This window comes from Heptranchias perlo, chromosome 17, assembly GCF_035084215.1.
Source record: "Heptranchias perlo isolate sHepPer1 chromosome 17, sHepPer1.hap1, whole genome shotgun sequence".
In the NCBI taxonomy this organism is placed as follows: domain Eukaryota; kingdom Metazoa; phylum Chordata; class Chondrichthyes; order Hexanchiformes; family Hexanchidae; genus Heptranchias; species Heptranchias perlo.
In genome coordinates this window covers 38402333-38649148 of record NC_090341.1, presented here as the reverse complement: position 1 = coordinate 38649148, position 246816 = coordinate 38402333, and the positions used below count along the sequence as shown (strand labels likewise).

The 246816-nt window shown below is 41.6% G+C and overlaps 2 protein-coding genes across 3 annotated transcripts; one reads left to right on the top strand and one right to left on the bottom strand.

Moving 5' to 3' along the window:
* Positions 1-5599: 5599 nt before the first annotated feature.
* On the bottom strand, positions 5600-39377 carry gxylt2 (glucoside xylosyltransferase 2). The gene is made up of 7 exons (XM_067998908.1): positions 38922-39377; positions 24608-24800; positions 16217-16348; positions 13758-14009; positions 10284-10407; positions 8614-8786; positions 5600-7715 (listed from the first exon to the last, which is right to left on the bottom strand). Exons 1-7 carry the CDS (start codon positions 39233-39235, stop codon positions 7551-7553), a joined length of 1353 nt encoding a protein of 450 aa, XP_067855009.1. The 5' UTR covers positions 39236-39377; the 3' UTR covers positions 5600-7550.
* Positions 39378-45568: 6191 nt separating this feature from the next.
* Positions 45569-175689, top strand: shq1 (SHQ1, H/ACA ribonucleoprotein assembly factor). Of its 2 annotated transcripts, XM_067998906.1 has the most exons (12): positions 45569-46081; positions 80583-80763; positions 80952-81016; positions 84794-84916; positions 86885-87045; positions 95134-95246; positions 97426-97565; positions 113884-114038; positions 114832-114885; positions 117523-117646; positions 130502-130622; positions 174798-175689. In XM_067998906.1, exons 2-12 carry the CDS (start codon positions 80621-80623, stop codon positions 175495-175497), a joined length of 1899 nt encoding a protein of 632 aa, XP_067855007.1. In that variant the 5' UTR covers positions 45569-46081; positions 80583-80620; the 3' UTR covers positions 175498-175689. The 2 variants fall into 2 exon arrangements, with proteins under 2 accessions (XP_067855007.1, XP_067855008.1); XM_067998907.1 differs by lacking the exons at positions 113884-114038; positions 114832-114885; positions 117523-117646.
* The last annotated feature ends 71127 nt before the right edge of the window (positions 175690-246816 follow it).

The following is a 246816-nucleotide window of genomic DNA, read 5'->3' as shown; positions in this document are numbered from 1 at the left end:
AAAGGAGTTAGAAAAACAATTAGGAAGGCAGAGAGAAACTACAAAATTAAATTATCAGGGAATATAAAAAGAAATAATAAAGTATTCTACAGACACATAAATAACAAAAGAAAAATTAGGATAGGGATAGGGCCACTCAGGGATGGACAAGATAAACTCACAGGGAATGACATCAAAATGGCAGAAATATTAAATAATTACTTTGCCTCTGTATTTACCATGGAGACTAATGTGGTGAGCATGATATTAGAAGAAAAAAATCAAAAAAGATACCAAGAAGTTTAAGATAGAAAAGGGGGAGATAATTCATAAACTAACAAAACTTAGGGAAGATCAAACCCCTGGTCCGGTTGGATTGCATCCATGCATATTAAAAGAAGTTGGGGAAGAGATGGCAGAGGCACTGTTATATATATTTAAAAATTCATTAGAAAAGGGAATAGTGCCAGAGGACAGGAGGACAGCTAATGTGATTCCTATATTTACAAAGGACGATAGAACCAATCCAGTGAACTATAGACCAATTAGCTTATCAGTGGTAGGAAAGATAATGAAATCCTTACTCAAAGATGTAAAAGAAAAACATCTAGAAAGCAAAAATAGAATAAAGAATAGTCAGCATGGATTCCAAAAGGGAAGGTCATGCTTGACCAACCTTACTGAATTCTTTGAAGTAACAGAAAGGATAGACAAGAATAATGAAGTAGATGTAATATATTTGGATTTTCAAAAGGCCTTCGATAAGGTACTGCTCAGTAGATTCATGACTAACGTCAGAACATGTGGAGTCAGGGGACCAAAACTGAAGAGAGAGTTGGGGTTAAAGGTAGTTACTCAGACTGGCAAAAGGTCGAAAGTGGTGTTCCACAAGGATCGGTGCTGGGACCACTGTTGTTCACCACTTACATAAACGATTTGGACTCGGGAATTGTAAATACAATTTCAAAATTTGCGGACGACACCAAATTAGTGGTATCGTTAATACTGAGGAGGACTGCGACAAAACACAGGAAGACATTGATAAACTTACAGAATGGGCATATAATTGGCAAATTAATTTCAATAGGGATAAGTGTGAGGTATTACATTTTGAGTAGGAAGAATAAGGGGGCTACATAGTGTTTGGATAATAAGAGTATAAATGGGGTAGACGAGCAGAGGGATCTAGGGGCACAGATACATAAATCACTAAAAGTAGTGACACAGGTTAATAAGGCCATGAAGATAAGCAAACCAAGCACTGGGGTTCATTTCTAGAGGGATACAATTGAAAAGCAGGGAAGTTATGTCAAACTTGTATAGAACCTTGGTTAGACCACACTTGGAGTACTGTGAACAGTTCTGGTCTCCATATTATAAAAGGAATATAGAGGCACTGGAGAAGGTGCAAAAAAGATTTATTAGGACGATAACAGAACTGAGAGGTTATACCTATCAAGAAAGATTGAGCAGGCTGGGGCTCTTTTCTCTAGAAAAAAGAATGAGGGGTGACCTGGTAGAGGTCTTTAAGATAATGAAAGGGTTTGGTAGACGTAAAGAAGATGTTTCCACTTGCGAGGGAGACCAGAACTAGGAGCCATAAATATAAGATAGTCACTAATGAAGCCAACAGTGAATTCAGGAGAAACTTCTTTACCCAGAGTGGTTAGAATGTGGAACTCGCTACCACAAGGAGTAGTTGAGGCGACTAGCATAGACGCATTTGAGGGGAAGCTATATAAACACATGAGGGAGAAAGGAATAGAAGGATATGCTGATAGGGTTGGATGAAGTAGGGAGGGAGGAGGTTTGCGTGGAGCATAATCACCGGCATGGACCTGTTCGGCCGAATGGCCTGTTTCTGTGCTGTACATTCTATGTAATTCTATATGTCTAGTCATGATGCTCCAAGCATCATGAGTGTGAGGCAGACTTGATGGACCAGCTGATCTTTTCCTGCCCCTTAATTTTGTATGTGTGCATAAAGGAACAGTAAACTACAAAGTCACTGTAACCACTTACCAAAATTAAACTCCATGGAACAAAGAAAAGAAAAATGTACAATGTTGACAACAGTAGCTCATTGCAAAGGCTGAATCTCTATGTCACAAACTATTTATTCAGACATTCAAAATATGTCTCTTTTTGTCCCCAATAATACCTACAAATACATAATATTGCCAAGTCCAGTTCTCATAGCAGCAGTAAATACAAGTGCATTTCATAATGTACAGGTTAAAAGTGAAGACTTCTTCAATGGGGCCAGAGACTCAATCTTTGCTCGACTGGTAGTACAAACTGTGAACCAATTTAGCAATCTCTGTTTATCAATTAGTTGTTCCATATACATATATAAAATTACATTTCACACTTCCAAAACATTTTTTAACGTTTTAACAATCTTGTCATTAAGCACCTAATAAACCCATTCACATTCCTCTGGCTCCCCAGCAGAAAACAACAAACCCAATTCTCCAAAACTGACAGAAGTATCATCAATAGTACATCTCTCCATCAGAAAAGAAAGGCAGTTTGGTGTGTTTTATCATTAGCTGAATGGTATGTTTAGAAAATTAATTCACACAAAAAAATCTTTTGTTTCTTAGTAATTCCACACAGATTCCAGCAAGTTGTAAAAGTTACTCTGAAAAGATGATCTGATAATTTGCTGATTTCAAAAATTAACTCTGGAAAATTAAAACTTATTAAACTGGAAAATAATTGATACCTGGGAATGACCACAAGAACCTAAGTACTGCTGTCAACTGAGAGTTCTAAGTCTTCAATGAATCCTGTTGAATGACATATATATTGATTTAAGTTTTATCAAAAATAATTTATAGCAGATTACAGAAAAATTCGATTACCAGTAAAATGATCCCCATTCCCACACGAGCTCCTTCAGCTGGGAGGTTTGGATACTGCAAGCGGTCAGCTCCATCTTAACTCTCACAAAAGTCACTCCATGATCAGCAGACAGGAGGCATTCTTACAGGCTTGTGGGGGAAAGTTCTATTATGATGATGCTCCATCTAGCAGTCTGGTTGTAAAATCTACAAAACATCTCACGAGAGACTACAAAAACTGAAACTTTTCACTGGAACAAAGCAGGTTAAGAAGAGATCTAATAGCGTAATTATGAGAGGTTTCGATAAACTAAATGGAGAAACCATTTCCATTGCTTAATGGGTCAGTAAGTAGAGGTCATAACTTTTAGATCATCAAATTGTAAATGAAAATAAGGAAATGGCAGACTTGTTGAATAAATACTTTGTGTCAGTCTTCACAGTAGAAGAAAAGGATAATATACCTGACATTCCAGGGGAATTAATAATGAATCCAGGACTGGGACTCACTGAAGTTAACATTAGCAAGAAAACAGTATTAGAAAAAAATAAATGGCACTAAAGACAATTCCCCAGGACCTGATGGTTTGCACCCCAGGGTTTTAAAGAAAGTAGGTGAGGAAATTGCAGATGCTTTAGCCATAATCTTCCAAAGCTCTCTCACTTTAGGAATTGTCTGTTTAGATCGGAAAATTGTAAATATAACTCCATTATTTAAGAAATGTGAGAGAGAAACCAGGAAATTATGGACCTGTTAGTCCAATATCTGTTGTTGGGAAATTATTGGCATCTATAATTAAGGACAGCGTGGCTGAGCACCTAAGAGAAATTTGAGCTGATTAGAGAGAGCCAACATAGATATGACCTACCCTTTACAAATCCAACGAACCTAATTGAATTTTTTGAGGAAGTAACTAAAATAGTAGACAGGGGAATGTTTATGGATGTAGTTTATATGGACTTCCAGAAGGCATTTGATAAGGTTCCACACAAGAGGCTGTTAGTTAAAATTAAAGCACATGGAATTGAATGCAAATTATTGATCTAGTTAGGAGATTGGTTAGGCGGTAGAAGTCAGAGAGTAGGGATAATGGGTATGTACTTGAATTGGAAGGAAGTGATGCGTAGTGTCCCACAAGGATCTGTGCAGGGGCCTCAACTATTAGCCATATTTACTAATGACTTAAATAACACAATAGAGAGCCGTATATCCAAGTTTGCCGATGACACAGAGATTGGTGGCATAGTAAGTAATTTAGATGGGAGCATAAAAGTCCAAAGAGATATCGATAGATTAAGTGAGTGGGCAAAACTGAGGCAGATGGATTTCAACGCAGGTAAGTGTGAGATCATCCATTTTGGACCAAAAAAGGATAGATCTGAGTATTTTTTAAATGATAAAAAGCTAGGAACAGTGGAGGTCCCAAGAGATTTAGGGGGTCCATGTACACAGATCATTAAAATGTAGTGGTCAGGTACAGAAAATAATCAAAAAGGTTAATGGAATGTTGGCCTTTATATCTAGAGGGCTGAAATATAACAGGAAATTTTGCTACAGCTATACAAAGCCCTGGTTAGACCACATCTGGAGTACTGCGTACAGTTCTGGGCACCGCACCTTAGAAAAGATAAATTGGCCTTGGAAGGCATACAGCACAGATTCACCAGAATGTTACCAGGGCTCGAAGGATTAAATTATGAGGAGGAATTACATCAACTAGGCTTGTATCCCCTGGGATTTAAAAAAAAGGTTAAGGGGTGATTTGATTGAGATTTTTAGGATTTTGAAAGGAATTGATAGAGTAGAAACTTTTTCTGCTGGTGGGGGAGTCTAGGCCAAGCGGACATAACCTTAAAATCAGAGCCAGGCCATTCAGGAGAGAAGTTAGGAAACACTTCTTGACACAAAAGGTGGTAGAAGTGTGGAACTCTCTCCCACAAAAAACAGTCGATGCTAGCTCAATTAATAATTTAAAATCGGAGATCGATAGATTTTTGCTAGCCAAGGGTATTAAGGGATTATGGAGCCAAGGCGCGTAAATGAAGTTAGGATACAGATCAGCCATGATTTCATTGAATGGCGGAACAGGCTCAAGAGGCTGAATGGCCTACTCGTATTCCTATGTCACTGTTCCTATGTTCCTAAAAAAAGGTGACAGGTTACAATTAATTTTATTTTCATACGCAGGTTGTTAGGAAATGGAATGCTCGACCACAAACAGTGGTGGAAGCAAAACTTAAGACAATTAAGAGTACAACTATACAGTCATTTTCTGCTTAACAGTAACAGAAAAGCATAACTCCAGAGCAATGTCCTGATTCAACTCTGGAACAATATTTCACATCGTTTGGACTTGACACGATTGTAACTCCAGCATAGCATCAGGACATTGATAAACATTGCTCAAATGGTCCATTGGACTTCCAGCATAACTCTGATATTGCTGGCTGTGAATTTCATTCTGGAGCTACAGGTATCAGACTGGTAGCCCAGTAGAAGTGCAGCAGAACAGACAGATTGCCACTTGATGAAGATCAGAGTAATCTGCAAGATTTAGCCATGTCACAGGCCATTTTTGTCTTTTGTTTCTTCCTTCAGAATATGCCTCAAGGTTACACTTCACGTGCTTCAGGAAAATTCAAATGTTTCAAAAGGATATTGATGAGTTCTGAGCTCAGCATCATCAGGACTTTTTAATCTAATGTGGAACATTCCAGATTTGTAGAATTACATTAGAATTTACTGAGAAAATAATGCAATGGCATGCCATAGCTAACAGTAACATTTTTATTAATGAAATATTAATGAAATTTTATTCAAAACAAACACATATTGCAGATTATGTGTCACATTACAAAAAATAGCTTGCACTTCAAATACAATTATTCTGAGAATCAATTTATTTTTATAGTAGAAATCTTTGGGTGCATATGCAATTTTTGTTTTGTTTTGTTTTGGTAACACCTATATCATGTTTTAAGCAGTCGGCAATTATAAGTTGACCCAATAAAACATCACCTTCGTGGATACTGTAGGACGATTCTGATTATCTGAAATTACATTTCTACCCTCATATAATGTTTTCTGTAAAGTACTGAAACTCTCAAATATTGCAGTAATGTGAGCACATTGCATAATTTAAAAAATACATAGAAAAAGTTTTTGTACAAAAACCTCACCTCCAAAAATGCAAAGCTTTTCTGCAATACAGCCAAGATCCCGAACAGGTCAAACTGTTCCCTAAAAATACTCCGCTCATAGTTTAATTTTAAGTTATTTTATCAGGAAAAATTATCGACAAAATCTTTTAGGTGGTCGTCTGGTGGTTTCATTCCCTTAAACAATATTTTATGTGTGAGAACCAAGTTTAGGACACGATGTTATTGCACAAGCTCCTACTCCCAAGCTGGTATACTCACAGAAATTGAACTGCTGATATTTTATTGACAGTGGAAAGTCACAATAGCAAAATGATCCTGCTGAATTATACTTCTTCAGATCAGTTTCTGAATAATTGTCATAGTAATTTTAGTTTCTTGAGTAAAGGAAAATTCCTTTCTTGTAAATGTTCATTTTCATATCACAATATTTTTGGTACCACATTTCTAACCCTCCCCTTTCCCCCCCCCCACCACCACATTTTATAATTTTCTACCTCTCCTCAAAGTGCCAACTCTTGCTAGGTTACAGTTCCATGGTACCTCCCCTGACCATTTTTCTGTGAACTGTCAGTAGGCTATTCAACCACAGATGTCTTCATCAATCCAGTTCTCATCCAACATGCACACATGTGGCTTTACACTCAGTCTCAGGGGAACACTGCTCGCTTTTTCTTCCCCTCAAAAATATAAGGGCGCTGAGGCCAATTGTAGACCCAACTGCTGCACCAGTTGACATCAATTAACTCAGCACAGACCAGGAATCGAACCTGCGACCTTCTGGTCTGTATAGCTTAGTGTGACATCAAGCACTGCCTTTAATTATGACTTGGTCGGGGAACAGCTCAGAGAACATTCAGCAGTGCAGACAAGTACTTCATAGCAACTGCCTTACAGAATGTTTTTGCAGTGCGATGAAGTGCACTGGTTTGAATACCAACAATTTACTTGATAAGGAAAAAGAAATTTCAGCACATTATGAGTCCTAAAACAGATTTTGAATACCCATTGTTGGTTTCTTCAAGAAAGGAAAAAGGAAAAAAAATACAAAGCAAACAAATTCATTGCCCACAGTCTACAGCACTTGCTCTATTTCTTCAACCTCAGGAGACGGACTGGATCCTCACTGGTGTTTAGAAGATTAATGCAGTTAGCAGCAATAACCTAAAATGGTGCTGCATACCATCACCTACAGAACAGTTCTCCAATACAGGTCATTCACTGTAAGTGCCAGCCTGATCTTATTGATGCACTTGGCTGGATTCATCATCTCCTTCCTGCCTTCACAGTTAACCAACTGTATAGATTTATGTAAGGGTGCAACACAAGCCATGTGACATGTGCAACCTGGCATCTAGAGACCAACGACAGGTCAGCTCTTCTGCGTAATTAAAAAGTGCATCAAGGGCCAGATAAAATGATCATGTGGGGCTTTTGCTGTATAAAACCTGTACAGTAATAAAACAAACTAAAATGTCCGCAAAATAAAACTGGAAAAATATAAATCTGAGCATTCCCTTTGAGTTGCAGTGCAGGACACACAAAAATATCTTCCGTTTTCAGTCGTTATCCTACACGAATGATACGTAGCTCATACACTTTTCTCATGGCTTGTTCAATCTGTTTAAGAAACACTTGTGGAAGCCTCCCACATAAAGTGTGTACAGTTTTCATGAAGCTGTTTTGGAGTGGGAAATATAGAGATTGAAACAAATTATCTTCAAATGGAAACTGAAAGAAAGAAAAAAGGTTTATGATCAACTTCTTTGCTTTAATGAAAATGTCCACCGTTCCAGAACACCACTACACACTGGTCCATGGAATCTGACATTTACTTCATGCATGAGGAAGGCTAACCCATCAGCACCATAGGACGGGACCAACCAATTCTTTCTCAGAGCAAAATAAACAATTTCAGGTGGTGCATTGTGCTCATTATTTTGATAACAAGTCTTCTGAAAACTTACCTAATTGTTCCAGTTGGTTTTCACAAACAGAAAGTGAACATTCTGACATGATTGTAGCACGATGACAATATCCTCTCTCTTGTGAAAAGACCATCAGGAAACTTGCCATGATTTTTCGTTCATGCACGAATGCCATATTGACAACACAATATTAATTATGCACATTCGACTGTTCTTGTGCACAGCGTATAGTGCTGACTGCTGAGTGATAGTTCGACTATCAAGTGCACTGAATTATTAATTGTCAGCAGAATTTGTTAGTATCATCGTCACATACCCAAAATGATGGACTGAAGTCAAATGCTCATAAGATCACAAGTAAACAGTGGGATTTTTTTCAAAAAATCCTGAGAAACCTAGGGCTACGCAACACCCATTAATCCCATTTTCTCTCTATCCATTAAGTGCAATAGAAGTACCAAATGAGAAAGATTATATTTGTTTCTAACATTGATGATATGCTCTTATCAGTTGTTCACTGTATAAGCATAGTGTTGCTTCAGTAGAGATCAGAGGTTGAGTGACAGTCAATCAGTAATAGAGTTGTAATCAGACAGATAATTTGAAATTTCAACCCACTGATAGGATCAAATGAAATACTAATGATAGAAATGTAGCTCTTCAGAAAGGAGACATAGCACTTTTGTGTTTAAAATACTTACATCACGTATAGCCTCATACATTACTTTGAAGGCAGGCTGTTTATCATCATGATAAACACCACGGTTTCCATGGAGAATGGAAACACCCTGGTCCTCTGCTCCCCTACAGTTGCTGCCGTACATACAATGATCTGGTCTATAATTCCACTGACAAGGGAACACATACAGATATTCTACAGAATCAAAAGAAATATTATTTTAATATCCTACCCAAATGAATTACTAATTCTTCTTAAATGTATTTTCTTATTAAACTGCTTAACCCCTTAAGATTTAACTTCTGAAAAGATTTGGGATGCATCTAAAAAAAAAACCTTTTATGTTCTATGCAGTCTTAAACACTAAGCTTGATCAACATTCACTTTTGCAGGCTTCCCCAATGACTCAGTTTGTAAATGGACCATATGGTGTGGTACTAACCTATATAGACCAGAGAGGTTGCAGGTGCAGTCTATGATTTGTACTGAGTCTAATGATCTAAACCAGGCTGTTGTGTGGGCACTACAATTAATCTAAATATTCTTGGGTTTGGGAGGAGAAAAGAAAATCAGCCATGGTTCCTGCTGCTGTTGCTATGTAGTGACAAGTGAAGACAGTTGGAGCATCTGCTAACACTCAGATTCGAGGTTTACACCAAGTTAAAGGTGCTATTAGTCTACGAGCACGTAAACTGCACCCGGCATGACTCACTGCTCTGGAGAGAGAGGGAGGGAAGAAGAAAAAGCTTTGCCAAGGGATTGTTGATTATGAAAACTTTTATAGAATCTCAAGACATAAATTTTAAATTTAGGAGTGGTTTATATTTATTGCAATATAAAGGGCAGCATGTCAGGTTTTCCATGCTTGTCTGGGCATTTGTGAAATGGTCTGCAAAGGGCAAACATTTATAATGTATCAAGAGTGAATTTTACTAAAAACTTGTTAATGCCACCAGTCCAGTCACATAATCTCATTTACCTTCAGGTCCCAGATCATGCATATTTCAATTACCTTTGCTGTACTGGAGAAATTGTTCAAAAAAAGTGAATTATTATTTTCCTTCATAATTACTAAGCACAAGAAAGTCAAGATTGTGATCATCACTGTTAACTCCCTGGCATTACTCATGCTTTGCTTCTGTGCTCTAGGACTGTCTGTATATTCCTCAATTAGATCATAGCCTTGATTTAACTACCTGCTCTTCAATCTTTTATATGTGACACAGTTAATAATCTCAAGTGCAACCACCAGTTACAACACTGTATTCAAGTTACAAGAACCCCGAGACTGTGCCACTCCCTGTAACTCCTCTTAACCACTTGGAAAATATATAAAGCACTGATTTTTTTAAAAATTGAAACCATACTCATTGTACTCACCGGTATTCAGGATCATCTCAGAACCTTGCTGAATGGATATCAGTGGTTGCATGTTACGTAAGCAAGTGTAAGATATATGACTGGTAGGAAGCTATCGGGTACTTTTCAGCAGTAAAATAATGAAGTTATTTACCAACTTGCAGATAATACACAGGATTATAGCCAAGAGAATAGCCTGCATTGACAACATTTGCATTCATCTCAAATGTACAAATATTTTGGAAAGTCATAATTAAAATGGAAAGTTGATAATCTGTCGTTGCCTCAAAAAAACGTGGAAAATAAATTATAGCAGCAGACTGCGTTACATACCTGGGTTGTAGTGAAAGATTATATTTAATAAATCTTGGTCTCCCCATGTGATGTAGTTTTTGTATTTATGATATAAAGGGTACAGCAATTCTTCCCATCTTAGGCCAGTTGGTATCATACTATTCTACAGGAACAAAAGGCCAGAAACATTACTTGTATGCAAACAAAGTGAATGACAATTCACTTATACATCAGCCCTACTGGAAGCCAATTGAAAAGATACAAAGAGCAGTTACATCAATCAAGAAACCACCAGTTGTTTGACATCTAAAAACTTTACAATTTGCTAATGGGATGAACACACTGCAGAAAACAGGAAAACCCTGTGGAAGATCCACACTGACTGTAAGAGGAACAAAGAGAGCACCCAGGTTCTTGGATGCAACTTTGGAGGCCCTCGTCCAGGCTGTCGAGGGGAGGAGGGAAGGCAGAAAGATTTCCAAGCATCACCTCGGCCGCTAGAGGGAAGACATCATTGAGGAGGTCAATGGCAGAAGCTTGGCTCCCAGGACATGGCTGCAATGCAGAAAAAAGTTTAATGACCTCACCAGAGTTGTGAAGGTAAGATTATTACCTCTCACCTCTATTATTCTGGCCTCACACCTGCAGCCACACTACAGCACACCCCTCTCCTACTTCCCTTCATTCTCCTACAATCACTGCACCACACTTCACTTCACCTCCTTCTCACACATTCTGCACTTCCTACCCTCACTTCCCCACACAATATACAAACTATTCTACCATGACAGGCACATTCTCTAAACACCTCACAAGACTGTCACTAATACACTCCCTTCTTTCTAGCAGAAGAAGGTCGCACACAACATGCAAGAGTACCGCGATCAGAGGAGGCCAAGCTCACCGACATACCCTGACCCCTCTGGAAGAAAATGTGCTGGCCAACACGCCGGGGGATGAGTTATAGCTATTACATGTGGTGATACTGGAGGAGATGTCGCGGACGGTTTCTTTGCATCGTACCCTCTTTTTCCCTTCTCACTTCTATCTCGTTTTACACACATTGTATGACAAACTGCAGCTGCATTCAGCAGCCACTGATTTCTCTCTGCTCTTTTTTTTTACACAATAAGCTAACCTTTGTCCCTCTCTTTGATTTCAGGTGTTGAAAACGGTGAGGCCCCTGTGCCAGTCCAAGAAGAGGCCAGCCTTCCTGAAGAAGCGGCGTCACTCGAGCTGACCATTACAAGCACCAGCTTAGAGACAGGCATACCTAGAGGGTAGGTTAGAAGAGGGGTCTTCATGTGGTGAACCACCAGCAACAAGTTTGCAGAAGCAAGGGCAGGGGGATAGGATGCTAAAGGTGCCAGCTCACCAGAGGGTGAGATCACATACTAGCTCTGCTGCAGAAGACTCAACAGTTCGAGGGCCCAGGTTGATGGCATACACCAGGAAATTCTAGGTGCACTGAGCAGCCTGACAGCGAGCTTGCACACAATGGCTCAGGGCGTGAAGGAGTTCAGCTCCAATTTGTGTCTGGGCTTCGTGCAGAGCAGGAGAAGCATTCTGTCCAATTTGAACTGAGCTATCAACTCCATGAAGGAAACTCTGCTGACATCTCTGACAGCTTCCACGGTAGCTTACATTACTGCCATAGAAGCTCAGATGGCTTACATCTTAGCTCTGAGGGCCAGTGTTGACAGGGGCTTCCAGACCATTACATCACTCCTGCACTCTGTTTTCATGCAGACCTGTTGGAGTGCTGAGGCATAGTGCCAGGAGAGTGGCCTTGGCTCCATGGGAGAGGCACCTGCTATCCACTCTTAGGATGACAGCATGCCTCTACCCTCACCATCCACTCTGCTAGTGCCCTTGTTAGTGCCTCACAGCCAGTTGGACATCAAGATGCTACAATCTGTAGCCGAGCCCTGAAGGCTGGGAGCTGCTCTTGGTCGCCCACCACAGCCATCTGAAGTGTCCTCAATGGAACCTCAGCAGCCTTCCACCTCCCAAGCAGGAGCCATGTATGATGTGCTGCCTGTGGTCGCAATCAAGCTGGACATTGAGTGGAATCCCTTTCTATTCAGAAAGATGCCAGGATAGTGATGGGGAGCACCCAAGGCAATGTGGGTACAGCTATGGCACCTTGGATCCTGGGGAAGCCTGAAGTACAGGCGAAGCCGACTGCTCTCTCATCCTGCTTCACTCCTTCTATTGGGAAAATGATGTAGGTGTTCCTCCTGGCGTAGAGTGTCTCAATGACCTCCCGGACACTGTGGTGCATAGCAAACTGGAAGATGGCGCTTATGTCACCTGCTGCAGTCTGGAAGAAGCCCGTTGCATGAAAGTTAATAATTACAGTGACCTTGACAGCCACAGGCAGTGCTGCCTATGCCCCAGTTTGAGGCTCTAGTTGTGGATACAGCAGATGACATAGCTCGGTGATAGGCATCTTTGTTTCGTGAATGAGGCTAACATATTGCTCCTCAGTGAAGTAGAGGTATGAGAAGTGCTCCCTGAAGGCTGGCTGTGCATATGACCTCCTGCACAGTGGCCTCCTCCTCCCTCTTCTCCCAGCTGCTCCTGCTCTCTCCTGTCTTCTTTGCTGGTCTGAACGGCTTACTTTTATGGGAGTTGGCTGACACTGCCCTATATCTTGCACAATAGCATAATTGGAGGGTGTAACAATCGTACCCCCTTGTGTCCGGAACCAGATATTCGTTTTGCAAGTGTACTTCTTCAATCTCTCCAAATGCAGACTAAGAAGACTTGATATAAATTGCTGAACTGTTTTATTTCACTGTGAGCGAACATAGAAAGCAACAGTTATAATCAGATTTACCAGTTTAATCTGCACAACTTATTTTCATGTAATAATACAATACTAATGAACACGCAATGCTACCTCATATCAGTGGATTGTTTTGTTTAATTAGAACAAAATAATTTCTAACTTCCCCTGCATTATGTCCTTCTTGCAGTCTTTTTTCTGGGCCTCACTTCTTTGCTGTTTTCTGTTTCAAAAACCTTACTGCCTGCGCAGCATCCTATTTCAGAAGCCTGCTCATCTGTGGCTCTGTTTCCCTCTTGGTGTTCACAGCCAAGTAAAGGAATTCAAGATTTTCACGACAATGGGTGTGAGCTGTTTATAAATTACCAAAAGATGTCAACAAATTGATTATTTACAGTCGAAATGGAAACAATATCAAAACTAGCGTATTAGCATCTGAAGTACCTATTGTCTCAGATCCCCCAGATTTTAACTTTCACAAATCCACTATACTTCTTGACAAGCACAGCATTCAAGGCAACCCTTTTTCTAAATCCTATTTGGACTCATTACACAAAGCCTTCTTATCTCCTGTAATGTGAGTCAAGGATCAGAGAGTCTTGGACTATTTTTTTGTATTTCATCAAAAAAATCTTCCTGCATCAGTCAGAATTCTTTATAGATGCAGTTGCAGAAAACCAAACTATTGCAGTATCTATTGTGAATCATTGCTTTTTTTTTACCTTGAATAGTTGATGTCTTATTCGAGTCAGATTCATCAGCATGACTCCTGAATTGACGCCAGCTGCTCCATAATAGGGATGCCGTGCAAACCGACTGTACCATCCGATTTTTGGTATTTCATGCTCTGGGGCCATGGCTGCAAGTTGTGTGGAGTTGAATAATTTCAGGAAATTCCAGACATCATCGACTGGCCTCAGGAAGAGAACATCAGTATCAACATACAGCAGAGAGTCTACATCTTTCAGGATCATCTGATTTGAAAGCAGAAAAACAAAGTTTAAAAATTATATGTACTATAAATGAAGCACAACAATTATCCAAAATGGTCTAATATTACACAAAAGGATATGGCTATCTTTAGGTCCCTTATGCTACCAGAATCATTATTATTACTCTGAATCTAAAGGAATCTTCAGTTTTATAAAACTTTCGGATTCTCAGGAGACATTTTCAAAAGTGGATACAGCAAATACACTCCTTATTTTAGTTTGGTTCTCATGAACAAGATAATTTGATCCTACTCCATGTTACTAAAATGACATCGCATATATCTCCAAATTCTTATTTCGCATCTGTTTTACACTGTAAACTGACCATTATGGTTAATATAGCAGTTTATTCACAGGACATCAAGATATCCCTGTTGGTGCCTCTTTATCATAATGTAAAACTTGACACAAGTTTAAATTATTCTTTATCAATGACTGGTTCTTGCCAGACTAATGGGCTTTAGTTTTGTGGTACCTATATTACATTACAGGATGAGGTTGCATATGCCTATTTTCAAAATGGCACTGAGTACAGAAAGCAGCAAGAATATTTTTGGTGCACCACAGCTAATGATGTAATTCAGCCCTGTCCAGGACATCCCTTTATCCAGTAAATAGCTTGTCACACATAGTTTTTCATCATCTTTCATCTAAGTAATTGTGATCGCGATTTATTGAAACAATCATCTCTTGACCTGATTACAAAGCTGACCAAAGATTGAATTTTTTGAAGGTCAGTGCTTCCATTTTATATGAGCTAGTGTAGAAGCCAAATTGCGATGATTGGGAGAGATTTCCATTCCAAACAAAATTACATTTCCTGTCGAGCAAACCTTATTAAGTGTTTAAAGTCCTGAGCACCCTGGGTAAGGAATATATGTAGGAATGACACAATGAGTGATGTTTGTGAAATTATCTTAATATTTTTGAAACAAGTTTAACACTTTACTCAATCAAGACAATAGGTACTCATTTCACTAATCCAAACTCATAATTGCAGTTATATACAACAACAACTTGCATTTATATAGTGCCTTTAACGTAGTACAACTTCCCAAGGCACTTCACAGAAGCGTCACCAAACAAAATTTGACGCCGAGTCAAGTAAAGAGATATTAGGACAGCGTCTTACGGGACTTGGTGCGAGTTAGGATACGGGCAGCAGTGTTTTGGATGAGCTCAAGTTTATTGAGGGTACAAGGTGGGAGGCCAGCCAGGAGAGCATTGGAATGTCAAGTCCAGAGGTGACAAAGGGATTGATGAGGGTTTGAGCAGCAGATATATTAAGAAGCAGTCGTCTAATTCACTTTGACGAGAGGTCACTCCCCATAGCTTGTATGCATATTATGGATAACTTTGTTTAAAATTAAACAGATTACAGAACTGGGAAAAAATTGGATGTATACTAAAGTAAATAGTTTAAATAGAAATCTGTCATGGTAAAGATATAAAACAGACATCCCCATTACTTAATACATTTAGAAATTACATTTTCAGACAATGTATGTTGTTAAGTAATATTGCAGAAATGTAGAGAATCAAATAATTATTCTGGTAACAAACCAAAAAAAACTTGGTATATTTTTGATTCTGTTGCAGAAATGCTGTCCTCAGTGACACAATATATAAATATACCGTGTGTCGTTCTATTGAGCCATACTGAAGGAGGAGGTTTGGAATTCAATCCAAGTCTTTGCGGAGTTCAATCGTTGCTCAGATGGTAAGCTGAGCGTTACAATTGGCTTCAGTATCTTTGGTCTATCGTAGGGGAAAGAGAAAAAAAAGTTTCCAGTTCCGAAGGTGATCCAGTGACTAAAAGTGGAAGTACGACTATGTCGACAAAAATCAGGTTTGACTTGAGATTGCCCCACTGTTGATTAAGTCCACTGATACTCACTCATTGTGCTCACTCCTGAAGAATCGGCAAATTATTGCGGGCTTTCCAATACAAGCACAGATCCCTATGATTCACTGCCTTCAGAAAAGGAGTGAGGAGAAAAAGAAACAAACAAATGCCACCACAGTCCCCAAAAGATTAATATTTTCTTTAATATTTTTTCACCTAAATCTGAAATGACTTCGAGTTTCAAACCTAAATTCCAGAGCAGGATTGTTAAATGGCAAATCATCTTGAAATAACTCTCCTTAGCATTTCAGTAACACAACTAAAGACAAAAATGGCAACATACTGGAAGAAAGAGGCGTTGAGCAGCACATGGTTTAAATAATTTTTTCCATTCCTGGGGATTCCCCACTGAAAAGGTGATTGGGTAGATGTTGTATTCAAGGTGGGACTTGTATGAAAACGGCCAAGCTTTAATCTGTTAAAATTAAAAATAAGTAATTACAACACAATACACAGGATTTTTATTTTTCAGAGACAGATTGGCAGAATTAAATGAGTGCATGTAGATTCTGGAAAACTGAATGAAATTCGATAGATTGGCACAATATTTGCAGAACAATGGTGCATCCACATTCAGCAAACTACTGCAGGTGCTCAATGTGCAGCCTCTACTCTATTTGAATGTTATTTGTTAAATCAGTGCAGCAAATTAAAAAATAAAACTTGTTCTCAAGTAGTCAAAAATAAATTGTGGAACATCCCTGGTTAATCTGTAGGTTAACGAAAGATTGGTTGTTATCTCACTCAGCAATGGAAGTTGTCAAATTTTTGCACTGAAAACCAGATGTTGAAACAGACCTTATTTCTGGTTTTTTTGTCAGCTGCAGAAGTTGCAAAGTTTTATCAACTGTGAAGTCCTTCATGAATGGGATTCAAAGACTATTGCTGTCTGAGATAATACTAGTTGATATTCCCAAGGCCAGCTGGTCGCATTCCTGATAGATATGGTGAAGAGCTGTAATTCAACATTATAGACCCAATGTTATATAGGTCTAAGGGTCTGCTGCTGGGCTAAGTAAAACAGACTTAATAACACAAATACTAGGAGTCAGCTCAGAATCTGGGATGAAAACAAATAGTATAAATGCAGATTTTATTTCCTGAAAGTTATTTGAAAAGAGTTCAAGTGAAACTCAGGTAACATATCAAATAAGCATAACGCTAATTATTTTAAAGATTTCACTAGAGGTCACTGAATGACAATCTGGAGCAGTAACCCTGGCTGTTTTTTTCCCTTCCCCAGCCCAAGGACACTTGAGGTAAATGTTGCGTCATCACTTCCACCCTACCCTAATGTTGCACATACTTAGAACTGAATTTGGAATTCCTTGGTATATATGGCTCAGTACCACACCATGTAAGAACAGTCCTATTTTGTAACCCTCACCCTCCAAAGTCAACAGAGATCTAACGTCGGACCAGGCAGGAACCTCATTTTCATGAAAAAAGAAATGAAGAGGGTTGTTTGATATTGTTCTTTACGATATCAGTGTCACATCTTGCACACAATTTGCTGATCATTTCCAAAGGACATGAACTGCCTGTTAAGTAATTTTGTTATTGACTTCAGTTGCTAAGTTTCAACTGTGAAGTTTATGAAAGAAAAGCCAGAACATGATTTTGGATAGTCTGCAGTGACCGAAGGAAATAAACAACCTTCTCCTTCTCCACAGGAATTACCGTAAAGTCTTGTGTATACACTTGCCACTATTTTATGAAACATACTCATACTTGTTTGAAGATTTCTCTGTTTTTATGGTTAACTTGTTAAAATTTTCTGTTACATATTTCTGTTTATTGCAATGTTTGGTTGTATATTTTACCTTATGCACCACCATATAATTGCCAACTTCTTTCATTTGCTCAAAAGTAGCACAATGCTCCAACCTCAGAAGAGCAGCCTGAGCTCCCCCACAAGTGTGGTATTATTCATTTCCCCTTATCAATCACCTTCAGAGAGTTTCACAATAAGATTAAAATGGAGTGCAAAATGCACTGTATAATGGCCTGTCTGTGCTGTAGGTCCATTCCCACTAGAAATAGACTCAAGATTGCAGCAAACCAATTTCACTTAGGTCCCTTACAGGAAGCAGAGAGGGGAGGCCGTCATCCCATCAGTTATGCTAAAAATCATCATCATTCTGAACGTGTGTGTGGCATTTAATATTTATTTCTCTGAAACACCAGTGGTAGTTATTACTGAGACATGGCTGCAAGATTGTCAGGACTGGGAACTGAATATACCAGGTTATACAGTCTATAGGAAGGATAGGGAAACTGGTCGAGGGAGAGGAGTAGCCTTAGTGATTAAGGATGAAATTACTTCAATGATAAGAGAAGATATAACGAGAGGTAAGCAGGCAGAGGAGACTTTATGGGTAGAATTAAGAAACAGAAAAGGATTTAAGACTGTAGTGGGAGTTGTGTATAGGCCCCCTGGTAGCAGCTGTGAAGTGGCAGAATGTATAAATGCGGAGATTAGACGAGCATGCAGCAAAGGCCGAGTGTTTTTAATGGGGGATTTTAACTTTCATATAGATTGGGATAAGCAGACAAACAGAAAGGTAGCGGATTTCTTGAGTGTTTTCAGGACAGCTTTCCGCAACAACAAGTCCTAGAACCAATAAGGGGGCAGGCCGTATTAGATTTAATAATGAGTCATGTGCCAGATTTAGTTAACAGCCTAACAGCATGAACATTGATCGAATAGCTATCATAATATGATCGAGTTCAACGTTGTGTTTGAAAGGGAGAAACCAGTTTCAGCTACTAAAATTCTAAATTTAGGTAAGGCCGACATCAATGGGATGAGACAGAGACTGTCCACAGTAAACTGGGCAAATCTGTTAATGGGTAAAACGACAGAAGATCAGTTGGAGGAGTTCAAAAAATAAATCAACATGATATAGAACCAGTTTAAACCCCTAAGGGACAAGAGCTCTACTTGCTTAAAAAAAAGCTATGGACAACAAAAGAGGTAAGGGACAACATAAAACTAAAAGAAAAAGCAAACAAAAATACAAAAAATAGCACAGATCCTGGCAACTGGAAGAGATACAAAGAATAGCAAAGGGTGACAAAACAGATGTTAAGAGCTACATAATTAACATAAGCAAATTAACAGTAATGAAGAAAATAATGGTATTAAAGAGTGATAAATCCCCAAGACCAAACGGTTTCCATCCCAGGATTTTAAAAGAAGTAGGTGAGAACATTATAGATGCCCTAACTATAATCTTCCAAAGTTCTTTAGATTGGAAAACTGCACATATCACTCCGCTATTTAAGGCGCGAGAGGGAAACCAGGGAATTCTAGACCAGTTAGCCTAACATCTGTTGTCGGGAAATTACTAGAGTCTATAATTAAGGATAGAGCGATTGAAAATTTTCAGCTGATCAGAGAGCCAGCATAGAACATAAGAACATAAGAAATTGGAGCAGGAGTAGGCCAATCGGCCCCTCGAGCCTGCTCCGCCATTCAATAAGATCATGGCTGATCTGATCCCAACCACAAATCTAAAGAACACAAGAAGTCGGAGCAGGACCCGGCCACATAGCCCCTGGGCCCTCTCCGCCACCCACAGGGCATTGACCGATCCGAACTCAGCTTCATGTCCAATTTCCTGCCTGCTCCCCATAACCCCTAATTCCCTTTACTTCTAGGAAACTGTCTATTTCTGTTTTAAATTTATCTAATGTTGTAGCTTCCACAGCTTCCTGGGGCAGCAAATTCCACAGACCTACCACCCTCTGAGTGAAGAAGTTTCTCCTCATCTCAGTTTTGAAAGAGCAGCCCCTTATTCTAAGATTATGCCCCCGAGTTCTAGTTTCACCCATCTTTGGGAACATCCTTACTGCATCCACCCGATCAAGACCCTTCACAATCTTATATGTTTCAATAAGATCGCCTCTCATTCTTCTGAACTCCAATGAGTAGAGTCCCAATCTACTCAACCTCTCCTCATATGTCCGCCCCCTCATCCCCGGGATTAACCGAGTGAACCTTCTTTGTACTGCCTCGAGAGCAAGTATGTCTTTTCTTAAGTATGGAGACCAAAACTGTATGCAGTATTCCAGGTGCGGTCTCACCAATACCTTATATAACTGCAGCAATACCTCCTTGTTTTTATATTCTATCCCCCTAGCAATAAAAGCCAACATTCCGTTGGCTTTCTTGATCACCTGCTGCACCTGCATACCAACTTTTTGATTTTCTTGCACTAGGACCCCCAGATCCCTTTGTAAAGGGTAGGTCATGCCTGACAAACCTGATTGAATTTTTTGAAGAGGTGACTAAAGTAGTGGGCAGGGGAATGTCTATGGATGTTGTTTATATGGACTTCCAGAAGGCATTCGATAAAATCTTTCATAAAAGACAGTTAGCTAGAGGTGAAGCTCATGGAATTGAGGCCAAATTATTGACCTGGTCAGGAAATTGGCTGTGCAGCAGGAGACAGAGAGTAGGGATAATGGGCAGGTACTCAAATTGGCAGGACGTGACCAGTGGTGTCCCACAGGGATCTGTGTTTGAGCCTCAACTATTCACTGTATTTATTAACGACTTAGATGACGGGATAGAGAGCCGCGTACCCAAGTTTGCCGATGACACAAAGATAAGTAGCATTGTAAACAGTGTAGATGGAAGCATAAAATTACAGAAAGATATTAATAGATTAAGTGAATGGGCAAAATCGTGGCAAATGGATTTCAATGTCAGCAAGTGTGAGGTCATCCACTTTGGACCTAAAAAGGATTGATCAGAGTACTTTCTAAATGGTGAAAAGCTCGAAACAGTGGAGGTCCAAAGAGACTTTGGGGTCCATGTACATAGATTAACATGTCATGGACAGGTACAGAAAATAATCAAAAAGGCTAGTGGTATGCTGGCCTTTATATCTAGAGGACTAGAATACAAGGGAATAGAAGTTATGCTACAGGTTAACAAAGCCCTGGTTGGACCACACCTGGAGTACTGTGTTCAGTTTCGGGACACCGCATCTTAGGAAAGATATATTGGCCTTGGAGGGAGTGCAGTGTAGATTTACTAGAATGATACCTGGACTTCAAAGGTTAAATTACGAGGAGAGATTACACTAACTAGGGTTATATTCGCTGGAATTTAGAAGATTAAAGGGTGAATTGGAGTTTTCAAGATATTAAGGGGAACTGATAGGGGAGAGAGAGAGAAACTTTTTCCATTGGTTGGCAAGTCTAGGACAAGGAGACATAGCCTAAAAATTAGTACTTCACTCCTGCAGTACTTTCAGGAGTGAAGTTAGGAAACACTTCTGCAAAGGGTGGTAGGAGTTTGGAACTCTTCCACAAACGGCAGTTGATGCTAGCTCAATTGTTAATTTTAAATCTGAGATTGATAGATTTTGGGGCTAAGGCAGATATATGGAGTTCGGTCACACATCAGCCATGATCTCACTGAATGGTAGAACAAACTCAAGGGGCGAAATGGCCTACTCCTGCTCCTACGTTCCTAACACTGAATTCACTGCATGTTTAATGTAGATCAGTTTTGACTTAATAATTCAGAGGCTAGGCACTGCTAACATTTCCATAATAAATATTTGGATTTTGTGACAAATTATGAACTGTTCCACAAGTTGCAAACAATATTAAACAGTCATAATAACATCTATTTATTGGCTAAATATTATTTGAACTAGGCAAACGTTAATCCTGGAAACAAATATAATCTACTTTATACTCAGTGATATTTAAGAGTTTAGCATACTAAATTACATGGATAAACCGTATTAAGCCAATAAATAGAAGAGATGGAGCAGCACAATGGTGAAGAACTCAGTCCTTTCACATCTAAGCCTTGTGTTCAAACCTATCCTGGAATAAGTGGATGTATTCCGCTCTCATGTGGTTGTTAAGCGACTCTACGCAATTGAAACCCAGTTCCAAGGAGATGCAAATACACTGCACAAAGCTGGCCATTGTTAAACAGTAGAGCAGAGTTACTTTGAAAGAATGCAAAAGTGGCTGGTGTGAGAATTTGTGGGAAGTGAAAATGTTCACACAGGTGCAGGGGGCTGCTTTACTGAAATTAGTAAGAACGGGATATGATGCTCGACTCATCGATCGACAGTTCCGACGGGCCACAGCGAAAAATCGCGTAGACCTCCTCAGAAGACTAACACGGAACGCAACCAACAGAGTACCCTTCGTCGTCCAGTACTTCCCCGGAGCGGAGAAACTACGTCATGTTCTCCGCAGCCTTCAACATGTCATCAATGATGACGAACACCTCGCTATGGCCATCCCCACACCTCCACTACTCGCCTTTAAACCGCCACCCAACCTCAAACAAACCATCGTACGCAGCAAATTACCCAGCTTTCAGGAGAACAGCGTCCACGACACCACACAACCCTGCCACGGTAAACTCTACAAGACATGCCAGATCATCGACACAGATACCACCATCACACGAGAGGACACCACCCACCAGGTGCACGGTTCATACTCCTGTGACTCGGCCAACGTTGTCTACCTCATACGTTGCAGGAAAGGATGCCCCAGAGCATGGTACATTGGCGAGACCATGCAGACGCTGCGACAACGGATGAACGGACACCGCGCAACAATCGCCAAACAGGAGGGTTCTCTCCCCGTCGGGGAACACTTCAGCAGTCATGGACATTCAGCCACCGACCTTCGGGTAAGCGTACTCCAAGGCGGCCTTCGAGATACACGACAACGCAAAATCGTCGAGCAGAAATTGATAGCCAAGTTCCGCACCCATGAGGACGGCCTCAACCGGGATCTTGGGTTCATGTCACGCTACACGTAACCCCACCAGCGAACAAATGTTATCTGTTTTTAATATAACGGGTCATTGACTGTCTTCCTTCTCTCTCTCTCTCTTTCTTTTTGGGGGGTTTGTATATTCGGTGGCCTTTTAGGTGACACCTTTCTGTCTGCTCACTGTGATTGCCTTGGCAACGGGCAGTAATCACCAGGCATTGTTCTGTGATTTTCAAATGCGAAGGATTCGAAAATGTCATTTCCATACCGTTCACCTGAGGAAGGAGGAAGCCTCCGAAAGCTTGTGGAATTTAAAATAAATTTGTTGGACTATAACTTGGTGTTGTAAAATTGTTTACAATTGTCAACCCCAGTCCATCACCGGCATCTCCACATCATTACTGAAATTAGGCAAAGGCATTTTGTTGGGGCTCAGTACAGACTTGTGCAACTTGAAGTTTTCTGATTTTTAGAAACTACAGTTGAACATTTTGGCTTAGTTACTGGTCTTCTATGGTTAATCACGCATTACAATATATTTGAGAAGTACCATATAACGTTCGACACCTAAATGGGTTCCTCACTCAAATAGAATTCTTCATGTGAGCCTTGACCTTAAGTCTTGGGAGACGATACTACCCTGGAGATATCACAACTGACCCGATCCCAACTCAACATTTTCCAGTAAGAATTGTTGAAAAGCGCATGGGAGCAAGAACCCTAACTAATTTCCTTGCCTCTAACTCAAGATCATGAAGGCCAATTGTAGCACCCTATCACTCTAGCTTTAGCCGTGGCTCAGTGGTAGCACTCTCACCTCTGAATCAGAACTTTGTGGGTTCAAGTCCTACTCCAGAAATTTGAGCACAAAATCTAGGCTAATGCTCCAGTGCAGTACTGAGAGAGTGCTGCACTATTGGAGGTGCCTTCTTTTGGATGAGACATTAAACCGAGACCCCGTCTGGACGTAAAAGATCCCATGGCACTTTTTTTTTGAAGAAGTGCAGGGGAGTTCTCCTTGGTGTCCTGGCCAATATTTATCCCTCGACCAGAATCACTCAAACAGATTATCTGGTCATTATCACATTGTTTGAGGGACCTTGCTGTGTGCAAATTGCTGCCGCGTTCCCTACATTACAACAGTGACGACACTTCATTGGCTATAAGGTGGCTTTGGGACGTACTGAGGTTGTGAAAGGTGCTATATAAATGCAAGTCTTTCTTTCTCTGGCTGAGATCAGCTAACGCAGCATAGACCAGGGATCAAAAGTGGAACTTTCCTGTTACGGCACAGCTCAGTGAAGAACCAATTTTAAATATAGAGAGGATTTTACTGACCACTAGTAGAAACTTGTATAAGCAATCATTGAATAAATGGATATTAATTCTAACTGGTTGAATTCTGTCTGCTGCAGGTTCTGAAACTGCATCATACAAACATCAATTATTCACCAGGGTGACCGATTCACTACCTTTTTAAACATCAAGAACACTGGATTGTATATTGGAAATATACTCTGATGTGTAATTAACCACAAGAACAGCAGTAACCAAGCCAAATTTTTGATTTTTCCTTTCTTAGAAGTACACTTTGAGCGACACATCCCTCTGTGTGGGGTGCATCAATATATAAGTCATTAGCCTATCAGAAGAACAAGATTGAAATTCAGAGACACAACGTAAACGGTGGATTTTTTGGTAATTGAAGGTGAAATCCAGCCAGCTTGAAGTCAGCGTGTGGGAGGGTGCAAAGCTACTTGATTAAAGTAAGCCACAGAAACAATGTCAACACACTTATCCGAGGTTAATATTTGCACCATTTGACAGACATTGGAGTTGCAAATCTATTCTGGATTTCATTAAAAAAATGTTTCAACAGCTCTCTCTTCTTTTTGTTTGAGACACTTACATTGTTTTCAAACTGTGGCTGTAGAGCATCTTCAGCAAATATGTGGAATTTTATCTTCTTTAAGCTGAAAAGAATAGCTGATTTTAACATGGTCATTGTCTCTTCAAGCCGGTCCCCACAGGCCACCACTGCTAAGTGCATCCATTCTTCTCCGTGCCATGTATGGACTCGAAACATTGGCTCATTAAGATTCCTAAAAGGAAAACAAAATATTGATCAATTAAAATCTACCATTACAGATTCAAAAATGTATACGGTCAGTTCAGCCTTCTTGTTTCTTTGCCCTATTCTCACCGCCACATATGGAAGCTGGCTGATGTCATGTTCAATCGCTCTCCAAAATCTCAGAACGAGTGCACATGGGAAACACAGAACCCCAACCACACCAAAGGCATTAAGATTTTTATGCATCTTTAGAAATGGTCAGATATTTTTCTACATCTGATTTCCCTTGCTGTACTGCAAGATGAAAGATAATTTGCAAATCTATCCAGTTGCTGTATTTTTCTAAATATAAATTGCCTGCTGCAAACACCATTAAACAATAGTATATCATGGAACATATTATTGCATTGTAAAACTAAAACCCTGTGGCTCAGTGCTAGCATGGCTCAGTGAGAGCACCACTGCCTCTGAATTACTAGGTCATGAGGTCAAGACCCACTCAAGGTATTTCCAGATATTAGCTAAGCTGACTTTTGGGTGAAACACTGAAGGAGTGATTGAATGTTAAAAAGAGACACTGTCTTCTCAAATGGGTGTACAAGATCCCATGGCGCTATTTTAAGAAGAGCAAGAGAGTTCTCTCCGTGTCCTTGCCAATATTAATGCCTCAACCAACACCACCGGAACATATTAGTTGGTCATTTATCTCATTGCTGTTTATGGGACCTTTCTGTGTTCAAATTGGCTGTTACATTTGCCTACAGAACAACAGTGACTGCACTTTAAAAGTAATCCACAGCCTGTGAAGCACTTTAGGATGTCCTGAGGATGTGAAAGGTGCTATATAAATGCAAGTTCTTTCTTTCCTGCATAGGCTCAGAAGAAAAGGAAAGTTGCACTTGCATTTATATAGCACCTTATATGACATCATGAAGTACTTTTGAAGTGTAGTCACTGCTGTAACAAAGGGAAACATGGCAGTCAATTTGACCTCTATCTTGGGCTCATAAAACTAAAATGCTGGTGTCCGCTGCCGGAAATATACCTCTTATATCCTTTGAAGTCGGAACTGCGAGACACATACCATAAGACGCCTTCCATAATTGAACAAAGCTTATAAAATTAAAATGATGGTTTCTTTAACATCAATTAGATGCTGGGCACAAATCCAACTGCAGGTGTCACCTAGTCCTTTGCCTTAAATGGACAGATTTCAGGACAAAACAAGGAGTCTGTTAAGTGGTTTCTTCTTGATTTGTAATTAAAGCATATTTCTATACGAATTTTCCCTTGCTTCCTGAGTGGGTATGAAAAGCCATGGATAGCAGATGGTGACTACATGTACATTTCAGCTTAACCACCCTTTGAGTAGACAACCAAGTTGGTCTCCTGTACAGGGGCCAAGGATGGTAAGAAGAAACTGCTAAATGAGGGCTGAAGCAGCCATCGGAGTGTGGACATTTATTCTCATCTACCAGCTTGCAAAATTTGATATAACACGAATGGTCTCAAGCCAGAAAGTATGGGAAAACCACACCAGTCCCTCTTATGACTAATTCAAGTCCCAGTACAGCAAATATCCCACAAGCTTGACAGAAGCTGACTAAATCCTATGTAGAAGATCTTCCAGGCAGTGTAATAGTGGCATAAACGTTCTGGAATCATTCAGGACGCAGTTAGATGCTGTGATAGGGAGATTGTCGGCTTCTTTGGAAGAATGGGCCAAATGACTTCCCGCATCTGTACTTAACCTAACTGATGCACAAGGACTAGCTGAAAAGTAATGAAGCTCATTGGGGGGGGGGGGGGGGGGTGCGGAGGGAGGAAGAGAAAAGAAAGTTACATAAAACACTGCACGTGTGAGCAAACAAACACAAGTACAGTACTTGAGTCAGGGAAAAGCCACTGTGAGGGGATGTGAACCAGCCCCAAGCCACAGATGAGGAAACAGGATGTGAACGCAATGGCAATGTTTTCTCACACTTGCCATCTAAAAATTTCCATTAATATAATTGAGTGGCTGTCAGAGCCTGGAAGCAAAAGGTCACAGGATTCAAAAGCAAATTCAATGCCCATTTTGTCAATGAATGTGCACAAAACAGTTTGATTTCTTTCTGCCAATTTCCATCATTACCAACAAACATAGAATCCAAAGCGACAAGCCAGATACAGCTTGTAATGCAGGGCTTTTTCCAAAAAAAAAATGGAAATCTTCATCACAGCTTTTCACTCCTCATTGAATTCAGAATTATAAATCCCATGGCAAAAATAAACCAGGACCATAGTAAATTGCATTTTTTAACATTCACTGAATTGCTAACAAAATCTTCAGATGTTTATAATGTGCAGGGACACCATTTAAAGGTAACAGACTAAGAGAGAGATAATGATTTGTGGAGGGAGGGAGGGAGGGAGGGAGGGAGGGAGGGAGGGAGGGAGGGGAAGGTAGCAATAGTTAATTGCTTGTTAAAGGTACACAAGCTGTGTCAGGTGGCTAGTGGGAAAGCAAATAGCCAAAAAGTTAAGTTAGATGCCAGGAAGTAGTTCTTTTTGCAGAGAGTCATCACACTCTGGAGCAAAGGGTAGGTATGGACTATCTCCAGTCTCTTTAAGGGGAACTTGCAAGTTTCTGAGAGAAAAAGATAAGTTGCCAGTTAAATATGATTATGAGGTGTTATGGGTTATCAAGATTTCCTGGAACTTTGTTTGCTTTCCGTAGGAATTCAGAAAGGAATTTCCGAGAATTTTTTCTGAATTGGTCACAGGTTTTTTTCTGCTCTGTTTTTTTTTGCCTCTGCCCAGGAATTGCCTGGTCAGGGAGTGAGGTGTATAAGATTTCATCATTGTCCGACTGTGGTGGGATTGATCAGCCTGCTGGTCCTTTCTCATTCTTTTTTCATTATGTAGTACATGGGAGTGAATTAATTCAAACAAAAATCAATTATTTCTTTGATGCAATTTGAAGAAATCATATTTTTGTTTAATTCAGGTTGAAGTTGTTTATAACCGATAGCAGAGCTCAATCTCATTTCAAAACATAAAATCAAGTATCATATTTTTCACGTACAACGTCAGACCAGAACATTGCAAATGGAAAAGCTACATTCTTAAGACCATTGTCTTTGTGAGGTAAAAAAAAATACTATTTAGATAGACCGACATTTCTATGGGAGACTATCTGGGCAAGCTGGCTTCCCAGAGTGAAATCATAGATGTACAAATTACTTGTATCAAAAACTCCCATGTCTTAAATGCATGTTGAACACTTGGGTTGTTCGCAAAGCCAAGCTGTTTGTTATGTAGAAAGAACTTGCATTTATATAACACCTTTCACAACCTCAGGAAGTCTCAAAGCGCTTTACAGCCAATGAAGTACTTCTGAAGCGTAGTCACTGTTGTAATGTAGGAAACGTGGCAGCCAATTTGCACACAGCAAGGTCGCACAAACAGGAATGAGATGAATGACCAGATCATCTGTTTTTAGATGTTGGTTGAAGGACAAATCTCGGCCAGGACACCAGGAGAACTCTCATGCATTTCTTCAAAAAGTGACATGGAATCTTTTACATCCACCCAAGAGTCCAATGTATCATCCAAAAGATGGCACCTCCGACAGTGCAACACTCCCTCAGTACTGCACTGATGTGTCAGCCTAGATTATGTGCTCAAGTCTCTGGAGTGGGGCTTGAACCCATGACCTCCTGACTCAGAGGCTACCACTGAGCCACATGCAAGTCAGGCATCAAAAAAACCCAAAACACACTAGAACAGTAGGAAGTCTCCAGCTCGCACTCTATCTGTCAGAATGCCAACATTGATTATGGGCACTATTGCTTGTTTAGTGAGAAATAATATGTTTTATTTTTCATAGCAGTTGGCTTTCACTTCAAAGCAAAAACAGGACTGTATCTGGGCAGCAGTCCTAGAGTACTCAGTACTCTGTCCGCCTGCCAGCTTCCACACTGCAGCAGTGGTGAAGCATCCATGTAATGTTCAGCAAAGACTCAGTTAAAACGTTGTGAAAAAAACACCAACACTTTGGACTTAATATTTTCAGTACAGTTTAAAGGTGCTTTCTAAGCCAACCACTGTACACTGCTGACGAATTGCTTCTGTGCAATTCAGAGTCCTGCGGCAAACTATTCTTTTCACGTCGCACATAAAGTTGCTTTGGCCTAGTAAAGAGTTGGAAGAGAACCCAAATTGTAACAACAAATAAAATTATGCCAAAATTGAGAGAATTCTGTGTTTTGGCCTTGTGCAATCTCTCAGGCCCAATAACCCTGATGCTTTTAAACAAGCATCACAGGAATGGAAAGCTTGGCGACGCAATGAAATGCTTAATTTTCCTGTGCAACAGAACAGCTATAACAACATAGTGAAGAATCAGATGAGAAGCTGCCTGTCCTCACTTTGAGATGTGGATCTGCATTACTTGCTGGTGTTGAAATATATAAAATGGGATTTTCCCATTGCTTCATAATGTTTGTTATGGACCCTTCATCAGAATTGAGAGATATCACAAATGAACAGCATTTAAAATGGACCAGAAGAAGGGGAAATTTAGGCTTATTACTAGAAACATAAAAGGGGAAAGTAGAAGAAGTTTTTTTCACACGAAGAATTATTGCATTACTACAACTGGCTATTAAAGCTGAGTCAAACAAGCCATTTAAAAGGAAATAGATGAACAATTGAAGAATATCCAAGGGCACAGAAAAAGAGCAGAAAATGGGGTCAAAGTAGATAGCTCCTCTGTGGAACTACTACTAGCACAGGCACAGTGAACAAATGGCCTCTTCCAGTACTGAAATTTCTATGATCCACCATCTTCAATCAGGGAGAAGGGGGAGGAAACTACTTTTTAAAAAAAATCTTGATAATTATCCCAACAAAGTTCTAGCAAATGGCGCAAAGATTTCAACAGTATCTGTTTCATTCTATAATGTCCATGATTTAGATTGGTGGGTTAAAGACCAATATGATCGCTGCAGGACAAGGGACTATGTAAGCTTGGTTTCTAATTCTCAACCAGACGTGTGCATCCTCCGCCAAATTCAATTCCACCGCACATAGAATCATAGAATAGAATCATAGAAGTTTACAACATGGAAACAGGCCCTTCGGCCCAACATGTCCATGTCGCCCAGTTTATACCACTAAGCTAGTCCCAATTGCCTGCACTTGGCCCATATCCCTCTATACCCATCTTATCCATGTAACTGTCCAAATGCTTTTTAAAAGACAAAATTGTACCCGCCTCTACTACTGCCTCTGGCAGCTCGTTCCAGACACTCACCACCCTTTGAGTGAAAAAATTGCCCCTCTGGACCCTTTTGTATCTCTCCCCTCTCACCTTAAATCTATGCCCCCTCGTTAAAGACTCCCCTACCTTTGGGAAAAGATTTTGACTATCTACCTTATCTATGCCCCTCATTATTTTATAGACTTCTATAAGATCACCCCTAAACCTCCTACTCTCCAGGGAAAAGTCTCAGTCTATCCAACCTCTCCCTATAAGTCAAACCATCAAGCCCCGGTAGCATCCTAGTAAATCTTCTCTGCACTCTTTCTAGTTTAATAATATCCTTTCTATAATAGGGTGACCAGAACTGTACACAGTATTCCAAGTGTGGCCTTACTAATGTCTTGTACAACTTCAACAAGACATCCCAACTCCTGTATTCAATGTTCTGACCAATGAAACCAAGCATGCTGAATGCCTTCTTCACCACCCTATTAACGTTAATAGCAGAAGATGGTTTCGATTCATCGACCTCTGGGTCATGGGCCAAGCACGCTTCCGCTGCGCCACTCTGCCTCAGTTTAGAATTCAATTTCACTCCCGAGCACAGTAGACAGCATCTAAGGTTTTGGGATCATGGGATATTACATCTTTGTACAGCCTACATTTCAAATACTTGAGGTGAGCTTTCTTGGTCTACAATAGGCCTTGCCGAGGGGTTTTGCCATTTTATTATCTTTGCACAGACAAAAATGAATGACTGATCTAGAGTTACTTCAATGATTACTTACATTTACACAGCACCTTAATGTCACAAAATATACCAAGGCATTTTACAGAGAAGAAAATAGGGCCGAGCAATAACAAAAATGTGATCAGAAAGATAGGTTTTGAGGAGGCTTTTGAAAGGAGATAGAAAAACAACAAGCCAGAAGCTTTACCTACCAGGTGACCAAAGATAAGGAACGTTGGACTTAAATGCAACTAAATGTTGAGGAGCAGCCCCTTTAAATAGTAAGAGGGATTGCAACCTCTGGCACTGCAAATATATATGAAATATGTCTTGATCTAGGCCATAGAATGGACAAGCAGCCTGGGCATCTTTGAAGTGGCTGCGGATAACATTCAAAGCCGCAGCGCCGTGCAGCACTCCCCACCCCAGGTCCCCAGTGATGCAGGGGAGGATCCCCGCGTACATGGCTTCCAATTGGGGATGCTCGCCTCTGCCGGCCAGCAAGATTCGTCAGTGACTTAGGCTCAGAAATCCAGTGCTAGTTGGTCAAATTTAAAGATGGTAATTAACTTGGAGCGGCAGTTGAATTGGAGGAGGCAGCTCTGAAATAAGTGAGCTGGACAAAAGTTAATACAGAAAAGTGTGAAGTACTGCACATATGAAGGAAAATAGGAAACACACATACTGCATGATTGATGCTAAAATAGCTAAGGATGAAGTTGAAAGACACCTAAGTGTCTAAGTAGACTCGATACTCAACATATCCAACCAGTTTAAAACAGCAATCAAGAAACCCAACAGAATGTTGAACTACATAGTCAAAACAGTAGAATACAAGTCGGAAGACGTCATAATCAAACTTTATAGTGTTCTGTTAAGATCACACCTTTAGCACTGTCACCATTTTAGTTGCTGAGACACAGGGAGAGGTTGAAGCATTGGTGGCAGTATGGAGACGAGCCACGAGGTTGATCCCTCGGGTCAAAAGTCTGAGTTAAGAGGAAAGACAAGATAAATGTCCTTTTCAGCCTTGAATGGGGTCATCTGAGATGTTATAAAGATATAGTAGATAGTAAATGGTACGAAAAAGGTAAATCTGGAAAATTACTTGAAATTAAATTGTTAGAGTAGGTTCAAACTAGTAAAAGGCAAATTTAGGATTTACACCGGGAAGTTCTTCTTCACACAAAGAAAGAGCCCTTGAATCATTTAGGAACCAACTGGACACTGCTATAGGGGGGGGGGGGGGGGAGGTGGAGAAACTGTATGAAAATCCTGGACAGATGAATGAAGATGAGTCAAATGGCCTTCCTCATCCATAATTATCTTGTAATCTTTTTGGTCTTCCTAATTTTCAGTTGGTGAAATTAATAGCTCATTTACTACTTCATGTCAGACAAACAATCTGGCAATGAAAAAATGGACGTGAAAGAAATTAGTCCCTGGTTTGAATACTTCGGTTAAATGTTGACAAATAACAGAAAGTCCAGTGTGTCATACAAGTCCTTAAGATAGATGATCCCTTTATGTCCAATTCATAAAATAAGGCAGGTGCTTCCAATAAGGATTGTAGGTCAATGTTACAATGAGATACCTGGGAAAAGGGGTAAAAATTGCCACAATCTTACCCAGGGCTCCCAACAGAGCACAAATGGTCTTCCATATGAGGTAGTTTGAGCACTCAATGGTTTTGTTAAAGTAGGAAGCAGTGTAAACTGACTTTTTTGTTCCAGTGCCAATCAAGCTTGCATGGGTTTGGTGAGGGGGGAGTCATAGGATAGTTGGAAAGCTGTAGGGATATTTCTCCCCCATCCTTGGAAACATGAAGACCAAAATTAATCTTCAAACTTTGCTTCCCCACCCCAGCTAAATTAAAATTTTGGAAATGGCTTTAAAAGGATTCCATAAATGACATCACCAGCAACAGAATCATTAATAACTGACATTATGTAAAATTAGAAACACTCATACATTTCAAACAGAGCAGCACTCCACTATCATGTGATGGCCGCCACTGAAAAAGTGAGTGACTAACGAAAACGGCAGCTATGTATTCCACCACACTGCAGCTGCACAGTCAATTTGTGCTTGGCATCGTGACAGAAACATTAGGCTCACTATTACACTCGTCACTCCAGCTACTCTGGAGAGTCATGACCAGCAATAGATGCATCCAAACAGAATTCCGATGATGCAAGTTAAGATTTTAAAAACAAGAAAATACAGTTTGTACGCAGTTTATATTCCTGACTATATGCAAGATTGACAAGAGAGAAGTCTATATATTTTTTCAAAATATTTTTAAGACAAATAGCACTGCATTTACTTGAAGTGGGATTGTGTTGTTTATATTTAGATGCCAATTCAGATGGAACATTGGCAGCTCATGTTTTGAGAAATGTTGTCCATTTTATGCTTGGAACAAATCACATACAACTGAAGCAAATGACATATATCATACCTACATCCCAAATGAAACCCCTTCCATTTTATATTTCATGGAGTTAGATAGATTTAGAGACCTACTTACATCTATCGTGTGACGTTGCACACAGGGAGTCCAGACCAAGTGTAGCCTTCAGATTGGGAGCAGGCGGGGGAGGCAGGTTGGGGGGGGGGGGGGGGGGGTGGGGAGGAATAATTAGACTAGGCCAGGTAGGTGTAATTTAGTCCCCATTTTAAAATCATACATTCTGTCCTATTTGTATAATACTTGGATTTTATGATAACATAGTTAAACATCAAATCTTACAGGAATTTGGAAAGCAGAAGAGCTGGGAAATGTAAAATGGTTTAGCACCACCACTGGTCAGAGGTTGTAATTGGAATGGGACAAGTTTACATTGGCAGTTTCCATTATAAATGTGGACATAGGAATTTATAACAGGAAAATTGACATGAAGTAAGGTTTGGAGATATAAACTTTTAAATACATCATTGAGATATATGCGAGGGGGGAGTGCTTATACAAACAGAGAAAACACCTTCTTGTTAGATGGTAGGAGATCAAAGAAAAGACATTCACAAATAGAGGCCAGGAAACTCTTTCAGTGCAAATTTCCTGCACTGAAACATACTGGGGTAGAGTATCAGCTTTGGGCGCAATTGGCCATAAATTGCGCTGTCTAGGTTGCAATCTGAGTTTCTACAAAAATGTATTTGCATAATCACAAACATAAAATCTTCCATGAACCAGCGCAATCCGGCAACTTAACCGAGCGTAATCATTTTTTTTGCAATAAAAAATATTCATGGATGTATTTAAGAGTGGTAACCTGGTGCAATTTTATTAATACAGATGAAAATGGGTTTATCACAAAAAATATGCATTTTTAATAAGAATCCAGTTCTCCACCAAGAGTAATTTGATTGAAAACCACTGAAAATGACTTAAAAAGTATACTGAACCATTCAGCTTGAGGACAGAAAGTGAATTTCTAATGGAGTGAATTGCTAACAGAGTGAGGACTTTCAACTGGGAATTTGGTGAGTGGGAATTAGGTGGAGAGGGGGAAGGAGGTGCTCAGAGATTTAAAGCAAGGGACTCTTAAAAAAAAAATAATCTATCTACTTTAAAAATCCATGGTCCATGTCGGCACCAGAGACATAAGGAAGAACAAGGAAGAGATCCTGCTAAGGGAATATCAGAAGCTAGGAACTAAATTTAAAAAGTAGGACCTCACAGGTGCTAATCTCAGGTTTACGACCTGAGCAACGTGCTAATTGGCATAGGATAAAGAGATCAGAAATGTGAATGTGTGGTTGAAAGAGTGCTGTGAGAAGGAGGGGTTCCATTTCATGGGACACTGGCATAAATACTTGGACAGGAAGCAGCTGTACCACTGGGACGGGCTCCACCTGAACCGGAATGGGACAAGAGTCCCAGCAGAAAGGGTGAATAGGACAGTGGATAAGGCTTTAAACGGGTAAGATAGGGTCGGGATCTGGTAGCAATAACAAAAGCTTAAACGATAAAAGAAATATAAAGATCAGACCAGGAGTAAGGAATAAAGATAACAAACAGTCAAGGAATAAATACAGTTATAAAACTGAAGTATAAAAGGACTATTAAAAATAAAAGTAAAAGGAACAACTATTAAAGATAAATTAAACTGCCTGTACTACACTGTACATAGCGTCCAAAATAAAACGGGGGAACAGGAAGCAATAATCCGTAGTGAGGAACCAGATGTAGTAGGAATAACTGAAACATGGCTACATAAAGAACAGGACTGGCAATTAAATATTGCAGGCTAGAACATAATCAGAAAGGATAGGGAACAACGAAGGGGTGTGTGGGGGGTGGTGTGGAGTAAGCTGTACCAATTAGAGATAATGTAGTGGCAGTAGAAAGGGACATAACTAACCTAAGGACAGAAATAGAATCCATATGGATTGAAATAGAAGAAAAGGGATCAAAAATGCTAATAGGGGTATAGTGCAGACCACCTAATAGTGGAAAGGAGGTGAAGGAAGAAATATGCAAGCAAATGTGAAATTAGTAAAGGGCATTGAATAGTAATCATGGGAGATCTTAACTATCCCCAAATAAACTGGCAAGAGGTAAATAAAAGGATACAGGGAATGGAGTTTTTACAATGTGTGCAGGACTGCTTTCTTACCCAATATGTATGAAGCCCAACAAGAGAGGAAGCACTGCTGGATCTATTAATGGGAAATGAACAAGAAAAGATAAGAGAAATAAGCGTAGGGGAACATCTGTGCAATAGTGAACACAACATAATAAGCTTTGAGATACAGACTGAGAAGGACATAAGTAAGACAAAGACCAAAGTAATAAATTGGAAAAAAGCTGATTTTCAGGGGATGAGAATGGAACTAGGGAAAATAAACTGGAAAAATTTACTGATAACAAAGAAATAGAACAGTAGGAAACATTTAAAACGGTGATCAAGAGTCCAGGACACAAATATCCCACCAAAAAGCAAGAACAGACTAACCAGTAATGATACACCATGGATGAATAAAGAAATAAGAGCAAAATTGAAACTAAAGAAAAACAGCACACACCAAGTATACAGATTACAAAGGAGAGGATGACAAAAGGGAATACGAAAAGGTTAGGAAAGAAATTTAAAAAACAATTAGGAAGGCAAAGAGAAACTACAAAATTAAATTATCTAGGAATATAAAAAGAAATAGCAAAGTATTCTAGAGACACATAAGTAACAAAAGAAAAATCAGGATAGGGATATGGACACTAAGGGATGCACATGATAAACTCACAGGTAATGACAGCAAAATGGCAGAAATATTAAATAATTACTTTGTTTCTGTATTTATCAGGGAGACAAACATGGTGGGCATGATATTAGACGAAGAGATCAAAAAAGATACCAAGAAATTTAAGATAGAAAGGGAGGAGATAATTGATAAACTAACCAAACTTAGAGAGGATAAAACCCCTGGTCCGGATGGATTGCATCCAGGCATATTAAAAGAAGTTAGGGAAGAGAGAGCAGAGGCACTATTACGTATATATAAAACTCATTAGAAAAGGGAATAGTGCCAGAGGATTGGCAGACAGCTAATGTGATTCCTATATTTGAAAAGGGAGACAGGGCCAGTCCAGGGAATTACAGACCAGTTAACTTAACATCGGTGGTAGGAAAGATAATGGAACCTTGACTCATAGACAGCAAGCTGGCCACAAAACAGAAAATGGAGATTAGGGGTTAAAGGTAGTTACTCAGACTGGCAAAAGGTCAAAAGTGGTGTTCCACAAGGATCGGCACTGGGACCGTTGTTGTTCACCATTTACATAAACGACTTGGACTCAGGAATCGGAAGTACAATTTCAAAATTTGCGGATGACACCAAATTGGGGAGTATAGTTAATACCGAGGAGGGCTGCGACAAAATACAGGAAGGTATTAATAAACTTGCAATGTAATTGGCAAATGAATTTCAAATGAAGTGTGAGGTATTACATTTTGGTCGGAAGAATAAGGGGGCCACATACTGCTTGGATAATAAGAGTCTAAATGGGGTAGATGAGCAGAGGGACCTGTGGGTACAAATACACAAATCACTGAAAGTAGTGACGCAGGTTAATAAGGCCATAAAAAAAGCAAGCCAAGCACTGGGGTTCATTTCTAGAGGGATACTATTGAATAGCAGAGAAGTTATGTTAAACTTGTATAGAACCTTGGTTAGACCACACTTGGAGTACTGCAAACAGTTCTGGTCTCCAGATTATAAAAAAGATATAGAGGCACCAGAGAAGGTGCAAAAAAAGATTGACTCGAATGATACCAGAACTGAGAGGAACCTATCAGGAAAGATTGAGCAGGCTGGTGCATTTTCTCCAGAAAAGAGAAGACTGGAGGGGTGACCTGATAGAGGTCTTTAAGATTATTAAAGGGTTTGATAGGGTAGATGTGGAGAAGATGTTTCCACTTGCGGGGGATACCGGAACTAAGGGCCATAAATATAAGATAATTACTAATAAAGCCAATAGGGAATTCAGGAGAAACGTCTTTGCCCAGAGAGCGGTTAGAATGTGGAACTTGCAACCACAAGGAGCAGTTAAAGCAACTAGCATAGATGCACTTAAGGGGAAGCTAGATAAACACATAAGAAAGGAATAGAAGGATATGCTGATAAGGTAAGTTGAAGTAGGGAGGAGGCTCATGTGCAGCATGGACCTGTTGGGCCGAATGGCCTGTTTCTGTGCTGTACATTCCATGTAATTCACACCTTTCATTGGTGTACACTAGTCAATTTCTTAGTAAATTAAATATTTTCTAGTATGTAAAAATGTTTAAAACATGCCTACTAGTGCCTGTGCACCCAAGAAAACAAAATTAATTTGAAGACCCTCCTCGAAGGGTTGCAGACGGGTGCAATCGGCAGAAACTGGCCATCCTTATTATTTCGATCGGGGGCATGGCCAGTTTTATGGGTGGGGCCAGCTCCAGCACAAAAGATTGCAGAAACTCAAATTACGCTGGACGTAATTTATGCCCAGCATACATAGAAATTCCTTGATCGTTGGTGCAGATTCGGCCGGATTGTGCTGATAAAGTTGGTGCGATCGAGCAGAAACTCTACCTCACTATTTTAAGCAACAATCCCTTCCGCAAAAGCCTCTGCAAAACATGAACATTCCACAAACGCAGGTAGCAATCCTTAACTGTAACCATAGATATTCTTGTCATTAGTTCACAAAATCTTGAGTTCCCGCTCCAAAAAAAATCACACTGAACTTTTAAACTTTGGCACTAACTATTTATGAGACCACAAGACATTGGCATTGGGTCGTCCCAAGAGGAGAGATTCAGTAAAATGGGCCTATATTCTCTGAAGTTTAGAAGAATGAGAGGAGATTTCATAGAAACATAAGATTCTGAGGGGGTGTCACAGGGTAGAGGCCAAGAGTTTGTTTCCCCTGACCGGACAGTCTAGAACTAAGGGGCATTGTGTCAGGATAAGAGGTCAGCCATTTCAGACTGAGACGAGGAGCAAATTCTTCACTCAGCGAGTTGTGAATCTTTGGAATTCTCTACCCCAGCGGGCTGTGGATGCTCAGTCATTGAGTCTATTCAAAGCTGAGATGGATAGATTTTTGGGGTCGAGGGGAATCAAGGGATATGGAAATCAGACGGGAAAGCGGAGTTGAGGTTGAATAGTGCAGCAGGCAAGAGGGGCCGAATGGCCCACTCCTGCTCCTATTCCTTATGTTTTTATGACCTAGTGGGGGAAATGCAGCAAAACCCCGGAACAGTGCTGCCACTCCCCAAAATCACTGACACAAACTAACCTACAAGCGCAGGGAGGAGTAGATTATACCTTGAATAAAATCTATGACAACGTACCGTGATAAAATGCACCTACATCACCAGAGGGGAAAAAATGTTTAGTGTAAAAAAAGTATGTCGTTCTGGAAACCGTTTTCTCCACTGCCGAGAGCCGCGCCGTGTGTACAAATGTACGAAGATGGAAAGTTTTGAACCACTAATTGACAAATCAAAACCATTTTTAAGAAAGGAAATCCTTCACTTTACTTTAAGCTCCGGTGCTCTGAAGCCCAGCGCCCGCATGCCACGGGAGCTGCCCGGTGCCCTTGCACCCAGGGCTGGGGCAAAGGCGCTTGTTTCAGCGGCCGGGGAGGCGGCGAGCAGAGGACGGTGCATGTCTTCAGCCCTTACCTGCCGCTCGCTGGCTTCTTGCGCCTTTTTGCAAAGAGACGTGGCTGTTGGTTTAAAGTCGGCCGATGCAGCAAGCGGAAAGCGGTCGGGTATCGAGTCGCCAGCCGCCCCTGGAATCGCTGCACGACCTGCAAAGCTTCCCCTTTCCCTTCTTCTTGCAGCGGCGGCGGCGGCGGCGGCGCGGGCTCCTCAGCCGGGTTGCCCATCAACAGATAGAGGAGCAGGCGGCCGCCAGCCAGACAGGCGGCGATTGCAGCGATCTTGCAGTAAAGTTTCATGGTGTGGGACCGATCCGCTCCCCGCACCCACGTCATTTGCTGTGCACTTTGTTGCCGTAAAGTTCTTCATACTTTGTCGGAAATTAATTCCAGATTTGACATTTTTTTCCCTCTGTTTTGCCTCCTGTTTCTACTTTATCCGTGCAGTGTGCACGGCGCGCCGTTACGCGGCGTCAAACGTAACAAAGTTCTTCCCACAGCATGAGAGAAGCAACGCTTGTTGTACCCCCATCACTAAAGCCAGTTACATTTAACCCTTCCAGAGTTGTGTCATTTTAGCCAATTCGCACTATAACAGGAAGGCGGTGATGTTGCATATTATTTAAAGTGCACTGCAAATCAAGAATTACAGATGCTGTTGTGCATTTGCAGCGTGTTCTCTTTCTATTTCAGATTTCAGATTTCCAGCTTTTGCAGTTTCTTTTTTCCTGCAAATTAAGAAATGTTTGCGTTGTTTTGTAATACAGTGAAACCTGTAAATTATGGCCACCTATGGCATCAGCTGTCCTTTTTTTGCAGGTGTCCTTATTTTCAAAATGGTCATTGTATGTACGATTAAAATGTTCCTGACAATCTTGAAGAACCAGCTGAGATTATGATCCGCACCTCTCCAGCTTCAACAATGCTAAGAACTTAAGTTTGGAAGTAGATATAACAATAAAGCTGATGTGCCAAGTACAGTACCTGTACAGTGGAACCTATTCCTAACGACATTCTCAGACGACCATGGGGTCAGGTGCGTGCGCATCTTCTGGGTTCACATAGGGTCGGGTGCGTGCATTGTTAGAACAATTGTTTCTACCTCTCTATCTCTGTTTTTTTTTTGTTTGTTGTTTTTTTTTGGTGATTTGTATATTCTGTGAGACCTGGCAGGTAACACCTGTCTGTCTGCACACTGATTGCCTTGGCAACGGGCAGTTGAAAAAACTGTCTGTACTCACCAAGCATTGTTCTGTGAATTATAAATGCGATTTCATCTCGAGGATTTCATTTTCACATCGTTCACCTGACGAAGGAGGTAGCCTCCGAAAGCTTGTGAATTTAAAATAAAATTGCTGGACTATAACTTGGTGTTGTAAAATTGTTTACAATTGTTAGAACAAGTTTGTTTTTGGAAGCAGAAACAGCAGCTGCAGGGGTGATTCAAACCCTGATACTGGTATGGACAAAAAGGAATCCAGTAACAATTCATCAGTCATCGCGATCTTCAGACTCAGATACAGTATGTACTTTGAACATTTTAAAGTGTGACGTCAGGCTGTGTCCTATATTTTAAGTTGTAAAAGGACTTGGTACATTGAAGGCTGTCCATAGTTTGTAATTTGTAAGTGCCTGTGGTTTCATAGTGACTCTTTTATATCTAACAATGTAAGTTATTTGTGATTGTCAATAAGTGCCCATTTTTGCAGGTGTCTATTTTTGGGAGTGTCCATTTCAGCAGGTTTCACTGTATTCAGCAGATGACATTTACAGAACACTATAGTTTCACTTGTTTTAAAAGAAAAAAAACGATGTCCAAAGACTGGCTGTTTATGCTTGAATGATAAAAGACCAAAAAGTAGCTGGTAGCACTGCATTCACATCTTATAATTGTGCTTCACAGGCAGAAGTATATTTATTAAAGCTACTTCTGACAGGAAAAGAAACATTTTATAATATATAAAAGTGAGACTTCAAATTTTGTTTAATATGCAAAAAGAAAATGCTGGAAATACACAGAAGTCCCTCTGCATCTGTAAAGAGAAAAAACGGGTTGATGTTGAGGGTGTAGATTCCTCTCAAAACTTAAAACTGAAAATAAGCAAGCCCCTTAGTAAGCTTGGGGAAAAATTGTTGTCTGCTTTCTTTGTGTAACTGTAGAGAAATTAGCAGCACAATTATTGTTTTTTTCCCAGCATGTTATGAGAGGTAGGATGTGGGTTTGCACTTGAGTTCACCATGAACCTCCCTTCCTCTCTTTTCTAACTCCTCTCCTACCTCCTGTGTGATGTACCATTATGTGACTGAGAGATGTTCCACTGAGCTTTTAGCAGATGTCACTCTGATCCTAAGGGATGTATGTGAATGCTCAGAGTTGGCTTATCCTCTGATTTGGCCAGGAAAGTAAGTTGTGAAAGTCGAGTTTGGAAACTTTGACCACAAGTCAATCAGACAGAGGCCTCCGCGGAACATCCTCTAGGCCCTGCGGAAAGAGGATATGGTGGATTCTGACGGGAGGTTCCCCATCCCAGATCTGTCAAACAAGCACCGACCTTGCTTAGTTGATGGTGAGAAGGCCCTTCTTCTCAGATCTTTCATGCACACCCAGAGTCAAGCGGCATGGCGCGCTGTCCTTGAGATGGCAGTGGTGGGGAAGAAACCATCAACGACCTCCTTCTGTGCATTTGCAATGGAAATACAAAGTACACAGGGCTCTTTAATCCACCAACAGTTAGTTCCGAGCTCAATGCTGGGAAACTGGCTTTTTAAATTAATAAATCTTGACATCTTAAAATAAATTGTATGAAACTCTGGCTGCAAAGAACAAATCAAATAAATGAATAACAATAGAATAGGCTACCAACAGTTAAATAGGTAAGCATCAACAGTTATGACGACAAACAATTAATTAAATACATAAATCAATCAGTCAGAATGCCACAAACTACAAATGATCAAGTAGATTAGAATTATCAATAAATAAATAGGTTATGAATAAATAAATCATTAAATTTGAATGACTGACCCCAAAAGAATAAATTAAGAGGAACGACTGAATCACTGTCCTCCCCTCCCCACTTTATTCCCTTTCCTCTGCTATATTCTGGTTCCCTTGATCCATTCCACTCCACACCCTCTCCTTTACTGCTCTTCTCCGTCGCCCTAATACTGTCCTTGACATCAGAATCACAATCCAGACCCCACACTAGCATGGACAACGCATGGGTGATATAATAACACAGCAGGGTAGATTTTCCACTGCAAGTGCAGTTTACTTTCAAATAACTAGAAACTATTGCATAAGTCACTAGAAGTGTACTGCTGACTTTTCTGTGGTCAATTTATACTGTCATAATTATTCAAAGTTCTAGATGTGGTTTTAGATATGTGCAAGGATGTAGCTTAGTGGTGGGAGCAGAAAATTGCAATTTTGGTGAAATTTAAAGGGATACAGACAGTTGAAGTGGCAGAATAAAGGGTTAAGATTATTACACACTTTGGAAGGGCTGTAAAGGCATTTCAGCCTGTTGACTGGCTTTGTGAACACTGAAAAGGGAAAAGGGCAAGTCACGGGCAAAAATGTGCTTCCAGCATTTTATGTTTTTATTTCAAATTAGTGTTTCTTTTCAGATCGGATAGGAAACAAATGCATGCTGTATGGTTGAAAAAAGAATCAATTTGCAAAGCCCTTCTCCCTGAACATAACTAATTGTCAATTAAAGCCCAATCTCATGAATTCGAGTTCAATAAACCAACCTTCTCTGTGGCTGATTATTTGGAGGTTAGTCACTAATTAGAGTTTTGGAACAGTATTAACTGTAGTTTTAAAGCTGCAGTATTAACTGAAGCTGTCGATGTCTCTTTACTTGTCAATTTAATATACTGTACTGTAGAATCAATTTTTTTTCAAAGCAAATAGGATTGTCCAATCTACTAATAAATTGTGCTTTTAATGATTTTGCCTGCTCGCTGCCATTTAGTCAGCTGAGATTACTGGTGGGTGGAAGAGACTGTATTGCAAACAAACTCTTTTGTGAGCTTTGTTTAAGTGAGATCAAGTACATCTTGTGTCATAACTCTGTTTTCCCTTGGAGTAATTTCAATTGGGATTGAATAATTTTTGAAATTTGAGTATGTGGATGGAGGGGAGAAGAGGATCTATTGAAAATTTATTTTCTATAGTTAACAATTTCTCCACAATTTTCCACAAGTGAGGCAGACCTGACAGCTCACAAGGTGTTGAATCGGCTCAAAGGTTGGAATAAAAGTGAGGCAGCGCTATCGTAAATTTACTTGTGAGGATGGGTGACACCATGGAAGACACATCTTCTTGAAGCAGACAACAAATTATTCTTTGTTGAGGTTGGTGATTGTAAGGATCATTATAATTAGCCTCTCCTCCATTGTGCAGCTCAGTGGGACTACCCTCACTTGGTTCAATTCTTATTTATCCTATTGTAGTCAGAGCATCTCTAGCAATGGCTTCTCTTCCCATCCCTGCACCGTTACCTCCAGAGTCCCCTCAAGGATCTATCCTTGGCCCTTTCTCTTCCCTGATCTACATGCTGCCCTTGGCAACATCATCTGCAGACATGGGGTTAGTTTCCAAATGTACACTGACAACACCCAGCCCCACCACTTGTCTCGAACCCTTCATTGCCTCTGTGTTGTCAGACTGCTTGTCTCACATCCAGTTCTGGATGAGCTGCAAATTTCTCTATTTAACACTGGGAAGACCGAAGCCATCGTCTTTGACCCCTGCCACAAACTATGAACCTTTGCCCCCGCTTCCATCCCCCTGCCTGATCGTTGTCTCAGGCTGAACCAGAATGTTCACAACCTTGGCGTCCTATTCAACCCTGAGCTGAGTTTCCAACACCATATCCTACCGCCAACTTCCGCCTCTGTAACATTGTCTGCCACTGCCCCAACCCAGCCCACCTGCTACTGAAACCCACATCTGTGCCTTTGTCACCTCCAGACTTGACTATTTTAATGTTCTTCTGGAGGGCCTCCCATCCTCCACTCTCCATAAACTTCAGCTCATCCAAAACTCTGCTGTGGTATCATAACCTGCAGCACAGCCCACTCATCCATCACCCCTCCATTCACTGAACGACATTAGTTACATTAGCTCCCGGTCCCCCAACACCTCAAATTTAAAATTCTCATCCTTGTATTCAAATCTCCCCCTATCTTTTGCAACCATCTCCAGCCCTGGAAACCTCTGAGAACTCTGTGTTCCTCCAACTGTGGCCTTTTATGCATCCCCCATTCCCTTTGCCCATCGTTGGCGGCCGTGCCATCAGCCGACTAGGCCCCACGCTCTGGAATTCCCTCCCCAAACTTTCCTGCCACTCCTGTTCCCTCTCCTTTTAAGACCCTTCTTAAAACACATCTCTTCAACCAGGCTTTTAGTCACCTCTCCTAATATCTCCTTCTTTGGCTCTGTGTCGATTTTTTGTCTGATATCGCTTCTGTGAAGCGTCTTGGGATGTTTTATACGTTAAAGACACTACATAAATGCAAACTGTTGTTGTGTTGGCTGCCTGGTTATCTGACAAAACAATAGTAACTACACTTCAAAAGTAATTCATTGGTTGTAAAGCGCTTTCAGACATCGTCAAGAGGCGAAAGGCGCTATTTTTATTCGCTTGAAATGACACAATCAGATCTCCTCGCAACAATTCTTTTTGTGTGTTTTAGGCCCTCCTTTTATAAGAAGGGGGGGTTTTGGGTGTGTTTATGTGCAGAAACCAAAAAAAACCAAAACAAGTGTCAAATTAAAATTTTATTATTCCGGTCCAGGATGCACTCCAGCCCCTGCGGTGCCCACCGGTCACGGAAAGCCTCAAGCGTTCCGGCAGACACCGCGTGCTCTATCTCCAGGGCCACCCGGGCGCGGAGAATTCCACGGAAGATAGGCAGACAGTCCGAGCGACCGCCCCCACGGGCCACGTCTAACCTGGACCTGTGGATGGCCACCTTGGACAGGCCCAGGAGCAGACCCACGAGGACGTCCACCGACCTGCCCGCCCCCCTCCTCACCGGGCGGCCAAAGATCAGGAGCATGGGACTGAAGTGCAGCCAGAACCTTAGGAGCAGCCCCCTTAAATAGTCAAACAGGGGCTGCAGCCTCCGACACCCAGTGAACAAATGAAACACGGACTCGTCCAGGCCGCAGAAATTGCAGGCGGCCTGGGAGTCCGTGAAATGGCCGCGACTATTGGTCGCAACTGCTCCGTGCGACTCTCTCCGCTACTTATTTCAGTAGACTTATTTTTATTTTGTGTATTCAGGCCCCCCTTTTATAAGTGGGGGGTGGGGGGGTTAGGATGTGTTTTTATTTATTTTTTTTAAATCAAAATCAAATCATAAGTCAAATAATAATTTTATTACAACGATCAAGGAAGCATTCCAGTCCCTGCGGCGCCCACCAGTCGCGGAAAAAAGGCGCTATATGAATGCAAGTTCTTTTATTTCCATGTGTCTTTCAGTAAGCGGGGCCGAGGGGACTCCTCGCCTCTGGGTGGCGCGGTTGCCCACTGGACGGGAGGAGCTTCTTTCTCCAGCGAGCATATCGTTGGGAGGACCGTGAGCCATTGGGGCGACCACGTTACAAGGCTGCTGTGGGAGAGAGGAATCGGCAGCGTTGGGAGGGACGAAGGGGAAGGGGGGGGGATATTCGGACCGAGTAAAGCACAGGCGGCCGAGGAACTTGATCACAGACCGACCCAGGAACTTGATCACAGACCGGCCCAGGAACTTGATCACAGACCGGCCCAGGAACTTGATCACAGACCGGCCCAGGAACTTGATCACAGACCGGCCCAGGAACTTGATCACAGACCGGCCGAGGAACTTGATCACAGACCGGCCCAGGAACTTGATCACAGACCGGCCCAGGAACTTGATCACAGACCGGCCGAGGAACTTGATCACAGACCGGCCCAGGAACTTGATCACAGACCGGCCGAGGAACTTGATCACAGACCGGCCCAGGAACTTGATCACAGACCGGCCCAGGAACTTGATCACAGACCGGCCCAGGAACTTGATCACAGACCGGCCCAGGAACTTGATCACAGACCGGCCCAGGAACTTGATCACAGACCGGCCCAGGAACTTGATCACAGACCGGCCGAGGAACTTGATCACAGACCGGCCAAGCCGCTGTCCACAGTAAGATTGATGTGGAGATGCCGGTGATGGACTGGGGTTGACAATTGTAAACAATTTTACAACACCAAGTTATAGTCCAGCAAAAACATTTACCTGAGGAAGGAGGAAGCCTCCGAAAGCTTGTGAATTTAAAATAAAATTGCTGGACTATAACTTGGTGTTGTAAAATTGTTTACAGTAAGATTGCAAGCTGCTTATTGACTCTATGCTGTGGCCAAGTCGGGCCGACCTCCCGGAGTACTGGGTAGAGGGGTGAACTGTCGTATGTTCGAATATTTACTGTAGTACGTCCCAGTTAATAGGAGAGAATGTGTTCGGAGATGTTGAATACTGTGTTGGTTCCATCAGTGCGGGAGAGTAAACCCAGGGCACAAAGTTGTGAGTTAAGAAACATTTCCCCTCCCTCCCATTCTGTGTCTACTTAACCGTAAATTATTATTTGGAAAATACAAACTTTTGGCAGCTTGGACCTCTTCATGACCAAGAATTAGAGATGCTAAATTACGATGGTTGGATGGCTTTTATAATAGTTGCAGTTCATCAGTGTAATTTGTTCTGCTCATACACCTGAATCTAAATTTGCAGTCGGGAGATGAGAGTATGTTACTCATTCACTGGTATAAATCTCCAGATTTTCTGTTGGATTTGTTTTGGGAAATTTGAGACTTGAGGGTCCATCTGATTTCTGATCATAAGAATGTCCACTTACAGGAATTTATAGCTTGCCAGTATGGCAACCATATTTAGTGGTCTGCTGCATCAAGACAATAGCCTGACAATTTGAACAGGCATACATGTGTAGAATTGACTTATATCCCTTAACAATGAGGTGGATGTTGGCAAGTCTATCCAAGTGATAGGACATTGATCAGTGTTAATTATTTCTGTCATCTGCCTATATTTACAGTCTTTGGCATTTAAAATGGTCCCATCTGGCAATTAACAGCAAGAGTCTTGCCTTTTTACTTTTTCCTCAAGGTGTGGGAATGGCCTGTTAGGATCTTGAAAGGCCACTCTGATAATTTTGATTGATTACAAAGGTACCATTTCTTCATCTTTTTACAAAGAAGTAACATCAAAATTCTAAATTAGCTGGGAGTGACGATCCGGATTCTTTCCCCTCAGTCTGGTTCAGTAATAACTGCAGTCGAATACATTTTAAAGTTCAGCACAACTTTAATAGCAGGGTTCTTAGTCTGCAGCATTGATTTGGACTCCTGATAGAGTCCCTCTATGCTGGCAGAGCAAGAACAAAAACATACAGAAATCCACACATTTTTATACAAATCAATCGGGTTGGAACATACTTAACGAGGGTCAACACCAATCATAAGCCGGGCATAGGTTGCCATGCGAGGTTACATTATTTCCGGCCAATCATAAGTCGTCCATGTGCTGATCATGCTGCTGTTAGACATCAAAGGGGATACTTCCTCACCTTCCAACTTGGAATGTTTTTCCCTGTCCCTTCTGTTCCTTATCTCCCAACCTGGAATGTCTTTCAACTTTGGCTAAGCTCGTTACCTATATTGATCTGCCATAAACATGGAGACATTCAGACCAGTCCTTGAATCACATCAAAGACTCTACATTGATAAGACCATGCAAACCTGCTGGCTCAGCAAACATATGGCCCAGCAGGAGGGCCAGGCCACTTGTATCAATCTCAGTTACTAACTAATTAACCCTTTCTAACCATTTTGCATTCTGCTTCTTTACCACGTAGGCATTTTAATATTTTACTAAAAACTGACCACGTAGGGATTCTCAGGAGTACCATATTGTTCTGTTCTTTTGCAATAATGTTATACAGGCCAAAGGCAAACTGAAGACTCCATGGATTGTCGTTCTCACTTAAAAGTTTTTCTTCATTGGCGTGTAATACAAGACTACAAAATCTTCACTTGCCTGGATATGCGCAGCTGCAATGACACTAAAGCTCCATACGTCCAGGACAAAGTGGTCTGCTTGATTGACAGCCCATCTCTCTCTCTCTCTCTCCTCCATCCCTCCCCTCCATCCTCCCCTCCTATAGGGGCACTGTGGCTATAGTATGCATTATCTGCAGGATGCACTGCAGAAGCTCACACAGGCTTCTTCAATGACACCTTCCAAACTTGTGACCTCCATCTTAGAAGGACAATGGCAACAGGTGCATGGGAACTTAATTACACATTGACCCAACTTGAACATATATTGCAGTTCTTTCATGGTCACTGGGTCAAAATTCTGGATCTCCCTACTGAACAGCACCGTGGGACTAACTTCACCGCATGGAGTGCAGTTGTTCAAGAAGGCAACGAAGGATGGGCAATAAATGCTGGCCTTGCGAGCGATGCCCATATCCTGAGAATTATTTTTTTCAAAAGCCAGTGGGGAGCAGTGTGCTAATAGTTTGATGCACTGATATTATGCAGTCTTTCCTTAATTTAATATTTTTTCTCTCGGTAGTTTCAATTTTTTAAACATTGAGGGGTTGATAATTGACATATTACACTATGCAGCCACAGAATAAAAACTGCATTTAGAATGCACAAATAATCCAATTTTAATTTTTTTAGTAGCAGCAAACCAGTGATTGTCAGCTATTGGTGAAGTTGTTTAGTGACTGTGCAATCTTCATGGGAAAACGTTTTTCCTATTCTGTCTCTGCAGCTGCTCACTCTTGTTGGGTTATGGTTTCTTGGGTGCTGCAAGCACTTTGATATTTTATCTACCTAGGTATTTTTGACGTGAGCTCAGGCAGTAAATCAGTGGGTTATTTGACTATGGGAGCCCTCACAACGAAGCTAGATCCTGTCCACACGGGCTACATTTATGCAGAGACTACTGGATAGTAGTCGGGAGTGGGGTCAATAGTTTGATGTTGGAGTTGCAATTGTGCAGAGGTACTTTCCACTGTAGCCCCTATTATCGGCAGTTTAGGCCTTGCTTGCAAAAGAATCCAAGGGGCACTGAGCAATCCTGGAAAATCTGATCGAATTAGCTTACTTGGCCTTTGACTGCTTTCTGGGCGAAGAATTTTTGAAAGGATCTCACTGCGGCAGTATAAAAGTCAAATTTCACAGCTCAAGATTTTCTCGGAGCAATAGGAAAGTACTTCTGTGAACAATAATCAATGACTTTGATTACAAAATCTCTTGCATAACAATATGAATTGATTTTTCTGCACTGTCTTTCACGGACACTCCCTCTTCCTTCTCGTGTCCCCTCTTCTTTTCTCGTAGAGGTTCTGTCTGTCTCCGTCTGTGTCTCAGTCTCCCTGTCGCTCATTGTGGCCCGCCTTGTTGCTCGCTCTCGATCGCCCGCTCTCTTGCGCCGGACTTAAAGTTCTATCACTTGCTTGCCTACTTATACCTGCTGCTGCGTTTCGCTTTCCATTTCCGCCTCTTGCTCATGCTCTCTTTCTCTCTCGCTTTCCTCTTTTGGTTCCTGGCAGGCGAATTGGGAATCATTTTGAGGTGGACGGAGAACCACTTATGTAGAGCAGGTAGCTGGGGAAGTACTCTCGGGTGACCAAGTGAGTGGCTAAACTGGGAGGCACCGTATAAATAGGCTCGGAAGCACTTGTGATGGATGAGCAAGTGGTGCGTGGCCACATGCTTAAGCTGATCACATGGACTGGCAAGTGGGCTGAATAACCACTCGGTGGGAGCTGAAAACAAAGTAGAGAGAATATCTTTAATCCAGTTTGCCTTCCGCTCATTCCTCCAGAAGTCATTCTTCATCTTTAATTCCTTAGCTGTTGCTATTTTTGCATCTATTGTGCCTGCTGACTGTAGCCACAACTGCAGTTGACAAGTAGAAGAACTGAAAATAGAAATGGCTAATGAGAAGATCTTAGGATGAGGACTTGATCAGCAGGGGGATGAGGGTATTTCTGGGCCTGTCAGGGAAGGCTGGAGTAAGGCTGGTCGTTGGGAATGATTCCAAGTAGGCAGGACTGTTGAGAAGGTGGTCAGGATCGGAGCATGCTGGGAACTACTTCAAGTGGCACTCGGAGCGGAGCTACAGGCGGGAGCGGACCGAGGCGAGAGCGCGGGACTCGGAGACTACGAAAGGCCCAGGCTCGAGGGCCTACCCGCACTCGGAGCGGAGATACAGGCGGGAGCGGACCTAGGAGAGACCTACGTGGGTCTTTTTCCCCAGCGGGGAAGGAGCTTCGCGGGCTTTTTCAAAGGCAGGGGGCGGGGCCAATTCATTGGTACCCGTATATAGGTGGAGCGGTTGCTAAACCCGAGACACCACACTAGTAGTGACTCCCACCTCCTCTAACCTTTTGGGGGGTAGAGGGAATTTAAAGGGTAGGTTCGTTTTTATATTTTGTTTTCAGGGACTTAACTCCTGGACCTAAGATAAATAAGAAGCAAAAAGTAATCCAAAGTGGGATGTCACCAAGGAAGAGGTAAGTGATTGGTTGGTGAGTATTTTCCTGCTGAATTTGTCTAAGGTTAGAGTTTGTGGATTCTCGGGTCTCTGTTGTGTAGTGGGGGACTGCTGTTCAGCAAGGGCCCTTGAGTATACCTTTTAATTGAAGTGAAATTGGTGGGATTCATTTAATTTGAATTAATTAGTTAAAGGGTAAGTCATGTCAGGACAGCCCAGCCTCGTGTTATGCTCTTCCTGCTCTATGTGGGAAATCAGGGACCCTTCCGGTGTCCCTGACGACCATGTGTGCGGGAAATGTATCCAGCCGCAGCTGCTGACAAACCGCATTGCGGCACTGGAGCTGCGGATGGATTCATTATGGAGCATTCGCGATGCTGAAAACGTCGTGGATAGCACGTTTAGTGAGATGGTCACACCGCAGGTAAAGGTTGTACAGGCAGGAAGTAAGTGGGTGACCTCCAGGCAGAGTAAGAGGAGCAGGCAGGCAGTGCAGGGGTCCTCTGTGGCCGTCCCACTCTCAAACAAATATACCGCTTTGGATATTGTTGAGGGGGATGACTTATCAGGGGAAGGCAGCAGCAGCCAACTTCCTGGCACCAGGGGTAGCTCTGCTGCACAGGCTGGGAGGAAAATGAGTGGAAGAGCTATTGTGGTAGGGGATTCTATCGTAAGGGGAACAGACAGGCGCTTCTGTGGCCGTAAACGTGACTCCAGGATGGTTTGTTGCCTCCCTGGTGCCAGGGTCATGGATGTCACTGAGCGGCTTCAGGGCATTCTCAAGGGGGAGGGCGAGCAGGCAGAGGTCGTGGTCCACATTGGGACCAACGACATAGGTAGGAAGGGAGATGAGGTCCTGCATCAAGAATTTAGGGAGCTAGGTAGCAGATTAAAGAGCAGGACCTCAAAGGTTGTAATCTCTGGATTACTCCCAGTGCCACGGTCTAGTGAGTATAGAAATAGGAGGATAGAACAGATGAATGCGTGGCTAAAGAGTTGGTGCAGGAGGGAGGGTTTCAGTTTCCTGGATCACTGGGCCTGCTTCTGGGGAAGGTGGGACTTGTACAAGTCGGACGGGTTGCATCTGAACCAGAGCGGGACAAATATCCTTGCGGGGAGGTTTGCTTGCACTGTTGGTGGAGGGGGGGGGGGGGGGTTTAAACTAACTTGGCAGGGGGATGGGATACAGAGTGGAGCTACAATAGGGGGTGATGTGCAGCCAAATATTGAGAAAAAAACAAGTCAGCTTGGAAGACAGGGCAAATATGTAAGAGCAAGGCTGGATGGCATCTATTTTAATGCAAGGAGTCTTGCAAATAAGGTGGATGAACTGAAGGTGTTGATAAACACATGGGAGTATGATATTGTTGCTGTCACAGAGACATGGTTGAGGGAGGGACAAGACTGGCAGCTCAATATTCCGGGGTACAGAATCTTCAGGCGAGACAGAAGGGGAGGTCGCAATATTAATTAAAGAATCAATTACTGCCATAAGGAGGGATGATATATTAGCAGGTTCCTCAAATGAGGCCATATGGGTGGAGCTTAAAAACAAAAAGGGGGCAAGCACTTTGATGGGAGTGTACTATAGACCCCCAAACAGTCAGGGGGAGATAGAGGAACAGATATGCAGGCAAATCTCAGAAAATTGTGCAAATAATAGGGTAATAATAGTGGGGGATTTCAACTTCCCCAATATTAACTGGGATACTCAGAGTGTAAAAGGCTTAGAGGGTACAAAATTCTTAACGTGCATCCAGGAGAGCTTTTTGAGCCAGCATGTAGAAAGTCCTACAAGAGAGGGGGCGGTACTGGACCTAATTCTAGGGAATGTGGCCGGCCAAGTGGAAGAAGTGCTAGTAGGTGAGCACTTTGGTGACAGTGACCATAATTCGGTGAGATTTAAGGTGGTCATGGAAAAGGACAGGGAGGGGCCAGAAATAAAGGTTCCAAATTGGGGGAAGGCCGATTTTAATCGGATAAGGCAGGATCTGGCCAAAATGGACTGGGATCAGCTGCTTGTAGGAAAATCCGCATCGGAGCAATGGGAGTCTTTCAGAAGGGAGATTGAGACCATACAATGGCAACATGTTCCCGTAAAGGTCAAGGGTGGTTCCAAGAACTGCAGGGAACCTTGGATGTCAGGGGATATAAAAGAATGGATTAGGAAAAAAAGGAGGGCTTTTGGCAGATACAAAAGGCTAAGGACGGAGGAAGCCCTAGAGGAGTACAAAAAGTGCAGGGGGATACTTAAAAAGGAAATTAGGAGATCAAGGAGGGGCCATGAAAAAACACTGGCGAGCAAAATAAAGGAAAATCCTAAGATGTTTTATAAGTATATTAAGGGTAAGAGGATAACTAGGGAAAAAATAGGGCCCATTAGGGACAAAAATGGCAATCTGTGTGTGGAGCCGGAAGATGTAGGAGGGGTTCCAAATGAATTTTTTGCTGTTTTCACCATGGAGAAGGACGACGTAGACAGAGAAATACGACAGGGGGACTGTGATATACTCGAACATATTAACATTGAGCGGGAGGAGGTATTGGCGGTTTTAGCAGGCCTAAAAATGGATAAATCCCCAGGCCCGGACGAAATGTATCCCAGGCTACTGTGTGAGGCAAAGGAGGAGATTGCGGGGGCTCTAACACATATATTCAGAACCTCTCTGGCCACAGGGGATGTGCCAGAGGACTGGAGAACCGCTAATGTAGTACCATTATTCAAGAAGGGGAGTAGGGAAAAACCGGGGAACGACAGGCCGGTGAGCCTAACATCAGTGGTAGGAAAATTATTGGAAAAAATTCTGAAGGACAAAATTAGTCTCCACTTGGAGAAGCAAGGATTAATCAGGGATAGTCAACATGGCTTTGTCAAGGGAAGATCATGTCTGACTAATTTGATTGAATTTTTTGAGGGGGTGACTAGGCGTGTGGATGAGGGTAACGCAGTGGATGTGGTATACATGGATTTCAGTAAGGCCTTCGATAAAGTCCCGCACAGGAGACTGGTCAAGAAGGTACGAGCCCATGGAGTCCAGGGTGCCTTGGCACTTTGGATACAAAACTGGCTTAGTGGCAGAAGGCAGAGGGTGATGGTCGAAGGTTGTTTTTGTGACTGAAAGCCTGTGGCCAGTGGGGTACCACAGGGATCTGTGCTGGGGCCCTTGCTGTTTGTGGTCTACATTAACGACTTGGATATGAATGTAAAAGGTATGATCAGTAAGTTCGCTGATGATACAAAAATTGGTAGGGTGGTAAATAGCGAGGAGGATATAGATGGGTTGGTCAGATGGGCGGAACAGTGGCAAATGGAATTTAACCCGGAAAAGTGCGAGGTGATGCACTTTGGAGGGACTAACAAGGCAAGGGAATACACAATGAATGGGAAGACCCGAGGCAAGACAGCGGGTCAGAGGGATCTTGGTGTGCAAGTTCACAGATCCCTGAAGGCGGCGGAACAGGTAGATAAGGTGGTAAAGAAGGCATATGGGATACTTGCCTTTATTAGCCGAGGCACAGAATATAAGAGCAAGGAGGTTATGATGGAGCTGTATAAAACACCGGTTAGGCCACAGCTGGAGTACTGTGTGCAGTTCTGGTCGCCGCACTACAGGAAGGATGTGATCGCATTGGAGAGGGTGCAGAGGAGATTCACGAGGATGTTACCAGTGCTGGAGCGCTTCAGCTATGAAGAGAGACTGGGAAGATTGGGTTTGTTTTCCTTGGAGCAGAGGAGACTGAGGGGGGACATGATTGAGGTGTACAAAATTATGAGGGGCACAGATAGGATGGATACGAAGGAGCTTTTTCCCTTCGTTGAGGGTTCTATAACAAGGGGGCATAGATTCAAGGTAAAAGGCGGGAGGTTTAGAGGGGATTTGAGAAAGAACTTTTTCACCCAGAGGGTGGTTGGAGTCTGGATCTCACTGCCTGAGAGGGTTGTGGAGGCAGGAACCCTCACAACATTCAAGAAGCATTTGGATGAGCACTTGAAATGCCATAGCATACAAGGCTACGGACCAAATGCTGGAATATGGGATTAGATTAGACTGGGCTTGATGGCCGGCGCGGACACGATAGGCCGAAGGGCCTCTATCCGTGCTGTGTAACTCTATGACTCGAAGTGGTTGGTGAGGCTAAAAAACATTATTGAGAAGGGGTTGGGTTATCCGAGCATCAGCAAAACCAAACTTGAAAGGAGGTGCTTGTCATGAGTGTTAATAGATTGCAACTAATCAAGATGAATGAAGGCAATTATAGTTTTATTTTTTAAAAAAGCTAATAATTGAAGCTCCAGGTTCCTAAAACAAGCATAGGTTTCTGTGACAAAATGTTCCAAGAATTTACAGCATTGTTCAGGCAACTCTGACCAAGAATAAGAATGTTGTTAAGAATTTGTAATGGATTTCTTATGTTCTGAAAGTTAATTTGACTGGTAAATGTTCAGCTGGGGAAAAAAAAATTGGATTGATTTAATTGGTTGGCTCCAGCTGCTTGCTGGATTGGTAACTTCAATGATGGAATGGTTTGATTGCTGACTTGTTTACCCAATTATTAATGGTATTTACCAATTGAATTGAACTACTTTGATTTGTCACCATTTAGTGAGTTGAATATTTGGTGATTTAACTTAAGTCCTCATTTCAATCAATCACTACTTTTCTTTTGCCCTCCGAACATTAACCAAGTTGTCTTTGGGTTTGTTGCACTTTGGAAAGCCATGATGCGATGGACATATGCTAGGTGCAAGACATGTAATTATTTTGTCTCTATCCTCTGCCCACAGTTTACCAGTGGGTACTTCACTGTCAGTTTAGCGAGAAGCTTTTTTGAAAAAATCATCTAAAGTCAAATGAGACTAGACTTTCACAGTCCGAAGAGTCCCAAGTTGTAAGGATTCCGTACTATTTCTCCTTGATGTCACTTCATGATCATTATAAGATGAACCTTGCCACTCAGCTGGCAGAGGAGTGATTTGAGTGCCCTGGATGATTGATCTAATTGTGTTTCTGCTTCTAAATAACTGTGTTTGTATCAAAAATGATGAATAACCAATGTTTTCACAAGAGTGAAGTAATAATACCTATTGACTTCTGCAGCAATTGTTTCCAGATTTACAATTGGTCTTCCATGACTTTCAGTGGGAGGACTAAGTGCTTGTGTGAGTTCTCTCAGTGCAGATACAACTTCAACCAGGTCATATTACAAGTAACTAACACATTTCAAGATAAATCCTGGCACTTGGTTAATCCGACCCTTTGGACTAAATGTATTGTTTCTATTGTGCAAACTGGATTGACTCCACATCAAGAGTGACAAATACTGCATCCACGACATGCTAACCAAATTAACTTTGGCTCTGAGGGTCTTGGATGAAGATTTGTTCGTCAAGCACCTGGCACTGTTCATGATGGTCTTGACATTTTCTTCCCCTTCCCGAGAGGACACTAACTTTACCTTGTCGTTCTCCCCCTTTAAGACGCTCCTTAAAACCTACCTCTGTCCTAATATCTCCTTATGTGGCTCGCTGTCAAATTTTGTTGGATAACGCTCCTGTGAAGCACCTTGGGACATTTTACGACATTAAAAGCGCTATATAAATGCAAGTTGTTATTGCAAATAGAAGAGGCAACTTTATGTTGGACAGCAGAAGCAATTTCATTACGAAAGCGATTGTAGATTTTGTCATTTGTACTTGGGTGCTAATCTTTGCCAAATCAGTTCCATAGTAAATGATACTGGCAGCACTTTTTTGAAGAAAGGAAATCCATCAATTAAAACAAGTTGGCTAAGTAATAAGAATCATTTTCGTATTAAGGTACACCTGATGTGGAGATAGGATTTGCAGTGCTCCCTAATATTCAGGCTGCCTTGTCAGGGTTATAATGCTGAAAATGGCTTTTTAAGAATGTGCGTGTACTTTAGATTCACGTCCTACCCCCCCCCCCCCCACTATTTTGGGGGAACTTGGCAAATCACATAAAGGTTTGTCAAAGTGCAGTAAATCTCTGCCTGAATTTTCATTAGTTCTCAATGTGAGAAGGAAAGACTGACATTTTCTAGCGCCTTTCACGACCTCAGAACGTCCCAAAGCGCTTTACAGCTAGTGAAGTGTAGTCATTGTTGTAATGTAGGAAACGTGGCAACCGATTTGCGCACAGCACAGTCCCACTGCAATAATGTCCAGATAATTTGTTTTTAGGTGTTGGTTGAGGGATAAATATTGGCTTGGACGCTGGGGAGAACTCCCCTGCTGTTCTTTGAATTAGTACCATGAGATCTTTTACATCCACCTGAGAGGGTAGACAGGGTCTCGATTTACCTCTGACAGTGCAGCGCTCCCTTAGTACTGCACTGGAGTGTCGGTCTAGATTTTTTTTGTGCTCCAGTCTTTGGAGTGGGACTTGAAAGAAGTAAAATTCATTCCTGCCACAGCTTGATTTGCTTATTTTGGAGCCGTCATTATTTGCTTTTCCCACCACAGTAATGGACCTTAGAAGCCCCATTATTAATGAGGTGCATTAGTGCTACCATCTTCCAAATAAAGGCCATGTTGTCCATTGGCTTCAACACCTTATTTAAGATGTTCTGAATCTAGGCTGCATCATCAATCAACATGTTTGTGGACGCAGTGAGTAGAACTCATAAGGTAATGTCATTGGGGACTCTGAGGGGACTGTTGTGTGTTTTAGTCAGGTTGTATTTTAGTTGGCACACTAGATTAAACCACTTGACTTGCCATTGATTGTCAAATCTCCCTCAGGAGATATGGGAATCCAAGATTTATGGCCTCTTGCTCCCATTTCCCACTTTACTTGTCAGCCTGCCAAAATTCTTGTCTTTTGAATAACTCCATTCTGTGGACTGATTATTCTTGAGTAGTAGCTTGACTGCGAGATGTAGTCCCAGTTAAGCTTTGTTTCAGTAGATTGACGGTCAAGACCAGTATGAGGTGGCTGATCTCAAAGGACCTTGATTTTAAGTCCAGAGCCTCTGCGAAGCCAATAGAAAATTACAGCATTATTTTCAGTGTCTCTTGGTAGAGCGGAATGCATTTTAAATTATTTTCCTTTCTGAGCAACTTGTCAGCAGCTATGTGCCAAATTATAAAGGTGCTGTAGAGTTCAGCATAAATCAGTGTTCCCAGTCTTCAATTTTGGACTTAGTGAGCAGAGACCTATGTATTTGTACTCCTTCAAAATGTAACCAAGATACTTTAATTAAGCCTCACACTTGGGTATTCGTTGTTGCCTTCTTAAAATATGCCGATGGCTTCGATCATTTACAGAGCTGTCCAAACTGTAATAGTACCAGAGTAACCCCATCCTTTCTTAGTTTACCACCAAACTACGGTTTGTCAAAAGAGCCTGAAACTACTTCGTATTTATATTTTTCCGGTTCTGCTCAATATTCAGCTAATTAACCTCTCCTCCAATCTGTTTACATTTCTGCCAGTTTTATTGCTCTCTTGCAATACATACCTTCTTCGACGAGTTCTATCAGCACATCTGGACTCCTCGGATAATCTTCATACGCTAAAATTTATCCAACATTTTACTTTTTATATCACAAACATACAGACTTGTGATAGGAGAAGACCAGCTGGTCCATTCAGCCTGTCCCTTCCCAGCACGGTACAACTTAGACACACCACCACCCCTCAGTCATGCAATTTCCTCCAATAGGCAAAATGCCAGAGGAAAAAAACGTGGGCCAATTTGGGGAAAAAAAACTCTGGAGAAATCCCTCTCTGACCCACAAAGGGGATCAAGTTCTCCAGCAGATCATGGTGACTGGTGACATGAGCGTCCATGGACATACCCACCTTCTACAGGTTGAAGTATCCACCACTCGCAGGAACACATCCAGCTCCCTTTTGAATGCCTGCAATGAATCTGTACTCACATGTGCCAGCAACTTATTCCAGAGGTCAGTAACCCTCTGCGAAAAGAACCTCTTGACGTCTAACCCAGTTGAAAGCTTTTGTTACTTGGACTGATGCCCCTCCAGTTCTCTCGAGCCTATCTAGCTTAAATTGCCTATCCACTGGGGACAAAATCTAATCCCTTAATTATTTTAAAGATCTCAATTGTAGCTCTATGCTGTGCTTTGGAAGCTTTATGTATGGAGTATAAAGGGTGGTTTGAGTGGCAGATATTTCACACTTGATAGCAGGATAAGACTGAATGCATAGTAATGTCGAGCAAGTGCCAGCCTGTGATCTGTATTCCAAGAGCGCACTTCTGTCCTTATACTTGACATAACGATCCTTTATCTAGGTCCTAGGAGAATCGGTCGAAGGCAAAACAAGAAAATCTGTTTTCCCAGCTGGTAGTTCTAAACTATTTACTTACTCAGTAGCCTGTCCAAAATGTTTTTAATGGAAATCTTGAGTTTGAGGAGCTCAGTTCAGCCCTTCGGCACTCTTGAGCTATAATTTGTTGGGTTTTTTTGAGAGAAACCAAGGTTAAGTACTAATAAGGTAGGTGATGACCAAGGTTGAAAAGATTAAAGGGGAGCCAAATATATTAGGACCTGAGAGGTGATAGCAAGCTTCAATTTTAGAAGTCTGAAAATTGTAGAAGGGAGGGAAGATTGAAGGAAGTTAAGAGTGCCACACTTGGAGGTCTGAGGGAAAAAGTGAGTTAGAGTAAGAGACTGCCATGAATCTTCATTTTAACATGGTAGGCAGGAGGGAGAGTGTATAGGTTATTGTATGTGGGGCAAAGGAGGAACAAAAGGAAATTGAGACTCGCACTATTTGGAAATTGGAAAAAGACAAGTCATGTGGGTGGGGTGGTGGTGGTGGTGGAAGAAGTTGGAGGTGACAGAGGGATCACTTATCAAACAGCAATTTTTTTTCTTCTATCCAGTAGGCAAGACAAGTGGTGGTCGAGCTGTCCCAGACCCGGGAGCAGTATTGAAGTCTTGCATAGACTTGGGTTTTTGAATGCTTAGAGTTATTGAAGGTGGGGGGGGGAATACTTCAGAAGAAAGAGGAACCCATACTTCTTGGAAGCAGCTTTAGCAATGGAAGAAATGTGAAAATTGTTGACATCAGAGGATTAGTGAGGCCAAGAATATCAATTGATAAAGGTGTAAGTTTGGAACCAGCGAAGGAAAGAGACAATGGCTATTTGTTGGACATGAGAGATGAGAAGAGACACTTGAAGGATTGAAATAAACAAGATCTATGAAACTGCTGATTAACTTTATGTAGTAAACCAGGAAATCCTCTAGGGCCTTGATCATGGTCAGATAGAGGACATTATCGTGTTTTTAGCGGGGCTTGTTGTAACAGGCCAAGATTGGGTTGGGGGGGAGGGTGGCGAGGGGCAGGGAGTCTGGACAATTAGGGCCATAGCACAACGAATGATGGGGAGACTGAATAGCAAGTATTACAAGTTATCGATGCAGATATTGCTGTTGCACTATAGGCATTATCTCTAGGTGTTACGGATGTCATAAAAGCTTTACTAAATAGCGGCAACAAGAAACGGGCATGACAAACTGGAAGTATAAAGAATTTAAATCTATAAAAGAGAAACATTCAGAACGTTCTTGTGCTGTAACAAAGAAAGAAAGACTTGCATTTATATAGTGCTTTTCACGACCACAGGACATTCCAAAGTTCTTTACAATTAATGAAGTACTTTTGAAGTGTAGTCACCGTTGTATTGTAGGAAATGCGGCAGCTAATTTGCGCGCAGCAATGTGATAATGACCAGATAATTTTTTTTTAGTGGTGTTGGTCGAGGTGCAAATGTTGGCCAGGACATTGGGGATAACTTCGAAATAGGGCTATTGGATCTTTTGCATCCATCTGAGAGGGCAGACGGGGCCTTGGTTTAATGTCTCATCGGAAAAACGGCAGCTCCAACAATGCAGCACTCTCCCAGTACTGCATTGGAGTATCAGCCTGGATTTTGTGCTCAAGTCTCTGGGGTGGGACTTGAACCCTCAACCTTCTTACTCAGAGGCAAGAATGTAACCAACTGAGCCACGGCTGATACTTGAGAGATTTACTTCTGTGTTTCCATGTGCTGATCAAAGTTTATATTGGTATTTTTAATAATGTGAAGGTTGAAGCTGTTAATCAGTTGTAAACAATTTTACAACACCAAGTTATAGTCCAGCAATTTTATTTTAAATTCACAAGCTTTCGGAGGCTTCCTCCTTCCTCAGGTAAATGTTCAGGAGCTCCTCGAAGCCTACGCATTTATACATATAGAACAATACATGGTGTTTACAGAATGCCCCTGCAACTGCCCGTTGCCAAGGCAATCACCGTGTTCAGACAGAGAGGTGTCACCTGCAGAACCCCCGAATACACATTCAACAAAAAAACAAACAGGAAAAAAAACAGAGAGGCAGAAACATCCGGAAGGCAGAGAAAGCCAGCAAATGACCCATTATATTAAAAACAGATAGCTTTTGTTTGCTGGTGGGGTAACGTGTAGCGTGACATGAACCCAAGATCCCGGTTGAGGCCGTCCTCATGGGTGCGGAACTTGGCTATCAATTTCTGCTCGACGATTTTGCGTTGTCGTGTGTCTCGAAGGCCGCCTTGGAGTACGCTTACCCGAAGGTCGGTGGCTGAATGTCCATGACTGCTGAAGTGTTCCCCGACTGGGAGGGAACCCTCCTGTCTGGCGATTGTTGCGCGGTGTCCGTTCATCCGTTGTCGCAGCGTCTGCATGGTCTCGCCAATGTACCATGCTCTGGGGCATCCTTTCCTGCAACGTATGAGGTAGACAACGTTGGCCGAGTCACAGGAGTATGAACCATGCACCTGGTGGGTGGTGTCCTCTCGTGTGATGGTGGTATCTGTGTCGATGATCTGGCATGTCTTGCAGAGGTTACCGTGGCAGGGTTGTGTGGTGTCGTGGACGCTGTTCTCTTGAAAGCTAGGTAATTTGCTGCGAGCGATGGTCTGTTTGAGGTTGGGTGGCTGTTTAAAGGCGAGTAGTGGAGGTGTGGGGATGGCCATAGCGAGGTGTTTGTCCTCATTGATGACATGTTGAAGGCTGCGGAGAACATGGCGTACTTTCTCCGCTCCGGGGAAGTACTGGACGACAAAGGGTACTCTGTTGGTTGCGTCCCGTGTTCGTCTCCTGAGGAGGTCTATGCGATTTTTTGCTGTGGCCCGTCGGAACTGTCGATCGATGAGTCGAGCGTCATATCCCGTTCTTACTAGGGCGTCTGTTAATCAGTAATACTGGACGCATTGTGGTTACAAGAATATAAATTGAGGAGAAGTTAGCTCCGGAGTGCGGCAGGACAGAGTGAAGCAACTGTGAGTGTGGGAGTTCGGTGAAGTGGGGGAAGGAGGTGCTGCTTTGCCTTGCTTTTCCTAACTTTTTCTGCAGAGCGGCAGCGGACTTGAGCGGCAGAAGAGTGAGATTGGGGAATAAAAGCAGCAGCGGACCTGCAACAAGAGAAAACTACTGTGCGATGTCACAGGTGAGGCAGGAGAGTCTGAGAGGTGAGCACAGTATAAAAGGAGAGACAGAGAGTGGGAGGAGAGTCTGAGAGTCTAAGGCAAGTCATGGCAGCAGAGCTCGCACCCGTGATATGCTCCTCCTGCACTATGTGGGAAGTCATGGACACTACCAGTGTCCCTGGCGACCATGTGTGCAGGAAGTGTGCCCAGCTGCAGCTACTGGCTAACCGTCTTTTGGAGCTGGAGCTGCGGGTGGATTCACTGTGGAGCATCCGCGATGCTGAGACTATCGTGAAGAGCACGTTCAATGAGGTGGTCACACCACAGGTAAAGATTACGCAGGCAGAAAGGAAATGGGTGACCGCCAGGCAGAGTAAAAGGACCAGGCAGGTAGAGCAGGAGTCCCTTGGGGCCATCTCCCTCTCAAACAGATATTCTGCTTTGGATACTGTTGGGCGAGATGGCTTATCAGGGGAAAGCAGCAAGAGCCAAGTTCGGGGCACCACGGGTGGCTCTGCTGCACAGGAGGGGAGGAAGAAGAGTGGCAGGGCTATAGTGATAGGGGATTCAATTGTAAGGGGAACAGATAGGCGTTTCTGTGGCCGCAAACGTGACTCCAGGATGGCATGTTGCCTCCCTGGTGCTTGGGTCAAGGATGTTGTGGAGCGGCTGCAGGACATTCTGGAGGGGGATGGTGAACAGCCAGTAGTCATGGTCCATATCGGTACCAACGACATTGGTTTAAAAAGGGATGAGGTCTTGCAAGGTGAATTTAAGGGATTAGGAGATAAATTAAAAAGCAGGACTTCAAAGGTAGTGATCTCAGGATTACTACCAGTGCCATGCGCCAGTGAGTATAGGAACAGGAAAATAGACCGGATGAATGTGTGGCTGTAGGGATGGTGTAGGAGGGAGGGATTTAGATTCCTGGGACATTGGGACCGGTTCTGGGGAAGGTGGGACCTGTACAAGCGGGACGGGTTACACCCGAGCAGGACCGGGACCAATGTCCGCATGGGGATGTTTGCTAGCGCTGTTGGGGAAGGTTTAAATTAGAGTGGCAGGGGGATGGGAACCTGAGCGGGGAGTCAGAAGGGAGTAAAGTTGAGAGCAGCAAGAGAGGGGAAGACCCAGCGGAAATTTACAATACAAATAATACAAACAGTTGTTCAAGAACAAGGGAAAAGCGTAGAGCAGCAGAAAGAAAGTGTACTTAAGACACTACAGATAAAATGAAAACTAGAAGGCGTAAGGCGATTAACCCAGCATCAAAGCTGAAGGTCAGGCTAGGGTGTGTGGCACAACTAAGAGTTCTATACACAAATGCACCGAGTATAAGGAATAAATTAAATGAACTACAGGTTCAAATTCAAATTGGAGGGTATGACATGATAGCTATTACAGAGACATGGCTGCAGGATGGTCAGGATTGGGAACTGAATATACTGGGTTATAAGGTCTGCAGGAGAGACAGGGAAAATGGAAGAGTGGGAGGAGTAGCCTAAGTGATTAGAGATGAAATCATTTCAATGATAAAGGAGGACATAATGAGAGGTAAGCAGCCAACAGAGACCTTATGGGTGAATTGAGAAATAGAGAAGGATCTAAGACGAGAGTGGGACTTGTGTATGGGACCCCTGGCAGCAGCTCTGAAGTGCTAGATTGTATAAATGCAGAGATTAGACAAGCGTGTAACAAAGGCATAGTGGTCTTAATGGGGGACTTTAACTGTCACATAGATTGGGAAAAGCAGACTAGCAACTGTCAGAAAGGTAGTGCATTTCTTGAGTGTGTCCGGGATAGTTTTCTACAGCCGTATGTCCTAGAGGCAACAAGGGGGCAAGCCATACTAGATTTAGTAATGAGTAATGAACCAGATTTAGTTAACGGCTTAACTGTACGCGAACATCTATCCAATAGCGATCGTAACATGATCAAGTTCAATGTAGTGTTTGAAAGGGAAAAAAGTGAGTCAGCTGCTAAGATTCTAGACTTGGGTAAGGCCGACTTCAATGGGATGAGACAGAGACTGTCCACAGTAAACTGGGCAAATCTGTTAATGGGTAAAACGACTGATGATCAGTGGGAAATGTTTAAAGAAACATTTAATGTGATACAGAATCGGCTTATACCCCTGAGGGGCAAGAACTCTACTTGCCAAAAAAAAAGCCATGGACAACTAAAGAGGTAAGGGACAGTATAAGACATAAGGAAACGGCATACAAAAAGGCAAAAAATGGCACAGATCCTGGCAAATGGGAAAGATACAAAGATCAACAAAGGGTCACAAAACAGATAGTAAGAGCTACATAAAGAGAGTATGAAAAGAAACTCGCAAGGGATATCAAAACCAATACGAAGAACTTTTATAGTTAAATTAGGAAAAAGAGGGTGGTCAGGAGCAGTGTTGGCCCCTTAAAAACTGAGTGAGGATATTGTCATTGACAATGGGGAAATGGCGGACATGTTGAACGATTACTTTGTGTCAGTATTTACAGTAGAAAAAGAGGATAGCATGCCGGAAATCCCAAGAAAACTAATATTGAATCGGGGACAGGGACTCGATAAAATTAACATAAGTAAAGCAACAGTAATGAAGAAAACAATAGCACTAAAGAGTGACAAATCCCCAGGACCAGATGGTTTCCATCCCAGGGTTTGAAAGGAAGTAGGTGAGCACATTGCGGATGCCCTAACTATAATCTTTCAAAGTTCTCTAGATTCAGGAACTGTCCTAGATTGGAAAATTGCACATGTCTCTCTGCTTTTTAAGAAAGGAGAGAGAGGGAAACCAAGGATTTATAGACCAGTTAGCCTAACATCTGTTGTGGGGAAAATGCTGGAGTCTATAATTAAGGATAGGGTGACTGAACACCTTGAGGAATTTTCAGTTAATCAGAGAGAGCCAGCATGGATTTGTGAAAGGTAGGTCGTGCCTGACAAACATGATTGAATTATTTGAAGAGGTGACTAAAGTAGTGGTCAGGGGAATGTCAATGGATGTTATTTATATGGACTTCCAGAAGGTATTTGATAAGGTCCCACATAAGAGACTGTTAGCTAAGATAGAAGCCCGTGGAATCAAGGGGAAAGTACGGACTTGGTTAGGAAATTGGCTGAGCGAAAGGCGACAGAGTAGGGATAATGGGAAGGTACTCACATTGGCAGGATGTGACTAGTGGAGTCCCGCAGGGATCTGTATTGGGGCTTTAATTATTCACAATATTTATTAACTACTTAGATGAAGGCATAGAAAATCTCATATCTAAGTTTGCCGATGACACAAAGATTGGTGGCATTGTAAGCAGTGTAGATGAAAACATAAAATTACAAAGCGATATTGATAGATTAGGTGAATGGGCAAAACTGTGGCAAATGGAATTCAATGTAGACAAATGTGAGGTCATCCACTTTGGATCAAAAAAGGAACGAACAGGGTACTTTCTAAATGGTAAAAAGTTAAAAACTGTGGCTGTCCAAAGCGACTTAGGGGTTCAGGTACATCGATCATTGAAGTGTCATGAACAGGTGCAGAAAATAATCAAGAAGGCAAATGGAATGCTGGCCTTTATATCTAGAGGACTAGAGTACAAGGGGGCAGAAGTTACGCTGCAGCTATACAAAACCCTGGTTAGACTGTACCTGGAGTATTGTGAGCAGTTCTGGGCACCGCACCTTCGGAAGGACATATTGGCCTTGGAGGGAGTGCAGCGTAGGTTTACTAGAATGATACCCGGACTTCAAGGGTTAAGTTACGAGGAGAGATTACACAAATTGGGGTTGTATTCTCTGGAGTTTCGAAGGTTAAGGGGTGATCTGATCGAAGTTTATAAGATATTAAGGGGAACAGATAGGGTGGATAGAGAGAAACTATTTCCGCTGGTTGGGGATTCTAGGAGTAGGGGGCACAGTCTTAAAAATTAGAGCCAGACCTTTCAGGAGTGAGATTAGAAAATATTTCTACACACAAAGGGTGGTAGAAGTTTGGAACTCTCTTCCGCAAACGGCAATTGATACTTGCTCAATTGCTAAATTTAAATCTGAGATAGATAGCTTTTTAGCAACCAAAGGTATTAAGGGATATGCACCAAAGGCAGGTATATGGAGTTAGATCACAGATCAGCCATGATCTTATCAAATGGCAGAGCAGGCACGAGGGGCTGAATGGCCTACTCCTGTTCCTATGTTCCGCTGGGAAAAAAATCTTCGAATTTACATGTATAAAATTTAGCACTGTTACAATTTAGCTTCCAGTTCAATGGGAAATTACATTTAAAGGATTCCAGTCAGTGTATGTGCACAGTGCCTTCAGTACTTTTCCGTGAAATCAGTTGTTACCTGTACAAGGGGACCACAGTTTTGCCTAATGGCAATGTGTTTTTCTCTTCAGTTTTCTCCCCTTCTTTCCCAAAGTCGTGACTGTTGCTGTGATTATAGTTTCATGGGTCCTGGGAGCCCTGCAGAACTTCATCAAAGTGGCTTTTTTTTTATTCGTTCATGGGATGTGGGCATCACTGGCAAGGCTGGCATTTATTGCCCATCCCTAATTGCCCTTGAGAAGGTGGTGGTGAGCCGTCTTCTTGAACTGCTGCAGTCCATGTGGTGAAGGTTCTCCCACAGTGCTGTTAGGAAGGGAGTTCCAGGATTTTGACCCAGCGACAATGAAGGAACGGCGATATATTTCCAAGTCGGGATGGTGTGTGACTTGGAGGGGAACGTGCAGGTGGTGGTGTTCCCATGTACCTGCTGCTCTTGTCCTTCTAGGTGGTAGAGGTCGCGGGTTTGGGAGGTGCTGTCGAAGAAGCCTTGGCGAGTTGCTGCAGTGCATCCTGTGGATGGTACACACTGCAGCCACTGTGCGCCGGTAGTGAATGGAGTGAATGTTTAGGGTGGTGGATGGGGTGCCAATCAAGCGGGCTGCTTTGTTCTGGATGGTGTTGAGCTTCTTGAGTGCTGTTGGAACTGCACTCATCCAGGCAAGTGGAGAGTATTCCATCACACTCCTGACTTGTGCCTTGTCGATGGTGGAAAGGCTTTGGGGAGTCAGCTGTCGACTGTTCGATTGTTGAGTCTGATTCTGACCTCAACAGTCACTCATTTTCCAGTACATGTCCTTGGATGACCATAAGAAGCAGGAAATCTGATTGACTTCCCTCTCTTCCACGCTTTTGTACTCTGCTTCTATTTATGAAGCCCAGGATCCCATATGCTTTTTTTAACTGCTTTCTCAACCTGCCCAACCACCTTCAACGATCTGTGCGCATATACCCCCAGATCTGTCTGTTCCTGTACCCCTTTTAGAATTGTGCCCTCTAGTTTATATTTCCTCTCCTCGTTTTACCTACCGAAATGTAACTCTTCACATTTTTCTGGGTTAAATTTCATCTGCCACATGTCCGCCCATGCCACCAGCCTGTTTATATCCTCTTGAAATCTATCACTATCCTCCTCACTGTTTACTACCCGTCATCTGCAATTTTTGAAATTGTGCCCTGTACACCCAAGACCAAGTCATTAATATATATCAAGAAAAGCAGTGGTCCCAGTACCGACCCCTGGGGAACGCCACAGTACACCTCCCTCCAGTCTGAAAAACAACCGTTCACCATTACTCTCTGTTTCCTGTTCCTTAACCAATTCTGTATCCATGTTGCTGCTGCACTCTTTAGTCCATGGACTGCAATCTTGATGATAAGCCTACCATGCAACACTTTAACAAACTGCTTTTGAAAGTCCTCATACATCAACTGCATTGCCCTCATCTACCCTCTCTGTTACCTCATCAAAAAACTCTACCAGGTTAGTTAAACATGATTTGCCGTTAACAAATTTGTGTTGGCTTTCCCTAATCAATCCACACTCTTCCAAGTGACTGTTGATTTAAGTTTCCCCATCACTGAGGTTAAACTACTCTATAGCTGGATGTAGTATCACTACTGCATAGCTTTTATATCTCTCTGTAATTTCCCTGCAAATTTGCTCCTCTATATCCTTCCCACTAGTTGGTGGCCTGTCGAATGCATCCAGTAGTATAATGGCACCTCTTTTATTTCTTAACTCTAACCAAATAGCTTCTGTCCTTGACCCCTCCAGGACATCGTCTCTCTCCAGTACTGCAATATTCTCCTTCATCAGTACTGCCACCCTCCCTCCTTTCTTTCCTTCCCTATCTTTCTTGAATACCTTGTATCCAGGAATATTTAGTACCCAATCCTGCCCTTTTTTTGAGCCAGGTCTCTGTTATTACCACAACATCATATTCCCTAGTGGCTTTTTGTGCCTGCAGCTCACCAACCTTGTTTACCACGCTTTGTGTGTTTACACACGTGCACTGTAGACCAGTCCTAGACTTTCTTGTACTCTCTCTTAGTCTGATCCCACCAAGCATGTACTGTTACTTGCTCTGGTGCTGTCTTTCTTTCCCAATCCTTTTGTGCCCCTTGTTTCTCCTTTCCAATGATACACCCTGGTGCCCATCCCCCTGCCAAATTAGAGTAAGCCCTTCCCCTCCCCAGCACCAGCGAACCTCCCCGTGAGGACATTGGTACCAGCTCTGTTGAGGTGCAACCCATCCAGCCTTTACAGGTCCCACCTTTCCCTGAACTGGTCCCGGTGCCCCAGGAATCTAAAGCCTTCCCTTCTGCACCATCCCTCCAGCCACGCATTCATCTGCTCTGTTCTCCTATTTCTATACTCACGAGGGCGTAGCACCGGGAGTAATCTGGAGATTACTACCTTTTGAAATCCTGCTTCTTAATCTCTTTTCGAACTCCTTAAAATCTGCCTACAGGACCGCTCCTCTCTACCAATGTCGGTTGGTACGATATGGACCATGACCGCTGACTGTTCTGCACTACATTTTTGTGCATGCACACAGACAGGAGAATACAAAATCTACTCTCATTATGTACAGAAATGTAGAAATATGTTTTGTTCACCTAGCTGTGGTTTCACGTATCTCTCCATCTCCTCTCCCACCCCTCCACCGCCCTCTGGTTGAAAGTTAAGATGAGTAGAGGGGTTGAGTGCTAGAAGGTGAAGAGAAGTGGCAGCCTGTGGCTGGCTTTCTTTCAGTGAAGAGTGGCAGAATTGTAGTATTTTATCGTTTGGGTTCGGGTGTCAGGTGCTGCCTCCTCTATGCTTTCTTCAGAGTGCTTCTTGAATGGAGCAGCAGGCCATTGTGAGGTTGAGCAGTGGGGGTACGTATCATGGTTGAATGCTTGGTCCTGACAGCATCAAGATATCACTTGAAGAGTTTACAGCAAAAAATAAGCAGTTTTCAGCCACTGAAAATTCTTTTTTTTTAAAAACTTGTTCCTACTTCCAAAGTGGAGAACAAATAAGTTAGATTTGTTTGAAGAAAAGGAACTTAAAAAAAAATAAAAATAGTGCAGAAAATAGAAGAAAAGGGGCAACAATGCATTTTAAATTTTGTTTTTAATCTGCAGTTGTATTTTTGCTGGTTCATGTTGTGTTGATATTACTGATGTGTGAGAAACTTCATCACTAGCTGTATTTTTTCCCAGAAACTAAATGGTACAATTTATAAACTAAATGGTACAAATTTAATGAGGTTGCAGGAACAGAGAGCTGGGGATTCACATACATAAATCTTTGAAGGTGGCAGGACAAGTTAATAAAGCTGTTAAAAAAGCACATGGGATCCTTGGCTTTATAAATTGAAGCACAGAGTACAAAAGCAAGCTAAACTTGAATAAATTATTGGTTAGGCCTCAGCTGGAGTATTTTGTCCAATTCTGGGCACCACACTTTTGTAATGATGTCAAGGACTTGGAGAGGGTGCAGAGGAGATTTACCAGATTGATACGAGGGATGAGGGACTTCAGTTATATGGAGAGACTGGAGAAGCTGGGAAGGTTAAGGGTCGGTAACCAGAGCGCACAGATTTAAGATAATTGGCACAAGAACCAGAGGGGAGATGAGAAGTTTTTTTTTCTGCTGTGAGTTGTGATGCTATGGAATGCATTGCCTGGAAGGGTGATGGAAACAGATTCAGTTGTAATTTCAAAAGGGAATTGGGTATATACTTGAAAAGGAAAAAAGTGCAGGGCTTTGGGGATAGAGCAGGGGAGTGGGACTAATTGGATAGCTCTTTCGAAGAGCCAGCACTGGCACAATGAATGGCCTCCTGTTCTGTATGATTCTAAGTTTTCTTGGACCTGCCAGCAGTCTAGGAGTTAACGGTCTAATGTATATTATAATCAGTAGTTCTGTATTGATGCCTCAGAGTCTCTGGTAATTCTCCTATGGTCCTTTTTTATACAAGATTTATATTTTATTTCAAATGTAGTATTTGGTATCTTGTGTGACGACTGACCATGGTAATCGAGTGAGCTCGCAGACAGTCCTGTGCTGTCGTCAAAGGACTGATGAGTTTTTGATGGATTTTGACCGAATCCTCATGTCCAACTGTATTATTTTACTCAAGATCCCAGAAACACCAGTACATGATCTGTAGAAAAATAATGTATGCTGAGTGAACCACTGTGATTTATCTATCTGCTGTTAGTTGACTTTTACTTCTGCTAACCTTCATTCTTAATAAACCTGATTTGTAGTTGTAGCTTTGAGATATAGTCTGTCAGCGTGTTGTCAGTTATAGAGGTTAGTAGTTAGCATTTCAAGCGTACGTATTAATAGTAAACTGGTTTATTTTTCACCCGGGGCATGGTCCCTCCAAATTACGTTACATGTAAGGTCACTTTTCAGTTCATAGGAAGTGTGGAAATGGTCCCTTGGACTGGGCACAAGAATAAATAACTAGAGTGCTGAAATCATAACACGCATAACTTCTGTTAATAGCTATCAGACTTCAAAACATTTTTTCCGAAGAAGCTCTTAAAGCCCAGATTTTCAGATAGGAGCACAGATTTAAGTTCTATGCAAGTGAAGATGACAGTGGATAACTGCAGTCACAATAGTAAAATATTTTTCAGCTATGTCAGGAGTCAGAAAGTAATTAAGGATCACAAGGGTTGAAGGTTTCTTCAGGGCAAATTCAGGTTAACTCCCAGCATGTAGCAGAGGTGTAAACGGCTACTTTGCAGCAGCCTTTACTCCAGTAGACTCTGTTCAGTTATTATTAATGCAGTGTACAGTTGATTCTCACTGTTTTAAGTATCAACGTGGATGCAGATATAATCCTGGGAAAGAATAAGGGGTCTCATAACGGATTGAGCTGCAGGAAATGGGAGCTGTTCTCAGTCAGCCCCTTGCTTATGTATTCAACAGCTCGTTCAGGTCAGGGAGTCTTCCCATGGACTGGAGGAAGTCTCGTGTGCCAATATTCACAAAGTGCAACAAGTCAAAACTGGGAAATTATATGCCCATGAGCTTTCACTTCAATAGTAGATAAGTTGCCAGAACAGATCATTAGAGATACTCTGTATGACCATCTGGACAGAGAAGGGGTTTAATTGAGAGTCTCAACATGGCTTCTAGGAACATAGGAACAGGAGTAGGCCATTCAGCCCCTCAAGCCTATTCTGCCATTCTATTAGATCATGGCTAATCTGTATCTCAACTCCATTTCTTTTTGCACCCTGATCGAACAATCGATCTTAGTCTTATATTTCAACTGACTCAGCATCCACAGCCTTTTGGGGGAGAGGGTACCAGATTTCCACTACCCTTTGTGTGGGGAAAAATACTCCCTGATTTGACTCCTATCTGGCCTAGCTCTAATTTTAACATTATACCTTGTTCTGGATTACCCACCCCCCACTGAGGAAATCTACCCGATGGAAATCCCTTTACCATTTTAAACACCTCTATTAGATTACCTCTCCACCTTCTAAACTCAAGGAAATACAAACCAAACGTGTGTAATCTGTCCTCTTAATTTAATGCTCATTCTGGTGACCTGTGCTATAATCTCCTCCAAGGCCAGTGTACCTTTCTTGCGGTTTGGAGCCCAAAACTGAACACAGTACTGCAGATGGAGTCTGACCAAAACTACAACTGAAGCATCACTTCATATTTGAATTCCATCCCTCTTGAGATAAAGGCTAACATTCCATTAGCCTTTTTGATTACTTTTTGTACCTATGCACTAGCTTTTCGTAATTCCTGGAAAAGGAGGTCATGTCTTGCCAACCTGATGGAGCTTTTTGAGGAGGTTATTAGGTTGGTGGATGAAGGTAGCCTGGTCAACATCGTATACTTGAACTTTCAAAAAGGTTTTGACAAGCAGCCACGCAATGGACCACTTTATAAGATGTAGAGTGCTTTGGGATTGATGGGCTGATCTTGGGTTGGATAACGAATTGGTTACGTTCATGTAGGCAGAAGATTGTTATTAATGGTAGTGGTTCTGTGTGGAGATCTGTTACTAGTGGAGTGTCACAGAGATTGGTGTTGGGATGGTTAGTCTTTGCAATCTTTGATGACCTGGTTGAAGGCATTGGGAGAACTTTCTGCAAATTCACATGATGTAGTGATTTGTGCGAGTGTTAGAACCTTGGGAGAGAAAAAGTGACGACAATCAGATGTCGACTGGTTGAGGGAATGGGCAGATGTAATTTAATATCTGTAATTACAGCGTTATGCATGCGAGTAGGGCTAATGCCAACCATGTGTGTATATATAATGCTGAATTCCAAACATAGGTCTCTTTCCTGCTCGAAGACTTATGTGTTTTAGTACATGAATCTCAAGGTTCACAATCAGTGTCATGAGGCTGTAGCAAAAGGAATTGGCATGTATAGCGAGGATGATCCAATATAAAACATAAAGCATTATATTGTTCTTGTATGGGACCTTGGTTCAGCCTCAGTTAGAATATTGGGTCCAGTTTCTCTCACCTTACATGGTGGGTGATGGAGAAGCCTGGGAAAAGGTTCAGAGGAGAGCCACTAGATTGATACCTACCTTAAGACGACAACAGCAATAAAAACTTGGATTTATGCAGTGCTTTTAATGTAGAAAACCATCCCAAGGTATTTCATAGAAGCGAAATTAGACCAAAATCCCTTAGTTACCACGTTTGGCTTCATAGCTGTGTCTTTTTATTCTTTTTTAAAAAGACGACGACTTCAGGAGATTTAATTGCAGCGATCAGTTTGTGTCCATGTGGATAAACTTTAAAAGTTAGATAGGTTAGGGAGAACCAGGGAACATGGATATAAACTATGAGCATAGAAGGTGGATAGATGTTGAGACTTTTCTTTTCGCACAGTCATTCACCGTTGGAACAACTTGCTGGCTTGTGCAGTGAGTGGATTTACTGCAGGTTTTCAGAAGGGAGCTGGGCCAGTTCCTGGCTGTGTCTGATCTTACTGTGTGCAAATGGTAGGTGGGGTATTGGACAATGTGCCTCATGGTCACTGTGGTCTCCTGGAACTGTGGGGGGGTGGTGGAGAAGAAATGCTTGGATTTTTTTCCCCTGAATTTTCCTGGGGGTAATTTTTTTTTTAAAATGCTCTCCCAGGTGGTTGCTTGGCTGTTCGGGATCATGATGCTAAGTTGCAACATGACTGTATGGGACAGGCTCAGTGGGTCAGCTGGTCTTTGTCTGTGCATTTTTGAATGCTGGTAGAACTTTTTTTGTTCTTATGAAAAGGAATCTTTCAACTTTAACTTAAGAGCTTGGTTTTACAATTCAGTAAGAAAAATTGGATGTAACTAGAATTTATTCTAGTAATCAATCACTGCAATTTCAGAGGGGACTGAAGGTTCATGCCTTCACAGCTTCCCTTGTTAAAATGAGGCTTTTTGGCATCCAACCAATAAAACTGAAATATTTGAACCCTTAACCAGCTTTGCATGGGCTCTACAGCCTGGCTAAGGCAGTTAGAATCATTGGACATTTGTAGCTAGCAATAAATAACCGAGAGTGTAATTAATCTTGTGTCTGATCACTGCTCTGCCAGACTCTTTAATTGCTGCCCTAGGGCAGTTTTTTTTTCACTTAGATGGAAAACTAGTTGATTCTCGGGCGTAGTGTGATGGGATCTGACTGCTGTCATTTTGGATGAAGTGCTTGAGAGGAGGTGCAGAAAGAAGCTGCTCAGTTTGAGACAAATTGTGCGTGACATCCTTGCGATGATGCTGCTGATAGAAAGCAGGCACTCGTGTCATCAAGTGTTGAGGCGTTTCAAATGCTTGGGCAATAATGGGTTGAAATTATTTTGCAGCTTTCATAATCAAAGTACAGAAGTGTTTACATGTTGTTGAAAGATTTACCAGTATTGGAGCTAGTAGTGACCTGAGCGATTTTAGCCCAGTTTAACCTACTGTTGAATCTTGTTAATTGCTAGAAAAATCATGCATTTCAATCAGAACTTTTGTGTGGTGTAGGCAAAGCATTATCCCACAATCGATGTTATGGCGTTTTCATTGACTATCATGGAGAATTTGGAAGAAAAGTATTTGGCCTTGTTTACAATTTGACTTCAGAGAATTGAGTGCCCGAGTTCCATTTACAGCGCCAGGTTCCATATATGCCCTGATGACCCGCAGCTCTACCTCAGCACTATCTCTCGACCCCTCCACGACCTCTGTGTTTCTAGTCTGACACCAGTCCTGGATGAGCTGAAATTTTCTCCAATTAAACATCAGGAAGACCAAAACCATTGGGCTGGCAATTGCTTTTAAAATAACAGTTTGCCGACCAGTGCTCACTGTTAATAAAAGCGAAATGAAAGAGCAAGTTCCGGCTACTGCACATGTGCAGTCAAAGGCGGAAATTTGGAACTTGCTCTTCCTGATTCTCCGGTGATATGAGAGCTCCATGGATTGACAGCTCGCCGGCGGGCTCTCCATTGAAATCAATGGAGGAGCATAAACTTGCTGCCGGAATGCGGAAAGTACCCACTAAAATAGACTGAAAAAAAGGTAGGCTCAAATATATCAGGTCTAAACTGAATTTTGATAGTGTGGCGAGTCTTAATGACAGCCAAACAACCTCTCTGGCACTGAAAATTAAATTTTAAAAAAAGTGTCGTCTCATTCATTGCTTTTTTAATAGTTGTTGTACATTTAAAAAAAGTAATTTAATGTTTTTTTACTTTTTCTTTCTGTCTCTCTAATCTGTCTTTTAATTCGGTATTTCTTACCCTCTGTTGCACTGTCTCTAACTGTTGTTACAATGATTTTGCTGTTCTAGCTTTCACTTCAAGGTTTGACTCTTTGCGGCTTGTCAATGATGCTGCAATCTGATTGGTCAAGGGGAGAGAGCACTCCTCTCGTTGGCCACATCGGTCCTAGGTTCAAGGGAATTAATGTTGGACTCTTCTCAAGTTTGCATTAGAGAAAGTTCCCACACTAAAGACAGCAGATACAATATGGGTAAGTTAGTATGTAAGGAGAAGATAGCGCGGGTCGCTCGCCGCTCACAGCAATTTCTGACCCACCATTTTCGGTCCCCATTACAAATTCCACTCCCTGGCCACTGTCTCGGGCTGAACCAGACTGTTCGTTATATCGGCGTGTTATTTGAACCTGAGCTGAGTTTCCAACCTCATATCCTCTCCATCACACAGACCGCCTACTTCGACCTCCATAACATTGCCTATCTTTGCCCCTGCCTCAGCCCACCTGCTGCTGAAATCCTCATCCAAGCTTTTGTTACCTTCAGACTCTATTATTCCATTGCACTCCTGGTCAGCCTCCCATCTTCCACCCTGCACAAACTTGAGCTCATCCAGAACTCTGCTGCCCGCATCCTAACTCATACCAAGTCCAGTTTGCCCATCATCCCTGTGCTCACCAACCGACAGTGGCTCCCAGTCCACCAATGCCTCGATTTTAAAATTCTGATTCTCGCGTTGAAATCCCTCCATTACCTCTTCCAGCCTTACAACCCTGCGAAAACTCTGCATTTCTCCAATTCTGGGCACTTGTGCACCTCCACCATTGGCGGGTGTGCCTTCAGCCGTCTGGGCCCTAAGCTCTGGAATTCTCTCCGTAAACCTCTCCGCCTCTCCACCTCTCCCTTCCTTTGACAGTCCTGAAAACCTACCTCTTTGACCAAGCTATTGACCACCTGTCGTAATGTCTCCTTCTTCGGCTCGGTGCTCCTGTGAAGTACCTTGGACGGTTTACCACGTGAAAGGCACGATATAAATGCAAGTTCAATGAAGCAACAATGAAGGAATGGCGAATATATGCCCAAGTCAGGATAATGTGTGCCTTGGAGGGGAACTTAAGACATGATGGTGTTTCCATGCACCTGCTGCCGTTGGTGGCGGAAGTCACAGGTTGGGAGGTATTGAAGAAGCCTTAACGAGTTGCTGCAGTACATTCAATAGATTGTATACACTGCAGCCACAGAATGCAGATGGTGGAGGGGTTGTATGTTTAGACTAGTGGATGAGGTGCCAATCAAGCGGACTGCTTTTTTTTTTGTGTCGTTGTTGCAACTGCACCCATCCAGGCAAGTGGACAATATTCCATCACACTCTGGACTTGTGCGTTGTGTGTGATTGAGAGACTTTGGTGAGTCAGGAGGTGAGCCACAATCCGCAGAATACCCAGCCTTTGATCTGCTCTAGTAGCCATGGCATTTATGGTCTGATCCAGTTAAGTTTCTGGTCAGTGGTGACCTCCAGGATGTTATAGAAACATAGAAAATAGGAGCAGGAGTAGGCCATTCGGACCTTCGAGCCTGCTCCGCCATTCAATATGATCATGGCGATCCTCTATCTCAATACCATATTCACGCTCTTTCCCCATACCCTTTGATGCCTTTTGTGTCTAGAAGAAGTAGGGAACTGGTAGGAGTTGCACAGGCCTGATTGAAGAACTATGCGGGTCCCATCTAGGGATATTGTTGGATGACAAGAAAGCTTTTAATGTGTTGTAACGCAGTGTTGTAAGGACTTTGAAATAACCAAACCAACTTGGCACTGTTTCGATTCAATAGTAACCCTGCTCAACCTATTGACGGAAAGGAAGGCATATGGTGGCATTTTCCAAGAAAGAAATGTTTTGGTGAAATATGTTAGACAAAAACAAAATTTCTGATTCTGGCACAGAGATAGGTCTTGCCTCAGAAGTTCCATGGCTCGGCTAGTAGAAGCAATAAAGATTACTCATTTGGTTTAATTTGCAATATGAGGAGTGACTCAACTTAAACAAAAGGATGTGGTTCTGCCCAATTTAATAATACCTGTTAACCACCCAAAACAAAACTGGTAATTGAATGGTGGCAGGAATCTTGCGTAGCCTGAAGAGAGCTGGATTGAGCAATGATCATCTAGCTCGGCTACAAAATATGCTTGTAATGTGACATTGCAATTAAACTGGTACTGAGGCCACATCATTAGAACTCTGGAAGGATTTGTAAAATTTTCACTCACTGGACTTCATATTGATATAAAGTGCAAAAAAAATAGAAATTAGCAAATACTTTCCACCTGTCCTTGCAACCTGCCTCTCTCTGAAATGTGGGCTATGAATTTTATTAATTCAAATTGCACTCTTCAAGTAATGATGGTTTCGTGTATTTTTCTGTCCAGATTTTGGCATCAAACAAAATTCCATTTTCTAAAGTTATTTTCCCATCTGCCCAAGTCTAAACATGAATAAGAAAATCCACGAAAAAGATGAGAATTTACTATGGATTGTGCGTCATTGAATTCCTTAGTTTTCCATTGACTATATTTCACTGATAGGGAGTTTCTTTACTTGAGTTGATGTATACTGAAGCTCACCTGTGAAACTCATGCAAATGGCAACACCAGCAGATGTTCTGGGAAGCACAATATCAGTGTGCAAATACAGAGGCAATAGGTACTCGGTACAGATACTGCACTCATTGTTTGGCCCACACCATGTACATGGTTGCTAAGCGTGACAAAGTGAGCTATCAGCTGATGGGCATGAAATCTAATCCATTTAAAGGTGAGGTTTAAACACATTTGAGATCAGTTTATATCTGTGCTGACAAGGTGTAAAATTTCCTTCCTGCAAATTGAAGGTCTCTGAGTTGAGGTGAGTTAAGCTAAGCTATCATTTTAGTGTGTCTGTTACATTGATATAGTGTCACGGAGACATAGGAATTGCAGGTTGCTTCTGCCAGTAGCTTTGGCATCTTCCATATTTGCAGTAATAATGGATTGCTCTGGTTCACTGTGTTTTTACCTTTTGGGATCTATTTCGAATCCACATCAAACTGATGGAATGAAAGATAAATATCCCCTTCCACAGTCAACAGCAACTGTCTTTATTCTGAGAGCTAATCCTGTCAAAAAAACATTACGCAATAAACTCTAACGAGGTAGTGATGGGCTGTGGTGGATATTTCTCCTCATGCTTAACATTAAGGACCACTTCCATAAGCAAGAACTTACTCTCTGAGCCCATGTGTGATATTATACACATAATATCTGGTGATGTAGTGCTGCCTGGGGTCAACAGGACACTCTTGTTACTATGATTTGCTTACAGGGTATGACACAAACCGCCCTGTGTCCTCCTAACTTTCAGATAACTGAACAAGGATCAGTGTGTCAGGTCATGTGGCTTCGGCTATAATCTACAAATCAAGTTTATTAAAAATTAAAACTTGACAGATGTGAAAGATCAACATAGCAGATTCCACTATGTTGAAGCATTTTAACTTGCAACATCTATAATAGAAAATGTACACTTTAGGTTGAGCTTTCACCTTTTTACTTCTGTATCAGTAGAACAACAAGCAGCCATTGCCAATTGGATAATTGACTCTGCCTGAGGAGGGAGCTGTCAGTTAACCACTTTCCCATAGAAAGCCTATGGGACAGTATCTGCCGTGCGAACTTCAGATGAAGTGTTGCAGGCAATTGAGATCACTCACCAATCAAAAGGTCTAATGGCACTTGGCAGGTTTCTTGCAGAGCATATCTGATTGACAACCCAGCCTTTGAGAATGATAATATACATGTAACGTCCGGACCTGTAATATCCTGCCATAGGCCTGGAATGATTCAATAAACACTCAAACCCTTTGGGGGTGACTGCCTGTATGCACCAACCTGGACAAACGGCATACAAGGCCTCTGTGGTATTTCCAGGCATACGTGTCAGTGTGAATTCCCAACTAATGCAGAGAGAAACCAAGTCTGCAGTCATGGACTTCCAAGTGGTAACCTCACAAGTAATAAAAAATATATAATTGCTGATCTGTCACAGTGGATAGAATTGAAATAGCAAGCAAGAAAGAACTTGAATTTATATAGCACCTTTCATGACTCAATGCCCCAAAGTGCTTCGCAGACAATGAAGTACTTTTGAGTGGTGGTGGTGTTGTAATGTAGAGAAACATGGCAGCCAGTTTGCGGACACCATTGACCAAAAAGAGCAATGAGATTAATTGACCAGAAAATCTATTTTAATGATTTAGGTTGAGGGACAAATGTTGGCTAGGATAGCGGGAGAAATCACTTGCTCTTTGAGAAGTGCCTTGGGATTGTTTACATCTCCGAGAGGGCAGATGGGACCTTGGTTTAACGTCTCTTGGCATCTGCAACAGTGCAGCATTTCTTCAGTACTTCACTGAAGTGTCAGTCTAGATTATGTGCTTCAGTTTCTGGAGTAGGGCCTGAACCAACAACCTTCTGACTCTAAGGCAAGAATGCTACCAGTGAGCCAAGGTCAACATGAGAAATTGGATTGACTCTCGAAATATCGCTTTTATACATGTTAATCTGTTCAGTTGCAGAAATCACTGCAGGACACTGCTTTGTTTTTTTGTGAGTAACAGAAAATTCATGCCTATTTTCTGTTTTAATTTCTCCAATTGTTGTAAGTTGTAGTTTTAGCCACTAATACCACATTTGAAATTGCTGTTAACACTTATTTTGTCAAATACCTCAAGTTAACTTATAGTTGAGAAAAAATAGACTTATAATAGTCGTAGCCTTGTATTTATTTATCACTCCATTTTTTTCCCTTGCTAATGTTGGGATATAGTTCCTTGGGTGGAAGAAGCTGTCTGTTCCTCAGCAGAAGACTTTTCTTTGTATTTTACCCGAGACAGTAAGTGTCGGGGAGGAGGAAGCGTCATAGCCATGTCTGATTCTGCTCTCATCTGATATCTAAATGTGAACTTTTCAGTATGGGGCACTGGACAGCGAAACCCTGGCTAATTTTCCTCTCCTCCCCTGCCCAAGCCCATTGAAGACCAATTGCATCACCTTCAGTGTTGCTATGACTGAGATCAGTTCACTCAACACAGACTGTTGATCAAACACATGACAGTCCTGGTGTGTATGGCTCACTGCCACAGTGGGCATTGCAATGACCAACTGAGCTATCAGGAGCAGCACAGCTGTGCAGCATTATTTGACACTGCCTGATTGGACATATTGCAGGCTAAATTACTAGCAAATTACTATTTTTTTTTCAACCAGATGGTTGCATGACCAGAGATGTTTGTTCAACCTATTGAACTTTGAATGGAATAGAGTTGAAATCCCCTGAAGCAAATGGCATGTGTAGATTGAAGTGAAAATTCTCTGTTCCCTCAGGCTGTTCAGTTTGGGTAATTTTTCATCTTGGAAATTTCATGTTTTTTATTTAACATCTTCACACTTCATCATTTCCACTCGTTACTTTATAGTTGGTGTTGACAGCCCTAATGTGTTTTTAAGGCATGTTTCAGTGATACTCCACAAAAACATGAGAGAATGCTTCTCTCAACAAATTAATTTATGATGTGATTTCTTCCAGGATTTGTGCGATTTCTCTCGTATTCATCTGGTGTAATTATGATCACTCCTGCCTTTGAATTAAGTCAAATACCTAATTTCCTCACCATCATAATCCATGTCCCATATGCAAAAATTAATGAAGTTGACCTGTACATTGATGGAGTGGATTTCAAATTTTACGCCAAACCATACTTCTTAAGGCAAGTACTATAGCAATGGGATTTGGAGTTCTTGGTTTTAATTGTCCCAATTCTGCTGTTAATTTTTTTTATGGTATAATTTTTATTACGGTACGTGGACCAAACCTATTTGTCACTGTTTCCTAATGTGTTAACACACTGTTTTGGCATTATAACCTCGAGCATCTGCTCTCCCTTTCTGAAAACAGATTGACTCTTCCAGGAAAGATAGTGGAGGATGGCAGAGAAAAGGCTTCTTACGATGCTGATGCAGGTATGGATGTTAAAGATATCACTTGCATTGACTTCAGTCTTTGGTAAAATGTTTTCAAGTCATTGTAAGGAGCAAAATGTGATGCTGGAATAATAAACTGTTATACTATCATTCATATTGCTTTGAGTATTTTTAAACCAGCCCAGATGTACTCTGTGTCTTCATGACATAAAATATATTTTCAGCTTTCTTGTTGAACTTTTCCAGGATTTAACTAACTAAGCTGTTGATGCTTTAACTGTGATAATTGTATACATTTATTATATCTATAGTGGAGTTTTCTTTCCAATTCATAGGCTATATTTCTTTTCTGTGTGGACTGTATTTTTGTCCCCAAGGTTGCCTTGGGTAAAGCATCATTTTCCTACTTTATACCAAACGACGACATTAGCCACTTGGCTTTTTGGTAGTGATAGACAAAATGATTAAAACAAAGGTAAACTCCAATGACTAAGTATTTATCAATGGAAAGAGATTGGAATGGAGTTTGGTGTCTTTTAATGTTCGGTGTTTTCAGTTTCTTCAGAACAGTGGCTTATGGCCATTTTGCTTCTGTACATTTCCTTAAAAGTAGCCGATCCTTCTAAAGAGACTTATTATGCTAACACCAACATACTGAGTGTACATAGTCCAAAGGGATCTTTTTGCCCTGTCGTTGCAGCATTTCTGTTGGGAGTTTTAGCTGCAGCAAATGGATTAATGTAGCTCAAATCCTGAAATAGGATTTTTAAATAAAACTGCAGAAAATAAGTAAGCCTGTTCATGGAGTTGCTGGGTTAAGTACTGAGCACTGATAGTTACTGCTTGCTCCTTTTAATAATCCAGACAGAAATGACTCCAATCTGTTGTCTCCGCCTTCTGGCACAGTTGGGAAATGAGCAATTTGTTGGCCTGTTTTTCTGGCACATATTCTCTCTCAGCCTTTATTAATTTCCTACAGCTGGTGTCAGAGTGAAGGAGAAAATGAGAAATGACAGTTAATATTAATAATGCTCATCCAAAAGAAAATGACTGCAACTTTATCTTATTTTCTGTGCTGTTAGCCCTTGCATGTTTTCAGTGAGATTTACAAATTAGTGCATTGTGTTTTCTCTCTCCGTGTTGACTTTAAGGGTCCCTGTGTGAAGTGAATTTGTGTACTTTGAACTCTGTTGCGAGTGGTGCAAGTCCACAGCGCATAACTAATTGGGTACCAATTATCACTATCTTGGTAACCTCACTGAGAGGCCACAAGACTGGCATGAGAGATGGAAGTGTTGTACCCACCTCTTCGACCAAGCATGTGTCACCCCTCCTAATGTCTCCAATTTTGGCGTTGATTCCATTTTTTCCTGACAACTTTGTGGAGCACCTTTTTGTGAGATGTTTTTCCACCTTAGAACCACTGTGTACATGCTAGTTGTTGATGCAATCAGTAATGATCTTCATAGAGCTGTTAATAAAGCAATTTGTTGCTCCCAAGTTGGAGGTATTCAATATTTATACAGGATACAAAGAGGAAAGAAAAAGAGCATGCATTTATTTTGCGAATTTTGTGTCCTCAAGATGCCTCAAAACACTTCACAACCAATCAATTATGTTTGAAATATGTTGTTTTGTGGGCAAATGTAGCAGCCAATATGCATACAGCAAAGAGGTTGAATCTGCCTTGGTGGTATTGGTTAAGGAACAAATATTGGTCAGAGCATCAGGGGAACTCCTTGCTCCTCTTCTAAAGTGGGCCATGGGATGTTTTTTGTGCACCTGAACAAACAGACGGGTTTAATGTCTCATCTGAAAGACCGCACCTCTGACAATGCAGCACTTTCTCAGTATTGCACCGAAGTGTCAGCCTGGACTCCGTGCTCAGGACCTGGAATGGGGCCTGAAGCCACTACCTTGTGACTCTGAAGATGAGTGTGCCATCACTGAGCCAAGCTGACACTACAGATAGGAATAAGTGTTCCATTCTCTATTATGACATCCCTCACTTAAATGGCAACTTAAAAACAAAACTGTTAAGGCAAGGCCAGCATCCAATTAGAAATACTTAACTGTAATGAGATCTGAATTTTTTGTTTGAGAAATGATCTTGTTTTGATTCACAGCTTTGGTCAATCCATAAGATAGATATTGTGCAGTGTTCTACCCACTTGAATGTTTTAGCTTTTGTAGGTACAAATCAAAGTCGTTATTGGTGAAAACTAAGACACTTATATTTTTTTTAAAAACAATTGTGCCTACAGTTCAAAATATTAAACATTTACAATCGAGACCTTGTAAAATTAGAAACGAGAGGCATGGGGGAAATTTTCCGTCATTGGCAACATGCAACAAAATTGTAAATGCATTCTTTGTATATATGTGTACGATTTCACGGTAAATAGCCAGTAGCGCAAATCTCTCTTTCGCTCCCCCTTCCCCCATGTTTTTTTTCCCCATCATATTAAATTCCTCTCTGAACACACAGCTTTTGTTGTATTGGCATTTGGAGTGCACGAGTGTGATTTTGTGCTGCCGTTTCTCTTGAGAAACAGATATGTATTTATCATGAGACAATGTGAACTATGTACACCCTCCATGTTAATCTATATAGTTTTACTGCATGTTTGGCTAGCATTTTAATTGTGCTGATATCAAAAGGACAATGCAACAATCTTGTGGGCTGGCATAAGTGTATTGGTGCTGCTCTTGTGAAGCTTATTTTACAACATATATTTCAAAAAAAAATTTAAAATCTATGGCTGCTCCTTGTGCTGCTATTAAATTTCTAAGGATTGGAAAAAATCCTGTCAGCCCTTTTCAATTAGTAGAATTTTCACTGGCAGTCAAAGGACAGTTAGCAATGATGTGTGATTGCATACACAGAGGTGGAGTGCTGCAGTTTTGCACAAAACAGTCATATAAGCAGGCAGTATAACCAGCTACATCACTTAAAAATTAAACTTCACCATTTGAAAGGCTCTATATCACCAAGTCTTTCACATCATCAAAACGTGCTTCTTGGCAACTGTGTGTATGTGGTGTAATATGACTTAACATTCACGGGGTAAATGAATTTTTAAAATAATTAGAGCTCAGATGGAACCTGGGGTGCAACTTGAGAACACAGACAGGTTCTTAGATCGGTACATGACTCAGGATGTGGTAGCTTTGTCCAAATTATGTTTGGCTGAAACCGAAATAGATATGGAAGAAAAATAAAAGTAAAATACTGCTGGAAATGTGATATTAGATACATTGAGATTTGAATTTTTTTTGAGGGTAGCAGAGGATTTTCAGATTTGTTCTTGTTCATTTTTAACAGGACGTTTGAGGTTATACAGATTGAAATCTTCAAAATGCAAATAGCATATATAATAACTTCAATCTGTTAAAACCTTGTACTTGCAACCAGATACTTTCTATACACTACAGAAACAACACAAAGGGTTAATAATCTGAAAGTACACGTTTTAAATTACTGTGTGATGGTCAGAAATGACTATCTTTTGCTTGTTGAATGCAGCTATTGAAGAGCATGTGCAAATACTGCTAAACTCAAAAAGAAATCATGCGTTCTTTTGTCTTAGTCCATTATCACTTCTGTCATTTAACCATCTCCTGTTCTCCATCTAATCACTTTATAGGTCATTATTTTTCTTGTGAATATGATCTCACTGCAAATGACACTGAGGCAGTGGTGGTAAATTGAATGCCTTGGTTACCATGCACTGGTAATTTTTGTTGGATTATTTGATGCCAAAAACTACTATCCCTTGTTCATACTAAGTTAACTTCTGTGTGTTTGGTCTACAGGAATTTTTACAATAAAGGTTCCTAAAGAGACTCCTGCGGAATATTTTGAGGGGTTGGATATGCTGACTGCACTTCTGGCGCCAAAGGGTTCAAGATCTGCAAAGCCACTGCTGGAAGAGATGGGTATGTTTCATTTTTGCAGTCCAAAATGTGCCTCCCTCTCCCCATTTGTTTCCTTAAAGCAGTTATAAAAGCTGTTTGAGCATCTGAATGAGGACGGTCCACTGATATTATTGGATGGTTAGGGGTGGTGGGTGGTTTTTGAAGTATCCTTTTTCAGTTTCCCAGCCTCAGAAGCAGAATCGAAAAAGGCTTTGCTTCAGAGACAGTCAATAGGTAAAAAATGTAATTGTTTCCCATGATGTTTTTATTAGCTGCTGTGTCTAACTTAGTTGGTATTTTCTCCTTTGTGATCAACTGCAATGATGCATTCAAGAGTAGCTATAGAAAATAGTTTGTGATTGTCCCTTAGGGAGTTTGTGCAGTGTATTGAATTTGAGATGTTTTATTTTATTATATTTAAAATTGGCTTCTGGTGCTAGAAGCTCCATTATAATTAGGAATTGCACTGTCAGCAATGGCAGTAAAGGAGAACATATGTCTCCAGTGCTAAAATAAGGCAGCCTTTTAGCTGATTCTTGCTTCGTTTAGGCAAAAATAATCTGGCATGTTGATCTTTCCCTGATACGTATTGCCTCAACTGAGCTCCATTTGCAACATAACAATTAGCAATGAAAGGAAGAAAAATAGCACCATATATTGAATTGTGTTCCTGTTGCCTTTTCTTAAAGGGACAGTACACTTGAGTACTTGGGTCTGAGTTATAAAAAGTGTACATGGTTTGGAATTTAACTCTGGTTATGCAGAATCATCTTTTGCTGATGGAGTTGCAAGGTTATATTGCAAAATAAGCAGCCAGTAAACACAAGAACATAGAGCCTCTATTATAATATTGTGCCTGGATCAAGATTTGATGTGTGCCAGGAAATTTAGGAAACCAAGATAAAATTCAGTATTAGCTGCAGTTGTCACACAATTATTGAAACATTTTAATTCTGATTGAGCATTTCACTCCAAGTATGCTATGAAAAAAAGTTAACTTTTCATACTGTAGTCACTGAATTAATAGTGCAATTTTAAAGTTCTGGCAATTAATGGGTTTCTTTGTTCAAATTGTTCAAAAGTTCTGAGTTTTCAGTTTATTTGCTGAAATGTTGCTGTTTGAATGTTGTATGAATTAATCCATTGGACAGTCTCATAAATAGGAACAGGAGTAGGCCATTCAGCCTCTCCAGTTTGTTCCACAGTTCAATTAGATAACTGCTGATTTGTACTCCATTTACCCGCTTTGGCTTCATATCCCTTGATACCCTTACCTAACAAAAATCTGTCCATCTCAGTCTTAAAAAAAAAAAAAAAAAAATTCAATTGACCCAGTATCCACAACCTTTTTTAAGGGCGGATGTTGGTGGGGGGGTGTTGGTAGAGTTCCAGATTTCCATTACCCCTCGTGGGAAAAAGTGCTTCCTGATTTCACTCGTAAGTGGCCTAGCTCTAATTTCAAGATTATGCCTCTTGTTCTGGATTCCCCCCATCAGAGGAAATAGTTTCTCTGTATCCCTATTGAGCCCCTTAATCATTTTTAATACCTTGATTAGATCACCCCATAACCTTCTAAACTGAAGGGAATACAATCCAAGTTTATGCAACCTGTCCTCATAATATAATTTAACCCTTTAAGCCCTGTTATCTGGTGAATCTGCACTGTACCCTGTCCAAGGACAATATATCTTTCCTGAGGTTCAGTGCCCAAAATTGAACCCAGTATTCCAGATAGAAAGGTAATCTTGGATGAGTGTTTGAATTTATAAATTGTAGTCTCGGCAAAATTGTAAATGCACGTGCGCTCCTTGAACTTGATCTCAGGTCATTTGCTAACCTGTTGGACAATCTAAATATATTCTCCATAAAAATTTTAATGAATTTGCTGAGCTGTCATTGCCTCTTTATAAAGTTATAATTGATTTTCCACCAATTGTATAGCCTTTCAGAGCAGGGTGGATGAAGATACTCTTGCAATTTCTTTTGCAGGACACTGCGTCAATGCTGAAATTGAAGAGGAGGAAGAGTGGGAAGAATTTGACTGGGAAATTGAGCAAACTCCTTATGTGGAGTTGGAAGGAAATGTTATAAACTCATGCTATTTCTATGGCTTTGGAAACCTGAGATCAGGAGTCTTCAGACGACTGCAGGCAAGTTTTTAATGTGATAGCATTGCAGCGAATGTCACCTGCCATATAACTGGTAGCGTTCGTTGTTTGGTCCAGTTTCAATGAGTGCTGCCATCACAAGAGTCTGTTGCTTTAGTCTAAGGAGGTTGAGAAAAGAGACAAGTGTGCCAGTTGTGTGAAGTAAGCATTTTAATGGATCCAATGCCATTGACCGGTACAATCCTTCAGACTCCCAAGAGGATTATTATTGTCAATGTAATAAGAACAGAATTGTTATGTATGTCGAAGTACACTATTTAAATGTTTAAGCATTTGTATTCATAAAATATGAATAATATAAAATCTGCCAGTTAATGTTGAACTTTTATGCACGTAACTGATATGTGTAAATATAATAGATGAGAAATTTGGATTGTGCAGTCTGAGCCTGTGCAGTATATCTAATTTCCCAGGATGCATCACTATTATTCAGTCAGCTGTAATGTTTTCCTTCACCTTCAACTTTTCTGCTTTATCTTTTTTTCAAGTGATTTTGATGAATAATTGCGTTGTATTGAAGCAACATTTATTTTGAGAGTTTTTAAAATGGTTGTGTCAATCTGTCTGGATTGGTGGGGAGAAATGTCTACTAATTACATATCTATTATAACTTAGGTTTTGTGTTCTATGAAATTCAAAAAATGTACTGAGCTGACAGTCGGGTGAGAGACAGGTTCGGTGAGTGTCTGTCTGTTAATCCTGATCACTTTTTAATAGAACACCAGTTGAATTTTGAAGCCAACTAATTCTCTGCTTTTGTTGATGGTTAGAAAAGGTCGATGCTAATGGCTTGCATCTGTGAAACAGCAAGGGAGAGGGGGAGCACACGAGTGTGAGGGGGGAGAGAAGCAAGAAGGGTGTGCAAGAGAGGCAAGGGAGCTGGAGGAGGAAGGGAGAGGTGAGGGGTAAGAGGGTAGAGATTGTTCAGAAAACAATAATTTGAATGAAGATGTCTGATTGTTTCAGTGTGAAAACTATTCAAGTTATACCTTAATTGGATATTTTAACCTATGAAAGTGCTCTGTTAACTGCGCATTTTTTTTTACTTGTCAGAATTCAAATTATATTTTGAAAAATTGCTACCATTTTGGGATTTTCATATTTCTGCCATTTCTAAAAAAAAATTCAAACCTTAGAACAATTAAGATGACAGTTTTAAGCACACATCTAATTCAGATGTGTTACTGTGACTTTTACCTTTAATGGCAGTCTTCTGCTCCACTGTGTACATGTATCTGCATCACTGTCTGTCTCTGTGCCTTGCGTGTACCTGCCTCCTCCACCGTGTCTCTTTCTGTGAGGGAGAGATGCACAAAAATTACGGTGTGTGTGGGATGTTTCTTTCGTATGTACATACCAGATATTAATTATGTGGGTGTATGCAATAGACTTCGTAGTTGCAATATCCAGGGAGCACCACCTGGGGGAGCCAGAATGCAGATAGTTTTAAAACAACAACTTGCATTTTATCTCGTGCCTTCAATAGAACAAAATGTTCCCAGGGGCTTAACACAGCAGGGCCCAGAATTGGACACTGAGCATAAATCGAGGGTAAAGGAGGAGGAGAGAGCACAAGAATTCAGTTTTGAGGAGGTTTTTGAAGATGGAGGAAAAATGTAGACTGATAGTTGAGGATGAGAATTCTAGAGTGCAGGACTGTGGTGGCTTAAGGCTCTACCACTGATAAAGCAGAGGGAGTTAGTGGATGCACAGTAGTCCAGACTCGGAATTGGGGCATATGTTTGGAAGAGATGGTAGAGGTCGGGTGGAGCCAAGCCACGGAGGGATTTGTATATGAGGATGAGAATTTTGATATTATACTGGCAAATGACGAGCCAGTAGAGATCATTGAGGTAAGGATTTTGGGTGAGAGGGACTTAGTTGTAAATGAGATGCTGGCGAAAGAATTGTGGATGAGTTGGAGTTTGTGAAAGATAGATTATTGGAGATAGATGAGAGTATTGGAATGACAAAGGCAGGTGAGAGATAGTTTGGAAATGGAAATAATCAGTCTTGTTTAAGGACTGTGTGTGGGGGTTTAAAATTCAGCTTTGGATCGAGTAAGACGCTCAGAGCATGTGCCGTCTGGTTTATCCTGAGTGAGCAGCCAGGGAAGGGGATGCAAACGGGGCTAAATTGCAGAGTTGCTGGTGAGAACTGAAGAAGGTGGTTCGGTCTTAGCAATTTTTAGCTGACTGGACAGCACGGCCGTAGTCTTGGAGTCAAGGGTAGTAGCGGAGAGACGAACCTGAATATTGGCATCCTTGTGGAAGCAGATGCCTTGCTTATGGATAATATGGGAGGTGGCATCTAAATGAGAAACAGGGGCTGAGGATTGATCCAGGGGCACCTTGTAAGTGAGTGAGAAACAGTTGCATGGGATTTGTTGGCTCCATTGTTACAGGTATTCATAGAATTGTACAAGGACAGAGCAATGCAGTGGAGGACAAGTGGTGGAGAAGATGGAGTGCACAACAGCCTTCTGGTTCTGAACTTCAGATGAACGATCTTTCCCTTGCTAAGCTGGGCTCTCTCCCCAGATCTAACTGGACTGACATGACATGTCCCTTCGACTTCTTCCCTAATCAGTGATTCACCAGTAGGCCTGTTAATAAAAATGGCTACTGCCTTCTTTCTCTTTCACCCACCACCTTTGTGTCCAAGAAATAATCTTCGCTGTTCTCCAATAGATGGGATCATTCTGATTTAATTCGTCAGGGTTGAGTTCAGATTTGTTTGATCGGTTCAAATTGATCTGTGAGCAGTGATTATCCCACAAACTGGTCTATCTAGCTTTAATACATATATTCAACATCTGGCTGATCAACAAAATCTCTTTTGTCTCAGCAACTGTGAAGTGCACCCACTTTGATTTAAACATACTACTTAAATGTAACTCATTTCAAATCCTTTTTGTGGAAAAATGGTTTAAAAAAAGTCCTGAAACGTGACTGTAACTTTGACCTGGGCTTTCTCGGTACTATGAGTGGAATGGAATCCAGACTGAAAGCATTTTAACATAGACAGGTGGTGCTGTGATATAAGACCATAAGAGATAGGAGCAGGAGCAGGAGTAGGCCATTCAGCCCCTTGAGCCTGCTCCGCCATTCAATGAGATCATGGCTGATCTGATTTTTACCTCAACTCCACTTTCCTGCCTTTTCCCCATATCCCACAACTCCCTTGCTGATCAAAAATTTGTCGAACTCAGCCTTGAATGTATTCAATGACTCAGCCTCCACAGCTTTTTGGGGTAAAGAATTCCAAAGATTCACGACCCTCTGGGAGAAGAAATTACTCCTCATTTCCATCTTAAATGGGTGACCCCTTATTCTGAGACTATGCCCCCTAGTTTTAGATTCCCCCATGAGGGGTAACATCCTCTCAGCATCTACCCTATCGAGTCCCCTCAGAATCTTTTTTTTAATATATTCGTTCATGGGATGTGGGCATTGCTGGCGAGGCCGGCATTTATTGCCCAACCCAATTTGCCCTTGAGAAGGTGGTGGTGAGCCACTGCCTTGAACCGCTGCAGTCCGTGTGGTGAAGGTTCTCCCACAGTGCTGTTCGGAAGGGAGTTTCAGGATTTTGACCCAGCGACGATGAAGCAACGGCGATATATTTCCAAATCGGGATGGTGTGTGACTTGGAGGGGAACGTGCAGGTGGTGTTGTTCCCATGTGCCTGCTGCTCTTGTCTTTCTAGATGGAAGAGGTCGCGGGTTTGGGAGGTGCTGTCAAAGAAGCCTTGGCGAGTTGCTGCAGTGCATCCTGTGAATGGTACATACTGCAGCCACTATGCGCCGCTGGTGAAGGGAGTGAATGTTTAGGGTGGTGGATGGAGTCCCAATCAAGCGGGCTGCTTTGTCCTGGATGGTGTCAAGCTTCTTGAGTGTTGTTGGAGCTGCACTCATCCAGGCAAGTGGAGAGTATTCCATCACACTCCTGACTTGTGCCCTGTAGATGGTGGAAAGGCTTTGGGGAGTCAGGAGATGAGTCACTCGCCACAGAATACCCAGCCTCTGACCTGCTCTTGTAGCCACAGTATTTATGTGACTGGTCCAGTTAAGTTTCTGGTCAATGGTGACCCCCAGGATGTTGATGGTGGGGGATTTGGCGATGGTAATGGCGTTGAATGTCATGGGGAGGTGGTCATTGTCTGGCGCGACACTTGCCACTTGCCACTTATCAGCCCAAGCCCGGATGTTGTCCAAGTCTTGCTGCATGCAGGCTCGGACTGCTTCATTATCTGAGGGGTTGCGAATGGAACTGAACACTGTGCAATCATCAGCGAACATCCCCATTTCTGACCTTATGATGGAGGGAAGGTCATTGATGAAGCAGCTGAAGATGGTTGGGCCTAGGACACTGCCCTGAGGAACTCCTGCAGCAATGTCCTGGGGCTGAGATGATTGGCCTCCAACAACCACTACCATCTTCCTTTGTGCTCGGTATGACTCCAGCCACTGGAGAGTTTTCCACCTGATTCCCATTGACTTCAATTTTACTAGGGCTCCTTGGTGCCACACTCGGTCAAATGCTGCCTTGATGTCAAGGGCAGTCACTCTGACCTCACCTCTGGAATTCAGCTCTTTTGTCCCTGTTTGGACCAAGGCTGTAATGAGGTCTGGAGCCGAGTGGTCCTGGCGGAACCCAAACTGAGTATTGGTGAGTAAGTGCCGCTTGATAGCACTGTCGACGATATCTTCCATCACTTTGCTGATGATCAAGAGTCGACTGATGGGGCGGTAATTGGCTGGATTGGATTTGTCCTGCTTTTTGTGGACAGGATATATCTGGGCAATTTTCCACATTGTCGGGTAGATGCCAGTGTTGTGGCTGTACTGGAACAGCTTGGCTAGAGGCGCAGCTCGTTCTGGAGCACAAGTCTTCATCACTATAGCTGGGTGTTGTCTGGGCCCATAGCCTTTGCTATATCCCGTGCACTCAGCCGTTTCTTGATATCACGTGGAGTGAATCGAATTGGCTGAAGACTGGCTTCTGTGATGGTGGGGATTTCGGGAGGAGGCCGAGATGGATCATCCAATCTGTACTTCTGGCTGAAGATAGTTGCAAATGCTTTAGCCTTGTCTTTGGCACACAATATGTTTCTATAAGATGGGTGGTGATGATGCTTTTGAGGAAGAGGAAGTTAGAAAGGAAGCAGTAGTTGGGGAGAGTGGAGGGGTTGAGGGACGGACTTTTAATGACTGGGTGATTACAACAGTCTGCGAAGTGGTAGTACTATAGTTGAAACTGTTTGAGCGTTGGACCACGTACAGATGATTGGTCGTTCCCCGTGTTGCAACCGAAGGTCGATTTCCTGGTGAACATGAGTCCGGAGAATGGGAAGAAGCTGCAGAGCACTCTGAGATAGGGCTGGGCTTGGTTGAAATCTAATACATTGATTTGTATTTTATTGCATCATTTGTACATGTTTTTGAGGAGATGTTTTCAATGTATAGCTGAAATTCACTAAATCTTCGTTTTCATTTGAACAGTCCAAGGTCCTGTGCAGTCAAAAATGCCAATGTGTGTGTCTATTAATTAGTAACCAGTTTCATCTTCGAGCACATGAAAGCCTACTTCATTGTTTACAGCCTTAGGCTAAACATGTTGTTACTTGGCTAAACATAGTTTTTTATATATAAACTCCTGTTCATTCATTGCTTTGGGCGGTAGATTAAAGGGAATAATATTGGAGACCATTTGAGCAACCAGTGGAAGGAATTTGTGTGAAAAATTGTGAGTGACTTCTTGGGAAATGTAAATCTTATATTTGAATGGAAAAGATTTATAACAAACATAATTATTAAATTCATAGTTCATTTGCAGAACCTTATAGCTATGATAGAAAAGAAAGATATGCATTTCTATTGAGCCTTGCATGATCTCGGGATGCCCCAAAGCGCTTTATAGCCAATGAAGTACTTTTGAAGTGTAGTCACTGTTGCAATGAAGGAAAATGTAGTACTTTTGCTTGTTGTCCATTGTGCCTAAAGTTACTGATCTGCAAATGCATGAGAAAAATTAAACTGATTTGATTATCGATACAGACCTTGAAGTGCAGTGTTTTGTTTTAATGTACCTGATATTTCCAGTTGTACATCTGGTGTGGATGTATGGTCAGTGTGATAAATTGGTGTCATAACACTCTAATGTGGTACAAAGTTTACCATATACTGGGGTAACATTATGTCCAGATCTGTCTTTAACCTGCAGAGAAAATAATACGCAAGCATGAAAGACTTGTGCAGCTTCCTGCAAACACTTGACATCTTCAAGCCATTCTTACAATTAAAATAATTTGCTGCTGTTATGCACCTTGCCTGACTCCTGTCACTAGAAACAGTAATCTCCTGTATTTAGTCAGTCTGAAATAAATCAAATTTTGCGCTTTAAAAAAAATAGTAACATTTCTTCATTCAGTAAACTATTCCCCATCTTGTTACATGCATTGTGTTGTGCAAAAAAAAAATCCACCAAAACTACACTAAAACCATTTGTGTAAAACTTGTTCAAATAGAGCACACTTGATGGGATTGGAAGTGATGATGTTGATTACACTAAGACATAATTGACTTGGGAATTGAGGCATTTCTGTGCAGTTTGCTCCTGTATTTTTTTTAAAAAAGCTCCCTTGTGCTGCATTCTTAAACATTCTCTTAGTGACACCCAGGTTACCTTACAGAGTTGCATGGAACAGCAAACGCTGTCAGGGACACAATGCTGTTTTTGTTGCAGGGTCAGTGTGTGCTTCCAGAGGCCAAGTGCCTTCAGTGGATGCACTGAGTATGCATTTTGGATTCTGCCCATAATTAGGCTGAACTCTTATAAGCTAATAATTCATTTTCACTATTGTTGGCTTTCTTCCAATGTGGGAGGACGGTCCACTGCCAGAATAAACGAGTCACTTAAGTGACTTGGTCCTACCTGTACATGCACAAGACCTGTGGATGTGTGTTCTTCCATGTTGCCAAATCTGTCTGTAGTTGAACTGGGGATTATTAGAATTTATGACCTCAATTGAGAATGTTCCTTCATACAAACTCTCCCAGCAGATCTCTGAATTCTTGTTTTCAATATGTAGAGCAGTCCCAAAATGCTTGGATCCAACCATTACTGCGATATAATTTGAGCCAATCTAAAATGTAAAAAAAAATAAAGATTCCAAGGGGATTTTTTTTTGTGTTTCCCGATGGAGATAGTTAGCAGCTTTTTGCCTCAATGATGCCCAGAGGCTACTCACTGATGGCTAAAATATCAGGAAAGCCAGAAATACATGAGGTATAAGTAATTTTGCTAGTAATTACTTTTTAAAAAATGTAATTGTGCTGTTCTGTACTGTCAATTTCTTTGAAGCACAATTCCTGCATCTCAAATATTATCGTATATTCGATAATTGTCCCCTCTGTCCTTTCCTTCTGTCCCTGCAAGACTCCAATCCGAACCTTCCTGTTGAAGCACGACAAAGACCTGAAATGTGCCGGATAAACCTTGTATCCCCCTGCTTTTTAGAGACACCATTTGGAATGACCAGGCTATTGTGTGTTTTTCTTTCAAACAAAGCAGTGCTGCTTGGCCAGCAAAAAAGATTCAACAGTACCATTGCTTGCCCTACTCATGTAATGAAGGATTGTGAATTGTTTCAAAAGTCTAACATACCTTTTTTTGGGACAAGACTCATGAGGGTTTGGTTATCGATAATCAGATGAACCTCCATGATTTGCAGCATCGTGCTCGAGCCCAATCTGTTTGGATGATATTTGCAATTCATATTGCTTAAAATGATCCCCTTCTTCTAAAAGGAGGTACTTGTTTATACCAAGAGCAACTGGGAAAACTTCACATCATTTGAAATCAATTTGCCAACTTTGTTTTCAGAACAGGAACTTTTGAATGTTTTGCTGACTGACTAGGCTGAATGCAGTGCCAGATGATTCTCAGTATGTATTATGCTGTTAGTAGTCTCAAGATTTAATTTCAGTAACTGCTCTTGTAGCATGGTGTAATGGAAAAAGAAGATCTTGTCAGTCTACCATGTTGTCATGATTACTTTGTGCTTCACCAGCATGAGCTCAGTGATGTCATTGACCTGAAGGAACCAGATAGCACCACAATGGTTGAACGGCGGCAGAAACGGTTAGCTGCTGAAGAGGCCAAATTTGATTCTGATCATTATCTGTAAGTGACCATTGTGAACTTAATAAACTGGTACCTTTTAATTTTATTGTTAGAATATTGTCACTAAATCAGCCTTGGTGCTATCACGTAGCACTATCCTTGCTCTCTTTCTCTGTCTATCAGTGTCTTAATAACGTTCAATTTTCTTTTCATCTTGTTTCTCATTTTCTCTCTCACTCTTTTCCTACTTTGTGCCTTGAGATGTGTTGCTATGTGAAAGATGTTAGATAAATGCATATTGTTTCTCTTCTTCTCTCTTTCTCTTTCATTCTTTCTCTCTTTCTCACTCTTCAATTGATTTAATGTAATATATTGTAAACTTGTGTGAGAACATATGCGCGCACTCTGATTGAACTGGGGATTATCAGAATTCATGACCTCAATAGAGAATGTTCCTTTACACAAACCCTCCCAGCAGATCTCTGAATTCTTGTTTTCAATATGCAGAGCAGTCCTAAAATGCTTGGATCCAACCATTACTGTGACATAATTTGAGCCAATCTAAAATGTAAAAAAAATAAAGATTCCAAGGGGATTTTTTTTTGTTTCCTGATGGAGATAGTTAGTAGCTTTTTGCCTCAGAATGATGTCCAGAGGCTACTCACTGTTGGCTAAACTATAAGGAAAGCTAGAAATACATACGAGGTATAAGTAATTTTGCTAGTAATTATTTTTAAAAAAATGTTATTGTGCTGTTCTGCACTGTCCATTTCTTTAAAGCACAAATTCCTACATCTCAAATATTCAGGCAGAAGCAGATAGTGTAAAGTCCCACCTTACCGGGTCTCCACAAAACGCAGGACTTCCCCATTGTTAATGATTCCATAACATCCTTCAACAACAGGAGACCTCTGGTTTTTTTATGATCAGACAGGTATTGACATATTTCCACTATGTTTGAGTCTCACACCCAGACTACTGAGCAATCCACACAGTTTCTGTTTGTGTGCTGTGGCCTGCCCTCTTGGGTCACACCCCTCTTGCCTAAGTGCAACAAGTTTTGTCTGTCAACATGTGTCTATCATAAAGATTCAAGGGAGTGATTTTTAAAGGTATAATTTTTGTTAGGCATAGGTTTCTACCAAATAAGGCGAATTACTAATATATTAGTTCACTGTGGGAGTTAAGGGTGTATTGTATTTTTCTTTTCCTATAAGGTTTTCTTTTAGTGCCAGCTCTATTTTCAAATGTGATATGTTGTAATGTTTTGCAAAAGAACTATTTTAGGAGTTGATGAGAAATTCTGCACAGTAAATTCTACTTAATTCTAGACTTGACATAATTGTTTCTTAGGCAGTACATACGGCTATCGAGTTTTCAGACATCTATTTCATAGACCGTAGGTATTTCTGTTTCTTGCTATTTAATCAGTAGAAATCCAAAGTATACCAGCAGTATATCCAAGGCCCAAATGTTCAACGTGTCTTTAAGTCAGTATCGTCCGTCTAAAAGAATGTTCTCTGCACACTTAATATGTGGGTATAGGGTCAATTACTTATTAGGTATATAACGTAAGAGTTACATTTGCCAACTCCCTATATTAATCTTCTAGTTGCATTATCATATTTTTCATCAGTTTAATGCAAACAAATCATCACTGCTCCAAGCCTGGAATTTTCAGTTTTCTTGTTTCTTTGAACTTAATTTGCAAGCTTTTCTTGTGATTGAAGAATTACTTCTGCTTGTTGACCACTGTAGCCTGTGTGTTTGTTAATAACCAGATGTCACTTCAGTTTAAATAATAAGCCCTTAGCCACAGTGTGAGTTGATGCATATGGAAATGTAAGCGGCACTGCTAGTTTTCTTGGTAAATAGTGGTGTAGGACTCCTGGAGTGTGAGCATCTCTACCAAGCAAGAAACACTTTTTCTGTAATGTGATAGTGAATTGTGACTCTGCTGAGTTATGGTGTTATGACTGAGGAGCATTGAATTGTGTAACTCGTAACCCATCTGCACGAAGATATTTAGACTTGTTAACTTAAATACATTTTGATGAATTTTGTCAAAATTAAAATTGTTCCCGAATGGATTTACTAAGTTAATAGCCTTTGTGCCAAACAAATAGCAGAACCTTCAGTGGGAAAATTGCACAAACATACTTTTAACTCTTGAATAGATTGGGATTATTGATGTTAAAGAAATGCTGTTAAGATCCTGTGACTATCCTCACACCTTCAGTGCCGACCTGTTTGAGGATGATACCATTCAGCACCTGCTGAAGTGTAAACCTTGGTGGACTGATACTCAGAAGACAAAAGAAGATGCAAAGAAAACCCAGAATGAACAGTGTGATTGGATAGAGCCACGAAGACAATTTGGTGAGTGGCTGATGGGTACTGTAATCCAGCAAACAAACTGATCACGAAATGTACTTCCTGTGTTCAAATTCTGCACTTGATCTAGTAGGAGTTCTAGTCTGGCAACACCTCAGCTAGTGTGCTGAAGTTGTAGTTTCATTTCACCCTAATTGTCAGTTCTTCTGTTTCTCTCTAAACCTATACCAAAAACATTGTTACAAATGTCATTCAGAACAACTTGCTACAACGCCTAATTAAGTGCATTGATCAATTCCAAAATTATATTCATCAAAATTACATCATTGGTTTTCAAAATCCTGGCATGCTTAATTGTAATTAATTACATATACTCCGTACAGATTTTCGATTATAACTGATCATTTCAAGCCCTAGGCTTTAATCTTTCTTGTGAAATGGCTCACAATGTTGTATGGCAGAAGGTTTTGAAATAAGCGACCTGTTACATGTGTAATGCTGAAATGTTCGTCTTTCATTCCAAGTGTATCTCGAACACCCTGTGAAGACTGCAGAAAAAAATGAGATGCTGTGGTATTTTAGTCAAATCCTTAGATTTATCCCAGTGAAAGGATTAATTTATTTTCGTAAGAGTTGGACACTCAAACACAGGTCACACAAATGGTCACAAACGAATCTATTTTCAGTGTTTTAAAAGCATAATCACAAAATCCAAATTAATAGGTTGTAAAAATTGCTGTGTGAAATAGATGCAAATGATCAACAATGTTAAAAAAATTTTTTATTCGTTCATGGCATGAGGGCGTCACTGGCAAGGCCAGCATTTATTGCCCATCCCTAATTGCCCTTGAGAAGGTGGTGGTGAGCCGCCTTCTTGAACCGCCACAGTCCGTGTGGTGAAGGTTCTCCCACGGTGCTGTTAGGTCGGGAGTTCAGGATTTTGACCCAGCGACGACAAATGAACGACGATATATTTCCAAGTCGAGATGGTGTGTGACTTGGAGGGGAACGTGCAGGTGGTGGTGTTCCCATCTGCCTGCCGCCCTTGTCTTTCCAGGTGGTAGAGGTCGCGGGTTTGGGAGGTGCGAAATTTTATATTGTTTATAAAAGGATGCTTACACATATCAAACAATGGGCATAACAACTTCTATTATATGTGGCATAATACTTGGGCAGTATAGATAACAATGGTAAGCTATATTGTATCATTATTTGGTTTTCAGAACAAATACCTTCAAATTAAGATCTGCAGCTGCATTGTATACATTTTAAGCTGAAATAAGCTTTTATTTGTGACTGCACTCTGCTGAAGATTAGGAGTTTAGATTCAGCATAATAAGGATTGTATCTTTTAATTAAACTTGTTGGCGAGGGGAGGTCTCTGTTAATGGAACAAATAATTTTTTTATCAGAGATATAACTTAACCTCAGGTTTTTAACCAAGGCTTGTGCAAGTTGAAGTGAACAAACCGCACAGCTTGATTTCTTTGAGATCTCCACACCATAATAAATCAGCCCCTGAGAATATCATTTCATTGTCTGCAAGCTTGTGTTTGTATGGTAAAATGTTCAGAGCTGTGTTTATCGTTGTGCAGGCATTCCACTAAAAATGGAGTGGTGGTACCAAATAATTCATCATGGACTTAGAAGAACTGTTCCTGATGTTGTGCTCAGCGTTGTGCAAATTGGGATTATTTTCAGCCGCAGCTTATACAGCACAACCAGAATTACAGCACACAGCACACTGATGGTGCTGCTGCTGCTGGACTGTTTCAGTCCATTTCAAATTGTTGCAGTATTGGTATATGGATCTTGGGTAACTCTTTCCGTTGAAGATCTTTTTGGTTACATGCAAGTAAAGTAAATATGGCTGGCTTTATTAACCTTGAGATCACTGCTGTTACATTAAGAAAACATAAGACCATAAGAGACAGGAGTAGGCCATTTGGCCCCTCGAGCCTGCCCCGCCATTTAATGAGATCATGGCTGATCTGATTTTTACCTCAACTTCACTTTCCCGCCTTTTCCCCATATCCCACAACTCCCTTGCTGATCAAAAATTTGTCGAACTCAGCCTTGAATGTATTCAATGACTCAGCCTCCGCAGCTTTTTGGGGTAAAGAATTCCAAAGATTCACGACCCTCTGGGAGAAGAAATTCCTCCTCATTTCCATCTTAAATGGGTGACCCCTTATTCTGAGACTATTCCCCCATAAGGGGTAACATCCTCTCAACATCCACCCCATCGAGTCCCCTCAGAATCTTGTATGTTTCAGTAAGATCTCCTCTCATTCTTCTAAACTCCAATGAGTGTAGACTCAACCTGTTCAATCTTTCCTCATAAGACAACCCTTCCATACCCGGAATCAACCGAGTGAACCTTCTCTGAACTGCCTCAAATACAAGTATGTCCTTCCTTAAATAAGGGCACCAGAACTGTACGCAGTACTCCAGGTGCAGTCTCACCAGCACCCTGTACAGTTGTAGCGTGACTTCCCTGCTTTTTATACTCCATCCCCCTAGAAATAAAGGCCAATATTCCATTTGCCTTCCAGATTACCTGCTGCACCTGTATGTTGACTTTTTGTGTTTCATGTACAAGGACACCCAGATCCCTCTGTACCACAGCATTTTGAAGTATTTCTCCATTCAAATAATTTACTTTTTTATTTTTCCTCCCAAAATGGATGACTTCACATTTTCCCACATTACATTCCATCTGCCAAATTTTTGCCCATTCGCTTAACCTGTCAATATCCCTTTGCAGACACTTTGTGTCCTCATCGCAACTTGCTTTTCCTCCTATCTTTGTATCATCAGCAAATTTGGCCACAAGACACTCTGATCCTTCATCCAAGTCATTGATATATATTGTAAATAGTTGAGGCCCCAGCACTGATCCCTGCGGCACCCCACCAGTTACAGATTGCCATTTTGAAAATGACCCTTTTATCCCGACTCTTTGTTTTCTGTTAGTTAGCCAATCCTCTATCCATGCCAGTATATTACCCCCAACACCATGAGCTCTTATCTTGTGCAGTAATCTTTTATGTGGCACCTTATCGAATGCCTTTTGGAAATCCAAATATACTGCATCCATTGGTTTCCCCTTTATCCACCCTGCCTGTTAGTTCCTCAAAGAACTCTAATAAATTTGTCAGACACTATTTCCCCTTCATACAATGAAGGAGAGTCAACATGGTTTTATTATGAGTCTCCAAATGCATTTTCCCATTGACAGATGTTAGGCTAACTGGTTTATTGTTACCTGCTTTCTGTCTCACGCCCTTCTTGAAAAGGGGTGTTATGTTTGGGGTTTTCCAATCCACTGGGACCTTTCCAGAGTCTATTGAATTCTGGAAGATTACAACCAATGCATCCACTATCTCTGTAGCCGCTTCCTTTAAGACCCTCGGATGCAAGCCATCAGCTCCAGGGGACTTGTCAGCCTTTAGACCCATTAGTTGCTTAGTACTTTTTCTCTAGTGATAGTGATTGTTTGTTTTTAGTTCCTCCCTCCCATTTGCCCCTTGATTTTCTACTATTATTGGTATGTTATTAGTGTTTTCTACTGTGAAGACACATACAAAATATCCGTTCAATTCCTCTGCCATTTCCTTGTTTTCCGTTGTTATTTCCCCAATCTCATCCTCTAAGGGACCAATGTTTACTTCAGTTACCCTCTTCCTTTTTATATATTTAGAAGCTTTTACTGTCAGTTTTTATATTTCTTGCGAGATTACTCTCGTAATTTATTTTCTCCCTCTTTATTATTCTTAGTCATCCTTTGCTGATTTTTGAAGTTTTCCCAATCTTCGGGCATACCAGTAATCTTGCCATGTTGTATGTTCATACCATCTAATCTGTTTACCCATTCCACTTCAGCCAATTCTGCCCTCATTCTATTATAATTGCCCTTCTTTAAGTTTAATGCAGTAGTTTCAGACCCATGAACCACTTTACACTGCAGCAGAACCTGAAGTACATAAGTACGCTCAATTTCCTTCTTAACTTGCTGTACCAGGGAAGAATTTTATATTTTGTTTGTCTTTGGATTGCAATAACATTTATAACTTAAAATAAAATTGAACACCGTACCATCGTCAAAAATCCAAGCAGCTGAGTTTGGTAGCACAAGCTACCTCTTGGGTATTTCTAAAACTGCATGTTTGCTTCTGTTGCCTTGGGTCAACGATACAGAACAAAATTTAAATAAAGCTAACTTGATAGATAAATTTCCATTGCCTATATTCTTGCGCAGGATAACAATGGAGTCCAGAAACTATATTTCAGATTTTGTTGCTGCTAATCATGACTTTGGAGACCACTGTGTTCCTATTTCCTTATTTTTTCCTTTTTAAGTTCTGAAGTAAAATAAACTGACACTCCAAAAACTAATGTTTATAAAGTTATGAACATATTATGTTTGGTAACAAAGTTGCATGGCTCCATTTATTCTTGAAGTGGAACCCTGCTGATCTAGTAATTCGCAGCAAATTGAAAATGTGCACCTATATGTATTATGAATGTATTTATTTTTTGAATGCAAGTGATCAATATTTTCATGACCAATTTTTCTTTCCACTGCTCAAGTGGCCATTTTTCATGTGCAAGTCCAGATGGTCAATATAAATGTGCTATTTAAGCACTGAGTTGAGTCTGAAGCTGTTCCCAATTAAAACATTTTAGTCTGAATAACATCAGGAATAGCATCTCCGACTTATATTTTTCCGTTCCTCAGCATAAAGATGCTGAATACTGCGCTGTGTGCTGATTTGATTTCAGCTAACGCAGCACAGAACTGGCATCGAACCTAGCACCTTCCTGATCTTTATAGGTCAGTAGCATGCTAGCCAGTCTTATCAGCTTCCGGTGCCCTCCATGATGTCGGGGGGTGACTGATCATTCCAACTTGTTTATTGTAGCAGTTTCAAGCTGCGATATTCTGAATTTCTGAATCATTAACCCGAAACTTTCAAGCCAGTTAGCGAATGGTTTTTCCTTGATGGTATTCAAATGATTAAATGGTGCAGTCCTCATGGTGGATACAGCCTTTACTGTTGCTATTCATCGATGACTGATATTGCAGCACCACTCCTCGAAGTGGTTGTGTAATAATGCTCTAGGTTCTCAGTTCTGTGGAAGTTGTCCCTTGACAGTGGAAGGCAAATTGCACACCGGTGGAGAAATATTAAAAAAACAAATTTGTCGATGCAAGCTTTTAGGTCCCAATTTGGACTTGGCTATAGTTCATCTTGCGGCAGTGAGTGGCTGAGATGTACAGATTAAGTAGGTCTTGGATTTGGTCCCCAATCTGTCGTGAGTTAGCTGATCTCAGTTGGGATATGGAGCTACAATTGATCTCCTTGCTGTTGAGAAAAATTGAGGTTTACATGAAATCTGAGAAACCTTGGACTTCATATCTCAATATGCAATAAAACATTTGCAAGTTAATATTCTGAACTACAGTCTCTTGAAATAATTCCACAGACTTGAAGCAGCTGCTGAAGTTTTGATGCTGCTTGAGGTGAAACACATTACTAAGAGTAAATTGTTTATACTTCCATATAAACATAGAGCCCTTTTCTGTCAGCATAGGCATTCTTCACAGTTGGTGCACACTGGTGGTGAATCTTAACTAATTTGTTCCGAAGGACTGGTTCTGTTAGAAGTCTTAGGAGAAAAGTATAAGATCAGACAAGCCTGAGATTGATGTGTTTTCTTCTGCTGAACAGATCTAATTGTAGATGATACAGGAGGGGATCAATTGTGTTGTTTATGTATTTATTATACTTTGTGCATTTTTGCAGTTGTAACTGTCTGAATGGATTCCTTTTTCAGTGTGGAATGCTAAATTTTGAAGTACAGTTGCTTTTGTGCATAAAATTGTATGGGGGTCTCTGGTTTTACAATTCAAATCCCAGGTTAGCTAATGTAGAACATGGGCCTGCTCATAAATGAAGATCTTGCATGTCCACAGTACATTTTACTTCTACATCCCAAATCTCTACACAAGCAGTGGTTTACTTTATGAAATGTAGTGACTTTTTTAGGCAAACGCGGCAATTAATTTGTGTGCAGCAAGGTCCCACAAATAGCAATGAGATGAATAACCAGCTAATTTGGTGGATGTTGGTTGACTGATGAATGTTGACCAGTACACCAGGAAGGTTCACTTCTAATAGTGCCATGGGATCTTTAATATCCACCAAAACTGGCCGACAAGACCTCATTTTAACATCTCCTCTGAAAGACAGCAGCTCTGACAATGCAGATGTCCCTCAGTGCTGTTACGAATGTTTTATTTAAATTTGACTGCCCTTGATTGAAACCTCAGCAGAAGTATGAAAAACTGGCATAGTGGAGCAGGCTGCAACAGCTCAGGAGTCTGATGGAAGAAAAAAGTAGGGTGACACCAAGGGTGCAGACCATCTCCATCATATTAGTGTTCCGACCAGGGGAGGAGTTCTCCCTCTCCAGCCCCTGTGGCACCAACCCACTCGCTTCCCCCATGCCCGACATGGCTCCCATTTTTTTTCTCCAGCAGTAGGTTCTGGCAATGGGTGGGTGTGCTGGCGTTTCCAGGAACACCAATCCATTCACAACTTGCAGTTGAGAACCAATTCTGGTTCCAAGGAAGCATAGGTCTGCTTATGGAAACTGCCTGTGCTGCATCCATACCTGAAGAATGTTGGAAAGAGCCTGAGTTCTGACAGCCATACATTGGTTTGTTTCAGTAGTCTCTGGACAAGTTTGATTCACAGTTGATTGTGATGTCATTTGATGAAGAGGAGACGTTTCCAACTAAGGCTTGATATGTGAGAGGAATTCTTGCTATTGCTTGTGCAATGAGACTTGCAATTTTCTGCTGTTTCTTCAATATGCATTTATATTGGTGAGAGTTCTTTCCCTCATTCCCCGCACCCCCCCAAAAAAAAACTAGTTCCAGTTGACATTCTTCAGGTCAACCAGCAAAGATTGTGCCTGGAAGTCTGGAATGGTAATTGCACCACGGCTGTGGATAATTAGCACCACCGTATTAAACATGCCTTAATGGGGGAGTAGGACTTGAAGTTAATAGAATTTTATGTGATTTAGACACATCCTCCTATTGACATAAATTATTGTATGCTTAACCCCTTCAATAATAACACTATGACTGAGTGGCTGAGCTATGTGCAAATGACTTTAAACTGGAGAGACTTGCACCAGAATAACCACTGCATGATTTATGGTGCCAGTAATAACCGGGCTGGTCAGAGGCATCAAGTTCTGATGAAAAATGTCTGTCATCATTAAAATAAAGAAATTTTCAGCACAAAATGATGATAATCCCTTGCATTGCAAGAGAATAAAGTTTGCTAAGTTTAGATTAAACTATGAAGCTCCAGTGCATTTTTGTCTGTTCAATTCAAATTGCAAGGATAATGAAAATTTGCCGCTCCTGCACTGTTACCTCAAGTCGCACAAGGATCTGTCCTTGGGCGCCGTCCCCCGCCCCCATTTCTCATCTGCATGGTGCCCCATGGCAACATCATTCGAAAACACGTCAGGTTTCACATGTACTCTAACAACACCCAGCTCTACCTCGCCACCACCTCTCCCAACCCATCCACTGTCTGATTTCTCACAATGCTTGTCCGGTTACTGGATCAGCAAAAATTTCGTCCAACTAAATATTGGGAAAACCAAAGCCATTCTCTTGGGTCCCTGCTGCAAACTCCGTTCTCTAGCCACTGACACCATCCCTCTCCCTGGCCACCGTCTGAGGCTGAACCAGACTGTTTGCAATTATGGCGTCCTATTTGATTCTGAGATGAGCTTCAGACCACATGTCTGCTCCATCACCAAGGCTGCCAGCTGCCAACTTCCAACTCCGTAACATCGCCCATCTCTGCCCCTGCCTCAGCTCATGTGCTGCTGAAACCCTCATCCATGCCTTTGTTACCTCGAGTTTTTTTTTCTTTCTTCGTTCATGGGATGTGGGCGTCGCTGGCGAGGCCGGCATATATTGCCCATCCCTAATTGCCCTTGAGAAGGTGGTGGTGAGCCGCCGCCTTGAACCGCTGCAGTCCGTGTGGTGAAGGTTCTCCCACAGTGCTGTTAGGAAGGAATTTCCAGGATTTTGACCCAGCCACGATGAAGGAACGGTGATATATTTCCAAGTCGGGATGGTGTGTGACTTGGAGGCGAACGTGCAGGTGGTGTTGTTCCCATGTGCCTGCTGCTCTTGTCCTTCTAGGTGGTAGAGGTCGCGGGTTTGGGAGGTGCTGTCGAAGAAGCCTTGGCGAGTTGCTGCAGTGCATCCTGTGGATGGTACACACTGCAGCCACAGTGCGCCGCTGGTAAAGGGGGTGAATGTTTAGGGTGGTGGATGGGGTGCCAATCAAGCGGGCTGCTTTATTTTGGATGGTGTCGAGCTTCTTGAGTGTTGTTGGAGCTGCACTCATCCAAGCAAGTGGAGAGTATTCCATCACACTCCTGACTTGTGCCTTGTAGATGGTGGAAAGGCTTTGGGGAGTCAGGAGGCGAGTCACTCACCGCAGGTGACCCAGCCTCTGACCTGCTCTCGTAGCCACAGTATTTATATGGCTGGTCCAGTTAAGTTTCTGGTCAATGGTGACCCCCAGGATGTTGATGGTGGGGGATTTGGCGATGGTAATGGCGTTGAATGTCGTGGGGAGGTGGTTAGACTCTCTCTTGTTGGAGATGGTCATTGCCTGGCACTTAAGTGGCAAGTAACTTTCGCGCCAGATATCAGCCCAAGCCGTCTTGCTGCATGCGGGCTCGGACTGCTTCATTATTTGAGGGGTTGCGAATGGAACTGAACACTGTGCAATCATCAGCGAACATCTCCATTTCTGACCTTATGATGGAGGGAAGGTCATTGATGAAGCAGCTGAAGATGGTTGGGCTGAGGACACTGCCCTGAGGAACTCCTGAAGCAATGTCCTGGGGCTGAGACGATTGGCCTTCAACAACCGCTACCATCTTCCTTTGTGCTAGGTATGACTCCAGCCACTGGAGAGTTTTCCCCCCTTATTCCCATTGACTTCAATTTTACTGGGGCTCCTTGGTGCCACACTCTGTCAAATGCTGCCTTGATGTCAAGGGCAGTCACTCTGACCTCACCTCTGGAATTCAGCTCTTTTGTCCATGTTTGGACCAAGGCTGTAATGAGGTCTGGAGCCGAGTGGTCCTGGCGGAACCCAAACTGAGCATCGGTGAGCAGGTTATTGGTGAGTAAGTGCCGCTTGATAGCGCTGTCGACGACACCTTCCATCACTTTGCTGATGATTGAGAGTAGACTGATGGGGCGGTAATTGGCTGGATTGGATTTGTCCTGCTTTTTGTGGACAGGACATACCTGGGCAATTTTCCACATTGTCGGGTCGATGCCAGTGTTGTAGCTGTACTGGAACAGCTTGGCTCGAGGCGCAGCTAGTTCTGGAGCACAAGTCTTCAGCACTGCAGCTGGGATGTTGTCGGGGCCCATAGCCTTTGCTGTGTTCAGTGCACTCAGCCGTTTCTTGATAGCACGTGGAGTGAATCGAATTGGCTGAAGACTGGCTGCTGTGATGGTGGGGATATCGGGAGGAAGCCGAGATGGATCATCCACTCGGCACTTCTGGCTCAAGATGGTTGCAAATGCTTCAGCCTTGTCTTTTGCATTCATGTGCTGGACTCCACCATCATTGAGGATGGGGATGTTTGCAGAGCCTCCTCCTCCCATTAGTTGTTTAATTGTCCACCACCATTGATGACTGGATGTGGCAGGACTGCAGAGCTTTGTTCTGATGCGTTGGTTGTGGAATCGCTTAGCTCTGTCTATAGCATGTTGCTTCCGCTGTTTAGCATGCATGTAGTCCTGAGTTGTAGCTTCACCAGGTTGGCACCTCATTTTTTTGGTATGCCTGGTGCTGCTCCTGGCATGCTCTTCTACACTCCTCATTGAACCAGGGTTGATCCCCTGGCTTGTTGATAATGGTAGAGTGAGGAATATGCCGTTCTATGAGGTTAGATTGTGCTAGAATACAATTCTGCTGCTGCTGATGGCCCACAGCGCTTCATGGATGCCCAGTTTTGAGCTGCTTGATCTGTTCTGAATCTATCCCATTTAGCACGGTGATAGTGCCACACAACAAGTTGGATGGTGTCCTCAGTGCAAAGACGTGACTTTGTCTCCACGAGGTCTGTGCGGTGGTCACTCCTACCAATACTGTCATGGACAGATGCATTTGCGACAGGTGGATTGGTGAGGACGAGGTCAAGTAAGTTTTTCCCTCGTGTTGGTTCGCTCACCACCTGCCGCAGGCCCAGTCTGGCAGCTATGCCCTTCAGGACTCGGCCAGCTCGGTCAGTCGTGGTGCCACCGAGCCACTCTTGGTGATGGACACTGAAGTCCCCCATCCAGAGTACATTTTGTGCCTTTGATACCCTTAGTGCTTCCTCCAAGTGGTCCTCATCATGGAGGAGGACTGATTCATCAGCTGAGGGAGGGCGGTAGGTGGTAATCAGCAGGAGGTTTCCTTGCCCATGTTTGACCTGATGCCATGAGATTTCATGGGGTCCAGAGTCAATGTTGAGGACTCCCAGGGCCACTCCCTCCTGTATATCACTGTACCGCCACCTCTGGTGGGTCTGTCCTGCTGGTGGGACAGGACATACCCAGGGATGGTGATGGAAGAATCTGGGACGTTGGCTGAAAGGTATGATTCTGTGAGTATGGCTATGTCAGGCTGTTGCTTGACTAGTCTGTGGGACAGCTCTCCCAATTTTGGCACAAGTCCCCAGATGTTCGTGAGGAGGACTTTGCAGGGTCGACTCGGCTTGGTTTGCCGTTGTCGTGTCCGGTGCCGGGTGGTCCGTCTGGTTATGACTTTTCGTAGCGAGATTTTACAATTGAGTGGCTTGCTAGGCCATTTCAGAGGGCAATTAAGAATCAACCACATTGCTGTGGGTCTGGAGTCACATATAGGCCAGACCGGGTAAGGACGGCAGGTTTCCTTCCCTAAAGGACATTAGTGAACCAGATGGCTTTTCACGACAATCCGGTAGTTTCATGGCTACCATTGCTGATACTAGTATTTTAATTCCAGATTTTTATTTAATTAATTGAATTTAAATTCACCAGCTGCCGTGGCGGTATTTGAACTCATAACTCCGGATTACTAGTCCAGTAACATAACCACTATGCTACCGTACCCCATAGTCTCAGCTCTTCCAATGCTCTTCTGGATGGCCTCCCATCTGCCACCCTCCATAAGCTTGAGCTTATCCAAAACTCTACTGCCCATATCCTGTCCCGTTCACCCATCACCCCTGTGCTCGCTGACCTACGTTAGCTCCTGGTCTGGCAACGCTTCGCTTTTTAAAATTCTCATCCTTGTTTTTCTACAACTCTCCGAGATCTCTGCGCTCCTCCAATTCTTGCCTCTTGCGCACCCAGGAATGTAATCGCTCCACCATTGGTGGCCGTGCCTTCAGCTGCCCAGGTCCTAAGTTCTGGAATTCCCTCCCTAAACCTTTCCGCTTCTCTACCCCTCTCTCCTCCTTTCAGACACTCCTTAAAACCTACCTCTTTTACCAACGTTTTGGTCACCTGTTCTAATATCTTCTTGTGTAGCTCAGTGTCAAATTTTGTTTGATCGCTCCTGTGAAGCGCCTTGGGACATTTTATTATGTTAAAGGCGCTATATAAATGCAAGTTGTTGATGTTGACAACATCATACAAGCACGCAGGATGTGTGGAACTGCAGGGAGCCTGAGCCCCTGGAACAATTTTGCATTGGAAATCAATAATCAAAGTGACAACATCCCTGTGAGCTTGCTTACAACACCCAAAGACGGTCATCCGTACAGCCCATTGTTCGCTGGTGAGGGGCGCCTCAACAAAAGGACATCCACAACCAACTGGTCATGCCAATAGGCTCAAGGAACTTGTAGCTCATTCATTTCATTAAAATGGTAATTCAGCATATTACTTCAAATTAAATTCTGAGAGTAGGACAGTACAAACGCGTAAAGGGCAAATTTAGGATTGATATCAGGAAATTCCTCTTCACACAAAGTGGTCAACGCATGGAACAGACTCCCAAAGAGAGTAATGGAGATGCAAACTCTGGAATGTTTTGAGAAACAATTGGATGCTGCATTGATGGGAACTGTAAACTGCATCTGATTGGATGAATTAAAATGGGCCGAATGGCCTTCCTCATCTGTAATTCTCTTGTGTGTATTAGCAATTGCATTATAATCGTAGGGCATTTTAATTATCCTAAAATAGACTGAGACAAGGGTAATGTTAGTGGTGAGAAAGAGGAGTTTTTTTAACATTTAGCCAGGATTGCCTTCTCCGCCAATAATAGGTACTCTAACATGCAAGGAAGCACTGCTTGACCTGCTTCTTAGTAATGAAGTGGAATAAGAAAGAAGCCTGAAAACTTTTGTGATCACTGTTTTTCCAATAAAATGAGATTAACTGTAAGATAAGAGAAAAGTTGAGAACAAGGGTACTTGACTTTTTTTTAAAAAATCATAGCAAGATAAAAAGGGGCCTTGCTCCAAATGGAAGGAAAAATTGCCAAATCGAGGCATTGATAAGTAATATTTAACCAGGTGGTAGAAATGGTTCAAATAAACTAGTTTTGTTGGCTAGAACTGGATACAGTATTGAAGGTGTGCTCCAATCAGAGCAAATAAAATACATTCTAATAAAGAAAAAAAGGGAGTGCTTCAGGGACAAAATGAAATTGGAGATTAAATCAAATCTGACTTTTTTTTTAAAAAAAGCATTGTGCTTATAGGGTTGGGACTGAGATGAGGAAATGTTTCTTCATTCAGCAGGTTGTGAATCTTTGGAATTCTCTACCCCAGAGGGCTGTGGATGCTCAGTTGTTGAGTATATGCAAGACTGAGATCGCTAGATTTTTGGACACTAAGGGAATCAAGGGATATGGGGATAAGGTGTGAAAGTGGAGTTGAGGTAAAAGATGAGCCCTGATCTTATTGAATGGCGTAGCAGGCTCAAGGGGCCATTTGGCCTACTTCTGCTCCTATTTCTTATGTTTATTATGTGACATAGATAATAAAAGCCAGAACAAATAAAGAATATAGAAAACAACAAAGAGGGGAGATTAAAAAGGCAAGGGTATGCGAGAAACTGAGGGAAAAAACATCCAGGACAATAAAAAGGTTTTCTGTAGTAGTGATGACTGAGTCTCCCGTCCAATTGACTTATGAGTTGTGACAACTGAGAAACCTGCACATCGAGTGGATTATAGTGAGAGAGAGTCTTTGCGTTAGCCTCTCTTCCCCGCTCCCTCTCATCCGTACAGTCCATTGTTCGCTGGTGAGGAGCGCCTCAACAAAAGGACTAGTAGGTATGTCTGCAGCAAGTTGTGAGGAGCCAGGATAAAAGTTCATTGACTGCACCCATTTATAGCCAAAGTGACCAAAGCCTCGTACCAGGGCTACACGACAGATGTCAGGTGATAGTCCTGATACTTGGTCCAGTTATTGTCTGGAACCCTCCTTGATTGTCAACACTGGTTCATGAGGTCAATCTCCCCAGGCCAAGTTTTACTCCCAGACCAGAAGTGGCAGCAGGATCCAGTTACCCTGCATGTGATGGGGGCAGAGACTTCCCTGCCCCTGAGTTGCAGGTTCAATAAAGCCAATATTGTATTAAACTGTATAGCCAAAACAGCAGAATACAAGTCAGAAGGAGTCATGATTAAACTGTACAGTGCTCTGATTGGAGCACACCTTGAATACTGTATCCAGCTCTGGCCAATAAAACTAATGGAGACATTCAAACATTAGATGCCATCCAGAGAAGAGCCATGAAGCTGATCCCAGTCCTGGAGGTTTCCATTATGAGTAAAGACTGGAGAAACTTGAGCCTTGAAAGGAGATGACAGAGAGGCAAATTTAAGAATGATGTCTGGAAGTTCTTAACACAGAGTGATCAATACACAGAATAGACTCCCAGATAGAAGAGTGGAAGCAAAAATGATACCCATGTTTAAGAACCAATTAGATTATGCAATAAGGAACTTGAGGGTCATTCTGTACAAATAAACTGATATATGCAGAGTGGCCGCCTTCTCCGTAATTACTTTGTGATCTTGTGAATCAGTTACTTGAGGAAATATGATCTGTGAAGGAATTGGAACCGAGCAAGAAAGTGGGATTGGAATTAGTGGCTTGTCTGGAGAAGGACACCAGTGCAGGCTTAATGGCTTTTGCCTATGCTTTAACATTCTGATTCCATGATTGGCTCCAGATATTAGACTGGACTGGACACACTGCTATTGCACTGGCAAATCTCCAGCTTAGGTATGCACCTGTGGACTTGACCCAATTGGAACCACTTTTGATTTAACAATTCTGTTCTGGAATTTGATTCCCCATTTATGTTACTTTGAGTATAAATCATGATACAATGATGGCAGCATTAATGAAATAGTGAGACTTGATCTGGTATGAGGTTAGAGCGATACCTTGGCTTTTAAAAAGATTATGTATAAGATAATCTCTAAATTCTACCTGGTTCAAGATTGTGATGCCACTGCACATTGGGGCATTAACACAGTGCCAGAAGGAGGAGTTTGCAACAATAGTAGAGGATTGTTAATGAGTTCTGTTACGGTATTTGGCTGCTGAGTAGGCATTGATCCCTGGCAAAATCCCATGTTCTAAGAGCACAGTAATTGACTTCAAAAGTAGTGAACACCCTGATTATTATAGGCCTCATGCATTGCCAAGAATTGTAAGAATAAATCAGAAAATATATTATCATATCTAGCTGTTGCACCTTGCTGGGTAACAGATGTATGAAATTGCAAGCACAGAGCCATTTTGCTGGCCTTTACAGGAAGATTTAGCTACTCAGCCAGCCAGCAATTAAAAAGACATGGTTGCCTCTGCCTCCAGCGTCAGGTACGACGAAGGTCTTGACCCCATTCTTGAGCTACAACGCCACCTGAGTTATACTAGCTGCTTCTATAGTAACAGTTGTTTAGTTCACATTCTGGCAATCTGGTGCCCATGAGCCAGCTCTCTGCTCACTAAACCTGGCTCTTATCCCAGGAGCAGAATTGTAAAGCTGGCTCCTGGATATCATTCTCTTAGAATTTGAACGAAATGAGTGTCAGTCTAAAAGCTACTTTTGGTTTGCAACTGACTGGCAGTGTATATTCAGCAATTTGAATGGTAACATACTCGAACCATTTCACACCCAACCTTGATGTTGATGACATTGTCACAAATCCCTGAAATGAATAAGGTTAACCCTCGGGCCATGACCTTTTGAGTTAATTCTTTAATCCACTCCTCATTGCTATGCATCAGAAACTTTTCCTCATAATTCAGATTCATCTTCCTGTTAATCTTATTTTTGTTGATTTTTGCATTTCAGTAATACTTACATTTTTGAACATTTGTAATCTTGTTTGTGTATATGATCCTGTTCAATACTATAAATCTGGCTGGGAAAATTGCTTTGATACAGATCCACTCCTTTGTACTCCAATAGTGTTTTGTGCAATAATTCTAAATTACATAAGTGAAACAAAACTAATTTAACATTTCTCCTCGCTGTTTCGAACACCAACTTTATCTGTTCTCACTTGCAACATTTCTGCAAATATTTTTCAGTTTGTTAACTTGATTTTTTTACACTTTAATTATATTTTACATTTTTATCAAGTTCTTTTCTGAATTCTAGTACCATTGCTTTTTGTCAGTTTTAACTTCAATTTTTATTAGCTTGCTTCATGTCATGAATGTTTTAATAAGATGGCTTTCGTATTTTGAGCAGGCAAATAGTTCAGCTGTAAAACCACTTCATTCTTCTTTCTGGATTTACATTTTCCACATATGGTTTTTATATCTTTAATGCAGCATTGCACAACCACAATGTATTTGCACAATTCAAGGTTGGATGGGCTAAGATCTATTTATCTTTGTCTTGCAAATCAATAATCTTACGGGAAGATGTGCTTTTTGGTGTATTAGCTGGTGGTTATTTTTGTGATAAATTAGTTTTACTTTGGTCAGTGTGTGTTTTATTCTCTTTTTATATTTAAATATCTTAGAAGAAAAATATGTTTCTATTTTTTATGTGGATTTTGAAAGTGCTTTATTTCTCTTGAGCTTATAATGAAGTAAAATTCTCCCAGCTTCTTTCTAATATCTAACATTTGTCGATAATAAAATAAAACAATTCAGTTAACTGAGCTTGGTATTACTGAACATAAATTTGTTATAAAATTTACTTACAATAAATGCCATCTAAAACTTTGTCTTTTAAAAGTTTTCAGAAGTGTTATTTTTAAAAAAAACTAACTCTTGCCTTCAGTCATATTTTCTGAAGATGAAAAGGAACAGCTGCGAAAATTCACCAACAAGAATTACCTGTTGGATAAAAGGTCTTGCCAGAATGTTTACTTCAGCCTGGTTGACATAATTCTTGCATATGTTTATGAAGTCCGCAGTACTGAAGGGGAAACCAATGTAAGTCTACCTGTTAATTCATACAGTTGACTTTTCAAAAAAAACATGTTTGTGCTCATTACAGTGAGGAATCTCAGTGCTGGAACAAAATGTTTTTTCCAACCTTTGGTATCTACAACTAACATCGAGCACCGCGAGGTCAAATTCAACATCATTGTTTTTCATCTTATCACCGACCTCCTAATCAAATTCTTTGTAGAATTCTAGTGCCCTTAATTTTTATCAGTTTTAACTTTTATTTTTATTAACTTGCTTCATGTCATGAATGTTTTAATAAGAGCACTTCAGTATATTATACAGTCAGATAGTTGCAGGCTAGAGCAATATCTTTTAACCCCAAACTCTGAAAAACATGCTTAATTACATTGATGTCAATTGTACTATTTCCCAGCTTAAGCCACCTTTATGTGCTGTATGGCTGAGACAGTGCTGAGCTACAAACATTTCTGTGCTACACAAACACACACACGCTGCTTATACATATTGTATATTGGCCCAGAGAGAGAGAGAGATTTTATAATCTGAGCTGGATTTCATTCAGATTCCAGAAGGGGAAGGGACAGTGTTGTCGTCCACTGCATCACTCCATTTCCCCCCATGTGATGCTGTATTTCTTTTCCACCTACAGCTTTTCTCTCCCCCTCCCACCCTCATAAACAAAGTCTCAACATTCTATGTTAGTTACTTTCCAATCAGTGCAATCAGATTACTGGTATATGAGCAAAATCAATCATAACTTGTTAATAGTTTGAAGTTAACAATCTTGTTTTGTCATCATTGTTGTGTTTTTCAGACCGAATCCTCATGGAACATGTGGAAACTGAGTGGGACACTTTGTTGGCTTGAAGTAAGAGGGATCCCTCTTTCTGCCATTTGTGTTGGTTTATACATAGACTTGGGTAAAACAGCCAATCCAATAGCTCTCGGCAGTACCCATCAACCAAATAAATATTTAGTCATCAAAGCTTATCCCTCTAGAACATTAACTCTCCCATCGTGGGTAGAAGAACTTAAATGAGTACCAAGCTGCTACGAGTCATTGATCGACTGGAGTGACAGATGGCAAATGCCTCTTTAGCAGTTGGATAAGAGCCAAAAGAGATTCATTGAAGATTCATAATGCTTCAATTATCTACTGAACAATGCAGTATTGGGAGCATTTCTTCGAGCAGTAAGAGACAATAGCCACTGTTTTATTGTCTTGTTTGCTTAGGTTTTGAGTTAAGTGAGCTGTGCTCCCTACATGCATATTGAGCTGCAAATGTCGAGGTGTATTCATTGGCCCTTGAATTGCCAGTAAATTTGTTTTTCCAGTGTTTTACCCTTTCTCTCCTAAAATAAGTGATACTACTGGGGTACATTTCCAAGGCTGCCAGCCCTTTTATCTCACTCATGTGATCATTCTTTATGTGTGAGCATAGTTGGTGATTGTTGGCAGACTATTGGACTGTGGCAGACCCACTTGTGTTCTCTCCTATTGTCCACACGTTCTGTTACACTTCTACATTTTACCAGATGCTTCACTCATGCTTCGTATCACAAACTACTCCTGCAAGCACTCCCTTGTCCCCTATGACCAGAGTATAAGTTTATGCGTATAATATCTCTAATGTATCATCACCCAAGAGATGAACAGAAACCCTTGTTGCAATAGTTCCCTAAATTGATGTAAGCCGTCAAGTGTTCCCTTAGTCTTGATGTGGAGATGCCGGTGATGGACTGGGGTTGACAATTGTAAACAATTTTACAACACCAAGTTATAGTCCAGCAATTTTATTTTAAATTCACAAGCTTTCGGAGATTTTCTCCTTCCTCAGGCAAATGTTTCAAGTAGAAACATTTGCCTTAGTCTTGAAGTAGCAGAAGAATAAACTGTCAGACTGTGGTTTAGACTGTAGAAGTACAAATCTAAGTTGTTCAAAATAAAAAGTAGACAGTAGTAGAAAATCACAACAGCAGACTTAGTTGATTACTGAACCTTTTAAATTGCACCTCTGAGCTGTTAAGAGTGTGGAACATGCTGACTGGCATATACCTCTTGTTCCTTTTGAATTTCAAAAACTGGGATACTAGAAGTCAAACTGTCTTCTACAGTTGAACAAAGCTTCACAAATTCAAGCGATGGCTTTCCTGAACTCCAGCCTTATGCTAGACCCAAACTCATTTGCGTGTGTGATCAAGACGTATTTGCTTACAAATAATGTTTTGCTTCCTGAGTGAATAAGAAAGGCCATGGCTATTGTCTGATGTCAACTGCAGTTCAACTGCCTGATGAAATAACCAAACCAGCCACTTCTCTTGGCTAGATAACAAAAGTGTGTTAACTTTCTTGTGATTGAAATGTGACGGGTCTCCCTGACCATCACTGTTCACGTATATTCACACTTTTCAGCCAAGAGTCAGCAGGTAGTGAACAAGAAACCTGACTGACCCTTCATTTCTCCGTTCTTAGCATAGGAAGATATGCTAATTGGTGTGCCCACACTACTGCTCCAAGTAAAATCACCTAACTACCCACAGACCCGGGATTGAACAGGAAACCTTTTGTATTTGCATGACACAGAAGCACACAGGTCATGCCTTTACCCAAAAAGCAATCGGAAGAGTTCGCCTGTGAAATTTCTGTTCAGACTGTCCGCTCTTTTCTACCATTAGAAACTTTAGCGCTATACGGGAGGCTGTCTGAATTTTTTTTCAATTCAAAAGGTTGTGGAGAATTAACTCAGTACTCTCCTCATGGAAGCACGATTGATATTGGAAGCTTGAAATGTTGGGAGCAATTAATGCAAACCCATAACAAACCGCAGTGTAATTTGGCCGTAAGCCACTCAGAAGGATATAAGCTCCTATTTGTTTTTAAAAAACACACTTTTTTTTCCCCCCTCTCTTCAGTTTTGTCTTGGCAGTGACATTACAAGTAGCTGCTAGACAGTGCAAGTAAGTGCCCTGGGGAGGAGGGGGGAGGAATTCCCTTTTCATTCCTTTGTCAGAAAGTGCATGGTCTGCTTAGCATCTCCCCATGACAACTTGACTAAATTCAGAAATTCCATGTAAACCCAGGATCCTGCTGCCCAGGTGAGACCTCCTCCTCAATATGTATAAAACTAAAGATGAATAATTGCTGAGGTGGGTACAAATGAAACCAGATCTCGGTGGACACAACTGCGGTTTAACCCACGGTTCTTGTTTTTGAATCCACGTGTGAAAGCCAAGTGAGAGCTTCTGGTGGATTCGGATGGGCCATCACGTTCACAGATTTGTACTTCAGTAGCGAGTAATCTCATTGTTTTCATTTCTTTTTCACTGTCATTACAAATGTGAGTTTTCACTTCAGTCAACTTAAATAAAAATTAAATTGTTGGCAGTTTATAGTAAGTGAAAATTATTATTAATATCCACAAATGAAGCAGTCTTAAAAATGAATTTGGTATGGCGGTCATGATACAAATGAATATCATTTGACTTTATTTGTTTAACAATACAGACTTACCATTCTCTTCAAGAAGTTCTTGTATCCTTCAGCAGAAGAGTTTTGTGTTATCCATTGTACAGACATTTCTACTTGGCTCTGAAAGCTTTTGAGGATGCGGTCTTAATACTTCAGTTGGGTAAGAACCATTTGTAAAACTGAACCGAAACTAATCAGAATTTATCTTTATATCTTGATCACCAGAGACACTATTCATTGAGTCTGTTGTACCAATCCTGCAGTGAGGCAAATTAGACTGTATACTAAAGAACTGCTGGTGCCCGTGGAACCCGATCAGCATTAGTCATAGTCTTCAGGAGAAGAAGTGGGGGAAGTATCAGGACCGGGAGCTGAAGCTTATTAATGAGGACATCAAATTGGGAATGTTTTCTTATAACGAGCAATTAGAGCAGGTTAACTCAACCCTTTGAAAATCCCAATTGAAGAGATTATTTGAATTGATGTATTATGCACACGTAGCTGATGCAGGCTTGAATTACTATACCGTCCAAGTATATAACAGTGCTGTATTTTGCATTCTGAAGAATTAATCTTCTTCAACGGTTGAATGTTTACACTTGTTTCCTCCTCCCCGCCCCCCCCCCTGCCGCCGCCATCCCCCACAATTTCCTCTTGAAGATGCGCACTTATTGCTGGGATCTGGCTCTGCTTTCTATCCATTAATTTCAGTAGATTTACTATCGAGGTACATTTGTATGGCTCAATGCAGAACCTTTTCAAGGCTGGGTTCACGAACTAACGCAGAATAATAGGCTCAGAAAGCACAGTTCATACCTTTCTCTCATTCAGTTAGAAACCTTGTTAAATGTTTAAATGAAGATGTTCCTGATCAAAAAACACATTTTAATCACAAAATTTATAATTATCTTAATATGTTTGACAAAACCACTGAGAGTTTTGCTTCAGAATGGAATTTTGTTGGTGTTGCTGATTGATGTCTATTCCCCTGTGCGACTTTATCTGAAGACACGCTGATGATACCCAGCTTTACCTCTCCACCACCTGTCTTGACCCCTCCACTGCCTCTATGCTGTCAGACTCCTTGTCTAATACCCAGTCTTGGATAAGCTGCATTTTCTTCCAGTTAAATATTGGGAAGACAGAAGCCATCGTCTTTGGCCTGGACCACTAACTGCATCCCCTTGCAACCAATTCCATCCCCCTCTTCAGCCACTCACAGGTGGAATGTGACTCTTGGCAGCCTTGGCGCCCTATTTGACCCCGTATTGAGCTTCCAACCCATATCCTCTCCATCACAAATACCACCCTTTTTCCACCTCAGTAATATCGCCCATCTCCACCCCTACCTGAGCTCTCCTGCTCCTGAAACCGTTATTCATGCCTTTGCCACCTCCAGTCTCAATTATTCCAATGCTCTCCTTGTCGACCTTCAGGCTTCCCATCATCTACCCTCTGTAAACTTCAATTTATCCAAAACTCTGCTCCCTGTATCCCATCCCACGCCAAGACCTGCTCACCCATCATCCCACATTGGCTCCCTAAAGCGTCAAATTTTAAATTCTCATCGTTATGTTTAAATCCCTTCATGGCCTCGACCTTCCCTATCTCTGTAATCTCCACCTGCCCGACAACTCCCCCAGAACTCTGCGTTCCTCCAACTCGATCCTTTTGTGCATCGCCCCCTCCTTTCACCCCACCATCGGCAGCCATGTTTTCAGCCGCCTCAGCGCCATGCTGTGAAATTTCCTGGCTGAACTTCTTGACCTCTCCACCTCCCTCGCCTCATTAAATCCCTCCTTAACACACACCCATTTAATCAAGCTTTTGGTCATCCGCCTAAAATCTCACTTTGGCTTGGCGTCCATTTCCTTTCTGATTAGGCCTCTGCAAAGGTCCTTGGGATGTTTTTCTATGTTCAAGATGGGTATTGGTGGCAATTGTTTTGTAACCTGCTGGTTTGTGAAACCAATTTATCGTGATAAGTGAGGCAACTTTATGAACCATTTGATAAATAGATGTTGGATGGAAATACAGAGTTGGACAAATGTCTATTAATTTTCCATACTGGATGAGGTATGTAGAGACTGATGCATACTATTGAGTTTGGAGTTCTGGTAGTTTAACTGGGATTTTAATAAAGTTGAGTAAATTAACTTAGTTCAATTTTTTTTTAAGAAATTTTAAAATTGTGAAGAACCACATGAGATGCAAAGACCCTGAATTAGCTGAATGCTGACTCATGTATGACAAGACATTCACTTAATTGTTACAGAAGCCAAGGTTTATTCTATAAACTTAAACTGTATCATCTTGGACTCTGTTAATGATGCAACAAGAGGTCCACAATATTTAGTTTTAAAGCACAAAATATTCTGTGTTGCTTGTGGTTTTAATGCAACTACAAATGATACATTTTTGTTTATTGTGTACTCCTTGTACTTATAAATATTCTGTCAGGAAATTATGTGGTAAAAATCATGTTTATATGCTAAACTCTTTGTATTAGTGTTTTTAGATGCAATTGTTTTTAGAGCACACACCACCTATAAATATATTACAACAGTCGTTCGGCCACATAATTTCAGCTACATTTTGAAAGATGGGATCTTTGTCAATTAAGAAAACATTTTGTTAATGTATTTGCCCTTGTGATTAAACTCTATGAAAGTGCAGACTATGAGCATATAGCCATAATTCATTTGATGTTCCTCCAAGAATTTAGTGGTGTCCCAGGTCAATTCACTGTATCATGTTAATCAACTGAATAACTCGTTCAAATCCCTTCAAGACTGCAAAGCTATGCATTTACGCTGTAGAATAATTGTTGCAATGTGAGTCAATGGCATATTGATTATGCATATTTTACTTTGCTATTTAGTATCGTTGCCATAATGTTAAAGGTATATCTTGATGTTCCATCTCTTGCAAAATTCTATTTTGGGCTATATGCTAAATATTATTGTGAATATTGGATTTCACAGTTGTATATTTTACGTTTGAAAGCCATGTATTTATTCACTAACCTCTGAATCAAACATTTTGTTGGGTATAATGTAGGTGATGTGCAGGATCTATGTTTCCGAATAATGTACTTATAATTTACAATAGCTGCAGCAGTTCCATTTCCCCTACCAGTTGTCTTCACCGCTTCTCTGATTCCATGCCAATTACCATTGAATTACAAGTAGATCGATGCTCTAAACTGGCCCCACTCGGCACTGCATTAAAACTGCACCAACTCCTTTTTGGTGTACGATGTTTGGTATATCGAGGGCAATTAGGGATGGGCAATAAATGCTGGCCTCGCCAGCAACGCCCACATCCCGTGAACGAATATAAAAAAATAGAAGTAATCTGCAGAATTGTATACATGGGCTAATCTCAAAAGCAGGCAAGGAAGGAAAAACATTACTGCCCTGGTGATTCTGCCCTCCCATTGCCCCCCACTTCTTTGCAGTGTTTCCTTTTTCCCTTCCATTTTAACCACTTTGGATCTAGCTGTACTAAAACATAACAAGCAATACAGTACATTGAACTACAGCAAGAACAGAGAAGAAATGACAGCACGTACAATCTTTTTTGTGAGGGTGATCGATCCCTTTATTTGCTCCATGCCTATGGTGAGACGGCAAGGTCAACTTCTTCACCTCAGCCAATACCAACTGCCAGGAAATGCGCAAGAGAAACCTGGAAATCAGAGGCTTGAATTTTCCATCCCCACAGCAGTGAAATTGAGATTATCAGTTCAGTGGTATTGAGGAGGAAACTGGTATCTCAATGTTAATAAGCTGCTAAAGAAAGAACTTGCATTGATATAAAGCCCTTTTATGTCCTCAGGACATCCCACAGTGCTTCACAGCCAATGACGTGTAATCACTGTTGGAATGTGGACAACAATTTTTAATGGTAAATTTTGAATTATCCAATTTGAATTAAGTAATGTAAATAGCACACCAAAGTAGGAATTAGGTACTGAAAAAAAATTAAATCATTAGATAATTTAAATGAAGTGACTTTGAACTGCGAGACTCCAGACCTCTTAATTTTTTGTTCATTTTGGAATCAGGATACAAGTGTGACATTTTCCTTTGGCAGGACTTGAGCACAAGTCTAACCTAACATGAAGTGTTGAAGGGGTTCTCCTTCATGTGTACATGCTAGTTGGATTCTACAGCCAGAAGTAAGTTGACTGTTTTCGGCTTTCTCTACTTTGCAGTGCCAGTTTGACAGCAAGAAACTAGTTTGATTTATATTGTTGATTGGAGAAATTCTGTTTTTCTGATTCACTTTGTTATTGGAGGAGCTTAGAGAGTTATGCATAACATGAAAAAAAAATAGCAATATAGTATTGGTTCTGATTATAGCTAGGGGAAAGGAAACTCATCGAATAAACTAAATAACAGCCTATCATTGTTTTAGGGCTATATGTTTAAACTTGGCAACATTTAATATTAACATTCGTATTTAGTTCTCAAACCGTGTAATTGAAGCCATGTAGTTAGGGACCAGTTTCAGCAACAGCAAAAAACTGTGGGTCCAGTTTCAGCAACAGCAAAAAACTGTGGGTGAGTCCTGCAGCTAATGGTAAACAGCAATGAGAGACTAAAGCAAGAGAGGCAAGTGATCCATTGAAGGAATCAGAGTAAACAGTAGCAGGTTCATATTTAGATGGATAAAATAATGCCCCCCACTCCCTTGTAAACAGGACAAATTACTTAAAAATCAAAGTCATTGTTGTGCTGACAGAAGCCATAGAGTGAAATATTACACAGGATCATTCTGTTGTTGCATGGTTGACCAGAACTGTACTGCAGTTTGATCTGACTCTTGCATTGTACAGCCTCTGTGTAATCTCAGGAGATTATTCAGTTTTACTGGCTACATATCCTAGCACTTTATTAGCTTTCTATTTGAATTGCCTCACCCCATAGTCTAGACTATAGATTTTCAAACTTGGGTCTGTGAGGGGATCCCAAGCAGCCAGTGAGGTCATCAGATTTCTGTCTGTGAGCCAGTCTCTGAAGAATTCAGTGATTTATATTTTTTCCGTGTTTGTTGAGTACTACCACATAATTTCTGTATCCAGTAAAAAGCACTTTCTGCAAATGTTAGCACTGTTTTCCTTTTCAGTAGCTGACACTGTCTTTTTAGAAGTTGCTCACAGAGAGTGCCCAGAGTTGTTGTTAATTTCATGGGGTCTCCAGGAGTGTGTCAGCATTTCCAATGTGACCCCCCACCCCACGCAGAAAACTTTGCAAATCACTGGTCTAATAGTGCACCATTACTCTTGGTCCTTTTCCTTAGTCAACTTGTACCAATACTGTTCCATTTGTTTTTGTATTTTTATCACACATCATTATTAGCAATAACCAGTTGAATTAATTTTAGCCTTCTGGGATGTTTGACTGATGTTGAAAGAATATGAACCTATGGGACTCAGAAGCTTGTTGTATGAGATCATTTTAAACACTTATTAGCAAGAAATCTAGTGAAAATTAAGCTTAAAGTAAGTGGTGCAGCTCACTGCACCCTTTTACAGTGTGCCCCAAATGTGTTTCATCTTCATTTCAGTTACATAGAATGTATAGCAAAAAAACAAGCCATTCCGCCCAACAGGTCCATGCTGGTGTTAATGCTTCACATAAGCCTCCTCCCACTGTTCTTAATCTAATCCTATCAACATATCCTTCTATTCCTTTTTCCCTTATGTTTATCTAGCTTCCCCTTAAATGCATCGATGCTAGTCATCTCAACAATTCATTGTGGTAGCAAATTCCACTCCCTGGGTAAAGAACGTTTCTCCTGAATTCCCTGTTGGATTTATTAGTGACTATCTTATATTTATGACCTCTCGTTCTGGTCTCCCTGCAAGTGTAACATCTTGTCCACATCTACCTTATGAAACCCTTTCATAATCTTGAAGACCTCGATCAGGTCATCCCCCAGTCTTCTCTTTTCTAGAGAAAAGAGCCCCAGCCTGTTCACTCTTTCCTGACAACAGAACTGAGAGGTTATGCCTATCATCCTAGTAAATCTTTTTTGCACCTTCTCCAGTGCCTTTATATCCTTTTTATAATGTGGAGAGCAGTGCTGTTCACAGTCGTGCAAGTGTGGTCTCACCTCGGTTCTATACAAGTTTAACATAACTTCTCTGCTTTTCAATATCCTTCTCGACATGAAACGCAGTGCTTGGTTTGCATTTTTTTAATGGCCTTATTAACTAGCGTCACTACTTTTAGTGATTTGTGTATCTGTACCCCCAGATCCCTCTGCTCTTCTACCCCATTTAGACTCTTATTTTCCAAGGAGTGTGTGGCCTCATTCTTCTTATCAAAATGTGCCACCCTAGTTCTGCTACTAGGGTGTGCACTGAGGCCAAGTAGTTCGCGTAGGTTGGGAGGGAAAATTGGAAAGCAAGAATTAATAGAGGAGTGAGAAAATATCACCTGTTCCACCATGAAAATGTACTTTTTGTGCAGGAAATCTAAGAGGGAGTGGAATAGTAATCTTAACACTTGAAATATTCAGTCCTCGTTTGGTCTCCCTGTATCCACATGGTGTATTCTCCCCATTTGTATTGAAAGGAATTTTTGGTGCGATGAGATTGAATCATAGATGAACTCATCATGGGAGAAGGCTTGGATCCTTTCAATTTTCATAATGAATGCCTCCTAAATAATTGATGAATGTTGACTCTACAATGGTGCTTAAACATGATAACAGTAATAACAATCAAAATGAAGTGCCAGAGTCTTCACACTCGGTTGTGTATTGTACGCCGTCTTCACGTCACAGAACACATGAAGTGGTGGGGAAACATGGAGACAGTAATCTGGGACACAATTAATTGGCACTTGAGGAAATATGGGTCAACAAATGAAAGTCAGCACAGATTTGTTAAAGGAAAATCATGTTTCACTAACTTGACTTGAGTTCTTTGATGAAGTAATGGAGAGGGTTGATGAGGGCGGTGCGGTTGATGTGTATACAGACTTTCAAAAGGCATTTGATAAAGTACCACATAATAGACTTGTCAGCAAAATTAAAGCCTATGGGATTAAAGGGATAGTGGCAGCGTGGTTACAAAATTGGCTACGAGACAGAAAGCAGAGAGTAGTGCTTAATCTTTTTTTTGAGACTGGAGGGAAGTATACAGTGGTGTTCCCCACGGGTTGGTATTTGAACCACTGCTCTTTTTGATACATATTAATAACCTGGACTTTGGTATAGAGGGTATAATTTCAAACTTTGCAGATGACACAAAATCTGGAAGTGTAGTAAACAATGTGGAGGATAGTAACAGACCTCAGGAGGGCATAGACAGACTGGTGAAATGGGCAGACACATGGGAGATTAAATTTAATGCAGAAAGGCAATATAAATTAAATTGTAAAATTTTAAAGGAGTGCAGGAACGAAGAGACCTGGAGGTGTATGTACACAAATCTTTGAAGGTGGCAGGACAAGTTGAGAAGGCTGTTTTTTTTTTTAAAAAGGCATATAGGATTCTTGGTTTTTTAAATAGAGGCATAGAGTACGAAAGCAAGGAAGTTATGCTAAACCTTTATAAAAAACTGGTTAGGCTTCAGGTGGAGTATTGTGTTCAATTCTGGGCACCAACTTTAGGAAGGATGTCAAGGCCTTGGGGTGCAGAAGAGATTTACTAGCACATACTAGGGATAAGGGACTTCAGTTATGTGGAGAAGCTGGGGTTGTTCTCCTTAGAGCAGAGAAGGTTAAGAGGAGATTTGACAGCTGTGTTCAAAACCATGAACGGTTTTGATAAAGTAAATAAGGAGAAACTATTTCCAGTGGGAGAAGGGTCTGTAACCAGTAGATACAGATTTAAGGTGATTGGCAAAAGAACCAGAGACGACATGAGGAAACTTTTTTTTACACAGCGGGTTGTAATGATCTGGAATGCACTGCCTGAAAGGGTGGTAGAAACAGATTCAGTAGTAACTCTCAAAATGGAATTGGATAAATACTTGAAGGGAAAATATTTACATGGCTGTGTGAAAAGAGCAGGGGAGTGGGACTAATTGGATACCTCTTTCAAAGAGCCGGCACAGGTACAGTGGACCGAAAGGCCGCCTTGTGTGCTGCACCATACTATGATACTAAACACCAGCCGCAGTGAAAACAGATGAACATCTGCAGTTGTCTGAAAGTCTTGAAATTGTGACTTTGATTCCCAGCCACAGTCCACCAAACTGAAATGGACATGTTGAGTACTCAGCCCAACAATGCTGCGAAAGAAAGCCAGCTGGTGGCAGCAACTGTTGGTATTGTTTCATGCAGTTTTGCTGCAGTCAGTGACCGTGGAGAGGAAACCAGTGTTCGTTGCATTGCCTCCATTGATTAATTTAGTTGGATGCTTCACATGCTCCAAAAATAAGCTCACTAATTTGTAAGACCTAATTTCCCACTCCAGTTCATTCAGGCGTTACATGAATTGATGATTATGAATTGACAGAATTATAAGTGACAAATGCTTTTTTTAAATTTGTTTGCTAACTGCCATAAATTTCCAATGATGTGCACTGGCCTTTATTAAAAATTGAAATCAACTCCGAATATCTTGCATTTTCAACTAGTGACAAAAGCATTCTGCCAAATCTCATACCGATGTCCTCATTTACTTGAGCCCGGAAACCTAGCAGTAGGGAGAAGTGTCACAGACAATGATGCAAATGTACTGTAAACTACAGGAAGGTGGTTGCAATAATACACACCTGTCGTGCTGAGATTTTTAAATTAGTATTTGCAGCTACATACAAGCATTAATCTAGAAACGGGGTTCTTTGTTGGAACTGTTTCAAACGAAAGTGGCCTATTTTTCTCTAACTCCTGTTAAAGAAGATAAAATGCATTTCCATTGAGCTTGTATAGCAGTTGAATATAGTCCTGAAGGCAAAAGACATGTAGTGTTTTGTGCCAATGCTGTGTCTCTGCTTTTTAAAACAAGGTAGCAAAACAGGAACCCATGAAGTTTTTCCCTGAGGCTAATAAAACCATGTTAATCTGATTGCTGCAGACAGTGCATTTTACTAATGACCGCCATGGTGCATCTGAAACATACTTTCCAGGAAGCACTCTCTCTGCCAAGTTGGATCATCCTTGGGGGAGAAGTCGTAATTTATGTTACAGCTTTGACCTGTGTATGACCTGCATTTATGGTTTATGGCTTTTTACATAAATTTTGACCTGTGTGGGCTCAGTTGCTTGAATAGTTGTACAAATCAAAAATCTCAGCATTTTCCCTTCATACTCTTAAATGAATAATTGTAGCTGTTAATTCGCTGTAAACATTTGACAGGTTCACAGTTCAGTTCTGTGTGTTCTGTTGCATGGATTCTATTTTAGTACTAATAAATCGCAACAACAATTTAAGTTTTGGAAAGGTTTCCATTATAAGTATCCTGTGTAAGAACATTGAAGTAAAATCTTGCCTATTCAATATTTAGAGAATGTAGACACCAAAATATGAGTGTAACTTGTATTTTTGATGTGTCTTGCTATGAATTCCTATTAATTCTTTCAGCTGGAACAATGACTATTCTGCACTTGTAGTTATATCAATATATGTCCTCCCTTCCTCCTTAGATGCTGTCTTTTACTTGTGATGTAATTTCACATTGCTGGCCTCCAGTTATATTGCCCATTCTTCATGCATGAGCCTAGTGAGTGTTGACAGGCTACTTGACTTTGGAGGGCATCACAGGTGAGCTCATTCACCTGAGATCTACACGTGCATACTTTCCAGCAAGAATAAACGGGATAATGATGAGCAGGATGCCTGGCTTATTGTTCCCCCGCCTAGCCCAGGGCCATGAAGGAGAATTGTAGGATCCTAATTGTTGCTGTAGCTGAGATCAGCTAGTTCAGCAGACTTTTCTGGTCTGTATTGCAGATGACTACATCCGGTGGTGTATTTAACAACTAAGCTCCTTGTGGATTTAATTAATGGTGGTGTCTATGTTTTTATACAGAACTAATTTATTCTCAATCGTGTGACACTAATCAGATTTGATCTCTGGAGGAAACCGACATGTGCATGCAGCTGTGGATTGATCTTCTATCATCCAGTTGAAGATCCAGCGCATGAATGTATTGTTTTAATCGTAACTTCCCTGTTTTCAGAGTTGGCCCAGGGTTTTTAGATGAAATGTTTTGGCAGTGAAACCTGTCATTTACTTCTAATGACAAAAGTAGTTGACTTGTTTTTCTCGAAATGAAGGAATAGGAATTAACGAAGATTCCCATTCGTCCCTGCTCACAAATGCCTTGAAAATTTAGTAAGAAATGCTTTTGCTGCTTGTGTCAAAATGAGTTATAATTTACATTAATCTCGTGGGTTTTTTAAACTATAATATAATATCTTGGGAATAGAAGAACTTGCAACATTGTAGCACCTTATCACACTTTTGGGGTATACCAAGGCACTTTACAACGATTGGGTTACTTTTTGAAGTGAGATTACTTGTGCAGGCAAATGCGGCAGCTAATTTTCCACTGCATGATCCCGTGAACAGCAAATGGATGACCAGATAATCTGGTTTGGAAGTGTGATGGAAAGGAAGAATGTTGGCCAGTACATTGGGATAACTCCCTTTTTTTCCAAACTGTGCCACAAATTCTCTTATCTCCTTATGAGCCGGCAGCCAGAGGAGGCCTCAGTTTAATGTCTCAACCGCCAATGTAACACTCCATCCACACTGCACTGAAGTATCAAACTAGATTATGTGATCCGGTCTGAAGTGCAGCTTGAATGCACAACCTTATGACCCTGAGGAGAGACTGCTACCACCTAAGCTAAGCTGACACTAATGAGGAGAAGAAGCACGAGATCAGAGTTGGGAGATGGCCAGATGAACGTGAACGTTTAGAAACTACCGAATTTTCATACACTTCAACTTCTTAGTTGGGTTTTAACGTCACTTGAGGGGAAAGTATCTTCAATGTAAACACAAAAAAAACTATTCCTCCCCTAGTACTGAATGTACACCGATGTGATAGCCAGCCAGAGACTGTTGAATACATTATTCATTGGATCTTTATTGAGTGGGACACCCTGGTATGGTGAGGCTCCATCAATTTACTTCTGAATGGGGCAGTTGAGAGTGTCCTTCTCAGGAAAGAGATACACTCAAATCAATCTTTGAGCAGTAGTTTCTCACTCGTGCATCCCCACCCTCTCCAAACCCAGTGAGCAAGTTCGCTCTGTGGTGCGGAATCGAATCATAGAAACTCGGAAGAAGCCAGGTTCAATCCCTGGCCATGGAGTTAGCCAATTTCAGATCTGCAGCGATGGGAGCATTAGAAATGGCCTCATGAAGGGGACCAGGATTTCCATTCCTGGTACTTAGCCTGTGACATTTCCGAGAATGACATACATAGATATTGGATGAAGACAGGATTGGTTTCATCCATGATGGCTACACTGATAGCCGATAAGAGGAAGGAAAAAAGTATTTCAGGAGGGAACACTGAATTACCTCAGATTGACGGTCTCTTTAAACATTACTTGGAAATTCACACAACGTTTCAGACATTCAGCTGTGAAGTTGGAAAGATTTAATAACTCAGGATGAGATTTGATCACCAGCTGTTTCTTTATTGTTAATCACCTGGTCCTCAGGCAGGCAAGAGGTACCAAAAATACACTTTTTGTAATGTGGATGTATTAGAAATGTATCTGAACAGTGTGTGTTGTGCATTCACGTGCAACTATGCTGGATAGTTTGGGGTAGCTTAATAAGTGATCTCTTGATGGGAACTTTTGCAGAAATCAGTTATGCAGTAGATAACCAGTCCAGTTGTGGGATTGCATTGTCACATTTTGGTGGATATTTTTCAGCTTAATTGTTATTTTCTGCGAAAACAACATGTGGTCCACATTTATCTGAGGCATACATTTTAAGTTTTCTGATGTAGCACATGTTCACCTACATCCTGTCTAGAAAAGTAAAGAGTGATGGATGATATAACCCTCCATGTCTCATATCTGTGCTCTGTAATTACACGAGATGCTCTTAATATGTTAGAACTGATGAGATTTGCTGCCAGGGTTGATTTCCATTACGTGGTTAATGTTAGCAGCATTCGGTCCTTTCAAGCTGTTCGAATAATCTATTACGAGCTGGCTGGGTGCTGGGTTGGCCCGAGTACAAAGCTTCTGTTGCAGAATAGGTGGCAAAATGAAGTATTGAATACTTTTAAGTAGCTCAGCAGGGCATAGTTGAGTTTGTGACAACTTAATGTCCCTATATTGAATGCACTTCAGTTACACACAACTGCTGTTTGCAGAAAGTGTGAAATATGTTTTGTGGAGATTTAAGACAACGTGGCTAGAATTGCAGAATTATTAGCTGGAAAAATGCTACAGTACAACATTAGATACACATTGCACTAATCCAAGTCAAATTTGGGAATAAACAACACCATAAAATACTTACTTTTTAGTTTATCCCAAGAAAACAAAATATTATTTTTGGAAGGGTGTAGAAATGCAAATCTTTAATACTGTAAGATGTTAATCTCGTCATGGCTAATACACAAAATTACATAACATCTGGAGCCATTTTCGAGCTGGAACATGAGGCAGAGCTTGATATCTTCTGTGTCTGAATTAGTCTTTACACCTTCTTCCCCAAGGCATGGAAATGCATGATTAAATGACTGGAGTTGTTATCAAAGCAAGAAATGAAAGACTACAGAAAGCTTGTTATGCCAACTATTCAACATCCTGGCATTACATGAAAATAAAGCCATGTCAGCAAATTAAAAATTGTTAAGCGACTGGAAAATAACCCCCATTTATTATAGCACTTGAAAACTGCTCATTTGTTTACAGATTTTAGGGTTTAGTTGTGAATAGAGTACTTGATTTTGTTGTCTTCTTTAGATTGAAACGCCAGTTATGCTGAACTAAGTTTTTTTTAAAAAAATGTTGATAAAAATAGTTTATTTATTCGGGGTTTACTAAAATATTTATGTTCTCCTTAAACCAGGTAAGTCTGCTGTTTTGAAGTGCCTGTTGGGCATCCACAAGATCTTCAGGGAGAATGACCCTGCGTACCTGTTTAATGACCTATACATCACAGACTACTGCATTTGGATCCAGAAAGTGAAGTGAGTCTTGTAACTAAAAGATACAACTGGGTAATCTCAACAATCTGCAAGGACATTTCTACAGCCTGTAAACTGGCAGTGAATTTGCAACCCACCTTGCACTACATTTTTTGTTATTTGCATATCTCTGTGGAGTTGCTCGGTGACACAGTGAACCTAATTGAATATGTATAAGGAAAAGTTAAGTACCTGCCAAAATATGTCACCTTACATTTATTGTTGTACTGTACCAAGTACAATTCTTTTTGAAACTGTTAATTTTTTCATTTGAGTACTGCAGGTTGTATTTCTGTTCAACTTAGCTTTTTTTCTCTGACATTTACTGTTGTCTTGAAAACACTTCAAAAATTTTGAAGCGTTCTCTTTGCTACACAATATTTTCACACAAAATCTGCATTATAAAATGTCATTTTAAGCTTCAAACAGCTGTCTACCATGTGACAATATAAAGGTTCTTGATATAGTTGAAAGATGTGGCAGGTAACCAGTCTGCAGTCGAAGGTTTCAGACTTGCTGTCAGATTGTTACAGGATAGCAGCATGAACAAAGTGACAGCTTTGGAAAGATTCTCTCAAAATCCCTGTATCCAATCTTCAGTTTAAGTTACTGACCATATGTTGGAGTATGAATATTTGAAAAAAGAACTTGTGTTTGATAGCTCTACCATGAGCATGAAGAGTAGCACATCAGAGCAGAATAAATTATTGTTAAATAGGAGACAAGATTGGGTGCAATATGTCAGCTAGCACAAAGGACTTTTTTATATTGCTTTGTGAATTGGTGCTTTTGTTAGTATTAATAACACTTTTTGCACAGCAGCACATTAATTATATTTTTGTGGCATGGAATTATGAATCACTTAACTTGCTGGTGCATGTCAGCACTATCATCTGTCCTAAAGGCAATAGATTGAATCCCTAAGTCTGCAGTTGCCTAAATGATGTAGACCTCCAAGCTGATCGTAGTATCCAGAACAAATTGTGTGTGGGCCTGCCTGCCCGTCCCAGTTACAAATGCAAAAATTACTTTTTTGGTTGTTTTAAATATTCCTGTGTGTCAGTATATCAGTGCCAGCATGGTGAAATCTTTATTTCCTTTTTTTTTAAGAAGACCAGCAGTTATCTGGTGTTGCTCACAGTAAATCAGACGATAAGCTGTCTTATAACAACAGGAATATTACACCATGCAGTGAACAGTATTATTCTGCTGGTAAAGTGGAGCTTATTTTAAGATAGCACTTTCCATTGGTCATAAATTTTAATTACTGTAAGTCAACACAACCTGAGGTCATTGTGTTTAATTATTGTTTGCCGGAGAAGCTTTGCAGATTCGAATATGTTTGTCAGTTTTAAGCTGCAGCTCAAAAGCACCAGCATTTTAAGGTTGTTTTGTATGTGTAACAAATTGTGACTTTTGTACTGTAATGTCCTAGATGTGCCATTTTTAATATATTACTAGCAGTGTGGTGTTGATAACCTTAAGTTGGATGATCTGCTTCATTATTGTGCTAAAGTGAGTAAGGCCACTAAGTCTCATTGGTAAGTAATAACTGGGTGGGGCCATTCAGAGTTTTGTTGCTTTCAGGCTGTAGGTTATAACCTTGACTTTTTCTGTTGTTATTTTGTTAAGTGTGATTGGTAAAATTATTTAAGAGGCTGCAGACATCCCTACGCCAGTATTTTCAGCTCTTGAAGAATTTCTCTGTACATTTCCTTTGTTTCTTTATTTTTTTTTGAGTTTGACATTGTGTGATAGATAGGAAATGTGCTATTTTTACTGCCCTGCTAGAGGATCTCCTCTGGTATTGCTGATGATAAGTTGGTGGATAGGCTGTTAAATAACAGGAGAGATGTTGTGCATTTGCACAATATCTTATCAGGTTCTTCGATTTATTGTGACTGGTATTTTGAGACAATTACTATTGTTTTGGCGATTAAACGGCACAATTCTGTCTAATTTTCCACAAAACTATAACATTATTATGTTCCTTTTATTTTCCTCAATATTTATCTTTCTTTTGTTTAAGCCCAGAACACACAGTAAGGTAACAGGCAAGCTGTAACAGGTTGGAAGTAGATAGGTACCTAATGATTAATGATGATTGGAATGGGGGTGTCCTGTGCTTGGGGTGCATTGGGAATGGTCCTGATATTTGGCATTATTATGGAAGAGTAATGTGGATTTTGGTGGAATTTGGGCTCGAATGTGGGCTGGCTGCATGTGGAGGCTATGTTCTGGTAAGGCTGGCGGGAAGTATGGGGAACAGAAGGGCGTTTAGAAAGAAGTTTGTTGTAGTGAAGTAAGTACTGGTGCTTTGCGATCGCATTCAAAAAACAAAGTGCTCAGAATCCATATAATAAAACAGAATGTGACATTCTATCACTGTAAACCAGGACTTATAACTAATTTAAGATCTATAAATGAGTTAGTCTGGGACAGCGTTTAGTACTTTTGCTGGGAATCTATTCGACAGATCTATCAGGTTTTATACTTTTTGATTTTATACTTGTGTTCTTGCAACTTAGAGGAGAACTTGTGGGGGATTGAAGAATATTTTCCACTTTTCTCCTCAATTCTGAAAGCATCAAGCACTTCAGATGAGGCGCTCCAGGTGTTAATTTCAGGAAAAATCTGCATCTTTTCTGCTTCAACGTCATACCTTAACACAGACTTCAGAAGGACACCCCTCGCTCCTCCACTATGACAATTCCATTACCCACATCTGTAGTCCTTTCATATTCTGATGTGATGACCAATTTAATGTTAAATTGTAGGAATATTTTTGCAGTGAATTGATCTATTAGGAACTGAATAATCATCTGGGAGCCTTCCAATGAAATTTTGACTGCATCAACCTGGTATGGATTTGAATCTAGGTCGAAGAGATGTTAAGGATGTGTTTTAACTTAAACAATATCTTACTGCTTTTAACGTAAAAACTATCCCAGAATAATAGTTATTATTGCATTTGGGAGTAGTGAACGATTGTAACGTGAAGAAAATGCAGTATTTATTTGAAAATATTAATTTTCTGTGTGGGAGAATTCAATTTCAGTCAGATTTCACTGGAATTGAAGTCTTGTGTCTGTACATGCCGACTGTCAGAGTTTTATGCTGCCGATGTTTTGGGCACCTGGTTAACTTGTCAGTGATGCACTCAAGGTTAGCAAGAATACAGTTTGTGTTTAGTTTGTCACTGACAAGTTAGCCAACTTCAAATATGATCTGGTTCTTCGAGTAGATCAACATGTGGTAGTTGGGTGATTCTCCCTTCCTCTGGAATGGCCTGGTAAGTCACTGCCCATGGTTGTCTTCTTTCTTCAGTTATCTAACTTTACATCTAAGCTATCTCTCCATTGTTATACATGGCTGTCTATTTCTGACTCTTTTCAGGGATTTGAACTTTTACATAAGTGTGGTACACTTTAGAAGTTTGTTTCTGTCAGAATTAAGCACGTAACCTTTCAAACTTTCCAACTTCAACTCTTAAATTTCGTCAGCTTAGAAGACCCATTTCTTAAGATCTTACAATTAAATAAGCCTTCTGAAATCTTATGGTTTTGGTATCAAAAGCACAATCTTTCGTGACCTTAATTTTACCAGAGCCCTTTTTCGTCTGTTTCATTATTTGACCGACCAAACGGACTTATTCTAAGGTGTCATTCAATTTGGACAGATATGTCATGGACAGTAATGGTTAAGTTTTAATTAGTTTGATGAAGGCCAAACTTCTTCAGATGGTTCACTCCTTCCTTGCCTTGGCAGCTAAATAATAAGACAAGTAGAATTGTTATGAATAGTTATCTTCCTTTTTTCATATCCATCCAGACAGTGCAACATATTCATATTCTGTAGGCTTGTAGCCTTGACAATTCTGATTTCACTCCACCAGCCACTAATTGGAAACACCTGTCAGTTACAGGAGTCTTTTGTTTGTCTCACCTTGCTGAGGATCTTGGGTCATTTCCTAAAATTCTAGTATTAACCATTTATGTTTTCCCATAACTAAGCACTGTAGTTTAAAAGACCACTCTTTAGACCACCTTTCCTACAGTAAAGAGAGGGTAGAGTGCCTTTGTGAAGTTGAGGGCGGGTGAACATATTGGATGATGACTGTTGAAGCAACTTTTGGGTAAGTGATAGTCTTGTTGGTGTGTTGCAAATCCAAATGTCACTCTGTTTTTCCATTTTTTTTAAATGAAAAGACTACTCATTGTAAACTATAAAAGTGTTTAAGAGAATCAGAATAAAAGAATTTCACTGTACAAATTCCAAAAATTTTGGGAGCAACATGATGGGGTTTCCCCCCAATACCACCAATTTTGTGGCATTGACATTTGGAATTACCCTTCAGGCACATGTTCTGTTTCCTCCAGTACAAATGAAGGAATACCGACTGCTTAAAGCCTGTATAACTACATATTTTTACATATTAAATCAGTTCTTAAGTTGCCACCTTTTTTGGGTTTGTGCTAACCCTTTTGAAGTTGTTGGTGAGTTTTTGTTGGCTTTCTCGAATGGCAGGTGTAGAGATGCCCAGCAGAAATTTGTTCAGGCAGCCCATCTGTCCAGGTCCGAGTGAAGATGTTCACATTGTAAAACTGCCTGCCATTCAACACTTCTTGGAAATAAATTGTTCATGTAATTCAAAGAGAATGCAATGATGATTGGTGTGGGAAATGGAAAATTCATACAATAGGAGGTAATGTTCTGAAGTTGGCATTAAGGTGCATTGTTAGGGAAGAACAGAGGGTACTTTATTCTGCGTCTAATCTGTGCTGTGCCCGACATCAAAGCTTGATGCTAACAGTGGGTGCCAAATGTGGAAAAATATTCTGTTCCCAGCATGAGGGTGAGAAGGAGATAATTAACTTGTTAAATGAGTGAGATAGCGGAGGTTTCAACAGACTGGGCATAGGCAAATGTAGTTCCTACATTCAAAATGTTGCAGTGAAGGCGTAAGTGACAATTATAGACCCATTAGCTTGATCTGAAAAATGAAAAGCGAATGTAATCCATGATGATAAACAAATGGAAGGGCAGGTATTTGAAAATAACCTAACAATGACAGCCAGACTAGATTTGCAAAAAGGTAGATCTTGCCTGGTTGAGTTTGCAGATTTTTTTTAGGAGTATCTCAAATTAACTGGAGAAAGTAACATGACTTAATGTATCTTCACTTCCAAAAAGCCTTCGATAAAGTGCTGCATAAGAGATTCCTTCAAAATGTTTGCCTGTTTTTATGAAGGGCAAGACATGATGTGTATTAGTCATTGTTTGAAGGGAAGAAAACACAGCTATGTCACAGCGAGAGGAAGCACTGAATGGGGTGCCCTACAGGCCAGTGCTGGGACCCTTTCTGTTGCTGAGATACAAAAATTACATAGGTTTGCAGCCTTGGTGGAAATAAGTTAAATTCACAGCCAGACTGTGCACTCTGAGGAGGCAGTGAGATCTTAGTAAAAAAGGTCAACAGTGTTTGCACTGGTTTTATCAGTGGCAACTAATGTTAAATGTGGACATGTGGAAGATGGGTACTGGGACTTAAAAACTGACATGTACCTCATGAATGTGATGGAATTTATCAAATGGGCAAAGAGATCTCTGGGCGTTCGTTGATTACTTGTTTATCATTGCTAAATCACCCAGTTTGGACATCAACTAAGCAAATATTATTCTGGGCAACATTAACAAATCAGTTCAAATACCACAAGTTAAGCTGAAGCTGTACACTGCTGTTGTCAGGCCACACCTAGATTGCTGGGTACTGTACTAGTTGCTGTAACAAAGTGGGGCTATCAGGCTTCAGAGGCAGGACAAAGATTGGTAGGTCAGCCAACTATTTCCTTAGCTAATCCATTTATGCCTAATGAAAGCATTAGCGGATGTGAAAGAGCTGAACAAGATGTGGATTAGTATTCTGTTCAGTCAGTTCCATGGCTTTGGTATATTTACTGGTATTGGTTGACAACAAAATACTTGAAAGGACACCCTGATACTATTGAAATCTATTTTGATTGATATTGGTGATTAAATGCAATGGATATCTTTCATTGTACCTGTTTGTACATCAAAATAACTTACAGCCAGACTGGTGCATTATATTCTTCAACTTCCTATTTCGCTGTTCTGTTCTAGGGGTTGGGGCTTAATAAGGTCCTCGCTAAGGTTTATTTCTCATAAGGTTTTTCATCGCAAACTCATGATCGAAAGATAATGAAGAGAGCTGCTAAGGATTTGTAGTTATTGTTTTGGAATGGATCATATAAAATTAAGAGATGAACTATAATCTAATTTACTAATTTGTTCTTGTATAATCTTATTTATTTTAAAAGTCTGATCAGCAATTTCTAGACCGTGCAATGTGGTCTGCCAGCATGGTGTTCTCTACCAATTACAAGAGATAAAGAGAATATGGCATATGATCCATATCATTTCCAGGTCACGCCTCAACAGTCAAAGGATTCACTGGTCACCAGGTGGCACACAAACCCAGCTACTTCACGCATTAGGTCAAATTTCAGTTCATGGGAAGCAAGGGCTTGCAAATGGATGCTGGCTTTTGCATTCAGCATTTGTTAACCAGTATTGGGAAGAAAAATTAATTCTAATGGGGACGTCATATGTATATCGGGATGTAGAAAGTAAACACGAACCTATATGCCAGGACAAGATGGCACAGGTTCTGAATTGTCGAGGGCAAGTTTAGGACAGGTGTCAGGAAGTATTTGTTTACACAAAGGGTACTCAATGCCTGGAAGCGAGATGTTTGACGCCAGGGCATTGTGCTAATTTAACAACTAGACAGGAAGATCGTAGAGTTGGTACTTTGGAAGGATGAGATTAAATGGGTCGATTAGCCCATCTTATGGCAAACAGAGCAACTCATGGAATGTATTCGAGACGGTTTCCTGGAGCAATGCGTCAAGGAACCAACCAGGGAACAGGCTATTTTAGATCTTCTATTATGTAATGAGATAGGGTTAATTAGTAATCTCACAGTAAAAGAACCTCTGGGGAAGAGTGGTCATTATATGATAGAATTTCACTTTCAGTTTGAAAGTAACATACTTAAGTCAGAAACTAGAGTCTTGAACTTAAATAAAGCCAATTACGTAGGTATGAGAGGTGAGTTGTCAAAAGTAGATTGGGAAATTAAATTCAAGGGTTTGACAGTTGAAAAGCAATGGCAAACATTTAAAGAAATATTTCAATATTCTCAACAAGTATACATTCCATCGAGAAATGAGAACTCCACGGGAAAAGTGATCCACCCATGGCTAACTAAAGAAGTTAAGGAGCGTATTAGATTGAAAGAAGAGACTTACAATGTTGCCAAGAAGAGTAATGAGCCTGGGGATTGGGAGAGTTTTACAAACCAACAAAGGACGACCAGAAAATTGATAAGAGAGAAAATAGAATATGAAAGTAAACTAGCAAGAAATATAAAAATGGATTGTAAGAGCTTCTACAAGTATGTAAAAAGGAAGAGAATAGCAAAAGTGAATGTTGATCCCTTAGAGGCTGAGAGGAGAAATTATAACGGGGAATCAGGAAATGGCAGATGTGTTAAACAATATTTTGTATCTGTCTTCACAGTAGAAGACACAAAAGGCTTACCAAAAATAGTGGGGAACCAAGGGGTAAATGAGAGTGAGGAACTTAAAACAATTAATATCACTGGAGAAAAAGTACTGGACAAACTAATGGGACTAAAAGCCAACAAATCCCCTGGACCTGATGGCCTACATCCGAGGGCTCTAAAAGAGGTGGCTGCAGAGATAGCTGATGCATTGATATGATTTTACAAAATTCTCTGGATTCTGCAACAGTCCTAGTGGACTGGAAGGTAGCAAATGTTACCCTACTATTCAAGAAGGGAGGGAGAGAGAAAACGGGGAAAGACAGGCCAGTTATCCTGACATCAGTGGTCAGGAAAATGCTGGAATCCATTATTAGGGAAGTGGTAACAGGGCACTTAGAAAATCATATGATTAGGCAGAATCAACATGGTTTTGTGAAAGGGAAATCATGTTTGACAAACCTATTGGAGTTTTTTGAGGATGTAACCAGCAGGGTAGATAAAGGGGTACCATTGGATGTAGTATATTTGGATTTTCAAAGGCATTCAATAAGGTTCCACATAAAAGGTTGTTACACAAGGTAAGGGCTCATGGGGTTGGGGGTAATATATTAGCATGGATAGAGGATTGGTTAAAGGACAGAAAACAGAAAGTGGGAATATACGGCTCATTCTCAGGTTGGCAGGCTGTAATTAGTGGGGTGGCGCAAGGTTTGGTGCTTGGACCTCAGCTATTTACAATCTATATTAATGACTTAGATAAAGGGACCAACTGTAATGTATCCAAGTTTGCTGACGATACAAAGCTAGGTGGGAAAGTAAGCTGTGAGGAGGACACAGAGTTTGCAAAGGGATATAGACAGTGAGTGGGCAAGAAGGTGGCAGATGGAGTATAATGTGGGGAAATGCAAGGTTATTCACTTTGGTCGGAAGAATAGACAAAGAATATTTTTTAAATGGTGAGAAATATTAAATGTTGGTGTTCAGAGAGACTTGGGTGTCCTGGTACAAGAAGTACAAAAAATGAGTATGCAGGTACAGCAGGCACTTAGGAAAGCAAATGGCATGTTGGCCTTTATTGCAAGGGAGTTGGAGTACAAGAGTAAGGAAGTCTTACTACAGTTGTACAGGACTTTAGTGAGACCTCACCTGGTGTACTGTGTACAATTTTGGTCTCTTTATCTAAGGAAGGATATACTTGCCTTGGTGGTGGTACAACAAAGGTTCACTGGATTAATTCCTGGGATGAGAGGTTGAGTAGAATGGGCCTATTCTCTCGAGTTTAGAAAAATTAGGTGATCTCATTGAAACATATAAAATTATTAGAGGGCTTGACAGGGTCGACGCTAAGAGATTGTTTCCACTGGCTAGAAAGTCGAGAATTACGTGGGGGGGGGGCATAGCCGCAGGATAAGGGGTCGGCCATTCAAGACTGAGATGAGGAGGAATTTCTTCACACGGAGGGTTGTGAATCTTTGGCATTTTCTGCCCCCAAAAGGCTGTGGATGCTGAGTCATTGAATATATTCAAGGCTGAGATGGATCGACTTTTGGACTCTGAGCCGTTGTCCAAGTGGTTATTTCTAATGTTCAAATGTTTAATCTATGTTGTGAGGTGGCAGGCTTTTTGAGAGGAGTGTCAACATCCATGAAAAAGACAGCGATCAGAGGTAGGCACACGGCTCATTTATTTTTTTCTCTCCCTTTCTGTCCCTAGTATACAGCCAATTTAGCACTGCATGCCATTCTGACTGAGGCCAAATAAATTGGCATAGAACCAGAATCAAACTTGAATTTTCTAGCCTGTAGGAATTTGCAATTTCTTCATTATATTTATCAAGTTTGGTCTTAATAAATTTTTAATACTTATTTTTCTTTCCATAGCACAGTCATTGACAGATTTCATTTGCGAATGAGTTCTTTTAGCTGCTAGGAAGGTCATGTATGCTCCTGGCTGTCTCGATCCAGGTATTTCTTAGTGTGGACCCTTTCATTGTGTGACTGAATACTATCATTCAACACCTAAGATTGGGTATGAATCCATCCTTGCAGCTCCTGGCTGCTAATATATTACTAAATCTCAACTGGAGATTTTAGTCCTGTTATGTTTGACTGATCAAGGTTAGAAGTGTCGAATAAATGAAGATGATAGATTTCAAATTGCTTACTGCTTAGGCTTGATGACCCAGAGTATTTTTATATCTCTGAAAGGGAACTACTTACAAGCGTTGCACATTGGGAATAATCACGCTGAAAGGAAAGTTTCAGTCACAGAGGCTGCAATTTGAATATTCATCTGATGATTATCAGTGCAACACTCCCAACTATCATCTTTTTGTAGCATGACTGAGAATAATAATGCAGAGCACATTTTCTTAAAAGGGTTGTCACATTTCAGGATTTTTTGAAAGGAAGGATTTTGCGGGGGGCGGGTGGGGGTGCGGAATTACATTTAAGGGCTGTGTTTCAAACCAAAGTGCATTCACACGAGTTTTTTTTAAAAAGGCACTCAGAACAAAGGTGGTTAAAATGCCAGTGAGCTAGCCTTTGACGTTGTTTCCCCAAAGACTGTAAATGATTAATTTTCTACCCTGAATCAGCAGCAATAAACACCTCACGCACATTGTTGGGAGGATCCCTGGTCCCGGGTGTTTGGCAAGACTACATCCCCTTAGATGTGAACATAGGCAGATTTAAAAGAGACACAGATACATGTAGTCAGATCCATCAATGAGGTCAGTCATGTCTTGAAAGAGAAAGCTGTGAGAATGGACTTCTGCTCAGGAGAATGAAGTTAGGAGTATTTTGATTGTCAAACAAGATGACTACTGAAGTGGGGGTGAGTCGCATGTTAATTAATTTTGTATTTTTGCATGATGACAAGTTGTATTGATTGAACTCACTTAATTCAATCATAAGCATTGCTCTGTATCTGCACTTGCTGTGAAATAGAGCAGCTTAGTGATGGGAATCTCATCTTAGCAGTTGTTTTCTCTGTCCACCTTTTGAGAAGATTGGAGAGACATTTGTGAACAAAAAAAAATCTGGTTGAGATCACAATGGGGTATTATTGTTACACCCTCAGGTTACATTATCGTATAAGTAGATTCTGGGCACTGAGTCTGCTTTGGACTGTATGGGGTGTGGAATCTACTTATGGGAGTAACTGATACCATTGTACCTGACTGTGTGCGCGGCAGACCCAAATGCCTAACAAAGGATTGACCTACGTAAATACTACATTGGAAGTGTGACTTGAACATAGGGTCTCCAGTGCATGGTGGGGGATGTCAGTGGCATCATTTGTGGCAAATGAGAACCAAATCATCCAAAAAAAACTGTTTTTAGATTTCAGACTAAATGTAGTTTTATTCTAAGTTCTCTGAAATATGGAATTCCTGCTGGAAAGTGTGTGTTTGCAGATGTTGGATGAGGACAGATTTAAGCTCAGTTGTGATAAAATAGCCTGCGGACTCTCACTGCTTATGTTTATATAAAGGATGGCCACTTTGGTGAGGTGCTGGATGGCTTCTGATACGCATGGAGCTATGCCCATGACGAATTATTCCTTCAGTGGATGAGGAGCAAAACATGAAGTTCAATGCAGGGGAAATATTTTGCTCACAAAATAGCCTTATTCTGGAATATTCCTTTGTAAGGATTGGACGATATTTCACTTTTCATGAGCGCATTTCTGTGATGTGACAAAATTGCAAGTTGTTTTGATTTTAAGTGTTACCAAGTAGAAATTCAGAAACATGCAGAACCACTGAACATTGCTTCAATCAATAAATTAACAATTTGAATTTTCATTTTGATGCACAGGTGCTTGTGCAATGTTCAAAGAGTTAAGGCTGCAGGTGTTTGTGGGGAGGGGGCTTCATTCCATTACACACATCACTCAGTTCACTGAAAGCATGTCTGGTAAAATAAGTCTCTATTGATTGGTGGAAGTACTCACTGAGTGTATTGCATATAAATCAACAAGCTGCTCAGTTCCTCAGGGAAGCTGTTAATCTTGTCTGTACTAATAAGGCTCCTGGTTGCCAATATCTGTTCTCTGGTATCTCTTCAGTTCAGTTTGACATAATCATTCATTTAAGGAGAAAGTACTTCACCTTTATATCAAAATGGATTTAAAAGCTGCAATAAATCAGTTCTGAAAATGTAAGGTGTTCCAAAATGTTGAAGTATGGCCACTGTTATTTACTGTAGGGAAAGCTTGAAATAGTAAATTTATTATGATGTTGCATTCAACTCTCTTCGCTTTTACAGGTCATTTGTGCTATTTTAGTCCTGTAGAGGATACAGTTCATTATACTGAAGGAGAATATTTGGCACAGATATAGTTTGTTTTCTATAGCCTTATCTGCGACTGGTGAATAAATGTGATTGGAGTAAATGGGCGGTGGGGTGGGGGGAAGGAGGTGAACCCTCTGTAGTGAAGAGGGAGTAATGTTGTTTCTTTGCAGTAAAAACCTAATGATCTCTAGTTCTGTTGCAAGCAAAACATTGTATTTGATCTCAAACACCCAACATTGAAGTGATTTGAAAATAATTGGCATTGACACAGACACAGGAGAATCCATTTGCTGATCAGGTTAATGGTTTTACCAATATATAATAAATTGCTCACTGGGTGTGTTGAATCAACACTTCATTACAGCTGAAAAATATTTCTGTATTGGTGCTTTATTTTCTCTACAAAATTAAGTCATGAGCCGCTTAGTCCTATCCGCAGAGATCACTAAACACATGAGGAATGGGTGACCCGGCTTTTTTTTTCAATAGTTTATTTTGACAATGTTAGTCTTGATTGCCTGATGTCGGAGACTGATGGCGAAGCAGCAACTGAAATGTTGCAATACCCACCTCCTGCCATTAGAGGCCCTCAGTGAATTACAATTTCTTATAGGAGGAAGCTGGTGCTGCAGCATTTTAATCCATTCCTCGGGTCCAAAAACTGATTACAGAGACACTTAGTTTTGTGCCCAAATTTTAGAACGTCACAGTAAGGTCGGTTACAGATCAGCATACCCTTTCCTGGAGTCTGATAATTCCTTTGCTTTCTCTCTCCCGTCCCCACCTCATTTTTAGGGTGATCAGACCAAGGGTTCTGTGTGAAACAATGGTGGATCGAAGACCTGCTATTAATCACATTTTTGATTTGTATGTGTGCTTTGCCCACAAATATTTGATCTTTCATCCTAGGAAGAAGGTTGATCTTGTACTTACATTTTCACTTCTACATTTAAAAAAAATTATACTTATTCCACAAATTTCTAACCGTAAACTTTATGCAGCTCCTTATTCAATTCAGGGTTCGAGAGAAAACACCCAATCTGACCAGCAGATGCAAAACAGGAAGCTTTCATGGGGTAGGAATGAGCACGTCATGTTAATTTCTGCCTTGTGATAGGGGTTGGATCTGAACTGTTTGCATTTCAACAGGGTGCAGCCAAAGACATCTGAAATCAGGACAGATGATGTTGGTTGCTGGGAGCTTAAAAACTTGGATATTGTATTGGAGTATCAATGGTTAATCGATTTTCTATCATGACCTTGGGCATGGCCCAGCAGTCCTGGTTCAGTGATTGAGGAGTTAATTCTGCATTTTGAGTTCCAAATACCAAGGGCAAGGTTCCTAGCCACAATACTATAGGACTAAGTTCCACAGCCAAGAGAGGAAGAATTCAAAGCTTCACTGCTGGTATTCTTTTGCGACTTTATACATCTGCAGCAACTTTTGTGGTGTTATCATTTTTAAAATTTATTCATGGGATGTGGGCGTCACTGGCAAGGCCAGCATTTATTGCCCATCCCTAATTGCCCTTGAGAAGATGGTGATGAGCCGCCGCCTTGAACCACTGCAGTCTGTGTGGTGAAGGCTCTCCCACAGTGCTGTTAGGTAGGGAATTCCAGGATTTTGACCCAGCGACGATGAAGGAACGACGATATATTTCCAAGTCGGGATGGTGTGTGACTTAGAGGGGAACGTGCAGGTGGTGATGTTCCCATGCGCCTGCTGCCCTTGTCCTTCTAGGTGGTAGAGGTCACGGATTTGGGAGGTGCTGTCGAAGAAGCCTTGGCAAGTTTCTGCAGTGCATCCTGTGGATGGTACACACTGCAGCCATGGTGCGCTGGAGGTGGAGGGAGTGAATGTTTCAGGTGGTGGATGGGATGCCAATCAAGCGGGCTGCTTTGTCCTGGATGGTGTTGAGCTTCTTGTGTTGTTGGAGCTGCACTCATCCAGGCAAGTGGAGAGTATTCCATCATACTCCTGACTTGTGCCTTGTAGATGGTGGAAAGGCTTTGGGGAGTCGGGAGGTGAGTCACGTGCTGCAGAATACCCACCCTCTGACCTGCTCTTGTAGCCACAGTATTTATGTGGCTGGTCCAGTTAAGTTTCTGGTCAGTGGTGACCCCAGGATGTTGATGGTGGGGGATTTGGCCATGGTAATGCCGTTGAATGTCAAGGGGAGGTGGTTAGACTTTCTCTTGTTGGAGATGGTCATTGCCTGGCACTTGTCTGGCGCGAATGTTACTTGCCACTTATGAGCCCAAGCCTGGATGTTGTCCAGGTCTTGCTGCATGTGGGCACGGACTGCCTAATTATCTGAGGGGTTGCGAATGGAACTGAACACTGTGCAATTATCAGCGAACAGCTCCATTTCTGACCTTATGATGGAGGGAAGGTCATTGATGAAGCAGCTGACGATGGTTGTGCCTTGGACACTGCCCTGAGGAACTGCTGCAGCCGTGCCCTGGGGCTGAGATGATTGGCCTCCAACAACCACTACCATCTTCCTTTTGTGCAAGGCATGACTCCAGCCACTGGAGAGTTTTCCCCCTGATTCCCATTGACTTCAATTTTACTAGGGCTCCTTGGTGCCACACTGTCAAATGCTGCCTTGATGTCAAGGACAGTTATTCTCCCCTCACCTCTGGAATTCAGCTCTTTTGTCCATGTTTGGACCAAGGCTGTAATGAGGTCCGGAGCCGAGTGGTCCTGGCAGAACCCAAACTGAGCATCGGTGAGCAGGTTATTGGTGAGTAAGTGCTGCTTGATAGCACTGTCGACGATACCCTCCATCACTTTGTTGATTGAGAGTAGACTGATGGGGCGGTAATTGGCCGGATTGGATTTGTCCTGCTTTTTGTGGACAGGACATATCTGGGCAATTTTCCACATTGTCGGGTAACGTGAATGCAGAGTCTGGCTTAAATGCTACATTCCCTTGTAGAGGCAGCTCACTGATGGCTTATTTTGTAAGTGGACCAACAATAACCGTAACTTACAATTATGCAGCACCATTAATGTAGAAAATGTCTCCAAGCGCTTCATAGAGGCGTAAGGAAATAATGAACGCAGTGCCAAAGAAACAGTTATTGGGAGGGGTGACCAAGGGGTGGATTTTAAGGACAATCTTAAAGAAGAAGGAGGTGGGAGATGGAGGGGTTTCAGGAGGTAATTCGAGAGCCTGGAATCTTGGTGGCTGATGGCATGGCCTACAATGCTGTGATAAAAGGAGAGAGAGGTGCACAAGGTGCTGAAGTCAGGAATGGAGTATTGGGCGTGTGGCTGGGGTGAGATTTGTCGGACATTAGGAGGTTACAGAGTAGGGAAAGGGTGTGGCCATGGAGTGATTTGAATACAATGAAAATATTAAATTTGAGGCATCAGGGACTGGGACCCAGTGTAGATGACCATGGATAGGGGAGATGACCTGCTCCGTTACAAATAACTTAAACCTAATTTAGATAGCAGGATCTTCAGAATTTGCAGTAAGAACAAGATATCATTATTTGGCTTGAAACGTGCAAATGTTTCTAAAATGTAAAAGTCCAGCCTATATGCATGAACAAATGTTAATTTACCACCAGTCATGTCTGAGGCCAGATTCCATGCTGGGCTGTACAATGGGTTTGACATTCCTTTCACCCTTCATTATTGCACGACAAATTGTGAGGCATGTGATGTGACAACTGAGGATAGTGTTCGAGGTATCCAGAGATGTTTTTCACTCTATCCCTACCTCTACGACTTCTGAAAGAGTTTTTATTCGAGCTGACCAGGCTGGCGGTCTGAGGCTTCCTTGTTGTGTCTTGCCTGGTGGGAGGCAGAACAGGCGCTGCAGTGAAGTATTTAATGAGACTCGTGCAGATACACGTTCTGTCAGACCACTAACCTGACGCTTGGTGTATTCTCCTGCCACTACCTGAGTGCGTCAGACCAATGGGACTAATCCCAAATGCACGGAACGTGCGTCAACTTTCAAGTGTCTCGGTAAACTTACCATCATCACGGAAATGTACTGCTACAGCATTTAGCTTCCGCCTTTCCTCTTCCCTAAGCATCGGCCCACCTCTCCTCTTCCCCGTCAAATGACATTTAATTTTTTTTCATTAAAATATACTTCATTCATAAAATTTGCAGCAATACATACAATACAGTTGTCATATCACATTCCAAACATACACAATACGGATTGTACAATTTGCAGGTTACATCAAGTATAGTTCAATGAACACATTGTACACAATTACAGTTCATGACACTCTAGGGTGCCTCATTGCATTACACTCAATACAGATTATTGATTACAGATTCATTACAGGTACATTACATCAATTTGAATTTTACATTCTGCCCGGGGGGGCGTTTCCTTGATTGCAGCCCCTCTGTATACAAAGGGGGGAAGGCTCTAAATGGTTGCCTTTCCCCATAGAGCCTTTGCGGCGGCCGCACCCAGCCTCAGTGCGTCCCTGAGCACGTAGTCCTGGACCAGTGCCAGTCTGCAACACTCGGTCGAGGACAGCTCCTTGCACTGGAAGACCAGCAAGTTTCAGGTAGACCAAAGGGCGTCTTTCACCGAGCTGATGGTCTTCCAGCAGCAGTTGATGTCTGTCTTTGTGTGCGTCCCCGGGAACAGCCCGTAGAGCACAGAGTCCTGTGTTACGGAACTGCTCGGGACGAACCTGGACAGATATCACTGCATCTCTTTCCATACCTTCCTTGCAAAGGCGCATTCCAGAAGGAGATGGGTGACGGTCTCGTCTCCACCGCAGCCTCCTCGGGGCAGCGCGTGGTGGCGCTGAAAGTCCGGGAGTGCATGAAGGATCTGACTGGAAGGGCCCTTCTCACCACCAGCCAAGCTATGCCTTGGTGCTTGTTTGAAAGCTCTGGCGATGAGGCATTCTGCCAAATGACATTGTCAGTCTGCTCAGGGAATCAACCGACAGGATCCATCATCTCCTTTTCCCGCAGGGTCTCGAGGACGTTACGTGCGGACCACTTACTGATAGCCTTGTGGTCGAAGGTGTTTTTTTGCATAAACTTTACGACGAAGGATGGGTGGGGCGGAACGGTCCAACTGGACGGAGCGTTCCGTGGCAGCGTGGCCAGGCCCATCCTTCGCAACACTGGGATAGGTGGAACCTCAGCACGTAGTGACACTTTGTGTTTGTGTACCAAGGGTCCACGCAAAGCTTCATGCACCACACACGAAAGTGGCCATCAGGATGAGGGCCATGTTGGGCACGCCTTTCCCCCCTTTTTCTGGAGATTTGTCCATCGTGTCCCTGTGGACATGGTCCATTTTTGATCTCCAGATGAAGTGGAAGATGGCTCGGGTGATTGTTGCGACGCAGGAGCGAGGTATGGGCCAGACCTGTGCCAAGTGCAGCAACACTGAGAGCAGCTCGCACCTGATGACCAGGTTTTTGTCAACGATCGAGAGGGATTATCGATCCCACAGTCCCAGTTTCTGCTTCACCTTAGAAATATGCTCCTTCCAATTCTTGGTGCACGCCCCGGCCCCCCCGAACCAGATCCCCAGCACCTTCAGGTAATCCGACCTGATGGTGAAGGGGACAAAGGATCAGTCGGTCCAGTTCCCAAAGAACATGGCCTCGCTCTTGGTACAATTTACCCTGGTCCCTGAGGCCAGTTCGAACTAGTCACAGATGCTCATCAATCTGCAGACCGACAGCTGATCCAAGCAAAAGACGGCGCGTCGTCCATGTTCAGGGAGGCCTTCACCTGAGCGCCTCCGCTGCCTGGGATCGTCACCCCTCTTATGCCCGCATCCCTCCTGATGGACTCAGCAAAGGGTTCGATGCAGCACACGAGCAAGACGGAGGAGCATCGAATCCTTATAAATTGTGATCAGCTCCCCAACTCCCTTCCATTGAGGGCACCTATAACTCGCCATGTTTTGGAGCTTCTCCTTGCTCTGTCTCTCAGGTCACAGCACTTCCTTCCATACTCCTTGTCATTGAGTGCGGGGCATGGAGCCAGACAGCTTTTAGCAGCAAATTTAATGCTGCAACTAATGCTGCATTTATTTCAAAAGGATACCTTCTTGGTGTGTTAATTTGCAGAATCCAGCATGCGAGCTGACCTTGAACACGTGCTAACAGATTGGGGAGACATTAGGTATCCTGAAAATGTTTTGGAGCTAGCAGGTGCTAGGACATATTGTACTATAAGTAAATCTGATGTGCTTCAAGTTTCAAATGCAGGTGTTTGCAACAAACTTTGCATTTTGGTACAGAACTAGACCGAAAAGCTGTTTGATAAACCAAGTTGCAATGTTGTCAGAACTTAACTTTTGTAGGGTTTTGTAATGATGCCCATATAATAAAGTAGAGAAATATAATTTTGATGGGAATTTAATCAGATTGTGTAATGTCAACATTGTGGGATTAAAATGCTCCATGTGATGTAAAATGTTAATGAGCATACTTGGTAATTAAATACAGCAGCAGTAGATATTTTCAAATTGATGCCGCAAATGGGAAATGTTTACTGTTCGTAAGAAGCAAGGGATGGTCTAATAGTTCACGTTATAGAGCAATATTATGCTCTTGTGTCTTCTTACAATAACATTTAAACGTCAGTTTGCACTGAGTCATGCATTTAGTGTCGTAGAGAGAAATCAGATTTGCACAGTAATTTGCTGATCATAAGACCTTCAGAAAACTGAAGCCTATATTGCGCCAGAAATTCAGAATCATCTCAAAGCTCTTCTCATTCCTGGACTAACAGAGTTTGGGATTTAACTGGCTCCTAAATGGAGACAACATTCAAATTCTTTCTGCTAGCAAACATGTCTACTGCCCTGACTCTCCCTCCCTTCCCTCCTCTGGTTGGTTTGCTGCCCTCCCCCAGCCACATGCACTGTGCTTTTCCCGGATTTATTTTGGCTATTAAGGCAGGCCCTGGCTAAATATGAAGTTTGAAATTGGAAACTTTTTTTGCTAAACCACTGTAAATGTCTGAGCACTTCAGTTTCTTTTCCAGCTAATTTGTAACGGATTGGAAATGTGGCAAACTGCAGTGCGATGGTGCGAAACAAGGCTGGGGCAGGAGAAATGAGTGGGGAAACTAACCGTACAGGTTTTAGGAGTCAAGTCGGAACACCTACTTGACCTGGAAACTCCTGAACTCCAGGGGAATTAGACCAACAGTCTTAGAGTTTTAATGCAGTAACTTAAGTTCCAAAAGGCTGTTGGGTTAAGATAAATTAGTCATGCTATTCTGGAATGCAGTTTTAACATTTAGCATCTCATGCATGAGTTTTCTTTTAGTTTCTCTACCTCGTATTATAAAATTTTGTCCATCACCACCACCCCCCCCACCCCACCCCCAAGCAACTGAAAAGCAATCAAAATTTAAAAGTGAGAAAATATTATAGAATCATGGAATAGTTACAGCACAGAAGCAGGCCATTCAGCCCATTGAGCCTGTGCTGGCTCTTTGACAGAGCATTCCAGTTAGTCCATTCCCCTGCTCTTTACCTGTAGCCCTGCAAATTTTTTCCTTTGAAGTATTTACCCAATTCCTTTTTGAAAGCCACGATTGAATCTGCTTCCACCACCCTTTCAGGCAGTGCATTTCAGATCATAACCACTCGCTGCGCAAAACAGTTTTTCCTCATGTTGCCTTTGGTTCTTTTGCCTTAAATCTGTGTCCTCTAGTTCTCGACCATTCCACCAATGGTAACAGTTTCTCTTTATTTACTTTATCTGAATCCTTCATGATTTTTAACACTTCTATCAAATCTCCTCTCAACTTCTCTGCTTTAAGGAGAACAACCCCAGCTTCTCCAGTCTATCTACGTAACTGAAGTCCCTCATCCCTGGAACCATTCTCTTAAATCTTTTCTGCACCCTCTCTGTGGCCTTCACTTCCTTCCTAAAGTGCGGTGCCCAGAATTGGACACAATACTCTAGCCGAGTACTCTGGCCAAACCAGTGTTTAAAAAAGGTTCAACAAAACTTTCTTGCTTTTGTACTCTACGCTTCTATTTATAAAGCCCAGGTTCCTGTGTGCTTTTTTTAACTGCTTTTTCCACCTGTTCTGCCACCTTCAAAGATTTGTGCTCATATACCCCCAGGTCTCTCTGTTCCTGCACCCCATTTAGAATTGTACAGTTTAGTTTATATTGCCTCTCCTCATTCTTCCTGCCAAAATGTATCACTTCACACGTCTTGGTGTTAAATTTCATTTGGCTTGTGTCCGCCCATCCCTTCCTGTCTGTGTCCTCTTGTAGCCTGTTACTATCCTCCTCCCTGTTGATGGCACTTCCAAGTTTTGTGTTACCTGCAAATTTTGAAATTGTGCCCTGTACAGCCAAGTCCAAGTCATCAAAATATATTTTTAAAAAAGCAGTGGTCTTAGTACCAACCCCTGGGGATCACTACTATATACCCTCCACCAGTCTGAAAAACAACTGTTTGCCACTACTCTCTCTTTCCTGTCACTTAGCCAACTTTGTATTGATGCTATTACTGCCCCTTTTACTCCATGGGCTTCAATTTTGCTGACAAGCCTATCAAACGCCTTTTGAAAGTCCACATACATAACATCAACCGCACTACCCTCTCCGTTACCTCATCAAAGAACTCGATCAAGTTAGTTAAACACGATTTGTCTTTACCAAATTCCTTGCTGGCTTTCCTTTTATTAATCCACACTTGTCCAAGTGACTATTAATTTTGTCCCGGATTATTGTTTCTGAAAGCTTCCCCATCACCGAGGTTAAACTGACTGGCCTGTAGTTGCTGGGTTTATCTTTACACACTTTTTTGAACAAGGATGTAACATTTGCAATTCTGCAGTCCTCTGGCACCACCTGTATATCTAAGGAGGATTGGAAGATTACGGCCAGAATCTCTGCAGTTACCACCCTTCCTTCCCTCAGCATCCTGGAAAGCATCCCATCCAGACCGGTGACTTATCTACCTAAAGTACAGCCAGCCTTTCTAGTACCTCTTCATTAATTTTTAGCTCATCCAGTATCTCAACCATGTCCTCTTTTACTGTGACTTTGGCAGCATCTTCTTTCTTGGTAAAGACATGCACTTATTTAATACCTCAGCCATGCCCTTTGCCTCCATGCATAGTTCTCCTTTTTGGTCCCTAATCGGCCCCACCCCTCCTCTCACTACCCGTTCGCTATTTATAGGTCTATAGATGACTTTTGGATCCCATTTTATGTTTGTCGCCAGTCTATTCTCATATTCTGTCTTTGCCCCTCTTATTTCCTTTTTCACTTCTCCTCCACTGTCCACATTCAGCCTGGTTCTCACTTGTATTATCAACCTGTTGTACATCTGTCGTACGCCCCCTTTGTCTACATCATCTTACTCTCTATCTCTTTCATCATCCAGGGAGCTCTGGCTTTGGTTGCTTTACCTTTCCCCCATGTGGGAATGTACCTAGACTATAGCTGAACCATCTCCTCTTTAAAGGCTGCCCATTGCTCGATTACAGTTTTGCCTGCCAATTTACCCGGGCCAGATCCGTTCTCAACCCACTGAAATTGGCCGCCCTCCAATTAAGTATTTTTACTCTAGATTGCTCCTTGTCCTTTTCCATAACTAATCTAAACCTTATGATACTATGATCACTGTTTCCTAAATGTTCCCCCCACTGGCACTTACTCTACTTGGCCCACCTCATTCCCCAGCACCAAGTTCAGCAATGCCTCCTTCCTCATTGGGCTGGAAACGTACTGGTCAAGAAATGGAGGAGCAAGTTCCGGCGTTCGCTCATGCGCAGTGAAACGTGGAAATCTAGAACTTGCTCCTAGTGGTTTGCTGGCGATATGACAGCTTTGAATTAAAGGGACATCACACTGCAATTCGAGAAATCATTGAAAAAATGCAAACTTGCTTATCTGCCCAGCTCGAAAGTAACTTATTACGCCACCAAACAGGTACGCTTAAAAGTACAGGTCAAAACTAAGTTCCAATAGCGTGGTAAGTCTCAATGTCTGCCAAACAACTAAAAAATAAACTTTTAAAAATGTGGAGTCGTCTTATCCCTTATTTTAAGTTTTTGGTCATTGAAAATATTTTTTCTTTAAATTGAATTTTATTTTCACTTTTCCCTTCTGTCTCTTTTAATTCAATTATTTCTTACCCTCTCTTTTTATTTCGCTGTTTATAACTGTTTTTACAGTGATTTAAAATGTTATACCTTTCCCTTCCTGATTTAACGTTCAGGACAGTGAACACAGCTGTCACAAACACTGCAATCTGAATGGTCAAAGGGAGAGAGTGATCATCTCGCTTCTCCCAAGGTCCCAGCTTTGCCTGAACTGAGGCTGGGCTCTTCTCCGCTTCCAGTTCAAGGAAGTGGACGACGAAAAGACTGCGGTAAGTTTGTGGGTTGGTATAAATGTATGGAGCGGCGAGCAATGTTGGTTTGCTGCTCCGAGCGATTTCTACCCCAGTATCTGTTAAGACTAGCCCTTTTTAAAAAAAATAATGCCAATGTTTTTGAATGCAGCAGACCCATGTGTAAATTCAGGTGAGCAAGTGACAGAATGAGCTTGGCTCATCTGGGCAGATTGTGTTCAAATGTCAGGCTCCGATGGGAAGTCCGAGCCCCCTGGCCCAATCTCCATTGATGTGGACCTGATTTATAGCAGTGCTAATTTGTAACTTGTAGTTAGGAAATTGTATTTTACAGCAGAAAATTAATGTTGAATTTATGAAAAATGTGTAAGTTGTAATTTATTTGGGTGTAACTCCTGACGTACAATGAATCTGAGTGTGTTGATGCATGTAAACTTTGATCATATTGTGCTAGAATTTGTTCAGATCCAACCTAAGTTGATCTTATATAAGTGTAGCTGTTCCTGTACAGCTACAACACTGGCATCTAAATCATCAATCTCAATTATCAGCAAAGTGATGGAAGGTGTCGTCCACAGTGCTATCAAGCAGCACTTACTCACCAATAACCTGCTCACCGATGCTCAGCTTGGGTTCCACCAGGACCACTTGGCTCCAGACCTCATTACAGCTTTGGTCCAAACATGGACTAAAGAGCTGAATTCCAGAGGTGAGGTGACTGCCCTTGACATCAAGGCAGCATTTGACCGAGTGTGGCACCAAGGAGCCCTAGTAAAATTTAAGTCATTGGGCATTGGGGAAAATTCTCCAGTGGCTGGAGTTATACCTTGCACAAAGGAAGATGGTAGTGGTTGTTGGAGGTCAATCATCTCAGCCCCAGGACATTGCTGCAGGAGTTCCTCAGGGCAGTGTCCTCGGCACAACCATCTTCAGCTGCTTCATCAATGACCTTCCCTCCATCATAAGGTCAGAAATGGAGATGTTCGCTGATTGCACGGTGTTCAGTTCCATTTTCAACCCCTCAGCTAATGAAGCAGTCCGTGCCCGCATGCAGCAAGACCTGGATAACATCCAGGCTTGGGCTGATAAGTGGCAAGCAACATTTGTGCCAGGCAATGACCATCTCCAACAAGAGAGAGTCTAACCACCTCCCCTTGACATTCAACGGCATTACCATCGCCCAATCCCCCAACATCAACATCGTGGGGGGGGGGTCACCATTGACCAGAAACTTAACTGGACCAGCCACACACATACTGTGGCTGCAAGAGCAGGTCAGAGTCTGGATGTGACTCACCTCCTACTCCCTGAAGCCTTTCCACCATCTCAAGGCACAAGTCAAGAGTGTGATGGAATACTCTCCTCCTGCCTGGATGAGTGCAGCTCCAACAACACTCTGAAGCTCAACACCAACCAGCACAAAGCAGCCTGCTTGATTGGCACCCCATCCACCACCCGAAACATTGACTCCCTTCACCACTGGCGCACCATGGCTGCAACGTGTACCATCCACAGGTTGCACTGCAGCAACTCGCCAATGTTTCTTCGACAGCACCTCCCAAATCCGCGACCTCTACCACCTAGAAGGGCAAGGGCAGCAGGCACATGGGAACAACACCACCTGCACGTTCCCCTCACACACCATCCCGACTTGGAAATATATTGCCGTTCCTTCGTCGTCGCTGGGTCAAAATCCTGGAACTCCCTTCCTAACAGCACAGTGGGAGAACCTTCACCGCACAGACTGGAGCGGTTCAAGAAGGCGGCTCACCACCACCTTCACAAGGGCAATTAGGAATGGGCAATAAATGCCGGCCTTGCCAGCAACGCCCACATCCCATGAACGAACTTTCTTTTTAAAAAAAAATAATACAGTGAGTGATTAATCAATGAACAGGAACTTTTAGCTAACAGTGGCCAGATGGGAGGAATGAACGTGGCTGTATTCACTGATTAAAAGTGGATATTCCAATTTTGTTTCATTTTTTGAACTTCTCCATTTATCAGTCAGTTGCTTTCGTGTTTTTGCAATGCTGTAGTGACTGCCTTTTCATCTGGTAGTTTAACCGCTGAAATCTGATATTAGATTTTACAACATAATAACTCGCTGGTGTATAGCCTACAGGGAGTTACTGGTTCATTGTCGAGAGTGTGAAGCGCCTTAAATAAAGAGAGGATTAATTGTATTTCTGGCATGTCATTCAAGTGACAGGAGAGGTTGTAATCAGTCAACTCTTCTGTTTGCCCTCCAGCTAGGTGAATTATAGAAGCCTAAATAAACACGAGTGCTGGTGGAAAGTAAGAGTATCTTTTAACACCATCGCTTTGTTTAATGTTGAAATATAACTGCTTTGTTTTAAATTGAAGGGCAAGTTGAAGAGGCTTTGGTCTGAGGTGTTACTTTCCAAAATACAGCTGAGAATTTTTTTACTTGAAAAATTGTCTTTAATTAACATGAACCGTGCAATATGATTGAGATCAATGCTGACATTGAGTTGAAGTGCCTCTCTTTGCTTTTTTTTGTCATAAACATTCGACACGTGAGTTGCCCCATTTCTCCAACTAGGATTTTTAAAAATCGATATAGGGGTAGATTTTGCTGGAAAAGTAACAGCGTCTGAACGACTAACGCCATTGTTAATGTGCAAATTGGCCGGCAACTTGGAGAGTGGAAGACATGCTCGTGAATTACTAATCACCACAAATTGCTGACCGATTTTAGCCGCTCCGCCGTTAGCTTCACGAAGACGTCATCTCACACTTAACCTCCCCGTGATTTTCAAGAAGTTGCTGTATTTGCACATTAATTGGCCATGAAACTCACCACAAAGTTAAGTCTCGTAATTATCAGCATCTGTTCTGTTTTAACAACGTGATTAATTGTTAATGACTGCCAACCAACCGCTCATGCCCAGAAAGTAAACAATTAAAAGTGTGGAGTCTCATTCCTTCAGGTTGTGAATTGTTTTAGATTTTGAAAATGCTATTTTAAATTTTAAAATTTTTTTCTTACTTTTCCTCTTTTTTTCTTTCTCTGAATCCAACCTTTCTTTCCCTCATTATTTCTCTTTCTGTACCAGATTCAACATTGAATTCATCCTCCTCTCAGTCCTTCCTCTGTTTATTTCTCAATCCTCAAATCTCATGGTTAAGGAGATACACTGTTTGTTTGTCCCGTTGTTCACCAAGGTCCCAGATGCTCCATTGCCCTTGCTGTGCCGTTATCAGCTCACATTTCCATCAAATTTGCAGGCAAAAAATTTAAAACCTGACATTGTAAGTCTACCTAATGGGGCATGTCGCTAGATGCCCCGCTTCTGCAAAATCTGGCCCATTACATCGCTTTCAAGGACGCTGCAAAACCGTAAAGGATTGGTTTCTCTGATCGTTTTCTTCCCATTACATTTTTACTCAAGTGGTTGTAACCATGCTGAATTGTAAAGTGTAGGGGGAGAGGGGGGAGCTTTTGTCAAAGCTACATTTATGCTGTGCCAAAATTAGACTGGCACAGCTGGGTCCGACTGCACGGGTCCAACACAGAGGTAAACATGCTGCCGGATTGGCTAAGGCCAAGCACCAGGAAGACCTCGTCTTAAAGTATCTTCCAAGCCACTGGTGTTAGCAAACTCAACAGTTCATCTTCTGGTTGCAGCCAGCTGCACAAGACCCCATGCTTCAGGAACTGCCGTTGTTCGCCCAAATCTTGCATAGTATGAAAGCGGTTAAAGATAGAGGTTACATTTCTACTGGTGCCTTATCGCACACCTCAAATATCCCAAAGCACTTCACACAAAATGAATGAATAACTTTGAACTGTGGTATATGTTGTTGTTTACACTGTTACTCCTTATATGAGGATATTTATTTCCAATTTTAGGTGCATGTCAGATTTTCAAAGCTTCTGTTGTGCTTTGACATATGAGCAGCGATAATTTTTTCTCAATTTAATTTAATCACCTGTTTAAAAAATGATTTTGCTACTCAGAACCTATCTGGAATGAGGAGGACTCGGGCTCTGCTGGTCAGTCTTTTACCTGAATGTTCCTGTCTGTTTAACTTTTGAAGCATCTCCCTGCATTCTGTGAAAAACTAAAAACGAGTGTTTAACAACAAAAATTGAGCAATTCAACTCCCATTTGCCTTTTGTAAATTTGTTGAAATTAGGTTTTTCAGAATAAGTAAAGCAGTCTTGAATGAGCTGCAATCTTCTTCAGCTAAGTATTTAAAAGACCAAAGCCATTGTCTTTGGCCCTTGTCACAAACTCTGTACCCTCGCCAGCAAATGCAACCCCACCCTGGCCACTGTCTCAGGCTGAACCATACTGTTATCATCCTCTTTGTCTTATTCGATCCTAAACTGAGCTTCCAACCCCATATCCTTTTCATCATGAAGTCTCCTTCCACCACTGTAACATTGCCCACCTCCCAGTCCCCAGTATCTCAAATTTAAAATTCTCGTCCTCGTGTTTAAATCCCTCGCCCCTCCCTATCTCAGGAACCTCCTTCAGCGCTAGAACCTCCTACCCAAACTTTCTGATGTTCTGACTACAGCCTCTGTTTTATCCCCCTCCTCTCTTCGCCCATCAGCAGTGGCTGTGTCTTCAGCTGCTGAAACTGAATGCTCTGGAATTTCCTCCCTAAAACGCTCCCATCTCCTTCTCCTCCTTCAAGACTCTCTTTAAAACCCATCCCATTGACCCCTCTTAATATTTATTTCATTAGCTCAGTGTCTATGTTTTCCCCTCATGCATCAGTGAAGCATTTTAGAACTTCTGTGTTTCTAGAAATGCTAGTTATTATTAGTATTATTATTCTGAGTCTAATAAATCTGGAATTTACAGCAGTACAAATGTTGGTGGGCTGTATGCTGGAATTTATGAAGGCAAATTTAACATGGGCATTACTAGCACTCCCTCTTGCTGAGTATCCTTAAGAGTTTCAAAGGGACCCAACCCAAACTCTTCCATTGACACTGATAGTGTCGCACTGGCTGTTAGTTTAGTGATGTGATATTAGCTGATTGTACTTTTATTGGGGGAGTGGGGGAAAGAAGGGGAAGAGGTAGCTTGACGGAACGCCACGAAAGCAAGGATTGTGATTCACGTTGGTACATAATATACTCCCACTCTGACCAGGCTTTTTTCAAGTAGAAAAATCGCATAGAATTTACAGCACAGAAAGAGGCTGTTCAGCTCAACTGGTCTGTGCTGGTGTTTATGCTCAACACGAGCCTCCTCCCACCCTACTTCATCTAATGCTATCTGCATATCCTTCTATTCCTTTCTCCCTCATGTACTTATCTAGCTTCCCCCTAAAGGCATCTATGCTATTTGCCTCAACTATTCCACATGGTAGCAAGTTCCACATTCTAACCACTCTCTGGTTAAAGATGTTTCTCCTGAATTCTTCATTAGATTTATTGGTAACTATCTTATATTTATGGCCCCAAGTTTTGGACTCCCCCACAGGTGGAAACATCTCTACGTCTACCCTATCAAACCCTTTCATAATTTTGAAAACTTCTGTTAGATCACCCCTCAGCCTTCTCTTTTATACAGAAAAAAGCCCCAGTATATTCAGTCTTTCCTGACAGTTATAACCTCTCAGTTCTGGTATCATTTGTGTAAATCTCCTTTGCCCTTTCCCCAGTGCCTCTATATCCTTTTTGTAATATGGAACGGCGGTATGGGAAGTCACATTCAGTATTTTTAACAAAAGGAAAATGAAACAAAAATGTTTTTTCTGTCAGTTGCAAATTGATTGTATCTCGCATGGAGAAAAGTTCTCAACTGGATCCGTACATGGAGGTTGGACAAGTCAGGTCAGCACAAGATATGTTGTTTGATGTTAAGGCAGGAGATATGTGGGCTGGCAGTAATCTTTTTTCCCTCTTGTTGGTTTCTTCAAGTCAGAATGGAGCAGTTTCTCCGACAGGCTGGGAAAGTCGAGAATGTTTGGAGCTGCATTCCAATGTTTCCTTTAAATTGACTGATCATTGAGGACTGCCTTTAAAAGGTTTGCCTTCCTACTAGGGTTTGGCACATAAGCTGTTTCAGAAATGTGGTATATTTGGGCCATGGAAAGATGTACTGTAATCAGGTTCAATTGTTTTTGAGACGGTGTTCTGAACAGATTGTGCTTAATCCCTTCTAAATATTATTAGAAAGACCACCATTTTGCAAGATAGTGGACAACTTAACGCTGCATGCTACTCAAAAGGTTAGTAATTCATAGCATATTGATTGTGGCTGTTGGATCAATTTAATTCAAACTGTTATCCTGCTTTTGCTGAGATGAGCGAAATTTTAGTGCTTTCACAGGTCAACACAGTGTGGAACATATTTGAATTTTAAAAGGCAGTATCTGCATCTTGAGTGGGCTAAAATTCAATGCTGCTGATTATTCATCTAAGAATAGGTTAAAATGATATTGTGTCATTAATCTCTGAATATAATTGGTACTTTCAATCAAGAATGCTTGAGATGATGGGAAGCGTAAGTGACTAGAAATAATTGAAGAAAATTTACAAATGCCAGATACTGAATTAAACAAAGAAAATGTTGGCCATTACAGCAAGTCCATCAGCATCTGTAAAGGAAAAAGGTTAACATTTCAGGTGTAGACCCTCAGTTAGAACTGGAATTTGAGAGATAAGTAAATCCTTAATTAGGCTAAACAAATGAAAGGAGGAGGGGAAGGGAACAAGTAAAAGTCAGATATGGGAATGCTCACCCCTGCCACAATGAGTTAAATGAGCAGTGAACGGGTGAAAAGAGTTGATCATCTCTGCAAGGCAAGGAAAAGCCATTAAATGAGCCTGAAGATGCATACCCCAAACAATGACAATTGTAGGAAATAAATAAAAATAGAAAATACACACACAGCAGGCTTGTCAGCACCAAAAAGAGGAAAAACAGACCAATGCCCCAGGCACAGAAGGGTGCATGTCAAAAACGCCAACCCACTCCTCCGCCCCCCCCCCACCCCTGCCCAATGCTGACAGACTGACCTTGCACCCTCTGATTCTAAGAAAATGGGGAAAATAGTTACGGCCTGAATTTGCTAAAGTTAATGTGTGAGTTGTGTGTGAAAGAGGTAAATGGACAGGTGTGGCATCTGCTAGAGTTACCCAGGAAAATGGAAGAAAAGTGGTAACTGGAAGCAAAGGTGGTAGAGGAATGAGCATGGCATTCTGGATTGACTGGTCTGCCCAGAGGCAGAGAGGGGCATAAGGACAAGATGTGTTTGGTGGTGGCATGCAGTTGTTGGCCGAAGTGGTGCAAGATAATCTGGCAAATCTAGAGGTTGTTCGTTGGAGATGAGGATGAAGCAGCCACTGTCATTGTTGAGAGGAAGGAGAGGAGGTAAGAACATAGGCGTGTGAAATGTGGCAGATATGGTTAAGGGCCTTGTCCATTACAGCTAAGGGGAAACCTTGGCTGGGGAAAAGGTTTTGGTCCAGAGGGAGATAGGGGGAGTTGGTCAGAGTCAGCTAATTAGTGTCCAGGTGGAGTTCCTTCCATCGTATGCCAACAGCAACCCCCCCACCTCCTATTGGTAGGTTTGCCGAAGTTCAGGTTGGAAAAGAGAGCTTGGAAATTGGCAAGTTCAGAAGGAGGTAGATTTGGGTGAGTTGGGTTACTGGAGAACTTGGGAGGCCAATCTGCGGCAATTCTCGATGAAAAGATAAGCAGGCCAGAAACTAGAGGGAGAGGTCCGGGAAGATCAAGAAGGCTGGAGATGGGTAGAGGTTCAAATTCACAAGAAGGAGCTTCTATGCAAACAAAGAAAGCATGGAGGTGAAGGCAGCAGCAGAACAGCTCAGCACCATGTCATTGAACAAATAGCTACTGCTTAAAACAATGTAAAGTGAATCTGTGCAATTGCATTTTTAATGCTTAGAAATGAGAATTAAAGAATTAGGATTATAATCCCAAACAAGCAGAACTTGGCTTTTGTTAATTCATTTGCATGGTTGAAAATATAAATTTCCAGTCCAATTTGATGATAGATATTTATAAATTTTTGTACACTGAGCTGTGGTGAGAATGTTTTCTGAAGATACTAATTGCACCTAATTTATTTTTTTATCCTAATTTGATTTTTTTTCACAATTTGATGTTTCTCTCTTTCACCATAACATTACAGGTACTTCTGTGGATGAATGCAACACTTAACCATTACCCACTGACTAAGGAATGTTGCAAGATGTAGAACTCTGATTACTCTCTTCTTTCATGCCCCCCTTTACAAAACAATGTTGCCTCCGATACGAGAAGTGCAGTTGGAGACAACTGTATGGGATGTAAATAATCTGGTGTTTTGCTTGATGAGAATTGGTAACTCAGCACAGACCAAAGATAGAACCTGGAATTTTTCTTGGTCTTCCTGGCTGGAGTCATACCTAGCACAAAGGAAGATGGTAGTGGTTGTTGGAGGCCAAGCATCTCAGCCCCAGGGCATTGCTGCAGGAGTTCCTCAGGGCAGTGTCCTAGGTCCAACCATCTTCAGCTGCTTCATCAATGACTTTCCCTCCATCATAAGGTCAGAAATGGGGATGTTCGCTGATGACTGCACAGTGTTCAGTTCCATTCGCAACCCCTCAGATAATGAAGCAGTCCGAGCCCGCATGCAGCAAGACCTGGACAACATCCAGGCTTGGGCTGATAAGTGGCAAGTAACATTCGCGCCAGATAAGTGCCAGGCAATGACCATCTCCAACAAGAGAGATTCTAACCACCTCCCCTTGACATTCAACGGCATTACCATCGCCGAATCCCCCACCATCAACATCCTGGGGGTCACCATTGACCAGAAACTTAACTGGACCAGCCATATAAATACTGTGGCTACGAGAGCAGGTCAGAGGCTGGGTATTCTGCGGCGAGTGACTCACCTCCTGACTCCCCAAAGCCTTTCCACCATCTACAAGGCACAAGTCAGGAGTGTGATGGAATACTCTCCACTTGCCTGGATGAGTGCAGCTCCAACAACACTCAAGAAGCTCGACACCATCCAAGATAAAGCAGCCCGCTTGATTGGCACCCCATCCACCACCCTAAACATTCACTCCCTTCACCACCGGCGCACTGTGGCTGCAGTGTGCACCATCCACAGGATGCACTGCAGCAACTCGCCAAGGCTTCTTCGACAGCACCTCCCAAACCCGCGACCTCTACCACCTAGAAGGACAAGGGCAGCAGGCGCATGGGAACAACACCACCTGCACGTTCCCCTCCAAGTCACACACCATCCCGACTTGGAAATATATCGCCGTTCCTTCATTGTCGCTGGGTCAAAATCCTGGAACTCCCTTCCTAACAGCACTGTGGGAGAACCGTCACCACACGGACTGCAGCGGTTCAAGACGGCGGCTCACCACCACCTTCTTGAGGGCAATTAGGGATGGGCAATAAATGCCGGCCTTGCCAGCGCGCCCACATCCCGTGAACGAATAAAAAAAAGTACCACATCACATGGTTCATTTATCTAGTGAACCATTTGGCGGCTTGCATCCATTGCTTTACTTATTTTTCTCTGCTCCTCACTTGCATCTTCTGTTCTTCGTTATTCCTGTTTGCATCACTCGGGTCGAATTTCTCAAATTTTAAAATGACCACCAAAATGTCAAGTATCTCATTTTCCAGTAACTTGGCGTGCATTTTGGAATTTGTGGAAGTGCAGCCGCTGCCACAATTTTGAAACCTGTGTTGTCGGGGTTGTTGTGGGAGCATGTGAGTTACAAGAGAACAACTGTAGAAAGGCATGATTTCCCTCATGAATTCTGGTATTTATTTTTGGTTATAGTTTGCAACAAATGTGGGAAATCCTGACAGATCTAGGAGCTCTGCAAATTGTACAGAGTAGATGTAACTTCAGGCTTGCAGCAAGTTGATACTATAGCGCCAGACTAAAGTGAACCAATGAAGTATTCCATTACATTTGCGAACCTAATGTGATACAGCTGATTAGGAGCCAAAGGTTACGTCCATTTTTTTTATTGGTTTTGTCACCTTTGGATAGTAACCATAATTTGCTGTGTTGATCATTCTTTTCACTTGGTGTCCTACAATATGTGGTATGTTGGTAGTATTGGAGATTTCAGGTCTGGAAGTCACAAATCCTTACATAAAATCATGTCCAGTTTGGAAAGGGAGAATCAAAGATGGCCACAGATTTGAAAGTCCATCCTAATGTTTTGCTGTCTTTTTTAAGAACATTTTCAAGTGTGTGATTTTCATAATAGAATATGTTTAGATGCTCCCCCACTCCCCATAAGTGCAACGCCCAGTGTAGAAATGAGACATACAAATCAGCAAGATCCCATTTGAAATCTCTGATCTCTGCTGAATTAGCTGCTGTTCTCTGATACTGCAGTGACCTCAGTGACTTAGGACTAGGGAGAAGGGAACTCATCCAAGACTGCCACTCTTCATTGCTATCCACTGGCCCATGATGGAAAGTGTGCTCCTGGATGTTGGGTGAAAACCAGCTGAGACTCTGCTATTGTGCCCTTCACAATGAAGGGTAGCTTAGGAAAAGCACTGGAGTGTGGATGGGACCTGTGTAACTGTACTCCAGTGAGTCATTGAAAGTGCAAAACAGAGTAGTTGGGATTGTTTTTGAACCATTTCAGAGGTACATTATAAGTGCGAAGGCCAGTTTGTACTATGGAACTAGTGGCTGTTTCTTTATAAATATCTCTCTACTGTAAACCAGCAATTCCTCACTGTCTCATCATATGTGAAGTAAGCACATTGTTCGAGATGCTCAGCATCAAATTGATGGACCTGGAGGGAGAAATGAACGTGGGAAATAATTATGGATTTAAGGTTAAGAGGATGGATTAGGTCAGCCGACCATCCAGTTTAAAAAGAAACTTCATCTGCTCATCACACTCGTTAACCCCTCCCTCGTGGAAGTATTTGGTTTCTTTAATGACTCACTGATATTGACCGGTACTAATTCATGCAGATCGAGATGGTCCCATATTTGATCGATCTGAGTTGAATTAGTTGGTCTCTGCAGTGCTACAATTGGTCTGTGTTTTTACTGCGAAGGGTATAAACTGCTCTCCCTCTGGAAAGTGCATAGTGTGGACATTGGGTGAGGACACAATTGGGTCAGTTGTGTTGCCCTCTAAAGTTGAATAGCACAGTCTACCAACACTTGTCATTATGCACAAGATATCTTTGGAATGCTCATGTCTAGCTATGTCTCAGCCTTCAGGAGCTCGGGGGTGGGGGGGGAGCAAATTGTGTTATTTTTTAAAAAGTGTCAACCTATTTGTTCACACTGCAATATATGATAGTGACATTTGGATTTGGCATGTGTCAATGCATGGAACCATTAAACCATCAAATCAGTAAATAGTATTCGATGGTCCTTTGGTTCAGCATGTTGGTGTTACAGTTACCTATGTCAAAGATTCTGCATTCAGTGAATTTCTGAACTCAGCGAGACAAATTTCCAAGTATGTGCCAACTTGTTTCATTTCTGCATATAGTTGATTTAGAACATTATTGGTCATCAGCACCTCAGCCTTGTCTGCCCTCTTGGTTGTGGAATATTGTGTGTTATTGGGAACCTGAGAACCACAAAAATGGGGGTGGGAGATTGGGAGACCACAAAGATAAGAAATGTGTCTAAGGCATTGAAGATATAACCTGTTCCAGGTGTTTGGGAATAATACTTGACTGCAGGTCATTCCAATTTGCCTTTTAACCTGGATGAATGTTGATTGTATTTGAAGTGGAGACATACTGTTTTATACACCATGTTTTTAATACTTGTATGAAAGTACATATAGAAATACACACATGCGACCAAATCGTCCATTATATTACCCTTTTTCTTCCCCCTCCCTTCCCCAAGAATATCAACCACTTTGAGTAGATCTGAGGCCAATATTAATATTTCACAAAGCCAGTTTTCATAATGCAGTAGTCATCACGTTTGCCTAAATGTGTGAAGGTTCCTTGTTTGATAGATAATGCCACTCGATTACCTGATGTAAATGTGAGATAATAATGATGAGTTAGTACAAGATATTGGTTTGGCGACAGTAAAAGTATTTATCAGTTTTGTGTGCACCCCATTGTGGAAAGGATATTCGAGTCATGAAAAATATGCAGTGTAAGTTCACTAGAATGATATCTGGGATAACAGTTATGATAAGTGACAAAAAAAACTATGGCTGTATTCATTGTAGCCAAAGAGATGACAGAATTTAAAAGAATTATTCCAAGTTCTGCTGTGATTTTAGAAGGTAAATGGTGAAGGGAGATTGCCATTGATCAGTAAAAGGGTAATGAGGAGGCATAAACTCAGGATTAGTAACAGAAGCTGAAAAAAGGAATTAAAAGAAAGTTTTTTCACACAGCGGTTTACCGGGATCTGAAATGCTTTACTACTCGTGGCTATTGGAGCTGAGTCAATCTGGCATTTAAGGAGAATTAGATGGACATTTGAAGTAGAAAGATATTCAAGAGTATGGGAAGCAGCAGGGAAATGGAATTGGAGTGGCATGGCCACTTTCTGTATCCAAAGTTTCCATAATCTGATACATAAAGACCATTGGCCTAATTCAACCATTACTTAGACATTCTGAGAAACGTTTAGGTCCAGGGAAATGTCTAAGGTTGCTCTAAAGTTGTGTTCTCAAAGCTGAATTGAGAATTTGACTTTAAGTCACTCATTAATAGATCGTTTTGCCATATTGTAATACAAGATCTTTCTGAGCCCATCCAAGGTTCCCTTAATTGTCCAAAACACTGCAATGTAAAGTTGGTCATTTAAACAGTTAATTCTGAACATATAAAATCAGCATGTAAACTTATCTTCTGAAGTATGCATTTCATATCTGCATCTTGCTGCTCTAAATACTTTGCCCTATGATATGCAAATCAGTATCTGAGCTGCTGTTGGGTTTCCTGCATCTTGAATGGAATGATGAAGCCACCATGTGTTCTGTACATAGATGATTTTATGGAAAGATCGTGATCTTAGGCTGTTTCATTCCAACGATGATGGCTTTCTTGATATTGGGTAATGCAAGGTTTATTTGTGGGATTGGAATGGAGGAGTTGTAAAATCTCAGGCCTTATCAAATGAGTTTTGAGTATGCAGTAATGTTACCTGCAGTGAAAAGCTTTACATGATCGACTAGGCGGACAACAATTTGTCTCAAAAGAAGCAAATGAATGGAATAGTAACTACCGCAGTAAAGATGTGGTACAGCTTGTCCTCCACGCTCCTTCTTCTTTAGTCTTTATACAGGAACAGGAGTAGGCCATTCAGCCCCTTGTGCCTGCTCCACCATTTGATAAGATCATGGCTGATCTGTGATTTAGCTCCATATACCTGCCTTTGGCCCATATCTCTTAATACCTTTGGTTGCCATGGTGTTTACACATATGGCATAGTATTAAATTTGCTTACTTGGAGAAAAAAAAATGGGGTGGTGTAGTACTGAGTCATACTGTTCAGAAAGACCTAAGATTCAAATCCTGGTTTTTGCTGAGTTGGCTGATCTCGGGCAAGGTAGGTAGGAGACCTACAGTTTGCCTCGGTGTCCCTGGACTATGGAGGAGAGAAATGGGCCAGCATTCTTGTTCCTGATCAATATCCAATGACCCTTGCTGAAATTGCACATTTGTGAATGTTTGGTTGAGAGCCACAACTGTCAAATAACCTGCCAACACTCACCGTTGACTCATAAATGAAGAATGGCTATTTAAGTGCCTAACACCTTCTAATACCTCGTCCATGAAACCATAGCTCCGTGTTGATCACTGCTTTCAGGAAAAGAGGGGAAAAAATGTCTTTGGTGGTAAGAAGTTTGGATTTTATGGCCTCTTGTTCTGGGAAGAATCAGAGTTCCTTTTTATTTCTGTAGCTCGTTTTCCATGGTCATGAATTATTTTGTCAGCTTGCTGCAGTCAGTTGGCTGTGCTCTATGAATGTGTCGTGTCTTGTAGGTTACCAGGCTTGAACAGAGGAAATGAAACAGTTGCTGTGTGTTTTATAGCTGTGGTGGCTGTTCAGGAAGTGGTGAAAAGTTGATTGATGGTGTGAGCTGGAGCAGTGCTGCAAGAAACCAGATGTAGGAACTATTTATATCAATCTAATTGTGACGTATCACAATCTTTTCTGTAAAATACTGCATTCTGCAAAAATATATTTTCTGTTATTTCCAACTGTGTAAAACTGATGTATTGCCATACTTTACATTAGGTTGTATTTCACTAACCTATTGGCCTACATTAACTGAAATATTTCAAGAAAAAAGTTTGGATTGAGACCTTCCTGTTCTATTGGTCAGGTGTCACTTTTGTTATATAGCCTTTTGTTTCTATTTCTGAAGCATTTCCTCTTTTTTGATTATCGCGTTACCACATTGTACCCTTCTTGGTTAGGAGAGTCAGAAGGTCCAGTCTGTGACTGTCTCCGTGAGAACCAGATTTGCCATTCCTTTGGACAACCTACCAAGGAGGCATGCAGTTATCCTTCCCAACCAATTTTCCTTTCCTCCTCAAAGACTGCGTAACTCAACCTCCCCTCTTTGCTCCTAGTGATCCTTGCCAACCTGGCAAGAAGCTTTGCTGCTGTAGAACTACACTTCTATGCCTGGCTGAGAAGTTTTGGAGATGTCTAGTTATACAATTATAGTAATAACTTGGGAACAAGATGTTGCAGTCAAGCATAACCAGCAACGATTCTGGGGTTTGCCCCAAAGGCTAATTGTTGTTTTGCTATCAAGACCAAGTATGCTCCTCTTGGAGTCATGAGTTTTTTCTACTGGTTTCAAATGCTCCTGCATTGATTCCAGCCTCTATATACTGGCTATAAAAAGATACTGTTACAATAATGCTCTGAAGGATATCATGTTTCTGCTCACCATAAGATGGGAAGACCCAGTGGTGGAGAAAGATTCAGTAATTTTGTTCCGTGCACATTTTGAAATAATGAACTAAGAATCAAGGTGTACTATTTGGCAGTTGCTAATGAGCAGCCAACTCAGAGATAATTGCAGATGAGGGAGGCCTTTCAACCCATCTACCTCATCCTTCCATAGAAACCTACAGTTCCTTAAGTCAATAGAGAAAAATTGAGGTCATAACAAAAGCAAATTTGAGTTTCTTGGCTTAGCTCTGTGCTTTTTTAGATTTCAGTGGCGATGGGAGAGGGGTCATTTTTCAATCCAGAAAATGAATTCCTGATCTGAATACAATACAATGGAATCCCATTGAGAACTAAATTTGAAGTATACTTCAGAGTACAACTAGAATTGGGGCATACTAAAATCACATGGGCGTACAATGCAGGTATTATTCTGGTTGGGTAGGGACAACTTCATACTTAATGACCCTTCTAGTTTCAAGTGGTTGGCTGGTATTGTAAAAAAAAAGGAAGTGAAACAAAGTAGTCATAACATGGTGGGAGGTGAGAGTAAGTACAATGTAATCAGTCCACAATCAAATTTCACTTGGACACACCAGTAAATGTTGGTATTCTAATCACTTTTATGTGAAATGTTTTCATTGAGGTTGAATTGAACGGAATGAATATTTAATTTGCTATCATACAAAGATTTGCAAATGGACTATTTTTAGCTGCAGTTTTTTCGAAATCCTGGTCCACATGTAACCTTTCTTAGTAAACTAGTTATGGTGTTTATCAGGATTGAAACGTGCTACTTTCAAATGTGCACGGTTGCCATGGTGCTCATAAATTGCTTGCCACTTAATTGAGAATCCAATTTGGTTAAAAATTCCCTGCATGAGCAAGGTTTAAGATTTATTACCTTCAGGTTATCGGCACTTTGGATGAACTGTTTTTTTGATGAGTTCCAGTTATAAAATAATGTAGTAAATGAAGTAATAATTTTGCGTTCTGTACCAGCAGCAGTCAGTTCTTCTTTACAGTACAGAAATATTGGGCTGAGAATCACTGGATAGACTGTTTAAATACTTTATTCTATTTTTCCTACCAGCTTTCTTCCTTCTCCTGAAGGCATTGAATCCTTGTTCAAATACAGTTGCACAGGCACCAGTCACTCTCTGGTCCAAGCATCACTCCCCTAACAAGTACCCACTGCTTTGTTTCCGAAATCAAATTTCTTACCTATATTGTGGTTATATCTTCAATTCCCACTGCTTCCAGTTTTAGTAACATCCATTTGTGAGGAACTTTATCAAAGTCTTTTTGAAAATCTACCTACACCACGTCATATGGTTTTCTACTGTCCACTTGGGCTGTTAGGACCTCAAAAATGCAAGCAAGTTAGTCAGGCAAAATCTTCCCCTTCTAAAATGTCATTGGCTGTTATTTACTAGATCATTCTCATACAGGTAGCTCTCAAGTTTGCTCCTGATCAATTCCATTATTCAGATAGTGATAGCAGATTAATGAGTTTGGCATATCTCAACCAGACTGACGGTGAGTGAAGGGTGGGGAGAGTGGAGGGTAATCATAAAGTGTAAGCTGCTATCTTGCAGGAAGCTGGAGAAAACCAGCACTGTGACTGTTGTGTGCTTCAAAACAGCTGGCTGTGGAAACAGCACTGGCAGGGACAAGCAAATGTGGATCAAGAATGGTTCCTGAATCTTGTATTGGGAAGATGAATGAACAAAATGTGAATTGTAAACAATTTTACAACACCAAGTTATAGTCCAGCAATTTTATTTTAAATTCACAAGCTTTCGGAGACTTCCTCCTTCCTCAGGTAAATGTAGGAAGGAGGAAGTCTCCGAAAGCTTGTGAATTTAAAATAAAATTGCTGGACTATAACTTGGTGTTGTAAAATTGTTTACAATTGTCAACCCCAGTCCATCACCGGCATCTCCACATCAGAACAAAATGTGAGCAGAGAAATAAAAATGAACAGATTAGAAAATCTATCCACACCAAAACAGATCAAATAAGTGGATTTTAAGACACCTACTGCCAGAGTGGTGGACGTTAACACTGCCAAAAGGTTTGGTTGACAGGCCATATGTCTGAGGCTTTCCAGTTCAGGTTTGTTTTCTATGATCATATTTTATGGCAAGGCTTTTTCCCACACACAAAGAGGAACATCATAAATCTTAGAAAGCTCAGTGGGTGGTAATTTTATAGTAATGTTCTGCAAAGTTAAAAATTCCATCTGGTTAACTGAAGTGGTGCCCATGAAAACCACTGAAACTGATTATTTAATCGTGCGTATTTTATCCCATTCTTGGAGCCACCTGCTTGACGGACAGATTTCTGTTTATATATTTAAATCATACCAAGTGTATCAGGGATGATCTTAAATATGCAAATTAAACAAGGCCAGAAATGTTGATCCACCTTGAGTGTTTTTAATTTTTTAATATAGAAAGGGTCTGTCTGGAAATTAATTTGTTCTAAAAATAGGTATGAGGTATAAATAGGAAAGAGGCATGAACAGCTCACATACAATAGAAGAACAGCTATTCATCACTGCTATTATCTTAAACATGCTCACTTGCTTCATAATCCATTTATATTGCTTTCAAGCGACTGCTGTGGGATTTGTATCATCATCTGTCAAACTTGTAGCAAGACATCTCATTTGCTGAATGACCACAGCCGTCACAAAATCTATAGTCTAAGAGCTGTGAAATGCAACTCAAGATTGACCTGATAAGCTGTCTCCTAATAAACAGGTTACCCAAATGTTTAGCTCCTTTTACAGAGGCTTGACTATGAAAGTAATATATCATTTAGATATCTACTTTATATTTGGTGTAAATATGCACAATATGTATGAGGAATCAAGTAGTAAACCAGTGTTAGATCTGAAATGAACTGTTTTCAGAACTGAGCACGTGTTTCACAGTGAACTGTCTTTTCAAAGTGTAATGAGTGTGTGATTGGTTCGGGGCTCCTGAGTTGAAACGACGCTTCTTTCCACCTGGTGATACTATGGGGGTGAAATTCAACTTCAACAGCACAAAATGCCAGAATGAAAAGGAAAATTGGGTGGTGTGTGTAATGGCGCCAATGCACTGCCTCTGGCTGACCACTCTGTCATTGCATCTCCTTCAATCTCCTTTTCCTCTTCAAAATCCTTGAATATGTTGTTGCCTCCCAGATTTGTGCTCATCTCTCCCACAACTCCCGGTTTGAATCTCTCCAATCCGGTTTCCACCCCTGCCACAGCACCGAAATGGCCCTCGCCGAAGTCACAAATGCCATCCTCTGTGACTGTGACCATGGAGAATTATCCCTCCTTATCCTCATCAACCTCTCTTCAGCCTTTGACACAGTTTCCCCCAATGTCTCTCCTTCGTTGTCCAGCTCGATGGGACTGCATGGTCTCATTGTTACCTATCCGATCGTAGATAAAGCATCTTTACAAATTGCTTCTCTTCCAACCCCTGCACTATCACCATTGGAGTCCTCCATGGATCCATCTTCTTCCTCATCTGGATATTGCCCCTCCTCAAAACCCATCTGTTTGACCAAGTTTTTGATCACCCCTCCTAATATCTGGTTTGGCAACCATTTTTTCTCCTTACACTTCTGTGAAGCACCTTGGGATGTTTCTCTACTTTGTGTGCAATAAAAATGAAAGTTATTGTTCAGAAGTCTGTTCAACTGCAGGAAGCACTGCAGCTAGGTCCAATCGTGCCTTCACCTGATAGCCACATGTTTTATTTATTTTTTTTATTCGTTCATGGGATGTGGGCGTCACTGGCGAGGCCGGCATTTATTGCCCATCCCGAATTGCCCTTGAGAAGGTGGTGGTGAGCCGCCTTCTTGAACCGCTGCAGTCCGTGTGGTGAAGGTTCTCCCACAGTGCTGTTCGGAAGGGAGTTCCAGGATTTTGACCCAGCGACGATGAAGGAATGACGATATATTTCCAAGTCAGGATGGTGTGTGACTTGGAGGGGAAAGTGCAGGTGGTATCGTTCTCATGTGCCTGCTGCTCTTGTCCTTCTAGGTGGTAGAGGTCGCGGGTTTGGGAGGTGCTGTCGAAGAAGCCTTGGCGAGTTGCTGCAGTGCATCCTGTGGATGGTACACACTGCAGCCACTGTGTGCCGGTGGTGAAGGGAGTGAATGTTTAGGGTGGTGGATGGGGTGCCAATCAAGCGGGCTGCTTTGTCCTGGATGGTGTCGAGCTTCTTGAGTGTTGTTGGAGCTGCACTCATCCAAGCAAGTGGAGAGTATTCCATCACACTCCTGACTTGTGCCTTGTAGATGGTGGAAAGGCTTTGGGGAGTCAGAAGGTGAGTTACTTGCCATAGAATACCCAGCCTCTGACCTGCTCTTGTAGCCACAGTATTTGTGTGGCTGGTCCATTTAAGTTTCTGGTCAATGGTGACCCCCAGGATGTTGATGGTGGGGGATTCGGCAATGGTAATGCCGTTGAATGTCAAGGGGAGGTGGTTAGACTCTCTCTTGTTGGAGATGGTCATTGCCTGGCACTTGTCTGGCGCGAATGTTACTTGCCACTTATGAGCCCAAGCCCGGACATTGTCCAGGTCTTGCTGCATGCGGGCTCAGACTGCTTCATTATCTGAGGGGTTGCGAATGGAACTGAACACTGTGCAATCATCAATGAACATCCCCATTTCTGACCTTATGATGGAGGGAAGGTCATTGATGAAGCAGCTGAAGATGGTTGGGCCTAGAACACTGCCCTGAGGAACTCCTGCAGCAATCCCCTGGGGCTGAGATGGTTGGCCTCCAGCAACCACTACCATCTTCCTTTGTGCTACGTATGACTCCAGCCACTGGAGAGTTTTCCCCCTGATTCCCATTGACTTCAATTTTACTAGGGCTCCTTGGTGCCACACTGTCAAATGCTGCCTTGATGTCAAGGGCAGTCACTCTGACCTCACCTCTGGAATTCAGCTCTTTTGTCCATGTTTGGACCAAGGCTGTAATGAGGTCTGGAGCCAAGTGGTCCTGGCGGAACCCAAACTGAGCATCGGTGAGCAGGTTATTGGTAAGTAAGTGCCGCTTGATAGCACTGTCGACGACACCTTCCATCACTTTGCTGATGATTGAGAGTAGACTGATAGGGCGGTAATTGGCCAGATTGGATTTGTCCTGCTTTTGTGGACAAGACATACCTGGGCAATTTTCGACATTGTCGGGTAGATGCCAGTGTTGTGGCTGTACTGGAACAGCTTGGCTAGAGGCGCAGCTAGTTCTGGAGCACAAGTCTTCAGCACTATAGCTGGGATGTTGTCGGGGCCCATAGCCTCTGTTGTATCCAGTGCACTCAGCCGTTTCTTGATATCACGTGGAGTGAATAGAGTTGGCTGAAGACTGGCTTCTGTGATGGTGGGGATATCTGGAGGAGACCGAGATGGATCATCCACTCGACACTTCTGGCTGAAGATGTTTGCAAACGCTTCCGCCTTGGCTTTTGCACTCACGTGCTGGACTCTGCCATCATTGAGGTTGGGGATGTTTGTAGAGCCTCCTCCTCCCCCCATTAGTTGTTTAATTGTCCACCACCATTCATGACTGGATGTGGCAGGACTGCAGAGCTTTGATCTGATCCGTTGGTTGTGGAATCGCTTAGTTCTGTCTATAGCATGTTGCTTCCGCTGTTTAGCATGCATGTAGTTCTGAGTTGGAGCTTCACCAGGTTGGCACCTCATTTTTAGGTACGCATGGTGCTGCTCCTGGCATGCTCCTCTTCACTCCTCATTGAACTAGGGTTGATCCCCTGGCTTGTTGGTAATTATCCAGCAGGGATAATTGGATCGTGATCAGGAGCAAGAACCTGGTTGGCTTTTTTGGTCCTCTTCCTTTCCTAGCCTGTGATCAAGGTTAATTTTCAGATCTGAACCACTGAGCTTTGCTGTCTGACTCAAAATGCTAACTCAGCGCAGATCAAAGATTGAAGCTGAAACATTTTAGTTGTGTACACCATGTGGTCTGCGATCAGGGAATCCACAGATTTATTAAATTCTTAGCCATGTGCTATTCCTATTTGAGTTTCCTTAATGTAGTACACTAGATAATTTTAAACCCTCCAATTTTCTCTCCATACCCTTCCTCTCTTGAACATGAAGTGTGTTTTCTGAGACCTGACAGCCCTCCAATACTTTGCCAGCGATTGAACCCAAGACCTTCCTGCTCTGTATGGATCAGTACTGCACCATGTGCGACATTATTGACTGCTCCATTGGAGGAGTAGATCGTAATTTTAGAGAGTGGCTGAAGTGAGCTGAAGCAGCCCTTCTATTGCTGTACGAAGTTCCATACTATTCTCCATTCCTGGTACCACCATAATAAGCGTTGCTTGACCATAATTCTCTAAGATGATGGTTTGCATATGTACGGAATTCATTGAATAGCAAAATCTGCAAAACAGCATCCATTATCATTGTAATTCAAAGTTGGCATTGGCAGTTGTTAAACAGATTACAAAGCTAATGCGATTTCCATGCTGGTTTCAAGCTGCCAGTATTTATACCTGGCAAGTAACTGCATCAAATCCATGGGTCTAAAGAAAGAACTTGCATTTATATAGCGCCTTTTATGACCTCAGGATGTTCCAAAGTGGTTTACAGCCAATTAAGTACTTTTGAAGTGTATGCGCTGTTGTAATGCAGGAAAGGTTGGATCTCAATGTCAGATTGACATATTAGAGTTGTTTATGCACTGTCAGATTCTGGTTTACTATCAATATAAAATTGGCAGTGTCATTGGAATTAGGATTGCCCTGAATCAGTTCAATGTAACTAGGGAATTCTCTGTACCAGTACTTAAAGTTGTTAGAAAAAATGATAGTGCTTAAATAAAATAATATTCATCCTGGACAGTGCTCATTGTTCAGTTTTAATTTTTAATTTTCAATTATTAATGTTCTATTAAAGGAAAGGAATGATGCAGCTCAGAATATTATAAAATATTTGAACAACGTTGCACAATTCTTGACACATGCCAGTTAAAACATTTATTTTTTTCCCCCTGTAGGTCAAAGAAGCTTGCATCCTTGGCTGAGTCACTACAGAGCATAAAAGTCACAAAGGGTGATTTGTGCTTGGAACTGGAGGAATTGGAGAAAGCAGCACTATTAGTTCAGGAGGAAGAAAACCAGATCAAACCAGGGGAGAGTATCCCCCAACCACACCAGTCAGAGAGTGAGACAGAGGAGGATAATGACTCTGAAGAATCGAGTAATACATCCTGTGATACAGGAGATTCTGATTCGTGTGAAGATGATTTGTCTAACTGTAGTAATTCTGAGGAAGCATGCAGAAAGGATTTGTGTCGTGGAACAGAGGCTGACTATTTAACTGAAATAAAAGTCAAGGAAGCTCTGATCAAATTGAACTGTGCTGAAGAAGCAGCACACATGGATGGCATAATATATCCAGATAAATGCACATTGGGGGAGACTTCCACTGCTAAATCACCCCCAAGAAGATTGATAGAAGAACTTGCAGATCAGTTGCAGTCAGTGGAGCTTTCAGAGCACTGTGAAAAATCTGCTGTAGAGAATTCTGGTGCTTCAGAGCACAAACCAACAAGTCTGACTCTTCAGAGCTTGGCACAGTACCAGCATTCACAGACGACCTCACAGCAGACTTTCTTAGAGGTGTCTCCTAAGAGGAATTGCCTGCTGCTCGTTGCAGGTCCTGATAATACAGAGGATTTTACGAACCTGGCATGAGTCCAGGTTGCGTGCTAGCAAAGAACAAACTGATGTACTTGCAAGCAGCTGATGCTGGATGATGTACTTGTTAAATCACTTCAGAAATGGCGAATTTGCAGTAAATGTTTTGGAATTTTGTTGGTACATTATCAGATTTATATGTACATATCCGTATTATTCCTGTTTTAAAAATAAAAGCTGTTAACTGAATTGCTGCCTCCACTAGTGCATTGTGTTGTGATGTTAAATCATCATGCAGTAAATTTAACTATTGTTACTCAACTTGTTGTACAGATTAGATTTGATTTGGATCACAACAATCTTAATTGAATCTAGCCGATGCATTCTTTATGGTTACCTTTTTCCTCAAACAAGTCCATTCATCAGACAGTATCAAATGGTAAGTTCATAGCAGCCCTATTATTGTCCTTGTATTAATGAGCTGTGCTATGGTGGGATTGAACATGGGTTTGAGACAATGGATTCCCCATGCTTTGAGATCCTCATCCCACATGGGATATTGCCTGTGAGCAGATTGTCCGCCTCTTTAGCTAAGGAATTGTGCATGGTATAAGAGAAGGGTGACTTAAAGGAAGGGAGAAATAATTTAAAAGTTGAGGGGTGGGAAAAGTGGCAAGTATAATCAACAATGTAATGTCAAGTTGCTCAGCAGGAGCTGAGCAGTGAATCCACTTGTTCTAATGGTGTCACTCATATTTGGATGTTGAAAAGGGTGCAGTGCTCATTAAAGTTGAAACCAGAGCAGACTAACCTGGAAAACACTCATTATTAAGGAAGAGGAGAGAGAGAGAGAGAGAGAGAGGCATCCCTCTGAATTCCACCAAAGTTTTTAATCATAGAAACTGCATCATGGAATGGAAATTTGTGTCTCAAACTGACAGTGAAATAAATGAGTTCACACAGTGAAACCTGTCAAATACCTAGCATGTATCGTAACCACCTAATGATTGTCCCAACTGAATATTAATGATTCAGACTTAAACTTGCATTAAGAAACAACCTCTCTGTAAAGATTGCCTGAAGTCTGTCCCCAATTACAGTTATTATAAAGATATTTCACTGGAGTTTACACAATGCATCTTGAATGAGAAGAGCTGTAAATTTTGAAATATTGGAATCCAGGTGTCATGCTTCTCTTTTTTTTGGTCTTCATGTCCCATCTCAATCACTTTTTTGCTTAGAGGCATGAAAATGTTGATCGGGAGCAACTGATATGCTGTGCCTTTATGAAATAATGATGACTGTTGCATGATATGTAAAAAGATGACTGAAACCTGAACTGTTACTGCTCCAGCACAGGTGCCCAGATCCCCCTCCCCCTTCCCCTGCCCTGGGGTAACACTGTAGAATTTTGTGAAACCTCTGATGGCCAGTGCAGACATGTGCAAACGCAGATTAAAGTTTGGGCAAAATCAGCTTTTTTTTTTTCATTCTCCGTGAAAGGTTGCCCCAAGGGGCTGGCAAACTCTCATTTAAAAAGAGAAAACGTGCAGTTTTGGCATCCTGCCACTAGGTGTCAGAATTGTTGTCTTTTATAAAGCACATCAGAGATATCGAGTGGCATTGAAACAATCCACTTTTCGTTGTGAGCTGCTCATTGAGTTGTTCCAACACTTTTTTGTAATTCATGCCCATACCCGACCACTGTCTCGAATAATCCATGTTCGTCCCCAATTGGTGGCTGACTCTATCTCCATTCAGTTTGTCAATCCATACCTCATGTGGAAAAGCCTGAAATGTTGAAACATATACAAAAATGGCAAAGGTTAGACTTTAATACTGCTGCTATTGTTGTTCACTCTACATGAGGTGCTTTAAAATATTTAGTTCACAAGAAGGAAGTTATAACAATATTCCTGGATTTACACAGCCAAAGTTGTTAATCTTGCATTTATAAGGTGTTAACTGTGGCACAGTTCGTAGCACTCTTGCCCCTGAGTCAGCAGGTTGTGGGTTCTAGCCCCACTCCAGAGATTTGAGTACAAAATCTAGGCTGACACTCCAGTGCAGTACTGAGGGAATGCTGCACTGATCGGAGGTGCTATCTTTTGGATCAGACATTAAAGCTGTGAAGCACTTTGGGACATCCTGAGGTTGTGAAAGGCACTATGAAATGCAAGCCTTTGTTTATGTCTATAAGTGACTGGACTCAAGTCATTTTGATGTGACTGAATGTTGTGTCTAACTCAAGGCTACAGCAAACAAACTGGGAAATACATGTCAAATAGATATATGTTCTCCATTGAGTAGGTCTTACTGCAGGATTCATTTGTCAGAAAGATAAGAAATAGAGTGCTCCAAACTATGTCTAGCTAGACGAGGTAGTTGTGCATGTTTGTGAGAGTTTATGTGTAGATGTGTTTTGGCTGTGCTCGTACCTAAATCAGTTTGGTTAAATCCGTGACTATTTCATTATCTCGTGGGTCTGACTTGTTTTGTGTGTATGTTTCTTGCACGGTTTACTTTGACCCTATTCAAAAACAATCTGTTTACCTGTTTAAATGAGTGATGGCTTCCTTTTTCGTTAGTTGTGATTGGAAATGTTATAATTAAATGTTAAACCAGCCCGATACACTTGCACAATGAATATTTGCTGTTCCATATCAGAAGAAATTTATACTCTCGTATTCGCCTCCTGTCCCCAATCCTGTTTACTCTGAGTTTGTGAAACCTAGTTTTGTGGTTAATCAGTAGGTAAACCTTGTGTAAATCCATCAAATTAATATCAGTAACAAACCAGTTTTCAAATGTGTTGTAGAACGGATTGATAGTGGTGAACACGCCTTTAACTGCACAGCTTTACTCAAGTCCATAATCCAAATATGATAGTGTCAACATACCCATTGTGGCATAAATTACACACAAAAATCATGTAAAGCTGCTGAATCATCATGATTCGACTGCAGTCTCCACCAAGGCCCATTTAAAGGCTCAGTGATCGGAGCAATGCTGAGCTTCTTCCAGTCTTAACACCTGGAGTGAACAAAATGTTGCAGGATTCAATGCATGATATAATGTACATTGATACCACCCTATACTTAACCACCAGTGAGTCTTGACCCTTTGTATCTGCACATTTTGTTTTGAGGTGTAGTTTTAGAGCAAACAGGAGAATTTAGTGTATGCACTGAGTCCACCCTGACTTTCTGAAATGAGGCAGTGTTTGTTATTGCAATTACACTGTCTTTCTTGAGTGGGAATGCATGTAAGCAGCACATATCTTAATACCCTGACTATATAGCTGTATTGCATTCTGGGAACTACAACATCAGAATCAGTCTGAACCTAATTTCAAACATATGGAACCACTGTGGTTTATTTCTGAATTGGCCAAGACCAGAATAGGTGAAAGCAGCAAAACATCAAGCTGATTCAGTTTCTGAATTGTGCATCCCAAAATTAATTGTGCCATGTCATCACATTGTATAAATGCATTCTGAGACAATCCACGCAGGTACCATTAAAGCTGAAACTTTCTCTGGGTGGGGGGGGTACTATTGATGCTATTGATGACGCAAAAATGCACCACCTGTTTGGCAGCACTGAATCACGCAGACGAGGTAGAACTCAAACTTTATCCCTGGTCTGTGCTGAGAGTTAGATGGTGATGGGAGCACTACAACAAGCATAAATAACCCTGGAAATAAGAAAAGAAAATGTTGGAAACACTCAGTAGCTCAGGCAGCATCTGGTAGGATTAACGATTCAGGTCGATGACTCGGGTCTGACGAAAGATCATCGACCAGAAATGTTAACTTTATCTTCATAATTTTGAAAACTTCTATTAAATCGCCCCTATGCTTCTCTGCTCCAGTGGAAATAGTCCCAGTATCTCAAGTCGCTCTTCACTATAGTTTCCAATCCCTGTCATCTATAGCTTTAATGTCCTTTCTATAATGGGGTGCCCAAAATTGCACACAGTACACTGACTTTGACCTAACCAACATTGCTGTATGACATCATGAGTCTTGTTAATTTTTTTAAAAGAATGCTGGGATCAGTGCCTCCTTTGATGACAATGCAGCGTAGGTGAAATTAATAGATGCAGCCTCTGTTTCTACTTAGATTGACTCCACAGCACAAACTTACTCATCATTCAGCACTAGCAGTTTAACTTGGGACACAGAATGGCTGGTGTGGGAAGAAGAAATATCATCATGGTATGGTAGGGAGATTTCTATTGAGGTTGGATCGCAGTGCTGTGGAGCAGTGGACTGAGCTTTGTCCTACATCCAACGTGCATTGCTTAATGTAGGAATGCTTGATACTGACACGAGGTAAAATAGCAAATTGTTCCTTTGATCAGTACTGACATCTCACATTCTAATGTACATGCAGAAAAGAACAAAATAGACTTAAGCAGAGGTTTCCAACTGAGCAGCTTCGGCCCTGCTGCTCTATAGCAACTCGTAGCAGAGCTTCAAGTCAGCAACCTTACTTATTTAGTTCATTTTTCACTTGCATCATCAGCCTGCCAAGAGACAGGTGACTTCTACCAACATCCACTTTGGACCTAAGAAAGAGAGATCAGAGTATTTTCTAAATGATAAGAAGCTATGAACTATGGAGGAGTGGAAAGATTTAGGTGTCCATGTACAGAAACCACTTTAAAAATTAGTGGACAGGTACAAAAATAATTTAAAAGGTTAATGGCTGTTAGCCATCTGGCATACAGCGTTCAGTTCTGGGCACCTCACCTCAGGAAGGATATATTGGCGTTGGAGGGGGTGCAGTGTTGATTCATCAGAATGATACTGGGGCTAAAAGGGTTAAATTATGAGGACAGGTTGCATAGATTAGGCTGGTATTCCCTTAAGTATAGAATATTAAGGGTGATCTAATTGAGGTGTTCAAGATGATTAAAGGATTTGATAGGGTAGAAAGAGATAAACTTTCCTCTGGTGAGGGAGTCCCCCTAAATGCCCCAGTTATACACCATGTAATGGTACAGTATTGGGTGCATTTCTGTGAGACTGCAATGTTGGCCACTTTGCTTGCTTGCTTGCTTGCTGGCACTGTGCTTCAATTGAACTTCAGATATGTAGATTTAAACTCATACATCTTGATACATTTGCTGGTCTATGACTGAAATTTCGAATGCTAAAAGAACACATCTTTTCTCCCATCAGTAATTTAAAGGCAGTACAGAGGGCAACTTTAAAATTTAAAACAAAAACAAAGTCCTATTCTTTTCACACCTGAAACGTTAACTCGTCTGTTCTCTCCACAGATGCTGCCTGACCTGTGTGTTTGACATTTTCGCCGGCATAGACTAGTTTTGCCAAATGGCCTGTTTCTGTGCTGTGGGCTCGATGTAATTCTGTTTTTGTTTCAGATTCCCAGAATCTGCAGTATTTTGTGAAAGCACTGGTTTCACACAGGCTGCAGTAATTCTGTGCTGATCTTTCACCACCAGTATGGAACTAACAGTTTCTGAGCTATCAGCGGTGCCATTCTACATATTTGGCACTTTTGCAATGCAGAGGAATGCGCTTCATTGACGCCAGAAGTGTATGGCTGGGACACAAATCACCATTGTTTGTCACCTTGAAAAATAGCTGCTTATAGTTTGGTCTAACTGCTGTACTATACACAAGTAAAATATGAATTAGCTTGCGAACTACAGTTGAAAGTGTGTTTCATTTGATGCCTCCCTAATAGTAAATGCAATGCATGAACAAGTGATTAATGCTTCAAAACAGCAATAATAATTTTAGCATTTAGTTTATGTATTTCATCTTATTTTATGCACAATAGATCTGGTCAGTTTTTACATTACTCACCAATACACACCTTTATTTTGTCTGACAAGCTTACACATACTGTATATTTTGTTAGGTGCAAGTTTTCTCATTCGTAGCCCAGTCTAAGTGGCGATCCCTATTTATAGCATAGGAAAAAACAATTCTGTTTTGGCTGCAACACTATATGCTGTATAATAGGGAGTGGGACTAATTGGATAGCTCTTTCAAAGAGCCGGCACAGGCACGATGGGCTGAATGACCTCCTTCTGTGCTGTATGATTCAATGAATAGGACATTGTTTTGGTGTTCAGCTGTGGTAAGTAGCACATTTCACTTCCATAATTTTATTGTACTATTGAATTTCTTTTAGTTACTATTTTGCAATTTTGTGCCAACCATAAAATTAGCAAACAAAAACCAATCAAGTGCTAATTCTCCATTATCCAATAATCCTGAATGATGCCATCAGGATTTCCTCTATCCTTTTTACTTATTTCAATACACCAATGTTGATTTTCAGTTATAATGGGAACTGTTTAATTCATTTTAATGTTGGAAGATTTAAATTTTTTGAGGAGGAATAATAATACCTGTTAAAAGCTTAGTTTAAATAAACTCGGGTCCTTCTAAATCTCACCATTCACTCCTACTTGTAGTGAGTCCAACTGTAGCAATCCTATTGAAAGGATGGTGTTCAGAAATGAGAATCGAAGAGGCCAGCTTCATATGAGGTGCTCTCCCTAAGCCATGTTTTTCAGCTTCAGTTTTAATTTGATGGTGATAATTTCACTCTGGAAATTCCAAAATTAGTGTTTGTATTCAAATAGAAAGCATGATTTTCATCAGAATTTGAACAATATGGTTATGACTGTCAAAATTTGTCAGCAGATGTTCATCATAGTTGTGATATTTCACTTATATTCTTTCATTCGATCATTATAATTCTACTCATGCAAATTCCAAAATACAGTACACTTCAAATATTGGAATAACCTGCAATGTCCCTATTTCTGATGGATATAAACCTACTTACATTCAGACTCGTGTATAACACAGGAATGAAAACAGTACAAAAGGCATAATAAAGAGGAAAGGTTTTGTCATTCTTCCAATTCTCACCATTTTTCCTTTGCTGAAGGCAATGACTTGTGCTGGGTGATGGCTTCACTGGTAGCAGTAACTCTCTTGCACCTCACCATAACAGCTCTCCTTCATGTGTGATGTGTGATACCCAATAGTTGGTGCTGGTGTCCATGGAAATCCTGTGGCCAAGCCGAGTCCTGTCCTTGTTTGCTCTCCATGCACGTGTAGCAGTCTCTGGAACGTGACCAGGAGCAAGAGCCCTGGCCAAATTCCTTGTTCCCTCCCTTGCCTGGCGATGCTAAGATCAATTGTGCCACAGCTTGGCTCTGACTGAAGTCAGCAAACTCAGCACAGATGGGATCGAACCTGGAACTTGTCTGATCTGTCAAGTGAACTGGCAGGGGAGGAAAAGTGATTGCACAAACTAACTGCTGTGTTGGAGTATATCAGGAGTACTTTTGTGAGACTTCTGTAAAATCAAGATAACATTTTTGTAACTAACTTGTGTATAGTTATAAAGAAGAACACAGCGAATCACTATTAGTACCAGTTTTTTAAAAAAAAGTCAAGAATTACAATTAATATTTATTTTGTTTAAATGTGGCTGAGATCATGGAGACTGACTCAATGAATTCAACAGTACAAAAGAGCTGAATTAATATGAATAAATACGGTCATTAATCCAGGGAGGTGCTTCATGTTAAATTTAGAATTGCAGCTCATCTGTTTTTAACTTGACAGGACAGTATGGTGCTGTATGAGAAATGCATTGAAGGTATTCTGTGAGAGACTTTGCATTTTCATTGAATGTAGTACTGTTTGGTTAATCTTTTATGAAAGCTCCCCCAGTGGTTCAGGAAGATTTTCCAGTAAATAGCTCAGCCATACAGACCAGGGATGACTCAGGAGCAATCCCCAGTCTGTGCTGTTAGTTGCTCTCAGACAGGTCAGCAGTAGGGGTGCTACAATTGGCCCGGCATCCCTCAGTTAGGAATGAGAAAATTGTCCTCAGTTTTTATTTCTGATTGTGATCAAGTGGCCCTGCTTGAAATGCACATTGAGTGAGGATAGACGGTGAGAACCCCATTGCTGAATAGCCCAGCAACACTCACATGAACAATGGCCATTTCATTGAGCTCCCAGAGGATGTCTGGTGTCCGGGGAACGGTACCCAAGGAAGAGAATAACAGCATTCGGTGGGGAGAAAATTAGCAGGGCAAAAAATAAATATATTCAAGGTCCGAGGTACTTTCCTCTTCGATGTTTGGCCAAATAACACTTTAAAGGAAGGGGGTCGAAGCTTTTGACCTCATGGGCTGCTGAACTGTGCATCATAGACTCTCGGGGAACTAAGTTCCCATTAATTTGTATACATCTCAAGTTGTTGATTCTAAGAGATCTTGGTGTTGTGATTTAGGATTTACCCACCAATGAGGCAACAATGCTAAAAACAGTCCTTCTCAAACCTCCAGGCCCACAAAATTCAAACAGGAAAAGCCAGCAAATAAGAAATACAAGCGCAAATAGGACTGAGGTGCTTGGGTTTTCTAGGGTTGGATTGACAGGGTTGCATGTGATCCCTGAGAGAACCTGCTTCAGAGGTGAAGGAATATTTGTTTCCAATTTTCTCCTCATTTCTGGTTTAAATTGTATGGTGCCGCCAGGAAAATGACGTGGAATTTCTTCAAATGGTAAGGAAAACATATTTGCAGGCATGCAGCTTATGTACAGAGCAACACTCTTAAGCCAGGGTGTGTGATCCTTTACATGTTTCAGAATCAGTCCTTGTGGGAATATATTTTTTCAAAGCTGTGGTAAATTTACAAAGACTTCCAAGTTCTTGATCTTTTACTGGGCAGCTGTAGGTGGAACCTTCTCACCATAGTAAAATCCAGTCTCTTTGTTGCACCGGGTATATTTTGACTAGCAAGTATTTAGTTTACAGAGATTTCACTGTAAAACTTTATCTGACATTGAAGTAAAAATTAGCTGCCTGATTAAGTACGAGTTGTAAAGCCTCTGGTTTCTCTTAAATGTTTTGTTTAAGGGCCATAGTGTTTTAACTCTCTCAACTTGTGCTATCTTTGCTTCGCTTACATACTTCCTGTTCTCTCAGTAGGGGCTTGTATTATTATCTGCTGTGATAATGTCCTTAGAGACAGCTTATTAGTACCATGTCCACAGTGTCTGGGCGTTAGCCGAACTTTAACTTTGAAGTTGAGTTTTACTTGGAGACTACCAGCTATAAAAATGGGGAGAAGGAAACTGCATGATTCTGTGAAATGTGACTGCTGATTATATGCTTTGCTGGGTTCTTTTTCATCTCTTAATTTTGTGCATTTTATGTGGGCTGTGTATTGTTTATTACATACATATGGATTCTTTTGCAGCTGTATCATTAACTTTGCTTACAAAGGCAGGATAATGCAAAGAAAATCAAACCAAGTAACAAGCATTAATCCTGTAGGTCATTTAATTTCTTTGACATGTTGCAGAATACGAATCTATTTTTGGCTCATCCTTTTTTTTAAACTTCCTAACTTTGGCAACAATGTGTATTTGGTAGTCTAATGCTATAATGCTTGTCAAAGGCAAAGAATATACATTAACAAAGTTATGAATGGTATCCTTTAAGCTGTAATCTTTAAAACCTGTGCTGTTTACAGTTGTAATCCCTATCCTCAGACCAGTTTTCTCCCTTCATCCCCTGAAGGTTTCAGGGATGAGATTCCACAGGTACTGGGTGCCTCTGGTCCCTTGCCTAAGTTACTACGTTTGTGAGTGGAGGTAGGCCATTCATCTGTGGAGGGCATCGTAGACGAGCCCGATCCTGTCCTCACCCGATCCTGTCCTCACCGAACATCTACATTCTCCAGCCACAGGCTAATGATCAGGAGTAGGAACATTCAGGAATTGAGACACTCTCGATATCAATCTCCGAAACATCATTATTCTAATTAGAAATGCTGCTCTGCAATCAAGAGAATCACAAGCACTGTCACACTGGTGGTTTAGTGGGTAAGAGGCAGCACCTGGTGTGTTACTGAACTATACAAGCCGAAAGGTGGCAGGTCCAGCATGTGCTCAGGTAGCTGGCATCAGTTGGGCAGCAGTTTGGGCACTATAATTAGTCTCAGTGCCCTGAGGAAAGAGAATCAGTCATAGTTCCTGCGCCTGATCGTTGATCAGTGATCCCTGCTGGAAAGTGTGTGAATGTAGAGATTAAGTGAGAGGAGGTTTGGATTCGGCTGTGTTCCCACCCCAGTGCTTGACTCCCAGCTGAAAATGAAAGTGGCCAAGGTACCTCAGACTGCTGCAGCCCATGGAACTGTATTTCACAGAGAGTCAAGCACCTTGAGATGAGTGGAGAAAATTGGAGGAAAAAAGAATCTCAGGAAATTTTTAAAAAAAACGATAATCTAAATCATTTTCAAGTGAAAATGATCCACATCATAATAAGCTCAAATAATTTAACATTTCAACATCTTATTTGTTCATATTTAAATCTGCATTTAAAACTAGTTTGAGAAACTCAGAGGGTAATTTTCACCTTCACCAAACGGTCGGTCATCTGACCGAGAGGATCACCCGCCTGTGTCGAAACTGTCTGATTTTCAACCCATTGAAATTAATCAGCTGTTCATCCTTACTGCCTAATATCTTGTATTGTAATAACATGAACTGGGACTGTAACAATAAAAGTCTCTGAATACATGAGTGGATATCATAATCTCGTATTTACGACTGTGTGTGTTCCTCCAATCTTCAAGAAGCTGGTTTATTTTGTACACATGACTGAACAGGGTCGTAAATCCAGACTTTTCACATTCTTTTATAACTCTTCCCAGAACACGTAAAACAATGAAGCCTGCCACACTATCCCTGTTAACGGGCCAACTGAATGAACCAAAATTTCCATTAGCTTAATGCTGATAAAACTGCAGCCATCTCATTTGGCTCCTGCCAGCAACTTTCTGTCTTTTGCCTGGATTCCATCAACCTGCTTGGCTGCCAGCACAGGCTAGTTCTGGAGGTTTGGAACCATGGTAGATTGCTTGACCCATAACTGAGCTTCCTCCCTCACATCTGTTCCCTTACCAAGACTGCTTTCCTCCACCCTTGTCTCCCCACCACCCCCTGATGCTGACACTCTAATCCAAACCTTTATGACCTAGAACTCAATTTCTCTAATCCTCTCTGAGCCAGTCTACACTCAGAATACCTCAGCCAGCTTCCTTACCTGCACAATTCCCTATCCTTGCTGAGCCCCACTTGCCCCATGCCCCGATAAATTGATTTGATCCTTGTCCTCACTTTCAAACCTCTCTATGGCTTTGCCTCACACCAACAACAACTATTTTGTTGATGACTGACGTAGCCTGGTTCAATTCTTATCTATCCAGTCGTAGTCAGAGAATCTCCTGTAATGGCTTGTCTTCTCACTCCTGCACCGTTAACCTCTGGAGTCCCCTAAGGATCTATTCTTGGCCCCCTCCTATTTCTCATCTACATGGTGCCCCTCAGTACAGTACTTCAGCACCTTCTGGTCTGCTAGGATTAAGGTACTCTTTGTTCAATGCTCACCCTGGTCCATCGCTGCTGGCTGATCCGTCGGCCACGATGTCCTTTGCAACTCTCTCCACCCTGCCACCTCCTGCTTTTAGATGATTTTACCTCCCCCTCTAATTTTTCTGTTTTCCCTTTTTCTCTCTACCTTGCAGCCCATTACTTTTTCTCTGCCCTGTGAGCTGCTTTGAGAAGTCTTCAAGTGAGAAGTGCGATGGAATTTCAAACTCTCGTAGTCCACAGTTCACTGCAGTTCAATGCTTTTTTGAACAGAGGGCGCTTTAAAGTATATTCACAAAGTGCAAATGACTTTAACGTAAATTGTAATCAGACAACTGGTTTCAGTGTAATGTACATTCTGATGTAGTTACTGTGGGAACCCTACAAGTTGATCATTACAGTTGAAAAAAGTCCCAGTTGGAAAAATACTGGAAGATGAACAAATTTTGATTTTTCTTTTTCAAAATAATGAATTTTACTGTCTGTTCGGAAGCCTCCGAAAGCTTGTGGAATTTAAAATAAATTTGTTGGACTATAACTTGGTGTTGTAAAATTGTTTACAATTCATAAATAAGAGCACATCTCTTATTTCATGGGTATTCCTGTAAAGTTAAATAAAGAAACAGGTTGAAACTTTAGTGCAGTGCTGCAATATAGGAATGTAAGGAATCTTACAACACCAGGTTATAGTCCAACAAATTTATTTTAAAATCACAAGCTTTCGGAGATTATCTCCTTCGTCAGACGAAGGAGATAATCTCCGAAAGCTTGTGATTTTAAAATAAATTTGTTGGACTATAACCTGGTGTTGTAAGATTCCTTACATTTGTCCACCCCAGTCCATCACCGGCATCTCCACATCATGGCAATATAGGAAAGGGATGTTTGGAAATGGTTCACGTCCTCCAGTCGAGAGTCCTGTTCTTTAAAATGATTTGTTCACAATGTGTGCTGTCGCACAAAACTGCATATACAGTTCCCACTGCTTGTAACGGATGTGTTAACGCGATTGGCCTGCTGTAAGTGGTGGACAGTAAATCAAGTCGCAGGAGGCAGCGACTGCAGCATGGATCTTTCATCCAACTGAATGGGAGAGAACCGAAGTGGCAGAATTAGAAAGGAAAGTGAGAAGAAGAAAAAAAACAAACTCTCAAGCAACTGCCGGCAGATGAGAAATGGATGAGGGACGGAAACCTGCCGTTATTGCAGCAGGGAAATCTGTCAAAAGAAAGATTCTATGACAAAGTCTGCCTGAAATAGCCAGCGTTATAAGTGGCGCCTTTGTAATTGATTCCTACGGTGCTGGCAAATAGTTAACGCTTTTTATCCCATATAGGCGGTTGCCTATGATAAGTGTGGACAGTGTAAGTGGTGGGGTCTGCACTTACAAATGAAACACTTCGCAAATGTATGTTAAAATAAGAATTTATTCTTCTGAATAACTATAAATGCAATGTGTCACAGCATTTGCAATAAAACAGTTTTTTTCTAACATTTATGAATGTAAATATTACTCCTGTTCTAGGATAGGACTTTTTCTGGAAAGATGTTGCAAGACACTTGACTGTGCGCTAATTGCACAATCCATCAATCAGGGTTTTCTGACTATATCGGAGTTTCTTCTAATAGATAATTACTATTCCAGCGAGTGACGCCATGAAGAATTTCCGTGGCCAGTTTTTAAATATTTATTATTACTGTAACCAAGTACAATTGTACTTCACTATTTGCACTGTTCATTAGATTTCTTTTAAATTTCAATGCGGTGTGTTTTCCAGTATGGTATATGACACTTCATATAGGTGTGAGATTATAGCTATTATTAGTGTCACTTACAAGCACAGGCAGTCTACAGTATCATTTTATGGAGCGTGTACAACTCTCATTTTTAAAAAAAAGTTTGCAAGGAAGTAATTTTGGGTCACATAGTGGCATAGTGCTGCATCACAGCGTGACATGGAGCATTAAAAGGTGGACTTTTATTTCCAAGTCACATACCATCCTGACTTGGAAATATATTGCCGTTCCTTCATCGTTGCTGGGTCAAAATCCTGGAACTCTCTCCCTAACAGCACTGTGGGAGTACCTTCACCACCTTCTCAAAGGCAATTAGGGATGGGCATTAAATGCTGGCCTTCCCAGCGACGCCCACATCCCATGAATGAGTAAAAAAAAACCTGTGCCCGTTGCAGTTATGCAAGTTCCAAGCCAAGCTCTGCCTGCCATGGAGACAAATGCCAGAAGTCACCTCCTGAGAACCGTGTCAAGAACAGCGAAAGTCTGGAAGCACGACACTTGCTGTACTCACAGTAGGCAGTAGATAGTGGGGGTGGGGGGCAGGATCTGAAGAGAGGAAATTAGTTTTATAATACTTCATTTGAATTATATTTTTGTTCCATTATAGTAAGACTGAGGGAACCAAATGTAATATTTCCAAGTTTGCTGACGACGCAAAATGAGGTGGGATTGTGAGTTGTGAGGAGGATGCAAGGAGGCTTCAGGGCGATTTAGACAAGTTGAGTGAGTGGGCAAATACATGGCAGATGCAGTATAACATGGATAAATGTGAAGTTATTCACTCCGGAAGGAAAAACAGAAAGGCAGAGTATTATTTAAGCTAGACTGGGAAATGTTGATGTACAAAGGGACATGGGTCTCCTTGTATACCATTCACTGAAAGCAAACATGCAGGTGCAGCAAGCAGTTAGGAAGGCAAATGGTATGTTGGCCTACATTGCAAGAGGATTTGAGTACAGGAGCAAGGATGTCTTGTTGCAATTATACAGGGCCTTGGTGAGACCACACCTGGAGTATTGTGTGCAGTTTTGGTCTCCTTACCTAAGAAAGGATATACTTGCCATAAAGGGAGTGCAGCAAAGGTTCACCAGACTGATTCCTGGGTTGGCAGGACTGTCATATGAGGACAGATTGGGTCGACTAGGCCTGTATTCACTAGAGTTTAGAAGAATGAGAGGGGATCTCATTGAAACGTATAAAATCCTGACAGGGCAAGACAGACTGGATGCAGGGAGGATGTTTCCCCTGGCCGGGGGTTTCTGGAACGAGGGGTCTCAGTCTCAGGATACGGGATAAGACATTTAGGACTGAGATGAGGAGAAATTTCTTCACTCAGAGGGTGGTGAACCTGTGGAATTTTCTACCACAGAAGGCTGTGAAGGCCAAGTTACTGAATATATTTAAGGAGATGATAGATGGATTTCTAGACACAAAAGGCATCAAAGGGCATGGAGAGAGAGCGGGAATATGGTATTGAGATAGAGGGTCAGCCATGATCATATTGAATGGTGGAGCAGGTTCAAAGGGCCGAATGGCCTGCTCCTGCTCCTATTTTCTAAGGCTGTGTGGATAATTCGAGTGAGAATGATCAGGTGCTGGGCATAGAAATTTGCATTATATATTCTCATCTTCGAGTGCAGACTCTATCATCATTTGGATTGTTCTAACTAAGTTTTGGACATGTTGCAAACATTTGGCTTCTTACTGAAATCAATGGGAAACTGACACTTTTTAATGTCAGAATATCATCATGTGTGTAAACATTATTCCATTGGCAGCAGTGTTAATTGGTTGATACATTTGTTGATCGGTCCCGCTAAGGATAAGAATTAATTACAATAAGAATTACCCATATACAAAATGGACGGTAGTGTCCTGTACAGGAAATATTTTGATTACAATGGATTTACTGAACAAATAAATATGTTAGGTAAACAGAGAATACATGATGGGTACTTGTCAAACATGAGACTGCTTTAATGATTGTGCCAAAACAAAAGAGGCATGAAATGCCAGGGGAAAAAATAATATGGATTCTGAGATATTATGAAAATTTTTTAAAATTCTCTAGTAATTAAAAAAAAGTGCACAACCTGGATTGAACCATGCAGAAATTGGATAGAAATAATTCTTATAGTTTTAGATGGTGCAGTGTCACTGAATTTCATGTTGTATGCATTCTTTGATTGCCTTGTGTATTGTCACAGCTATACTAAGGAGGGGACCTTAGGCTCTGTGGATGGAATGGATGCCATGTCTGTTGGGGAGTATGAAAGTACTACAGTAGCACTTGTGGAACACCTAACATCTCTATGCCTCACAACATTCATATAGTGGAAACTCCATTATCCACCATAATCCCTGGTGGATTATGGAAACTGGCAAATAATTGACAGTCTCCCAATTTTGGTCTTGTACATATGGTACAACAATATACTAGGGTATTGCCATACCTAGGATGGGAATTAAGATTAATGCAATACAAATAATATAAACTGGATTTAATCTTTCTTGAACTGTGATTTATATCAGACAGAAGGAAGCTGATGTTAGCCATGTATACAGTGAGGTAGTGTCTGATTCAAGGCTTTGTCTCTGTAAATTCTGCTGGATAATCAGAAAGCCACTGTATAGTTCTGGAGATTTGAAAGCTGCGTGTAACCTTTTGCTGAAAATAGTCTGTTAAAGCCTACACAAATCATGTGCAGTAATATCTTTTCATGGGCTGATTAATGCAGCATATCATCAAAGTTATTCCTCTGCCCTCTTGAGAATTTTAAAAGCAAATGAAGATTTGATTTGAACTGAAAAGTCGAATGTAGCCCTTTAAGGATTTTCTGGCAGCACTTATCCAAGAGTCCAATCGAATGATTGTTAGGATCTGTAGACATAGAAGGTAGAAGAGAATGAATTGTGTGCATTTGAATGGTAATTTTCCTTTCACTTCTGTTTGAAAAATTTCATTTTCCTTTTTGTCACCACTGAAACACAGTGAATGACAGCACGTTGGACTGTGATGGTTTTAAAAACCGTACCATTGGGGGTTCGTGGCAATAATTGTTCTTAGTCCATTTTCTATTGTTTCACTGGCAAAATGCTGACACTTCATTTAGCTCGAAGTGACCAGAAGAAATTACTGAAATGTGATCAGTCACATAAACCCAATGCACAAAGAAAGTATTCTGCTCTGCCACTGGGCTGATTACTTTTCTGGCAAACTACAAGTATAATGTAATACACCATTTGTTTGAGGAATTAAATGAATGTAATTACTATAACATGAATGTTTGGCCTCAGTGTTTTATTCTGCAGGTGATTTAAGCAGGCCCTGGGTTAAACAAACGTTTCTCCATGCATATTCTTAGTGTAATGTTCTCCCTAACTAGCAAAGTACTCAATGTTCCAACCAATCTTTAAATGCCGCACTGACATTCTGACTCACTCTCACAACAGTGATTATGTCATCAAAACGTCAGCTTGACCCAGTCCAAGCATGGAGTGTCTGAAAGTTCTCATGTATAATTTGGAACTTGTTCAGCCAAGCATAGGGCTTATATTAACAAAGATGTTAGAAGTAAAACACTCCCAGAATTAAATTTACTATTTCCAAAGTAGTTTACTGCTTAAATTTGATTGGATTGACGTTCAAAATTGCTGAATGTTGTAGCGGTGACTTCTTCGTTCTGTACTTTATATAAAACCCTCAGGAACCCCTTATTGATGCCAATTACCACCAAAGATCAGCTTGACCCTGATCGCTGGGCTGATAAGGCACAGCATACAATCCCATGCTGAGATCATCAAGTACCACAACATCGAGTGCATAAGTTGCACTTTTGTGTAAGGGCTATATTGTGCTTACTGTTTTGTTCGAAATGCTAATTTCTGTATTTTTAATGTATATTTTGGAAATATGCAGAAGTGCATTAGTCACTGAAGCCCAACAATCACTCTGAAATGTTCAGCTGTTTGTTTAGAGGACAGTCTCAAGCTGTGTAAATATTCCTCTTGTATACATTGCATTAGTGTTTAAGATCCTCTTCGACCATTGTAAGACTGAGAAATAAGCACTGAGTTGTAAGTTATGCAGTGCACTTTACAGTGTGAATTAATTTAGGGGAACATCATTCGGTCTAATGAAGGAATCGTTTACTGTTTCAAACTTGATCTCAGCAAATTCACCATTCCATACACTCAAATCCTGCATGTGCTACAAATTAGATCCAGTTGTACTACATTTTTGGTACTGGAATAGCTCTGAATTCATAGAAGTTTACAACATGGAAACAGGCCCTTCGGCCCAACATGTCCATGTCGCCCAGTTTATACCACTAAGCTCGTCCCAATTGCCTGCATTTGGCCCATATCCCTCTATACCCATCTTACCCATGTAACTGTCCAAATGCTTTTTAAAAGACAAAATTGTACCCGCCTCTACTACTGCCTCTGGCAGCTCGTTCCAGACACTCACCACCCTTCGAACACAACAGTTCACTAAAATGATGCATAATTCACTTGACGCACTCCTGCACTCCTGTAGCCCTCAAGATCAAAGTATATAAAACTGTCTGCAGTTTCCAGTGGATCTGGCTGCACTGTTAAATAGATTCTGTATATGAAACCCCAGCAAGTCCTACTGCTCGTGTCACTAGGATCAACATGTATGTAGGAGTTTGGAGGTCACCAAGATCTGCAGCAGCTGATAGCTAAATATAGGATGAAATAAAAGAACATTAGAAAGTGGGGTTGGGAAAGGTGCATAGCTGTAACAATGCTACAACTTCTTACCAACATGCCAGTTATAGTGTAAATGCAACCTGAATACAGACTCGACCTGACCCAACACCAAAGCAAAAAGGACCAACAATTTCAACAACTTGCATTTACATAGCGCCTTTAACATAGTACAACATCCCAAGGCGCTTCACAGGAGCGGTATCAGACAAAATTTGACACCGAGCCACATTAGGACATGTTAAGACATCAAAGAGGTAGGTTTTAAGGAACATGTTAAAGGTGAAGAGAGAGGGAGAAAGGGGGAGAGGTTTAGGAGGGAATTCCAGAGCTGAAGGCCTAGACAGCTGAAGGCACGGCTGCCGATGGAGAAGTGAAGGAAATCGGAGATGCGCAAGAGGCCAGAATTGGAGGGACGCAGAGTTCTTGGACGGTTGTAGGGCTGGAGGAGGTTACAGAGAAAGGGAGGGGCGAGGCGAGGCCATGGAGGGATTTGGAAACACGGATGAGAATTTTAAATTTGAGGTCTTGCTGGACCAGGAGCCAATGTCGGTCAGCAAGCACATGGGTGATGGGTGAATGGGACTTAGTGCGTATTAAGATATGGGCTTCAGAGCTATGGATGAGCTGAAGCTTAAGGAGAGTGCAAAATGGGAGGCCGGCCAGGAGAGTATTGGAATAGTCAAGTCTGGAAGTAACAAAAGCATGGATGAGGGTTTCAGCAGCAAATGGTGTGAGGCAGGGGCGGACACTGGCAATATTTTGGAGTTGGAAGTAGGCAGTCTTGGTGAAGGAGAGGACGTGGGGTCGGAAGCTCAGCTCAGGGTCAAATAGGATGACTGGTTGTGAACAGTTTGGTTCAGCCTCGGACAGTGGCCTGGGAGGGGGATGGAATCAGTGTCTAGGGAACAGAGTTTGTGGCAGAGACAGAAGACAATGGTTTCAGTCTTCCCAATATTTAATTGGAGGAAATTTCTGCTCATCCAATACTAGATGTCGGACAAGCAATGTGACAAATCAAATACGGTGAAGGGGTCAAGAGAGGTGGTGGTGAGGGAGAGCTGGGAGTCATCAGCATACATGTGGAATGAGACTTCCTCGAGGAGGGAATCTTACTCTGCTTTGCTCGGCATCAGTGCAGGTCTTGACAACCAATTTACAATCCATAGGTTTAGCTTTGGTGTAAAGCCAAAATTGCAGAGCACCACAACGACGTGACACGCCACAACAACGCAGCGCACCACAGTGACACAGAGCACCACAATGATGCAGGACGCTCTTTGTAATCTGAACATCAGAAATTCCCCCTGATCTATTCTGCCACCGAAAGCATTGCTTGTGCACACCATTTGGCTGCTCTATTATTGCTCCAGTGCTGCCATGCCCCGCCTCAGCTGGGGTGTGAGGGTTCCACAGAAATGCCATAAGCCATTTGTACAGAGGGCACCCCTTGTCCCCCAATAGCCAGAGTGTGACCTGCTCATGTTGGTCAAACAGTGGGGAGGGGGTTGGGGGAGGTGATGGTGGACTGCCAGAGCGTGTATGCTTCATGGCAGCTTCTGGCAAACTGGGCACATATCTGAATAATTTTCTAGCGATGATCGCTCACCACTTACATGTTAAGGCTTTTCCTATCAAAGAATGGCACTAGATCATGTGATGGTGCCCTGATGGCCGCATGTTGGCAGTCAATGACTGCCGATACTTCGGGGAGCCATGCAATTGCTGCAAACCCCATAGCTCTTTCCTGGTGGCTCAAGGAACCCATGGGGAACTTGATGGATTCATCAGTAACTTATTGAAACATTTCAACTGTAAGGAACCACAGATACAACACCAAAACAGATTACTGTAAATATAATAAACTCTTTATGCTGTGTTAAAATATGCAAATTTACTATTCTCTGGTTTAGTTTAATTATACTTTATAATATAATTGTCCCAATGTTGGTGTTTTATCACATGCACAAATTTGGAATATCTTCTACCGTCCAATCTTCCTAGATCTGGACATGACACCTGGGTTGTTTTGGTTGTCTACTTCGTTGTTCCTGGAGTCTCATTTCCACCCTCTGGAGTGGCACTGTGACAGCTCTCATTTGTGAGAATTCTGGTTTCCTAATTCCTCCCAGAGGTTCAGATTTCACCTGTTGATTTTGTTGATGTAGGAATCTCAACAAGTGCACGATGGTTCAAAAAAGATTTGGGGAAGAACTTTCAGTTGTTTTGAAATGATGCTCCATCATTGGTTCTGATGTCTTCGCAGTAATAACTGCAGGTTTCCATTGTCTCATTTCTCTGGATTCTGACTGTCATTTCCTTCAAAGATTTTTCTGCTTAATCATAGTAGTGTTTCTGCAACATTATTGGTACTTTTGTTTGTGATTGATGGTTTTCCTAACAAAATGTGCATGATTGCATGAGCCCCTGAAAGTCTCTGATCATGCTCATCCAGTATTCTGAATCTCCAGCCTTTCTTCCACACAGTACCACGCCAAGATGTCCCACATGTATTTTCAATAGGATCTTTGCTCTCATGAACTTCGGTACAACAATGTCTTTGCCTTTCAACACAAGATCATTTTCTATAGCCAGTTCATCTCGGAGATGTCAGAATTCCTTGATTCCAATGGGTACATTCAACTTGGCATTTGGCCATTCTGGCATAAGAACATAAGAAAAAGGAGCGGGAGTGGACTATACGGCCCCTCGAGCCTGATCCGCCATTCAATTATGACTTTAAGTCACAATCAATTTTCCTTCTTTGCTTAGTTTGATTGATACGTTCTTGAGACTGAGTCTGCAAGTGAGATTTCTTTGAATTTCCTGAACATCCAAGTCGTACTTGTGGGGCGTTAACATCGTGCCCTGTAGCTGGGGTGGTGCATATAATGGTTTTTCTCATGTTGCTTTTAAGTGGTTTGTGGTCAGTTTCCAATTTGACTTCACTTCCACCAATAGGTGGAATTCTCCACACCTCACAATAGTTAACACTGCCTTTGCTTGCATGTAATTCTTTTGTGGTTTTATTCGTACATGTGAATTATAAGAGACAAACTGGCCATTGTGGAGGATCACAGCGGCTAATCCAGCTTGTGATGCATCAACATTGATGTAAGATGTAAGGGGCCATAAGAGGGTTAGGACAGAGAGCAGCGGAAATATTTTTACACAAAAGGTTGTGAGGATGTGGAATGCACTTCTGGTGTTCGTGATAGAATCAGAGACCATGTCTACTTTTAAGAATGAATTAGATAGGTGATTTAAGGAAAGGAGAATAAAAGAATGTAGGACTGAGTGGATACATGGGATTAGAACTACTGCTTGTGTGGACGATGAACACCAAAAGGACTGGTTGGGCCAAATGACCTGTTCCTGTGTTGTAATTTGTTTATAATTATATGTAACTTCTGGTGTGACCTCACTTTTTTGTTAAAATGTTGTAGTAGTTCTGGAGATTTTGCAATCAGTTGCTTTGTTTCTAAGAAAACTTTTTCAAGATTGCTCTGAGAAAGCAAATCTTTTTCCATCAGATTACTTAGAAGTTCCATCGCATGTATTAACCTCAGAGCTAATACCCTAACTACATTGAGTCCACTTGGACTTCATGTACTTTTTTTTGGAATACATTTGGCACTGATGAGATTCCAAATGGCATGCGTGTGAATCTCCATCGTCCAAGCGGGGTATTAATTGTAGTTAACTTTCTGCTGTGTGCATTTAGCTTCATTTTTTTCATTACTTGACATGCAACTGAAACCATCATTCACGTCACTGTACTCGTTGAGTATGTTTACCTATTGGTAACTTGGTCTGTATTTACATTGCTTATCATCAGCCCTTGTTCCACACAAGCTTTCTTACCAAGAATCAATTTAATGTCACAGTTCACCACTAAGAATTTCAAAACATATTTTTCCCCCAGGGTTGGTGGCCACTTTCTTTTGTCTACCTGGCCTTACTTTGTGTTTGTTGAAAGATATCAGTTTAACAAGTGAAGCCCTGATGAATTTTCCTTGAGCTACACGTTGTTGTATTAATATTTAGCGCATGCAGACATGGCGTATAATTCCAGTCATCTTGGAGAATTGTCATCACCAGCATGTAAAGCATGTGAGCCACCAAGTAATTAAGTTAGTGTGCATGATTCAACGAGATGGGACACGGTTTGTCTTTGTCTGTAAAGACATTTGTCATTGTTACGTAAACCCCATAGGTGATGATTTGAGGCGCACTGTCCTTGTCTAGTTCTAAAACGGTTGAGAAGGACCCAGCTACAACATGGCTAGTTGAATGCTGGTTGACTGACCGTAGGGTTGGAGATGATGTGGTGATTTATAGGAGCATCTGCTGTTCACTCTTCACGCCAGGAATCAGGAAAGGTTGACCACATTGGGTGTCTCGAAGAGAGCCGGGCTGTTGGTGGATAGAACAAATCAGAGTGAATTGGCAACATAATTTTGCCACAAAGTCTACCACCAATTTTGCCACTGCGCCTGAATGACAAAGATGTGGAGAAGCTCTGTTGCACAGGACCAGTAACCACAGGAGGGGAGAGGGGCACAATGTGGCCAAAATAAGACACATAGTAGCATGCAGTTGAGTAATCACCAGCTTAGTGTGCCATGAGCAAACCCAATGTGAGCACAACATTCCGCAACTGAATAAGAGAGTATGCTCGGAGAGCAGATGAACGTAAAGTGGTGACATATGTTCCCCGGCCAAAAGCTGACAAGTTTAGCGATTAGATATTTCAGGTTTTCACTTTCTCATCAGTTTTCAATAGGTGTTTTTGTAAATTAATCACTGGTGAGGGCGACGCCCAAGTAATCAGGGTGGGTGTCGTGTTTAAGAGTTGTCCCCATCTGGTACGTTTATGGTGGCACTGGTCTCCCTGCTGTTCCCCTCTAGTGCATTTAAGGCAAGGCTGATCTCTCTGCTGTGAGCTGGGAGTTTTCATCGGATACATTGGCCAGACTTAAAATCCTTCTTTTAAGTTTGTACCTACAGATCCTATGCCTTGCAGTGTTGGCGGTGGATCACCCGCTTTGAGCAATGACAGTTCCTTAATAGTGAAATGTCCACTGAGCTTTCCCATCACTGTATCATGCTTTTTACCTTCATCATCTGTCAGATTGAATAATGCAAGAATATCTGCCTCGTTATCACTCTAAAAGTAAATCAGTGTGTTCAATTGTCTAATTTTCACTATATGCACTTGATCTGATATAATCCGATGCCGTGCCCAATGCTTTTTCCAACTCGGCCAAATCTGAGGCTTGGAAAAATTAAATTTTACTAGATAGGCTATACTTTGTTTTGCTCGACACTCAGCTCCCAATGGGGAACCCTGCAAAGCACAAGGTTTTCACTTTCCAGCTACATGCTTACACTGGTTTCTGTTTTTTCTTTCTCTCTTGCTTACTGAGAATACTTGAGCAGCTTAGATTAACAGTTTCCTTTTGTTTTCAGTGGATAACATCCGACTTCTGATACCAAGAGAAGTTTTCAGTGGTCCACTCACACAAATGGCAAACAACAGGAAGTCATCAGGGGAAAGGTCCCTGGCTTTATTACAAGAATAATAAATCAATGATAAAACTAATGGATCAGAAAGAATACAGATAGATCCATTACATCAGGTATCTAAATCTCGGGTTATAATATGCTTCACAGGTTGGATTGGACCCAAAATTGGAAGAAGCCCAGAATGTTTGGGTTAATTTCTGCATCCTTATCAGTGCCAGTGTAAACCAGATCCTTTCCTTCCCTTAATCCTGCACTCAGCATCTGGTTTCTTGTTGCCGTTGAGATATCTGTTGGCACAAAGTGATGGCAGGTTCAATATTGGACTTTCCCCCATTTTAATTCTTGCATTTCTCCTTTGCCCTATTTCCCCATCCTCACCATTGAGCCCCATTTGCATGTAAAATAAGATTGTTTTTTCTGGTACAAGTTGTGTGCACTTGTTGTGTGCAGATTATTACCATGCAGTTATCCTGCTGAGAAGATGCAGTTTAACTGGAGCAGATTCAGTCAATGCATTCATTCAAAATACTGAGCCAGGATTATGCCACGAGGTCTCAGTATAGCCTTGGCATTACCCCAAGAAGCTGCTTGTGATATGCTTCCTGTGATGAGATATTGCTCGCTGCAATTGGCCACATGATCAGTAAGTGAGATAAATGCTATTGCTGCAGAGTCTCTTTAGTGGTTTGCTGAATAAACGGAAAATGCCTTCATCCTTTAATGGTTATAAAGCTCCTTAGTTCACATTTATTTTTAATGTTACATTTCATGTATCACTCCTTTCAACCCACTATAAGTATCCTCTCCTCTCTTTTTAGTGGCGAGGGGATCTAATGATTCCCACCTCCAGAGATCTCAATGTTGCTTGATCAATTTCTGGTCAATTTCACATTTCCCTTCTTTCCCTAGACAGCCAGCCTATTTCATTCAGCGCAGTTACAGAAAGTATGAAACAAACTCCTAAATCTTCAACGACCCTTCTGTGTTCAAGTGCCAGATGTGCTTTTCCTCCTCCTGGAATACAATCATTACGCCATGATAAGCACAAATATCCCCATCTTGCACATGTCCTTTTCATTCCAAACTATATCACAGCATCTTATAAGACACTGTCTGTATTGGTGATGAATTAATCACTAATAAATAAATCCAAAAGAAGCACAGGTTTGGGAACTCATCTGCACCATCAAGCCGGCGCTGATGGAAGCTGGGAACTTAACAGAGTGGAAGAGTTAAAAGGAGAGTCATTCTGGGTCACTCTTACACATTTACTAGGCTGATTACTCCTGATGCCCTTTCCCTCTCGCCCCATTCTCGTCGCTCCACACCTGCCACTCCAACTCTCTTCTACCTCTTGTTTTGTTGCTTCTACTCCTTCTTGCCCCAAGTTGTGCTGCCTCAACTCCCTTTTTTCCTTATGCCTAATGCTTCTACTCCATCTTGCCTCTACACCTCCTGCTTCTGCCTTCTCTTGCTGTGCTGCATCTACTCTTTAACCAGACCCTCTTGCGACCCTTCCTTTCCATTCCACTTTGCTAATCCTTGGCTTTGAGAAAGTGGGTAAATATCTTTAAGAAATTCAGAGCTAGGACTGTTTTGCTGTTGGACTCAAATTTTTGTTTGCTATCTTTCAGCCAGACAAAAATCAGACAGCTTACTACAGCAAAATAAACGTAATTTCAAGAAATTAGTGGGCTTGTTTTGCATATTACCAGAAACTGTCTGATGAATGTGTTAAAAGTAAGTATGTGTCAGATAAACCACAAAGCAAATTGAGGGTAATAGCTTTCTGAAAATATGTAATTCTCAACTATCTTGTGCTAACATAGAAAACACAATAAATGGACACAGTCTAAATATTAACTATTTACAGTCTCAATATTAACACTATAAGGATATAGATTGGATGGGAAATATGTTCTTAGTATTCCATGTTAAAGAACAGGTTCAAGATTTTGTTCCATTTAATACTCAGAGGAAATCTTTCTCAGGGCTGCTTCTACACGGTATTGTTTATATAACTAGCTGTGATTAATAACAAAGGGTAACATTTTTCACAATATTAAAAATTAACTTCAATAGGATTTCATTAGTTAAATAAATCCAGTCAGCTGAGTATTTTTGGGCTCCTCAGATGACTCCGCGAGTCAAGACAGTGAATAGACCAAGAAAGTTCCAGGTTTGACGCTCGGTCTGTCCTGTTCGCTGATCTCCACTGGGCCTGCTGTAGGGGTGCTACATTCAGCCTTCGTGCTCCTGGGTTAAGGAGGAACAAAATTTCTCACGGTTCCCACTCATGATCTTTATTTAGCGAGCCGTGTCAGAAGTGCACATGTGTGGACATTGGGTGGGATCAAGCTTGGCTGTGATGCCACATGTAGTTGAAGAGCCAGTGGACACTCACTTCCCAGAGTCAGGCATGAAGAATCGCCAGTTTGGTAAAGTACAGGAGGGTGCCTGAGCCCTGTGGAACCTTACCCCAGCAAGGAGTCACTGCTATCAGGAAAGAAAGGGAAGGAAGAAAATTGGCAGAAAAAGGAAGAAAAGAGCTACAATCATACTTATAACAATAGCCCCTCTCCCCATATATAGGGTTAGGTGAGGCCATGGAAGAATTTCAACATCAGCACAAGGATTGTGCAAAATTGACTTATTGGGGTGCAGGGAGCCAGTGGAATTGGCGAGGATGGGAGTGATTGGTGTATGGGACCTTGTGGCTTCCATCACAGAGTTCTGGGCTAACTAAACTTTGTGAATGGTGGAGGTAAGGAGACCAGCAAGAAAGTATTTGATGAGGGCATGGTACACAGGTTATGATCCAGAGGTCAAAGAATCATAGAATGTTACAACACAGAAACAGATCATTCTGCCATCAAATCTGTGCCAGTGTTTTTCTCCACATGAGCCACCTAGTCTAATCCCACTCTCCTGTTTGCTCCCCACACCCTTTAATATTCTTTTTCAATCAACTATCTAATTCTCTTTTAAAAGAGCTCATGGCATTGGCTTCAACAATAATTTGTGGCAGAGAATTCCGTATTCTAATCATTCCAAAGGGATTTTTTAAAAACCTCCCTTTTAATTCTTTTTGTGCTCTCTCATTACCATCTTGCTGATAAGTGGAAACAATTTGAATTATTTACCTTATCATAACCCTTCGTAATCTTGACGACCTCTATCAGGTCACCCCCATCAACCTTCTCAACTCTCGTGAGTAAAGCACTAACTTCTCAAGTCTCTCTTTATGACTATATCCCCCTCATCCCTGGTAATAACCTAGTGACACTACGTTGAACCTTATTGGCTGGCTGCCTGATAGTTCAAATCTATGCCATAATCTTCTAACATTCATATGCGTAGTTGATAACATTCAATCCTCTTAAAGCGTAGATTGTCCTAATATTACATGACAATTACAATTACAATTGAGGGCTTTAGCTATCTCAAATAATGAACATAGTCTTACTTGCATAACCTTTATTTTACATTTTTGAAAGTTAAGTGCTATTCATTCTGTATTCGTTGAGTGCTATTTCATGGGTGTAATTTATATATTGTAGTGGTTTATTTCCAGTAATATCAATTATTCATATGCCTAGTCCATAGTAAATCATAGGATTAATTAAATATACCTACCCACTTTCCTCTTAAGCCTGTCATTACTTACCTAATTATAATGCAGTTAACTCTAACCCTAGCTGCTACTGAAGTCAGCATTTAGCGCATTCCAGAAATGTAACAACCCTTATGTGCACCCAGCCAAAGGAATATTACCATGATGGAGTCTTTTTTCCTTCCTATCCTGAAGATGCCAACTCCTGTTGGGTATGATTCCACATTGCCAGCAGCTCTCCAGTATCTGGCTTGAGTTGTCGTTCTCCACGTGTGAGTCAAGTTGTCGTTCTCCACGTGTGAGTCAAGTTGTCGTTCTCCACGTGTGAGTCAAGTTGTCGTTCTTCATGTCTGAGCCTAGATAGTAAGCACTATTAAACCACAAGAAGGGGTAAGCAATACAACCAAGAGCCCCAATCCTGTGATCACCTGACATCCAAACATGCACACTTCATAGCAAGGGCCAATGGGTAACTATTAGGAGCAGGAACCCTGGCTAATCTTTCACCTCCATAACTCAGGTACTGCGAAATATTATAAGATTACTGACTAGTTCAGAATTAATGATGCAAGCTTTGTACAGGAGCAAGATGGAATCGAAACCATTTGTCTGGAGCATAGAGAAAATAGATTTACCATGTTTAGCAATTCTCACAGGTAAATTTTATTAGCATTACGTGATGTGGAAATTCTCTGTGATGCAGTTTCCTTCTCTTAACCCCCTCCCCCGTACATGCCTTGCCCTGTTGTTTCCTGTTTGACATAAATGTCTTACTTCCCCACTGATATTGTTAATTTATTGTGACTTTGTATTGTTGTGATGACAGCTGACCCATTATTTCAGCTAAGTGTCTATTTCTTGTCTGTAGTTTTTTGACTTTTCTAAATTCAGAACAAATCCAAATTAGAAAAACGTGGGGTTTATTTTCATCTTGCTAATGCTTCGTTTGTGTCTAAAAATGGGGCAGTAATGGGACCAAAATCTGGTGGGAAACAGAACTACCAACATACTGCTGGTTGTCTGCTCGTTCCGATTTTCAGGCAGATCTCGAATTTAGGCGTCCAGAGTTCCCGCCGGAAGCAGATTGGAGTGGGAGGGGGCCTCATAAGTGTATGCTAATAAGGGTCAGATGACATTGTCACCATTTTTGTCTCTGCTGTCTTGCTATCATCTGTTCCTGTGGATAAGTGGCAGCATGACTCACCACCAAGTTGTAATACTGAGTACGTGAGAGAGTGAAGTAGAAAAAAAAAGAAGGGAAACTACCCAAACACCCTGCTGTGCGGGGGCTGCAGCCTGACAATCTCTAGTGCTGTGAGCCCTCCCTCTGCCAATGATATTGATGGCAGCCTCTTCAATTGGTGTCAGTCTTTGCATGCAGGTAGGACCTCTACCTGTTGTCATATTCTCCCTTCAGTTGTGTGTCAGCTTCTCCTGCGTGAGGAGTGGAAGTGGGTAAGTCTCTGATCTTTGAAGGGTTTTCAAGATGTATAAGGCAACTTAGCATAGTGTGCGTGATGACAGGAAGAAGCAGCAAGTGTGGTCAAGAGGGGGGAGTGGTTGTAAGGACTTGAGAGTGTGAGTGCAAGCAGAAGATGGTGCAGTGAAGTGTTGGATCTGATCAGAGCAGAGGCATGTGAAATGGGGAGGGAAGGAATGTTAGTTCTGGGACTAAAATAGGATGGTGCAGGGCTGGTGCACAGCCAAAGAGAGTTATGGAAGGGGAGTTTTACCTTGGCAGTCCAAGTGAAGTCATAACATTTTTTCCTGCACTGCCACTGGGTCCTGGAAACAATTACTGTTTCCTAACCACTGTCGAAAAGTGCACCTCCCCTTTAAGGTGCAGCAGGCTGCCTTTAAGTAGCGGCCATCCCGCCGGATTTTGGTGAGCTGCCTATAGGGAGCACATTTAGTGCTGGAAGCTCACCAATTCCTTTCACATTTGGCCCGGTCTTGAAAATGGGCCCCTTGCCCACTTCATTGGTCAACCCACCGCCTGCCCAATTTACACTACAAATGAAAATTGCCTCCATGTGTCTTTATTGGCAGCTTACCGTCTGATATTCTGTTAGACTTCAAGTGTGATAAAATATATGCAAGGTTTTTTTAAACCTGTATCAATTATATTAGTCCAGGCTGCAAGTCGGGGTGGATACTTCAAAACCTTTCCTATCTTTAGGTGAAACTTCTTCCATCTATCTCCAAAAGATTTCATCCACCACCTACAAAATACCATTAGCAGGGAATAAGGTTTTAATTATGAGGAAGGAGATCACAGACAAACGTACATTTTAATCATTTTGTCTTGCAATCGCTTGCTCGCTGACATTTTGAGACTCTAAACTTTATTTTTTTATATATCAGTGCTGACATTTGTCTTACTCCTCGCTATGTTGCCTACATAACAGTGATTGCACTTCAAAAATTGTATGTGAAGTGCTTTAACATATTTCTTAAGATGTCAAAAAGATGCTATTGAATAATAAATATATACTTCGTGTTTTGTATCACACATAAAGGATATAAATTAAAATAGTGCATTCATGAACTGTGAACAGTTTTAATCTCTATATTATAAAAAGGATACAGAGGCATTGGAGAAGGTGCAAAGAAGATTTACAAGGATGATATCAGAACTGAGAGGTTATACCTATCAGGAAAGATTGAACAGGCTGGGGCTCTTTTCTCTCGAAAAGAGAAGGCTGAGGGGTGACCTGATAGAGGTCTTTAAGATTATGAAAGGGTTTGATTGGGTCGACATAGAGAAAATATTTCCACTTGTGGGGGAGTCCAAAACTAAGGACCATAAATATAAGATCGTCACTAATAAATCTAATCGGGAATTCAGGAGAAACTTCTTTACCCAGAGAGAGGTTAGAATGTGGAATTTGCTACTACAAGGAGTAGTTGAGGCGAATAGTGTAGATGCATTTAAGGGGAAGCCAAAAACACATGAGGGATAAAGGTATAGTATAATTTTATGTAAAACAGAAATGTAGATTAATATGTAACCCATTTAAAATTATCCCATGTTAATGATAGCTTTACTTGCAAAAGTATTGTAAAAATTTGTTAAACAAAGTTATGAAAGATGCATTTCTCTTCATTTGAAAGAAAAGATAAAGGAAAAGATAGAGATTCACAGCTTATTCTGATTACGTTATAGAAGAATTATTACACCGGTATGATTATAAAACTAGGCATACCTCATTTCAGCAGTGTGATATGATCAGATGCAAAAGCCTTTCGTGTAAACAGACTTCAGACAACTCTTAGCGGCATCTATAAATTACATTTACATGTCAAAATTGCATTTGAACAGAGCATAAGGAAAGATGTCGGCATCTAAATGAATGGAATATGAATACATTGTGATCTTATATCGAAATTACACCTCCCCTTCCCTCGACCCCTTTCCTTTTCTCCCTCCCCCTTCCCCATTCTGATCCCTTCTCCTCCCTTATTCTGCTTTGGTCCAATTATCCTCTCCTCCTTGACCTAAAGACAGCACTTGATTTTGACTACCCGTGTCCAGTGCCACTGGAGATTGACTCATGTCTGTTCATTCCTGGCTTGACTTCAAATACTGGTATGATTGAAATAAATCCACATCACAGACTCCCAAATGTTAAATAGTTGTCAGATTAACAATCCTTGGCTATTTTTGTAATATTATTTTACTTTTTTTGATATGAAGCTTTTAAACAATGTTATATTTCTTTGCCTTTTTTTACATTGATTTCAGTTAAATGTAGCTTTTCAGAGGATAAGTAATCCCATACAGTTTGAAAGGATTTCATTTTATTTGAAGTTGAAACTCCCCAATGAAGACAATTCTGCAGGAATCTTCATTTAGCAGAAAAATTAATCCACGTGCAGAATGTTTTCTGCCCATTGATTTCACAAACTGCTATAAACTCTCTTGCCATCACCTGGGCACAATGAGTAGGTGGATTGAGAATGACTTCAATAATTAAGACACGCTTCAAAGAAGAAAGGGATAGACAGTAGTTACGTGTGACTTAAACAATTCAGATATAGATGACAAACAGCCTGATCTGCCAGCCGGGGCTGATTAATTGAGCTAATACCTAATTGCTTCTTAAAACAATATGTTAAACAGGTGCTGTTCCAGATCTGGTGTTTATCAATGGACCAGAAATTAATTTCAGACTTTCTTTGTGGGGTCAGCAGGGGAAGGGATGCAGAGCAGAGGTCAGATGCTTCACGTGCACATACAGCGATCATAGTATCATAAGCTTTAGAATAGCTATGGAAAAGGACATGGACCACTCTAAAGTAAAAATACTCAATTGGAGGAGGGCCAATTTCGATGGGATGAGAACAGATCTGGCCCAGGTAAATTGGAATCAAAGATTGGCAGGCAGAACTGTAATTGAACAATGGATGGCCTTTAAAGAGGAGATGGTTCGGATATAGCCTAGGTACATTCCCACGAGGGAGAAGTTGGCCAACTAAAGCCAGTGCTCCCTGGATGACAAAAGAGATAGAGAGTAAGATGTAGCAGAAAAAAGGGGCGTATGACCGATGTCAGTTTGATAACACAAGTGCGAACCAGGCTGAATATAGAAAGTTCAGAGAGGAAGTGAAAAAGGAAATAAGAGGGGCAAAGAGAGAGTATGAGAATAAACTGGCAGCAAACATAAAAGGGAATCCAAAAATCTTCTATCGGCATGCAAATAGTAAGAGGAGGGGTGGGGCAGATTAGGAACCAAAAAGGAGATCTTCGCATGGAGGCAGAGGGTATGGCTGAGGTACTAAATGAGTACTTTGCATCTGTTTTTACCAAGGAAGAAGATGCTGCCAGAGTCTCAGTGAAGGGAGATGTAGTTGAGATACTGGATGGGCTAAAAATTGATAAAGAAGAGGTACTTGAAAGGCTAGCTGTACTTAAAGTAAATAAGTCACCTGGTCCTGATGTGATGCACCCTAGGTTGCTGAGGGAAGTAACAGTGGAAATTGCGGAGGTAATGGCCAAAATCTTCCAAACGTCCTTAGACACAGGGGTGGTGACAGAGGACTGGAGAATTGCAAATGTTGCACCCATGTTCAAAAAAGGTTAAACACAGCAACTATAGGCCAGTCAGTTTAACCTCGTTGGTGGGGAAACTTTTAGAAATGATAATCTGGGACAGAATTTGCAGCCACTTGGACAAGTGTGGATTGATTAGGGAAAGCCAGCACGGATTTGTTATAGGCAAATCGTGTTTAACTAACTTGATAGAGTTTTTTGATGAGGTAACAGAGAGGGTTAATGTGGTGTATATGGACTTTCAAAAGGCGTTTGATAAAGTGCCGCATAATAGGCTTGTCATCAAGATTGAAGCCCATGGAATAAAGGGGGCAGTAGCAGCATGGATACAAATTTGACGAAGTAACAGGAAACAGAGAGTAGTGGTGAACGGTTGATTTTCAGACTGGAGGGAGGTGTACATTGGTGTTCCCCAGGGGTCAGTGCTGGGACCACTGCTTTTCTTGATATATATTAATGACTTGGACTTGGGTGTACAGGGCACAATTTCCAAACTTGCAGATGACACAAAATTTGGAAGTGTAGTGAACAGTGAAGAGGATAGTGATAGACTTCAAGAGGATATAGACAGGCTGGTGGCATGGGCGGACACGTGGCAGATGAAATTTAACGCAGAAAAATTTGAGGTGATACATTTCGGTAGGAAGAATGAGGAGATGCAATATAAACTAAAAGGCATAATTCTAAAAGGGGTACAGGAACATAGAGATCTGGGGGTATATGTACACAAATCGTTGAAGATGGCAGGGCAGGTTGAGAAAGCGGTTAAAAAAGCATACGTGATCCTGGGCTTTATAAATAGAGGCATAGAGTACAAAAGCAAGGAAATCATGATGAACCTTTAAAAAACATTGGTTCAGCCACTGCTCGAGTATTGTGTCCAGTTCTGGGCAACGCACTTTAGGAAAGATGTGAAGGCCTTAACAAGGTTGCAGAAGAGATTTATTAGAATGATTCCAGGGATGAGGGACTTTAGTTACATGGATAGACTGGAGAAGCTGGGGTTGTTCTCCTTGGAACAGAGAAGTTTGAGAGGAGATTTGATAGAGGTATTCAAAATCATGAAGGGTCTAGACAGAGTAGATAGAGAGATACTGTTCCCATTGGCAGAAGGGTCAAGAACCAGAGGACTTCGATTTAAGGTGATTGGCAAAGGAACCAAAGGTGACCTAAGGATAAACATCTTTACACAGCGAGTAGTTAGGATCGGGAATGCACTGCCAGGGGCGGGGGGGCGGGGGGGGGGGGGGAGGGTGGTGGAGGCAGATTCAATCATGGCTTTGAAAAGGGAACTGGATAAGTACTTGAAATTTGCAGTGCTACGGGGATAGGGCGGGAGAGTGGGACTAGCTGGATTGCTCTTGCATAGAGCCAACACGGACTCGATGGGCCAAATGGCCTCCTTCTGTGCTGTAATCTTTCTATGATTCTATGCAATTCTTCAAATCTATCATATAGAATCCTTATGCCAACAGAGAGAGGAGGCTTTCATCTCATTACTGTGGATTAGAATTGTATCCAGGACTGGGGAGTGTGCTAAATTCACTGTCCCACTCTATTTCTGCCCATGTTATATGTGAGCTTGATGCACAGGAGTGCTCTAAAATGATGACTTGCCGACTGTTTGTTTTTTTTGCCTTTTCCCTAAAGATAATCTGCAGTATCTGCTAGCCACTTGGTACTGATTGTAATGGCCAAAAAATTACAATGTTAGGAAGTGTGGGCAGAAATCTGCAGTGTTTATGAGCCAGTGTCACTGTACTGGGAGATACCAATCTGCACAAAGGAATAAAAGTGTAAGGCTGTGAAGAATAGATTGGTTATGTTTAACATAAATTGTACAAAAAATGTTAGCTACCATCAGAAGAGATTGAATTCAGATATTGTCCTCATTTATGATAAATGAGAGTCAGCATGGATTTAGGAAAGGTGGTTCCTTATATAATGAGTTCTCAGTCTTGTTTGAGTTGTCTGGAACAAAGTGCAGATCCAAGGTCAAATGTTTCCCCAAAATGGTAGGAAAATAGCCGATGGTTCGTCTCAAGCTGAGCTTCAGTAAGTCTCAGCAGCAAGTTCGAGAATATCATGGAGAGGCCTGAGTACAGATTTACGAACTGTCATCAATTGTGATTGGTGTATAGAGGCAACAATGCAAAGGTTGGGGTCATGGGGAGTAAAACTTTAAAAATTCAGGGCCAAATACACGTTGGGAATTTCAATTATTTTTGATGAAATTATAGTGTAATGGCAGTTAAGTTTGACCAGCAGCTTTGCGATAGAATCAATAACTGGGAAGGAGGCAATTAGACCTATAGGTGACATTTACAGGGTTAGAGTAAGTAGTCGTAATTGATGAAGCAGAAAAGAGGCTCTAAGATAAGCTCTTAACCTGAGGAGAGGATTTCCCTGAGGACTGCTGCTATGTGCCAGAGAGCAGTGGCTGCAGGGAGCCCAGTGAAAGCAAGGTTAAAAACTGCTTAATTGTTTGACTTGTATGTATACTGAAGTGGTTTGTGACCAGAAGTAGCTTAATCATTCATTTAAAAAAAACACCTTCGCTGTGACTCTTGTTTTTGAAGTTTTAAAGAAGAAGTGAGCTCAGGGGCTTTCTCCAGATTCAGTGGTGCCAGTAATTGAGCTTTTTCTTCTCTCTCCTGGCTTTGCTTGAATGGCTAATTATTGAACATCACAGATGGATGTTTATAACGCTAAAGTGACAGGGAACAGGTCATCTGTCCATCTTCCTGGCAAGGGAATAGTACATTGCGTACAGGGACCGTAAAGGGGGATAGAGAGTTGCTGCAGTGTTGAGTAGCTTACTTAGTTTAACAGGAATGAGCCCTGTGAATCAAGGGCTTGGAGTTGCAAGAGGAGGCTGGAGATTGGAAGTAGGAGGCCACATTCCAGAACAAGGTTTGTTTGATAATGATGCACCATTCACCATCTGTCAGGCTGACATCGAGTTGCAGGCCCGCTGCTTGCTATATCCTATGTTGTTTTGAGTTCCTGCTCCTGACAGTTTCCTCTTTCTGCCTCACCAGGTATGGCAGAAGAAGTGGGGTCCTCCACTGAGAAGCCAAGAAGTAGCTTATCCAGCAACCTCTCATTGCATAGAAGCACCATGACAGGCATCCACACCAGAAGATTGAGATAGTGAGATTGAAGGCAACACAATGGATGGTGCGCAAGTGAGCAGGAGTAGGGGGAAGAGGAGCAGGAGGAATAGGGTGAGGTGACATCCATCCCCAGCTGCTAAGATCAGGGATCCTGATCTCTGGAGACCAGCTTTTAAAAGGTGGATGCTTTCTGAGCACATGAGATTGTTGGAGCTATTGGAGCAAATGTTCCGCTGCTTCTGACATTGTGGATAGTGTAAAGGATTCTATAACTTGCATGTGTCGGAGGCAAATGCAAAGTATTGAAAGCTTACAATCAGCCTTGAGATGAGTGGCACCTCTAGGGCCAACTGTATAGCTACCAATCATGCCATAGGCCTTTGCAGGTCACCTATTATACTCGACTTTGCCTCTCTCGTGAATGCACATACTGTTGTGATAGAGGTCTTGTGCTGTAATGTCAACCCCCTCCTTGGAAAGGTTATCTGACCAGTTTGGTTGAATGGAGTTTGTTATTGATAGGGGCTTCAGCAATGTCATTGCTACTATGGGGTCAGCTCACTGATAAGATCAGAGGCACAGTGACGTGGAAGCTTCCAGTGTGAACTGTCTGGAAGAGCCAAGTGGTCATGTTGCTGTCCCTGCAGATGGCATGCTTGCCTGGCATTCCACCACTCCCATCCTAGGACTTTACGGAGCTAGAAGGAGGCAGGGCCAGGCTGCATCCATACCGCAGAAGTGTAGCAGCCTGAAGCAGATCTTTCAGGCACACACAATGACCAAGATCCTGTATTCCGGGTGTCTCTCCTTGACACGTAGCTGGCAGCTCCTGCTTTCACAAAGAAGCACAAAAATAGGAAGGTGAGTACAGCTTTCAACAACGTTTAAATCTTCCAGTTGGATTCCTCTTTCCCAGGCAATGTTATGCAGGCTGTAGCAAACTACAGCAATCCTGGAAACTTTGGCAGCTGAAATTGCAGGACATCTCCTGAGCTGTCTAGAGACAACAGATGTGCTGCTTGAAAATGCCTATGGTGTTCTTAATAATTACCCTGATGGAGATATGGGCATTGTTAAATCTCCTCTCAGTTGGTGCGCTAGGATGCTACAAAAGTGTCATTGGCCAGGGCAGCAGTGGGTACCCCTGATCCCCAAGGAGTCAGCCCTTTGCTTGCTGGCAATCTTCAAACAGGGTGTAGAGAACTGGCACTGAATTTAGGCATGATTACAACCTAGGTATTTGGCATTCACTTGAATGATGTAACAATGGTCGTAGACCAGCTGCCTGTTGATTGAGTAAAAGCTCTTTTGATTCTTATGGAGGGCATTCTTGCCGGTGTTACGGGGGGGGGGTGCTGGGGTGGCGGGGGGGCGGTGGGAATGAAAAGCTACATGGATTCTATCAGCCCAAGCACTTTAGGAGATCCAGCCACACAGAAAAATCTCAGTGCTTGGCTCGTACCTCTCCAGGCTCCATAGGAAACTTGCTATTTTTCTGAATTTGCGTGTTCAAGGCATTGGTGACTTGCTGTATGCATCAATGCACGGTGAACTGACTAATGTTTGAATTATCTCCAGTGTCACTCTGGAAGATCCTTGAGGCAAAGGATTCAATGCAGTGGTAACTTTGACAGCTTGCCCTGGAGTGTGTGTGAGGGTCTTCCTCCAACAGGTTTCAAGGCTCTCATACCATCTCACTGGTGAGCCATAGCCAGCAAAGCCATTGCTGCTCTGACAGGTTTAGAAAAGTCCTTTGTAGCTGGTAGTTGTGGCCAATAGAGGAACAGCAGGTAAGTGCGCTCCTTCTGCGATGATGTCTGACCTGCCTGGCATCCAAAATAGTCTGCTGCTTTTCCTCCTCATTGGCCAAATATTAAGGAATGCCAAAGGGAATTCCTGTTGTCAGAGGACAGTTGCTGCCAAAATCAGACCAAGACATTAAGTACTGGTACAAAATACTTCCAAAATTATCATAAACCTTGTTTCTGAAATATTTTCCAAGTTGCTGCCTTTGTCTTCAATTGGATCCCTGATAAAAGCTAGCCTCCAAAGTGATAGCGCCAACTTTATACCAGTGTGGCCTGTCCCTGAGCTGTGACCAGCAGAAACAGAAGAAGGCTGGCTGATGATATCATTTGACCCTGATTTTAATATAATTTAAACAAGAAAATCTGGTTTAAGTGAATCAAATTGCATTCCCAGGGTAGCGTGACTGGAAGTTAGCAGATAGTGCAATCAGGGAAAAGACCCGGTGTAATAGGCCTCCACTCATTATCCCTTTGACTTGCACGTAGAATACTGGTGCATTTTCGATATTCCACAGAGGAAAATCGGCCCTAAGATGTTTTCGATTCTCCTCACCTTGATGAACACAGTCATCCAAAAAGTAATGTTTTTATTTCTTTCTCCTTCCCTGCAACCCCTCAAAAGTTACAGATGTAGTACAGTTAAATGTCATATTTGATGTGCTCTAATGACATGTATTGCCTTCTCAGCAAGAAATACTGATATTTAAGTGCAACTTCTGTCTATATTCTGGTACTGAGCCTGGTAAGCAGCTGCTTGTAATTTATAACATGTTCCTTGGCATTTTGCCATCCCCTATATAGTCTTAATCAGCAAGCATCTGCTTTCCATTTTAATTTTTAAAAAGAAAAAGAACAACTCTGTGATAGCTGGAGAAAGCCCTCTTTACGAATTCAGTCATATATTCCACAAACTTTAATTACATTTTAATACTATCAGTCAGTGAATATTCAGACAGTAAAAGCTCTTATTTTTAAAATGTCTATTCGACTGGTACTTTGCGCTGGCCTTGTTTGTTGAGTTCAGTTAAGCAGTGAAAAATTATGAAAGAGCACCAATGCCATTTACACAGCAATAGGATTCATTCAACCAGAGGCATGCAAGGTGCAGTCAGGTTTTATTCAATTTTCATAAAATCCTATTTTCAGCTAGAGATTTAAAAATAATTCTACCTAACAGAAAATCTGAGTAATTGTTAATTTGTTGGCCCCCCACAATATGGTACTAAACTACAAAGACCAGGAAGGTCCAGGTTTGTGCTAAATTAGCTGATTTTCAGCTGGGTAAGAGTGAGGATATCACAATTGGCCCAAGCCTCGGCCTCTCCTGGCATCAGCCATGTTTTCCATTCCGGACTGCTATCCACTCGGCCCTATTGGAATGTGAACACGTTGACATTGAGCCACCAACACGAGTCGTCACCTTCGGAAAAGAGGGAAAAGTGGGAGAGGGCAGCGAAATTGTTTTTCTTCGCACTAGTCTGTTATCCGTAAAACCTGCTGTATTTTTGACATCCAAGTTCAATTCTTTTTTTTTCCAAAACGTATTGCCCATTATTTACCTGCGGTAAAGGGTGTTAAATTATCTCCGTTTGTTTTGCTGATGCAGGTTGAAAAGTTCTGTGCGGCTTTCAGCTGCAGCAGATGAGGCAACAGCACAGCATGGAAGCACAGCTGGAAGATCCAGATGTCTAACAGTTGACTTAAATATTATTAAAGTGTGACAGTTCACTAACCACATGTCTGTAAAAGAGAGTAGAGAAGGAGAGCCGGAACACTTATCAGGTATTGCCATTGATGTATTGCTTTTGAGGGATCTTAATTTGCCATCACCTGTAATGAAGTATGCCAATGTAATTTGTCTTCTGTGTTGATTAATTTCTACGTTGACACAATCACTTTTTGTGATTAAAAGCTGAACTTGTCTTTTTCTCTTCAGTCCCCTCCTCTCTGAAAGCAGTGACTCATTGCTAGTATATAGCTATACAGGCACAAGTAGCTCTTTGGCATCTCACCTGAATGGCCATTCTTCATGTATAAGCCCCAGAACATCCTTAGAAGTTAATAGGGGAGGTCATTTAGAGCTAGGCTGCCATTTAATCTTCTTGTTCGAGCAATGATGCAGAAAAAAATTCAACAAAGGGGAGAATATCAAAATTTGTGGATCAAAAATATTAATAATGAAACGCGAAGAGTTGTTTACTTAATATTAGAACTGAAGTTCACAGTCTGTTGACATATTCTGTGTGAATTTAGTTGATTTAACTCCAGGATTGGTGTTACTTGTATCAAAGCAAGCCCAGTACAAAATGACATCTAAATGTATGGAAGAAGAAGCCACTGTGATGTAGTTTACAGTAATATGTGGGTAGAATGCAGTCTGATGTAGGCAGATGCCGATTAAGTGCAACAATTGTCATGTTTGTTCGCTGACAATTTAAAATAGGCTGAGTTCTCAAATAATATTCCTTTGAGGTAATCCTTTCTTAGTGGTGGAGGGGAGAAATGGTTACTTGGTTCTGAAAATAAGCATTGAATCAGAAGAAAGCAGCATACTTCAGGACTAGCATCAGTCAGTGTGTCTTTTTCACATTGTGTGTGCTCTTTGCTTTTCTTCGCATTTACAAACTTGTCTCTTTAAACAGCAGGTATCAGTTGTTAAGGCGACGGAAGGTACACTAATTTAAACAATTTCACCACACTTTTCTAAATAAAAATCCTAATTTGAGCTGGTGAACATGAAAAACCTCTTTAATTATAGTTTGAAATAGATTTATTTAATACACTGATTTGTAGAAATTATTCTGGTCGCTTTACTTGTGTACAAAATTAATTCAGATGCCAACAGAACTGAGGAATGGTATAATCAGGGTATGTCAGCGATAACTTAGTACTGACACAGTTGCAAAACATCAAACTGTACATCAATGTTAAGCAATTACAGTTGTAATTTTAATATAGCAAAGTTGTCACAAATAGGAAATTGCATACTGTCCTCTCAGCATCAAGATAAGCTATCTCTACAATTCCTACCAACCTTTTCATAGATAAAACTGAATTTAAAAAAAGATCTTAGCACCTTTATAAGAGTTGGACCACAGAAAGCCTCGATTCCTGGTCTACTGAGTTAGCTGATCTGAACTGGAGTAGTAATTGGTCTTTGCACCTCTTGGCTAAGGAGGGAGAAAACAGCCTTTGGTTTCTGCTCCTGATCACTATCCAGTGATACCTGCTGGAACATGCTGTGTAAGACCAGGATTGGGCTTGGTTGTGATGCCTCCCCTCCTCCTCGGTCAATAGCCAGCTAACACTCAGAGCTAGTGTTTCCGTTAAATTGTGGTGGTATTTTCAGCGCAATCCGTCCGAATCAGCGCAAAAGATTGAGGAATTTCGATATTCGCTGGGCATAAATTATGTCCACCATAATTCGAGTTTCTGCGATGTTTTGTGCTGATTCAAAAATTAGCGCGCTGAAGCCGGCCCCGCCCACAAAACTGCACCCCTCCCCTGATTGAAATAACGAGGCTGGCGAGTTTCCGCCGATTGGGCCCGTCTGCGGCCATTCGAGGAGGGTCTTCAAATTAAATTTGTTTTCTTAGGCGCACAGGCACCAGTAGACATGTTTTAAACGTTTTTAAATATTGAAAAATATTTAATTTACTATGAAATTGACTAGTGTACACCAATGAAAGTGGTAAATGGTTCAGTTTAGTTTTTTTCTAAGTCATTTTCAGTGATTTAAAATCAGGTTACTTACAGGTGGAGAACTAAACACTCTTATTAAAAATCCTTATTGTTTGTGATAAACCCATTTTCAGCTGTATTAATAAAACTGCACCAAGTTACCACTCATCTTAAATACATCGATGAATATTTTTTATTGCAAAAAAAAACGATTATGCTCTTTTAAGCTGCGGAATTGCAGTGATTCATGGAAAATTTAACATTTGTGATTATGTTAATGCATTTTAGCGGAGACTCAGATTAAAACCCAGCCAGCGCAATTTTCCGGCGCAATTTGTGTCCATTTGCCAATTGCGCCCAAAGCGGAAACTCCACGTCTAGGAACCCACCAGAAAGAAGGCCATTTGTCCGAGGTACTGCAGGGCTGTCTGTGGAACCATACTCCAGCATGAGGTACCTTCAGGGGAGGAGGAAAGAAACTTGGAAATAACAAAAGAAAATGCTAGCACTAGAGCAAGTAATAGTACAGTATCAGGTGGGATCAGACTAAGAGAGAGTACAAGAAAGTCTAAGTGCATGTGTGTAAACGCAGAATGCGTGGCAAACAAGGTTGGTGAGCTGCAGGCACAAATAGCCACATGGGAATACGATGTCGTGGCGATAACGGAGACCTGGCTCAAAAAAGGGCAGGATTGTGTACTAAATATTCCTGGATACAAAGTGTTCAGGAAAGATAAGGAAGGAAAGAAAGGAGGGGGGGTGGCAGTATTGATTAAGGCAAATATTGCAGTACTGGAGAGAAAGGATGTCCTGGAGGGGTCAAGGACAAAATCTATTTGGTTAGAGTTAAGAAATAAAAGAGGTGCCAATACATTACTGGATGTATTCTATAGGCCACTAACTAGTGGGAAGGATATAGAAGAGCAAATCTGCAGGGAAATTACAGAGAGGTGCAAAAGCTATAGAATGGTGATAACTGGGGAGTTCAACTATCCGAATATAGACTGGGATAACACTAATAATACAAGGGGCAAAGGATTGGAGGAATTTTTGAAATGTGTTCAGAATAACTTTCTTAACCAGTACGTTGCCAGCCCAAAGAGGAAAGAGGCATTTCTGGACTTGGTTCCAGGGAATGAGGCGGGCCAAGTGGAGCAAATGTCAGTGGGGGAGCATTTAGGGAGCAGCGATCATAGTATCATAAGGTTTAGAATAGCTATGGGAAGGGACACGGACCACTCTTAAGTAAAAATACTCAATTGGAGGAGGGCCAATTTCAATGGGATGAGAACAGACCTGGCCCGCATAAGTCAGAATCAAAGATTGGTAGGCAAAATTGTAATTGAACAGTGGGAATGTGCCTAGACTGTACCCTAACCATCCAGTATCTCAACTATATCTTCCTTTACTGATTCTCTGGGAGCATCTTCTTCCTTGGTAAAGACAGATGCAAAGTACTCATTTAGTACCTCACAATACCCTCTGCCTCCATGAGTGATCTCCTTTATGGAAGAGATGGTTAGGGTACAGTCTAGGCACATTCCCACGAGGCAGAAAGGTAGGGCAACTAAAGCCAGAGCTCCCTGGCTGACAAAAGAGATAGTGAGTAAGATGAAACAGAAAAAAGGGGCGTATGACAGATGTCTGGTAGAATATAGAAAGTTCAGAGGGGAAGTGAAAATGGAAGTAAGAGGAGCAAAGATAGAGTATGAGAATAGACTGGCAGCCAACATAAAAGAGAATCCAGAAGTGTTCTACAGGCATGTAAACAGTAAACGGAAAGTAAGAGGAGGGGTGAGGCTGATTAGCGACCATAAAGGAGATCACTCATGGAGGCAGAGGGTATTGTGAGGTACTAAATGAGTACTTTGCATCTGTCTTTACCAAGGAAGAAGGTGCTCCCAGAGTCTCAGTAAAGGAAGATATAGTTGAGATACTGGATGGGCTAAAAATTGATAAAGAAGAGGTACTTGAAAGGCTAGCTGTACTTAAAGAAGATAAGTCACCCGGTCTGGATGGGATGCATCCTGGGTTGCTGAGGGAAGTAAGGGTGGAAATTGTGGAGGTACTGGCTATATTCTTCCAAACATCCATAGATACGGGGGTGGTGCCAGAGGACTGGAGAATTGCAAATGTTACACCCTAGTTCAAAAAAGGGTATAAGGATGAACCCAGCAACTATTGGCCAGTCGTTTAACCTCAGAGGTGGGGAAACTTTTAGAAACGATAATCTGGGACAGAATTAACAGTCACCTGGACGAGTGTGAATCGATTAGAGAAAGCCAAAACGAATTTGTTAAAGGCAAACCATGTTTAACTAACATGATAGAGTTTTTTGATAAGGTAACGGAGAGGGTAGACGAGGGCAATGCAGTTGATGTGGTGTAAATGGACTTTCAAAAGGCGGTTGATAAAGTGCCGCATAGTGTTGCTGCTGCTGATAAGGGGCAGTAGCAACATGGATACAGAATTGGCTAAGGGACAGGAAACAGAGAGAAGTGGTGAACGGTTGTTTTTCGGACTGGAGGGAGGTGCACAGTGGTGTTCCCCAGGGGTTGGTGATGGGACCGCTGCTTTTCTTGATATATATTAATGACTTGGACTTGGGTGTACAGAGCACAATTTCCAAATTTTCAGATGATACAACACTTGGAAGGGTAGTAAACAGTGAGGAGGATAGTGATAGACTTCAAGAGGATATAGACAGGCTGGTGGCATGGGCGGACACGTGGCAGATGAAATTTAATACAGAAAAATGCGAAGTGATACATTTCGGTAGGAAGAACGAGGAGAGACAATATAAACTAGAGGGCACAATTCTAAAAGGGGGACAGGAACAGAGAGATCTGGGGGTTTATGTGCACAAATCGTTGAAGGTGGCAGGGCAGGTTGAGAACGCGGTTAAAAACCTTATGGGATTCTGGGCTTTATAAATAGAGGCATAGAGTACAAAAGTATGGAAGTCATGATGAACCTTTATAAAACACTGGTTCGGCCACAACTGGAGTAGTGTGTTCAGTTCTGGGCACCACACTTTAGGAAAGATGTGAAGGCCTTAAAGAGGGTGCCGAAGAGATTTACTAGAATGATTCCAGGGATGAGGGACTTTAGTTACATGGATAGACTGGAGAAGCTGGGGTTGTTCTCCTTGGAACAGAGAAGGTTGCGAGGAGGTATTCAAAATCATGAAGGGTCTAGACAGAGTGGATAGAGAGAAACTGTTCCCATTGGCGGAAGGGTCAAGAACCAGAGGATATAGATTTAAAGGTGATTGGCAAAAGAACCAAAGGTGACCTGAGGAAAAGCTTTTTTACATAGCGAGTGGTTAGGATTTGGAATGTCCGATGGGGTGGTGGAGGCAGATTCAATCATGGCCTTTAAAAGGGAACTGGAAAAGGACTTGAAAGTAAAAAATTTGCAGGGCTGCGGGGAGTGGGACTGGCTGGATTGCTCTTGCATCGAGCTGGCCCGGACTCGATGGGCCGAATGGCTTCCTTCCGTGCTGTTACATTTCCATGATTCTATGATAACCACTCCGTTGCGTTCTGTGAGTGTGCAGTTGCTTCATTTGTAACAGTTCACAAACTAACTGGAACGCTGAAGGCATTGACCAGCATTGCTCTTGGTTCCTATAGGAACTCAGCTAAAATCAATTCAAACGTGAAATCATTGCAGCGATGAGTGTAATGCATACACAAAGAACTATAAATCAGTGTAAAGACTATTTTATTCATGATTGACACAGTATTCTGTCTTGCCTGATAAAATGTAAAAAAAAAAGCGTCATTCTTGCCGCGATAATTTATAATAAGAAATCCGAAAAGCTTAGCTCGTGTGTTCGTGGGGCAAGACAGTGCCCACCATGTTACTGAGCCATGCAGATCAGAAATGTCTGTGTGGAGTTAACTCTTCCTAGCTCGGTTAACGGTGAAGGTGCTAAAATTGGCCTCGGAGCCCTTTGAGCTACAGAGGGAAAAATTGGCCAGGTTCCAGTTCCTTTTTGCTGAGCAGCGACCACTGGAGTATGTGTATATATGTGTGTGTGTGAGTGTGTGTATCTATGTATATACATATCCGTGTAAATATATATGTATGTATGTATGTGTGTATGTGTGTCTGCGAGAGACAGAGAGGTGAGGACAGAATTTGCACCTGGTCATGATGCTTACAGGAATGGGCCCTGCAAATCAAGGACTGTTGAATATTCTACTGACATTGAGTCTGTGCCCACTTACGTAGGAAGAATGTCTGCTTGGGCAAGGTACCAGAGAGCTGCTGACAACCAGCATGAGTTACCACCTTCAGGGGCAGAAAGAAGAGGACTGTGGGATGGAGAAACGAAAATAGTTGCTGAAGTTCCTAATCGCTTGACCTTGACTGTCGGAAGTGCACCATTCACACGTAGTCATGTGCATTTTGATTTAAAAGAAAGTTTTTAATGGGGTGAGGAGAGAAGGCAATTCTTTCCAAATCTAATTAAGTATAAATGCAACCAATTAGAATCAAATCATAGCTTGTCGTACGTTCCTCCATACACAGAAATACATATTTTTTTTAGCTTGGGCAGTATTTCATAGTTATGGTATTAAAACCAACAACATTATAAATCAGGTGCCTGATTTTTCTTCTCTTCAGTTGGGCTGTGATTCCCCTGGCACTGTGAACTGTCCCAAGTGGCCTGAATAGCGACTGGTGGCAGAATATTGTTTCCCACCCAATGTCCACATTTATGCACTTTCTGCAAAGATTACTGGATGGAGTGAGGAGGCCAACTGCAGAACCCTGACCACGATCGGCAATTCTGTGGAAAATCAGAGTAACCGGTAAACCAAAGACGATTTCTACAAGTCGGAATTTGCTGCCATTTCGCTTATTTCCCACTTAGTTTTTATTTACATGATTAGCCACTCAAAAAAGGCCTCTTAAAATTACACTGGTGTGTAACTGAATTAGATAACTAATGATCCTAAGAGCAGAACTGATGGCGGCCAGTGCCACAGGCATTCTACCACAACATCAGGGTGGAAGGAAGCACACCCCTGCTTCTGTTGCTTCATTCTCCAGATTTAAAAGCTAAGTTATGCCTAGGGCACTGTTGCCAAAGTAATTTTTGATAGATGCTGTGTAAAACAGGACAACTGTGATCTATTTGTTCTTACTCCAAGCATGGTCTTTGTTCAGATTAATAGCCATTTAGAAGAATGTATGACAACTGAAAGACATTTTAGGGCCCATTACATTGTGTCACATGGCTGTATCCTTCCTGCTTATGTGGTGCAGATCTCACAATGTTCATGTAGTGTATCTTTTTTGCCCCACAGTGTTGGAGCTGGCTATCACAGAATTACAAAATGCATCATATCCTCTTCACTTGGAAATTTTAATTGTTTTCACTCCATGCCTCTTGTTCCTGCTGCTGGAATAGTTTTATAGTTAGATACTTTCATAGTATCATACCAGTGCAGAAGGAGGCCATTTGGCCCACCGTGTTCATACCTGCTTTTTGGTAGAGCTATCCAATTAGTCTCACGCCCTTCCTCATAGCCCTATGAATTTTTTCCCTTCAAAAGTATTTATCCAATTCTCTCTTGAAATCTATTATTGAATCTGCTTTCACCACCCTTTCAGGCAGTGCATTCCAGATCATAACAACTCGCTGCGGAAAAAAACGTTTCCTCATGTCACCTCTGGTTCTTTTGCCAATCACCTTGGGGGTGATTTTAGGAGGCAATTGGGGGTGTGTTTGGGGGTGGGGGGGGGTTCCAAAAATTGCTGAAATCTCACTTGGGTTCAGAAGCCGTTGGAAGTCCAGCCAGCAATTAAAGCTGGCGGGATGACAGTTAAAGAGCAAAATGTACCTCATTGAGGTACTTAAGGCCTTTTACCTGTGACAGATTAAGTAATTAGAACGATTTTTAACCTACCCGGGCGGCTTGCCCACCGCTTCTGATTCACACCTGGTGAAACCAGGCATGAAGGGCCGGATCAGGGAAAAAGAAACTAAATAAATTAAATAAAAAACCATAGACGGACGTGAAAACACAAAATGAACCTACCTTTGCACTCTGCTCCGATGTCTCCCTCTCCGATGTTCCCCTCTTCACCCCCCCGATGTCGTCCCGATCTTCCCCTCTCACCCCCTCCCCACCCCGGTCCTCCCTTCCAGTGCCAGATGACATCTCACACTCTCTCTCTTTCTCGTCCCCCCCTCCTCCGTTGCAGCTCCTGACAGCAGCCAGCCTGTCAATCAGGCTGGCTGCTAGGTGCGAAACCCGGAGAGGATGTTAATCATCGGCAATCAACATGCGATTGCGTCGGAAACAGTAAGTTTTGTTGATGCGGGTTTGCCACGCGCACCTTCACCGCCGCCCCCGCTGACAACACGCCACCATTGCAAAATTGAGCCTCTTAAGTCTGTGTCCTCGGATTAGTGATCCTTCTGCTACTGGAAACATTTTACTCAATTACTCTATCAAAACCGTTCATGATTTTGAACTCATCTATCAAATCTCCTCTTAACCTTCTCTGCTCGAAGGAGATCAACCCCAGCTTCTCCAGTCTCTCCTCGTGACTGAAGTCCCTCATCCCTGGTACAATTCTAGTAAATCTCTTCTGCATCCTCTCTAGGGCCTTGATATCCTTCCTAAAGTGTGGTGCTCAGAATTGAACACTTGTACATTATTTGAGGTGTTTAATAAATTTGAGAGGATACAATGGCTTTCTACTGACATCATCATAATGATCTGTAAGAGTTGTGTGCATGTTTTTTAAACCTCTATTTTTCTAAGTACTATCCTTAACCTCGTATCAAAACATCACTAACTTGGTAAAATCACCAATATGTGCCCCTTGTTTGTAACTGGGTAATTTCAAACTGTCTCACATGACATTGCATTTATTATGCATTGCAAATTCTGAAAACCTCATGCACAGAGAATCCAGCGTAGAAACAGGTGAACATTAGCCATATTTTCAATGCAGGAGTGAGTAAAACAGTGCAGTTAATAAAGGCCAGCTTTTAAAAGGGCTCCAGACTGTTCAGTATTATTAACGTTGTGGAGAATTTACAAACACAAAGTTGGAGAGATTCAACCTGACTTTTAATAAATAAATGGGAAGCTTATTTCTCTTTACAAAAATGAAATGTTTGTCAAAATCTTGGTTTTTAGTGTTGCCCACTCCCATTTCAGCTTAAATTGCATCACTGGTGAATATGAATGTTCAAAAACCTTCCTTTAACACTCTCAGGGATATTTAGAGCACTCGTTGCACTCTTTTGAAATGATCATTTTGAATTGTCACTGTATTTCACTTTTCTCTTGTGGCTAATGCTGGCAGTGTTGCTGAATTAAGCCAGTTTTCAATTTGCAGCCAAGTGATGGTGCTCTTAATACCATCACTCACAGCCTTTTTGGTACTCTCAGGCCAGGTTTGGACACTATTCTCACCTATTAGGTTCTGGTAGCACTGTATTACTATATTAAAATGATGTAATTTGAATAGGAAGCTCTAGTATTGGATCTTGAATGCTAAAACTTTACAATGAAGTCATACCTCAGGTGAACTACGCTGAAAGCTCAGCCCTTAGTATATGTGAAGAAACTAACAGTCATAAGAGAGGTGATACTATTATTTTGTCACTCCGACTGAATTTTTCATTAAACAGTTTTTAGATTGCGGTGCCAAAGGTTGACAATTTTATTGTATGTTTGGTTAAGTCCTAGTATGGTTAGCTCTTACAATTCAATGAGACAAGTTGTTGACAGTTATACAAGCTTCCATTATACATTGAATGAAGCCAGACAGCCAGATGCCTGCACATTGTAGTCCTGGTGGGGAAGATAATGAGGGTGGAGGGGAGGGTATCGGGTCCATCTCACATTGGCTTATGGTGGAGCCTTGACTTTACGGATGGTATGGATTGCTACACTTGAGTATGTAGTGGGGGAAGGGGAAGGTCCTGCAAATAATCGAGCAGACACATGATAAGGGACTTTTCTTTTTGTCTGTGTCACTGCAGAGGTCTAATTCATTCAAATCTGGCTCAGGAGGGGGTCTTGTACATGTGATTATTGAATTAACAAATTTACCAGAAGAAAACTCCTTGAGTGGTTCCCAATAATGACTGTGACCTAGTGACAACATTCTTTCCTCTGAGTCAGAAGGTTGTGTGTTCAAGCCCACTCCATGATTTGAGCATATAATCCAGGCTGATATTTCAGTTCAGTAATGAGGGAGTGTTGCATTGTTGGAGGTGGCGTCCTTTTTATGAGATGTTAAACTGAGGCTGTGTCTGTCCAATTAGATATGAATTTGAAGAGCAGTAGGCTTGTCTTGACCAACATTTATCCCTCAACCAACACCACCAAAACAAATTAACTGGTCGTTTATCTCATCGCAGTTTGTGGAACCTTCCTGTGCACAAATTGGCTGCTGCGTTAGTCTACATAACAACAGTCACTGCACTTCAATAGGTAATTTATTGGCTGTGAAGTGCTTTTGGACATCCTGAAGATGTAAAGGCACTGTATACATATATATGCAAGTGCTTGCTTCTTTCCAACAATAAGCACTTACACTTTCTGGTGTTTACCCCAGCACTATAAATCCCCTTTAAGTTTCTTCAGTCCATCGTGATTTCCCCTAGTTTTATTCAACACTTCCATCTTATGATTTAGAAACTTGGAAATCACTCCCTCCTCTCTTCCCTCACCCTCTCAAACACAGCCTTTTCCCAATTAAAATAAATTTCTAGCCTTTTGTCTCCAGAACTGCTTTCAAAGGCATCACTTCCATTTGACTGAGATATAGACGTGTGTCTGGAAGTGGGGAACTTGAGAGATGTTTTTATCTGTTGCCTCGGGTGGGGGCAAAGCTCTGTCCTCAAATGTCAATGGCCACTGCTGGTGGTGCTTGCTTTCCGTGCCGCCATTTTTTTTTTGGCTGTGGTTGAACTGGGCTTTCAAGTCAGTGTAGGGTCACAGCCAGAATAATCAGTTGCAGGTAATGTTACAGTGCATATGGAAATCTTGGGTGTGTACAGCACTGGTTTCCAACTCCACACTATATGGTATAGTTGAGGTAAATTTGCAACCAAGACAGCCACATCACAAAACAACTTGACACTGATGGCGGACAGGCAACACTCCTGCAGTCGATGGCATTCTAAAGTAAAGGACCTGATAGCATCATGATCCTCACTGGCTACCATTGAGTCTCCACTCAAAACTACAGTGTGGAACTAGATTGTCTCTCATTTTACAATGGGAATCATGGGTCTGCAGCCTCCTGGTTAGGAATGGGGCCGGAAGAAAACTAAATAGGAGACGATGGTACACAGAGGTTGCAGATCTCCATTTGAGTGCTGCTCACCCAGGAATTCTTTACAGTGTAATAGTGTCAGTATTGCAGGCCTGCTTCAAAAGAGGGTGGTTCCATAATATAAATATGTATTAAATTCATTTTACAGCTCATTGATGTAGGACCAGGTACCCAAGCTTAGTTATTATATAATTTAAAAGTTTCTGTGCCATTAATCCTTGGTAGAGTCTCATTATTGAAATGTGTAATTGGGGTGACTTGGCATTGACTTTTAAGTGCAGTGCTGCACTTATGTCTCGAATGATACATCTAGATGAATACTTTAATGTCTATGGATCAATCAATGGACTAGTTTATGAAGAAAGCAAATCTTACAGACACCTACTGTGTTTCAAACTAATTATTGGGCATATTAGAAACTACAGGAAGCGTGGAACACAGCACATTATGGTTGGTCAGAAGCAAAATACTGCAGACGCTGGAAATCTGAAATAAAAACAGAAAATGCTGGAAATACTCAGCAAGTCAGGCAGCGTCTGTGGAGAAAGAAACAGAGTTAACGTTTCAGGTCAATGACTTTATGTCAGAACTGGAAGAAGTTAAAGATCTAACAGTTGTTAAGCATGTATAGAGCCAGGGAAAGTGGGAGGTAGGGGGGTGTGGTGGAGGGGAGGAAAGAACAAAAGGGAAGATTTGTGATAGGGGTGGACGGCAGGAGTGAGTAAATGACAGCTCAACTGAAGCTCGAGGAATAGCACTTCATCTTTCGATCAGGTGCTGTATAACCTCCACGACTCAACATTTGATTTCAATAACTTCAGATCATAACCACTGCACCCATTTTTGGGGGGGATAGCAGGTGCTGATAATGGTTCTGCTGTTGCCATTTACAGCTCCTCTACATCCATCTTTTGTTTCTTTACTTGTCCCATTATCACCCTCCTTGCTTTGCATCATCATCCCTTTCGACATGTAATCACTCCTACCCTCGACCCTATCACAGACTTTCCCTTTTGTTCTTTCCTCCCCTCCCTCCTCCCCTTTTCCATGGCTCTGTACTTGCTTAAAAACTGTTAAACTTCTTCCAGTTCTGATGAAAGGTCTTCGACCTGAACTGTTAACTCTGTTTCTTTCTCCACAGATGCTGCCTGACTTGCTGAGTATTTCCAGCATTTTCAGTTTTTACATTATGTTTGGTGCAGTGTGTTAGTGCTACACCATTGCCATGGTGTGTCAGGATGCTGATTCACCCTGACTTTTCTTCAACTGTGAATCTCTATTCTCAGCCCTGCTGTTAGGAGAGCTGCAGATTGAGGCCAGATACACACTTTTTCTCTTCCTCACCCTTCCACTCCACCCCCGTGAGAAAAAAAGAGGAGCTCTTTATTAATACAAAACACCAGGTAAGTTTTTGCAACATTATAATTTAAGCAAATTTTCCCCACGCCACAGAAAAAAAAGAACCTTTATAACTCTTGTAGTGTGTTCACTCATTATATGAGGATTACAAGATAGAAACAGATGAGGAAGGCAATTCATCTCATCGTGGTCTATCCATCCAGAAAAAGCCTAATTCCCCCCCACCCCCCGCTCCCCACAGCATCCACTGTCAAATTATTCCAGTGATATTACCTCCACTGCTTGACCTCAAATATAATCCATGTGTTGTTCATTTTTTGTATGAAGAACTTCCTGACAACAAACTAAATTTGCCTTTCACGAGTTTAAATTTGTGTCCCAATATCCTAATTGGTGTCAGTTTGGCTTTGTAGAAGTCTGAATCAGGAGGTTGTGGCTATAAGTCCCACTCTAGCACATGAGCCCATAATCTAGGCTGACATTTCAATACAACAACTTGCATTTATATAGTGCCTTTAACGTAGTAAAACGTCCCAAGGCGCTTCACAGGAGTGTTATCAAACAAAATTTGACACAGAGATAGGAGATATTGGGATAGGTGACCAAAAGCTTGGTTAAAGAGGTAGGTTTTAAGGAGTGTCTTAAAGAAGGAGAGAGAAGTAGAGAGATTTAGGGAGGGAATTCTGGAGCTTAGGGCCTAGGCAGCTGAAGACACGGCCACCAATGGAGGAGCGATGAAAATTGGGATGCACAAGCAGCCAGAATTGGAGGAGCGCAGAGATCTCGGAGGACTAGGGTCTTGAGGGAAGTGGCAGTAGGGATTGTGGATGCTTTGGTGATAGTTTTCCAAAATTCCCTGGACTCAGGAGAGGTCCCGGCAGATTGGAAAACTGCTAATGTAACACCGTTATTTAAAAAGGGTAGTAGGCAGAAGGCTGGAAATTATAGGCCAGTTAGCTTAACATCTGTGGTGGGTAAAATTTTGGAGTCTATTATTAAGGAGACAGTAACGGAACATTTAGATAAGCATAATTTAATAGGACAAAGTCAGCATGGCTTTATGAAGGGGAAGTCATGTCTGACAAATTTGCTTGAGTTCTTCGAGGATATAACGTATAGGGTGGATAAAGGGGAACCAGTGGACGTAGTGTATTTAGACTTCCAGAAGGCATTCGACAAGGTGCCACATAAAAGATTATTACTTAAGATAAAAAATCACGGGATTGGGGGTAATATTCTGGCATGGGTGGAGGATTGGTTATCGAACAGGAAGCAGAGAGTTGGGATAAATGGTTCATTTTCGGACTGGCAACCAGTAACCAGTGGTGTTCCACAGGGGTCGGTGCTGGGTCCCCAACTCTTTACAATCTATATTAACGATTTGGAGGAGGGGACCGAGTGCAACATATCAAAATTTGCAGATGATACAAAGATGGGAGGGAAAGTAGAGAGTGAGGAGGACATAAAAAACCTGCAAGGGGATATAGACAGGCTGGGTGAGTGGGCGGAGATTTGGCAGATGCAATATAATATTGGAAAATGTGAGGTTATGCACTTTGGCAGGAAAAATCAGAGAGCAAGTTATTTTCTTAATGGCGAGAGACTGGAAAGTACTGCAGTACAAAGGGATCTGGGGGTCCTAGTGCAAGAAAATCAAAAAGTTGGTATGCAGGTGCAGCAGGTGATCAAGAAAGCCAACGGAATGTTGGCTTTTATTGCTAGGGGGATAGAATATAAAAACAAGGAGGTATTGCTGCAGTTATATAAGGTATTGGTGAGACCGCACCTGGAATACTGCATACAGTTTTGGTCTCCATACTTAAGAAAAGACATACTTGCTCTCGAGGCAGTACAAAGAAGGTTCACTCGGTTAATCCCGGGGATGAGGGGGCGGACATATGAGGAGAGGTTGAGTAGATTGGGACTCTACTCATTGGAGTTCAGAAGAATGAGAGGCGATCTTATTGAAACATATAAGATTGTGAAGGGTCTTGATCGGGTGGATGCAGTAAGGATGTTCCCAAAGATGGGTGAAACTAGAACTAGGGGGCATAATCTTAGAATAAGGGGCTGCTCTTTCAAAACTGAGATGAGGAGAAACTTCTTCACTCAGAGGGTGGTAGGTCTGTGGAATTTGCTGCCCCAGGAAGCTGTGGAAGCTACATCATTAGATAAATTTAAAACAGAAATAGACAGTTTCCTAGAAGTAAAGGGAATTAGGGGTTATGGGGAGCGGGCAGGAAATTGGACATGAAGCTGAGTTCGGATCGGTCAATGCCCTGTGGGTGGCGGAGAGGGCCCAGGGGCTATGTGGCCGGGTCCTGCTCCGACTTGTGTTCTTTAGATTTGTGGTTGGGATCAGATCAGCCATGATCTTATTGAATGGCGGAGCAGGCTCGAGGGGCCGATTGGCCTACTCCTGCTCCAATTTCTTATGTTCTTATGTTCTTATGACTGTCGGACTGGAGGAGGTTGCAGAGATAGGGAGTGGTGAGGCCATGGAGGGTTTTGAAAACAAGGATGAGAATTTTAAAATCAAGGCATTGTCAATGTAGGTCAGCGAGCACAGGAGTGATGGGGGTGCTGTATTTGTTATGTATTCATAATTGGAAGTTCCTCTTGTACAATAGAAATAGATCCTTGACCTACATGGGAGTAGAACAGTTCATAGCAACAAGGCATTTCAACTGCACTGCAAAATAGAGAAGAATCTAGTTGCATTGGGTAGGTCTTTCAAGTGAGATATCAATCCAAGTCCCACTTGCTAATTCAGATGGACGTGAAAAATCCATGGCACTTTTTTCAGAAAGGGCAGCGAGCTCTCCCAGTGTCCTGGCTGACATGCATTCCTCAACCAACATCACCAAAACAGATTAAATGGTCATTCATCTCATTGCTGATTGTGGGCACCCCTACGGCAATTGGCTGCCGAGTTTGTCTACAAAACGACAGTGACCGCACTTCAAAAGTCATTTGTTGGCTGTGAAGAACTTTGGGATATCCTGAGGACATGAAAGGTGCGATATAAATATAAGTTCTGTCTTTTCTTTCTTCAACACAGTTTAATTTGAAGTAGCAGCTTTACCTTGTTAATGTACCATTTGCTGTCTTGCGTAGCTCTGTGGTCTGCTTTCAGTTGCCTTCTTTCAAGGCTAAAAATACCAAATTTCTCCGATGTATCCTCATAACTCAATCCTCTGACACCAGAGATCAGTCTTGTAGCTGTTCTCTGTACTCCTCTCTCAGCTCTTTTAAAAACTGGCAATAAACCTGTCCGCTGCAACTAGATTCTTCTCTATTTTGCAGTGCAGCTGAAATGCCTTGTTGCTATGTACTGTTCTAGTTCCATGTAGGTCAAGGATCCATTTCTATTGTACAAGAGGAAGTTCCAGTTATGAATTTGGTTGGCCTCTGTGGGACAGATAGGGGTTCTCTCACGATTCCAGTCAAGAAGTTTATGGGGTAGAAATTCATCTGGGCCCCGTTTTCAGGCTCACATTTGGTGCTATGCAAATAGCACACGCCCCAACTGGGGGGTCCAAAATTGGGCCTCGGGCCTCATCAACATTTTGTGCGCGAGGGATCTCGCGCATTGCAGATGCCGAAATCTTATGGTTACCTGTATCCCAGTTTTGAACTTCAAAGAGAGGTATATCCCAGGCAGTGTGCTCCCAGCTCTTCATTTCTTCTCATACCACTCCACTGCAGCCTGCTTGGAGGCAACTTGTAAAAACACTGTGGAGGTTAGACAAAAGCTGGTGTATAAATTTTATGTTAAGGATGCCAGTCCAGGTTTAGCATTAAAAGAAAGAACTTGCATTTATATAGTGCCTTTCACGATCTCAGGACATCCCAAGTTGGTTTACAGCCAATTAAGTACTTTTGAAGTGTAGTCACTATTGTAATGTTAGCAAAGTCTTGCATCTTTCTTTTCTTTTTGTATTCCTGAAGAGGTGTAATTCAAATATCCTGTGATCTGCTGAAATTTAATAAACTTGAATTATAGTTTATAGCTTGAATCTCACGGTCTGATAGTGTTTACTTTTCTACCGTCCAAAGACTAGGAGAACATGAGGGAGCTCATGTCAATTCCAGAAAGCTATTAAAGTAACAAGGGTTTTCTGTTTTATCTTGGGTAATTCTACATTACCAGATATTGTGCAGATAAAGTCATACTCAGGTTTGTAGGGAGCAAGAGCTTGCTAATGGGAGTGATCTTTAGTGCAGAACACAGCAGAAAGTTCTGCGTAAAGCATGAACCTGTAACACCATGTTCAAATTTAACTATTCTTACCAGTGGCACTGATCAAATGAACCTTTTAATATCCAGTTTACTGCTGATGCCAACTCAGAAACTGGCAGCAAACTGAAAGACGAGCGATGGTGCTCGTGTTACCTGAGGCGATGCACACCATTGAAAAGAAGTGATTGGTATGTACACCTCGAGCATCATAAACACCAAAAGGTTTGTTGACAGAAATGGCCAAACACAATGGCTACAAGCAGGCTGAACTATTGAAACACTCCTGCCTGTCTCTGTAGAATTTTCCAAAGTTGCTTTCCTATCACTGATTTGTACGTGCATTCCCAGTGATTGGAGAAGGAAGGCAAAATATTCAGTGTTTGCAACTTTAAGAACTGCTCAAATGTATGCAAGACTAATTATTTTATATTCAATCCAGCTGTTGTAAAAACCACCTGGCAATATAAACAGGGCAATTTCTGCAGCAGCTGAACTGGGAGGCAATACGGAAGAATTGCTTCAGGGATTGGTTCTCCAATATAAATGCAGCATGAGGTGTCCTTCCTTTCATTTGTATTGAATCATAATTAGCCCTTATTTGGACACACAGGCAAAACTATTAATTACTTATTTCTAAAATATAATGATAACCTGGTGTGTTGGCGTGCAGCTCTTTTTTTGACAGGGAGGCCATCATACATATATATATGAAAAAATAGTATTCCTCCTTTTAGGTCTTGCAATATTACTTGATTAAAATACTAAGTTGATACTCTGTTTCCAGACTTCGGAAGTTTTTTTTTTATTCGTTCATGGGATGTGGGCGTTGCTGGCGAGGCCAGCATTTATTGCCCATCCCTAATTTCCCTCAAGAAGGTGGTGGTGAGCCGCCTTCTTGAACCGCTGCAATCTGTGTGGTGAAGGTTCTCCCACAGTGCTGTTAGGAAGGGAGTTCCAGGATTTTGACCCAGCCACGATGAAGGAATGGCGATATTTTTTCCAAGTCGGGATGGTGTGTGACTTGGAGGGGAACGTGCAGGTGGTGTTGTTCCCATGTGCCTGCTGCTCTTGTCCTTCTAGGCGGTAGAGGTCGCGTGTTTGGGAGGTGCTGTCGAAGAAGCCTTGGCAAGTTGCTGCAGTGCATCCTGTGGATGGTAGACACTGCAGCCACAGTGCGCCGGTGGTGAAGGGAGTGAATGTTTAGGGTGGTGGATGGGGTGCCAATCAAGCGGGCTGCTTTGTCCTGGATGGTGTCGAGATTCTTGAGTGTTGTTGGAGCTGCACTCATCCAGGCAAGTGGAGAGTATTCCATCACACTCCTGACTTGTGCCTTGTAGATGGTGGAAAGGCTTTGGGGAGTCAGGAGGTGAGTCACTCGCCGCAGAATACCCAGCCTCTGACCTGCTCTTGTAGCCACAGTATTTATATGGCTGGTCCAGTTAAGTTTCTGGTCAACGGTGACCCCCAGGATGTTGATGGTGGGGGATTCAGCGATAGTAATGCCGTTGAATGTCAAGGGGAGGTGGTTAGACACTCTCTTGTTGGAGATGGTCATTGCCTGGCACTTGTCTGGCGCGAATGTTACTTGCCACTTATCAGCCCAAGCCTGGATGTTGTCCAGGTCTTGCTGCATGCGGGCACGGACTGCTTCATTATCTGAGGGGTTGCAAATGGAACTGATCACTGTGCAATCGTCAGCGAACATCCCCATTTCTGACCTTATGATGGAGGGAAGGTCATTGATGAAGCAGCTGAAGATGGTTGGGCCGAGGACACTGCCCTGAGGAACTCCTGCAGCAATGTCCTGGGGCTGAGATGATTGGCCTCCAACAACCACTGCCATCTTCCTTTCTGCTAGGTATGACTCCAGCCACTGGAGAGTTTTCCCCCTGATTACCATTGACTTTAATTTTACTAGGGCTCCTTGGTACCACACTCTGTCAAATGCTGCCTTGATGTCAAGGGCAGTCACTCTCACCTCACCTCTGGAATTCAGCTCTTTTGTCCATGTTTGGACCAAGGCTGTAATGAGGTCTGGAGCCAAGTGGTCCTGGCGGAACCCAAACTGAGCATCGGTGAGCAGGTTATTGGTAAGTAAGTGCCGCTTGATAGCACTGTTGACGACACCTTCCATCACTTTGCTGATGATTGAGAGTAGACTGATAGGGCGGTAATTGGCCAGATTGGATTTGTCCTGCTTTTGTGGACAAGACATACCTGGGCAATTTTCGACATTGTCGGGTCGATGCCAGTGTTGTGGCTGTACTGGAACAGCTTGGCTTGAGGCGCAGCTAGTTCTGGAGCACAAGTCTTCAGCACTACAGCCGGGATGTTGTCGGGGCCCATAGCCTTTGCTGTATCCAGTGCACTCAGCCGTTTCTTGATGTCACGTGGAGTGAATCGAATTGGCTGAAGACTGGCTTCTGTGATGGTGGGGATATCGGGAGGAGGCCGAGATGGATCATCCATCTGGCACTGCTGGCTGAAGATGGTTGCAAACGCTTCAGCCTTGTCTTTTGCACTCACATGCTTGACTCCGCCATCATTGAGGATGGGGATGTTTACAGAGCCTCCTCCTCCCGTTAGTTGTTCAATTGTCCACCACCATTCATGACTGGATGTGGCAGGACTGCAGAGCTTTGATCTGATCCGTTGGTTGTGGAATCGCTTAGCTCTTCTATAGCATGTTGCTTCCGCTGTTTAGCATGCATGTAGTCCTGAGTTGTAGCTTCACCAGGTTGGCACCTCATTTTTATGTACGCCGAGTGCTGCTCCTGGCATGCTCTTCTACACTCGTCATTGAACCAGGGTTAATCCCCTGGCTTGTTGGTAATGGTAAAGTGAGGAATATGCCGGGCCATGAGGTTACAGATTGTGCTGGAATACAATTCTGCTGCTGCTGATGGCCCACAGCGCCTCATGGATGCCCAGTTTTGGGCTACTTGATCTGTTCTGAATCTATCCCATTTAGCACGGTGATAGTGCCACACAACATGTTGGATGGTGTCCTCAGTGCGAAGACGGGACTTTGTCTCCACGAGGACTGTGCAGTGGTCACTCCTACCAATACTGTCATGGACAGATGCATTTGCGACAGGTAGATTGGTGAGGACGAGGTCAAGTAAGTTTTTCCCTCGTGTTGGTTCGCTCACCACCTGCCGCAGGCCCAGTCTGCCAGCTATGTCCTTCAGGACTCGGCCAGCTTGGTCAGTAATGGTGCTACTCTTGGTGATGAACATTGAAGTCCCTCACCCAGAGTACATTCTGTGCCCTTGCTACCCTCAGTGCTTCCTCCAAGTGGTGGTTCAACATGGAGGAGGACTGATTCATCAGCTGAGGGAGGGTGGTAGGTGGTAATCAGGAGGTTTCCTTGCCCATGTTTGAGCTTTTTTTTTATTCGTTCACGGGATGTGGGCGTCGCTGGCAAGGCCGGCATTTATTGCCCATCCCTGATGCCATGAGATTTCATAGGGTCCGAAGTCAATGTTGCAGACTCACAGGGCCACTCCCTCCTGACTGTATATTACTATACTGTCACCTCTGATGGGTCTGTCCTGCCGGTGGGACAGGACATACCCAGGGATGATGATGGAAGAGTCTGGGACGTTAGCCGAAAGGTATGATTCTGTGAGATAGAGGCTGCAATACCGTATCCTGCCATTTTATGGCATTTAATGTCAGTAAAATTCATGCATTTTACCAATGGATTTTCACATTAAAAAAAGTACTTGTGTGTTTCAATTAAAAAAAAGTACATGTGTGTTTCAATTTGTCATTTACAAGTCTAAATTTACATTTGCAAACACTTACCACTTAATGGAATCAGACAGTAATGGAAGTGTAAGCCTATCTCAGTCTCTATAATAACTGTTGCATGGTTTCTTTGGGTTCCATACCTTTTGTCATATCGAGTGATAAACACCATTACTAGTATTGGTACTATATGGTTGTCCATGTCCAATGCAAATTTACAGCAGTCCCAATCTACAATTTCTACTAGTATTGGACCTGTAATGATGGGTAGTTATCTTACCCGATTGTACCAGTTAATGTTGGACCTTGTCTCTCCCTAAAACTATCTATTACTACTTTTGCAAATTGTGGTGGATGTGCATTAGTGCCATTGCTGCTTCCTGATCCTATGAATCAGTTACTGTTTTGTGTCTGTAAGTTTGTAACTTGTGAAACATTTTAGCTGCAATTTACCAATCTGTTCATCTTAGATTAATTAGCAAACACAAAAAGGTGAAATCCTAAGTCATTTTATGATAACTAATTTGAAAATGTTAGAAAGTGAGAGCTGCACAAAGTGTCTATTTTGAATTGAGAGAGATGAGATGCCTGTTAAAGATTTGTTCACAATGTGATCAATGTTAATGTAAAAGTCTCAACTGCATGAGGCATTGATCTGCGCTCGTGGCTTTTCCTCTGCGCAGAATCGCACTGAATAAAAAAAATGTTGGCCTGTTCTCTTTTCAGGTGCTGATGGGCCTGCTCCTCCTGGCCCACAAGGAATTTAATTTGTTTTTTTAAAAACATTCCTTACATTCTTCTGGCCCTGGCTGTTGTTCCTGGCAGGTTTGGCTTCGTGGGGAAGCCACCACTTCTCCCTCACTCAGGCCTTAGATTAAAATATTAGATTGTGCCCCAATAACATCGTCAGAGCCCAATCTACATATTTAAAGAGAACACCGTCAGCTTGGAGTTGATGACATTGCTGCCTGCAATTTAAAACTGCAGTCGGTCAGGAGTCGGTAAGTTCCCCGTTCCATTTTAACTCCCCACCTGTCTGGTTTCCACCAGGTTAGGGGGGTTAAAATTGACTTCTTGACTTCAATCCCATTCGTCCCAGTGAGGGGCTTGCTTATCTTCCAGTTACGTGTTCTGAAGAAAGGTCTGCACTTGAAATGTTAACCTAGCCCTCATCAGATGCTGATGGCTATGCTGTAGATTTCCAGCATTTTCTGTTTTTATTTTAGGAACTCTATATAGGAACATAGGAACAGGAGTAGGCCATTCAGCCCCTCGTGCCTGCTCCACCATTTGATAAGATCATGGCTGATCTGTGATTTAACTCCATATACCCGCCTTTGGCCCATATCCCTTAATACCTTTGATTGCCAAAAAGCTATCTATCTCAGATTTAAATTTAGCAATTGAGCTAGTATATGATTAGAACAATAACGGCTGTGACTTGCACTAAATCACAGATCAGCCAGGTGTGTGATAAATTTGAGCAGAAAGCCGCTTTCCGTGCTCAGAGAATGAATATCTGGCATGCGACAAACGTCATTAGGGTATCTCTTTGCACATTGAGGATTTGCCATGATTTGTGAGACCTTAGTTTCAATGTTGAAGCTTAATTTCTTTGGCACATAGATCTGGACCAGCAGCACTAAGCATCGTAAAATCATCTTCGGCTAAAGAAAATACAGAGGCTGTCTCATAAAAGCAAAAAGAAAGACTTGCATTTATATAGCGTCTTTCATGTCCTCAGGACGTCCCAAAGTGCTTCACAGCCAATGAAGTCCTTTTGAAGTGTAGTCACTGCTGTAATGTAGGAAACGCGGCAGTCAATTTGCAGGCAGCAAGCTCCCACAATCAGCAATGAAATAAATGAAATGGCACTGAGCATTACAGCACTAGTGCTTAATCCTGTGGATTAGCGATGGATCCTGGTTTGATTCCCGTTCTACTCAATTCACAGTCTGAGACACACTGAATGGAGCTACAGTGCACTCTGAAGGTAACACGGGAGAGTCATGGTTGGTTGGTTGGTTGGATGGTTGCATGGGTTCAAGGTCTGTGAAGTCTCATGGGACATTAAAGATACTACATAAATCTAAGTTGTTGTCGTCTGAGAGCAGTTTGTCTGTCTGGCTCCTCAGCTGCAGATGCTTTAGGTCACTGGGCCAAAGACAGGCCCAAAATTGAAAGTAAAAAGACTTATAAAAGAAAAGCAAATGGCAGTACAAAATACATAAAACATCCTGAAGAAATTTTCTTTCCTTTTTTCTCGCTGTTTCCCTGTTCCCTTTTGCACATATATCTCATACTGAATTTGAATTTTTTTAACAACTGCAATATAAAAATTCATGCAGGATGTGTAAATCAGGTGCAATGAACTGTTATATTTACTTTGTTTATTATTTGGTGAGAATAAAAGCTTTAGCAACTGTTTATCTATATTCTAGGCAGGAAACATGCTTTTAATCTTTCAGAACACATGGCTGGAGGGCAAAACTCCGAGCTGCTGCCTTGTAAAGGAATTTTATGTCTCTGCTATAGTCACCCAGACTAGCTCCAGTACATACGAGCAGCTTCTATATTAGTCTTTTAAGTCAGATTCTCGGAGCCTGTTGTGCATGAGTTGGCATGTGGCACTTGCTGTTAAATTTGGTTTCCACGCTAGTAGTAAAACGTAGATCCATGTAAAAATGGATCTGATTAATATAAAACGCCTTATTAATGTGTTCTTGATACTACTGAGTGCATCTGTAGTCCTTTTTGATATAACATAGTACTATTGTCTTTTTAATGTTATAACTATATGTGCCAACTTTGAAGCCCGAGTCCTGTTCTAAATAATTTTATAGCTACACTGTGATCTACCTGGTTTAGTATTTTAGAATCTTGCCATTGACACACCTTTTAAATTGGTAGTTACAATAATTATGAATAATTTTGATTTATTCTGTCCCTGTTGACAATTATAATATGGTTTAAAAAGTCAGTATGATAATGACATCTGAAAATGGCTTCAAGGAGTAATTGAGCTTGGCGTGTGAGGGAGATAGTGACTTAATATAAAGTTGAATGACAAAATTGCTTTACTACCTGGATTTTACATGGATTTACATTTACATGGATTTTAGCAAGGCTTTTGACAAGGTCCCACATGAAAGACTGGTCAAAAAAGTAAAAGCCTATGGGATCCCAGGGAAATTGGATAGTTGGATCTAAAATTGGCTTAGTGGCAGGAAGCAAAGGGTAATGGTTGACGGGTGTTTTTGCGACTGGAAGGCTGTTTCGAATGGGGTCCTGCAAGACACACCACTAGGCCCCTTGCTTTTTGTGATATATATTAATGACTTGGACTTGAAAGTGGGGGGCTTGATCAAGAAGTTTGCAGATGATACAAAAATTGGCCATGTGGTTGATAGTGAGGAGGAAAGCTGTAGACTGCAGGAAGATATTAATGGACTGGTCAGGTGGACAGAAAAGTGGCAAATGGAATTCAATCCAGAGAAGGTGAACAATGCATTTGGGGAGGGCAAACAAGGCAAGGGAATACACAATAAATGGGAGGATACCAAGAGGTGTCGAGGAACAAGGGACCTTGGGGTGCATGTCTACAGATCCCTGAAGGTCGCAGGACAGGTAGATAAGGTGGTTAAGGAGGCATACGGGATACTTTCCTTCATTAGCTGAGGCATAGAATATAAGATGTGGAGATGCCGGTGATGGACTGGGGTTGACAATTGTAAACAATTTTACAACACCAAGTTATAGTCCAACAAATCGGAAGCCTCCGAAAGCTTGTGGAATTTAAAATAAATTTGTTGGACTATAACTTGGTGTTGTAAAATTGTTTACAATAGAATATAAGAGCAGGGAGGCTATGTTAAAACTGTATAAAACATTGGTTAGGCAACAGCTTGAGTACTGCGTAGAGTTCTGGTCACCACATTACAGGAAAGATGTGATTGCACTAGAGAGGGTACAGAGGAGATTTACGAGGATGTTGCCAGGGCTGGAGAATTTTAGCTATGAGATAAGATTGGATAGGCTGGGGTTGTTTTCTTTGGAACAAAGGAGGCTGAGGGGAGATTTAATTGAGGTATATAAAATTATGAGGGGCCTAGATAGAGTGGATAGGGAAGACCTATTTCCCTTAGCAAAGCAGTCAGTGATGAGGGGGCATAGATTTAAAGTAATTGGTAGAAGGATTGGAGGGGAGCTGAGGAGAAAATTTTTCAGCCAAAGGGTGGTGGGGGTCTGGAACTCACTGCCTGAAAGGGTGGTAGAGACAGAAATCCTCAACTCATTTAAAAAATACTTGGATGTGCACTTGAAGTGCCGTAACCTACAGGACTACGGAGTGCTGAAAGGTCGGATAAATCTTGAAAGCTCTACAGCACGGACACAATGGGCCAAATGGCCTCCTTCTGTGCCGTAACTTTCTATGATACCTTCAGTAAAGGATTATATCTACTCCACTACCAACTTCCTCACACGGCCTGAGTGATGTGTGCTGCCCTTTTTTTGGGATGAGGAAAGAATGATTGGAAGGTTCCAACACGATAAATGGATTTTTGTATTAAATGAAAAAACAAAAGTGATGTTATTGATGAATTTATAGTGCTCCAATTTCTGAAGTTATGTTATTGTTTATAATAGACCTTTTGAATATGTTTGTGTATTTCTTCTTTTCCCTGCCCTTCTTAAGGCCTTGGCTCTTTGCTGGGGTAGAGTTTTATGGATACCAGCCCCACTCAGGTATCTCAACCAAATGGACATTCTTCATGTGGAAAAGTGGACACCAAGGGGGTGAAATTTGTCTTGGGCAGAAGTGGAAGCAGGCAATAGCGAAATGGCAGCTGTGTAAAACAGGCTGCCGATATGCTATCACCCATTTTACACTACTGTCCAATCCAGCACAGACCAGAGATCGATCCCAGGAATGCCTGTCCTGAGTGGCTAATATTACACTGTTTACCTGTCCTCTCATTTACATTCTAGTACTTTTATCAGGCTGATGAAGTTTCCTATTCAATGCAATGCTATACTGGTTTGTAATTGTAAACAATTTTACAACACCAAGTTATAGTCCAACGATTTTATTTTTAATCCCACAAGCTTTCGGGGGCTTTCCCCTTCCTCAGGCGGTGTGGAAATGACAATTTCGAATCCTTCGCATTTTAAGATCACATAACAATACACATCACATACTGGTTTGTGTTTTTTGTTGACTGCATTAAGGGTGCCTTTAGCTCATGTCATGTGACAGTAGAGGGTGTTTATCTAGAAAATTATTTTTCCATATGGCCAAAATGGGCAGTTTTAATGAAAACTAGTTTTTGTTCCACCAGGTTATTATGTACAGCCTGTTTGAAAATGCAGACGTCTAAGGATTGAATGGTGCAGGGGATTAAGCACACTTCCTTTTACCTCCCAGACTGATGTAATGACCATTTCCTTTGTCTGTTGGCTGTAAAATAAGTTTAGAAAATCTCAACACAATTCTGATCCAGATTTAGAGTGTGATTTCCCATCGGCTACACTCTAAAGTGATAGGATGCAGATTCAAACCCATGGTTTTGTGTGTGCTGTACCATGGAGCAGTAGAATACAAGTTCATGCCTATGATTCCCCGCATGATAAGTTCTCAATCTCAACTGTATCATTGGGGAAAGTGAGAAGTGGAAGTTGGATACATCCCTGGAGAGAGACTTAGCCCAATCCACATTTGATCATCTCCTTATTCAGATCATTGGAAGAGGCCTGGGAGATCTGGTTGCACGTGCAACTCTGGGATGTACTGTTTATGGGGAGTACTGTTTGTGGAAAAATCAAGGATGACTGTGGTTTTGCTATTTTCTTTAAATGCTTTATGGTAAATGAATAAAACCTTATCGTCAAGCTCTGACAGAACAGACCTTTTTACCTAGTATTTTTGGTTTCTCTATTAAGTGATGATCTGTGACCCGATTAATCTAGAGGTCTGATCTCATCATTCAGTGTTATGGAGAGAGACATGTTCTGGTCCAATGCTTAACACCAGGAACATCTCCATTATAGCTTTACTTCCAGAATCACTCGTCACATGTTAAAAAGTAGAATTTTTTTGAGGAAACAATTCTTTGTCTACAATCCATTATTATATCTCTACAGATACAATTGTCTCCCAGTGGTAAAGTTTACACTTTATAGACATGTCTCCTGAAACCTATGAACAGCAAGGGATCTATCGCAGGACATGAAGGATCAGATTCAGCCACAGGTGGTGGCTGTTTGGTGTCCCTTGCTGGTTTGGGTAGCTGTCTTGCATCTGAATGAAGGTGATTATCAGTAGTCAGTGAGCTGTGTGGGTGCTGTTGTACACTCAGATCTCTCCAATCAGTGTAATAACAGTTACTTTCCCTACTATTATACCTATCTATTTGTATTGCAGGCATGAGATTCAATTTTGAAACCTCTGTATCCAGTGTTTATCCGTAGAAGTGCCTCCAAGTACTTTTTGAACAAATAGTTCTTTGGATACAAACCTTCTGCACAGATTCAAGTGTCTTCCCAGCAGTACAATTTACACTTCACAGAATCTCTATTGCAACCTCTGAACAGGTAGGGATCTGCTACAGGGCAAAAGATCAGAACCAGCCAGACAGTATAGAAAGAAATTGTAAAGGATTGGGGTTGTCGTGAATGGATAAGTGGATCAGTGTTACTTGTGAGCTGGTGAATTGCTTTGTTTTCCTGCTTGCCACGGTCGAAAACTGATTTGCCCTAGGTTAGTCAGTAAATAGAATCTTCCAGCCCTGCTTAGAACATCTCACTGTTAATACCACTGACCGATGAGAATGGAAAGTTCTCTTTTGTGGATTTGAGAAAATATATTTTTGGAATAAGTATATTTTAAGTGGTACTTTGGAGAAAAAGGACATCTATGTTCATCCATACAGCATTACAGAAACTAATAGAATTTGCTCACAATTAGTAAACTACTTGAACCCTTTTCAGCTGCTACCCATTATGTGCATAAAACAATCACCAACATTTGGCACTACTATGAAAAGTCACTTTTCACTTATGCTCTGTCCATATCATTCAGGCTGATTTTCCCCTCCTTCTCCTGTAGGTGATAACGTGCTGGGATGCAGTGCCAGTAGTCCTTCAGTTCCTTACCCGAGTGCTATGCTTCTTCTGGCAAACAGTGAATTTCTGCTGCATGGTTTTGTGAGAGGAAAATCATGTCTCACAAATTTGATTGAGTTTTTTGAAGGGATAACCAAGAAGATAGATGAGGGCTGTGCAGTAGACGTGGTCTACATGGACTTTAGCAAAGCCTTTGACAAGGTACCGCATGGTAGGTTGTTACATAAGGTTAGATCTCACGGGATCCAAGGTGAGGTAGCCAATTGGATACAAAATTGGATTGACGGCAGAAGACAGAGGGTGGTTGTAGAGGGTTGTTTTTCAAACTGGAGGCCTGTGACCAGCGGTGTGCCTCAGGGATCGGTGCTGGGTCCGCTGTTATTTGTTATTTATATTAATGATTTGGATGAGAATTTAGGAGGCATGGTTAGTAAGTTTGCAGATGACACCAAGATTGGTGGCATTGTGGACAGTGAAGAAGGTTATCTAGGATTGCAATGGGATCTTGATAAATTGGGCCAGTGGGCCAACGAATGGCAGATGGAGTTTAATTTAGATAAATGTGAGGTGATGCATTTTGGTAGATCGAATCGGGCCAGGACCTACTCCGTTAATGGTAGGGCGTTGGGGAGAGTTATAGAACAAAGAGATCTAGGAGTACAGGTTCATAGCTCCTTGAAAGTGGAGTCACAGGTGGATAGGATGGTGAAGAAGGCATTCAGCATGCTTGGTTTCATTGGTCAGAACATTGAATACAGGAGTTGGGATGTCTTGTTGAAGTTGTACAAGACATTAGTAAGGCCACACTTGGAATACTGTGTACAGTTCTGGTCACCCTATTATAGAAAGGATATTATTAAACTAGAAAGAGTGCAGAAAAGATTTACTAGGATGCTACCGGGACTTGATGGGTTGACTTATAGGGAGAGGTTGGATAGACTGAGACTTTTTTCCCTGGAGAGTAGGAGGTTTCGGGGTGATCTTATAGAAGTCTATAAAATAATGAGGGGCATAGATAAGGTAGATAGTCAAAATCTTTTCCCAAAGGTAGGGGAGTCTATAACGAGGGGGCATAGATTTAAGGTGAGAGGGGAGAGATACAAAAGGGTCCAGAGGGGCAATTTTTTCACTCAAAGGGTGGTGAGTGTCTGGAACGAGCTGCCAGAGGCAGTAGTAGAGGCGGGTACAATTTTGTCTTTTAAAAAGCATTTGGACAATTACATGGGTAAGATGGGTATAGAGGGATATGGGCCAAGTGCAGGCAATTGGGACTAGCTTAGTGGTATAAACTGGGCGACATGGACATGTTGGGCCGAAGGGCCTGTTTCCATGTTGTAAACTTCTATGATTCTATGATTCCACCATATGGGGCAGCACAGCCAAGCCCAATCCTTCATTCTCACATTCTCGTGCTGTCCCAGCTAACTCAGCACAGATCAAGAATCCAATCTGGGACTTTCATGATTTCCATGGCTCAAAATTGCACCATACATCTATCCACTGAACCATTGGCGTAACCATAATGCTGCAGGTTTTATTGCAAGGTAACATCAGAAAGGAAGATGACGCTGGACAAAGCTGATAGAGTTCTTTAAGGAGTGACAGTTATGGTGGATATGGAAAATCCAACAGATGTGCTGCACTTCGGAGGCAGAGTAAATAATTCTGAGGACCAAAGGAAGCTGCAAGGGATATTGATAAGATGGTGGAATGGGCAAAGAAATAGCAGATGGAATTCAATGTCAGTAAATGTGAAGTGGTACATTCTGGTTTAAAAAAAGTAATAATTATACTTTGAATTGGATGAGGTGTCCTATGGTTTGGTTGGTAAATGCATTGCACAGTGTACAACTGAGTGATACAAACCAGGAGGATTTCAGGTGAAGTCCTTGGTTTATGCTGCATTAGCTGATCTTAGCCTCTCATCGCAGCACTAGTGATGTAATTGGCCATGTCCACAGTTCCCACTCCTGATCAGTGTCCACTGTCTTCTGCTGGAAAGTGTGCCTGTTAGGACAGGATCAAGCTCCACTGTGTTGCCTCCCAAATAAATAGCTCGACATCACTCCTGCTCCAGGCTCACACCTGAGGAATAGCCACTTGAGAAGGTGCTGCTCCTTCTGGAACCACATCCAACAAAAAGCAGCATCTTAAGGAAGCACGAAGGGTTAATGAAACAGAATTTTCCTGAGGGGTAACAAATTGGAACTCATTTATTATACATGTAAAAACAGTAAGGAATCTTACAACACCAGGTTAGAGTCCAACAGTTTTATTTGAAAATCACAAGCTTTCGGAGGCTTTCTCCTTCGTCAGGTGAGTGTTACTTGTGAGCTGGTGAATTGCTCACCTGACGAAGGGGAAAGCCTCTGAAAGCTTGTGATTTTCAAATAAAACTGTTGGACTATAACCTGGTGTTGTAAGATTCCTTACATTTGTCCACCCCAGTCCATCACCGGCATCTCCACATCATGTAAAAAGAGAAAAGACTTCCCATAACATTAACAATTACAGTCTGCTGCTTTTTTTTTAGCATTTGTGCTAAAAATAGAATTATTCAATCATTTTTGAATTCGTAAAGAGTGGGAATTTAGTGCTTAAAAAAAATTGAATTTCTATCCAATGTCTCCTGCTGGATAATTTGAATAAAGCAACTTTAGGAGTAGACTGAATAAGAAATTATTAAGGATTGGGGTTATTGAAACACAGAAAAGAGGAGCAGGAGTAGGCCATTCGTCCCTTCGAGCCTGCTCCGCCACTCAATATGATCATGGCAGATCCTCTATCTCAATACCATATGGGTTGTAGGGAATGGATAAACGGATCAGTGTTACTTGCAAGCTGGTGAGTTGTTTTATTGCTTTGTTTTTTGGTCCTTTCTATGTAAAGGGTGTTTCATTTCCCAGTAATCAAATGCAGATTATTTTTCAATATATCAGCAATAATGATACTGCAACTGTTAGCCAACAGAGCAGTTATATGCATGCAGCAAGGTCCCACATACAGAAATGAGATGAATGACCACTTAATCTCTTGGGTGGGGGTTGAATGATGGCCAGTACACCTGGAGAACTTCTTGCTCTTCTTCTTCTTCAAAAAAAAGTGGCATTGGATCTATTATGTCCACCTGAATGGATAGATGAGGTCTTGGTTTATCACCTTTTTCAAAAGCCAAGGCATAGACTTTCTTAGCGGAGCAGGACTTTTACCTAACACGGAGATGCCCCCTGAGCCTGGCCAACATTCTGATCCTAGAGTCACTTACATGCTCTTTACCTCTACCGAGGAGTCACACCAGACTGGGGATGGAGACGTACTGCAGCAGGCCTTGAGGATTGGTGCAATGGGAGGAAGAAGGCAGCCGCCAAGCTGCATGAAGAAAATAAAATGAAAAAAACATTTCTCAAGTTGCTGCTGGGGCCTGTGTACAGCCACAAACTGAAAGTGCTTGCATGAGCCTCTCCGTGGTTATATCTCCAAGGCCCCACCTGCTGACTGCTGAACGCTGGACTTCAAGGACTGCAGCAGCAGGGTAATGGCTGCTGGCTGGAGGTCTTCTAACTGCTGTCCAAAAAATGATGTGGAGATGCCGGTGATGGACTGGGGTTGACAATTGTAAACAATTTTACAACACCAAGTTATAGTCCAGCAATTTTATTTTAAATTCACAAGCTTTCGGAGATTTTCTCCTTCCTCAGGTAAATGTTTCAAGATCTTGAAACATTTACCTGAGGAAGGAGAAAATCTCCGAAAGCTTGTGAATTTAAAATAAAATTGCTGGACTATAACTTGGTGTTGTAAAACTGTCCAAAAAATGCAGTCAGAAAACCTGTAACCCCGAAGGTCGAATGGGGAACCTAAAAAAAGGCCACTTACCTTTGAGTCGACCAAGACTTTGCTACCTACCTACCCAACCCTCTGAGTTGCTCCAATTTGGGGATGGGCAATCGCCCAGGGAAGATGATGAGGTGGGAGATGTAGTTCTGTCACTCCTGTCCTTTTTGATCAGGATTGGAATGCTTGTGCCTGCTCCAGCTGCAAATATTCCATCTACCCACCACCCCCCACCCCAGTGAAACCTGTGAAAATTCCAAGGCAACGCAAAGAAGGCAGAGACCCGGTGTCATAGGACTCCGCCCCTTTGCCCTTCTGCTTTGCACCAGGAATTGAGCGATTTCAGATGCAAAGCAGAGTCAAATCAGCCCCATAACGACAAAAAAACTCTGCTTAAATATTAGGACTAAGTTCAGGACTTTGATCTAGAATTACCCTCCTCGAATAATGGTACAGTCCTTATTTAAGTGTTCTCTTTCTAATACACATATATAAGAGGTTCGACCACAAAGTAAATGAGTAATGTAAAATTTCAAATGCAAAGTTTCAGTTGCCACACCAGTTCACAATAATCCTATTTACACCAGTGGTGATTATATTGTAACCATGCCAGGATGAAAATTTCTCACCTCAGTACCTTTCCAACGTAAATGCTCATTTGGTTTGGAACCAGTATTGGTATCTCTTGGTTACCATGGTTACAGAGCTGCTGTCATTTTTTTGAAGTAGCTCTCCTTCCTGCTTTGAGCATCTGTGTCCTTTTGGTACATTGAATTCAGTCTATAGTGGTAAAAATATGACCCAAAAAGGAGCAAGTCATGGTGACATTTAATCCATTATAACTGTGCTGCCTCCGTCACAATTTAACCAAGGCAGTGATCTAGCAGTGAGATTAAGTTGCATTGGTTCAGTATAATTTGTGGAGTTGACATAACTTCCCAATTTAAATCATAATGCACA

Excerpts from the sequence above, each read along its gene's own strand:
- shq1 (XM_067998906.1), top strand. The coding sequence starts at position 80,621 with ATGATCACTCCTGCCTTTGAATTAAGTCAAATACCTAATTTCCTCACC. Across the intron at positions 97,566-113,883 it reads AGAGCCACGAAGACAATTTG|TCATATTTTCTGAAGATGAA; the intron begins GTGAGTGGCTGA and ends TCTTGCCTTCAG. Across the intron at positions 114,886-117,522 it reads GGACACTTTGTTGGCTTGAA|ACTTACCATTCTCTTCAAGA; the intron begins GTAAGAGGGATC and ends TTAACAATACAG.
- gxylt2 (XM_067998908.1), bottom strand. The coding sequence starts at position 39,235 with ATGACGTGGGTGCGGGGAGCGGATCGGTCCCACACCATGAAACTTTAC. Across the intron at positions 16,349-24,607 it reads AGCCACAGTTTGAAAACAAT|ATTAAAGCTTGGCCGTTTTC; the intron begins GTAAGTGTCTCA and ends TAATTTTAACAG. Across the intron at positions 8,787-10,283 it reads AATCTTTCACTACAACCCAG|AATATCTGTATGTGTTCCCT; the intron begins GTATGTAACGCA and ends TTGATTCTGTAG.